At 43.1% G+C, this 237,563-nt stretch overlaps 4 protein-coding genes across 7 annotated transcripts; 1 reads left to right on the top strand and 3 right to left on the bottom strand.

The window, feature by feature from the left end:
- Positions 1 to 1,987: 1,987 nt before the first annotated feature.
- POPDC2 (popeye domain containing 2) lies at positions 1,988 to 12,114 on the bottom strand. 2 transcript variants are annotated; one of them, XM_035540665.2, is made up of 4 exons: positions 11,363 to 12,114; positions 9,014 to 9,122; positions 6,254 to 6,635; positions 1,988 to 2,309 (listed from the first exon to the last, which is right to left on the bottom strand). In XM_035540665.2, exons 1-4 carry the CDS (start codon positions 11,851 to 11,853, stop codon positions 2,227 to 2,229), a joined length of 1,065 nt encoding a protein of 354 aa, XP_035396558.1. In that variant the 5' UTR covers positions 11,854 to 12,114; the 3' UTR covers positions 1,988 to 2,226. The 2 variants fall into 2 exon arrangements, with proteins under 2 accessions (XP_035396558.1, XP_035396557.1); XM_035540664.2 differs by having other exon boundaries at positions 6,116 to 6,635.
- Positions 12,115 to 17,797: 5,683 nt separating this feature from the next.
- LOC118245082 (cytochrome c oxidase copper chaperone) lies at positions 17,798 to 20,506 on the bottom strand. The gene is made up of 4 exons (XM_035540663.2): positions 20,345 to 20,506; positions 20,103 to 20,238; positions 18,508 to 18,618; positions 17,798 to 18,014 (listed from the first exon to the last, which is right to left on the bottom strand). The coding sequence occupies exons 1-3, from the start codon at positions 20,454 to 20,456 to the stop codon at positions 18,534 to 18,536; spliced, it is 333 nt and encodes a 110-aa protein (XP_035396556.1). The 5' UTR covers positions 20,457 to 20,506; the 3' UTR covers positions 17,798 to 18,014; positions 18,508 to 18,533.
- Positions 20,507 to 33,312: 12,806 nt separating this feature from the next.
- CFAP91 (cilia and flagella associated protein 91) lies at positions 33,313 to 65,937 on the top strand. Of its 2 annotated transcripts, none has more exons than XM_050708108.1 (18): positions 33,313 to 33,392; positions 33,909 to 33,979; positions 35,990 to 36,147; positions 38,855 to 38,938; positions 40,447 to 40,503; positions 41,394 to 41,575; positions 42,247 to 42,424; positions 42,746 to 42,903; positions 43,165 to 43,347; positions 43,460 to 43,602; positions 49,638 to 49,754; positions 53,413 to 53,484; positions 55,249 to 55,395; positions 58,271 to 58,492; positions 59,600 to 59,748; positions 60,981 to 61,072; positions 64,189 to 64,392; positions 64,474 to 65,937. In XM_050708108.1, exons 1-17 carry the CDS (start codon positions 33,359 to 33,361, stop codon positions 64,377 to 64,379), a joined length of 2,238 nt encoding a protein of 745 aa, XP_050564065.1. In that variant the 5' UTR covers positions 33,313 to 33,358; the 3' UTR covers positions 64,380 to 64,392; positions 64,474 to 65,937. The 2 variants fall into 2 exon arrangements, with proteins under 2 accessions (XP_050564065.1, XP_035396598.1); XM_035540705.2 differs by lacking the exon at positions 33,313 to 33,392 and adding an exon at positions 33,417 to 33,519 and having other exon boundaries at positions 64,474 to 65,935.
- Positions 65,938 to 74,513: 8,576 nt separating this feature from the next.
- On the bottom strand, positions 74,514 to 220,921 carry GSK3B (glycogen synthase kinase 3 beta). Of its 2 annotated transcripts, XM_035540406.2 has the most exons (12): positions 220,483 to 220,691; positions 166,412 to 166,605; positions 139,747 to 139,830; positions 127,693 to 127,803; positions 124,777 to 124,907; positions 122,805 to 122,911; positions 112,988 to 113,085; positions 101,759 to 101,854; positions 91,582 to 91,620; positions 89,017 to 89,203; positions 82,865 to 82,963; positions 74,514 to 75,922 (listed from the first exon to the last, which is right to left on the bottom strand). In XM_035540406.2, the coding sequence occupies exons 1-12, from the start codon at positions 220,568 to 220,570 to the stop codon at positions 75,855 to 75,857; spliced, it is 1,302 nt and encodes a 433-aa protein (XP_035396299.1). In that variant the 5' UTR covers positions 220,571 to 220,691; the 3' UTR covers positions 74,514 to 75,854. The 2 variants fall into 2 exon arrangements, with proteins under 2 accessions (XP_035396299.1, XP_035396300.1); XM_035540407.2 differs by lacking the exon at positions 91,582 to 91,620 and having other exon boundaries at positions 220,483 to 220,921.
- Between the last annotated feature and the right edge of the window lie 16,642 nt (positions 220,922 to 237,563).

Consider the following 237,563-nt stretch of genomic DNA (forward strand, 5'->3'; position numbering starts at 1 on the left):
AGAGTGGATCTCCATCTCATGACGGCACTGGTGCAGCTTTTCAAGGCTGTTGGCTTGTTCTCTTTGAAGCTCACATGAAGTGAAGCAGACACCAGAAGCTCAGAGTGCTCTTCCATGCAATTTTGCACTGCCTTGAGCAACTGCCCAGAAGAGAAGGTAACAGGAGGACATCAGAGTATTGTAGCTATAGGACCACCTAAAACAAATTAGTCCCAGGAACTCAGCACAGCCCTTCAGACATGGAAAAGTAGGAAATGTCTGGAAAGCACTGGTAGAAGACTAAAATATCAAGGAGACACATACAGAAGCAGCCCTTACCCATTCTACCTGTTTTCCACCACCTTGATGCATCTGCAAATTAAAGAGGCGACAAGTCTTGCATCACTTTTGCCCCCAGCCACACACCCTGTAGATCACTCTCACTGGTTCCCTGGACTGGCTTTAATGGGTAACACAAAAGTGCACCAGGAAGAGTATGGTCAAGAGAAAGGGACATGCTAAAAGCATTTCTGCCTTGAGGAGAGCTCTGTCACTCTGCATGAGCTGTCACTCCACTAGGCATTGTCACTGCAGAGTTACCTCCTGCCCTCAACTCACATCCCAACTTTTGGACCCTGTCACGTGGCTGCTTGGAAGGCTAATTAACAAATGATCTCTAGTGTCCACTCAGAAGAGGGCTAGAGCCAGACTGACAACCTGGCAGAGATCCCAATTAGATTGTGCCATGACTGAAGGGTTTCCAGGAGCTTCTTGTTGAAGACTGGAGTACAACCAAGAGAGTGCAGTGACTGGCCGTGGTGACAGCCATTAGCAGGATGAACCTCAGGCCTCGGCAGCCCCGTTGTCCCATCCTGGGATGAAAGCAAAGGCGAGCAGTGTGAGAAGCAGCATATGCAGTGATGATGACTGTGGATCCCACATACCTAGCACTCCACAGGCCTCTCCAGACCTCAGCAAGTACCAGATCCCGAGGGCTCAGATCTCACTTGGAGGAGACCTGAAAGCCACATCAAACTACCCCCAGGCCACAGCCCTTGTGTGAGCAGCACCAGGCAGGCAGGGCTGCCTGTAACAGCCCAAGCCTGACAAAAACCCAGTCCAACACACGGGGTGTCTGTGCCCCTGTGTGTCCGTGCCAAGAGATGCTGAAGATCACCCTGCCCTGTGCATGCTGCTCTGGGGCCTAATGCTCCTTGCTCCACCCCTCAATATCTGCTGTGAAGAGGCTCCCACCCTCGCCGCCAAGCTGGGTTGTGCCAGGAGCTGTGGGACAGGGAAATTCTCCATGGGTATCTCCATCTCTGTGACTCCCTAAAAGAGGAAATGGTGGGGGAAGCCCACCAGCCAAATCTCATTGCAGCTGAACATGGAAGAGGCTTTCCAATTTCACACTTTCATGTAAGACTGCACTTTCTTCTCCCTACCAGTGACTGCTCTCCCCAGAGACCTTTTGCACTCACTCATTTCTTCACTGTGTGTGTGCCCCACAGGGCACAAAAAAAAAAAAAAAAAAAAAAAAAAAAACATCTCAGGCTCTCCCTCTCGCCTGAGTCACAGCTCCCTGCCTTTCTTGTTCCAAAAGAATCAACTCAAACAGCCCCTTCACCAGAAGTTGGTAACTTCTTCACTAAGTGGTGCTTGCCATTGGTGAGAAAACTAGTTCCTGGAAAGGGAATTTCTGGTCTTACTAGAGTGGATGCCCAGTGAGATACATCACGTCAAATCTCCATGTAATGCTCTCTATCCTATGCCCATTACCAAAGCCACCAGGCAGACCATTTTCCACTGTCCTTTTTCCCATGCTTTGAGACCACCTCACATCCTTCAGACAATGTTATCTCCCTAACCAAATCCTCAAACACCAACAGTTTCATCTCTGTCTTTAATGGGAATCATTAAACAAAAGGGAACACAGATCCTGTGAGCAGGCTCGTGTCGCTTGCAGCCGTATCGGTGTGCTGTGGTATCGGAGCTGCCGACACACTTTGGACTAAAAATCAAGCCAGGGAAGCTCCCTGGGGCCGGCAGCTCCAGGCGAACATCGTGGGGGTGGGAGGTGCTGGAGTGCCACTGCAGTCCCACGCGCGTGCTTCACGTGCTCCTGAGTGTACGTGTCTGTGCGGGCAGACGTTTCGGTGCGTGCCAAAGGGTGTCTATCTGGTCAGAAACGTGAGTGAGCAGACGTGCCCTCGGAGGGGCTTTGGGATCCAAACAGCCTGTTGTTCCCTAGAGCTCGGGGGTCTGAGTGGGAGCCAGGGGGGCTCGTCCTTTGCAGAGAGGGTTGGGGTAGCTCTGGAGGTTTCCAGAGGCTGCAGAAGGAAAGCAGTGGGGGGGGAAGGAAAATGGGAGGGAGGAGAGAGAGACAAAAAAAGAAAGCACCATTATTATCACAGGAATAACTCTTGTCTTCCAAACTTTTCCAACACACAAACCTCATGGAGCCCACCATTACCTTTCCTTCTCCCCTCTCCTCTGAAATTAGCATGCAAAACTGTGCAATTCCTCCACACATGGTAAATCAGCAAATGAGGTTACCCACCCACCTGAGGCAACAAAAACGAAGCTCTTCAAAGCACATCCTCTGATACCGGTGAAACAAAGCCCACAGCAACTTTAGTTTTACTCATGAAGCAGGTGTAAAACAGTTCCTACTCACTCAGATACTGATATACAGGCCAACAAGCACCCATCCGTCTCACCCACCAGACAGAAGCCAGCCCGCAGATGCAACTGCACGGAACTAAGTAGCAGCAGCTCTGCATATTGCAAGCATTGCAAAGCAACAGGCTAGGGCAAATGTGTCATGAAAGGGGGAAAAGACAGGTGGCTTTTGGTTGTTTGAAGGTGCATATGAGGAATAAAGCTTAGTCTGCAAGGGAGCACTGAGCTATATATACAGCAGTACGCTGTTGAAGCAAGTTTTGAACAGAATCTCTGAACCTGTCTCTTTCAAACAGGCAAGTTACTGAAATATCTGTCCTCTTCAGAAAGAATGTGCTTATCATAGCACAGTCTGTCTTATTCATAAGCAGTCTAGAAACTCTTTCAAGAACTAGGAAAGTATAGCAGGTCACTACATCTCACATGAAAATTTCATATGAAACAACCTCAAGATGCACCAGGGGAGGTTTAGGTTGGACATTAGGAATAATTTCTTCAGAGAGAGGGTGATCAAGCATTGGAACAGGCTGCCCGGGGAACTGGTGGAGTCCCCATCTGTGGAGGTATTTGAGAGACACCTGGACATGGCACTAAGGGACATGGCCTAGTGATGGGACTTGGTAGGTCAGGTTGATGATTGGACTTGATGATCTTGTAGGTCTTTTCCAGCCTGGATGATTCTGTGACCTTCACAGCACTGTGGTGATTCAAAAATTGTTTTCTGCACTGTGGCACAGCAAGGTGGCTATTGCAACAGTGATAAGGAAGGTGGTACGCAGAAGCACTTCTGCAAGGGGAATTTAGAGAGACAGAAGGTAATTACCCAGGCTGGAAGCTGCTGGGGAGCCGGATGAGAGCTCAAAACAGGGGAAAGCCCTGGGGGAGCTCTGACTGCCGGGATCGTGGCTATAGTGTACTTCAAACAATGACACTGCAGGGAATATCCCTGTTTACTATTAATGTTTTCACCACTTCTAAAGCATATGTTATGAAAGTGCTTTCCCTTGGCCACGACAGGCCTGCTCAGATAATCTGTTGGGCTGTGGTTAATGCCTGACCAGGAGAGGACCGCAGCTCCTCTCCGTCACCAAGTTTTGCTGTTTGTTTTGCACTCAAGTCATGGAGGAATAGAGTTCTGATGTGACAACTGCTGGTGTGCTGCTGGGATGGTGATGCAATTGGGATACAACTGGGATACTAAGACATGAGCAGAATAACAAGGATGTGCTCCTTCCAATGTGATGGGCTCACTACACTGAGTTTGCATTTCTTCATCTAATTACCTTAGAAATAAAAATGCCATGCTGGTTGTTGCCTCCACACTGACAGACAAGAAAGATCATCCTCCTTCTCCCATCCCAACTACTGGCCTATGAAACATTTGTGTTTTTATCACAGCTCTCTACTCCAAGTATCAGCCCACATTGATATCGCCTCATTCACAAGATCTGGAAAGACGAAATCTCCCAGCATGTTTTAAAAGGAATTTGTGAAAGAAAGCATAGCCTTGCATTGTGTCCCACAAGCTTTTCCTAACACACACAAGCACCTCTTGCGTGCATGATCATAGTGTTATCTCATGACAAAAAAAAAAGCCAAAATAAAAAAAAAGGTGTGGTGTTCCTTGCCTCCTTCCCTCCACTCTTTTTTTTTTTTTAATTTGCATTCCAAATTTTGGTTTATACTGAGCTTAATCAACCAGGAGAACTCTGCCAATGACCTGAGAATGGACATCCTTGTGCCGAGAAGACAAGATCCAAGCAAAGCATACAAAGTGACTTTACCCCCTTTATGACACTAACTGCACTTATTTTAGATTGCGTCCACTCAACAGAAATGCCTGACAGTTAAGAAGATGGCTGTCTCATAAATGATTCACGTTCCTGCCTCTCCAAGTAAGGACTGAAAAAGTTGCAAGTTCGTATCACCAGCAGTCTACCAGGGACTGTCACAATAATAGAACTTCGCAGATAGAAAACAAGTGAAGATTTTATTTTTCTCCTCTCTGCCTTCTGCCTTTTTTTTTTTTTTAAATAAAAATAAATTAAGCAAAGCTGTTGCTCATTTTTTATCCAATTCGAGGAAAGCCAGACACGCTTGTTCCTTTCCTGGCCAGTTCTGCCATGTCCGAGATTTCAAGTCTGGAGGTATGGAAGCAGTACAGGAGCAGGAATGTGACTCAACTCATGGCAGAATTGTACAAAAACAGGAAGATCTTCCAGTTCTACTGCTTTCAAAAACTATATTCAACTTCCTTGCTGCCACGCAGACGGGGTTCATGCAATGGTCTCTTCTAGGACAGAAATCCCAATCCTGGGCTTAGTGTCTGGCAACTGGATGTCAGAAAGCAGCTTTTATTCAGCGGGGGCAGGAATGCACATTTGGAGGCTGCAGCTGGCGTGCAGCAGCTGGCTAAAAGTAGCTCAGCATGGAATTTATCCCTCAGCCATTTGGATCTGAATTTCAAGCACAAGCCACCCTGCCATCTATTTCTGTTCACCTGCGTTGCTCCTCTGCTCCAACATCCCTCAGGCCTAGGGATTTTCCCCCATGGAGAGTAAGGAGCTGGCATTTTGGAGGAAAGCATCTTATTCCCACTCACCAAAAAGCAGAGTCTGGGGGCATGTTAAAACAATGCTTAGCCTGCCAGCCCCCCAGACTCATTGCAGACCTTGAACAATGATGCACAGTGCTCCCCACTATCAAGCCCTGGAGGTGGATTAACCTATGCCCAGTTGTCTGCTCTCTCAGCTGCAGATACCCTTCTCAGTTCAACACTGGAGTGTCTCCAGGCTCAGCTGTACCTTGTAGTGAGCAGGTTGGGTCTGTGCTGTCCCTGTGGGCAACTCATGTACCTCCTGCCCACTTGGACACCATTACAGTGCCTCTACCTCCCTGGGGAGATGCACAGAGGACAGGGCAGGGAAGAGCTTCCTATGGCCAGGTTATCGGTCCTTCCACCCCACTGTGCAACTGATGGCTGGAATAAAGCCTTTACCCTCCTTTTGCTTAAAATCACACAGATCAAGGACAAGTCCTGGAGTTCTCTGTGGCAGCCGGTGAAAAATGCTGCAGAGCACAGCAGACCTCACAGCAGTGTCACAGACCTTCCTGGTGCCATTAAGACCAAATAGGTGCACCTGGCAATCAAGGGGTGCATTTTGGGTGATTTCCTTGGAGAAAAAAAGGGATGTGTGGTGGGTGTTCATACCTGCTTGTACACTTGCCTCCATGTCAGCAGAGAAGCGTCCTGTGCTGGTGGCCACCAGCCTTTGCTCTGCTCTGGGGTGTGCCAAACCCCAGCCCCTGGAGACCCCAGGAGAGCCATGGGATCTGTCCCTGGGGACCCCAGGAGAGCCACCTGCACTCCTCCCCAGCTCTGCGCAGGAGCAAGCCCACGGCAAGCAGAGGCGAGAGGCCGGGGAATGACTCACTGCCGCCGGCGGGTACTTACGCAGGGATGCCACATGGGGTGACGCGTGCCCGTGCCGGGTGCGCCCTCACTTCATATACTCCCCTTCGCTCACATAGTCCATAAAAGACCCCGGCAACTCAGCAAAATCTTCCAAGACAAGACTGGTGGAATCCTCACCCAGCAGGTCACTCTCGGGCCGGGAGGCCCGGGGGCGCGGAGCCGGCGGCGGTGGTGGTGGTGGAGGCTGCGGAGGGGCCTCGGAGGCACCAGCGGGTCCGTGGGCAGGCGGCGGCATGGGCTGCAGCTCCTCAGCCTCCTCTGGTTCCCCTTCAGAGGAAGCCGGCCCCAGGACGTGGTAGAGGCTGGGCAAGCGGATGTCGAAGCGGAGGCCGAACTTGGCGAAGAGCTTCTCGTTGAGGGAGTAGAGCTTCTCCGAGATGTCGTAGCCCAGGTGGGAGGAGAAGAGGCGGGCGACGTAGCGGTCCTTCCTCAGGAGGAGGTAGAGCCGCCGCCTCGGCCAGGTCACGTAGCTGCAGTCGGTCTCGGCCGTCAGCGTGACCTGCAGGGCAGGGAGGGAGCAGAGTGAGCCCCAGCACCCGGGGGTCACCCACACCTCTCCTCAGGGGTGGTGGGGCTGGAGAACCATGTCAGATACGACCTCACCCACTGCTGATTTCCTTTCCCCAAGGAAACAATTTTGGTTGGTTTTGCTGTTGGTTTTGGTTGCATTTGTTTTGCTTTGGGTTTTGCCAACATGATTACAGCCATTTATTCTGCTAGCTATAAGATCAGGCTAACGATAATAAACATTTATATACACAACACAAGACTGTATATTGCAATAAATATAATAATAAAACAAACACACAAAGGGTCAAACACTCCTGGGCTAAAGAAGAACATCCGAGTGTAATGGAGACACCGGCATGCGAACAAGCGTCGGAACAGAAATATCCTGGGGGCTCCCTTTCGCTCTATACCCAGGGGTCTCCTCGGCCTGCCACCATGGCAGAGGGCCACTGGGAAGCTGAACACAGCTTGGCTGCAAGTGCGTGTCCTTGGGATTGATATCCAACGCCACTGCCATACAAGCAGCTGCTGTATGAAAGAAATACAGGAGCTAAAACCCGAGAACTTCCCCAGGCCAAGGTAAGCGGGATTAAGGGTGACACGGAAACCGCAATGAGTAGAATGTCCTTTTCCTAACCAACTTCTGGTGCAGCAATCGAAACCCTCTGCTTCCCGCAAGGGATTAGGTGAGCTGTGATCACAGAAGCTGTCTCCTAACCAGGGCAGCAGGACAGGATTCGCTCACGAACACCTCCAGCACCATCAGAGCTCCTGGGGGAACGTGCCAGCCGTGAAACCTGACTCCTGTGGGCACTGGGAGCCAGCAGCTCTGTGGGAAGAAGATGTGGCCAAAGCAGAAAGCATGAGGAAACCAGCTCTCCTCATGGAGTGAGTCAAGCTTCTGCCACTTTTCAGTGGGCCTGGAACTGAAACTGCTCGATCCAGGCGGCAGTGAGGAAAACCTGGACGAGAGAAGCCTTCCATACCTTCCTCCAGCAAAGCCCCAGAATCAAATGTCCCTTTTTTTTTTTTTTTTTTTTAACCCAGATGATTGTGATGCTGGGGATAAGGTTGAGATGAGCCACAGAGTCTTATTAACTACTCGGATAAGAGTGACTACTGTGTCTGCCAAAGGTAGCACGTCACCATGGCCAACCATGGGTGTCAAGAGAAACGTCCTGCCAGGAACAAGGACCTGTCAAAGTCTCACCTGCTGAATGCTGGTCTCACACAGCCTGATACTTCTTCATACTCCTCAGTAAGCAGACAAGACTTTAGGCATTTTTGGCACACTGCTGCAGCCTTTCCCCACTTAGGACAGCACCTCCCCACCCCAGTGTCTGGCGCAACTGACCTCCCCAACCAGCCACATCTTGCAGAGCAGGAGCTCCCCAGCTATCTCACACACCACAGATAAGGATGCTCAGGAGCTCTGGGAACATTCAGTTCCACAGAAATTAGCTCAGAGAGCAATACAGATGTCTTCTTAGGTTGCACGCCATCCAGCTGTCTGTTTCCCACCCTAGAAGGAGAATTTCCCCTCTAGGAGCACCGGGTATCATTCTCCCTGCTCGACTCTTACACAAACACCATCCAGGAGCCAGCAACAATCTGCTGCTGGGTTGAAGCCTGGAGCAGAACACAGCCGTGCTGTTGTTGCCCTCACCTACCCCATTATCTTGGCCTGATATCTCATTTTCTGCTCAGGACCTGCAGCCCTGTGCCACTGTCACACGGCCAGCCACCGACTGCCACCGTTACTCTTGCAAGACCGTGATCAGTGGTGGCAGCAGAGCTTTCAGTACCAGCTATCATGAGCCCCCTCACACAGTACACAGGCCAAATTCAGAGCCAGGGAAAGCAGATTTGGGGAGCTGCCCCGGCTTAGCCAAGTCTGAACTTGGCTGTTCTTGTAAGAAAGCATCACCATTCCCTCATGGCTGTCCCACGCTCCCAAGGGATTAGAAAAGTCCCTCCCCATATGCCCTAACTGGCACACTCAGGACTGACATCCTGATAGGGATCAGCCTGTCCTGGCTTGTGAGTTAGAGGCAGAGAGATGTGGGCTTGAGTAATCTCCTCCAGAAGGAAAGCCAAGCAAATATGGTGGTGTTGACAGCAAGAGCAAAACCCTCTCGGTTGCTGCAAATAAGAATTGGTCTGGCCTCTCAGCAAGGGATTCCTGTGCTCAGAAAGGACCATATTCAGGCGTGAATCAGCCTTTCTGCTTCTCCACCCCAAACACATCACCATCAGAAAGGGGATATTTATGGATTTACATCACTGCCGCATTTTGCCACGCTTATGCAGGGAGGCACGGCCGGCCAGCTGCACTTTGGGGTGAACGTGTTGGTGTCGGGGGCTTACCTGGAAAGTCCCTTCCTCAGAGGGTCGCAGTGATTCCCACTCTGGAGAGTCCAGGAACTGGTAGGGGAAGACGTAGTGGAGAAACTGCCCGTCCTGGCTCACTCGGACCCTGCAGAGAGGACAGGAGAGATACGCAGGCTTAAACCACAGAGCAGGCACCCCATGAACATGACCACACCGTGTGCAGGAGCCAGTCCCACCAGCAAGGAGAGGCTTTCTCCCTGCCACACACGTCCCCGGTCCCCTCTGGGACAGCTGAAAGTGCTCCAGTTTCTGGGACTCAACCCCTTTGCTCCACGGAAATGAGATTCACTGCCCTGTAATCTGCCTGGTTTGTTGCGTGCTACGCAGCCAGCCCCCACAGGTGCGATGCTTGGTCCCAAACCAGGACTTCTTAGCCTGTGAGGCTGCTGCTTTTCAAGTACCTCTCAGCCTGACTGTGGCTCTTTCTGCTGGCATTTTCCTCCTTTCCTCAGAGCTGCATGAGGGCAATCCCCACCTCTAGGCTGGGATGCCGCAGAACCCTTCCCCCAAATCCCACTGGCCGTTGTTCCTGCACACCACGCTGCAAGCCCATAGTTTGCTGCACATTATCATTCAACCTCTCCTGGCCTCTTTGCCTTCTAAGCACGACTTTCTCCTATTTTTGCTACAACCGCCTAACAATGCCGAGATCGAACCCCCACCCAGCCCCACTGCATAGCAGAGAGGAACCGCACAGCCCCAGGCAGCGGCAGGGCACACTGAAGCTCTATTCTTAGCTCTGTGCCACCACGTCGCTGCATGATTTGGGGCCTCTTCCCTCCTGTCACCACGTTCCTCAGTCGCACGATGCTCACAGGCAATTCCAGCTTTCAGGAGGCACAGGGCTTGGGTCACTGGTGACTGCCAGCCAGCTAGATGTGGTGCCTGGACAGGTCAGGGACTGCAAGACTTTGTGATTCAGGCACATCCTGCCCTCCCAAGCCCACCTTACCTATTGCTCAGCTCAAGAGCAACAAAGCTCTGCAGGGTCAGCAAGGGCCTCACAAGGAAACAGAGTGGGTACCAAGAAATGCAAATCCAATCCCATCTCCATGGATTTTATTTACAGACTTGGTGCACTTCAGTGCAGGCTGCTCAGCACGGGGGTTTGGTAAAGGGAAAGGCACATAAAGGAAATACACGTACCCAGTTTCCTCCCAGTGCTTTGACATTCAGCACTGGTCATTGTTACCATGATATCCTTAACACATCCCAAAAAAAAGGACAAACACCGAAAAAGCAAGTACAACTTTTCTTCTTCATGCACCCCCTCACCTCATACCAGAGAGGACAGACCACTGCAATAAACCATGAGCTCCAGGTGATGCTGGGCTCATCTTCCCAAAGGAAAATTCTTGTGAGACACTCACAGCTCAGCACTGCTCCCACTTGCAGGTCTCTTTCCCTTCCCACTCTCACCTGACATTAATGCCACGTGCCTGACAGCAGCTGGGAAGATAATATTGCTACTATATTCTGCATTTGGATTTTGCAAACTGGAAAAGAGGCATAGAGGCATGCCACAGGCTCTCAGGTGAACAAATGCTGGTACTTCATCGGCACAGTTCAGTCAATAACCAAAAAGAATCAAAAGGATGTGACTTGCAGGCAGTCAGCTGCAACCATCCCCAGGTCCCTGTGGTCCTCCTTGATGGTCTGGGGGAAGGAACAGCATGAAAGCATAAGAGCACAAGGAAGGAATGAAGCCTGATGAGGCGGTGGCCAGTAGAGGGGTGTACTCACTCTTTGATGAAATGACCTCAAAGTGAAAAAATTCAGAGCCCTGAGGGTTCAGGTGTTGGGAACAGGGAGCAGAGCCTCTCCCTTAGTGCTGCTGGCCAGGGCGAGCAGGTGAACCAAAGACTGCTGCTCAGTGCATCTGGCTACCCACATCACAGAGGTGTGTCTGGTTCCCACAGAGGCCACAGGTTCAGACGTCTCCTTCCTGCCCTCAGAAACACTCTCTCTCAGCCTTTAGGCTCCAGGTCTGCTCCCGTTAGAAATAAAATCACAGAGTAAGAGGTGAGGACTCCCCCAGCATTATCACAAGCGAGGCTGAGCTGGCAGCTCCACTACATATTGTTTGATGCTGCAAACCATTCCCTGAAATATTTTAATTTATATTAGGGAAAAAAAATAAAAGCCAAACCCCAAAAGCAAATTAAAAACAAGCAAACAACAAAACCAAAAGACAGATGCATACTGCAGGGCCCTTTCAGAGGAAGGGAAGGATCACCACCCTAATTTCTGCAGAGGGGCAGAACCACAAGAAGAAGCCACAGCACTTTTCTGCCAGACTTTGCTCAGAAATGTGAGGGTCCTTACCTGCCAGAGAGCAGCAGCGAGAGGCGGTCAATGGGCGTCTTGCCCTCCACCGCGTAGTTCTGGTCTCGGGCTAGCGGCTGCACTTGCTCCTCACAGCATTTCACAATTTCCCTGTAGACCTCCAGGGGCACCTGCAAGGGCAGGTACATGGTCTTGTAGAGAAGGTCAAACTCTTCGGGGATGGTGTCCTTGCGGAGCCGGTAAGCCAGGTGAGCCAGCTGCAGCAAGCAGACGAAGACAAGCAGCATGTTCCAGACGAAGACATCCAGCCCGCAGGCGCTCAGCCAGCCCCACAGGGCATAGCAGAAGTAGCCTGGGGCCAGGAAGCCGAAGATGTAGAGGGACCCAAAGATGCCGCTGCCCCCCATGTAGCCCAGGAGGACGATGCAGCTGGCCAGCTGGTAGGCTGCTCCCTCCATGTGCTCCTTCCAGGCATCGCACGCAGGAGGCTGGAGGACAGCCTGGTCCCAAGAGGGGCTGCTGGCGCTCATCCTGCCCCGCTGCCCACCCTCCCTGGCCTCCCGGCGTTAAAAAACTATTATCATACGCAAAGAGGTCTGAAACCAGAGCTGCTGGGGGGCTGTTCCTCCTCCTCCTCAGTGCCGGCGGGTCCCACGGCAGCACGCTTCAGAGCAACATGCTAGAGCACTGCCGGACGTTTTCGCGCCTAGAAAATCCCAAAAGCATTTGTTTTTCTCTCTTCGTGGCCCACAGATCAGGCCGGCCCCCTCCCTAGCCGCACCAGAGGGAAACGGAGCTGGCAAATAGGAGGCCGAAAGAGTTCAGTCGAAGAGAAAGCAGAGGCCATTAACTGGAATACTCCGGGACCGGACGGAGATCTGGTTGCACTGCCCCTCTCGCCAGCCCTCTGGCAGTGAAAATAGAGCCCGTGAGAGAGCTGCGGGGAGGGGAGCGTAGGGCGCCCGGGTTGGATTCGGTATGTCTATCTCTTGGCAGCCGCGAGGAGAGGGACCCCAGAGGGATAACCATGTTTGGAATTGAAATCCAAGGAGCAAAAGCAGCGAGGGGAACGGAGAGCAGGCACGCACCCGCCACTTAACATAACTCAGGCACCCAGATAAGCCGGGCAGTGCGAGGAGAGGGAAAACAACCAGCTTTATCACTGCAAACTCCAGCCGCACACGGGGCTCAGCGCTGCTCTGCACTCTCCTGGAAGGGATTGACGGTCACGCAGCACAAAAAAGGAGAAAGATCGTCTCCTTCTCCCGCTGCAACCGGTAGCGATGGCAGGAACTTAGCAAAAGAAGAGAGAGTCGGGTCAGTGGGAAGGATTTCCCCACAACAGGCTCTGCAGCACAGCCTCCCCACGGAGATGGGGCAGCTCCATCTGGCAGGGCATTTCAGACCACGGGGATTGAGGTAAAGCACAGAAGCACATTTGTGAGTGCAAGGGGCAGAGTTAAAGTAAACGGGACCCAGCTTTATCTATCATGAAGAGGAGACCATGCTGCCTAGAAGTTTTGGAGCATAATGCTGGGAAGCGTGCTTTGCGGGGACATCCCAGCTGAGGGAGGACTCTCATCCCACAGATAACAGGCTCTCAAGCTGCATTTTCATCTCATATATGGCAGAAAGGATGCTTTTGAGCAGGTCTCCTATTTTCATCCCCACTAAAACAAGTAGCACAGATGCTGGCAGAAGGTAAGCTCCTGGGGAAATATCTCCCATAGTAATTCTTTATAGTCATTCATAACTCCCCTGGGGCTTCATTCACCATGAGGAGGAAACACAAACCCTTTCAGCTCAGGTGGCCTAGGACACAGGTACAAGGGGGACCTGCTGAGTTCAGCTCTCCATGGTTAGCCATAGAAAAGATGTGTAAATGCAACTTTTCCCCTGCTTCGAGTACTGTGCTATCAGTCATACAGGCAGGGTCCCCCCACTGCTAGGAAGCAGTTACATTTCAGGCATTGACGCAACCGGCACAGTCAGTCAACAGTATGAAGTCAGCTTGCATGGGTCAGTGGAGTAGAGATTGGGTTTCAAGGGTGGTTGTGTTTCAGGACAAGCTCGCAGCTGCCCTGCCTAACATGCCACTCTCATTGGCACCATCCACTTAAAGACACACAATCAGTTCCTCCACTAATAGCGCTCTAGAATAACGTTATCGACTGGGTGAGGCTCAAGCAAGGCTTTACGGCAGCCTTGAAGAATTCATCATGGTCTTGGATAGTATGATTTATCTCTACAATGCCTAGTCCACGTGCAACATGGAGCACTAAAGCTCCTAAGAGCAGCAAAGCTTAACCAGTTGCCATGTGGTAAGGAAATAGCACAAATTAAGCTTTGCACATGGGTAAGTACGATCCACCCAGAAACATGCTTCTGTTAATGGTGAAGTGAAACAGGAAAAATTGTCTCCAGTGGTCCCTTATTTAAGAGAAGGGATAAATCCTGCTGACTGAAGCAGAACGAGGCAAGAGGTATGGAGAAGTGAAAAACTACTTTCTCTTGGCCTTTCTGCAGAGAGGCAAGAACGATCTTACAGCCAAAGCACTACAACACAAGTATTGGGAGCCAAGTTCTGATTTTCCTACCATTGTCACGTACTTGCTAGGTGGTCCCAATAATAACTCGTCTATCCGTAGGTCTCTGCAAAATCAGTATTATACGGGGCCCTCTTTCCAAGACAGGCTGACATTTGATATAACAGAGAGTTGGGATATCAAGACTGGGAACATTTAAGAGAAAGATGCATAAGATATTTGAGACGAAAATGAACTGCTGTGAATAGCAATGCTGAACTACATTAGAAGAAGCATTTTGAGAAGCAAAGTTGCAGTAAGATTACCACCAGACCTGCCCCACCTGAATAAGGACTCAACTTCACAGCCCAGCCTCAGCACAGCTCAGCCTTAAACACCTTCCTGCTCTTCCTTTGCTTTCTGGTAGTTCCCATTCCTGCATGTAGCTCCAGGTCATAACTTTTGCCTTTTGGTACTACCAAAAAACTCCTGCAGCAACATCAAAGAAAGTGACAAAAAAAAGTTACTAGTTTCACTCCTCAGCTGGGTAAATTCTTGTGCTAGGAGACAGTCTGGAACACAAAATTAACAACAACTCAGGACAAAGAAAGTGTTTCCCCTGCCATCTTCCAAAACATGTCTCACCTAGAAAAGAACAGAAGTGTCAGTGCAGCCTTCAGCATCTCCCAGAGTGGGGCTTCCTTTACAGCATTGGCACTTTCAGTCGGGGTCAAGCATGTGCTTTCTGCCTCTCGATACTAGCACTGCAACTCTCACGATTTAAAGCCTGTACCAGTGAGGATGCAGAACGGAAAGCCCCGAACAGCAGCATGCAGGGGCGCCTAAGCTGCTGGAGTTGCTTCAAGCGTGTCTGTATGAGTGCTGCTGGAGGCGTCCAGTGAGAAGTGACTGCTCAGGGGCAGGAGCTGTCGCACTGCTGAAGAACTCCTGGAGCACCTTTGGGTGACCTTGGCAGCCACCCAGCCGCTGTGGCAGGATTAGAAAGATCAGCAAGTTGTTCATTAGCAGGTAGACCAAAGAAAGGATCTGCAGAAAGGTGGCACACACCTGGCCAGGGAGGCACACCAGCCAGTTTACAGCATATAAAAAGGCTCTGCATGATCTACTGACAACTTTTAGGTATGCTGAATACTTCCTTCACTGGGGAAGGCAGACAAAGCTTTAATCTCGCAGCAATAATAGCACAAAGCTCTCATTATAAACTATAAAACTTTCCTGCTGAGGCTGAACGCAGTGATGGAGTGAGAATAGTACAGCTTTTTTAAAAGGTAGATCTTTGAGCACCCTGTAGAGATTAGGTTTTTTCAGGCCCACTTTTTTGATAGAAAGGTTTGTAAAATGGTTAAACCACCAAGTCTGTAGTCTTACTTTCTCCCTTGAGAGCACAGTGGCCACACAGACCATCTTCACAGCCTGTCCAGTTTTCCATCCAGCGATAGTTCAAAGAGCCGCCTTAGTTTTCTGAGGAGACATTTTGTTTTCATGCCTTGCCTAGAATTAGAATACATGCCTTCCCATCTAGGGATGCTGGGGTTCATCTGAGTTGAGCGTACTTCAGTAGATACTGACTCCAGGAGAAAAGCTAAACAAAAAATAAAAGGGGGACACCAAGCCCAAAGCCATTTGGAATCAAGAGAGCAAAGACACATGAAATATTTGAGCAGCATTAAAACTCTTTACTTGAAGAAGGCATGTAGGCATTATGACAAAATGAGTCTGTGAAGAAGGCAAATAGACATCAACCTTTTCAGCTTTGAAATTAGCAGTGTGTAAACAGTTATTCTGCTGATGACCTGCATATAATGAATTCATCCAGTAGCACTTAACACTCAGTCACACGTGATGAAACAACTCAGGTGCAGCCTGCACTATTTTTGGCAAGTAGAACTGCGTACTCAGCATTATCCTCTATCCTTGAGAGCAGCTCTTTATTGAGAGATTATCAGTACAGCAGCTATGTGACTGGTTATTTTCCTCAGGAAGTCTACAGGTTCACTGTTGATCCTATAAACCAAAAACAAGTTCAATCACCTGCATTGAGGACCTTGATGGCTTGAAGGCAGAGAGGGCATAACTAAACATGTCCTTTTTGATTTATTACATAATGCATTACTGACATTAGATTGCCAAACTTATCTACACAGTAATAAAACCTGTAGCTCCAGAATATCCACCTGGTGTTTCAAGTCACATTGGATTTACAATGCTGCTCCAGACAAGCTCATGGTAAATTGCAAGTGGAAAAAGATGTGTACTGTATTTAGCTGAACCAGTACTCTACAGTTTAGTCACGTTTCCTGCTACTGCTGCATTTTGTGTCCTTGTAGTAACTGAACACCCTGTGCAGAACAGGGTCTGGCATCAGCCCCCCATTCAGGCCTTGAATCCACCCTGTAGGATTCCAGTATCTTTCCAGTACTGGTTACACACTGGTATTGCAGCATCCTACTCATCATCTTCCAAAAAAATTCAAAAACATCTACCATGCATTTACCTTCATGCAGATATAGGTGTCCCTAGAATTTGTTTTATGGAACCCCTTTTTTTTTTCCCCCTTTTCTGAGTCATATTTAAATAGCACTCCATTCTCCCCTGCCTGGATCTTTACTCCGTGTCATCATTTCCAGACAAGACGTGCAACTACAAAACTGGTGCTGATCTACCTTGGAACAATGAACACCAAGAGGAGCACTAGGTCCTGCTCCCAAGGCAGCTACAGTGCCACAGGAGACTTTAACACTTTTTGCCAGAGCTACACCTGTGTCCCTTCTCTTAGGAGTTGTGCCCGTGTTGGCTCTCAGCCTATCTGAGGAAAGTAAGCAAGCAACGCAGAGCTTAAGTTTAACAGTCCAGCTTATCTCTTGCAAGCATTTTCGGGTACATATCCTGACTTTAGGACGTTTGTGAAACATTCTAGAAAACAGTCTGAACTCCTTTCACGCAAATTTTAAGTGTCACATACTAACATTCACAGTCTCATCATTGCTAGCTCAGAATATGGGATCCCCAGCAGGCAGAGAAAAGATCACTACTGCACCCATACCTGCAAAAGAATCAAAGCACAATGGACAAGCAAGACAAAACATGGATTTCATATCTTCAGTTTTTGAAAAGAAAGCTCTGCAGGAACAGGAGAAAAAAACAGTGATACTACCTTACAGCCAACAGCCCAAAGGAAGAACCCATTTAGGACTATACAGAGATATAATATGAAACAAAAAGGGTCCCACGTGTGACAAACTTCAACTATACTTTTTAACTCAGGATTGTAAGAAGGCATCAAGAGGCCACAATCACCTTCCCAGTGCTATGTCACCCAGGCGAGGAAAGAGCCAGAAAACAAAAACCCATATGCACCCTAGCACAAGACCAACCTAACAAAAATTAGGCATAAACAGCCCCTCTTATTTCAGGCAAGTGATCTGTATGTATATCTGCAGTCCTCTGCTTCCCTTCCCTCAGAGAACTACTAGCTCAAGAATTTGAGATGGATATAGGAAGTTCTTAATTCTTCATTATAAAGAACAACACTTGAGTCCTATGGTAAAACAATTCTAGTAACACAGCTTTAACTTTTGAGTACAGAAAAGCAAATTCAGTTTTGACTCTAAGGAAAGTTGCTTTCCTGAGACTGGTTGTCTTTGTACAAATATAGTTATAGCTAGTCACAAGCAGACTACAAGCAGCACTACAAGCTGCAGCACGACTTCGCTGAAAGCAGTAACATAACAGTGTTGTTAGCATGATTTCTCAATTTGCATCAGAGGAAAAACCCACTGAAGACCCATCTGTTCATCCACAAAACAGAAGAAATTCATGTTCTCATTTCAATTAAAGCTTTTCTCATTCTCCCCATTACAACAGCACACTGTTTTGAATGACCATTGTCACTTTTTATTCAAAAAGAAACAGAAGTCAGGAACACTGGTCATTTTAGACTTTTAATAAGAGGGGAAAAATATACTTTTTCTATAACAGCAATAAAGAGCTAACAGTGGAAAAGCTGCAGATGTATACACCATGACTAGTCTACCATTAAAGACTCTTATAAATAGATACTTTGTTCATATTTGTCCTTTGAAGTAACTTGCAGAAATAGTTTATTTTTCAGCCTTCCAGTCCACCAGTCACACAACAGGCATCATCTGGAAGAGAGAGGAAAGAAGTGTGTAAAACACAGATTTCCACTGGATATTAAGGGATAATTTAAGTCTCTAGTCACTAATGAGTGTTGTATACAAATAGCCACAGTCTGCTCTTAAACTGGTTTCCAGAACTTCTTTCTGAACTCCAGGAATATATCATGGTTAAGAATGTACCTTTCTAATGAGGATGAAACAAGAAAAGATTTTCCTCCCTCCTTTGTTTGACTTTTGTATTTGAGGGGACAAGGGGACAATATCCTACCATTAGAAATCTGAATTGAAGTTTAGATCTGTTGAAAGAGAACAGAGGCAGAGAGGCAGAACCACCAGCCTCACCAGAACAGCAGTAATCAATGAGGCTTACTTTGTCTTCCCTCTCTTAGGGAAGATTTGCCCTTTGTCATCTCAGACAGTACTCTGCACTTTCCAGTGGCACCAATGGAGATGCCAGAGCACTTCAGAGGTAGAGAACGTTCCTGAAGGCTATACTCACCACACTCACAGTCCTGCTCATCTCACTCATATCTTGAAGCCCAGAGCTCTCATACACTCTTTGTGGGCTTCAATTAGGTGCCCACAATTTTCTTCCCCCTTCTCAATGATGCTGCAAAACAAAAAGATTTCCAAGGTTCAACAAGAAAAAGTTATCTTACTATTAGTCAAATCCACAGAGCTGACGAGCTGTTGTAAACAATCAAGAAACCCTGTTAGGCTCCAGAGGTCTTTTTGACTATCCTGTCCAGGGTAGCACTCTTTTGGAAAATATAATGCTATTGCAAAAAGCTGCCCAAGCGTGGAGTGGTGTGCTTAAACTCTGATGAGCTGCGTAACAATTTCCTAAACAGACCAATGCTATACTGGGCAAGTCTAGACTGGAATTTTGTTATATAACACAAGGCTGTCGCCTCACTTTATTGAGTATGCTCATCGTGACAAGAAAGGAAGTTTCAAATTATTCAGTAGAGAAGAAATAAACTTTCTATAATACAAAACAGAGTGAGACTAGCTTGACCGGTAAATGACAATTTAAGCCAACTTTAGGTAGTGCTTAGGGATTCTGACACACACACGCACACACACACAGTCTAGTTACTCTTAAAAAAAAAAAAAGCATAACCACAAACAGTAACTTTCGGTATTGCTCATCCATCCAAGTGTCTAACACCTTATCAAATAGCAGTCAAAGCCTATCATTACTGGTGTATAGCATACACCACAAAAACAGTTCAGACTTGCTTTCTGGTGACTTGTAGAGCATTCCTGTCCTCAGGGCTGGGGGTTCCACCACCCCGCACAGTGCAGGTCACAGATCTGGTCAACCCCAATCTACCAGACACAGTATGCTATTTTTACTGACAGAGAAATTAGTCAGTTGTGAGTAACTAAAATGTTTATATTACATTTTAGTTACTAAAATGTAACTAAAACTTCTTCTCCCAGTAGTGAAGCTTTGTTACAGATTAAATTGCACCACAATTGCCCAGGGTAACTCCATTTGCTGCATGACTTACATCCTACCACCCTTTTCTCAGATGGCCACGGACACACCTTTAATTTATCACGTAATCAGACTCACATGCCTAACTTTGGCAAAAACACCCTGTTGGTATTATTCCATCTGCTGAAAGACACTTCTACAACCTTTTGGGTTAGGAAAAAAAAAATAAAAGCAGTTTAGTCTCCAGACTAACTTACTGTCACAGACAAGGGACCAGCGTTTTGGGGTACATTTCATGGTACTACATTACTGATACTGACTAAGCCTGTAGATACAAATGCAGTCAAACACGTCATTGTCAATGTTTGCACCTCTGTGAGGATTGCAAGCAAACAGAAAGCATTGCTTTATTAGAAAATCAGCGTTCAGAAGAAGGTAATAGAAGCATTACTAGGCTCTGGCACTCTTCTTCAGCCAACCAACAGCAGCGAAGGCTTATTAGGAGCTTTAGAGTCTCCTCTGGTAGCCTGCCTTTAGGTCGAGCCATTAAACGTGAACCTCTTTACTCCCAGCGATGCCATGAGGCGCCCACCCCGCCTGCACACCCCGGACTGCCCGAGGGGAAGCCCCACAGCCCGGGGGGCACTCACCAGGCGTCCCTCGCCTTCTTGGTGTCGGGGCAGGCACAGCAGGGCTTCAGCGGCTGCTTCTGCCCCTTCGCCTCCCCGTCGCCCTTGGGCTCGCAGCTGGCGGCTGCAACCGACGACATGGCGGCACCCGCGCGGCCTGGGTGGGGAAGGAGGGGAAGAGGGAGAAGGGGGCGTCAGCAACCGAGCCGAGGCGAGCCCAACCGAGCCGGGACGAGCCTCCCGGTGCCGGTACCGGCCCTTGCCTGCCCGGGAAGCAAACGAAGAGGCCTGGAAGGCACCCCGGTTCCGGGTGAGGCTCCGCGGCTGGGCGGGTAGCCCGCGGCCCGCCGGGAGTTGTAGTGTGGCGGGCGCCATGGCGCCGCCCCGCCGCTGGGCAGAGCCGGCTCGCTGCGGCGGCCCTAAAGCACATCAAGTACTCTCTGCTCCAACAAAACTCAGGAACGGAGAAATATATGCTAGGGATTTAATCAGTCCCGTCAGATAAAAGGTGGAGAAGCAGCCTGCCCTGTAAGGGGCGTGAAATACCAAGCAACCCCTTTGTTTTCAGGATGCCTGGGCCAGGGAGAGCATGATTTTGTTATTTTCTCTATTCTCTTTTTCAATAAGCCAGGCCAGAAGTGAGACTAGTGTCTGCTGAGAAATTTTGCTCTTCTGTTTCTCTGGATCACCGAGGTGAATGCCAACACCACTGACTTGCTGCCTGAATGAGTTAATGACAGGAAAGGATTCTTCTTGGATCCCATCATTCGTACAAAGACAGAGATGAGGAGTACAATTCAGCTCTTTCCAAATGTCCAAAGCTCCTCATTTTCATCACATGGACAGCTGAGGCTTTCTATTTTCACCATCAAGACACATCTGTGGCACCCTGTCAATGCATCTCCTTGAAATACAGGCTCCTAAGGGGGCTGCCTATGCATTGCCATCCTACCTCTGAAATGGTGCCCTGTAACACTCTCACCTAATCAGCCACCTGTTTAATTACCCATCAATCTCAGCTCAGTGGCCTGTCCCCAGCTATCTCTTTTGGCTAGTAAGGCTGCTCAGGCTGACCCATTCCCACCCAGCTTCTGGGTTCAGCGCATGTGCACTGTGAGGCCATGCCCTTGGGCATGATGACCTGGAAGATGCACTATGGTGACTAAGATATGCTTTTCCCAAATATATGCAAACATGCTGCAAGGAGGAGCTAATAGCGAAACTCCTTTTGAAAGGTTGCATCCACTGTCTAAACCAGTGTCTTGCTATTGCTTTGTGTGTGTTCATTTAATATATGAAGCATGTTTTCCTTTCAAATTAACTAGTTTGGTCTTTTCTTTCTAGAGCTTTATCTACTGGCTGCTATCCAAAGGCCTGGAGTTGGTGGTAGCAACACAAACTCTGAAGGAAAGTGTGTGGTAAAAACCTCAAAGAGGTTTTTTGAAGTCTGCAAGTGAACAGTGTCTTTTATTCAACAACATCTTCCCCCCAAAAAACTCATTTCATACTCTAGCTGGAGGTACATAATACCAAGGGTAGTGGGGGTGAAAATGTAGTCATCTTCATGCTCTGCACTAAGGTACAGCCTGTGGGGACTAAACATCTCTGCGAGCAGCACTCCATTTCAACTTTAGCAGCTTTCCAAATAGATTAAGAAGTAGCACTGCTATTTTGGCCGCACTGCTATTTTGGCCACACTGCCTGCGTGGTAATGGTTTGTAACAGACCACCCTGGAAGAAGGGACCACTTCTTGTTGGGATGAGGGGGTAGGAGCTGGGAGGGAGGAGAAGGAAGAGAATTACCATTCCACAACATGAAACACAGCCAACACATGTTCATACTGCTTGCACCAACTTGGAGTACAGTGCAGAGGGGAGATCACAGCCTTATCTCTTCTGACATTACATTGTATGTAAGCATGGATGGTTAACGGTGCTTTTTGTTATCCATTTGTCATCTGCGTGCTGACAGTAGCAGGTAAATTGTACTAAGGAGTATGTGTCAGAATGAAGAAATTCATCAGCAAGTCAAAAAGGAATGGTTGAGGGCAGTCTACGGAGCTGAGACTGCTGGAAAATTGTCAGATCCAGTACCCAGGAGGTAATTCCAAGGAGGTTCAGTGAAAATCTCTGAGGCTCTGAAAGAGGTAATTAAAAAAAGAGGTTCCTCAATCTACCATATCATTTGGCAGCCTGGTGCCACATGTGGGAGTAAAAGGAATACAGATACCACTGAACATTTACAGCTCTGGGTTTAGAGGAGTAATTAGTGAATTGGGGGAGATTGCTCAGTTTCCATGGGAATACAAATTATTTTCCCTGTATGGACTTTTATCAGAATTAAAGAACATGTAGTCACAACACACAATGTGTGAGCCTCACAGTAGCACTGCAGTCTATGTATGTACAGCTTCTTTTAACTTCAACCTCAGACAACTGAAAAAATGGTTGTCTAAAAAAAGAAGTAGTTGTCTGTTAGAGAGACTCAAGTGGGCAGACTTTTCAAGGAACCTCAAAAATATATTTATGTTCATTGTTATGTAGGGTAAGCCCCTATTCAATATCAGTTGAAAGCAGCAGCCTGGGGTAGTCTGGGGCTTTCCAGATTTCTCACACTTCTGATATATGTGACATAAAGATGAATTTAGATGTGGAAAATCTGTGTGGTGAAACAGAGCTGAAGGTATTTTGATATCTTCCCCACAGTGTCTATTTTAGGAACCATTAACCCTTTACCACCTTGAAGAAAAAAAAAAAAAAAAGATGCCTGTTTAACATTGATCTAGAGAAATATTTTTGTCTTTGACTTAGTGTAAACATAAGACAGCTACTGCCTCAGCAGCCCAGTCAGCCATACAGCGTGTTCGATTGTCAAATAAGTTGTCTATATTTTTGATCAACACTTAAATACACATGCTATGAAAAAAGGACTTCAAATGTCCGAGCAAAATGACTTGTCAGGGCCCACCTGCTTATCATGTTAACTGCTTAGGTACAGGATAAAGCATCTCTTTTTGATCATAGTTGCAGATCTGCAACTGCCACATGCCATCTGCTCAGCAGTGTGACCTGAGTGAGAACAATGGACCTTTGAAGGTCCATTGAAAGGTCCTTAGAAGGACCTTTGCTCTGGTCTTGTACAATGGAAGAGGCTCTAAGGTGATTAATTACAGCCCCTCTAAGTTTCATACTCCATCTTTAGGTGAAGATAACTGATTCTCTAAACCTGGGCTAAAATCACCTCAAAATGTGACGCACCAGCCCCTTCCCAGGCTGAAAGGCAAATCCCAGTGTTCCAGGACTACGGCATGAATTCTGTATGCAGGGATTATGTATGACAGCACTGCACTGTCCCCTCCTGGGAGATCACCATGGAAGGCTGTATGGAGAGAGTCTCCTTCCATACTGGAGAGCAAGTCCTTAAAGAAACTGGAGTAGAACCAAGATTGCTTTTAAGGCATTTCTCTCAGTGTGAATGCCTTATGAGTTTAGTACTGCAGCAGATCGTCTCTTGCCAGAAATTCAGCCAAATCTTCCAAGTGTCAAAGGCTGGATGTGGATGGCAGTTTGCAAGGTTACAGTCGCTTTCAATTTCAGAAGCAGAACTGAACTGCTGCCCTCCTACATCCCCGAGATCATGGGGTCTCATGAAGGGACCAGGGCTCTGAGGCCCATCCCCCCACAAGGGAAGAAAATGGTGACCCTCTTACAACAAAAGGCAGAGCAGAAACTTTTGTCCTGATCAAAACTGGCAGCAGAAATAACGTCAAGCATTGCCACCACTGCTTGTGCTAAGAAACCAACATTTTTATAGAACAGGTTAGACTTTGTTTCCAGCAGTGATTGACCTTCCCATCGAAATCTGGATGTTTGTATAGAAGAAAAAAAAAAAAAAGACTAGTATTTTTTATAAAGAATTGTAATGTCTTTCTCACATTTTTTCTGTAAATCTCTTGCCATTTTGTGCTAAGGTTATCATCGCTTCGTGTTATGCCTCTTCTTTTCACTTCCCACTGGAAGAATATCCAGCCATATTAGTAAAGATTATGAACTTGCCTTACAACACTCTAAAAGCCAGATCAGCACATTCAGTATGCAATCACCGTAGCAACATCGCAAAAGAAGGAAGCTGGAATTTTGTGCTGTGACACAAAATAACTTCCGCATGCATTGGAGGCAAGGGCAACTGGGGCTGTGACAACATGGCAGCTTTTTCACAGTGCGCACGTGCTGCAGCTGATGCTGGATGCGCATTTCCAGGACAGCCAGCTTGCTTCGGTGCTTGCTGGGACGGCTGGTCAGCTGCCCCCCTTCCTGAAGGGAATACCAAAGAAAATCCAAGCGTTCTGGAACACACCCCACTGCACAGGCTGGTGGGAAGGAAGGGTCAGGTGCTTGCACACAGATGGCTGCATGTCCTACCAACACAACATGGGAGCAGGGCTGAAGGAGACAAGTGTATGTCACCTGACAGTTTGTATGCTTAGGCACTGAGAAAATCCTAAGCTGTATTTGGAAAATAACATCACTAATATTCCATGAATCTGCAAAGGACTGTCTATCTGTGCTCACTAAATTCTCAATTTTCAGTTAAAAAAAACAGAAAAAAATGTCCAAATTTAAAAACATTTAGGCATGAACAAGATATACACTAATCACCCAGCAGGAAGTCTTGCTATCCTCAGATATTTTCTCCACTACAGAGTTAACCAAAGCAGCTGCGTATATAGATATTCCCAAACAGGAAACCTCTTTAATTCTCACTTCTCATGACTTGAAAGAGTAAGACTTTAAACTTCTGCATCACCCCTGTAGAAATCACCAGAACTGATCTGAATGTGGCAGCTGAGCCACCATAAATACAGCACTTCATGCATGCATGGATGATCTCCAATTAGTCACCCCACAGAAAGCAAATGCTCCATAAGGTCTGTGCTTATGCACTACAGGAAATCTCCCTCAGAACCCAAGTCCACCGGCCTATGTATTGAAGAAAAATGACTCCTGTAAAATACTCCATAACACCGGCTTCTCTTGATCAGTTTGCTGCAAACCAGGCTGTGTTACTGAACAACTCCGATGAATGGTGTTCAGCTGTTGATCAACTGAGAAGCAGTGATACAGTAGGTTCACTTGTTATCTATTACACACATTACAGTCATCGCTTTTTCCCCTTAGCATTGCTGCTGTTAACAATTTTATTCTGCCTGGTGCAGTGCCATTTTGATGTCAGTGTCAGTAGCAAACCTTGCTTGTTTGAGTCTATTGAAGTCTCTCTTGATCGTGTTTTATGAAATGTGAGCTCCACTATATCAAATAATTTAACAATCACAACAACTTGTAGAAGCTAAATGGAAGCCTGGAAGGAATACTTAGTATTTCCAAATATATGAGTCTTTCCATTTTTGAGATGTCACTGACTGTGGCTGCAAGCTGCTTGTCAAGGGCAGGTAGCATTATATATCTTCTAAATCCATTTAGACTCCCCACAGCTCTTATTTGCTGGGCAAAGTTACAAAACAATGTAGAAAATGGAGTCTCTTAAGCCATTGCTTTCACATAACTGATCAAGCTAGATTTCAACTTCAAATACGTAATTCTCCCGCAGTTGATTTCTTCTGCTTTTCTTCTTGATGATCCAGGAGAACTTTTGAGTCTAATGACCATTATTGGCACTTTGGAGAACATCTTTAAAAACCTCATTCCCACCAAAAATCAGTCAGACTTGACTACCAAGTGCTTAAGGTCAGATTTTAAGACCAGCATGCTATGCAGTATTTTCTCCAAGTACCAAGCGTCTACTGGGTTGGTACTTATTCTGTGTAACAAGTACTAAATTTTACTCCAGACTGGAGCATCATTAGCTTCAACTACTCCAGTCCCTTATTAAAAACCCAGAATGGGTTCTTCTGGGTCCTCCAAAGACTTACTTATGGTCAAAGAGGGGATGTTTTCAGATCAACACGCTAAAGGACAAGTTCCTATCATGCTGTCACAGTTGATGTATCAAGACAATGGCAATGTGCTCTAGATCCTGTACTGTGTTCTGTTTCATCTCCACCATTTGAGACTGGGAAGTGAAGTGGTAAGGACTACGTGGGTGCAGGCAGTGACAGAGGGGTAAGATATGAGAACTTACAAGACTGGACAAAGCACAGGCGTTGCTTTCTTTCACAAAGGAAGTGATACTTATGCATCCGTCCCCAACAGGGGGAAGGGCCCTTTAAAGGGCTCCCTTCAGCACCCCTTCCAATCCCAGCTTATTTCTTGCCATGACCTAGGTGTTCTGCAACTGCTGTCTTACCCATATTTCTGATAGGCTTTCCCTGGGCCCTTGGATGTGTGATGGCCCTCAGCTTAACTCAGCCCAGTGGGTTGCAACTAAAGGATAATAAGTAAATATTTTTGAAAGGTTTAATAGAGATGATTAAGATCATATTCCACTAATTGTTTGAGAAGAAATAAGAATGTGATGTATGGAATAATTATACTGTATTTATAATTACAAGCTGAAATGCAGATACATAACACATCTGGCCAGCAATGTAATTTCCATGAAGAGAGTGACTAAGACTCACAGAAAATCAAGAGTCCCTGGGGCTCCCTTCACATCAGGTCTTTATGCAAACACAAACACTCACTTCCTGGAAAAATTTTCCAATTATTAGAAGCCAGACTTGACCAGGCACTTTGACAAACAATAGGAGGAAAAGCAAGGAAAGCTGGGTGAAATGCTGTGAATGTTAACAAGATACTCCATTGCATATTTTTTGATGCATCAGATAAATATATACTGCCTGTCTCACCATCTGCTGAGTTGTTAAAACTACTCTAAACTATTGTTGGCTTTAGTACAAACCATCCTTCAAGCAGACAGTAAAGTCTAACTATTGAACTTGTGAACTTCTGGGTACGCAGATCTCCTTGGATCAGGGAGACAACTTTCTATCTACAGCCCTTGACATTCTTAGGAAGTCACCACCTCTTTTACTCATGCTGGCCATAGGGGGGAGAGCAGAGCCAGGTGGCACTATCGATTGGCATGGCCAGGATGGTGGCTACTGGTGAGAGCATTCTACCTGCACCCTTGCAGGCTGAACAGGAATCACCAGTCAAATATTATGGAGATGAATACCTCGGCAGGACCTCTCTCCAGGCTGGGTTGAGTGATGATTTGCTACCAGCAAATGCAGTTGTTATTTAGTGGTTGTTTATTTTTAGAAATTGACAAAAAAGTTTATAAGGCTAGAGCCAGACACTAATGAGAAGCAGATATGGAATTGGTACACCTGCAATCACAACCCAGCTATATGCACATCCAGGTCTTCTGAAGCAAGAAGTAGTTGGATTGTTTTGAAGATACAAGTTCTTCCCAACTCCTACTAAGCCAGAAATATAGGGTGATATGTTGTGCTGTTGTGCTCGGACTAGGACATAGCATCTCCTCTGGTGATTCAACCATTAATTGGGGAGACAAGTAAGAGAGCACATCCAATGTTTTATTTTGAAGTGAGATGTCTTAACGCTCTGTAACTTGAATGCTGCACGCTAACATGTTGGCATTGCCATTTATTCCTCTGAGTATTTGCACGGGAAGCATGGGAATACTAGGAATTCCCTAGTTCCCTAAGGAGTTCAATCTAAGGTCCTTTTGCTACTCAGATTAGACAACAACATTCCTGACTTCAGCCCAGCAAATCAACCAAATGTCTGCTTCAGTCATTCCCTGATCACTGAGAATTTCCTCCAGGTTTCATCCAAGAAATAAAGTTTATGAATATGCATGTCTAACTGTACTGGTGAAGTGTTTTTTGTTTGTTTGTTGTTTGTTTGTTTGTTTGTTTTTTAATCAGAAAATTCACTTCCCTGCCCAGAATTGTCCTTAATTCCTCTTTTCCTCTCCTGCTTTTTTTTTTTTTTTTTTTTGGTTAAGTGATAATCAAAACCATTATAGAAATCTTTCATCAGGCTTTGGAGTGAATCCTTTAACTGTGATCAGAAAGAACTGCTGCTTTGCTGCTTCATTTTCTTTGAGCTTTGACTTTTGAAGCTATCCTCATTTGTAGATTGCTTTTAGTGCAGGAAACATGCCAACAGTCATACTAAGAAAAGAAGAGAGAGAGCGAACAGAAGGTTTCCCATAGCTTCATCTTTGTTTTTTTTTCCATTTCAGTGGTTGTATCTCAAGATGTCTGTTTTAGCAGAGCTATTAGTAAAAACAGCATAAAGAAACCAAAGACTTCACCTCAACGAAGCTACATTTAGCTCAATCAGTACTCTAAGGCCATTTTTACAAAAGATGTCACAAGTGAAATATTTGCTTCACTAATATATAGGTATATAATATAGGTATATAAGGTATATAATGCCTTACTACAGCCGAGAGCCAGCACAGAGACAAGGCCTAGACCCAGAAACCAACAGGTTTCACAACATCTGCCTAGTCACTGAATGTTGTACGTACAGAGTTAGAGAACCACAGCGCAATCGGACCAGGAATGGATATTAGGGCCTCTCTGGGATGGGTCCAGGGGACAAATCCATCTTATAGCATCCCATGGTTAATAGGACCGCCGAGCTGGCACCACCCAGGCCAGGGCCTGTGATGGATGGTCCGTACGTGGAGAAACTGTGACATCCCGTGGCAAGCTGGGAAATAGCAGTCCCATCAACCAGTTACTAATTTTACACGGGTGGCTTTAATTTGGGCGTTTCAACAATGCTTTTTATGCTGTAACTTCGTTGATGGAACTTAGATTTTTTATTTATTTTTTAATTACAAGGAAAATGCCACCACGAAGCACCACGCACTCAGCACCACAACAGGGTGGTCACTCTGCTAACGAAGAGCTGAAGAGGAACATCTACATAACTGTGGGTAAAGCCAGACGGATGACATCTTGCCAGGGGTTTTACAGATGCTCGTGAATTGCAGAGGAACAGTCACACGCAAAAAACTAGTTCCCTCCCAAGCTTTACAGAGCAGAAGGAGGGCCAGGTAGAGATCCACCATCTTTTCAGGTCGATTACTTTTCCTTCACATCCCAGCCTTCTCCACTTTCTCAGCTCCTCACCTCAGTTTCCCATTTTCTTGTCCACACCACGCCATTCCCCACTACTGACTGCTCACCCTGTCTCTCCCTCCTCCCCTCTGGTTCCCCACCACCCCACTCCCCTCTGCATTTTTCTTTGCTCAGCCAGCCAAGGCTCTCCTCTAAAACCACACTTTCATGTCCAATCCATCTTATCTTCGTCGACCTACTTCTGCTTTCAACTGATGCCCAAGCCTACCCTCGTCTAAATTTTCCCTCTGTCTGGTTTTACAATTCAAACACATCAGCAAGTTATCACAGCCTAACAAGTCCATCAACAGAGTAGCAGTAATTCCTCTTCGCAGCAAATTAGATCATCCTGCCTCAAGGTTAATGTGAGGTAAAATGCATTTAGCTCAGCCTCTTTCACGGCCGGCTAAACTAGTGCACTTTACCACAAATTTGCGACACGCTAAGCACTGGCGCAGAGTTAGTCCACTCCATCAGATCCTGCACAGTAACTCATGGAAGTGTGGACAGCTTACTCATATCGCTGAGAGTATGGTGCCTCCTCACAGCCAAATGGATATAAGAAATCATCAGACAGACAGGACACCAGCTCAGCTACACTGTCTTGTTCTGGAAAAGCTATAGCTGAAAAAAAAATAAAACCAACCAAAAAAAAATCATGCTTCAACCAGCAGCCCTAAGGAGAAAGCCCAACAGTCAAGTTGTAAAAACAGTAGCTAAGAAACAGAGTATATATATATATAGAGAGAGAGAGAGACTGCTTACACCTTAGTTACCTTCAGCTCACTTTCACCAGAGCAACAGGATGTGTCCTCGACACAAAGACCTGCCAGAGAAGCTTTGAGGCCCTTTTCCAAAGTGTTGGTCAGAGATATGATTGCCACAGTGTACTGTCTGGGATCAAACATTTTTTTCAGAGCCCTTCATGTCTGGGGATCATTTTCTTTAAAAATGGCTGATCTGCATAAAGACAGAGAGAGAGAAAGAGAGAGAAAGAGAGAGAAAGAAGGAAAGAAAGAAGGAAAGAAAGAAGGAAAGAAAGAAGGAAAGAAGGAAAGAAAGAAGGAAAGAAAGAAGGAAAGAAAGAAGGAAAGAAAGAAGGAAAGAAGGAAAGAAAGAAGGAAAGAAGGAAGGAAGGAAGGAAGGAAGGAAAGAGAAAGAAAGAAAGAAAGAAAGAAAGAGAGAGAGAGAGAAAGAAAGAGAGAAAGAAAGAAAAAGAAAGAAAAGACTGATTGAGAACAAACATCACCACATTGCCATTTCAGCATATTCCATAGCACACAGCCATATTCCAGGGACCCTAGCAGGTCCACAGCAGCTGAATTGAAACCACAACATGAAGCCTTCAGGCAAAGAACAATGAAGAAGACAGTAATAATTGATATATCCTTAAACACTGCCAGACTGTTCACTGTCTGCATCTGTAATTCACAGATTCCTCAGAAGTATCAGCTAAAAATAAACCAGTATTTCACCTGTATTTCAAGTTCCAGGAACCTGAACCTTGAGCTTTTTAGCTCAGCCACATGTACCAGTCACGTCCTTTGAGCGGGAGCATGCAGGTTCCGCTCAAAGCTTCAGGTAGCTATGCAGCAAAGCTTCATAGCTTCAGGCAGCTATGCAGCAACCTGAAAAGTTGTGTTTTGTTTTCTGGCAGGTGAGTTTTCAGCCACATCAGTCTCCTGAGCTGGTTCACCACAGTCTTCCAGCTGCCAACAGCTACAGTCAGAGTCAGTGAGGCCAGGCAGCTCATGGAGAATGAAGAAGGGAGAAGCATCATACATTTAGATCACTGTAAAGCAGTTAAAATTAATAGTGGGGCTGCACATTTGTGATCTTCTACAGCTCCAAAGAGCACTCATCTGTTAGGCTACATCCTGAGATTTGTATGTCTGCATCGACTTATGCAATTTTTCCATTGCTCCTTCCCTACTACATTTCCATCCAGTCCTTCACTCACCAAAAAAAAATGAAATCCAAGCCACCTGCATCTTGTCCTCCCTGAAAAACTTTTAGGGGAAAAATGTGAGAGGGTGGAGCTGACAAAAACATTTTTTGGCCAAGGTACAGTTCACACACCTCATCACCTCAAGGCAGATGTCCAGCAAGGAAAATTTTACCATGGAAATTATGCAACTCTAATGCAATGAGATAGAAGAAAAAGGAAAATGGAACTTGGTCATGGGAAATGTTAGGCAAGCCTATTAACAAGTGATGTTTGCTGCCCTGTTAATAATTATAAAGCATCACTTTGTAAAATTGCTTATTAAAGAGGCCTATGAAGAAAGACTGAGAGAGCTGGGGATGTTTAGACTGAAGAAGAGAAGGCTCCAGGGAGACCTTGTTGCAGCCTTTCAATACTTAAAGGAGGCTTATAAAGAAGATAGAGAGCAGCTTTTTGCTCAGGCAGATAACGATAGGACAAGGGGGAAAGGTTTTAAACCAAAAGAGGGGAGATTTAGATTAGATGTTAGGAGGAAATTCTTAACTCAGAGGGTAATGAGGCACTGGCACAGGCTGCCCAGAGAAGCTGTGGGTGCCCCATCCCTGGAGGTGTTCAAGACCAGGCTGGACGGGGCTTTGGGCAACCTGGTCTGGTGGGAGGTGTCCCTGCCCACAGCAGGGGGGTTGGAACTGGATGATCTTTAAGGTCCCTTCCAACCCAAGCCATTCTATGATTATAGCCAGCTGGTTATCTTTACAACATGAATCAATCCATTATGTAAAGCTGTGACAGCATTTCTTATTTCAGTCTTCAACTGACCCACTTTGATCTATTACCCTAAGAATTATGTTGCTGCTTCAAACAAGCATCAGGCCTTGAATTAGAGTAAACCAGCATTGATAGAGTCATGAAATTTGGAACTGTAGTCCTCATGTCTCTCTCCTGTGATAAAGCAGTGAGGGACCAAAATTTTCCATCAGACATACCATGTTGCAAATAATTATTTGGTATACAAAATAATGAATTCAATGAATAATGAATGCTACTTTAAGATTATAGGCAAATGAGATGGCCCATTTGCAATTCCACTGTTTTTTGTGTCCTGTTCTGCCTAAAAGAGTAGTCTCAGCAGCATTGCTTCCATATACCCTTAGACTGACAAAAGGAGAGCTCATCCCATTAACAACATGAGTGTTTCTAGATTTGCTCCTCTGAGAAGGTGACAGCCATCCTCATTGCAAAAACATCAATGCTTCTCAATAACAGAATAATGCTTATTTGTAATCCTTTGTGCATGTCTCTTCAGATGCTTTCAAATGCAAAAATACCTCCAGCTGCTCCACCTAGCCTATTTTCACCACTTTATAGTAAGGGATGTCCTATAGTCATGAGTAGTGTCAGGAATAAGAATATCCAGGCTTGAATCCAGTCCTCCAGCATAATTGCTAGACCAGTTTTTCTTAAGCACTAAGCAAGGATCCAGGGGAACTGGAGAGCATCATATAAAATAACTTGAGCAAGAGCTGTTGAAAAGCAAAACCACCCAGCCTGTCCCCTCTCCCTTTTCTCATCTGAGCACTCCCTGCCCTCCTCAAGCTACGTACAAACCACATCTATGCCTGTTTCACCATGCAGCCCTTTACAACCGTGTAATGGGCCCACTTTGAGTGAGCAGTCACTACCAGGAGAGGGAGTGAAGGCTACCCCTCACACATGGGGCCCTGAGGTGGTGGTGCTGGTGAAGGACTTGTTGACGTGGTGGTGAAGGACTTGTGGTGGTGAGGGAGTTGTGGTGATGAAAGACTTGTGGTGGTGGTGAAGGAGTTGTGGTGGTGAAAGAGTTGTGGCGGTGAAGGAGTTGTGGTGGTAGTGAAGGACTTGTGATTAAAGGGTGGTGGTGAAGGAATTGTGGTGGTGAAGGACTTGTGGTGGTAGTGAAGGAGTTGTGGTGGTGAAGGACTTGTAGTGGTGAAGGAGTTGTAGTGGCAGTGAAGGACTTGTGGTGATTAAAGACTTGTGGTGCTGAAGGAGTTGTGATGAAGGAAGTGTGGCGGAGAAGGGCTTGTGGTGGTAAAGGACTTGAGGTTGTAGTTGAAGACTTGTGGTGGCAGTGAAGGACTCAGGGCGGCGGTGCCGGCACTGAACGTCACCCAGCACTCTCCACCCCCCCGCGCCCACGTCACTCCGCCAGAGGCATGTCCCCGCCGCCAGGCCCGCCCCTGTCGCTGCCGGTCGCCACGGTAACCGCTCACGGCGCGGTGCGTTCCCAAATGGCTTCCGGCCGGCCCCTCGACTGCCTCTACGGTACCGGCCCCGCGGCGGGGTCGCGGAGCCCCTGAGCTGCGAGGCGGGGCTGGAGGGGCAGTGCGGGCCCGGGGCGGTGGGCTCCCGGCCCCGGGGGGAGCTGCGAAGCTGTTGGGGCTGGCTGCAGGTTGTGGGCGGGGAGGGATGGAGGGGAGCTGGGTCTTCCTCCCCATCCCGCCGCGCTTGGTGGCATGAGGATTTCCGAGGACTCAGCGTTGTCCAGTCCTTTATTTCTGCTTCATCCTTTGTCTGTTTCACTGGCAGAGCTTGCAAAGAAAGTATTCTTTGCAGATTTGACTTCTTGCATGTGCATGTAGTTGTATGTCAGCGCTGAGGCTCCTTTGCGTGATAGCAGAGTTTAGTTACTATGGAGTCGTGTTTCAGTTTTTTCTTTCTTTCCTAGCTTGGTTTATAATCTCTTATGGACAGACTTAAAGAGAGAACTAGAGCCTAAGCAACGCCTCATGCTGGTTCCTCCCATATGTGACTGGTTCCATTTGTTTACTTATCTTTCAGACCCTCTGTACACGCTGTCGAGTGAGAAGGACCATTCAAAGGCAAATATCCAACTTGTCAGTGATAAATTGGTAGGTGTTGGCCAAAGACAGCTCACACATACACCTTATTTTTCTGTGTGTATGCACGCGCATGGATAGAAGCTTGCTTACTGTCTCAGTTCTAAGCTACTCCATTAAACAGCAAAATACAAAGCAAAGGAAGCAGTTTTTACTAATACAAGAAAACACAGGAAGCAACTGCAAGCACAGCTGTTAAAATGTGTTATTTCACAGTGCCCTCTCACTTACCTTGGGATATACTTACACTACAGCTCAAGGTAGCATACTTAAACAGCTTAAAAACACCTAGATGCCAGCAGCTACACAGCCCGTAACAGGTTGCAAACCTATCCTCATTCTTCATACTAGATTAGAACAGTTTAACTTCCTAGCTAAGCTGTTGGCTAGTTAGCCCACGCTTAGCTCCCTGCTGGCTTTGCCCCCCTACTACCAGTATTCAGTCTAGGTAGTTTAAAACCAGCTAGGGCATGTCCCTAGGGAGTTACAGTCACACCTTTAGACAGTGATTGATGTCTGGACAGGCTGCATATAGGTAGAATGCCAAAGAAAAACAGACTTGCTCCAACTGCACAATGAATTGGATTTTAAACAAAGAGTCTTGCTGAAACTACACACGTGACTGAGCCTGCAAGGCAGATATTCTGAAGTCTGAAATTCTGTTCCTGTACAGCAATGAGACATTCCCTAGAAAGCATTCCAACAACGGGATCAAAAAACTTTTTTTGGGAGAATGTTTCTGGATGTCTCTTACATAGTTATCTCCGGCTCTTTTATATGTAAATACATACCTACATGAAAGAAATGCCTGTTTGTCTGCAACTCTGCTGAGACACATGCAAGGAGCTGGAAATTGTCGTCATAAAGATGCCTGCAGCGGTATGGCTGTTCTAACAGTTCAGGACAGACATAAGCAGACATACTGTCACTAAGGTTGTGAATGTCACCGATGTAATGTTGCAGAGGGGCATGGTGACGTACTCCAATTTGTATAGAACATGTTTTAAGCATATGAATCAACAACTGCGTAATCTGCAATACAAAACAATATGACTTTGAATTTGTGGTCTATAGCATCACAAAATGAGGCAGACAGAGGATGAAATAATACTAGTTTATAAGCTCTTCCAAAGTCTTAGAAATTTAATTCCCTTTCAAAAGAAGTAAAACAAAAGTGCGGTCTCATGCACAGCGAGCAGTTACTCATAGTAGTTTGCCTAGGACTTCATAATCTGACACTCTTACACTACAGTGAGTTTGGGTGCTTGAAATGTCACTATAATCCTGTATGCGTTTGAGTTAGCACCCCCTGAAATGAAAAGAGTCAATGCACAATTCAAAACTGATTTCAGGCTTTACGGAAACTCAAGCCAGTATAGCTACATCACTTATAGTAGAGACACAATTCCAAAGATTTATTGTCAACCATAAATTTTGAGATTTAAGGCATGTCTATCCAGGGAAATCAGTGCTCCAGAAGGAAGGGTGTGGATTTTTAACGTGATCGTTTTTGTGTGCTAACACCCATCGAGATATTTTTAGCACATGCTAAAATTGTTATAGTATAAAATAAAGTAACTTTACTCTGTAAGTGGAATATGTTACTTCACTTCTAGAGCACTTGAAATGGGAGGGAGTTACGTGGGATAATGTGTTAGAAGTTCACATTACTGCATACTCACTGTTAATGCACCCTAACTTCTTTATGTAATGAACTGTTAGACCCTTAGATATTAAGTATAAGTTTAGACACTGGAAAACAGCCACAAGACATATCTGTGCATCTGCTGCTAGTCTGGTATGCTCCACATCTTGAGAAGTACCATCTAACCAGCTGACATCATTAACATATGTATGCTGCCTTCTTTCCTCATCCCAAATGTCCTGCAAATAACACCAAGCTTTTCTATGGGCTGCTCATATACATATAGTTACTAGCATCAGCTGAAATTCTGATCTCTTTGATGTATTTGAAATCACTAAATCACTGATTCTCCTTCTTTGTGTCCACACAAACACTAGGTAAAGGTACCAATTTTCACAAGTATGTTTAGTAGCTTGATCCATTTCCCGGGCTACAGTCTGTGCTTGGACGGCAAAGATCCAGTGCCTCCATTCATTGACCGAAGATGGAGAGGGAGGGCTCAGCAGTGCCTGGAGGCTCTTCAGCAGCTTGCTGTGTAAGTGTTCCATGGTTGGATAATTTAAAATAAAGATGCAAACAAAAACAACAAAAACCCTTACACACTGAAGTGGAGATGACTGCAATTTGCTCCTACTTATATTTCCCTTGAAATTAAGAGATTGCAGCTGTTGTGGAGTATGTTTGCCCATCTGTTTCTTATAGGGTGGATGTTACACATTCCTTCATCCTTGAGCTATCTGCTCTGCAACGGTTGCCGGCAAAGTGGAGAGAGTTATTTCAATCTCTTATAGACCAGACAAGTTACAAAGACTTCAGTGGCTCATGTGTGTTACTTCAGTGGTAGCTGTTTCCTTTTAGTCCCATGAAGTTGCAGCTGGCTGGATTGCTTTTGCTGCACATTCAAGCGAGTATGGGGCTTGAACTAGGGCACCACATTTTTAGTTCAGGGGTTTCTTATATGAACTTTCTCCTGGCATTGCAATTTGCGTTTCTGATTCAGCAAATATTTAAGCAATCATTTATGTGTTTCGCCACACCATGCATCTTTAGGAGTCCTCTTAGAGCTGTATTCAAGATTGCAGGCACCAGCCTAACTAGTTGTTTTCAGATTTTTTTTTCTTCCCTAGCTAACTTTAGACCATGGACTTTTCATATAAGGTGTTCTCTGATATTCTTGTGAACTGAGTTTTACCATTTGCCAGACAATGATCAAGGATGTTTGAGTAATAACTAAGTATTTCACATGTGTTTCTGTTTAGTTTCAAAAGCATATGCTTTTTGTTTCTACAATAAATTAATAATTTTGGAAAGTTTTTTTTTTTCTTAATTTCAGCAGTTCAAACTGTCCCCGGCACATGCAAACCTCAGTGGCTTCTTCCATTTTGCCTGTTATTCTGTAACAGGAACTTAATTGACACCTTAGCTGCCTTAAAATTACATTTCAGCAACATGTATTTGCAAAGTATCTTGCAATTAACAAAAGATGAGAAATACATCCCCTCTTTTTCAACCTGCACTGATTGACAGTGTTGCTGATACAGAAGAGAGAATATTTTCCAGCTGCCATTGCAGTATTTGTATTGCTTCTGCAAGGTTATCATGAGTAAATGCTCATTTATTTCAGCAAAGTCAGCAAATACAAGTCAAGGACATGGAAGAGGCAGGATCTGAGGCAGGATCTGTGGAATAAAAGGGGCTGTTTCACTGGGTTCCCATTGTGCCTATAACTATATCATAATAGGATGAACAGCTTATGCTAATAAAGTTAGATCATAAAAATAAGTGCCCACCTGTGCTGAGTGAAACAAATCCATCTGGACGAAGCAACACTGATACATAGAGACCGCTACTGGAACGAGCCATCAGCTCAGTTAACTCATTTGAATTACAAACATGACTTTACAGTAATAGGTTAATTAGTGCTGAGCAAGTATCTCATGTTACTGCACTGCATCCCAAACCCTTCCCCTCTCTTTTGTTACATGTTATGACGGAAAGTGCTGGGAAGAGATGACTTTAAGCTTACCTTGGCAGTAAACTGTCTGTCACATGAGGTTAAGGCTTATCTCTCTTCAGGCTTTGCTGTAGTTGGTAACCATACAGTTGGCTCCCCAAGTTCCACATCACAGCTCACAGGGCTCACATGAGGTCGTTGAAGGCAGTTGATCTCAGTATGTGGTCCTCTGTTTTCATCCCAGCTGTTGAGTAACATTATGTATTATTAACTTTATCTCTGTAAATATGCCTCTGTGTTTAAAATCGGGCGACAGTAACAAACTCCAGTACACAGAATCCCATACATTTAAAGTCAGGATTCTTACAAGTTGCCAAGAATGGTCTTAGGGAAACATGACCTTCAGCACTGGCCTTATATGCAACTTAAGGGAAGGATTTACCGTAATAGCATGACATGGACTTTTCTTTAAATAACTTTCTTGGTTTTAACGAGCTTGCAGGTTGAGAAGAGTAAGATTGTAGTATGAAGTAGTTGTGAAATCAAATAGCAGTCCTGATGCATAGCTTTCAAAGTACTGAGTTCTACCCATTCTCTCACTGATTGCCTCTGTAGACCTCATGGTTATCCAAAAGTTTACAACAAAGAAATCCAAGATGTTATAGTGAAAAAATTGAACAGTCTACATGCTTTGTGGGGAAAGATGGGGAAAAAATGAAGACAGACTGTTCTTGGAAAAGATGCACTAGTCTCAGCATATTTTTTCCTCCTGTATTGGATAATTGAAATTGAAATTGCTGATTTTAAGTTTTTTCACAGTTGCTCAAAATATTTTTAGCTACTTTTTGAAAGGTAGCAAATGGTGGTCTTCCACTTTGTTCACTATACTGCTTTCTGCATATTTTCTGTTATGGAAAGTTTTTCACTCTTATGGAAATGAGCTTGCCCCCCACAGTTCAAGTGGACAGTCCTTGTCATGCCAAGCACATAAGGAAGTTTTATTAAAGACAGACAATGACCATCTTTGCCCATGCACTGGAAGGAACATAAATAAAGAGTAAAACTGTCTTGCTATTTCTATAGCAAGTATGAAAAAAGTCAAATATAATTGCTTGCATAGGTATGGGGATTTTGTAGAATTTGTAATGTGTATGTTTTGATTGCGCAACCAGAGAAGTAGAGATAAAAAATAAGTAATGAAGCATAAGAAAAAACAAACAAACAAACAAAAACTGATCTGAATGTACTTCTTAAGTGATAGTAAAGAATCCTGTATTCTGACTTTTAGAGGTCAACCTTCTCTCCAAATACCCCAAATCGTGTATGAAGATCCTGAAGTCACTGGAAGGAATCGTTACAAATATTTTGCACGGTAAGGAATGACCTGATTTGAAACAGAGTTCAGAAGCTTGCTTTTTTTAAATTTAAAGTGCACCTAAATAAATGCTATAGCTTTAAAAAAAAAAAAAAAAAAAAAGCAACCCTGAAAAGATCAAACCATAAATAAGTCAAATAATTAATAAAACACATACAAAATTTTGTGAGCACACTCAAAACTAACTTCTAATTACTGTCTTGTTTTGCAATTCCAATTGGAAGTGTAGCAAGACGTAAGCAGCAGCCTCATGAGCATAAGGCTCTCAGGACATTTCTCTACAAGCAGCAAAGAATTCCAATCCCAAACACATTGAAATACCTGTTTCTAAATGTAGACTTCTCTGAAGCATCAAAACTCAGGCTAATAAACTCATCAAGAGTAATTCTGGCACAGTGAATTAACAGTCTTAGAGAAGTTTTACATCTTTATCTTATGTGGCAACATACTGTGTCTTTAAAAAAGAGTTCACATGCAGAACTGAATGCTGCCAGGTACAATAGTAGGGTCTGATAGGTCAGCTCTAATAGGGTCCACTCCTGATGGGAGCTTGATGTTAGTTGACTTATCTATAACATAGACATTTACTCTTTGGAGGAGGACAGGTAAAAGACCTTGAGAAACTGGACTAGGTCACTTGCAAAAAGTCTCATGCACAGCTTTTGTTATTTCAAAGTTTTTAGTTTATCTGGTTACTTTAGAAAAGGAAAATAAAGAATTATATGTTAAGGGGGGAATCAGAAAGAAAGTATTCCTACTCAATTAGCTGTTCTTTATAAATTCCATTCAATCTTGACTGTAAATACAAAGCATATCTCTTTTCTGAAAACTGTATGTTTAAAAACATATTACAAAACGTTGGTTTTCCACCTTTTCCAAATTGCAGACTTGTAAATTTTTCCAGTCGTAATATCTTTTAAGTCTCTCAGAGACTAAGCAAAATTGATATGGAACAGCAATATACAAACCATAGAAATTCTTAAGGAGGAATTCTTAGTATGAATACTTTTCCTTTGTGTCCAGTCTCAGTGTAGATCATTGTACAACAAATACAATAGGCCTACTTCTTAAGTTTTTTCTAATGGACCATTTGCAAGTAGTCTACTGATGTCCAGGATCTCCATCCTGTTGAAAATCACTGAATTTAGTTTGCCTTATCTGTGACTCCCCACTTCTAGCACAGCACAGATTATTGTAATTGCTCTAGTACTATAAGTAGACCAATATCAAAAGCTGAAGGGAAAATCAAGTTTTTAGAATGAGAAAATACTTTTTTTTTCTCCTTCTTTGTCAAAAGAATAGTACTCCTGCTGTTGAAGTGTTACCTGTGGCTCGTTATCTGTGAAAGAATTCTTTAATATTCAGGCACAACATGCAGGTACAGAACTTGAGTTGTGGAAAATCAATCCACTAATTTCAGTGAAGTTACACTGCAGTTTTTCTAAATTGTAATGATCTTTTGTGCCTCATGGCTGTTGTCTTACCTCTGTGTTCCCTCTTTTCAGACCTCTCATCCCTTCTAATAAGCTGCTTCCACCAAACGTTTGTTTTGCAATGGAAATGTAAGTACTGACTTATGGAACAATACTGTTGTAATGTGTCACATCTCACCAGAAAATGATTCCTTAACTGTTTAGTTGGTGATCAACAGTTTTCATAACGAACAACGGGAAAAACTCATTAAGAGGTAGAGTTTGTTCAGTGTTGAGAATTCCTGGAGAAACAGGTGACTGCATGGTTCAGAATTGGCTTGCAGTGGGTAAGTAGTGCTTTCTGGGTAAAAGAGGTGTGTGTCACGTGTGTTATGATTATAAGGCCTGAAGTAGAAAGCCAAGAGAAGCTGATACAGATGATTCTCCAATACAGCAATATAGTTGCAAATTCTTCTGATATTTTATTGCAATGCCTGTGATAGTTGCAATACTGTTCAATAATATAGAGCATCCATGATATAGTCTAATGTGATAGCCTGATCCCCATTTTCAGTGGGAATCAAATTTTAAGGAAACATAAGCAGATTTGTAGTAGGATCTATAGTTGCATGTGCGTAAGTCGGAATTGAGTTTTGTTCTGGAATGTTGGAAAAGCAGACATAAGTTAAATTGAAACAGTCCTCCTTCATTTTATACTCAAACATTAGATAGTTTTTGTGCCTGTTAAAAGCAATGCTTTACAATGGAGACATAGGGAAGATTTGCATGTGAAAATTCAGGAGAGCTGAAGTTGGAAGATTTCTGGATTGCTTTCCTAAGGAGAGAGCTTTCAAAGGACTCAGTGTTGTCTTGGTTTGCTTTTATTAAAGATGATGGAGTTAACATCAATGAGAGCAATGGTAAGATAAAATAGCACAACTGAATATCTTACCTTTAACTTAGTGTTGCATTTCTGATTTGTTTTCTTCTTCTTTTAAGTGAATGTGACAAATGTTATTCCATATTGCATTTCTTTTTAGGACAGAGCCCTTTATCCTTTCAGCTACAAGAGACAGCAAGATCTTTGGTCCCAAGTTACAAACTTTGGGCACACAGACAGATTACAGGGATGGTGAAGCCCAAACGGATCCCTATTCCCCTGAGTATGTAGTTCCCAGTGGCTCAGTCCCTGAACTTCTGACACTTGCTACTCTCACTTGGGGTGAGTTGTGAAATCAAGATCAATTATAACAATTGCATGCCCCCTGTAGCAGGATGTTTTCTTTTATTCAATGTCAGGTTTCAAGTCTATTGCTGGCTTTGGTAGACCATTGCTGTCTTCCTTTAGGGCAGATTATTTTAGCTATTTTTAAAATGTGTGATATTTACCTCCTTAATAGTGCTATTCTGAGGCATTTCATAAAGAGTTTTGAGATCACTCAAAATTAAAAGGTTGTATGTTTTACTAATAGCAGTTTTTCATTTGTCTGATGTTCCTCAGCTGTTTTGAGTTCAACATCAGAAAGAAAACAGTAAGAATGCTGCTGCCCCAGAACACAGCCTGTGATCCTCATGTCCCAGGGTTCCACCTGCAATAGTGATGGGTACTGGACATGCCAAAGAAAGTGTCCATTCTCAGAAAATGTCCTCCTTTCCAGCCTGCAGTAGAGGAATGAAGAGCTAGTGTTAATGTCAGCTAAGCTATAGTAACTGTAGATGCAACCTTCACTCATTTTGTAGAATTTCACCGGCCTTAGAAGTATTTACTTCTGATTATTGACCGTTATGCATTGGTATAACATATGAGCATGTGCCCATGAAGCCCTCTAAAAGCTTAGTGTACTGGTGGATTCACAATTCTTCTAAAGAGCTACTACTTCTTGTCTTTGTAAGGTCGGGGGCTACCAGCAGGACTAGCCGAGGTGGAGATGATTGAACGTGCCCGGGAAAAACGTGCGTGGGAAGCAACTCTTCCAGCCATGGACAATGCCTCACAAATTGCGAAGAGGAGGAAAATGATGGATGATATGGAGAGGAAGGAGTGGGCCTTTAGAGAACAGGAAATAGAAAAGTAGGAGTCCAGCTATACACTATTTATCTTCATTATCACCCCAACAGAGAATAAACAAGAAGGTTTAGGGGGTTGGTCGGAGGGTACACACCTTTGATTTCTGTGAAAATCCCCTGATTTTCCCAAGGAATACTTTTGTTAAATTCAATATTAGAGACTGCTACCACAACAGTTTTTCACTTTTCAAAATGAAAGATTAAATATGAAATATGCAGTATAAACTGTCTGTAAAGTAGTGGTATGTGGGATTTGATGATGACAGCATTGCACAGAACACTGCAAAATGCTTTAAATCATACCTGGCCTTTCTTTTCCTTGCAGGTTGCAGGAGATTCGACTGAGAGTCTTAAAGAAGCTGCTGCAGAGGCTACAGGAGAAACAGAATGAGCTAGATGCCAAGCGCTTGGATGACCACTGGCAAAATCATCAGAAGGCTAAAAAAGAGAAAATGAAAAAGATTCAGCATGACTTTGTACTGAGTAAGTTTGAAAACCAGGGAGAGAACAATACAAGACAGTTTTCAAACAAGCCCTTTCTATCTGTAGAAGATAGAAAGTTGCAGTCTTTATTGAAGATGAAACAGTTCGCAGCCACAATATAGATATGCATGGCCAGCATTTGTTCTGTCAAACGGCTTATATTTTGTATTACCAAGCAAGAGCCTTTGTGAATTTCTGAAGATGAGGCTTTTAAGAATTATTTGTATAAAGAAACTTCTTAAATTTGTGTTTCCTTTGTAGTGCTCAGGAAACTGATAGCTAAGAGGAAGAATGTGATGGGGAAACTGGAGAGACGAGATATCATCAAAGAGTATACTGACTTTGCATCGCAAACATATGCTCCTTTATCTAGGATTGGTTATTTCCCAGACAACCATTCTGAACGCTTTGTTGTAAAAAACTTCTATCTTAACACCTTTGCAGGTAAGGCATTTCGGAAGATTTAGTTTTTATGACGTATTTATTAAAAATGTTAACAAAACTGAAATTTCTTTCTCCATCGCTTCATTAGTTAGTCATTCTTTGTGTCTCTTAGGACTGTGTGAACTGGAAGCAGCTCTCCCACATTCTGTCACCCAGGCTGAGATTAAAGCTCCAAAGCCTAAGTACACTACTACTAAGACTGGATTTATTAAAAGATCAGCAAGACTAGAGGTGGCGCTGGCACAGGTTCACCAGGTATGGAGCTGTATCCAGCAGCAGAATGTCAGTTCCTCTCAGATTTGAACTGTTCAGAAATGCTTTGGGGAAGATACACATGTAAGCTTTCTTCCAATTTGCTGTGCTAAATTCATATTTTCTATAAGACAACTTGAAGGACAACACATCAGACAGACTGTTGCAGGCATGAACAGCACTGCTCTGGAACACAGTCTGTCAGTACTCTGTCTCCCAAACATCTGTGCTTCTGTCCAGCCTTATAGAAAACAAGTATAGCTGTTTCTGTATCCCTACAGATCAAGTATTTGGACTGGAACATACTACGTCAGTTAGAAATTGTCTCCTGCCATTAGCTCATTCCCTTTTCTCCCATGCACGTGTGGTAGGCCTGCTTGTTGCACTGTCAAACTACTAATAAATAAGGAAATCAAATCTGGAGTCATATTCAAAAACTCTTTACATTTTTAAAACATACATTCTAAGTACCTATTGTAAAAACACCTGCAGCAATGAATTATTAAAATGACCCCACTCATGAAATTGGATCAGAATAGCGGCTGCATATCACTGTTGTTCCCTAACAACAGTATCTGATTTGCAAACGTGACCATAATATTTTGCATACCTTAATTTATCACAACTGTTCATGCAGATGAGGTGCCCATATATGCAATTAACCACTGAGGAAAGAAGTGCCTCATTTGCATCTACAATCACAATATTTGTAAATTGCATGTATTTTTAAGTGTGCTCTTTATGATCCTGTTGAGGGTTACCTTTCTTTAAAATCAAGCCTATTCTTGCTCGATGATGCATCTCTGAAAAATACTAATTTCATTTGTAAAGCTGGGCAACTTTCACTTACACTTTCTTTAGTAAAGAAGTATTTCATAATTGGAAATTATGTGTATAGCTTTCTTGTTTTAGTGTAATTTAATAATACTCGATACAGACAGTGACTTTCTGCTAATGAATTTTAGATTTAAATCTTTTTCTGAAAACACAATATTATTTCAAATTTAAATTCCACTGGGTCTTGTAAAAGATGAAGCATTGCATCTGATTATTTTTCAGAAGGGAACTTTTCAAGGAAAATATTGAGTGCTAGAGGAAGTGTTCAAGAACTAAGGATGTTGGTTCACTAAAGATTTAGAGAAGATGACACAGCACTATTGAAGGGCTTTGAGTTTGGGTGCTTTTCATGTAAAATCAAAGTAGTGACTATATATAATCATGATCATGACACTTATGGCAGCTCTTATAGGCAGCAGAATGTTAGCCTGTGCTTTCAGGGCTGAAATCCAATTACAACAATTGTATTTTGTTTGTTCAAAATACTTTTCATGGTTTGAAAGACCACAGTGGAGTGTCTAAACTGTAGTTACTGATAAGAAGTATGCCCTAATGCTGGCTGTTTATGTAATAATGTCTCCTCAAAGAAAAATTGATAGCCAAAGAGAATGGAATGCTGAACAAAAGCAGACAATACTGGCTATTTTCTTCTGTAATCAATCATTTGGTTGGTATAAATCATACCTTGATTTATACCAGCTGAGGGGCTAGTATAACAAATACTCATTTCACCTTCACAAAAAGGCAAAATGTATGTTCTTTTAAAATTGCAAAACATTTCCTTTGCAGATAAAGATAATAAATCCACTGTGCAACATTTAACTACTAATTTTAGATATACAGAAGTAGTCACCAAACTGGTCAATTCAGAGATGCAGAAGGTACTGACACTGCTGAAGACCCAGACTGCCTCAGCCATTGTTAGATTTAAACAGATTTTCTGCTCAGAGCAGCAAGAAGAGGAACAGTTTTATCGCAACGGTCAGTTTACAGGTCTGCAAGTATTACTGCCCTAGTTAGCTCTTAAGCTCTGTGGTTATGCTACTGATTGCTTCTCTGGGCAGAGTCTTTTTCTTCTCAAGTTTGGCAGCTGTAGCACGTTCTGGCTTAGCAGAGCCTCTCTGACAGGTCCACCTCGTAAGCTACTGGTGCTGTCAAGAAGCGGGCAGTAAAGGCTGCAGAGTACTTGACTTAACAGAATTTACCACTTGAGAGGACAGCTGCCTGACCACTTGGCATAAGCAGTCCCAATCCTGCCAACAGCCTCCTCTGGCACAAACAGCATGAAAGAGGTTTAAAGCAGGCAATTAGAGATCATCTGAGAAGGGCTGTGTTGCTTTGCATTATTTCTGTAGCTTAGCAGCTAGACCAGTTATCTCTTCAAAAGCCTCTTTTGAGTACTGTCCTAGCACTCAATCTAGACATTTTCTCCCATAATGCTGGAAATGAAGCAGAACTCTAGAAAATTCAGAGCGCACAGTCATCTGGCTTTGGAATGAGCTTCTTTTATTTTCCCTGGCTAATCTGTGGAATAAGGTAGCAAACAGAGGAGGAATGCTAGACCTTAGTATCAGAAGAAATCATTTTAATACAGGAAATTTCCAAGGCTTGCTTCTCTGTCAAAACAAGTGGCAAGATGGCCTAGTCCTCCTCATTGTTTAGCTCTTGGTTTACCATACTGAGAGTTTCCCTGAGGTTAGAGGCTGTAAAAAGGGACGAGAAATGATCCAGAGAACTACAAAAAGGATCTGCGTCCTCTTGAGGATAATAGCTTCTTCCAGACTTGAAACTGATCAAAAAAGAAGTGATTTTAGAGGAGTATCCTGAATCCTTCTGCAGGAGTATTATATATGCTCAGTATTCTTTGAATACTTCTCTAAAACAAGAGAACATGGCAGAAACAGGGGTGACTTATGATTTACAGTAAAAACAATGAGCTGTATCTTAAGCCAGATCTTTAAAAGGACAAGGAAAGCCAGTTCTTAGCCAGCACAGATTATAGTGATTAAAGCAGTATAAGTGAGCCATTATATAGACAGCCTTAAGTGAAAATCCAAGGCATTAATTTAGTTCAAGAAAGAGATAGCGTACTGATACAGCAAATTACTAGGAAAGAAAAGCAGCTAGGGAACTGAATACATCAAGGAACAGAGGAGCGACTAGAAGAAATCCCAGTGCAGAACAATACATGAGTTCAAGCCAACCCTGTGATGCTCTGGTGACTCAAGGTGGGGATGAAGTGTCAGGTGGTTTCAAAGTGCTGGATCCAGATGATGTCAGAACAAATAATCTCTCACCTCAGCATTAAGTGCAACTCTCATCATGTCTATGTTCTTCATCCTGTTGCTGGAATGAGGCAGAGAAATAGGAGGGCCAAGAATATCTCTGAAGAAAATCTGTGCCAGCTTCAAAGAGCAGGAAAACCTGTTCAAGCAGTTACTTCATCAAGAACAGATCTCCAGCACAGTGTTAGTTGGCTCATGCTCAGACAAGCTCTAGGAGCTATTATGTCAGTCTCGATCAGCCAAGATGCAGCAGCCGTGCTGCATTGCAAAGTAGGTACTCACTCTGTCCTTGGTGATCTCACCTTCCTCATTCACGGGCAAAAAGGAAGGAAGAGACACGTGTCCATATGCTGTGTGCTATACATGAAAATATACACACTGTCCTGTGAAAAAGAAGATTAAAGAGAAGATAATGAAGAAATCTAAGGAATTATTTCTTTGAACGGAGAGTTGTTTCTTAAGCCACTATCCTGTTAAGAGTTCTGCTTCCATCAGAAGCCAGCAGAAAAGCTAAAATGTATGGCCAAAAGCAGGGGTGCCATTTCCTGTTCACTGCTTTCACCAGGAAAATGAAAATGAGTTGGAAGATTTAGTTGGTCCTTCGCTGTCCAATCCTATCAGATTATACCATGACTCTGAACCTACTACCTGAAAAAAAACAACATAGTCTACCTCAGAAAAATCAACACATGGTATGTAGGCAGTGCCATTTGAAGCACGTTGTTCAGAAATTTAGCATCTTTTTCTTTCTTCTTTTTTAAGTTTTAAGAAAGTATTGTACAGCAATTCTTCAGTTCTGGTCTCTGTTTGGAAAATGGTAATTTAAGTTACGTAGAAACAGTTACTGTAAAAAACAGACTTTTGTTTTGTACGTTGAAGTTGTAAAATAACTTAAAACCTCAGACTGGTGAAAGCAAATGGTAACCAGTTTTTAATTTGTAAAGATTACAAAGCAGGCACAAGCTTGTGCTGGCACGAATACTTACAACCACTTTTGGGAACTACAGTACTTCTCAGATCTACTTTTATAAGAATTCCCTCTTGTCAGAAACGCTCATATATTTTTCTGCCTTTAAAAGTTGTAATTCTGGTTGCGTTTTGTTATTCTGGTTAACAAGAAGTATTTTTAGAGGATAAGGTATTAGAAAAATTCTTATGAATGCAACATTGTATTAATAAACATAGGAGCCACTGTTTTGAAAATAATCACAATTACAAGTGCTTTTTTCTCTTACTTTTCCCCCGTCATGCAAAACACCTTATAAATCATAGCAAGCAGTACTATAATCTTCATACCAGAGAGCTGTAAGGTCGTTAAATACAAGGGACGGTTTAGAAAATCTCGTAACATTTTTCAGCTATAATCATTTCACGTGGCTTATAAGCAGTTTATAGGCTTTGATTCTTGCATTATTAACATGGTCCATTTCAGAAGTTTTCAGTAATAAAGCATTTTACACCCTCCACCTAGAAATCTCTGTCCTTTTCTGGAGCCATTAATAATCCTAGCTGTAAAGTTCAGCTCCAATATACAAGAAGAGTTTTATACAATGACTACTGTAGTTCCAAAATTTCATTAATTTTGCAATTAAATTCAGTGCGAGTGCCATCAATTTTCTGTTACTGGAGAGAGAAATTCAGCATGAGATTTTTTTCCTTACATTTTTCTCCAGTTTTCCACCCCAATGAAATACTGTAGTTGAACATATATTTATACCATGCCTTCTCTGTTAAAAATAAAGAAAAAAAAAGAGAAAATAAACTATTCCCTGCTGGAATATGTTTGTCCTTTCAGTAATGAGGAGTACAGATCCAACCGATGCAGTAGTAAGATTACATTTTTGAAGGAAATTTAGATGCATGTACTCTCTTCCCTTTTTTCTTGCAAGCTGCAGCGAAATGTCCTACAGCAGCCAGGTGCTGCAATGCAGCTGGAAGAGATTATTTGATTATCGTGCTCTAAGCAGCTTGCAGCGGGCAGCTGGCAGGACTTTGGCTCTATAAGCACTTTGAAAATGTCTTAAAGTGGCCAAAGCCTAGGTGGCAATTTCAACTCCTTTGGCTGACAAGTTTTGTCATCTGACACCAAACAGCTGCAAGCAGGGTAAAATCTGCCTTTAATGGACTTGTGGATTTTCCCAGGAGAAGGAAGTTCTCAGGCCAGTTAGTCTCCCTTTCTCCCTCAGTCTACTTACGCAGTTGCTCTGGATGCCACGGGGCAGAGAAGAGTTTCAAAACATGTTCTGCAAGGAAGGGGTCCTGGATCGTTTAGTTCAGCCCTGTGCGGTAACAGTATATCATACAAAAATACCTCACTGAGGAAGGACCACAGAACCTTGACTCCCTTCGTAAAATCTCCTGACCCCACAACACTTTCAACCCACAAAAAACAATCGTTACACCAACAGTTAAAGGCAAAAAGTTATAACCACTCTGTATTGATATGTAAACTGCAATTACACTGTGATATTTCTACCTATTTTTCACATTTTGAAAGAATCTTACCTCTATCATAGGAAAATGATTAATGTTTTTATTGTAATATAAGGCAAGGACACCACTAACTCTGCTTGCAGGTGGGTCAGTGTTTAAGTGGTTCAATGAGAGTCCCATTTTAAAATGAAAAAGAACAACAATCTGCTTTTAAAAATGTATTATTTTAGTTTGTACTAAATGAACAAGTAATGATCAAGTTTGTAGAACTTCTGGATTAATTTTAGGTGACTTGCCCTATGCAGTTGTTCAGTTTTTCAACTGATGTGCAAATGAGAAAATTGAAGGCATAAGCCTGCAAAATGCAGATTACTTTCAACCCTCTGGAGTCAGTGTGATCAGGAGCAGTCGGCATCTGCAAGAGTGGCCTTGATGTCTTGTTCTATCTGGCCCAGTTCTGATTAAATTGTATGACTCTTGCAGGCACTATTGGAGAAGAAGAATAAAGTCAAAGAGCCAAAGAAGCCCCCTCGTTTCCTTCAAAAAATAGAAAAGCCTGTTCCTCGCCCCCCCACTCCAGTTCTGGAAAAACCATCAGTTGTAAGTGGAATAATTGTAAATGATTGTAGCACTTTTTTTTTTCTTCCTGTTGATCCTTGATTGTTCCTTACCAAGTTGTTAAAGGAATGTCCAGAAAAGGAAAAAAGTTAGTTTTATCTCTTCGTGTATCTGTATTTGTCGTAGAAATAGCCAGCCACCTTAAGACTCTCTTATTTGTGTATTCTTTAAGGATACTAATAACCAAAGAAATGAAAGTCTCTTTCATTATCTGTTGGCCAAATCCTTAAGTTAGCTTTATTTATAAAGAAATAAATTAGTAGACATGTTGTTCCCTTGTTCTTAGAGAACAAAAAGGCAGAATCATATACCTCTGCAAACATGGATTTATTCAGTGCCTTCCATCCTTCTGATCTGACAACACTATCATGATCCAGTGCGCAATTAAGTTTAGTCCCATTGAAGTCAGTGAGACTTCGGGTGCTTAGCACTGCACACGCACTTCATTAATTTGCTGGAGTGAAGCTCTAATCATTATGTAGGACTCAGTCTTTGATGAGCATGATCCATTTAATTGACAGTTCACAGAAAATGATTCTTTTGCAGAGATCAGAACAGCAGTAAATGGATGTTGTGATATGTTGTAGGAAAAAAACAATTTTTAGGGGAGCTGCAACTTTTCCTTTCTTGAAATAATGTGCTTAAGAGGTGTTTGCCCCAGTGGATTTGTTTGTCTGCTTATTAACACCATTTTCATGATGCAGTAAGAATCAGACACAATTACTATTTAAACTTGTGAATTTAAGAGTCATACAACCATGAAAGCAAGAGAGAGAAAGTCTTATTAGACCATCCATGCCATCCTTGTGCAGTATGATTGTCTTACGTTTTATACACTCCATTTTAAGATGACTGAAACAACAACATCTCCTCAGGAAGAGCTTTTTACTAACACTAAAAAGCAGTTTTACTTACTCCTAAGTATTAGGTACTGTAATGCAGTGGCAGATTACACTATTTAGATAAAGCAGTTTGGCAGATTGCTACAAGGAAAAAAAAACAGAAGGATTTATCCCCCCACTTATAGTCATTCTTGAGGCTATTTACAGACCACAGTTTGTGGTTTTTTTTTTTGAAAGAGTTCCAACACAACAGAATTCCACCTAAGTTAAATCTGTCAATGTTTGGTTTATTTTCAAATATTTTTGTAAGTGAATACATAAAAGAGTGTATCTCTGCAGTGAAGCTCCATCTGTAAAATCAGGGCAACTTCAGCCACTGAAGAGCATCTCTGTAACATCTCCCACCTTGCAGAATCCAAGTAAGGTTTCTCATACCAGCTGGCTGTGAGAAGCACTAATAGCAAGGCTTTTCTCTGTCATTAGTGCATCTCTTCCTGCCTTTTATGGGTACGAGTGCCAACTGCTAACTTCACCAGCTTCTTCCTGCTGGAGTTGAGGACCTCAAAAGGAAAGCGTGCCAGAGTGACAGGCTGGTGACATGGACCACAAGGAATATGAAGGAAAGTAAAGAGAACATAGGCAGTACTGCAGGCCTCCTCAACACTTCTTCCCCAGTCATTTTTCATAGAATCATAGAATCATTCAGGTTGGAAAAGACCTCTAAGATCATCTAGTCCAACCTTTAACCTAGTACTGACAAATCCACCACTAAACCATGCTTCTAAGTTCATTCTAGATCAACACATTTTTTGAAGACCTCCAGGGATGTTGACTCAACCACTTCCCTGGGCAGCCTGTTCCAATGCCACACAACCCTTTAGGTAAAGAAATTTCTCCTGTCATCCTACCTAAACCTCCCCTGGTGCAACTTGAAGCCATTTCCCCTTGTCTTATCACTTGATACTTGGGAGAAGAGCCTGATCCCTACCTTGTTACAACTTCTTTTAAGGTAATTGTAAATTACAGTAAGGTCTCTCCTGAGCCTTCTTTTCTCCAAGCTAAACAAACAACCCCACCTCCCTTAGCTGCTCCTCATAAGACTTGTTCTCTAGACCCTTCACCAGCTTTGTTGCCCTTCTCCAGATACACTCCAGCACCTTGATGTCCTTCTTGTAATGAGGTGCCCAAAACTGAACACATTATTCAGGGCGTGTCCTCACCAAAGCCAAATACAGAGGGACAGTCACTGCCCCAGACCTGCTGGCCATGCTATTTTTGATACAAGCCAGGATGCTGTTGGCCTTCTTGACCACCTGAGCACACTGCTGGCTCATGTTCAGGTGGCTATCAACCAATACCCCCAGGTCCCTTTCTGCTGGGCACCTTTCCAGCCACTCTTCCCCTAGCCTGTAGTGCTGCCTGGGGTTGTTGTGCCTCAAGTGCAGGACCCGGCACTTGGCCTTCGTGATCCTCATACAGTTGGCCTCAGCCCGTAGATCCAGCCTATGAATATCCCTCTGCAGAGCCCTCCTCCATCATTTACATCACTGTACAATACAATGTACAGAAGATTGCACCCCACAAAAATTTAGAATAAATCTTGAAGTATTTTGCCTTACCTGTCCAGTATATGTGCCAGTCTCCATGTCCAGAATTCTGTCCTGAACGGGTTGTGGGCCTCACTTATCCCTGCTGCCAGGTGACATGGTATAGTTTAGCTTTCTAACTGGACTTCATCCCTTCTTTCCAGAGAAAAAGAACACACTATACCATAAGGCAGTCCTTTGGCTTGTTCTGCTTTGCTCCTCTTGGGTAGTGTTATGGAAAGGCAGGAATGCTTCCTTATGCTTTTGGAATACTTAATCTGCAACACCTAAGAAAAAACAGAAAAATTCAAGCCTACACCATTTCTCTCATCCCACACTCTTCCTGGCACTTCTAAAATAGCACATTTCAATTCAGACCTTACAGGCTTTTTATTAAAACAACAACAACAACAACCTCGTTTCATTTTTTAGATTTTTTTTTTATCTTTCCCAGGCAACTGATGGACTTCCCTCTCCTGCTACTGTCAACTCAGCAAAACCCCCTCAGCAAGAAAAAATGCCAGTTGTTCCCCTATTTAAAATAAGCCCTTTTTTGATTGTTTTTCTTCTCATGTGGTCATGTTCTCTTTCTCACTACACTAAATCATTCTTCCAAGTTGGTATCAGTCACACAGTGCTAGGCCAGTAAAATTCTCAAAGAGACAAATTGCAATATAATGTAATTTATTTTACTTCAAAACTATCACTTTCTGAGTCTTAAATTTACTGAGTTACTCTGATAAAGGTCACCACTGGCATAAATATCAGATGAAAAATTGTATATGTTGCCTTTTAATCCCTTTTTTTATGGTTAACAGCTCTCTTGCACCTCCTTAAATAATTCTTCTATCGTCTCAGTGTCTTGACCTGTAAATTCATGTAGCTGATGCTCATTTTGCCAACTCGGTCAAGCGACAAGTAGTACTTTTAATGCATACAGTCATTTTCTCCATCAATATCTCCTTACTGTTAGGTACTCCTCTAGTACCTTCTAAAATCTCGGAATGATTATATAGACTTACTCTCCCACCTTTTACAAAACATGGAAGTATGTATTATTCTGACTTATCTTCTTTTCCCTAGAAATTAGAAGGATAGCGTTCAGAAACAATTGAGAAATTGGATACAAATTTGACTTTTTGATATTTAGGTGGGAATCAATCTCCAAAAGAATAATTAATTATTGTGTGGTTATTTGTTTTGTTTTGACAGAAGGAAGAGGAAATAGAACTGGCAGTGATCTGTCTGCAGAAGTTGCTCCGAGGAAGGGCTATTCAGAACTTGGTATATTGTGTCTCTTTGTTGATGTCTGTCTTCAGAATGGTGGTGGGAATGATTGAAGGTGTGTTTGCAGTCTTTATTCCCCGGAACTAATCAAGGGTAATGAGGCTTATGCAGCATATCCTCCTGTATGTCCTCTGAAGTCCTTCAAGGCTGAAATCATTGCTCTCTAGCCCAAATTTGTTACAGTTCCTACACATTTGTGAGCGTCTCCCTGTTCCTGCCATCCCCTACACTCAGATGTTTCATTAGATGCTTCATAGTAGAATTAATCAAATAGCAAATTCTAGACTAGATCTGGACTGTGAGTACATTTTGCCTTAATTATGCCTTATGCTTATTAATTAAGATCCCAGGCATATAAAACTTCTCACGTGCCAGCAGGACAGCTTATATTTCACACCATCTTCACAGTTACCTGTGATGGTGAGCTGATCATTCTTGGGTGTGGAGCAGTTGTCACATACCACCATGATTTCCAGCAAGTGCAGGACACATTGTTCTGCTTCCAGTGGAGTAGAATTGTGCCTAGGTAAAAATTAACTGAGTAGCCATGCCTCTTGGGTTTTCTTGGGGGGGGTTTACATTAAGCAAGCCTGTCACTTTTGATCAGACCAGTCCAGAGGGTTGGGTTTTCAAGCCTGCTGCTTCTTTCTGGCTCATTAGTATTCTCTCTTGCACTAATTGTTTAATGTCTGTGAAGTGTTCCCATGTGGGACCTTGACCTGAGCTTTAGTAAACAATACAATACCATGAAAGTGGCTTGAGGTGGAGTTTAAGCTTCCCAAGACTTCTCCAGTTCTGCAGTGATCTGTGAGAAGGATGCTCGAGTCCATTATGAGGCTGTTGACTTCCACAAAGTTTTTTAGAGTCATGAAATGTCCCATCATTTTCAGGAATCTCCTAAAAATAAACCTGACAACAGCAGTTTAAACAACCTCCCCATCAACTTACTGCTTTGAACTGTTGCTGGACTCCCTCAGAACAAAGGTCAGAGACCATTAGATGTTGAAACAGGGGATGTCTAACTTAAGTCTGAGGAAAAGGGGCGGTGCTCACACTGGGAAGGTTTGGCACTGAGGTTGGTATAACAGGATATCCAAAAGAATATTGCCCTGTTCTCTTGACATTGGTTTTGCTGTTCTGCATCCCAGCGGTCTGAGTTCTGGGTGAGTCCAAACAGAACAACAACAACAACAACAACAATCTTTTGTGATAGTGTAGCAGGGCATCATCTATACCCCACGGCAGAAAGTCACAACTTTCATCTTCCATGCAGCAAGACTTAGGCAAGCTTTACCTCACAGCTGTAGTGTAGGTTTTGGGAACAGCTGGCCCTGCAGTCTGGAGGCTGAGAGGCCACCCCATGGCTCTCTGCAACTCCCCTGAGGAAGCACAGAGGAGGTGCCGGCCTCTGCTCCTGTCACCAATGATGGGATGCATGGGAAGAGCACAACGCTGTGCCAGGGAGGGTCAGACTGGACATTAGGGAAAATTTCTTTCCCATGAGGGTGGTCAAACACTGGAGCAGGCTTCCGGGAGAGGTGGTTGATGCCCCATGGCTGTCAGTGTTCAAGAGGCATTTGGACAATGCCCTCAGCACTATGCTTTAACTTTTGGTTAGCCCTGAAGTGGACTTAACTTTGTAGGTCCCTCCCACTGAACTTTTCTGTTGTATTCCTGGAGAAAAAGGGTGTGCTCTGCTGGCAAAACATGTTGAATATATTCTCCATTTAACATGCCCGGTTGCTTAACTTTATTTAAAAGATGTTTGAAGAGAAGGAGAAGCGGATGGAACTGATCCGAGAGCTGCGCACCACTCACGCACTCCAGGAAGATGGACAGCTGCTTCTGAAAGCAGAGGAGCAAATGACACGGGCCTTACAGCAACAGCGTGACTTGCAAATGCACGAGGTTGGCATATAAAATGGGGAGGCTGATTCCCCACACTCCTCTAACGGGGTGCTCTTTGCTTGCAGCAGCACCAGTGCTCTAACATTTAATTCCTTTATGTTTTCTGTTATCCACAGTACGGAAAGCACTCCAAGTAACTCAAATACTTCGCTTGCACAGACCAAACATTGAACACCCGAGGGGCTAAAAATGTTTCTGAGATTCCCCAGAGCCTGCAGAGCAGCTCTGATCAGATTGAGGCACCCTGACCACAGCTGCTGCCCAGGCTGTACTTGTTTATTTATATTTACAGGGCTCTGAACAAACTGCACTGTTAGATGAACCTCAGTTTACCCACATTTCAGTCTGTTTGTTGCTGTGACCTGGCATCACAGTACATGCTTGTCACTTGCACCTGTCAGATGTTTTACTGAATGTGTGTTTCTGCTGTGTCATTTCCCTGTTCTTTTTCTACCTTGGCACCCCTTCAGGCTCTTCCTCAGGCATAAAGCATCACAGAAGAAACCAATGTTGATTTAGTTTGTAAGTCTGGTAGGGACTGAGACTTCTAGACCTTAGCAGTGGTGCTGTAATGGTGTACTTGGCACTATTCTGGAATGCAGGGAAATTCTGGGCCCCATCCTCTACCAAGAATCTTGTGAGAGTTGGCGACACAAATTCTTATCCTATTTCCTTGGAGGGCAACAGATTTCCAGAGCAAAATGAATCAAATGACAGGTGCTGGTCTGGAATGAATCATAAAGAAATTTTGTTAAGACTTGAATGCATCTCAGATATACAGTATCTCCCACATTTCTGCAGGTTTACGTATTGTTTTTACCACACTTCTGGTGTTTCACTGACCACCTGTGAGGCAATTCTGCAGGTTGTATGTTATGATAACAGCGCGTACTAGCCACTGGCCTGGCAGAGATGATGTCAAATTACTGCTTCCTGCTGGGTGGACAGCAACAAAATTTCTCCATAGATCTCGGTAAAAATGGAGTGGGGTGACTGTGTTTTGCTGTTTATCATTTCTAGATGTTCCCTCATACATAGGGAGCCCAAGTGTAGAATGCAAGAATACAGCATTAATCTGCTGAGAATATAAGAAAAAAAAAATTAAATCCTTAGGCATTAGGAACAGGAAATTGCTCCCTCTCTTCTGGAAACACAGGTAAGAGTGAAGGAGAGAGCAGTTCAGACATCATAACACCATTCACAGAGAAGGGGAGAGAGCAAATGGTAAAGATGCTGACCTCTGATCTCAAAATTTCCTTCTGGGAGAGCCACTATCCCCCTCTGCTGGTATCTACCTCCTCTGCTCTCGCTTTTTTTTTCTTTGTTTTTTTTTTTTTAAGAAAGAAAGAAACAAACAATAACAATAACAAAAACATCAAAAAACAGTCTGAAGGCACACAATCCAAGGCTCAAATCTAAATATTTTGAACTTTAAGACTCTGGAATGAATGCGCAGCAGTTTTCTATTTGTGTGCCTATTTTAGAGTCACTGATGTTTCACAATTCTTTAGTTCTTCTTGGTCACAGGTTTTTCATTTTTTTGACGTTTCTAATATAAAAAGGGGCATTTTTCAAGAAATATTTTCTGTATAAGGAAGACTAGAATTCTAGATAGAATAGGCAAAGATGAACGTTGCTATGCTGAAGTATAGCAAAATCATAAGACAGGATTGTTCCTGGGTTGTTTTCCTCCATTTCACACAGGTTTTAGATACAGCACTTTAAGCAATAAAGAAGCAGGTTAGTTCCTTGGTATCTCTCCTTGTGAGGGGATGCAGCAACTGCATTGCTGTCCTCCATCATAAACACCCATGGGCTAAGCACTGTCACTTCTAGGTGTACGCAACACCGATGACCCCACTTCTTTTTGAAACATTGATTGAGCAAATGGCACAACAGTATAAGAAAGATGATTTATTTCTATTTGTCAGGGATATTTCACCTGTTTTTCACCTCTTGCTTTGAGTTCTATGCTCAAGTCTAGTCTCTTATTGCCCTTTTGTTCCAACAGAGGCACAGCATCCCAGCCAGCTGCAGAGATAATGAACGTACCATGGATCCTGTCATTTTCTGAATTGCAGTCACACATACCAAACCCATAAAACATGATGTGCTTGGAGTAAGGTGTGAATGGCACAGCAATGCCAAACTCTGGTCTCAGTTCTGTCACAGACATGATGATTTTCCATTACCTGGAGTTTTGAGTTCTTGTTTGCACATCTGCAAACTCAATATAATTACTGTTGCTTTGAATTTGATAGATGTGTCTGTACTCAAAATTGTAGTTTCCTAAACCTTTACTCAAGCTCCCTAGTCATAAGAATTGAGGCTTTACTTTCCAGATGTTAGAAACTGTATTTGCCACTTATGATCCTATTTTTCTATTCTGGTCTAGCTAAGCTTAGCATGGAAGGATGAAGGATATGCGGTTGAAATCATTTCATTGTCACTTTTGTACCTCCCCTTTCGTGGTCTGGGAAATGGAGCAGTTCCCCAGTAACAAAAAGATGGCCTCAGTGACTATTCTGATTATACTCACAGACAAAAAAAGCGGCTCATAATAGCAGGAATACAGTGCATCTAGTGTTTTATCTCCTCCCACTCAAGAGAGGCAGCTGCTTGTCCCAGTGCAACAGGATCAAGCCTATCCCCATACTGGCCAATTTTTGGCCCCTTTATGCTAGCAGAGCGTGTATGCAGGAACATTACATTATGCAGAATCCAAGCCTGTGCATGTAAAACAAGAACGCAAAACTCCCCACGGTTGGTGTGAGGGGATGTTGCAGAGCTGTTTCACATGCCTGTGGCAGTTCTGGAACTTGGAGAAACATTCCTGAGGTTTGTAACGCAATTCTTTGCATTTTTTTTTTTAAAGCTGTCATCAATGGAAAGCCGCTTGGCCCAGGAAGAAGGAAGGGCACTGGCAAACATGTTTGATTTCCTGTCCAAGGAGCTGTTGAGGCTGCAGGAAGAGCGGAAGATCCACGCTTTTGTCATGCTGGCTGAGAGGCAGAGGCGGATGCGGGAGGCGGAAGAGAGCGGACGCCGTCAGGTGGAAGAGAGGCGTCGGCAGGAGGAAGATGAGATTTTCAGACAGGCAAGAGAAGGAGACTGGTGGGACAGCGGGCAGCCTGTGGGAACTGCCTGCTGCTTCTGGGAAGGTCTGGATGGAAGGGAAGTGCTTCAGTTGTCACTGATGTTCCTAACTCATCTTTAGGGTTAGTGTTTTGTCACAACTTGGTCCGTCCAGCAGAGCTGTTGGGTGCTCTCCCAGGAAGGGTGCCTTTAAACAAGATTTTGGAAGGATTTCACCCTGCAGAAGTGGCCTGCAATAACAATGGGTACCATAAGATGAATTGTTTTGAAGCAATGATAATGGATAACATAACTGTGAAGTCCAGAAATTAGTCCTGAGATTACCCTATTCCGTAACTGCTGAATAGTCCTGCTTCCTATTCCCTAGCTCCTGGCTGCGTGAAGCCTGTTTCTCCCAGTTGAAAAGAATGAGTGGGAGCCTAATTGACTAAACCAATAATTTTCAAACTTTGTGGGAGGAGGTTAATACCAGGAGAGTCTGAAATCACATTTATTTTTCTTTTAATTTTATCTTTTCCTCTTTTCTGTTTCTCTGAGTGGCAAGCAAGGTGGGTCAAAATGCAGTAAGCTTAGGCCCTTAATACTAGCAGAAAGAAAATACCTATTTCTAGAATCTCTGCTCTACATCCAATGTAAGGAAACCAATAATTTTACCTTGGTTTTATTCTTGCTACTTTTTCTGGCTTGATGAATGTTTTTTCCTCCAGCTTAAATGAAAGCTGATTAATTTACTGAAGCCAATAATGACAATTGTCATTTGGCAGCTGTTGTTCAGGAGGCCATGAGAAATGAAGAAGCAACTGCTATAGGATTCATAGAGTTAACCTGCTGCAGAAGAATTGTATCTGGAGATAAGTTTTGTATCTCACACTGGTTCCTTCCTGAACTTGTTTCTATGAGTTTGTTCTCAGATAGAGTGATGAGAGAAGAGGCTTTTACACAAGTTATTCTTCACAGAAAGCACCTCTGAAACCAAACCTCAGGCTGGTCTGCCTGAAATTAAGAGCATCTGGTGAAAACCTGTTGTTCTTATTTCTCCGGAAATCTGGTTCCATCCTCTTAGCAAATCAGTAGGCAGTAAGAATAACACCTTGGTGTTTTGTTCCAGGTGGTGAAGGTGCAGCAGAGCACTATTGACTCCTACTTGGAAGACATTATCCTGAGTACCATGGAGAACACAGCTGAAGAACAAGCCAGGGAAGAGATTCAGAGAATGGCCGTAGAAATCAATGACATTGCTTATGAAATGGAAAGTTGGTATGTTCTTAAAAGGCACATTGGAGGCCAGTTGTAGCAGTGTAGAACCTGCTTAACTATCTGCATCTGTGGTTACATGTATAATTTAAGACATAGGAAGGGTAGAGCAATACTGTTCATGACCACCTCTTTAGTGTGACTGCTGTATGGGAACCACACCATTACTATCTGGTACACACATATAAATCCATCAGAGCTTTATTTCTATACAGCATGCGCCAGACTCCCTTTGCAAATCTCTTGTGGGATCTGTGAATCACCCTTTTTAGACTTCTCCATGCCAATGTGATGCTGTGACTGAGCTTTAAGTGAATCTGGGAACTGCCTAAAGCAATACCCCATTCATACTGGTCTTTTCATTTATTTACAGTACTACAGAAAATCAGTTTGAAAGAGATGCTAAAGATACAGCTGTACAGCAGTCTCATTCTGGGGTGGCTGTTCTTTAAGAAACTGCCAATTTCCATGGGGGTCAGTCATATTGATGGCTGCCTGACAAAGCGCTCTGGGTAGAGTAACTTGTTGAGAACACCACAGTCTTGTGTTTGGCTGGGGCATCAGCAGTGAATACCTTTTAGGACCTGCCAAACCTCCGATTCAGTTTCTATGCTCTTTTTTTTGGAACTGAGCCATAAAAATCCCAATGACACAGTGACTCTCCTCTGGTACAGCAGCTGTGTATTTTGTAACTAGATGAATACAACCAGAATGTTGAAATCCTTGGGGAGAATGAAGCGTAGATAATGCATGCAGCCCTTGGGCCAATTGGGAACCCACCAAACACTGGCATGGAAAAGAACATGGGGACCAGCCAAATGCAAAGTCACAAAAGGGAAGAATTTAGCAAACTCAGCAAAGGGCCAAAAACTAAATTGTGAAAGACCCAAATCCTTGGAGCTATGTGTGTGTCTAACTCAGTTTGTCATCTGTGAGAGCTGGGCTCCTAAATACCTTGGAGGATGAGGAGTCTAGGGTGATCTTATCCCCAGAAATACTGCTTTCCCATTGCAGTATTGAACACATTGGCAGTGCAGTGCAGAGGACAATAGTCACACTGTCATCGCAGTGCACCAGTTTATAGGATAAACAGAGACTCAGCTGACAATTACTGCCATGACAATGCACTCACTTGAAAATAGTGAGAATATTTACAAGGGAGTTGTGTGTTTGCAGAGGTAATCTGGAAAGAAAATTATAAAATACTAATATCACTCTATGCATCTGTTCTTTAGTCGAACTCACCTACAGTCAGAAGAGATTGTAGCAGAGCTGGTTTATGCTTTCCTGATCCCGGAGATTGAGAAAACCTCTATCAGAGAAAAAGGTAAGGAGTCCAGTTTTATGCTGTTCTCCAACTGCGTCAGCCTCCTCACTTTAGCTCACTGAAAGGAAAAATGCAGTGCCAAGAGTTATCTCAGTTCTCTGAGATACTTCTTTTGCACTCTGCAGTTAGAAAGTTAAGTCCTCTGGTCCTTTTTCACCAATTTCTCATGGGCTCTAGTCTTTTAAAATGATGGCCTGAATTCAGATCTGATGCAATTTGATGTAACTGCAACAATAAAAGTACATGTGTTGAAAAAAAAGCCATTGTACCTCCAAAAAACAAACTGAAAAAAGTCTGTAAGTGTAGCATGGTTGCCAATTGTCTATAATATGGCAATTTGTAAAATCTGTAGAATTCTTTACCAAGCAGATTACTTAAATATATTCCATCTGTGAAAGGAAGATTACATGCTTTCCCCATGCTTTTTCCCCCAGTTGGTTGAGAACTAGAATCAAAAATAAGGTTTTAGAGTTGGCTGTAGTGTCAAGTTTTAAGGAGATAATTTTGCAATTTTAAAGGCTATTTCTGTTTAGTCAAAATGGAATAGTAGCTGTCAAAATAGAGAAGGGAAGACACTGGAAACCCATGTATTATATAGAGGATCATGAATGGATGGCTGTTTTTAACTCAGAGGCTTCCACTAACCAGCATACTCAGAAGACTGTGACTAAACCAGTCAAAGTGGATATAACTTATGAAAAGCAGTTGTATCACTGCAGAGTCTGAAGTGGTCCTTGCCTTATTATACTTCTCTGACTTGAGAACAAAGGCACTCACTTTATTGCTTTTTTTTTTTTTTTAATGAAAATACAAATCATGCAAACACTTTTTGTCACCAATGAATTGTGCAAACCCCTTTCTTCCTGGTTTGTGTATTTATCAGAACAACAGTATCTATTCAGCAGCTGGCAATTCTGTGTAAGCTTAAATCAGCTCTTTTCTCCTCAGCCTTGCTTCTGCAAGCCTACCAAAGCAGGATGATGTCATTTTAGTCAATGAAGCCTGCAGCTCAGGTACTAACACACACAGGTTAGCCTGCCTCAGAAAGCAGAGCAGGCCACCCAGAGATGGCATGTGATTCTGGACATACAGAGCTACCATCAAGGAAGGGAATACATACTGTGCGTAAATGCAACAGCAGCTGATGGACAAAGCACTCCATAAGTGCTCCCAAGCTGCAGAGGAAAAAAAATGTTCAAAATATGAGATAGCTAGAGTGGATCTGCCTGGAAAGGAGAGCTAGATACAGGCAAAATTAAAATGGAGTCTAAAAGAAGAGCAAGAACAATAGGTGATAAAGTACAAGAGCTCCTTCAAACGTGTTCAGGTGAAATTTGCCACAATATTCTTGTGACAGAAGCCATCACAAGAGCTAGCTGAATGATACCAAACGTATTCTCTGATGAACAGGCCCTGCTGTAAATCTCCTGCATAGTGAGACCTTCGGAGGAGCAGAATCGGTAACTATTCCGTACAAATCCAAAGGGAATATTATCAAAGAATGTCATTAGATCTCATGAGCCCATCAGTGTATTGCATTTCTGTGGCAGCTTTTAAAGCTTTCCCTGTAGTGAGCCACATTATTCATTATGAAACTGTGTGTTTTATCAAGCTGGCACATTCTTGAGCGCACACCTTCCTTGGAACTAGCAGGGAGTGATCTGATCTGAGAGCACAGTTGTCTGGCCTGCCAGAGGAGCAAGTTTATTTGTGTAACAAAGATCTGAGGGCCTCCAAGTTCAGTTTTTGCCTACACTTTAGCTTTCCCGTAAGAATCTCTGTTTTGCTGTTACCTAGACTCTTCTCTCTTTACCCCTTTCTTTCTCCTGTTCCTACGCATAAAAGCAGGAATTGCCCAATACTGGCTCATCCTGAGACACCTCTGCAGCTCACTTCTGAACCCTACCTCACTGGATGTCAAAGTGCTGATGTCAAAAAACTTGCTTTTAAAAGGACAAAACTCACCCGGCAGTTTGAGCCCTCTTTTTAGATGGAATTCACTGCGAATGGAGGAACAGACTGCAGCAATACCAGGAGAGTATTCCTGATATAGTTCATGCAGTACGCGCATACACAGCTGGAGCCAAAATGCCTTGGACAGAGGAAGCTCTCCTGGGAATTGAGAGCTGGCTGGTGACAGTCAGCTTATCGGATGCAAGTTAGATCCAGTTGTGTTCATTGTCAACAAAATGGACCTGGAAGATGGATAAATGTAAACAGGCTGGGTTAGAAACATTGAGCAACTGGATCAGCAAGTGTGGGCTCTCTGAACAGTCACAGTGAGAGCATGCGGGACACCAGAGGTTCAGTGTCACAGTTAAAGTACAGCTGAGCCTTACAATGCAAACAGACCAAAACAAGGAAGTCTTGGGCTTTTTCAGGGAAGTGGCATGATGACAACCACAGAGCTCATTCCTGCAACATTCCCCATGTCCTCCTACAAGTACGCTGTATTTCAATCCCCCTGATTATTTAGCAGCATCTCAAGTCTGGAGGGAGAAAGAGGGAACAAGAAGAGTAAAGAGAAATGAAGAGAATTGTGGGGTCAATGATTTAGCTTGGGTAATTGTTTCCCAAGAGGTGGGCTGGAAATATATACAAATTAGATTGGCTGAAAAACATAAAACACAGTAAAGAACAATCCTGCAGTAGCAAAAGGGAGATGATAAGGCAGGTGGCTTAATGAATCTGTGCTGTCTCCAGGTCAACTTGAACTCTTTCTCAGTACAGGCAAAATCATAACACAGGAGAGAACAGATTTCAGCTGTAGTCTTCTAGAAACCTGCTACAATTAATAGACACTGAAAGAAGTTAATTTAAAGCCTGATAACCTGGGCAGTTATGCCCTAAGCTGGAAAGGGAAACACTTACACAGTGCTTTACACTGGGGGAGGGGGGGGGGCAGGGAGCTCATCTTCAAAGTGAAATGCAAAGTTGGTTGCTGCTATTAGGTGGCAGTAGAACGCTTTCAGCCAAAGTTAGCAGGGCGTTATTTTTTCCTGAAATAGGCTTTTCCGTAGCTGCAGAAAGGCTAAGAGCTACCCCTCCCATCTCCCCTACAGAGAACGCTTTGCAGTACGTTTCCCAGTAAAAGCCTTACCTCTTTTTATGCACAGTGAGGCAGTCCCAAAGAAAGCACATCTATGCTGCTCATCAGATAATCCACAGAAGCACAGAAGAGTTATTGGCTGATCCAGCACTACATCAGGAGACGTCTGCCAGCAGGATAGAGGGAGATCCTCCAGCTGGGACAGGTGGTGGTCTGAGCCCTTCTGATGGGTCAGACAAGGATGGCACAGCCTCCTAGAGACACAAGCAAGGTGAGTTTCCCTTCCTTTCTGTGACCTGAGCTCAGAACATGGTGAAAGAGAGGGAAGCACATTATATTTGCTTTTTTACAGGGCATCCAGAATGCAAAAGCACCTCTCTCTTCTTTGGTCTGCGCCTCCTGCTGCCCACCAGCAATATTGTCCTGGAACCACGCTCTGTACATTTCAGTGTGGCAGCCCCAGTCCAAGCCCAGCCCCCCAACTAGCTCTGGACCTCATAAGCTAATTCTCCTCTTCTAATTATTAAGAGAAGCTTGAGTGAGAGACCAGTGCTAGCACTCCTTGTTTGTCTTCCTGCCACAGGCCAACAGAGATCTGCACCCGAGCTTTTGATGGTATTTCCTTTTATCAATAACATTAAATGAAAAGATATTCCAGCAGTGGGAAATTTTGCGTTGAGACTGTACAGGGAGTCTTTTCTCAAGCACGTCCCACTGATTTCCTTAGTGGAGTAAAGCAAAGAGTGGATTGCTGTTTGAGCACCACTATTGATAAGCATTGTAGTTGAATGAAAACTGTCCTTGACAAGCTACTAATGGGGGTCAGGTCTTGCATCATCTTCTCACATAGCTCGGCCGTCACATAAAGAAAAGGTGCTCTTGCCATCAGTAGAGTGGTTCCTGCCAACCAGGCAGTGTCTGTCACTACTAACCAAAGCTAGGTGACAGCAGAATGACACTGGGGCTGGTGTACCTTGGGTGAAGGACCCATTAACCAGTGCTTATGGCTTTTTCAAAGATTTTGCTCTTTGCGCTGACCTCTTTTTGCTTTTTCTTATCCCGAAGGAGAACAATTCTGGAAAGAATCTTATTTCTTAGAACAGCATTAGTCACTCTGGCTTTCCGTCTCCAGGGGGCTATGCAGAGAGAGTTTGCTGGCTTTGCCTTGTTTGCAAGCATGGGGGTGCTCCAGCTCAGGATGTCAGAAACCAGCAGGCTGCAGACAAGCGCAGTGCATCTGATCAGAGAGCTGTCGGACTTGCTCAGCTCTCAAGCACTCACCTGTCAAAATTCCTCAGGTCTGCGGGTTTAGCATCTCAAAGGTACATTTACGCCAATACCAACATCAAATGCACCAGTTTTTGGAGGGGCAGGCATAGCCACAACTAAACACCCAAAATGCTTACTCACTGATGCTCTGGCTACAACTCATGCAATAAATAGCAGTGTTAGCTCTCAATGCTAATGTGATAATGGGCTGATATCTGTGTACTTCCATCATTTCTCTGAAACTGATAGCCCCTGCTTTGTGTGGGGTCTGTAAAGCTTCGGGTGTAGTCCAGCTAGCTAATTCTGAACCTAGCTCTGGTCCTTCAAAAAACAGAAACCAGCAGCAGCTCAAAAATTCAGGCTCACTAGGGCATTCCGGGGAAAAAATGTGCATCACATTTGTTTTGTGGACTAGGGGGGCAAGGGTCAGGTAGAAGAAAAAAAAAAACAGTCTGAATACCCCTGTATTCCCCTGAGCTGTAAATGAGAACTGGGGAGAGGAAACAGAACTGTGCCATGAAACCATTGCTGGGCTCTCAGTCACTGAACCAGAGGCACTGGATGACTGGTGGGGGCAGGCAGCCTCTCTAAATGTTGCAAAATCCAGCAGGAGTCAGAGATGGGAGGAGAGTTTTGGTTAGGATTCTGTGAGGGTGAGCCTGGTAGGTCTGGGGGATTTGGGAAAATGCCTCCGGCATACCTAGCTAGTCACTAGAAGTGAAGGTAGCAAATGCAGAAACATAAAAAGAAACTCTCCACAGCGTGGGAGGAAAAGCTGTGTAGGGTACTGGCTCTTTTGCCTCAGGCCACCTTGGACAAATTTAGCCTGGTTGAAAGAGAGGGGATAACATGAATCACAAGATCCAATGTAATAAGAGAGACATGGAAAACTTGATGCAGCAAAAGAGTAGAACAGGAAGACCAATCCAGTGAGGCATTTTCTGTATTTCTGAGGTTGCATGTAGAAATAAATATCCTCCTGGTGGCTTACTGCACAGTCTGACGTGGTTTTAAAAAGATAAGAAGTATTCTAACAGGTGTGGGAACGAACGTGGGTTGCAGCGTCCTGGTCTTCTCCAGGGAGACAGCCCTCTGCCCGACAGCGAGGGGGCAGGGGACTCTGGGTGTTATGCACAGGCTGAGCTATAAATGTCTTGGCTCCTGTTATGATTTAAGGGACACTGTCAGGGTAAAGCCATCTCTTCCACATGACATTGCATTGCATATAGACTGAAGGCCATGGCAGGGTTCCTGCGGGAAACTGCTTTCAATTGTCATGTGCGGGCTTTTTCAGGCTTTGCAGAATGTGCTTTGAGGAAGAAAATGAGCACAGTGAGAGGGAATTGGGATCATAAATCAACAGCACAAGAATGCACTATTCCCTCCTAGCAGGAACCAGAACAACCCTGGGGAGGAGCCTGGATCCGAAACAAACACAGCAGATGCCTCCAGGGCTGCACCAATAAAGTGGAAACACTGGGGACATTCTGCTCGTCCTGCTTTTCTTTCAGCAGCTGCCCACCGGGAGCCTGCCTGCTTCTGCATCCTGACAGGTGTGGGAGCCCGGCTGAACCGAGGGGGAGCGGGCAAAACACAGCCTCTGGGGTCAGCTCGCAGGGGGCTGAGAATGGCTAAAAATCGGTCTCTTTGGAGTAAAAGAATGAATGCAGGTTGGCTCAGGTCTTCCCTGCTGATACGGCTCTTGCCATGCGGAATGAGGAGATCCTTTTGCAGTAACTACAGTTCTGACCAGCAAAAAGGACTATTTATAGGATAACGTGAAGCCAGCACGCCTTTTTCCCCAGACACATACTATCTCTTCATTTTTGTCAGCGTAGAGACACAACAAACCCCTACTCCTCTCTCTCTCCTGCCTCCTTTAAAAGCAACACGACCATCACAAAGTTGCTGCTGTTAAAAGAGCGTGCTCCTGCCACTCTCTGAGCACTGCTGTTTTCTCGGCTCCTGGTCTCACAATCACTCAGGCTTTACATGCTGCATTATTGGGCTCAGTTCAGCCCTCTCACAACTGGGGGAAGCATAACCCTACGAGTGTGGTCCTCCCATGCCAAAGGCTTTTAGCAAGGTCCAAGTGTGCTGTTATCACTAACCCCTCCTCCCCGTCCTGTCTCCCTCCTTCAGCCCAAACCCTGCTCACGCAGCACTCCCTGCGCTGTCCTGAGCGGTGTCGGTATCTGCTCAGCATCTGCCAGCTTCCTCACGTTGGCACCTCCAGAGCCGGCTCCGGGCTTGGAAGAAGAGCTGTGGGTTCATACCTGTGCACTCCACCCCACCAGGGATGCAGGAATTGTTTTGCCGTAAATGCTAGCTTCCTGGGACAAGGCGTACAGCCAGACTAGTAAAGTCAATCTGCCTGGGACCACTCTTCAGTGCTGAAACCAGTAGGCACACAGCAGCCTGAAGGGGCGCTTCTCCCCTGCCTTCTGAAACAGAGAGGCTGCACATGAAATGCCAACGGGCATTAAATAAAAAAAAAAAATACATTTTATAAAAATAAAATCTCGAAATAAAATCTCAGGGGTCCGGTGGGAAGCGTTCATGCTGAAGCCTAGGGAGGAGAGGCCGCTGCATGGCCCAGCCCTCGTCCTGCCACCCGGGACTCAACACATCCAGTTCTGCTGACTTTCACAGTACGCTGCTCTCCTGGCCCGTCCTGGAGCTCCCTGGTCAGTGCTGGGTGCGGGGATGCTCGTCCTCGTCCTCGGGGTGGAGGCAGGAAGCGCGGGGAGCTCCCTGCACTGCCAATTGCACCGAGCTAACTGCAGCTGCGCAGCAAGGAGCCGGTGCTGTTGCTCTTGGTGACAACGTCAGCTCTGAGCGTGAACAACACCGGTGCTCTGAATACAGATGCAGTGAGAGGCTTGAAATATTTATTCAGTGCTTCTGCATTCCTAAATGGTGAGAGCACCCACCCTTCCGCTCTCCTAAATATCCCATTTGGCCAGCGTCTTCTCACTCACCACTTTACCTCTCTAGCATTTGGAAAGCAGCAGCTCTCACAGCATTGTGGAGCTGCATTCACTCCTCTCTCCTTAACTTGCTGCAGGACTGATCTAACAATGAATCTCTCTCTTTTTTTTTTTTTCTTTTTTTTTTTTTCCCTATGAGTCAGTAATAGCCAGCACTTGTAATTAAAGCCTTTTGCTAAAACCATGCTGGTCCCTCACCTATCAAATCCACCAGCCCACATAATTTTCCCACCTCTACCCAAACCTTTTGTCGTTGCTGTGCAGGCCCCAAATTTGTCATCTCCAGAAGAACCAGCTTCCATCGACCAACCTGTTCCCATGCATGAAAAAAAATCTTGAGAGGAAAGGAGTGCAACTTGGATGGTCCAAAGTCTCCCCAGCTAGGGAGCCCCCTTTATGTCCCAAGACTGCAAGCAAACAGCAGCACCACAAATAACACCAATGATCCCCGTTGGGTCGCTAGCAAAAATACCCTCAAACAACCCGGGTTTTCCGATGTCCTGAGCACTGTCACCTGGCAAGGGATTTGGACACATGTAGAAGGCGCTGAAGGGAAAAGGAAGGCATGCCAGGATTCGGACCCCACCTCCAGCAGCCTGAAAGCTGCCCCTTCCTGATAACAACCACTGCTGGTGGCCTTGGCTTGGACTTCTAATTTCACCCTCAATGGTTGGAAGTTTGGTTGATACAGACGATGTCAATGGAGCAGACTGCTGTAATGCAAGCAGCTTGGTGCCACTTTGCGTATCAGTTAGCTTCTAAAAGGATTTGAAGGTGTCATGGCCTACAAGGAAGTGGATTTGAACCTGTTTTATGGAGAGGTAAACCTGGAAAAGTATTTCCAGACAAGGAATGGTGAGAGAACGACTGTTCCCTGGAAGGCTGTGCAGGGCCTGGTCCTTGACACTAAGGTTTTCTATTACTTCTTTTTAAAGGGAGATTGGGAAGAAACTATAAAAGTCCCATCGATAATGTTTGCAGGGATTGCAGTGGGAGAGAGTGATGGACAACTGCAGCCTTCCACATGGAAGGGTGAATGCAGTCCTCAGATAAGGACACAGAGGTGCACTAGGTGAAACGTTTTCTAGTGCCTGCATTGGACACCGGGGAGACTCATAGGAAATCTCTGTCCAGTTTTGGCACCCACTGCTTAAGGAAAGTATTAAAAACAATTGTGGAGGTACAGAGGGAAAGATTGGAAAGAAGTAAAGGAGCTAAAGGTGCCCTTCCAGTCAGCAAGAAGTGACAAGGTGACTTGGTCCTCATCAAGGGGCATTTGTGGTGACAGGAATTCAGAAAAGACGCGATGCACCAGCTCATGCATCTACAAAGTGCTCAAGGACAACTATCCATGACCCCAAATGGCTGAAGATTGCAACAAATGACAAAATTCAAACCAACACGAACTCACCCACCAAGACGCTGCGGGTCAAACAGCGATGTCCTGGAGATGCGATGGGCAGCCCTCGACGCCACCCTCGAACAGAGCAGCCCTCGTCCCAGCAGCTGATGTCCTGGCCTTGTCCCCTGCCACCTAGAAACCCTCCAGAGCACCAGAGACCACAGAACAGGACCACTGCCCCCGCTGGGGAGCTGGGGTGGCCCTCCACCGTGTCACCCCCTCAGCCGCCACCCTGGGGACCGGAGGCCACTGGGAGGCCGCGGCCAATGGGCGCAGGAGGCCGGTGGGCTCCGGTGGGCTCCGGTGGGCTCCGTCAGGCCCGGAGTGCACTCGCGTCCCAGGAACAAAGGAAGAGGAGCCTCTGTGCAATATAAATTTGTTTTTATTGAAGCAGCAGTCACATGACCTTGCATCTAGCCTTTAGGATAGCGACAGAATGGATTCGGCCAGGTCAGCCAGCCCAAAAAAGGATTTTTTTATTCTTTTTTTTTAATTTTTTTTTTTTTTTTACTTTTGCGCTAATAGACATGTCATGTTTAATACATACATTATCCAGTACCGGAAACCCAACTCAGAGATAGCTACGTGCTGATTTGCTGGAGGAACGGTCCACTGGACGTGGTCTTGACAAACTTTACAGATCACCACCAAATAACATTACTAATGGGACCAAATTAAAAAAAAAATAATAATGAAACAAAATCAAAACAATGAGTGCAGTATTCAAAGCCAGCAGTTTACACAGGTTCTTAGGTTTGTATCTATAGGTGGACAGCAAAGGAAGATTGGTTGGTTTTAGTTTGAAATATCATGTCCCAGGGTTCCTCTCTCCATCAAATCAAACGGCATCAGAGACAACAAGCTGGCATCTCTTGGAAAAATATCATGGAATAACACAGCTCATTTAAGAAAACATGCTTATTTCTCGTGTTTTGTTTTTTTTTTTTTAAATTTTTTATTTTTATCATTATTACAAAGATTCAATGTCCACCTATTCTTGCGGAGTGGAAAGAGGTGTGAGGGCAAGGAACAAGGGGCAGAGAAGGAAGAAAGGAGGAGGAAAGAAAGGGGCAAGATTTTGAAATAAAGACCACACACTTTGTAATTTTAAATTTCATTTCCAGGCTAACCTACTTTTTATTTAATGCAAATTACAGTACCAGTTAACTATTTCCGAACCGAGTCACACAGAACAAAACGTATTTACAAGGGGAATGGGGCGGGGGAAATAATAAAACATTAAGCATACTTTCCACAAAAAAAGTTTATATTTAAAATGAAAAAAAAAATCAGTCACAGAGGCATTCAAGTAGTAATAATGTTATACAGGTTTTGCTTTTCCTTTAAATCAAGACAGATTTGCACAAGTGTATGCAATAGTTTGTATACAACCCACAGTCCTTAATATATATATATATATTTTAGATTTCTGTTTTTAAGATGGAAGTGGTCACGCTAATTGGTGTGTACAGGCCCAAGTGATCCATCAGCAACACATTAATGAACGCAAATTTTACAGGCAAGCAAATTATATATATATAAATATATTTTATATATATATATATATTAAAAATAAATTGAGAAAGACCAACACAAGGAAGCTACTTTTCTCAAGCTAACCCCTTAGGTACTGTTTTCCTTTCTGGTCGTTTTGCTGTTATTGCAGTGTTGCAAAACGAAACGAACTATGGACAAAACTGGCTAAAAGCCCTGTGGAAATACACTGGGACCCCAGGGATACCTTCTCACAGTCTCCGAAAGGTAGACCCCAGACTGAATACTCTACTGTGCTTTTCGGTATTGGCTTTTTTCTTTTTTAATCTTCAGTGGCTGAGGCCCCTCGCGCAGGCGAGTCCATCAGACTGCTTTGCGTCTGCTTTTCGCAGGGAGCATTGAAAACCTGGGGGAAATTTTTTTACGCACTCACCAGTTGCACGCCGCAGGCACCTGCCGCTATACTTTTTAGGCAAAGCTTTGCTTAAAAAATAACTGGAAAAAGTGATCAGGGATCTTCGATTAGCCAATTTCCTTTTGTAGTTCGGTTTTTGTCCTAGTAAGGTAGGCGAGTTCGGTATTAAGAACAGCAGTGTCTTGGTCAGGCGTCCAGCGGGGGACGCCGACCGCCATCAGTTCCATCTCAGAGACCTACGCAGTTGCGGCGTTGCCAAAGGACAGACCAAGACCATACTTCATTAAAAACGAGCCCGAAACAGAAGAAAGTAAGAGTAACAGCTCTGAGCGGACTGTCCAAAACCAACCTGACGTCACTGACCTTCGTGTCACCAGAAAAAGTGCAGCCTCTGCTTCACCGGAATGAACACGAGATGCTTCAAAATAAAACAGCAACCTTTGGTTTGGTAAAAGAGTTAAGTGTTTTCCCATTCAAGACAATCTTATGTGGAATACTAACAAGGTAGTAAACACAAGCGGACTAGTTTCAGAAACAAGGCCTTCGTGCTGGGCACAAGAAATCAAAGAAGTAATGCTAAATTCATCATCTCACGAAGAAAAACGTGACCAGGGAGGGGGGCGGGCGGGCAAGGGGAGCTCCCATGGGACTGCCTCGGCCTCGGGAGCCCACGTGCGGCACCACCGCACCGGGGGGCCGAAGGACCGAGCCTCGCGGAAGCTGCTGCTGTCCAGAAGACTTCTGGGCGCAGGACTGGGGACAGACGAGCAAAGCCGAACTCAGCCGCTAGCCACCGGGCTAACTCCGGGCTGCCGCCGGAGGGGCGAGTGCAGAACGAAACCGGTCGCTGCTAGCAGGGGCGGGGAGGACGGGGCAGGGTGGGCAACTTCGGAACATCCAGAGCAAAGCCACGGCTCGAATGAAATGGGAGGGCGACGATGGTTTCCTTTCGTTCCACTACGGATCATGGTATCACTGAAACCTTACAGCACTCAAAGAGTTAGAAAGCGGGGGGAGCAACGATGCGGCTGTGTGTGGGAGACGTTGTTAATCGAGGAGGGAAAAAAAAGGGAAAAAAAATCCAAAAAATCATGGAAGCGAAGGCACTCCAAACTATATAGATACACTATACATCGCTAGAGTTATTGTTACAATAATACAGGCCGGTACCTACTGTACAGAGTTAAAACTATATGGCTTTAAAAAGCTCGTCTACATTTTGTCTGATTATTAAACAGAATCACTGCCCTGAACGGTAACTTTTTGCTCATTAATAACAGTTCCTGGGTCCACATATTTACATACAAAACAATAAAACTCAAAATTTAAAAACAACCAAAAATAATAATGTACAAGCTTGAATTTGGTGAGGAGCTTTGTGGTTTTTTGTTGTTGTTTTTTTTTCTTTTCTTCTTATTTACAAAAAAAGGTTATTCAAAGACCTGGATCTAACTTGTATAAAAGAGTTCGTGATCCTGCCATGATCCTTGAAAAAAATAAAACCACAGGGGCGCCCCGACCCTCCCCAGCTAACACCCACACAAGACACACAGACGCCTGCACAGTCACAAAATCAGAGAGAAAAGCTCTTCACTCTCCTCCGCTAGTCTTAAATGAAGATAAAATGACCAAAAATAAAATAAAAAAAGAAGAGAGAAGCCACAATTCCTGGAACAAGCAGCGATTTTTCTTCATTATTTTTGCTTTTTTAAAGACGTGGTAATCTACTGCCTCCAAATAACAGCGTCTATGGCCGATGCTTCAGCAGTCTCGTCTACACAGCAGATCCATACCCTGCCTCTGTCCTACTTCGCGGGTCTCCTGCGTCTATCTGGATCACTGGGTCAACCAAGCCCCTGAACTTACCTTTCGGGACACTCGCTAGCTGTGTTCTTTCATTAAGCTGCTTCTCAGCCCTTTTAATTACATCGCGCGCGAGGGTTTTGAAAGCCTTCAGCTTTTTAAATGTCGGTGTGCTCTCTTTTTACAGTCAGCCAGAATTTAACGACAGCTGTTTTAAAGTATATATATACACATATGTGGTTTTTGTCCAACAGCAAACTGATGAGGAGCGTAACGTAAGGGCTTATCGGTTTCACGGTAGGCGTTCGCTCACCTCTTGAAACAGCTCCTCCCTCCCCAAAATCCACTGTTTATCAGGCAGGACAGGGAAGGCAGGGCTTGTTAACAGCTCCAGGGCTGCTAAGAGACAAGTTTCAAAAAAAAAAAAAAAAAAAAAATGAAATCCCACACAAACAGGGTAAAATGTACAAGAGGAAACGCACCCGGCCTGTGAGCAAAACCCCTGCTGCCCTGCAGTGGCCGAGTTTGCCGAAGCCGCTACTGCCGGCTACTACTCCTGGGCCACACAAAGGTTCACCCGTTCCCAACAGCTAACCGACTGCCTCAGAGATCCACAGGTCACAGAACAGCTCGTGAGCACCAAGGCGGCTGAAGTTTCTCTGAAGGAGCGTTAAGGCCCGGGCGGACGCCGGCCGCGAGCGCACGGCGAGATTGGGTCTCCAAAGCCTCTTCCTACGCGGCGGCCGCGCCCTGCCCTTCCCGAGGAGTATTGCTTTGACTTCAGAAACAGAGACGTGGACTCATACAGCACTCACCCTCACAGGGAGGAAACCCGGACCCTGGACAGATGGACTAGAACAAGCATTCACCTCATGCTTCAGTCAGACTGATTCGAGATCGTAGACAAAACAAAAAAGAACAGTATTGTATCTATGTATACATGTATATATTTATATAATATATATACACACACACTCATATGTAGCCAGCTTTCCTACAAGTCAGCAGGTACAAATTACTGTTGATAGCACTCTGATGTGTATTTTATTAATACTCTACCAATGTAAAAACATAATGGCAATGTGGCAACGCGCATCAATAAATAGAGATCAAAAAAGCAAGAGGTTAAAAAGATGAAATTTAAATACAGATTCTAGCTGTGGATTTAAAATCAGAGCTACCATAGCATGTGGCATCCTGCAAGTTAAAGCTGCAGTTAAAAAATATTACAAAATAAACCAGTAGACTGTTACAGTTCACATTATAAACCCTGGTGTCCTTTTCCTGTACGTATCTCGGGAAAGGGAAGCCTGTCCAAATTGAGAGACTTGGAAAAAACGCTTTTCACAGTGGCCACTTTCCAAAGAGTCCCTTACCACCCCCAGCTGGGCGCCCTCGTCCCCTCGGAGGGCTTTGTTCGCCCGCTCCTCCCTGCCCAAACGGGAGCCGAGCCGCCACCTGCCCTCTTGCACCACGCCAGGGGCAGGAGCTCCGAGCTCCGTCTGGGCAGCCGAGCCGCTGCAGCAAAGCCAACCGCTTGTGTTCGCGCATGTGTGTGTATTATATTATATATAACCCGCCCAGCAGCCTCGTCCCGCAACGAAGCTGCGGGTGTCTTCGTTGCTAGCACTGATTTTTAAAAGGAAAGTCTGCCACTAGCAGTTCAAGCCGTAGACACACGGTAAACCCTCCCCCCCGACCCCTAGGCAACCTATTTCCTACCGCGCCGCCCGCGCCCCACGTCGAGCCAAGCCGGGGGCAGCTCTTCGGACAGCCCGGGATATGGATTCGCTGACACGAAACGCTGAGCTCTGTTGAATTACCCCTGCTAAGCTCCCGACCAAATTCAAGCTGTGCACTACATCAAAGTCCGAAACTTCACTTAAAAAGAAAATAAAAAAAGAGGTTAAAAAAAAAGAACTTCAGCAGAGAATGAGGTTTGGGGGTTCTTTTTTTTTGTTTTGTTTTTCCTTCTTTCCGTTGTGGGAGAGGGCATGAGGCAAGAGTCCTGGTTCTGAAGTACACAACAGCAAACTTCCAACATGAAGAGATTGTCGAGGGGAGAGACATTGGTGTGTTGTATTGCTCCACTTTCCCTCCTCCCCCCACCTAGTCCCCTGCCCCGGACACCCTGCAGAGTGAGAATACAATGAAACTGGTTTGTATTTATAGATATTTTACAAGGTTAAATAAGAACAACAATAATAATAATAAAAAATTGAACACTAAAATGAACAGGTTGGTTGGTTGGTTGTTTTTTTTTCCTCTTTTTAATTTTCTTTCCAAATGTGACCAGTGTTGCTGAGCAAGACTCAAATTACTGGTGATTTTTCCTGTGCAGCTGGCTGCTTGGTACCGGTTCAGGTGGAGTTGGAGGCTGATGCTGTAGCTACACTATTGGTCTGAACTCGTTCTCCTGCATTAACATCTGCAAATGACAGGCAAGAGGAAGGAAAGAAAGAACAACCAGGATTACCTCCAAAGCACAGACATTAGGAACAACAGCTATGACATTTTCCGCACGGGGAAACCCCCAACGCCCACCAATGTGCTCTTTGGTTATAGTGCTCTCCCGACTTCACTGGGTGCCGACAGAGCGGTTTGCTCTGGGGACAGGGTGGGAAGGCGACCTTTCAGCAGGAGAAAGGTGATTTCAACAGCTGAGGGTTGCAAACACCATGTGAGATTTAGCAGGTCTGGAGGGATGTAACCTTGCCCAGGTAGAGGCAGGTCACCCATCTTGCATCCCGGTAACGCTGGCTGCCAGATGACGCTCACTAGCATCACCAAAGCTAACACACGAATATCCACGGCCACTACACGGTTGGTGCCGAAGTCTCATATCGTTAGGCCTTCTTGTAACGAAGCAATCTGTTAATTGTGTGAACAAGCGCAGACAATGAACGCAGCAAGCCCGCTTCCCTGGCAGAAACAGCTTGCGTGTTCGTGTGCAATTCACGCATGTGTTGCCTCAGAAAACGTCTTTCAAGTCTACTGCTTGGTTCTGTGTTGCTCAACCAAAGTTGGATCTGCCACTCTCTGAACTGCTGAAGCAGATTAACATCAAGGCCTGAAGCCAGGAATAAGGTTTACACAAGCAAAAGGCATTGTTACGGGATCAGGTCCCTGCAGTAAATAATCTCCAGCTCCTCTTCTCTGGGAGGGACAGAGCTCCACGCAGAGACAATTCACAGGGCCACAGGCATGTGTCAAAGGGCATCCAAGAAAACACAGGGTTTGCAAAGAAACACCAAAAGGAAATTCACTGTGTTTTCAGGTGCCATTCAGGAGGGAAAAATGGAGTTGCTTCAGTCTGTAACAAAGGGTTAATTAATGCAGGAGAGTCTTCATCAATAACATGCAAAGGCCCTTCCAGAGCCCCTCAAGTGTTCTGTTACTGGGTATTTAAGAACAATCCAACTAACTGGGGCAGGCTTGTAGTAAGGCTGGAAATGGAGTAAAGTAAGAGCCATGCTGCTAATAAACATACTAACATACTGAGAACAACAGAACAGTTGGATGGCCAATTAACCTCATACATTTTGTATTTTCTCTAAAAAAAATAAAAGCTTTCTGAACATTAGAAGAATTTATAGGGGAAAAAAGTACCGACTTCATCTGGAGCCATCCTATATAGTATCCGATCAGCACAGTCACAACAAGGAAACTGGATGAAATGTTAAACACACAAAATACTTGCCACAATAAATACAGGACTGGAAAAAGATATTAAGTGAGGTTTTCTAAGAGGCAGCATCATGCATTTCTCCCAGTTAATTTAAGAAACGTTAACTGCAAAGCTATCAATACTGCAACAAGAAAAAATGACATATTATCTCAGTACAGAAGAGGGCAGACTGGGCAAACAGTGCATTTGAAAGACACGGAGAAAAGGGCTCATAAAAGGAAAGAACAGATTTACCAAGCTCAGACTCAAGGACAGTATGACTAGTATAAAAAATAGGTAAGATAAAATGAAACTGGGGGCGGTGGGGTGCATTAATACTTCTCCAGCAGAGAAGAGCTTGCAAGGCAACGTAGTTGGGCAATGCCCTACATTCACCTGTTAATGCGACCCATCTCTCCAGCCACGTTGACCTGACCATAGCTGAAGTGCAGCCATGAGCAAAATACAATGAGGTGAATGAGAGTCCAAGAATGGGCAGCACCAGTTGAGCGACAAATCAAGAAACATACACAGACTGAAACAAAAAAGGGCAATCAAACCAACAAGAGCATCCAGGAATAAAAGGGATAAGTGGAAAGAGGGGATGATGCCTCTTTGGAAAGGACAGGCTAGAAGGAGCGTGTGGGAAGAAAGGGAAATCCTTCTGTGGGCAGAGGATGACTGCTCTGGGAGTTTCCCATTCCCTTTCCCCTCATGTCAAAGTAGCCTCCCAAAGGACTGACCAGCAAAATAAAAAACAAAGCTCATGCAGTTAAAACACCAGGGCAACACAGTGACAGTAGCAGTATTAGTTGGAAAACTAGCCTCAAATGGGAGAAATGTCCTCCTAGGAGGAGAAATTACTCTGGAGGAGCAGCTCCCAGACTACACATGCATGCAGACCGATGATGACCACAGAAATCAAAAGTGACCCAGCCAGACAGCTAATAGTTTCCACACTTTAAACTGTGCCTGTTGTAGATTAACTTTCAGGTACAGATAAACTCTAGCTAAGGCAACATCTGCTGTGCCTGATGCGAACAGTGCAGCTGGAGTCTTTACTGTTGGTGGAGGATTTCTCCATGAAAAAGTGCATGTATTTCAATTGCTGAAACCAAACATACCTTTTGATCTCCTATTCCTGAAGACAGCAGAAGCTGAAATCATTGCCATTACATTGCTACTAACCAGAGATAAAGAAGAAAGAGGAGGGGATGGAGCTATTTCATGTAACATATGTAACATATGCTCCTTTTCTATCACCACTCCAATGGGGGAGTTCCTGAGATATATATACACCATATGGCAAGAGGAAATAAGGTGACGCAGCCCAAGCCCGTCTATGGAGGGCTTTTCACAACAGTAAGCAAGTCCTCAGCTGGGATGGAGCATGGGCTGCTCAAGGCTGTGCTGGCTCCAAACCTGCAGGAAAACGCAGCGTTTTGACATTCCCACTTGTTCTGTGACTCCGCATTGATGGGACATTTAGGGAACAGAGAGGGGCTTGTTTCAGTGGCTCTTTGCTGGAGTGCTGGAAAAAGAGTGCAACTGGAGTACAAGGGTCTCTGGACATTCAGTTACTCCCTGTCACCCCGAGGAACTGGTACTCGGGCATAAGAGAAGAAAATCTAGGCCTTCAACAACACTGCTAAAATGTCTGCTTTGCTAAGCAGCTGCCTGTGCCACCAGTGAAGCTGTACTTGGGAGCGGAGCTACGAGCTCGCACTGAGCTTTCTGATACGGGGCAGATGCGTACAGCAGGAAATCACATTAGGGCTCAAGTATCATCCATTTCTAAAACTTCTTACAAACGAAGGGAAGAAGCTATCTCTCATCAGAGTATTCTCCTTCAATTCAGCTTCTCCCTTTGAGGAATACCTCTGCTTTCTCAGAGGGTACATGGTACTCCTTAGAAACTGCCCAGGAAGGAAATAAGGGGCTGTAGTTCAAAGACTGAGACACTAACTCAGTCACAGAAAGCCCATTAACACTAATGACAGCATTAGCTGATTGGATTTGTAGTGCTGACAGGCTGCGCAGCTCTCTGCAAAGACAGAGAAACGAAACTACAAGCAGTTCTGGAGTCCTCATAAGGCAATGGAGGAGACAAGTGGAAGTAGGAGAAAAGCCCACTTTTCCTATAGTGTCTGTGGATGTAGAAATCCAGGGCTCAGCACAAAACCTGAAGCCTGGTAAGCCTGAAATGCACAAGTTGTACTCCTGTAACTGTCACGTTTGCATCTCTGTGCAGAGCCCTCTTCTCCTGCCAAAGGAATTAAATTTTTCCAAAATTCCTTCAATAGGAACACCATGTACTTCCTAAATCTTATTTTACCGGAGTGCTGTGGGCTTTTTCAACTGCCCCACACTGGCAGGTGACACCAGCTTTAATCTGTTTTGTAGCTGGAAGTTCAGGCACACCATCTCGTTTGGGATTACACGGGATCATCACAGCAGGATGCCTAACACGACGACCCCAGCATCCCTGCTGGCACACCTCCCCTGCAGATGGCAATTACACCCTTCCCATCCTAGCACTGACTAACAGAGAGGTAACTACTGCTGCTGGCTGATCCAGGAAGAAAAACATGTAGTCACACAAGCAGATATCCATTCATATTGGCACGCATGCTCCCCTCCGTGCATTCTGTGGGTGCACGGCTATGAAACAATACTTCTTCTCCAGCTAGATCAATTCAGCATCCATGTCAATAAAGCTGCACTGGCTTTTTTTTTCTTAATAAATGACCAGTATAATTTGCAGAGAGCTAGCAAACCATTTCAAGCAGGGGACAATAACTTCAATCCTCCTTTTCCTGCACTTTGCTTTAGACATGTCTCGAAAGTCACAGATAATTTTCTGTACATGTTTAGGTGAGTTAACTGATGCTGGAGCAGCAAGGCTTCACGTTCCCATTACAAAGCCAAGTTCCCTCAGTACAGGGAGTCCAGCTTTATGCCTCAAGAGAAGGGGAAACCTAAAATAAATACATTTTTAACACTAAAAATTACCTACAATAATTCCCCTGCACTTAACACCAGGATTGCTGGGGCATTGGTCTACTGAAATCACTGTGCATCTATCAGTTAACAAATATTACCCATTTTGGGTAACTTTAAAAAATGCAGACTTGTGACATGTTAGTTAGCAAAAGGGCTTGCTTGTACTGCTTGGCTTGACAAAACCTGCACTGTAGAAGCAGTATGTGGAAAAGCTAATCTTTCCATCTCATAATACCACTGCTAAGTCTCCTGACAAATGTTACTTTGCTAGACTTGGAACAAACAGATCTCATTTCTCTACTGATGCTATAATTACCGCTCTGCCTTGTGTACAAAAAAGAGGGGCATGATAAAAAGCAGTGCTTTACACCTTAAGAAAAAGTTGAGATTCTGACACTGCTGCATAGCAACATGACAGCTCCAAAAATGGAGTAACTGACCGTGAGCTGGCAGCAGCAGCCTAGCTGGATTATCTACAGTGAGAGACTAGGCCACTCCATTTCAATGTCTGTGCACCTGTGCCTCAAGCTCACGGAGCAGGCAACTATGCCTGGCACAGCACTGAACACTTCAGTATCAGTTCTGCTTGCTGGAGAGAAACAAAAGTTACACTATCAATTTGGATGACAGTTGTGTAGAACTTGTTTTGCTCTTTTCCCCACTCAAAACATAGTTTCTGAATTTGTACCGCTCATTCAGAGGAGCAAACATTTTGCATAAAAAGCTTTCTGCTTATGAGGGTGCCCTGGAGTAGATGGGAGAGTTGCTCCCATGCTGCTTTAACAGTATTGAAGAACCATAAATTCGCTGCTCTGGGACGTGCAGGGGGTAGGGAAAGAAGGGACTCCTTCTATGAAAACATCCTGCTAAGTGTAGCATCAGCAAGCAAAACAAAACAGATTAATATAATCTCAGATAGGACTTAATCCTAAAATCATAACTCTGATGAAATTCCCACTGCCTGCTGTGACAACCCCATGTGAGTAAGAAACAACAAAACAGCTGTGCAGCAGAAGCACAAAGCTGCAAGTTGCCCAATACTTAATTTCATATTTTCTTTCCAAGATGTTTTTTGGTTTTGAACTACAAGAAAGATGCTCTATCCCAACTCAGCGCAGTGCTTGTGAACGGGGTGTGTGTGTGGGGGGTGGGGTTACAAATGTTGATGTCAATAAGGTGTTTTTTGTTGTTGTTTTTGTTCTCTTTTAGTATACTTCACATTTAGGACACTTCTAGGACTCAGCCTAATGCATTCTTCCCCTGCTGTGTACTTGGGGGAAGTAGTGGGTGAAAACAGACTTTTTCTTAACCCAATTCACTCCCTAAGACTGTTGCATCTTGGTAAAGAGAGCTCCTTAGCAAGGCATTCAAGTGACATTAAGTGAAAGTATTTTTCAGAAGGACTTAAAGTCATGTTCCATGTTTGCATTTCATAGTTCTTCAATCACTTTTACTACTTTATCTTTTTTTCCCTCACTCGTTGAGCAACAGATGCACAAAAAAGGGAAACAGAGAACATGACTATTTGCAAAATACTGCCAAGTGTATGAAACAAACATACTAAATTTTAAAATAGCAAATTTGCTTCCTCCTAATTCAGAGCATATAAATTGTACGGGCTGTATCTTTTACCTACTGATATTACGTTTTCAGAGAGAAGCCTTATCTTTCAAGCCAGTTCCATCTGTCTATCCTGGACTATGAAAGTGCTTTCTGTACAGCAGCGGCTGGACAAAGCGCATCAGAATTAAAGTAACTGGCACATCAACCTGAAACCATTTTCCTGCACAACTGAGTAAGTGCCCTGCACCTCGAAAGGGGTCACAGTCCTTTTGAAATGGGACTGATGTGCTCGTGAGATACGTTTGCAAGCACACCCATTTTACAGTCTGCCTCTGGTTGCACAAGCCCTGCGAGATAGCCTGTTGGCAATGCTGACTCAGGGCTGACTCAGAGTGCCATGCATGAATCACGGCTGCCACATCCTGCAGCACCTGGGGTTTGCTTTGGGAGTCTCCCAACTGATATTACCCAGCTTTTAAGCTTTCACTGGGAACATAACACAATATGGAGTGGCTCAGGCCAACAGTGAGCTTTTAAAAGGCTTCTGACAGAAACATGAGAGTGAACAAGAGAGACAAAGAAGAAATTCACTCACTGCTGGCCAAAATCCAAAATGCCCAAAGATGACACAAGCAAACTCGCTAAGAAGCAACTGCAGCTACTTAGATGAGGCAGTGAACAAGCTGACCAAACTCCCTAATGTGGCTTTTCTAAATGTTAATGCCTTTCTCAGTGGGGAAAGAATCTCTTCATCCATGCTCCACAGAGGCTACGTGTACTAAGCTAGCCATTTGTTCCCTCCCTAGGCATCACACGCTCAATGCTCAAATCAGTACTAACTTTGGACTGACTGAAAGCTCGGACGTTAGGTGCAAACCAATCCAAAAGGATTGCTAAAATAAAACAAAACACAAAACCAACCAAACAAACAAAAAAAAGAACAATGGAAGATAATTTAATAGAGGAAGTCTAGGTGGCCTGGGTTGGGATTTGGGTTAGTGGCCACAGCTGGCACCCAGGTGACCACCTACAGAGACCGAGCGGACGGTGAGGCTGGAAGGAGCCCTCACCTGAGGGCCTCAGCAGAGGAAGGTGCCTGGGGGGAGCGAGGGCAGGGAGGCGGGCGCACGTTCTCACCTGAGGCTGCTGTAGCGTTTGTAGGGGTTGAAGCTGCTGCTTGGTTCCGAGCATGAGCAGGGATGAGGATCGAAGCCAGAGATGGGTTACTTGACAGTTCTGGAGGGGAGGTGGAACAAACAGAGTTAGCTCATCCTACAGAAAGGGCCCCCCATGCAGGTGCAGCCCCTCAGGCTCCCCACCCCGACCAGTAACCTCGGGCAAAATGCATGCCCTTACAGCCAAAGGTCACGTCATGTTTTTCTTCTCTGCTGACCAGTGGGAGGAAACCACGGCAATATTCAGCAGGCAGTCTCCAGAGCAAGACTGACAGTACTGCAAGTAGTGATACAAGGGAATGATTTCCTAGAGAAAGAATGTGGCTTGGGAGTTAGCAAAGAACTGATCAAGCCTGTTGCATTTCAACAGCCTGATAATGCATTTTCCTTCCCAAACCTGGAAGAATTCCCTTCACAAACCCACTTGCAATCAGTCTGAAGGAGAAGGCTGATAACAGTGGCACTGCTTTGGGCACCGGTTCAGCAAGCAAGCAGCTGTCACAGTTGCTCCAAGAGCTTCAGGGGTTCAGTTCTTTGGCTCACTCAAGCTTCACTTCTCAAGGACCTGGAAACCTAAGACCAATCTCACAGCAGTCTCCTTGAGTGAGGCCAAGGAGAGATGACATCTCCTTTAAAAGTACAGGAAAAGGCAAAGGGAGCGGAGTTGCTGGGTAATTTAAATGGGCAACAACACGACACAACCCTTCTTTCTGAAGACATTAACCAAGGTAAAAACAGTTTTAGGCTCCAAATCTAATACAGCTTCAGTGTGCATCAGGATGAGAAATAGGCATCTTAAAGCCACAACTGTGGGAGGATTAAGGGCAATGCATTGCCAACAACTGACAATCTGCTGGCGCCCTTTCAAGAGAATCCAGTGTCTCACAGAAGGTGGGACCGAGCCAAGACAAGACAGGTCCTGTTTGTTTCAGAAACAGGAGCGACTGTCTCTTGAGAAAGCAACATCCGGTGGAAAGGATGTGAACAGTCACCTCAAGGAAGGATGACTGATGATTTCTGAAGCTCCAAGAGGTCATCTGGAGGAGAAATGGGAATAGGCAGCTTTTAAATAACATCTCCAGATAGCAAGAGCTGTACAGAAACCAGTCCAAATCACTCTGTGGGTTCGGTAAGGTGGTTTTGTACACAGTCATAAATTACCTGAGTTCCTTTTTAAGAGCCTATTGCTTTTCCTTAACAAAAGCTTTAAATTTAGGGCCTAAAAGGACTGGTAGTCTATTTGATTTTTTTTTTCTCCTTTATGTTAATTTACTGCTGCAAAGGCAAGATGCAGAAGACTCTCACCTGCTTACAAGCTTCTTATTAATACCTACTTTGAGACTGTATTTAGGCACTTATAAACACGAGTTGCCGTCCAGAACCCAACAGAAGCTGCTGCATTACCTGCAACCTATTCAATCTATCCCCTGTAATGCTACATTCAAGTCAAAGCAGACCTAGTCTTTCTTGAAAGCTTCAATACTCAAAACCTTTGTACAAATACCAATCCTCAAATTCATATGAGAATAATTTGGAATGTATACATTCATAATATAATTCAGAATTCAGAAGTCTCCATTTTATGGAAAAATAAACTGGCCAAACACGAAACCTTTGAATTAAAAGCTGAACACAAGTGATAAACCTATACTTTAACACTATCTTGGCTATTAGCTATTCTGTGTAAGAAAATATTGCTGCTTTAGTATTTTCTCCAAAGCTTTTTCTCAAATCTGTTGCTATAGGGAGTCTGCCATTCACCTCACTCTTTTTAAAGTTTCTGTTATCCACGCATTCTCTCCTGCCCATCACTGGCAGTAATATGGGACTAAGACCCAAACAAAAGCTGAGCTGAAACATCAAGGAAACCAAATGACATTTGCTACCTTTTGGTGCTAAGCAGCACTTCAAGGATGTGGCTACCCTCTGACAGCATCTCTGCAGCCAGATTGCCAGGGCCAAAAAGCCAGCTGATGTGACAGAAAAATACTGCTGCAATGGCACTTGGATCCCATTCTGACTGCTCCCATACTTTCACGTAATACTGTCAGAATACCTCCTTTCACAGCACCCATTACGGAGAATATACTGTTTTTTTGTTGCTTTAAGGCAAGCACAAGTGTTTCTCTGAAGCTACCATGAAGAAGTTACATAGGGACTAAATGGCTGATATTGTTCCCTTCTTCAGAAACCTCACGTTATCTTAATTGGCATGAAGCTGCCTAAGCTCACCATGCTACAAACATCTTGGTACTCTGCTTAGAGCAGCAGGCCAATCCAGACAAGAACTAATCAGAGCAAACTGAACTCTCTTGGCTGAAGTTTAATAATAGCTTTGCTTCAAAGCTTGTTTGAACTTTTGTTCTGCCGTATCTTTGCGGCTATCACATCTGTGAGACTGAGATGTCAACACTGAGCAAAAGGCTTGGCCCGTGGTACCAGCAGTCTATGAAGGACTGAGACCCTCTGTTCTCAGTGACTCCACCACAGTATTTGGACAAGCTCTGGAACTATAACCTGCTTATCTAAATCAAATTTGTGTTAATCACAGGCAATACTGCTGCAAGAAGGTATTGCAATCAAGGCAATCCAGATAGAGCTTTTGATATTATCATGTGAACAGAGTAGTGATCCCAAGTCATTTAAGAGTCAACTCTGGTTCACATCAGCTGGGGGAACACCTCTGGCTTTCTCCTGATCAAATTGTGCCACTTGCATCCAGTGCACATCTCCAATAAGGAGCTCCAATGAAAATGTTCAGTTTTACCAGAACACCAGGTTATCTTCATTTCCCAAACACAATCAAATGCTTTGTGTTGGGAAATAACAATGCTGAAAAAGAGCACTGAACTAAGTTTGGTATGTCAGTGCTCCCAGAATGCCTTGGAAAAATTAGTCTTACTTTATTTACTTTGTCAGAATAACAAACTTTCCATGTTACTCAAGTTATTCCAGTAGTTTCTCTTCAAATCAGAAGAGTGCTGGAATCAGCACAGGCTTCATATTCTTTTCTTCACTGCTCCCTGAGCATGCCCTGAGAAGAAATACTGTCTAAAAAAAAATCAAAAAAAAAACCCTAGATGACACTCAAATAGTCACACTAAGGATTTTTGGTCACATTGAAGCAGTTTGGATATAAATGAAGTTTTTTTTGTTTTGTTTTGTTTTTTAAACTTCTGAAGAAAGGTCACAAGCCAGCCCCATTTTTTCTGATTAAAAATGCACTCTAGCACCAAGCATTTGTCATCAAGAAGCAATTATAGCCATTCCTAAGTGCTGAATCACAGGAGAATTTTACAATTTTCAATGGCTAACACGGAGCAACGGTAACATTTGTGATCCAGCACAATCACTGACATGTTATAAGAAGTTTATTAAAATGTAGTAATTTTACAGATTGTTTGAAAATTCAGCTTCTAAGAGAAAAAAAAAGTTTCCTGTGCTTCAGGTCTAACAGTCACTGAACTGCAGCACTGTGGCTACTACAGATACTTCCTTGGACAAAAATAATTTTTGCAAACTCCAATTAGCACATAGCATTTGTTTAAATACTAAGAAAAACTTCCAGTCAAGACAGTAAGAATGATCAGATAAAGTTCTCTTCAGCAGCTCTCATCTATAAAGTAAAGCAAGCATCTATGTGCCCCAGAACTACTGCTGGCAGCCGAAGACCATGATCTCTATCTTCCATATACTCTCAAAGTTTTTTTTTTCTAGACCAGCGCCTAGATCAGCAGATTTTGTATGACGCCTGGGTTCTTTCTGAAAATCAATTCATGACAGTAATGATCAGATATATGTTATTTCGAACAGTTTTGCCTTCGAGCAGCTACCTCCTACTCCATGGGTTGCAGTCAACTTGCTATAGCCAAATGAAACACTTCTTTTAAAATTTAATATTGTCTGTTGAAAACAAACGCTATTCAAAACAAAAGGATGTCTTTCATTACTTTCTCAGTAACCACAGATGACTTAACATGCATTATCATCACATCCGATTTCCAACGACCTGATCTGTTTCCCAGATGTGATTTCTGCTCTGCATTAGCCACTCTGATGGGGTCTTTGTGCAGTCTGGCTGAGGACTTCACAGTGGTCACAGGAGGAGCAGAAGTCCCTCGAATATCTTGAGGTCATAGTCAGGACTGCTGCTACATGAGACTTATTACTGCACATTTATTACTTACAAAGGTCTGAAAATCACTGAGCTAAGCTATTTACTTATACTTAAAATTCTGGTTAGCTTTTTTTGGCTGGTGACCTGCAACACAGCTCATGTGGAAGTACATTAATGACCAGCCTCTGTCCTGTATTCTCTTTCTAGATGCTAAAACTGGCACCTGCCAATGACATAAACCTGCTTTTTTGAATCTTAAGGACCTCACTCCATTGGAAGCAATTTCTCTTGCCATTCCCATGAGTCACTGTGCAAAGGGAGAACACATCAGCTCTCTACGATGGCAAATAAGGAGCTATAAATTTGCTTGAGGATTAGCTTACCCAGCAGTTCCCACTTTGCCTGGGGGAAACCAGGGACAAATTCCCAATATATACATTTATTTTTTCCCTAAGGATTTTTGAAGGACTTGCTACGGAGCTTTCCACGCCTTTTTAAAATTCTTGTTTTAATTATGTTAAAATTGGGCCTATCTGCTACATGAAGATACAATTAAAAATGAATACTTTTAGAAAGAACAAAGGCAAAGCTGTATTAAGACACTAGGATCAAAACTATCTTAGTGACTGAATATGGCCTTGCAGTGGAAAGAAAACACAGTTCATGAATACTTTAATATGGAAGTATCTGTAACAACTCCCAGATTCTCAGCAACAGCTGCAGTAGTCAGCATGGAGGCCAGAGACAGAAGCACAAGCTCTTTTCACAATACTAGCAACACCTGGGCAATGCTGTGAGACTGCTGATGCTGTGGTGGCAGTCTGTTGAAAACACTGACTGCTCCAATGCTTTCTCCCCTCAAGTGGTAGTAAGGCCCTGTGCGTGCATTTATGAAAACTACTGTCAAAATACTTTAAAGTTTTCAGGCTCTGGAAATGCCTTAGTATATATTCAACAGATTTACCTTCTGCAAGGAAGCCATTCAAAACTAGTTAGAAGTTCATGTTTGGGCAGGTTTTCGTTTGTTGGTTTGTTATTGTTTTAGATTAAAGGGCTCCAAAAGTTCAAGCAAAGGACTCTGTTCCACATTTTGACAGATGGACATCACATGCACTGAAGAGTCTGAAAAACTACATTGACGCTAACTGAGCCAAAAGGTGTTTTAGACTTCCAGCAGAAAATGCACACAGATCTATTCTTGCTCAAAGGGTGAGAACTTGCAACTAATCACTTAACATTCAAAAAAATGCTGCAAAATTAATTACTAGTGTATTTGTATGCCATACTTCTCACATTCTCGCCATACTTCTCACATTCTCTGTCTTGGCAGGCAAAACTGTACTATAGGGATATCAGTTTTGTATTTCCAATTTCCATGGAAAAAATACATGAATGGTTTCAAAATTTTATAGTGGTCTGGGTTAAAAAAAGTTGTCTGTCATTTCTATAGTTACTAATTTACTGAGTCAATGTGATGCCAGATAAACCGTAGAGTACATAAAATCTCGATGGTAAGATCTCTGTATTTATCTCACATCCAGAACTAAAATGGGCTGCAACACTACGAACTTCCCTGCCAAACCTAATATCCATTACTGCTCGGCATAGCGAGGAGTAGCATTTCAGGTACAAAGGAGCAGGAACATCTCCAAAATGATAAATTAATCTCCACAGTCCACTGACTGTGGTATTTCACGCAAATACATCAGACACTAAACTGCAAACGTAAACCTTCCTGATGTAATCAGAGAATAATAGCCTTTGGTCACCCAGACTAAATGTGAATCAGAATCTGAAAATCCCTTAACCCATTTCTACAAGTTCCTGTTCTCTCTTTCTGAAATGGATGGCTGGCCACACAATCAATTAATATCTCTAGTCCTACTTGGGGACTTTTTTTTTTTTTTTTTAAAAACTTTTGAAGGAGCAATGTCTGCATGACAAATATTTATCAGTGCTTCTTCCTAAAGCAGCGATCTTCAATGCTCACAGGCTACCTTGAGTGGTGAAATTGAAGAGTGCAGGTTTATCTCGCCCATTTGGTAACTTGACATTTGGGTCCCGTAGTTCATCAAAGAAAGAGTGTGCACAGGCCTCCAGGGGAGTCAGGCGGGCAGTGGGGGTGTACTCCAACAGGCGGCTACATAGCGCAATCGCTTCTGGTGGAGTGCGGGGCCGGAAGACCTGAAAGAAAGAAGCAAGGAAAAACAGGTTGTCTGGGTATATTTCTTTTTCTTTGCTGACCAGCAGCAAGCCAGAGCAATTAAACCTCTCATTGCCCAATGTGTTGGAACAAACTTGTGTTTGTACTAATCAATGTCCTCCAGCGAGGATGGGAAAATCCAGTTCCTGGGGTTGAGAAAGGGTTAATTGCAAAGTCTTGCACTTGAGTGAAGGTGCAATGCCAGCAAGAGACTTCATGAGAGCGCACTCAGAAAAACAACTGGAAGAATGAAGGGGAAACTCATTCAAAAATCATGACAAACACACACAGGTACTATCAGCCATGCACATGGGGTGGAGTGAAGGTGGGGAGAAGGGTTTAAATGAGCAGGAGTCACTGAATGTAAAAATTGAATGGGGTCCCACTACATTTATTTTATTTTATTTTTTTGCTAGTGAATGAAGTCTTACTAACATGGACTTTTGCAGGCAGCAGGTCAGATTGTTGCTATGGAGGCTGCTGTTCAACTTTGGAGAACAACAAGGAAAGCATGGGTGGGGTGCAGGAAATGTCTAGCTCTAATTTGCAAGTTACTCCTTCCTTGACCTTATTCTGGCAAGTCATTCCCACAGATTTATTGGGATAATTCTTGCGTATTTGGTACATGTAAGGACAGCTGAAAGCTGTGTCAAGAGAACCAACTGTTACTCTACCAGATTTTTACCTTAAGTGACTACAAAACAGAGCTCACAGCAGTTATTCACTGCAGCTTTTTTTAAAAACCTTTCAAGAACAGTTCTACACAACCCTAATCACATCCCCATCTTCCTTTCCCCTTACGTCAAAAGCAAAATAGAAGTTAATTATGTACTTGACCTGGATGGCCTCCTCAAGCACTTCTCTCTCGCTATGTTACAGGTGATGCACAGGCTGGGGAAAAGGCAGCGGGGTGGGTGCAAGCATTAAGTTTGGGTGCCAGCATTTTCTGATAAAAATTGAGCTAATCCAAAATGCTTTTGCACCAGGGCAGGCAGACCCAATCCACACAGCACTAAGCAGAAATAAATCAGCGTGTGACTAACTAACTGCAGACTAGGAACTTGCACAGGCTCTCCTTAGGTAGCTGTAAACCAAAGCCACCTGTGCTCTTGTGAATGGGAATCAGACACAAGCCAAGTTCTCCAGGGACCAGAGCTGCGTCCCCTGGGTGCTCAGGGGCACCTGTGTGATTTCCAGTGCATGCTGTGCTAGCTCCTGTGGCTGGGAATCCCAGCTCATGAGGTCAACGGGTGAAGGACTGGAGGAGCAGAATTTATTTCTACTACCAGGTAGTGGCATAGTAAACCAAAAACGCTTAGTGTGAGACCTAGAGGGACAAAAAGAAGGACTTCAGCTTAATGCTGACAAACTGCCAGCAGCAAACTCGTGCTGCCTGCTGTGTGTGAACATGCTTGTACGTGGAGGGGCAGCAAAGGCTGCTCTGCTGCTTGGTGTCGAGGCCTGCTGCCTCCACAGCTGGGATTACTGCCCACAGTGCACAGTGGAGGCAAGCACCACTCCCAAGTCACCACTGACCAGAATAAAACGTAAGACTGTCTCCAATTAAAAAACCAAAAAGGTCTTTTTTTTTTTTTTAAACCTTGTGGTGAGTAGAGTAAATGAGCGTGTCTTGAGGTAAAACCACAGAATTGAAGTGTTCTGATATTTACCAGGAGGTAAAACTACTGAGGTCTCCCTCTTGTACCTTCTTGATGGTGTTTTATCAGGCTTGATTTACCACAGCTTGAAACTACAGCACTTCACTCTTAGCTGTGTTTTACCCTCAGGACAGTTCACTTACCAGCCACTACACAGATTTAAAACAAAACAAAAAAAAATCCCCTACATAAGTTTTTTTTCTTCTTCTTCCTTAAGGCAAAGACGACAAGCCCCTATCTTGAGCAAATTAGTGGGCAGGCAGAGCAACAAATCTGCCATCTATAAAAGGAGTAGACTCATTTGTCCACTCTTAAGCTCTTCATGTTAGAGTCGGTGAAACCCTGACAGCTGCTTCCTAAATTCTGCTGAGAACTGCTTCGCCTGCCTTTGGATCAGGAACCAGTCACTCGGGGCAGGCAGTTTCTGAGGGTGACCCTCACTGTTTCAGAATGAGGGAGGGGAAAAAATCCAACTATTACAAGTCCTCACACAGCTTCCTTTCCCCTGCAAAAAGTCGCGTTTAACACATGACATGAGTTAAAGGTCTAAGCCTATGTCCTCTATATCACCTTGTGTTAAAACAGTCACCTGGCTGCTGCCTCAAGGATGCTCTCTCAACTCAAATATTCCAGTTCTAGCATTTTTTCTCCTTTTTTCAAGACTAGGCCTAGTAATTTGAAAAAACGTTTTAAGTACATACCCGTACTCCTGAGGTGAAATGTCCTGTTCCTGACGAGTCCTAAAGATGATAATGCAGTGAAATAATCCAAACAGGGGGAGTCAATCCAAAAGAGAATAGTCCAGCAAGGAAAAATATATCCAATATTATAAGAAATCCACGGTGTGGGGGACATAGAAAATGTTTATACAATTAGAAACTTTAAACATCAGTCTCCATAGCAGCAAGTCCAACTTCACCACAGTGTATGCCAAAAAATTGATTGTGCAATGGTGAGGCATAGTATAGAAACATTTCTCTATTAAATTTATGTTCCAATGCCAGTGCATTTACTAAAAAAATAAAATAAAAAATTGAAATCAAAACTCTTAACTTGAACTAAAAGGGTAATTGAAATTCCCATCATAAAGAATTTTCAGTCCTGGGTCCTGGATATAATGTCAGAATATGGGGCCAAATTAGTTTGTCTCCAAAGGTGCATCCCACTTGTAAATCTGTCCCAGAGACACAATGCAAACTTTTTTTTTTTTTTTCAAAAAAAAAAAGCAAACCAAAAACCGAAAAACCAACCCCCCTAGCAATTTATAATTGGTGCTGAAGAGAAAATAAAAAATCTGGGCTCTGTACTTTGAATTTGGATGCTTTAAATTTGCGTGAGCTACGAGTGCCTCAGGCCGCCGCGGATTATTCTCATTTTTGGATTGACTTCCCCCACCACTGGATTTTGTTTGCTGACGTGATCTCTTTAGGATTCTTCAAGAACTGGACAAACCACCTCAGGAGTGCGGGTATGGACTGAATTTCATTCTATGGCGGGTTTTTCCCCCTCATACCGTCGCACCCCTTGCTTAAGAAATTTTCCCTCAATTTGTCTCCCTCCCCCCCACCCCCCGCTTTTGAATAACGCCCTAAAAATAAAAGCAACCCCCCTGCTTCTTTTAGCTCTTCTGATCCGACACAGTTCCAACCGGGAAGGCTGCCGAATTCACCCACCGAGAACTACACCAGAGGCTGCCACCCTCCAGCAGGACACGAGCAGGGGACGGTCACAGGCCCATCACGCCGGCGCTCCGCCGTACGCATTGCAGTGGGAGGACGGACGGCAGGACTCCCCAGGAGCTGTGAAGCCTCCCCCCGGGCTCGGGCTGTGGTGAGAGCTTAAGGTCTAGGTAGTTCTCAGTGAGGGAATTGAGTTAGCAAATAATCCGCGGATTATTTTTTTAGTCTGCGGACTAAAATTTAGTGCACGGACTAAAATCCGGCCCGTCAGAGCAAGGTCTGTCTCAGTCTAAGATACATCTGGGTGAAAGCAAAAGGAAAAAAAAAAAAAGGAAAGAAAAAAGGAGAAAGGAAATAAAAGGAAAAAAAAAAAGCTAAGTGCACAAAGTAAAGTGTTTGGGCAGACTAACATTTAGTATGCAGACTAAATATGGCCGGGCAAAATGCACAGCAAGTCCACAAACAAAAACAAAAATAAAACACTGACAGGAACTTTTAAAGCAATCAAATACTACCCCACCGGCGCAGCAATTCATTTTTCTAAAATGAAACAAGACCTTTTGTAAGGCTATTTGTCCACAGGAGGGACCGAAGGCTCAAGTTTTCATTTTAAAAAATGAACCTGTTTTGGAGATAAACAAATGCAAAAGAAAGGCTTTACATACAGTATTACTCAAGGAAAATTTGCACTTGCATAACTCAAAACCTCTTGTTTCTGCAAAGCAAATGAATTTCAGGCTGAGACCCAGGTCGCTGTTTTTCTTTTATGTTTTTGGATGAGTTACAAAAATCTCTGAATGATCATGTAAAATGGAAATGCTGACTCATCCAAAACCGCAGCTTTTGGTGCTTTTGTTTTTCTTTCCTTCAGGTTCCAATAAATCCATACCTCACCAAAAAGCTGGGGGACCAGTGCAAGTTCCTTCTTTGTTCAGGCATGCTGGTGATGCTCAAAGGCCAACAGCCCATAACAGGCAGGCAGCAAGGCCAGACACATTGCCTGCCCTCTCTACGTTACACTGCCATCAGCGTGGATTTTTTCATGCAACTCCCTCTTCATTTTTTCAGGAACTACCACCATCTTCGACATTTCAAAAATGATTGCCAAGCCCCTGGTGCACTACTCGGCTCTCATCCCCAGATGACTTCAACTTAGACGAAGCCTTTTGTGTGCTAGCAGAGCAAGCCACATTTTTTCTTTCTGATTTGAAACGGTTCCTACCAGTGTAGTAGAGTTCACACCCTTTCTGAATTTCAATTCTTCCCCCCCACACAAGCACACACACATCGTAAGACGAAAGAAAAAGGATGGAAAGCATGGGGTGCTCCCACTGCACTTCACTGGCATCAGCATTCAGTCCTCAGAGAAAACCACATGGGGCAAGAGCTAAGCATTGTTTTAGCAGAATGCCTGGTCTGACTTTCAGTTCATTGACTTTCCACGCACAACACGGAGCTCCGTCTTCTTGCTCTAATTAAGCGCCAAAGCCAAAGCTCCCCAATGTTACACCAAGGTGCTCCTCCAGCCAACGTGTGCGGAAAGGCATCGCTTCGTGCCATCAGCCACCGCGTTTTGCATGCAGACTGCAAGCCCTGTTAGCACGCTGCGCTCCCTAAGAGAGCAGAGGCTTATTAAAATGACATCTGTTGCTAACGCATCAAGTTTGTGACACCACAGTTAAAAATTTCCTCACCAGCCTCGGAGCCGCGTAGGCCGTGCCAAGAACCACCCACACCCCCGATTGAGGCTGACAGTCTGCGCACATCTCCTTGCAGTTTGTAAGCACATTTTGACGGCACATGCCCCAGACTGGGAAGGAGGGCGACCAAGCCTCTTTGGAAACACTTCAAGATTAGGTAACGGGGAAAGCTCCTCCCTTCAACAGAAAGCTCGCGCTGTTTGCGAGCCATCAAAGTTGTCAGATGTAGGACACGACCATCAAGTCAACTCTTTAAATGCAGTTGCGCAATGCAATTACCACAACTTGACGACACGAAGCAGTGTTTCAGTCGTGCAAGTTAAATGCGGCGTGTCCCTAAACAGAAGGAAAGGGAAGAAACACATCCAAGAGTATCTGTACTGAGCTTCACCTGACAAGGAAACCCAAAGCTAGTGCTCAAGTCCTGCTCTGGGGATCAGCCTCGGCCCAAGACCCCGAGAATTTCCAAATGGCATTTCTGAAATATGCCATTTTGCTATTTTTGAAGCACATAAAACTATGTGATACAAATGAAGACTAAACAAGTCCACCAAAGAGGCACTGGTTTGGGGATTTACCTTAAAATATATATAACCTCCCTGACTTTCTTCTCTGATTGAATCCCTACATTTTTTCCTTAAAAGCATCTCAAAAATAGCAAATGCCTTAGTAGTCAAAAAACCCTGTCAGATGGCACTTCCGCAGGCAGGGAAATAAAGACAGAAGGGTTAAGTGGCTTACAAATGAGCCAACTCAGAACTGGGAACAGAACCAAAAACCTGTCTCCAAAGCTCCTTCGCGTTGAGACCACACACTTCTTACTGGGCTACTTCCATTGAGGGCCTGGCAAAACCAGAACCAACCAGCATTTATCACCCAGGGCATGCTCTGCTTCTACCAGGCTCTATGGGAGGGCAACACAAAGCAAAGCGGAACAAGACAGCTCCCCTTCCCAGAGAGAACCCAAAAAATCCCCTTCTGGAAAGGATCCCAGCCTCAGCAGGGCAGACACTATGAGCAGCTTAGACAGACACGCTGCAACGGGAAAGCAGGACAGCCGGCACGTTACAGAAGCCTTGTTAAACTTAGCTTTTGATTTCTGTATTTGCACTGATGCAAAACATGTCTTAGTGTTACAGACGTGCTCACTTATTTATTATTATATAGTACTTTCTTTACTGCATACAAATTGGGCAGAGGCATGGTAATGTATCACCTGACAAACCTGGCTTCTGTTCTCATGCATTAGATGGAGATAAGGGATTTACACTGTCAGAAATCATTGCTCCTACAAAAGGAGAGGGGAAACATGAACTTGCCAGGAAAAGCTTGTTTTATTTCTTTAAGTTAGTCTCCAGCAGAATTGTTTTTACTCTTTGCCTGAAAAGTCATCACCCACCAAGTGAAAAACAGAACTAGACTCTTCAGAAAGAAACAAGGGTATGGTTTCACACCAGGCAGTCACCTCCAGTTTGCATGGAAAAGACAGTTCTGCCCTTTCCTGGCCATGCATGTCTGCCCTGTTCTCTTGTCCCAGCACGTGTAGCTGGGTCTGAATGATCAGTCAGGTAAGAAAGATGGCCTAGATCCTGAATACTTTTTATTTTTTCCCCCTCAAGAGGTTTTTTGGTACTGTATAAACAAGAATGCAGAAGGGAGGCATCAAGAATATGCAGGTGGGAACTAGAAAGCAGACCCCACTTACGATGAACTTAAGCTAATTATGAAATTGCACCCAAAGAAACATCTAGTCTCCATTGTACCTTCATGTCATTACAAAAGATGAGACCCCAGTCTCAGAAGAGTTTGCAACTTCAATTGAAATGCAAGTCCACTAACAAGATTTCTCACTGGAGACTTTTCAGTTTTCATTTTCTTTTGTCACCAGTTATAATTAGGAGTGACAAAACAAGCTATTTATCCATCTCACTGTTTTGTATTCTTCCTTGAATCTACAGCATGAGCAGTCACTTGGAGGCATTACAAGCAAAACAATCTGCTTAAAACCAGACAAGAACCAGGAGAGCAGGAGTAGGACAGGATGAGGACATGAGGCTGATTCTGGAGAGTGGAAAAAAACTGTCATGAGAGAGAGCAGACTCTTTATGTCCCAGTCCCACAGTGAGGACTGCCTGCTCCAAGTCCAGAAAAACTCAACACTCAAGGAGCAGTGAGTAGTATGGTAAAATGTATACAAAGAGTACACAAACAGACACACACACACAAAATATTTGGTCTGAAATATTTACCCAATATTTTATAATATTAGCAATTTATAATGCAGGCAGAAAAATGGATTATAAACTCAACATCCAAAGCTACTCTACAATACAACACAACCATGTTTCTGTACAACTTCAAACTGTAACCAAGAGTGGCTGGTTGCTTCAGAAAAGGGTCAGAAGGAATATGAACCAGATCCTAAAATTTCATCTTAGACGCTGTTTTCTTCTGCAACAATATTTTGGCTTGAAGACATGGACAGAAGAGCATGCTTAATGGTGTAAATCACAAAAATGTAAGCGCTTATGAAGTTGGAAGGGACCTTGCCTTAATCTGCTGCAACTTTATTGTGATGTGAAGGTCTGTGGTGGCAGGAAGTCCTCCTATATTCATCCAGAAGAATACATTGCAGAAGGGGTGAGATGCACAAAACCTAGACATGACAATTTTTTCCTCCGTCTCTCTTCCACTGTTAGAGAAATGACTCCTGTCTTTTTCTGTTGCCATACTGTCTTGGAAATTAAGATGCAGACACCTGCTACCTATAGATTTGGGGGTGGTGAATGAAGCCATTCTTTGTAGCACACTGAAGACTTACCTAACCAACTGTACATTGAAAAAGCACTTACATGTGTGAACAGTCTTGTATGTATCTTTAGATCAGGAGAAAAACAAGGGCCACTGAACTACAGCACACTAAAGAGCTGCACTGCCCATTTTAAAGAGTTCTGCAGTTGGCTCTGCTTCCATGTCTATCCAATGGAGACAAGGCTGAGAGGTTAAAGATTTGACTAAAGGAAACAACCTTTGCTGATATAACCTGCTGAGTTGAGTTGCTCGCCATCATGAACCACGTGCATGCTTCTAGCTCAGGAGATAAGTCACTTCACCATACTGCCCATTACAGGCAGACGGGTGGAAGTATCCTTGGAAGGAAAAAAAAAATCCAAACATGTCATCTCTTCCATGTAGAAGTGGCCTCAAGTACATAATTCTATTATGTACTACAGTGCTACCCAAATAAGATCCTTTACCAGCTGGAGGTGGGAATGTGGTAGGACAGCCATCACAGACAGGCATTTTTCATATTTTTGGAAATAATCACAGAACAGTCTTTGTTTTTCATAACCCAAAGGGCTTGAGATATGAAGGTAGCATCTGATTCATGCCAGGATAAAGGCCAGCTGTAACAGGGCCATGGCAAGCAATGCCAAGCTAACACAAGCTTATGAAGCACGCATTTATACCTTTCTTCAGCCATGCCATTGCCCCTGGCCTCCTTCAAAAAGGCCGAAAGATTGAGAGAAAACTAACAAAAGCTGAACTTCAACAACCCTATGACATACAATCTTGCATTTGATCTCAGATTTTCTTTTGGGCTTTCCGGTCACACAATTATGAAGTGTAGACGAAGCTTAGACAGAAGAAGATAAATGAGGATAAAGATTAGTAGCAGAGATCAGACCGTGCACTTTCAACAACAAGGCTCACAGAGCCAAGGTAGATGAAATACACAGAAGGGAAGTTCTGATCTTGTAAAAACAGCAGCAGCAAAGTCTCCAGAAAGGGAAAGAAACTTCTATTTGATGAGCTGATATATCTGAAAAAAATGGACAAGTTTTCTGACCCGTGACACGCCTGAAGAGATGGTGTAGCCTGGCCATTTTCTCCCCAATTATATCATTTTGTCAAGTAAAAGAAATTACCACTCCTGTAAAGCCTTGCTTCACTTATAACTTAATGCCCCTTACTCTTGGAAAAAGGCAGACAAGCAGTAGGACGCATCTCCATGAATACAAACTGTCCTACATTAAGAAAAAACAAAGCGAGGTCTGGACAAAAAGAACAGCTACATTACTAAATTAAATACCCCTGTATTCAGAAGAGGAACCCCCTACACCCTCACCCCCACCCCAAAAGAACTAAAATGCCCCACTTTGGATAGGGGGAGCAGTGGAAAGAAAGAGACAAGTCCTGTGTTAGAAGAAAGATTTGATAGCTTGCTGGAAAGTTCAGATTCTTTTTTCTTTTGATGGCTAGGGACACAGTAAACTCCAATCATCTTCCGCACCATACACACAACTGGTAGAAAAACATGCATGCACTTGGATAACATAGGACTATGTTGGAGAGAGGGGCTTTACATATTTTATACTCAGAGATTAAGGCTCTCAAGTTACAAAAGCATTTGAATCTCAAATTGTAAGACTGAAAAACCAGTCAGAACAGTCTGCTCTGCAATCTCATGTTACTGATGCAGCACAGAAAAATATTTTTAGTGTTAGCTTGAATTCTCTCCTAAATTAAGACGACAGCCCCTTGTTAATGAGATGTCTGTCTTTATACTACTACATCATAGCAGTATGTATATGGATGATACCAATCCATTTCCACTGAAAACTCTAAGCTACGTCTATGAAGGCAGACTTCAAATTTTCATAAAAGTTGTGCTCAAAATCCAGTTTAAGCCTGAAACTAGATGAATCTGAGAAATAGCATCACTTCATGGACTCATCCTTATTCAGTCTCAAACAATTTACCCAGTCCTTTAAAAAAAAACTTGAAAGCTATTTCAATTTACTACAACACTAGCCGCCACTCTTCCCCATCTAGTAGATAACAGCAAATTTAGCAGATCCCAACTCTACAATGATCCTCAGAAGGAAAACATGTCTAAGCCTGTCAGAAATATGCAGAGAGCAGACCATCAACAGGTACATCCAACAGAAGTCCTCATCAGAGAATTTCAATTGCAACTTATACATACTACAGCATCCAAAGGAAATTCTTAATTGCAACCTACACATACTTTTGCAGACCAAAGAAAGCTCCCTGAACCATAACGAAACAACAAGGGGAATGCCCTTGTCTCAAAGAGCTTATACCAGGCAGTGATTACATTTTCACTCAAGCATGCTGAAAACCAGCTGCCTGGAAGCTTTTCCACACAGAAACTAACTGCTGAGTCCTCTGGTGCTAACTAGTCCACAAAAATAACAGCCTTATCACTCCTGCAGTCTTCAGCAGCTCTTTAGCTTAGATGACAAAGGTTTGTGGTTTTGAGGCTGAAACTGTCAAAGTCCTGCTTGCAACTAGCTGTGGCACTCTAGTTACACACAGTTTTAACAAAAGCCTTTTGCACTTTCCCCTTTTCTGTGTCATTCCTCTTCTGCTCATTAGACTGCATCTCTACAATCATAGTTCAGAAGTACTTCTTCTCTTCTAGTCACTGTTCACAATTCTAACATCGAGAAACTCAAAGGATGTACACTTCCACTTCTGCGCCATCAGATGTTATACCGATACAACTGGGTAAGGAGGAACAAGCCAAAGTATTGTTGCCACTTACTGAAATCTTTCATGGCTCAACACCAAAATGGTGAGAGGAAAGGATCTTTAGAAGTAAGGGAGGATGAGCATCATTGACAAGACTATGCTGGATAATCCATTTTAGTAATCTAGCATATGGACAATAAGAAAAGTACAGATCTCATAAATGAAGCATCATGCCATCCAATTGTAGTAGACTGCTTTAAATGCTGTTGTACACCCAGGTGATGTCAGGAAGAAGGTGTAGATTGAATTAAGAATGAGAAGCTATGTTGCAAGTCCAGCTCTCCAGAAGTAATTGTGCCCTAATGTGGAACACAGATTTCATCTCCTGACAAGCTCCTCTCAATTCTTTCTAATTGGCTTAGTTTCACCTGCTATCCTTTAGGAGGTCCAAACAACCATTCATTTATAACATATATAAATAGAAAGAACTCTCAGTTTTTTCTTGAAGCTTACATTTGCTGGAAGATCTCTGTTGTGACTATCAAGTGCAGATAGATAATTCTTAAGACTATTCAGGCAGAAGATGAGTTGCATAGCTAGATTAAATGCTCAACTCTATAAATACTACAGTAAATCTCAGCACCCCTGTTCCACTGCATATTGGTTTAACTCCTCAAATACAGAACACCTTCACTGCAGAAGTTCAGAAGCAACCCTAGAATTCCTTGCTATAAGGCTTTGGGGCTTATTCTTGTGACTTTTACCATGGTGCAATTTGAAGCAGAAGAGACCAACTCCCAGGGATTTCATTTTCCCTATTTTTTTCCTGTTAATGTAAGATATTAAAAAGCATTGATGGATTTACTGGCCTCTCATTCTATTACAAATCACTTAATCAACCCACAGAAACTAGGTTACAGAAATACAAAACAGGCATTACTGGGGAGAACTATAGTGGTGCATAACACACTAGAGAATCTATCACAAAAATAGTGACTTAAGAGTACCTGGCTTGGTACGTACCTACCAGGTACATGGCCAGCTGTCACTAAGACCCACACTGAGCTCTAGCTAGTTTATCCAGAGTTTACACCACCACAGAGCATTAGGTCCTATAGAGTCTGACCTGGACATGTGCTGAGCTAGGAACAAGACCCTTTAATGCATAAAACACTATACTCTTAGCAGAAGAAAATGTGAGCCATTAAGATATGATGAGAATATACTGCGATATCAGCCATTTCTCAGTCAGCAAAAAGAAAATCTTAACAACCAGGCTTCAGTTGCTTAAGACTTGACTTCTAACTTATACTACAACCTAGAGGCTAATTAAACTATCAGTTTTTACCCTTTCCCAAACCAAACATCCATCATTTGTCCATGTGGAAGATAGCTTAACTGTGTGGCCATGTATTTACTGTAATGCTAGCGGTTTCTACTTTGATCATGGAGATTATAATATTGTCAGTACTACTGCAATAGCCCTTCCTTTTGAAGGCTAGATAGCAAAAACAGTCATAAGTGACTCCATGAAAAAGCACCGCTCTCAAGAGCACACCTATAGGAGCACAAATATATTATTTTTCAGAGAACCAGTTAAGAAACTGACTGTCAACCTTCACTGTCAGATTACGTAGCAGCATTACAGAAGTGTCACACGTCAACGGAACGCTTTCTCATTTCTAAGTGACTTTTGTGCACATCAGGAGTTATAGCATGACAGGATTTAGATATATTGCAATCCACTACTAACACACGCACCACTGTTTAAAAAAATGCCTGTAGGCAACCTCAAAAAAACCTCACAACCAATGTATATTACAATACACTGCTTCAATACCTTCTTTATCCTTACCTAAATCAGGAGTTATTGGGTCCCCAGAATAGTTAAAGGCACCTAGTTTAGACTGAAAGCCACAGACACTGAACAATCAAACTTAACTTCTTGAATTTTTAGTTTCAGCCCACATCTTGTTATTATCCAATTTGTATAGACTCACCTTAGTCCATGGATGTGCCTTAATCTGAGGGAATTTGAATTCAGTATAGTTTGGATTCATTTCTCTAATTTGCTCCCTTGTAGGCGTTCCCAGAACCTAGGAAGGAAAGAAGAAAGGATAAGTTGTTTACGTATGCTTGAGATTCACGTGGATCTGGAAGAGTCCAGTATAACCTCTTACACAGTGAGAAAAGTTAACTGAAGTCTGTCTGTACAACTAGTAAATTAATACAGCATTGAGAACAGAATAACAAAAATTTCAGTTGGAAGGGACCTCCTCTCCTGATTCCACCAGGTCCAAGCCTCCTACTCAAGCAGAGTCAGATACAGCAGGCTGCCCAGGACCATGTCCTGTTGGGTTTTGAGTGAGATTGATGTGATCCTCCCTGAGCCTTCTCTGCGCCAGGCTGAACAGCCCCTTCCCTCACAACTTCTTATCATACGACACAAGATCTAGTCTAATAGTCTGTGACACTTGCTCCAATATAAGTCTCTTGGTGCATTTCATTCGTGACCCAAAGCCCAGTGTCAAAAATTTTATTCTCTTGTAGAATTTTTCACAAAATTCAACATTTTTTTCTGAAACTCAGTGATATTTCAGTGGGGAATAGAGTTTACTATAATTTTAATGTTATAAAACAGTACTGCTGAACTTATTCAGAGATTGCAGCTCACCGCATGTGGCTGATTAAGGATCAGACCAGTAAAACAAAATGCATTTTAAGTCAGGAACAACAGCCCTCTGACGAGCTTAAAAGACAAGCCAATTACTGCTTAGAGGAGCTGAAGTTTCCTTCTTTCCTCATTAGTAATATTTTTTTCCATAGTCCAATGCAAAAGATGAACTTAGTTTAAACCTAGCCTGGAAACACCCACAACGCGTACTTCCTGTTTACTTTCACAGATTTATACTTCTCATTCCCAGAATGTGCACAACTGTTATTTGTGCATGCAAATTGGTAGTTGTGTAAGGAAAAAATACACAATCACACACCTCTTTCTGGGGCTGGACAGATTTTGAAGGGATCCATTTTGAAGGGATCCTGGAAATCCCCTCAAGGACTAAGCAGGACAATGCAGTGTTAGTGCGTTACCATTACTAATCCTAAGAGTACATTCAATTCTACCTATATAAAAGAGCTGCAAAGCAAGTGCAAGGAGTCCCATTGTTTTCTGTTCTGCGCTGGTGCTCTGCAGGGGAAGCGAGGAGGGCAGAAGGCAGAATTGGTCCTTTATGCTGAGCTCAAGTTTACCTTCCTGCAGGAGCCCTGTAGCCACACTGCTCCAGCCCTGCAGCAAATCTCTTGCCATACATCTCTGAGGACATCTCTGATGTCCTCACCTCATTGTGAGACTGTCACCATCAGGAAACAGCCTAAAACCTGATGTTAGCACTCTACCTTGCTGCTCGATAAAGAAGTGGTTTGTCATATATTCTGGTACCTGTGAATACTTTCCTTCTGCTACAGGAGTGGAAATGGCACAAGCACGCTCAAGTGCAGGCAAAGGGGACAAGGACAAGTGTCGCCATTCAGCTAATCTATACAACAGAAAAACTAGCAGGTACTGTGAAAGGAGCCTGGTTTCTCTTTATGATTTAAAATACATCTTTGCAAAACAAGTTAAAATATCTACCCAACAAAGCAATCTTTCAAATAAACAGCAAGCCAAAGAAGAAATAACCCCCCCCGACTTGTTCAGGCAATTAATTGCTTCTTGGACAATAGATGTATCTGACAAGTCACATGAAAGAAGGATCACAGAACACCTACCTCCCGAGCCTAACCAGGACTTAAATCCCACCATCTCTACAAGCCAAGCGTTACACTCAAAACTGACAAGACGATTTTTCTGTGTGCATCTGAAAACGCTTCTTTTGCTCAGGGGGTAGCACAGAGGCTGTTTACGGGATCCCATACATTTTACTAAACTTTGGAAGGAAAAAAAGGGCTGCCAGAAAACATGCCCTTTCCCCACTGGCCTGCTCCCCCAGCTACCAGCCAGCAAGGTCCCCCCGAGGCCGTTCTCCAGGCTTTGATGACGTTGCTGGTTCTAAAAAGATGATGGAATTTCACATCTGCAAATAGCATTTTCATTCCAATTCAGGGTAAAAACCATTTTCAAAACCCTGGAAGTTTCTCGGATCAGTTAACTTCCTGAAAAATTATAGGTAATTCTTATTGCTTTCCCATCATTTCTAGAGGCTCACTATGTTTTAAGGCCTTCCTTGCATAAGGGGAACTTGTTTAAAAGCTTACCTTCTTTCACCTCCCCACCCCCTCAAAAACAAAACTTTAATAGCATTCCTAAGAGAAGGCAAGAATTACTTTTTTATATAGCCAAAATTCAGGAATCTGGCTCAGTTCCCATGGCTGCTCAGAACGAGAGCCTACACAGTGCCAGTATCTTCAAGTAAAGACTGTTTATAGTATGGGAGAGATTTCGGATTAGATAGGCAAGGACAGCTTCATGGGAGGACCCAAGGACAACGCCCAGCCACACGTTTCACAAAAAGCCACATCTGTAACTGCAAATAGTGGGAGGGAGCAACTCCCTGAGCTCAAGCCCTGGTGACAAAGATAGTGAAGCATTTAATCCACAGTGCTTAAGGTCTCATGAAAGATTAGAAAAGGTATTGAAGAGGGATAATGCCATATGAAAGAAGGGAAAGCCTGACGTTTTGATTATATAGCCTCTGACACATAAAATAACTGTACAAAAGGAAAAGTGACTTACATTAACTACCCAGTGTATTTACTTTGTTCTCTCTAGATTGCAGAGCCACGCCACTGGTGTCTAGGTGCTTTCGATTTGTACTGCGCGTAGGCAGATTAAGGCAGAAAACGAAGAGGAAAGTACACAGGAAGAAAAATGGCAGCTTCTAAGACTGTCAAATTCAAGTCACAATCCAGAAAAAAAAAAAAAAAAGGAAGTGGGATGAATGAAGTGATAACCTACAAAATTGTACGGGTAACTTGACATGTCTGGAAGAGGCCCTGTAGCAAAGGAAGGAAACACCCCAACCCCTGCAGCCTAGAAGATGGTTTGCTGCACAATTTTTAAATCATGTCTTATTGATTTACACTGTACATCAGGAATACAATTGAGTAATCTTGATGAGTAGTAGCAATCATTTATGTTATCACAAAAACTGGATAACTTTTTTTTTTTTTTTTTTAAAGTCATCCATATGACTTATTTCTGTTTGAAATGCGAAGGAGAAGCATAAATTACTTGGTACTTTTTTGGCAGAATTACTCTGTGAAACAACTGCTCTTGCTATATCAGCTCTGCAAATACTGTGGAGCGGATGTTTCTTGCAGAGAGGTTTCACAGAACACGGAGGTTGGAAGGGACCTCTAGAAGTCATCTGGTCCAACCCCCTGCTTGGGCAGTGACCGTCAGCAAGAGCCAGTTGCTCAGGGCTGTGTCCAGGCAGATTTTGAAGATCTCCAAGGATGCAGACACCACAGCCTCTCTGATTGCTCCAGTATTTGACACTCCCACATGATAAAAAACTGTTTTCTTGTGTTCAGACTGAATTCCATGTGTCCAGTTTGTGCCCACTGCCTCTTGTCCTGGCACTGGGCACCAGTGAAAAGAGCCTGGCTCCAGCTTCTTTGCACCCTCCCTTCAGGTATTTTTATACATGGATAAGATCCCTCCCCAACCTTGCCTACATCAGAAAACTTTTAAGAAATATTGAGACCAATACTTAATTATTCAGGTCTATGCAGATTAGTACATGCTATTCTACTTCTGTTTCTTGGGGACAGTCTTGTGAAAGGTGGTATTTTCAAAGAAAAGGATGGGTTTTTTCAACTGTACCTAGAACGCAGACTTAACATTTGAATGAATGAACGGGGACTATGCAAGACTTGTAAGAAGAGATCTTGCAAGTGAAGGCAACAGGCTAGCAGCCAAATGCTGTTACTCTTCATCCCCAATAGTCACCATCATCTCAAATAAAAATACATGGAAAAAGAAACTATCTAATAAGAGTAACCAAGGAATACACTTGTTGACAAGACACATGCTGGTTTAATTCTCTCAGGACAAAAATTCAACACTGGAGCTTTTAAAAGTATTTTCTGGAAAGTTATTCCTTAACATTCACACGTAATAGATGAAGAACCCTAAATACTTTTTCTTCCAGGAATAGGGTTCATGAAGATAGCATAATGGTATATATCTTAAGAAATTAAAGAAAATCTATAACCACATCTCTAACAAACAACATCAAGAAAATTCTGTATCTGAATTAAGTCCTGAATTTGATTACAAATAGCATAATGATCTTCATTTTATGCACTTGCAACTGAATGTGCACATAAGGATGTATAATATTCAGCTCCAAGGGATGCCTTAGTTACACCCCAGTACTGAAGACAGAGGCTGTCCACACCTGGCTTCACTGCACAAAAACGTGCAGGGTTATTTAAGACCAAAACCACACTGCTGCAACATATGAAAAAGAGGAAACTAAGTTTTGCACAAACCCCAGTGAAATAAAGACCTTTTCTGACAGTCATTGTTACTGCTAAATGTTTGCCAAAATATCAAAATCAATTAAATGCATAGGTAGATGGAAAGTTTAGAGACTCTGGCTGGTGAGGACAACTCGACAGGGAAGATGATGGTTATTTAATTCAGTCCTCCAGAAAGGCACAGTTACAGTGGTACACTGCCCTCCCTGTGTAAACTGTGCAATCTTACAAGGAAATGTCCTCCAGAAAATCTGGTGTGTGTGGTTTACCAGATGGCATAATTAATACTTCTGTGAACATGTCTGCACCTCTTCAGAAAGTCGTTAGAGGTATGCCAAATTGTTACTTAAATTCAGTGCTAGAATCTCAAGCAGTAAACACAGGTCGGAGAAATAATGCTTCAAGAGGTCTATGGTAAAAAATAAACTTGTACATTTTATATACACAGTCTTTCAAAAGCATGCTCTTGTCAAAGAAAAAGGAAAGCCAACTAAATATAGAGATTTCTTCTATTCACAAACTCAAGAACAGCCACACAACAGGAATAGGAAGAAACCCATTGTCACTGCTGACATGAGTATAATTGTTCATCAACTTTTTATACCGCCTGCCAGCAAGCACTGCAAGTGTGGAATAGCACTAGGCACAGGAACAGCCAAGTTGTGATGTGGTGCAGGGTGGAAAATGCCAGAAGACTTCCTTTATGGGAGAGGACTCAGACAAAAGCCCGCAGCAGAGACGAGCGGGTGCTGCGTAGCGCTGACAGACGGTCCCAGTGCCACACATTCGCTCAGTGCAGGACCACGTTTGATAACAAGAAGCCTCCTCTCCAACTGCTTATTCTCCTGGAAGAGACAGCTCCACTCTCCCCATTAACTACTGTGAGTTAATTTATTTTATTTCAAAAACTGAGCCCAAAATAGTACCCTGACATTTGAGTGTGAGCCATATATTATAATTGCAGTCTATACTTAGTGTTCAGCTCAGTAAAACTGTCAGAGACCAAAACGTTACACATGGTTAGGATTCCTGATACTATTGAGCTTGTCTTTTAATAAATTTTTTCCCCTTGCCCTCCTCCTAACTATGGGAAGATGATTTTATTATTCTTCGGTGCAAGGAATAATCATGTAAGTCCAGAGGAACCAAAAAAAAAAACCCAAACCAAAAAACCTGCAACCCTTTCCTACAATCACAAGTTAGTCGATGCATCTCACCCTCAAGATTGCAGCACAGACAGGGGAAAAAGTATTTCTGGGAAAGACAACGAAAAGCAGATTAGCAGATGTGGTCCTCCCAGTGTGCCAGGGCTGCTCAGATGAGTATTGCCGTTTCATTCTTCTGACAAAGATTTTTCTCCCCCATTTTTTGAGGGGAGTAGGGAGGGTAAACTAAACAGACCCTTCCAGAACGTAAATATGCATATAAGTATTTATCTTAGAAAGAAAACCATGATGTTTCAGAAATTCCCTTTTTGCAAGGGGAACACAGAATAACCCTGTTCTGCAGGAGCTGTGGTTGAAGATGGGTCAGTCGGGGGGGATATCCCAGCCAGTTTTCCTTTGATGATTTCAACGCTCTGCAGCACCACGAGAGAGTGTGGGGGAGGACCAGGAATTCCCCCATCCAAGCTTGTATGGCAGGCATGGCCGTCCTGCAGGCACCACGGCTGCATTCCTTGCTGTGTGCACAACGAAGGGGAATTAGGTAGCAGCCCACACCGACAGCATCTCCAAAAATCCCCTCTTGCAGGCTGAGAGCAATTCTTTTGAGCTGTATTCAGCAATATCCCTCTTGTGCTGCAGATTCTAGCTAGGCAGCAACTGCAACCATCCTGGGCTGCTGCAAGGAGCAGTTTCACCTTTCCAGCAGTGAAGGGACCGCTGCTCTCTCAGGTGTGGCATTTGCTCTGATGTAATTTCTTTACCTGACCACTGATGCAGCCCGAAGTGCTGCTGTGCCTGCTTCAGGAACTAGCACATTTCTGAAGGAGATGTAACTCGAAAGCCAGCAGGGGCGTGAATTACAACAGATATATCGGGTTACCCACTTGAGATATTCCTAGCGATGGGATAACCTAACATTTAGAGTAGCCAGCAAGAGCTAAAAATAATAAGGAAGAGTCACCATCCAAGATAAAACCTTGGAAAAGGCACACCATGTAATTTCTCTCCTGTAATGGTGAAAGTACTCAAGAAGAATGTGCTGAGATTAATTATTTCTTCAGATGGAGCTCCGAGACAGTATTTCCCTATATCAAATATCCTTTTGTCAGGGGTAAGTGGTCAAATATCTCTTTCTCCCAGCCAGACTTAGAACATCTGGAAAGACTGAAGAACTATTAAAGAAACAAGGAAGGAAAGAAAGAAATATTACTATGGAAAGACCGAAGACTAAAGAAATACGAACAAGAGAGAAAGAAGCTAAAAATAAGGACACTGTCTTTTGATTCATATGAACGTGATGCTGTGGTTCTAGAGGGGCACAGATTTTTGGAACAGTTGGAGAACAGGCCTTGAGAAATTCCAAGCACAATTGGCTGGAGAAGACCTCAAAAACTGCACGAAATGGAAGTAAGGCTGCTGAAAGTGAATCAAAGTCTGACAAAAGCCAAAAATGTTTCTGACAAAGCAAGGGACTGAGGATGTTGAGCACGCAGCCTGTGGGAAGGACAAGCCATGCTGGATGGGCACATCTCAGAAATACTGCCTTCATGATCACCACTACTGAGGGGATGTCATTGGTGCTGCGTGAGACAGGAGGACTTGTTTAACGTGGTGGCATTTCAAAGTCATTCTCCAGTCTAATGCAGAAACTTCATAACCAGATGTAGCATCCAATTGCTGTATTGTGAAACAAACTCCGAATAATCACAGTTGAGTAAGCAAGTGAAAAATTCTTCTTGGCCTGAAGCATGCTACAAGACTGATTGTTGCTCTTAGTCATTCTGAACTGATAGGAACCCGCAGAAAAGTTTCTAAGCTGACCTCTTGCAGGGGATTCAAGTAAATTTAATGGATCAAAGTCAGATGCATTTCCAGATGTGTGGATAAATATGTTTTACTCTAGCCCTTTTGGGGAACTGAAAATACTATATTTTCTCTGTCCCTCAGTTTCAGACATACATTCCAAGGAAGCCATCTGAAATGTGTGGTTCCAAGATGGTCACAGTGCAACAAGAAGCACTGCTCCCAAGCTGCAACTTTGTAGAAAGTTCATGGCTGTTCTAGAATCACAGAATGGTTTGGGTTGGAAGGTACCTTAAAGCCCATCCAGTTCCAACCCCCTGCTATGGGCAGGGACACCTCCCACCAGACCAGGTTGCCCAAAGCCCCATCCAACCTGGCCTTGAACAACTCCAGGGATGGGGCATCCACAGCTTCTCTGGGCAGCCTGTGCCAGTGCCTCACTACCCTCAGAATAAAGAATTTTTCCCAAATATCCTCCATTTCAAGCCATTACTGCTTGTCCTATCACTACACTTGCTCATAAAGAATCCCTCCCCAGCTTTCCTGTAGGTCCTGTTAAGGTACTGGCCTCCCTGGAGCCTCCTCTTCTCCAGGCTAAACAACCCTGTCTGTTTTCGTAGGAGAGGTGCTCCAGCCCTCTGATCACCCTGATGGCCCTCCTCCAGACCTGCTCCAACAGCTCCATGTCCTTTGTGTACTGGGGGGCCCCAAACCTGAGCACAGGGCTCCAGGTGGGGTCTCACGAGAGATACCCTACAACTGGTGGATCCCATAGCTCTGCTTTTCCTACAGCCAGCCAGCATTAAAATAAGTCTGTGTTACAACGTAAGCTTTAGATAAAAAACATTCTATGGCATCAAATGGAAGTGGTGGATGCCATATGTAAAAAAAAATAATTAAATGAACCCTATTCTAAATTAAATCTTAAATAACCTCATGCTTCACATTTTTGTTGCACTATCCTCAAGTACAATTCTTTTTGTATTCTCACCTCAGCCTTTTGCCAGTGCTTTTATGAATAGTTGATACAAAAATTCACAACATGAGATGTGGTACAGGGGCATTGAAAAACAGTTCCCTTAGGCAGTTTACATTCATTTTCCCTTCTATTGTTGCCTTGAGAATCTGTGTTTTCTCTGTAACAAATATATGGGCAGAAAATTATTCATGGCGTCCACCCATTCTAATTTACATTTTCCATTGTATTTTATTTAAGGAACCAGTGAACACCCTTTTTCATAACTTCTACTTAAAAATTTACAGCATTTGTTCTCTCGACTTTCCTAAAACATTCTCTGAACAGTAACCTTTTAATTGAAGAGACTAGGCTTCCTATAAAATGGAGTTATTCCTACATTAAAGCTGTTTCACTTAATTTCTGTGTGCAGAGGGGCATGTATCCAAAAGGAGATGAGACATTCCCCCAAAAAACCCATAGGTCTGGATGATCACTCAGAATCAACCTTTCTAGTTTAAAGAAATTCAGTAATCTGTTTCTTCTGAGGTGAAAATCATCATGTCAAGCTATTATTTACCGAAGATCAAGCCTTTACACCAGATACTCCTCTGGCATCATGCAACATGACATTAGTTTGCCAGTACTATATATTCAGCTATGAATTGGACTCAGTCTTTGCGGGTCCCTTCCAACTCGGGATATTCTATGAATTGGTCAATAAAAATTACTACAATTTATGGTAGCAGTATTTAAAGAAACTGTAGACTGTACACAGACCAACAGCAATTTTATTAAAGTATTCCTTTGCTTCAATATAACTTCACACAAGTGTACAAGAAGCAGAATCATCACCATCAGAGCACATATACGCTATAAAATTATTAGTTTACAGATGTTTTCTTCCAATATTGCAGAACCGAAAACGTCCAGCTAATGAAAGCTGCTTCTAGTAAACTTCAAACAAAACCACAATCTCTGCTTGGCAAACATCCTCAATAATGAGAGGACATCTATTTCCTAATTATTGTACTTGGATATTGTTTAAGTCAGAGCAATGCCAGAACACTACGGTTTTGCTGATAAGGCGTCTCTACTCTCAGATCTCTAACTGAGCCATGAAGGACTTACAGGACTTTCACAATGATATAAACAGTAGTTTTCACAAGAACTCATTAGATATAGTTTCTTGGGAATGCCGACATTAATTAAACCAAACAGAACTTTTTGCAAACTTCTGATGGCATGCAGCACAGTTTATCGTATGAATTCCTCAGGAACTCTAGCACTCTGAAGTGTTTAGAGGGACCGATTTACTTCTCACAAAAGCTGTGCAATGAAAAGCACTGCACTGCTCCAAGTTGCTTCTCAAGAAGAGAAAATTATCATTTGTGTCATCATCAGCACTGCTTGTGACAGCAACTTCATTTTTCCACGGATGTTTCCCATGTAAACTGACCCAACATGATCTTACTGAGTTTGAGATACACTAGGCAGAAAGACAATAATAAGAAACCAAGGAAGTCTTAGGAGAAGGAGGTGCGGGAAGCCTCTGGAGGAAAGGAATCAACTGGATGACTTCCAGCAGTACAGACATAAAACCACTGCAGCAGTAGCTAGGTTTACGTAGTCAAACACTGGAGGAGATGTGACAAGAGCCTAGAAAGGTCAGGACACATCTGACTGAGACCAGAGGGCAGGCCACAGAAACACTGAGCCTCACATTCTCCATGCAGCAGGATGACAACTTGGAGCTGCCTGGCATCAGATGTGTTAAGACAGGGACAAAGACACCAGCAACACACAGATTTTTACAGTTCTTCTAGTGAATAATCGATACAAGGAGGAAGTTGACACAAACATGTATGTATCAAGGTAGCTGTTAAGCGGCAAAACCAAGAAGGAAGTTCTCTTAGTACTGTCCCCTTGTGGTGATGAAATACAGCCAAAAAGCACACGCATACATCTTATCCTTTGTAATGCTCCCATTTTACTACGTGCATAGTACAGATGCACTGCAGGCGTTAAATGAGGAGGGTTATACTAGGGAAAAAAACATTTCAAAGGTACCAAAGCTGAACTGGATAGATGCTGGGAAGTCAGGCACCAATCTTTTAAGCTATGAATTATTTTTTCCATGCCTCTAATTTGAGAATCACAGAATATTCACAGCTTACCAAATTAAATCAATCAAGATGTGTTTGAACTTAAGTGATATATAAATGTTATGTATTTTGAAATATTAGGTCTTTTTCACTTCAAAAATAAGACTTTTCAGATGTAAGATATTCTCCCCTACATTTAATTAGGTCCCAATTCTCCAGCTGCAAAAAGGAGTGCACGTTTTCACCCCTTACCTCAAAGAACTGTTAGGAAGGAGGAAGAGAAGATGGCTACATATGTGAAGAATCTGGCACAAAGAAATTTAATAACACTGTTTTCCAAGCCAAGTACTAACTGCGTGCAACAAAGAAAAAAGAGCCAGATTCTTAAAGAATGAGAATCACACATGCATAAATATTGGCTCAGTATGGAAGCACCATTTCCAAGCACACTGAAAGTGCAATCCTTTAACGGGACAAACCCCTATGTAATTAAAAGATAATGTATCGTTACACATGATTACAAGAGGAACAAATAAAGATCATCAAGTTCTCAAAAACACGAGAAGTGCTTTCAGTCATGGTTTACACACAACTCATTGTACAATGGTGACTGAAAATATATGTTGCCAAGCTCATAACAATGAACATTTTCATACTGATTCCAAAGGAGTTCGGGAAAAAAAAAAAGCACACACTTTAAATTCCATTCCATACCTTGATTATTTCCACCAACTGATCCACACCACTGTCACCTGGAAAGATTGGTTGTCCTAGTAACAGTTCAGCCAATACACAGCCTGCTGACCACACATCTGAAAAGGGGGAAAAAAGCAGAGGACAAGAGAAGGTATCAGTAAAAGGTATGTATTGAGCCATTTATAGATGTGTATATATATATATATATATATATGAAAAAAACCACAGAAATTTTAAGCTACTAACTTTATCACTTGCCAGGTTTCATACTGCATATAACACAGCTAAAAACCAAAAACATTCCTCTCCTAAATGTACATCTAGGAAACAAAGATATGTGGCATAAAGCAGTAGGGGGGCAGGTATTCTAGGGTCAAACAATGAGACAATGTGAACTGGAAAATAATGTCGAACACCGCATATCTTGACATTAAAACTTATGCACATAGGGAAAAGAACAGTATATTTGCCACAGGAAAATTAGGAATTTCCCCAAGTCCTGTGTGGTTCTTAAATCACAATGATCATGAACTACCCATAGTTATCATCTACCACAACAGCTGACGTTTTTGCTGTTTCTGAATGTTGAACGGATTAATTTTTCATCTATGTACTGGAAGCATATATACATTAGCAGACAAGCCAGTACTGCAAATATTACTAGTAATATGTAGTACGTAATAATTTAGACAGCCTCAGAGTCACATCAAGACCTAATCTTTATCCCAGTTCCATTTGCAAACTTGGCTGAACACTGGTGCTGCAAGACATAGGTCAACAGCATCTGTAAAAGACGCCATAAATTCATTTTCATTCATATACCATAAACCAAATCTAGCCACTAGAAGCTGCTCCTCAATGTAAGACAATCTTCATCATCTATTACAGGTGTATCTTTTTATATAGAAATAAGACAATTCAATACTACAACAGTAACTTAAGAACGCATCTACATGTACTACAGGATTTAGCTTTTTTCCTCCAAAACAATCATTCTGAACAAAAACTTAACTAAGCAGTTTCAGTGAACACTTGACAGAAGATACTTATGAGAATTTGCTACAACTGCACAACAAATACTGAAGTTTGAACTACTCAACAGACTGCAAGTATGACAGAGATGGAACAAACTTTCTCCAAAAAATAGGTTGTCTATAAGGTTTTCTAGAAAAGTCATAATTTATTCAACATACACCTGAAACCTCACACAAAAATCTTAAAAAAGCAATCAATACCAAAAGATTTATAAAGCCTACAAGACTGTAATGCCCCAAAAGAGAAAAGAACAGAACCAGTCACTTTCCTCCCATGCTTGTTTGAGCTCTTGCATACTCTTATAAGAGAATATTCCTCCAGCAAACAACAGTAGCACCACCACAACTCAAAACCCAGATAATAAAAACCCCATCCCTGGAAGTGTTCAAGGCCAGGCTGGGTGGGGCTTTGGGCAACCTGGTCTGGTGGGAGGTATCCCTGCCCATAGCAGGGGGTTGGAACTGGATGGGCTTTAAGGTCCCTTCCAACCCAAACCAGTCTGTGATTCTATGAATTTATCTCCTGAGACGTTTTCCAGCTGGAGATATTCCATGCGGAAGATCCTTACTCCCTATGTGTATTCAAATAACACCACTGGGAAGCACGATACATGCAGCACACAAATATTTAGCTATAACTGACACATGATAGTCCTCTAACAGTTGACTATTATTTGTCATAACCACTAGAGACTGATACAAAAATAAAAACACCAGGAATTCAAGATTGATAACAATAACTGGGAAGCGAGAACAGACTTTTCCTTCCCGTGTCCATATTAAAAAGACAGAGTGGGATAATGTAGAAATATTTTCCCCTCTTCTCAAGAAAGATACAGTTCAATCATAACACACGGCAGACAAAAAATTACTGCAGCTTTCAACATAATGCCTCTCCAAGTCAAATTGATGGACTGTCACATAATGCTTTAGGACAAAATTTGCATCAGTGCTTACCCTAAAAAGTAATGACTTGCAATGCAAACGGCAATCAGAACTAATCACAAGTTTAAGTCAAATTTCAACAAGCAAACAAACCACACTCTTTTAGCAATACTTTTATTATTATTGTTATTATTATTATTATTATATATTATATTATATATATTATATATTATATTATAATAATATATTAATATATAATTAATTATTATAAAATTAATTAATTATAAAATATTAATATATTAATATATATAAATATATATAATATATTATATATTATATATATTATATATTATATATTATTATATATTATATATGTTATTATATTATTATATATATTATATAATATATATTATATATTATATATTATTATCATTATTATTATTATTATTATTATTATTAAAGAACTTTTAGCAATATTTAGTAGAAGCTGATAAAGACACCAAGGTGCCAAGATCTCTTTTGGGCAAAGGCATCAAATAAAGAATAATTAATTGCATCTGACTGCTCAGCAGCTGCTAACTGATAACTACAGCCATCAGACCAATATATACAACAAAAGGATGATGCAAAGTATTACTTTTGTCACATACCAAGAGCCTGTCAAATATGTGGTTGGGTTTCTAGGTATTTACACAACATTTCAATAGATAACAGATTTCTTCAGAAGCAGTGAAGAAACAGATTAAAAGTATTAAGCTGAGCACTGTAACTTAACAGTCCATGTAAAGGCATCTTAAGGGGTTTTGAGAAAGTAGAGTCCCTTCCGTGTGAATACACAAAGCAAGTGGTACCCCAAAGCCGTAATCATTACCAACTATTCCAACACTTATTTTGGACTGAAAAAGAAACAATATATGGGAAGGAAAAGACAGAACATGCACAAAACCAAAGCTGTTATTTGAGTAAGTCAGCACTCAGAACTCAGTTCCTTTTAAAATCTGGAAACTAAGTTAGCATTTTTTTTTTTTTTTGAATTGGGCTGTGGTTTTGTAAAACTGTTCTTAAATAACCTGGCTGGCTTCTCTGTGAAATTGGCTTCGTGCTGTTTTATCCCTTCCCGGGCTCCCTTCTCCCTCCCCCAGCCAATTTCAGACCAGTCTGAAAGGCAAAGGTCTTGAATCCATTTCAGAAGTTTTGTAAAAACCAGAAGGAGAGCATGCACCAGCGCCACCGCTACGAAAGGAGAGCTCAGTCCCTGCGGGACCTGCCTGGCTTGCCCAGAACATAAACTGCAGCAGCACACAAGCCAAAGGAGGTGCAAACAGAAAAAGGCTGGATGCAGAAGAAAGCTGAGGGCACTGCAGTAGGAAAGAGAATAAAAAGGATGTAGGTCATGAGGGAACAGCTGGGGAAGTCTAAGGAATGCTTGTGGCATTTGTGCCAGGGGAATCCATCAAACACAGCAAATCCACTGGAAACCTACGCAGTTGTTCCTTGTGCAGTGAAGTTCATCAAATCAGGTGATTTAATGGCTCGTTAAAAGTTGGTTTAATTTTCCTTGATTTATTTGCTTTAATATTTTAAATTAATCAACACACACCACAGATGCTCTGAAATCCACAACTTTTTCCAGGAGTGTTGTTTCACACTCTTCCAAATTCGGACTCGGGCGACATCCCCTCTTCAAGGAAATGAGCAAATCTTCAAAGTATTCTCAATTAAAGCCAGAGATCTGAAGCCAACTTCAGCAGCTTGAAAGCAGGGATGGTAACAAATACAATTTACATAGGTGTTTATACAACTCTGCTGAATAATGTACAACAAGGAAGAAAATGGTGAATTTTGACTCTGCTGAAATTTAATGAAATTTTTGCCACTGACTTTAAGAGGACTGAAATTTCATTCCAAAATGATTTACTATTTTTTTTTTATTACTATTCTTTTGAATCTGTCCTTTTGGAATTTATCTTCCAAATTTGAATGGTAACATTTTCTGCAATCCTGAAGTAGAAAATGTACTAAAACCGCAATAAATTCTGTTAAGAGATGTGCTAAAAAGCAAGTAAAATGTACTAAATGCTGTATTTTAAAATGTACTAAGTTCTATATTTAGAAAAATAAAACTGTACTGAATTCTGTACTTAAAGATATATAACTTAAGAGAAGTGATAAGGCAGGTCATATTAGTTTTTGATAGCTTCTTAACAGACCGTGTTCTGCCGTGTTCTACAGTCGAAGCTAACTGTTAGAGTTTAATCTTTCACAGTACAGTGAAAGTAGTGTAAGTACTTGCAGTGTAAGTACTGGCTCCCATGGGAAGAGATGTATACTTTTTTTAATATATGCAATCTAATTAAGGCAAAACATGACTATTATTCTAATGCTTTAAATTGGTTAATAAATAAGAGAGGATGTTAAGAGAAAAATGAGAATGAAATTTAACAAATTATCCTTATGCCAAACTAGTTGGGATGATGTGAAATTTTAAGAAATAATACTGAAATCTATTGATTTTATGTAGAAGAAAGTGAGCAAAGCTACTTTCTTGATACCTTTAGTAGAATGCAGTCTAAACAATATAGGCGGTAAACGCGGCTAGTTTTCACAAGTAACAAAAGCAGCTTATATCGTATCTTCTATAGACTGAAAACACTGTCCTGGTTTTAGCTGGGATAGAGTTAATTTTCTTCCTACTAGTTGGTATGGTGCTGTGTTTAGGATTTAGGATGAGAATAAAGCTGGTAACACACCAATGTTCTAGTTGTTGCACAGCAGTGCTTGCACTGAGTCGAAGACTTTTTAGCTCCTCGTGCTGCCCTGCCAGCGAAGGACTCGGGGTGCACAAGGAGCTGGGAGAGGACAGAACCAGGACAGCTGACCCCAAATGGGCAAAGGAATATTCCATGCCATATGGCGTCATGCTCCTCAGTAAAATGAGGAGTAGGCTGCTGCTCGGGGTCTGTCAGGGCATCAGTCAGTTGGTGGTAAGCAACTGCATCGTGCATCACTTGCTTTATGTATTCTTTATATTAATAAGACAGAAAAGGAAGGAAAAATAATAAACTGTCTTTACCTCAACCCACAAGTTTTACCTTTCTCTCCCCCATTCCAAAGAGGTGGGGGAGTGAGTGAATGGCTGTGTACTCTCAGGTTAATCCAAAAGAAACAGACAAATACCATTATCTGAATGACCTGTAGTAATTTAAGCACTCAAAAACTCACATAGCCTCTTATACTACAAAGCTTTTATTAAATTAATATACATTTCTATTACTTTATTGATCTTCACAGTTATGAGGTGATCATAAACTTGTCTAATAATATGATCCGGGTACTACTTGCCTTGCTTTTTATGCCATTCCAGCACTAGAGAAGGTAAAAGAACCTATATTTCTCTTTAATTCAAGACAAAGCATCCAGCATGACAACCTGCAAAATACTAGCTTGAATTCTGCAAGTGGACAATGACCATTTCTAACCAAGGCTGGCTGCGACAGCATACTTTGTGCACAAATTTCAATGTTGTGATCTCAAACTCTGCCTTCCCGAGCTGAAAAGTTAGTTCCCATCTTCACTGCATGAGCAGCATTCGTTGCATCATGCCCTAGCTCCCCAAACTTATTTTTTTCAAGAAGAAAAAGTTCATACTGAATGGATGAGAAAAGGCTCAAACTAAGAACTTTCCTCCATCTGAACTTCTGTGGGGCACATTTGCCTTCCTACATTTTTTTCCTCATCCAGTCATCTCTGCCCCACTATCCCTTAATCCGTCTTGATGGATTTCCTCCATCTCAGAGGTGACTCAAGGTTGTTTCTCTGGAAACCAACCATCTGTAGAAACTAACAGGGAAGAAAGTCAGAAAAGTAGCCCTAGGAGGCTGTAAAATCAGCAGCTTCTAGTAGACAAATGCCAAAGCACAAAGTACTTTTCATCGCTACTTAATTGGAACACTTTTTGGAACGTCAGAACGAGAGCAAAATTGAGGATTACGGGCATGCGTGCCATGTCAGTGCAAGTTTTGGACACTGAGCCAGCACACATCATCAGACTCGATGATGCAGAGTACGGCTGAAACATGAAATGCTTAGAAAGTCATCAGGAACAAATTCAACACCGGTATCTCTCTTTTTCTGCACCGAAGAGATGAAACTGAATCAGAGATGAAAGAGTAGTTCAGTAAATTAACACCCATGCTTATTTTCAGCGCTGGGAGTCACCACCTGAGATAGAAAGGCAAATCCCTTTCACTGGCTGGAAACAGGTTTGGGACACACCTCACAATGGTTCTTCCCAAGGAATTATGAGACAGCCCCGCTGCACGTGCCTCCAGAGGGAATTCTGCTCTGATGAACTCCTCTCTTCCTCGGTCCTAGTGCTTGCTAGGAAAGTGAATGAATAACTTCATGGCGCTTATTTTTGGACAGCCCAACAGCAGCCAGCGATACAGCCATACAGATCAATCTTTCCCTGCCAGGGGCTATAAATGTTGCCTCTGGAATGCTCTCGATTCCTGCCAGCACCGTGTCGGAGAAAACACGCTGGAGACCAGCAGACCCTTGCTATCCAGAAGCACCACCAGGACCTGATGAGCACTCCTTTGTCCCATCACCTCACCTAGCAAAAATGCATGTTCCGCGGGTAAAAGCAGCAGTGCTTCTTTTCATAAAACCAGAATCATGTAGTAACAAGTATCTACGTCTATCCCTGCTCCAGTGCCAGTCTATGTTTGTCCCAGGACATTCGAGGGGAATGTGGGCAGCAATCCCGCGGTTTTTCAGCCGGCAGCAGCACCCAGGCGACAAGTGCTCGAGTGCAGCCAGCAGCATGTGGGAAATGTACTCTGGGATGGCATCACACACAGACCTGCAAGGAAGCCAAAACTGTCAAGGGACAGCTGAAGGGCTTGGTTTGCAAAAAAGGGAAACTCCTACAAAATAGCTGCGCAAACAAAACTAGGAACACATTCATACAAAGGTGAAAACACTATCTTTGATTTACGTTATTTTTAAATTATAATTCAGAAGGCCCCTTTAAATCATGAGCTTTCATAAAATAATTACGGTCTCAGAAATCAGAGCCGGTTTACAGCTCTGTTGCAACTTCTAGGATTAAAAGACACGATCCTAGAGCCATATTCAGTTTCTGCTACATCTAAGATCTAGCTATGTCACAATGACAAATTCATGTGTTAACGTACAACCTAGACAAACCAGGCAGGATAATGCAACTCCTGGTCACACTTCTGAACAGCACGACTGACTATGGACATGATCACGATGCATTCTGGCTCTGCTGCCAGTCTTGGGCCACCAGTGTCACTGCTTGTTTGTGTAGTTTGACATGTGAAACAACATATGTTTAAAAAGTACTTCTTGCTCAGAAAGACTGCTAGTGATCCCTATATTGCAGAATGTTACAATCACAAGCCCTGCAGTAAGGTTATCAAGTAACAAAAAACTCATAAAAACAGCCAGATGCCTTGTGGACAACCTAAAAGAAAGTTCTACTTGGAGCACTTTTTGGCTTCATATTCTTCACCTATTTTATTTCCATGTAGTTTTAAGACAGCATGTTTAAACAGAAGAGTACAGATCCCTACATCACATTTAAGTTCAGTTTTTGTTACCACACACACACTGGAACTTCCAGCAGGAAGACTGTTGAGCTAACAATTCAGAAGAATACAGGAATTAGAAAACACATGTCCACCTTTAAAAAAAATAGTTAAAAATCCAGTATTACAATACTGAAGCATTTCAGGGTTTCCTATACTTTGAATTACGGATGAATTACTGATAATTAAATGTTCTTTCCTTTCTCTCAAAAAGAAACCTATCTGTGCTTGTCGCGTGTTGCACAAAGAATGTCGGTTCCGCTTGGATGACTAATCCTACGTCGGCGAAGTAAGGAAGAGTGCTCACTAAGCACTGCTGCTGCCTATCTAGCAAGAGCTAAGGATGAACATGGCATTTATTACCACTGGAAAAAGCTGAATAACATACCTAAAACCACAGAATTCCCAACACATTGCGGAGTGCTGGGAAACTGCAAAATAAGTTTGGAAAATCATCTTTTTACTTCTCAGCTCCCAGATGCAAAGATTCTGTTGAAAAGGAAGCTGAAGGAGGAAAGGGAAGGAAGGAAAAGTATTTGCTGAGCTTCATTTTCAACCTATTCTGTGCAAATCTCATCTCAATTCGTTTTTTAGAAGAGGCTTGGGTGACAGTTTTCTGGAGGCATGAGAGAAGTCTGAACCACAACGGTTTAAAATCATGATGCTTTTGGCATGTGGGAAATGGACTCCTCACTTTATCATGATATTTTTATTAGAATTATTGTAGAGACTGGCAGGCAAGAAAAAAATTGAAACAACAACTTTTAAAGTTTCTGCAAAACATTGCAAGATTAAAGTCACTATACAGTTGGAGCAGGAGACATTTCACAGACATATCTACAAAGCAGTCTCTTCTGGTGACACCTAAAATATTTGTTTTATGCAGTTATCCTCTGAAACAAGTTGTCTCCGTGCATTCTGATAACACAGCTGAGTCAATCTATTAGCTCTCAGCTGGCTAACAGATGTCAGCTGGGACCAGCTGCCTTCCTTTCACTCGTGAGCTCCTGCCACGTCGCTTTTACCTGGGCTCTGGTGCTTATTGGGCTACACAGTGATGTTGATTCAACTCCCTAACCCAGCAGAAAGTTAACCTAGCCAAAATGAAGCCTCCTGCCAATTGAAGCTGAGTCAGCATATTGAAGAGCAAACTGCGGGAGCTAGCTGTGTCCAAGGGCAGGAAGGGCAGGGCTAGGGCTGACATTTTTGGCTTGCCCAACCATTAGAGAAGTTCTGCCGCTTTATCTTTACTGTGCCATTATTTTCCCCAGACTGCTATTTTTCTATACCAAGAGAGGTAAGTGAGTGTTGCTATAATACAATACACAAGAATAACTAATGGGAAAAAATAATAATGAAAGCAAGTAAGTCTTTGGGAATACTTCTATTTTCAAAGAAGTGAAGATGTGAAATGAGCTAGCCAGCCAATGAGTTTAACCAGTTAGAACTTACAATGGGGAACTTGAGAGCCAAATCCCTGTCTTTTCAGCACAGCCTTCAAAAAGACCCCAGGGAGTACCTTGACTAAAGAACTGAAGGTATTACCCACAATGAGCCAACCCACTGCTGTTCACTTCGAGAAACCTTCTATGACTGCTGTATGAAAACCTGGCTAATCCCTGCCCTTTGCCAAAACCTCTGGTTTCCCCAATATTGTCATGATGCAGCTATGTGCCAGGTATTAAAAAGATGTTGTCTTTATGTTCAAAATTAATGACTAAGGGGAACAAAAAGCTAACAGAATAAGCAGAATCAGAAATGCTGCTGTACACATTACGTTAAACCTTTCAAGAGAGTTTAAAGCTAAACATCACACCACATTTTCTCTGCTATTAAAAACACTTCACTAAAAGCCAAGCAAACAAGCAACAGAATTATTCAGGTCTAACACACAGCATACCAGAAGCAGTATTATAATTGATATTTCTACAGTCTTTCTTTATAGTTATTTTAACTCATCAAAATGAGGTTTCTGTTTGAGGTTTCATACCTACTTTAATACTAAATAGAAAAATTACCTGGAGAACTGGGAAATGCTTTATTTGAATCAGATTATTCAATCAGATTACATCCCATATACTAAAAAACCAAGCAGAACCACCACCCTTTTCTAATGTAACTGACACTGAAACCTCAAAAGGTATAGAAATCACAGCAGCCACCTATGAAACGTGCGTCCTTTGTAAACAACTGGTATCTGACCATTTACAACAAAATTCTGCCTTTTGCAAGCCTTTACACTTACCTACAGAATAAAAACACATGCAGCTGGTATATATTTCAACAAATACACATACATACCTATACTGGAGGTATAATCGGTGGCTCCAAAGATCAACTCTGGTGCCCTGTAGTACCGAGAGCAGATGTATGAGACATTAGGTTCTCCACGAACCAGCTGTTTTGCACTGAAGAGGAAACAAAACAATAATCTTTTAGTAATGAGAAGTTTTACAATATTTCAACACAGACCAGTGTTAAGCTTCGGCACTCTTCACCACCCCCAATTTCTAAATGCTAAAATACTGCATTCTTCTAAGCTGACACAAGCCACAGACTCAATTTACTGTGAAATCAGTTCAATCCATCAAGCAGCTACCCTATCGTGTACAAAGCAAAGGAAATTCTGACTGCAATCTGGAGGATAAATAGTGTCAGATTTTTGGCTGGCAGTTGTCAGTATGTTTTGCAGGGTACAGAGTTTTGTTTACAAAGTAAAAGACGACAGAATACAGCTCAGTGAAATGTAGTTACCTTTTAAGGTTCAAAAGGCCTGGGTGCTCACCAGAACTGAGTACTTGACTTTTTTTTTCCTCTTTTTTTTTTTTTTTTTTTTAAACTTGATCAGAATATTCTCTCTCTTTGCTGTTTAAGGGAGTATGGCATGAGGCTAAAGGAATCTGAGAAGGGTAAAAAAAACAACCACAAAACTTTGCCAGTGTAGGCACATGTTAATAGTCCGAGATTAACATGTAAAGTCTTCATTTACACTGCCACAAAGGATCTAGCCTACAGTATTGCCCCAACCACAAGTGCATGTACCTTTGGAAACATCTAAGAAAATAAAGCGACACAAGAGCATGTTACTTTTTTGTTCATGAGTCTATGAACATGTTATACTTCTTAATTAGTACGACGTTAGATGGAAAGGATCTGGAAGATTAAAGAGCCCTTTCAGACACATGATATATTCAATTAAGTATCAACAAACCCAGCTGAGTGGCAAGCCAGCTAAATCCAACATCCAGCTTTTGAGATGCACCACTCAGCCTTCAGGGAAGGAGTGTTCCCACCACTCATTTAGCCTGTTTTAAAAAGCCTCAGTTTTCCCTACAGCTTTTCTGCACAAAAACTATAATTGCCAATTCCACATTTTTAACAAAGTGAAGTACCAACTTTTTATGCATTGTTACTTCAAGTTTCAGCATGATTCCTATTTTGCTGCTATGCTTGTGAGGTAGAGCTGAGAAGGAGATTCCCAAGCCACCAGGCGTGAAGATGCACTGCTTGGGTAATCACCATCTGACATTCCCACTCACTACGGGCAAGCAAATTTAGCAACAGCAGCTTCAGTGACCTCTCACACACATGACCTACCTATTTTAGTCTGCAAAGCTACAGCACAATCTAAAGACTAAACTTTACCAGGAAGAAATCAATCTCCTGTCTCAGTGTGGATTTCCACAACTTCTGTATCAGTTTTACTTTGTAGATGAGGGCTGGACTGTAAAGGTGATTCACTTGAACAGATATTAGAAAAAAAAAGTGTCATGGAAAACTAGAATACAAATGTATACTAAGAGCTACAGTCTGAAGCGTTACTGCGGATCCTGACCCTCTACAGTATTTGAAATACTAAATGAATTGGTAGACGAATACACATAGGCTCATACAGTGTAGCATTAGCCTTTCATGTTACCATGCTGTTCTGCCTGTTTTTTCTTCCACAAACACATTTCACCCTATTATTTGGTGTTATTTTTCCATGGCACAATATTTTCCCTATGCAATGGCATCTTTACTTCTATTTTTTGAATACCTGCACAAACTACAGGCTTTAATTTTAGTTCCCTCCCATGATACTATTTTCCAGCTCCATTTTTTTTTAAATATGAAATCATTTTAAATATAAAACAAAGTATTAGTAATTTCCCTTCCAAAGCTACAAACAAACTTCTGAGGAACACTGAGAGCTTCTTTGCAAAATTTCACTAGTTTCTCTTTGAAAGAAATTGGTTTTACCATCCAGGCTTCAGGCCATAGACAAACTTACCTTCCGAAGTCGCAGAGTTTTAGGACAGCTGTATCAGGGTCCAGCAAGAGGTTCTGTGGTTTTATATCCCGGTGGCAGATCCCAAAGGAATGGATATAGGCTAAACTCCGGAACAGCTGATACATGTACAACTGGAACAGAGAAATACTGCATAAGGCATAGTTTCCCAGCCAAAACATGCTAAACAATTCACCTAGCACAAACTCTTATTAGAATAAAAAACAATCACTCAAAAAACAACCCTGCTGAATTTATGTTAGTGCTGTGAAGATGTCCAGAAACTGGCGTATCTTTTCACCTCCTGCCACATACCGACACAGGAGGTTCAAATTCATTCATTTGTTCTTTTGAAAATGAGCATACTTCCAAAGAAGTAATTATACCAGCTTTCCAACATTTAAAATATAACTGCAGAGCAAATAATGATGGTAGTCACAGAAAACATACACAAAATAAAGTCTCAGTTTGCTTTGCAATCTTTTCAGTCTCTTCATAAAAATGAAGTACGTGTATGGTAGTGTCTCAACTTGTCACCAGAACGAATCTCTCAGTTTCTCTTGGTGAAGGGACAGACTCATTTTAATTTCAAACATTTGGGCAAAAAGAGAGGGCCTATGAAGACAACTGTTCTGAAAAAAAATTACAGAAGGCACAAAATAGTATGCTAAGAGAGGGTTTGCTCTTGTCCCCCTTTCAAAGCTGACCATCTCCTTAGCAATGAGGAATACAGCAAGGGGAGATGTTACAAAGTCAAGAGCATCACATAGGAAAAATACAGGACAACACAGGAATGTCCAGCTGCTGCAGCTACACACATTGGGCTACAAAGAATAAGAAGCTGCTGGACATACTTAGGGCTGTGTAGCATATAGAATCATAAAGGCATGGGAAAACCCAGGATCAGGTCTTGACAACAGGCAGCCAACGATTTGAAATTAGCCTTAAGGCTGGACACGACTGGAGTTGCACCTTCACATTTTCCTTTTCTAAAAGCACATTCTCCACACATCAGCTTTAAGAGTCTGTAAAACCAGGTGCAACTACTTGATATTGGTATCAAGCCATGTGTGTCTCACTCCCACCATTATCTTTGTCTTTACATTCCCTCTCTCTCATTTTTGCTTGGTGGGAAGATACAAGCAAAAGAAGAATAGCCTGACTTCTGGCTCTGTTTTCAGTTTTTGTATTTGTTTGTCAAAACCACAACTCTGCACAAAGAAAAGCAAACAAACGCTTTCTGAATTGACTGTTCTAGACACGTTAAGTTTTTATTGTGCAAGTGTATTGCAAAATAATCCAGCAGATTGCTCTAAATTGAGGAGTCAAGTCAACGCATGTGGAATTCATAAAGCATGCCTTCCATCTCAACATGGCAAACCCAAAATTTCCATGAATTTCCTACAGACTGTTAGAGGTTACAAATAAAATTTAATAAAAAGATTACTAGAAAAAATTCCCTGCAGTTCCTTAGCAGCTCCTTTGTTACCCAGGAAAGAGAAGCTCATCAAATAGGCATGGCCTGACCTTTGTTCTGTCAATGTATCTTCCAATTGCAAAAGCTTTAATGGCATCAAAGTCATGTGATCTCTTTTAAAACATAAGATTATGACAAAGGCTTGCTTTGTCAGAAAAACAAGGTAAGAACAGTCTTGCTGACTGTTCTACCTGGAATGGGAAGTCCCAAATATCCAGCAAGATGAAACAGCTGAAGCAGAGTTTTCTCTCAAAAGATAAGACTTTTTTCCCCCCAAAGTCCTCATAATGAACTGCAATTAGCACAAAAATATATAAATAAATTACTAAAACCTAAGCTAACAAGCTTTGGGAAGCATATAACCTGAGGGCATGTTCCAAGAACAGGCCAAACACAGGAGTGACCTCGCAGCAGAAATTCTTGTTGCTGAATGATAAGATTCTGTGCTTTCTTAAAAACAGGCAACAATGCAGGCTATTGCCAAAGCATGCAATTTACAATTTCTTCACATATAGTTATGGCACAACACTTTGTTATCAGAATAATTACTTTTTGCAACTTTCATCTTCTTTCAATCAAATTAAAGCTTATTATTCTGCCCACCTTAATGTTAAATGTTACATATTTAAAGATGAGCCTGGAGAAATCGATGCAAGTCAGAAACATTTGTTGCTAACTTCCATTTAGTGTTATCTGGATGCCATGTTAACAAGCTGATACAAAGTTAGCAACATGATCATTCACCAGCATGTGGACTGTGGTCACCACAATATATGAAATAGAATTATGAGACCCAGATGTGCCCCATGCTTGACAAAAAAATTAGATTTTATTCATTGCAAACCACTTTGTAAAAGACAATGAAAGATGCAGACAGCTCGAGTGCAGTTTTGAGGCTACAATTTGCATACAAACATCTTGCCCCCATGTAGCTCTTCAAGCTGAGTTGTGAAGCCAATGAGCTCCAAGTGCAGGGTAAGAGAAAAATGCACCTTTCATTCCCTCAGAAGCACGTGTAATCTTACTCCTATGCGAGGAAAAGGGGAAGGTAACAGTTAAGAGAACACTATTCTTCCTGATATCCTCTTTGAATTCTTGACCTTTGTACTAGTTTGTCTTCATCTTCTCAGGAAGCTGAAGCTGGTAACCTGGCTGGTGTCAGTCTCTGAACTGCTTGAAAACAAAACACCCCTCCCTCCCCGGCCTCCCCCCAGCCCTTTCTGAGATGTCTGTAAAGTGAGAAATCAACTGCTGAAACTTAAGCCTTTTGTTCCTATTCTTCCTTCTCCATAGCATGAATTGTCCTCATCTTTTTTTTCCTTGCCTCAAGATGTATGTGCTTCTAAAAATTTCAGAAAACTAATTATGTGAGAAGAGAGGTATCCAGAGAGTCTGTTCCTGTAATATACTTCTTCATCTAACCACAGCTATTAGTTACCTACCTTGACATAAATCATAGGGAGTGTCTGTTTGGCCCGACTATAATGTCTGGCAACTCTGTATACTGTTTCAGGAACATAGTCCAGCACCAAGTTGAGGTACACCTCATCTTTCTGAAAAAGAATAGAAGAGAAAAAGAAAATCAATAATAGTTTTGAAGCATGAAGTACAATAAAAGCATTCAGAAAAACTGACAGGTTGAGAAATCTGTGGACCTTCTAAGTGCATCTTCAGTGGGCGTGTGAGCTGCCACCAAACTGTTTTTCCTGTAGGCTTAGGACCGGACCTGTGCTCTAATACCGAAGTCAAATTTATGTTTAAGGTCACATGAATCAATGTGGTCTCTACCATAAGGCATTTTCTGATTATAAATGAGGACAAAGATTTAAATGTTCTGCCTACTCAATATTTTCATTAGGAGATATCACCTTGAAATATTTTCCTCATTATAAAAAGCAGGCTAACCAGCCCATTAGTCCCTACCCTGTCAAAACCCAAGAAGTGCAAACTTGGAATTATCCAACTCACACCCCACAACTACACATAAAAAGAAAAAGTTTAAAAACCCTCTTTTAGAAATGTTACTTTACTTTTACTGAACTGTTAAGAGGTTAATTACTAGCCATTAATATTACCTATTCACAGACAGCAACCCAATGTTAATATTCATAACCATTCTGTTTACAAGTATTTTGAAGTCCCAGTTTTGTCCAACTTAAGCTTACAAACTCATTCTGGGTAAAAGAGAACAAGATAAAAAAATTCAAGAATCATTTTTATTATCTGGAATCAGGTTAGAGGTCTGTGTGAATGTAATACAAAGAAACAACAGAAGTAGCTTTATAATAAAGTACTTTGTTACAGAATATATTAGCAAAGGAAAGCAGGAACAAAGAGGAATTAAATGACACAGTGCTATAATCACATAGTGCCTAATTGTGGAAGAGATCATTTCAGTGGTAAAACAGGTCTTAAAAAGACTTCTGATATTTTAATGCAGTCTTCTGTGCAAATTATCAGGACTGCAAATAGATTTAATTATACCCTCCTCCCCCCAACATTAATTATATCAACCTGAAAATTTATTTTTGAAAGCTAGGTGAATTGAGCAGAAGTAACCTCTACTGCACTTGCTGCATTAAGAACTGGGTCTTTCTACAGGAAAGGTGATACGGAGCGATACGCCATGGATGGGAGCTCCCAGGTCTTCAGCTGGAGCCCCCTTGTCAGCAGGTCCACTGCCTATGTGTCGTAATGCTTCTCAACTTGAAAACAAACCTCATTTAGCTGCAATTTAATAATATTACTGTGACTTAATTAGTCACTTAGAGTACAGTGTGGTGTTACTCTCACAGCTTTCCGTGTGCCTTAGCTGTCCCGATCCTGCCTGGACAAGTAGCAGCAATCTCCGCTGGGTACATAAATGGCATGTAGTAACACACACACAAACACCTCGAATGCATGATGTGTGAACAGCTGCTGGCTTTTGCATCATTTTCAAGATCTCTGTTCATTGTTATTTGACAACACATGCTTGTACTTTCAGGACATCTCAGCAGCTCTTGCCAGTACCTCTTAACAGGCCAAGTCACCTTGCAAGGACCTGCCTGCATCACTCTTCCCTACAAAAAAGATGCTCTTCTTTAAACACCGCTGCTTAAATAACAGTGGTAACAGCATTGGCACTATGTGAATTGCAAAGGCCTGCTAGCTTGTGACTGCTCTTACTGAAATTTTCGCACTTTCTCTTCTGCAGAAACAATTCTTCTTTCCCTTTCCCTTCAAGCCAACAAAAATCCACCACCACCCCCTACACTTAGGTCAGAATTTTCAAGGAATTAGTTATAATAAAATATACACCCTGAAAAATCAAGTTAACTTATGCCTGGTAAGACAGCCTGTATACCAAGAGAGCAAACAGTCTCATGAAAATGAGAATGTTTGATTCAGTGTAGATAAAACGTGATGAATGATTGCCTCTCAGAGAGCAGTGCAGTCGTACTAGTAACAAGTCAATGTGCAAAGCACTCTGTTGCTAAGGTTGATTAATTTCTTTCAAAGAATTCATGTTCCATGTATCAAAAAAGATTTACGAGACATTAGACAAAAAAACGAGTAAAAATGGAATTATAGTGATTTCATTATCCTCTCACAATACAAGGAAAAGGGAGACATAAAACTAATACATATGATTATTAAACTCTTTCTACACTACTTCACAGCAGTGAGTTTCAAGAAATAAAGAACTCTGCTTAGTTTGTACCATCTTTTTCACTTCTCTCCTCCATTTTGATTTTCATTTTTGCATTCTTTTGGAAATAAGACTAATTCAATGGTGTAACATGAGGACACCTCAGTTGCAGAGGTGGAGATCTTGCACCCGCCAGTCCCTGAGAGTTTTGATGCCAGCCACAGCACTTGAACAAACTACATGGGCTTTGCATGGTGTTCCTGTGTAAATGTCTATCACGTTATCACCTACAACATGTGATGGCACATTAACACCTTTTCCCCCAGCCAATGAACAAATTGTCTAGATCTATATATCTGATGGACCCAGAACTTTAATACACAACTATAGAGGCCAGCCTTCTGCTGTTGGCTATGTAAGAAGCAACATACTCCACTCCTACCACAAGCAACTGACACTTCAGAAGTGCCCTAAATAGCTACTTTCATGAATTAAAGATGATTCAAGTGTTCTGGCCTACCTCCTCCTGATGTCACCTGGTACAACTCTGATAAACACTTAGAGTACAGTTTTCAAGAACTATCACCCTTCTCTGTGAGCATGATCTGGATGAAAATAACATCCAAATTACCAGGATTCCCCCAAACAAGGTTCAGTATGAGCCAGAAAGCATTCATGGCCTGACAAGCTCTGAGGATGATGTAACCTGGTGTGCCTACCTCATGCATTCCTCCTCAACACATATTTTTCCAGTGACCCAGATGTATTACAACAGGAAACAGGGTGAGCTCAAAGAGCTTGCCAAATGAGGGCAATTGCTTCAGGATCAGGAGAAAGGATCGGGGCTTATCTTTCCGTTACAGGAAGCCTTCTTCAGACCTCACCAAGTATTCCACATCTGACTTGTTCCCACACTAATGTTTTGAAATTGCTGGGCTGGGAACCAGCCAAGGTAACCTAACCATCAAGAGCACATCTGAAACACCTCTACAGAGCCCAGAAGGATCAGGAGTAGACTGCATCACGTAAGTGGCAGAAATCTAATATAAAACATCATTAAATAACACACACTTCCTTACAGACGTTGGGATTGAATAGATTATTAGCCTTCTTCCACAGCTCAAATGTTTAAGTGCATCCATGTTTTCCTGTGCTTGCTGCTCAGGTGATTACCATGTACGCTTTGAAAAGAAAAAGGGGGTGGGCAGGGAGCCAGATCCTGAAATACAGGATCAATGCATTTCATTAGGATTTTGACTTTAGCCCTGCAACTCATTTCTGATCAATTGCCTCAAATGTTAGAAGCTGCTTTTTGTCACTTGGCAGACAAACTCTCAGCTGACACATGCTGCGCTTCTAAACACCTAAAGGCGCCAGAACAAAATAACCATGGCCTAGTCATTGAACCAGCATGCATCTCTCAAGAACCAATAATTCAAGCACTATTTCACTTTGGAAACACTTCACAGAAATAAATACCATTACAGACTGTGCCACAGTGAGAGGCACGAGTAGGGCACAGGAGCCAAAGCATTCTTGCAGCTTATTTTTTGTTGTGTCAGAAATCAGAGATTAAACAGGCTGCAAGTACAGGCTCCAGCACATGAACATTAAACACCGCAAGGCTGAAGACCCAGTGAAAGTAAAAACATTACTGACATAGAAAAGGCTGCACAGAGGTCACAAACCCCAGTTTTAGAACTCTCCTGGCCTTCAGTCCACACAAGCAAACGTTCTAAGCACCATCCAGTTGAGGCTCAGTATGGCAGATATAAACCATTAGCTGGTGAATTAAAGGATTCACTCTTATGGATTGTCCCTTGCAGGAAAAGGACAAATATCCCTTCTCAACAAACCTCAGATTAATCCTGAGTGGTTTCTATCAGCTTTTGATTATTTTTTCCACAAATCACGCACTGTATTTACAACGTACAAAACTGCAATCAACATCAGTCAGTCACAGGACAACTACCTCCCCTACTCACCACTGACACAATGATAGAAGCCAGTCAGTTCGCCGAAGGCAAAAGGAGAGAGGATCACAGGGCATGCTCTGAAGAATACATCAGCATCTAGGATGATGTCAAAACTTCTTGTCAACTGTCACTCCTACTCTGAGGAGAATTTCTCTAAGCACCAAGTAATACGATAAAAAGGCTATGAAACTGTTCTGGGTGTTCTTCTACGGTGACCAAACTTACTGGTCAGCATCTGGAAAGAGTGGTGAATATTTTCATTTCAGTTTTCATCTGTCATGTCAGTAACAGCGTGGAGGCAACTGTAAGGTTTGCAAGTGGTGTTTAATTTGTTTGTTTTTTAAATCCCAGCCCATTTCCCTGAGTTAGTTGGACTCCATATGATCAATTAAAGATAAGGAATATGCCTCAAGAATGCACTTCTTATTGAAATTATCCCAAGGCATCACTATTGGGACTATATGAGGTTAGTAAGCCTTCATTTTACTCAAATGGATCCCATTTTCTTTACGGTATGAAAGAACTCCACCAATGTTGGGAAGATATGTGCTACGCATGTGGACTGTTAGTGTCAGGATGGCAGCTACACCAAGGGTTCTGTCAGAAAGTGCTGAAGGATTTAACTCGGATTTTGGAAGCCAGAAAACTGATTTTAGCATCTCACGTGGATTAAGCCTTCTTTCAGAGTGCATTACTTAAACACCAGAGTGTCAGCGTTAGGTAAGATACGCCCTTCACCCTGGTTACGTTTAGACAATGTAAAAGGTTCGAAGTCATGCTGGTTTTGCCCTCAATATAAAAAAAGAAAAAAGCTTTTACTTCTTAAAGCTACAACCAACACATAATCCAAACTCTTATCAGACACAGTAAGACGTACCTTCCTTCTCTTATCTTGAAGGCTGACGTGGTACTTTAAAGATACAACGCCTTTGGTGCTGCTTTTGAAGACAAAGCAAGAATTTGCAGCCTTCCTTCTCTAACTACTTAGTAGCCGTGACAAATGGAAAAATTTAAAAATGCAAAAAATGCTGGAACTGACCTTATTTGTATGAAGGAATGGTGACATCCAGTGGCCACATGTGCGTGTTTATACTTACAGTTTACAACCACATCTATTTCCAAACTGAACCGTGGCTGCCATCAAAGTAAAGGAGTCCTAAGACTACATCTGCAGCTGCAGCTTTACCCAGGTAACTCCAGAGGAGTAAGAGAAGTTGAAGAATCAACTTAATACATCACTTAACACAATTGTTAAGTGTTCAGAAAGATACTATTTTCTATTGATACCACAAACATTGGGTAAAATATTTCCTTCTCTGTTCCCTCAGTGCCTATGACAGAGTTTGAGGAAATTACACGCGTCTCAAGCTTACTGCTCCTACATCTACCCATCAAAAGATTCCCAAACTGGCCCAAAATTCTCATTACTGTTCAGCATGATATAGTCTGAGGTAGGAACTGCCTATCCGAGCAGCTGTGATGGCAGCTTAAGGACAAAAGTAAAGCCAACCAATGTAATTTTATATATCAGATCTTTCCTGTGTCTGGCTCTAAAATAGTTATTTGCATCTCGTATCTTTGATCACTGAAAAAGGCTACAGTACTAGGTGATGCACTAAGCCTTGTGTTCTAATGCAATACTTTTTCCCTTCATTAAAAAAATTGTTTTTCCCTCCAAACAAGACTGCAGTAAGGAAAAAGGTCCTTCCTCAAGACAATTTAGGAATGCCTGCCTATCTCATTTATTCTATGCCCTGTCAAGTCCTCATGCTTTTAGCTGTATTTCCAAGGAGAACTATTTCTGTGAAGTTGGAAGCAGCCTCCCAACATCTGAAAGCTGGAATCGATCTGTGATCTTTGACACAGGTGATCTATGGATATTTGAACATCTTTCAAGCAGAGACTATGCCATCAGCTGGCATCAAATCTGTGGGAAGGTGAAAATCAGCAGAGAAAGCTGGGATGTTGTGGCTGTCCTGCATACCTTGCCAAGAAGGCAATAAGCAGAGCTGTTGCACACACATGATCTTCTTGCCTGCGTGCTACTTCCAGGCTGAGTGGAAATGTCTGAATCAGGATATACCCATGAAAGCAACCTAGGCAAGACAGCATACACTGTGTCTCCAAATTGCACCTGCCTCAGCACAAAAAATACTAGCTGCTCTCCTAACAGCCATCCAAGAAGATCATAGAAGTGGCTAGAACTGGTAGAGTACTGGTTTGAGAAGACAAAAGTGACTCACCAGACATATGGGACAGGTCAGGGACCTAGAGAAATCACGGAGCCTTCCACTTCCACAGCGTGCATCGACCACAGAGGACCCACTGCTGCCTACTCCAAAGCCCTGCTGCAGGCAGGCATAACTGCTATTTCTGCTAACAAAACCTACTCAAAATCAGAGAGAGACCGCTCATAGCTGCAGCTGAGGAAGTTCCCAGCATGTTGCTAGCACTAGCAGCAGTAACTGATAATCATTATCTGATGACTGGTGCCTTTTTTGAAATGAACTTGGCAGACCTCAGGCAAGGACTACAGAGCTACCAACATTACAAACTCACCGTAATTGGCATTAATTGCTCCTTTGTTGACAGCACAGCAGATCTGCCAAGGATTAAATGGATCGTAGTGACTAAATTCATCTGTAGTGATGGCCGTTCAGCACTTTACTAGGCTGGTGCAAAACATTCACATAGGCTGTGTCAATTTGGAATTGGGATCAAGGCTCTGTCATCAGTGGAGTATTTTGTGCAAAAACTGTCTTTTTGGGTGTGTGGGGTGGGTGTCACTCCTGCAAGAGAGAATGGCGATGCTCATGCCTCTGAAGGTGGAGGATGTACCTCTTCCTAACAGGGATATGATCCTGGAGAAACGCTAGCTGTTCAGCAAAGCCTGAATTTCCAACTGGCCAGTCGCTCCCTTCTTCCAAAGTTCTTCATTGCAGCTTAGTACATTGCTGCCAAAGCGCCTCTGAGCTGCATCTATAAACTGCTGTGCACTCTCTCCTGCGCATTTATTTTAAACCTCAGTCTAAGTCTATGGGAGTAAATTTCTACCCTGAGTCTGCATGGACTTTTGGCTGCACGCCTTCACAGCTGAGGCTAAATAAAACTAAAAATCAATTAAAGCATGCAGAAAGGCCAGCTCAGCCTCCACAAAAGAGTCAGCCTATTTGTATCGCCTATTTGTGAGCTTTCATATGTTTTCTTTGACTACTCTGAATACCAAGCCACCTTAAAGAGAAAAAAACGTTACATAACCAGAGTCATGATTACTCAACTAAAACAGTATTTACTTCACTTTTATACAGTTTGATGCAGGAACAAATCTTTCCAGTGACCTCTCTTCCTCTTTTGGGCACGGATCAGGATCAGATCAATCAGACTATTAAACAATCAAAAACATCCACACAAGAAAACCTGACGGTTATGAAATACCACAAAGATGTATCCAAACCAGAAACGCAGAGAAATAAAATGGGGATTAGGAAACCTTATTTCAGGTTTTACATAGCTGAATAATTTCATTCAGCAGCCACTGATTTAAGATGATAGCTCGGGCTGCAAAACATTGGGGATTACTCTCAGCACAGGAGCCAAAGGGAGTGCTATTCAGTCTGTCCACATCCAGCCTCCCTTGGAGCATGGTTCCAAAGGTCCTCAGCAGAACTGAGCTAAAAATGACAGGCAGCAAGACTATCCCCTGCCCCTACATGCTTCACTACATCAACATCTACATTTTTGTATCATGTTGCAGTCCCTGAAATTAAGGAAAAGTAGCAATATCAAACCAGAAGAGTATGACTTCCTAATACAGTCTGACCTCCTAGAGGTAAGCTGACCAGCCAAGTGGGCAACTTGCTCAAGACCCTACCATGAGGCAGAATACCAAAATTACCACTACACACAGCAGAGTTGTCTAGCCCTACAATCCTGCCCATTTTTGCCATGGATTACCTGGTAAACCACTAATCAGAGAACTACGCGTGGAAAAGACTTGCAACTACTTCCATCAAGAGATTATTCCACACACAAATCAACCTACTAGTTGGTTCTTCTTTCTTCCCCTCTGTTTCTTTCCACTAGTCATAATTACAGGTTTTGGACTACTGAAAAGCACATTAGAACTACAAAAGTCAGTGTCCTGCTATCAGTCACCTCATAAAGCCTCGGAAAAAAAAGAAATCTGAATCTACTCTGGCAAACTCATTAAGGAAATCCTTTGGAAGAACCGAGTTACTCAGCAGGTCTGACAAACGTCTGTAAATTTAGAGAAAGACAGAACTGAGGAGGATATAGTTTATAGAAGCAAGCTGAATGCCAAGCCCGTCAACTGTCTTATTAACACATATTACATGCTCTCTGTGAGCTCTCTTATACTGAAACTTATTAGTCAAACATGATTAATACATAGTCAGTATGTAAAACAATATATGTAATATATAGAAAGGTATAAATGTGTGCATATAAATGCATGTATTTATACACAAATATACACATGCACATATCTATGTAAGATATACCTATATAAAGGTAATATAAATTCAAAGATGCTCAGAAATGGGGGATTCACACAGTCACAGAAAACAAAGGAGAAGGAATCGGTCAAAGCCATGTTTGATATAGGAATTCCCTGCTGCTAATGCTGGATTGCTTTTGGTGAAGGCAGAAAAGAAGCTTAAATAAATGGAAGAAATAAAAATGAGAAGTTTATCTCAAGAAAAGAATATAGAGCATTCAAACACTTTAACCAATCCTGATAGCCCCTGAAAGGGTGAACAGAGCACTTCAAATCTCTACAAACTAACTATAACTTTAATGCAGCTAAAGAAGAGTCTCACTATCAAGTGTTATTTAGAATTGATTTTTGCTGTTGTTTCCAGACTTCTATCACAGAATTGAACTCTGTCTTGCTAGAATAAAACCCGTTTTAAGGTTGCTCAATGCCTAAAAATGCCTAATGCTTAAAATGAACTAACATGACTATTAGGCACACAGATTTCAAAGAACACCCATCTAAATTACTGGATTTGGAGAAACCCTTTGAGGCACCTAGAAATCAAGACAAATTTAAGCTTCTCAGATATTAACAGAAAAAAAATATATATATATATATATGGGCTTAGAGACACTGGTATCAAGCACCAGATAAAAGGAGAGAAGTCCAAGGAACGCTTCAGCTGGGACCAACACGTGGAGTGAACATGGCAGCATGAAAACATTTATGCAAGAGAATCTTTGATATGTAGGGAACAAAATTAAGTTCAGTTTGAAACCATTTTATTAAAGGGATCAGCAGCATAATAGTTACTTCTGAAGCATTCCCATCATTGCTTGACTTTAGTTAATTAACAATCCACTGCTATTAGTCTGTGTTTACTTTATGCTGAATTCTACATGAAGACAGTAAACTATTGAAGTTCCACTTATGCTGCTAGGATTTTCTGCTATACTTTCCTTGGATTTTCACACTACTCTTCCCACTGGACTCGGCTTCAAGAATTACTTTACAAAAAGCCCTGTGTATCTAGCATCGAAATCTGCAACTGCTTCCTATGTGCCCTTCCTGGTTACCCGATGGGACTCCAATGAGACCACCTTACACTTTTCTCCTTTTCTTCCACTCTCCAAAGAGCCAGCTGGATCATGACAGTAACATGAAGGAAAAGATGCTATTCCTTCCCAAGCTGACAGAAACATGAGAAAAGAGGCTATTTTTCCTCCCCAGCAGATGAGCTTCAGAACCCCAACTTGCTACTACCTAGAGCTTTTCCCAAACAGCAGCTGACAAACTAATTTGCAGTTAGCTGCACATGCTGCTGCCAAAGTGGAAATACAAGCCAATTATGCATCGTTCTGTGCAGAACTGCAAAGAGACCTTGCAACCTGAATAGGAACATTATCGCTGCTGACGCTGGGCTGAGTGCACCTTTGCCCTAGGGACTGGTTCACATTTGTCCCATTTTGCAACAAGGTGGTAGTGGAAGTCTCAAAGGCACAAAGCAGAGGCATGAACAGAGAGGAGCAAAAGGAACTTGAAAGAAAACTTCTCCCTGAAGCATTAAGATTGACTTGTTGTGGGACAGAGGCTGCATTTTTAAAAACAAACCCAGCTCTGCCAAGAATTAGCCACATGGAGTTGAAGCAGCTAAGTGGAAAATCTAGTCAACAAACTCAACATCAAGTTAAAGATTTCCAAAAGAGTTTTACTTAAATTATTGTTAGAGAAGAACTCCTGGAACACTGTTCTCAAGTTTTAACACTTCCACTGTTTGCAGAAAATTTCTGAAAGCTGTTAGATAAGGCAGTTGCCTTCTGCTTGTTTCCTGAAGTTCTACTTCCCACTGGCCAAGTTACAAACTGCTTTAAAAAAATAAATATATAAAGAATCCATAACCAAGCCCTCCTTCTCAGTATTTCTATTCTTATAATTTCTGGTTACATGCTAAATGATCACAATATAACAACAATAAAACACTTCTACTGCACTACCACCAAAAGAACAGACATATCAAACTGTAAGTGCTCGCCAAAGAATTGTAGGGGAGAGAAAGATGAAGGCATGATTTCCTCCACCCAAAAAAAAAGTTGAAAAAAGACATATATATTTCTCCTCGATTCCTGCAAGCCGGTTCTGCAAGCTTTCTATGGACACAGGCAAGGCATAGGGCCAGGCATCCTCCAGGCGTTCTCAGAGAGGTAACAACAGGGCTCCTCCAATTCTCCTCTGTGCGCTGCACAGGGCTGCAGCGACCTGCCGCCGCCGACTCATCTTGGAGGCATCAGCTCCTTCCCTAGCTCCTGGAGACAAGGGGCAATGGCCATGAAGTGGTTTGCCTCTCCCATCCTGTCAACCCACAACACTGTGGCAGCCGCAGTTAATGGCCTTCCTACTGCTATCAGCTCAGGTACACAGTCCTTTTTAGCACTGCAAGGTGTACTGGCATCCGAAGGCAACTAAGGATACGATCTGCTTATAAAATGGTAAATTACAACATTCATACAAATTATTTTAATAATTTATATAAATATTTATAGCTATATACATATACAAAAGAGACCAGAGGTATTTCAGAAGGTCATCTAGCCTCACTCCCTACCTCCCAGTATTAATAACCTAACTCCCACATAAGCCAGACAGACTTTTTTTTTGTGGGGGGAGGGAGGGAGAAGAAAGGGGGATGACCTTAAGGGTAACCCTGCTTTATGAATGAGGTTGGACCAGATGCCAGCTTGATGCCCACTCCATCCTGAACTCTCCTGTAACTTCACATTAAAACAAAATCTTGTACTCCCTTTCAAAGAAAAAAAAAAGGAACATTTTGAAAGAAAACACATGACAACACCCACTTCTTGAGATTTATTAAATCCTGCTATCTGCTCCTTCCTGTGGCGTATAAACATTCTGATAAATGCTGCAATCACGTGATTACTTTTTTTTTCCCCCTCTGATTTTGAAGCTTAGTTTCTATATGGTAGAGACACAAGGAAGGGGGACAGAGATATATAGAGACTGGGTTTGGGAAACATCACATTGGTGGTATAAATCTAGAGAGCTTAACGCTAAATCCTAGAAAACTATCTGTTCTTACAGAAAGGTAGTGCTAGAATGTGCGGATGAAGCCCTGCTGTGTTTAACTGAATTCAGGAAGAGGGAGAGTGTATCCAAATCTGTTTTGTTCTGCTACAATAATAACACTACTCCTCACGGACCACCACACTTCTACAAAGAAAGAGATCTGCTCCAAAACAACCTGTTTAGTACCACTACAGTGTTTTCTCAGCGCTAGCACATCTACTATCTTCACACTCTTTTTTGTCTCTATAAATTGAAACAGCTCAGTTTGGCCCAGATCGTTACTAGGAGGCATTTTCCAGTTTTTTGTTCTTACCTTCTCACCACTGGAGTAGAAGAAATAACGCAATCGGACAATGTTACAATGATCCAGCTTTCTCATAATCTGGAGCTCTCGGTTCTGAAAAATAAAAAAGAGAAAACCAAACGATTAGGAAAACTCTTGTGCTGGTTTTGGCTAGCTGGTATTGTGCTGTGCTTTGGATTGAGGATGAGAATAAAGCTGATAACACACCCATGTTTTACTCATTGCAGAGCGGTGCTTGCGCTGAGTCGAGGACTTTTCAACTCCTCGAGCTGCCCTGCCAGTGAGGGGCTGGGGGTGCACAAGGAGCTGGGATGGCACAGAACCAGGACAGCTGACCCCAAGTGGCAAAAGGGACATCCCATACCAGGTGGCATCGTGCTCCTCGATAAACCCACGGGAGCTGGTCAGAGGGAGCTGCTGCAGTGTGGGGTCCGTCCGGGCATCAGACAGTTGGTGGTGAGAAACTGCATCATGCATCACTTGCTTTGTGATTCTTTATTATTTTCCCTTCCTTTTCTGTTCCATTAAACTGTCTTTATATCAGCCCACGAGTTTTACCTTTCTCCGGTGCTCTCCCCCATCCCAAATTGGGGGAGTGAGTGAATGGCTGTGTTGTGCTTAGCTGCCTGCCTGGTTAAACCACAACTCTTCTCTCAAGAAGCTAGAGTACTGCAATTAATACCTTAAAATTCAGATGTAGAAGCTGACAAACTAAGGATCCAAAGAACAACAGGAAGGTGGAAAGATGCAACATCTTTCTTGTTGTAAGAATAACAGTTGATTAGTCTTCCAATTACTTTACCACTGAGAGTATCAACATCTTTGAGTCCATTTTCTCTCTAAAATACAGGCCCACAAATCCACTGCAAAGCCCAGTAGTTACCTACTCACATTATCAAAGCTTCAGTGGTAAAAGCCAAGAAAACATTAACTTTGCATTTCTGTTTTCTGATCTTACAGTAATACAAGATATCAGCTAGAATAGTTAGAAGCCTTTCTCCTTGAACACTGTAAAAATAATGTAAAAGCAAACATAACGTTTCCACCTACACACCTCTCCTCCACCCTGAAAAACAGGTTTGTGATGGAAGAGCACTTCCCTTACCATATTCTTTGCAGTATCAACACAAAGACATGTAATTGAGAAGGGAACTCCATTCTCATTTTTGTTCAACCAAGGTTTAACTAGATGTGGGCAGAGAAAATAACACTATTTTCCCATTTTATATCAATCTGAAAAAAAAGGTTAAAATAAAATCAGTTCATTACATACATAATCAACCGGCAACTTTACTGCAATACCCACTGCAACTGAGCCCTAAACAAATTAGGGAGCCTCTAGCCTAACCGATAAAAATGAATGAAACTTTGGACTGCAGGTATGCGTAAAAACAAGTAAAATCAGCCCAGTTATGTCTGTTACATTTTATTCCACAGCTGTTGCTGCTCCTTTCTCCTATTGCTACACCTGCGCATCACTTCCTCAATGCCTATATAATCTACAGTTTCAAAACCAGAAGGTATTCTGAATTTAATTTGGATCACAGGGTTGCTAATCGTGCATCCTAACTAGCTAGGATCAGTAATACACAGGTCTTAATAGCTTCATTAACGCTGACAACTTCAGGAATATTTGGGAAGAAAACTGTTTAGCCATGACACATTCACATACTTTGACGCGCAAAAGTAACACCTACTTTGTGAGGTGCTGCTGTCGGAATACTGATGTCATGCTCTTTGTATCCAAGGGTCACATATAGTGCCTATCACTACTAGTGAAGCTTAAGGAGCTCTGCAAGAACCACACAGAGCTTCTCCTGTGAACAAAGTCTGCTTTTAATTCCTCTAAGCCACGTCGCCTTAAAAAAGAGGTGTTAGGCTGGAATATCATTAATCCTTTCATCCTGCCACCAGCTTACTGAAAAAAAATACTTCAGTATTATCCAGCTCTCTACAAACATGAGTGACATCTCACACAGCTCCCAGTTGGCAATTACCCAGCCAGTCGTTAAGGGTAGAGCAAGGCTCCAAGCTTGTCTGGCTTGTGAACTAAAGCCCAGGTCCGTTAGGTGTGCACCAAGACAGACCTGTTCTGACCTGAAGGATGGAAAGAGAAAATAAGAAGAAATCAGGTAGAGATCTCGGAGGCTTTCACGTGTCTCCTGAAGTCCCATGGGGTGGATTTGCAAAAGAGGAATACAGGCTTCATCATGTAACCTCACCAACATACCTTACATCTATAATAGAGTTCTTCTGGTAGGAACAGGAGCTCAAAACTTCTCCGCTTACTCATTCTTTATTAGATATTACCAAGAAGAAATCAACTTGGAGAGTCGTGGTTGGCGTTCCTGTGACACATGGTATCACTCACACTTCTGAGACAAAGACCTTAGCTTCGCTTCCCATCCGAACCGCACACCACCGCTCAGGCAGTGGTATCACCCTGGAACCTTAAAACCTAGGGCAGATTTTAGCTAGTGAGATGAAGCAGGGGTGGATCTAGGTCCTATCAGTCATGGAAACACCTCTTGTGACAAGAGACTAATTTCTCCAATTGGATTTTACAGTGCTTAACTGTTCCTGCAGGACTGAGCCTAACTCTGGGAGTTCCCACACCTCCACTCAATTCCACCAGCAACTCATGGCATGACATAAGACAAATGATTTATTTCTCCCTACCTCACAGTGAGGTGATAATAATACCTTTTATCTCAGGGAATTACTGGAGGAAACATGAATGTACTAAGCACGTAGGTGTAAATAATATTTTAGCAATCCCTCTACTAGCTTCTTAAAATACATGTATACACTCGAAGTCAAGTTATGGCTTCATGTTCTTAAGACAGAACGTATATGCTGATTGGATCTGCTGGAAAAAATCAGGAGGAGTTATTTTAACGAGAGGCTGAAGTTATATTTATGCTCTGGTATCTCATCCTAGCAGAAGTACAATCTGTGCCCACTTTGATGCCTTCCACTCGGATCCATCTCCTCGGGCTCCTACCCAGTCCATCTGCGGCAGACTGACGAGCAGTGCTTCAACCGGTGCTAGTATCAGGGATAGCTCATAAACCAGTTACACAGTGACCTAGATCTTACGTCCCAGAACTAGACAGAATGAAACAACTGTCATCTTAGCCAAACAGTCACCTCAGCCATGTCAAAACCAAGCTGACTTTTTATCATCACTCATGATGAAGTTACAACTGGAAGTAACGTCAGTGGTCACGAAAGCTCGATTGGATGTGGCAGGGAGAAGAAACACTGATGTTTGTGTCAGACTGATGCTTTTAAGAATTATTTTTCTCCAATTAATGCTTCAAGAACTCTCACATTACTACACATTACTTCACTGTGTACCTCTTAAATAAGTACTAGCGATTTCACATCATAAAGCATGCCATTAATTACCAGTGCACAAATACACCAAGGAAAAAATCAGATTATAAGCAGGGAACCCTCAGTGAAGAGAACAGTGACAGATGTCCTACACTGAGCACAAGAGAGAAATGGCACGTCTAAATACAATGCAGACTAAAACCATTTCAAAACACACTGAAGAGAAAGGCTGACAGTGCATGATCAAAATGCAGGGTGGATGAAAACATCAAGCTCATGCTTGTCCTTAACTCCTCATCTTTGTCTTCCCAAGAGCGACATAGGTGAAAAGTCAGGCTCAAAGAGGAAGTCATTCTTCCTCCCCCTTCTCCCAATATTACTCACACAGAAAGAAAGGTTTCGTTTTCATACCAATTGTGAATTTCAGGCTGGGAGGCACTGAAAGCAACGTCACCCTTCAGCACCAGCCTCGCCACAAGAGGATCCAGCAGACTCCCGCTTATCCGAAACACAGCTCCTGCAGCGTGCCTTCCTTTGAGAAGAAGCAACAGTAACAGCACCGCGAACAGATCACTCAGCAGGTTTCTGCTGGGGTTGGATTTCTTTATCTAAAATACATGGCTTTATTCAGAATGCACGGGGCTGCTGATGTGCAGATCCAGAAGACTACTTTACAACCTGTGCATTTCAGCCTTTCAATAGCTACTGAAGCAAACCTAATGTGACAAAAACCTGTTCATCTCTTCTGTAGACTTACCTAGCCCTTACTGTGTGTTATATTCATTATATCAAATTATATATTCATTAAATTGAATTGTATATTCATTATATTAGATACTTGTTATATTGAATAAATCTGGTTGCTCAAAGTTAAAGATTTGGTTAAAGATTGCCAAAATATCATCACATTTATAACTTCAAACAACAGCCAATAAAGCTGATGCATGAAGACTCATGCCTCCTCTCCAAGGTTACACCCCAGTTCCTCATAATTTGCTAATGCTGCAGTTGATATAAAACCGCCAAATCGAGATTATTTCTGCCTCACTACCTTAATCTGCTATAATGGACTAGGATAACCATCTCCCCCACACGCACTCGATTCTGTCCCCATCCAGAGATTTCTAGGGCTATGTCAGTTTGTATTTATCACCCCTAATCTGGATTTGTTTTTTAAAATAATGCCACAAAATGACTGAATCTTCAGAGGTGACTTGATGTGTTATGGATTTGCAGCTTCCTGAACTGGACCACAGCAAATGAAGGTGAAAAGTTTTGTAGTGCCTCTGTCAACATGACACGATCAATATATACCCAACGACATGTAGAAATATCATCTGGGCCCAGTTCAGAGAAGAATTCCTCAGAGCTTCCTTAGCTAAAGGGCACGCTGTATTTTGCTCTTTTTTTTTTTTTTTTTCCTTTTCAAAGTTACTGTTTGAAGTCTCAGCAAGGTTCTTTGAGGAAGATGCTCAAAGCAGATGAAATGGGAAAAACTAGAAACTTGAATTTCTGCCTTGTGTCACACCAAGGATATGACCTGGTTCTTGTGACCACTTAAGACTGCATACCTCTCGTCCTCTTGAGAGAAGACGGAAAGGCTTTCATTTTTCAGGTATAAAATACTAACCTATTTCAACAAACAACTTCAACAACATCTTTCTTGCTTAAAATAAGACCAGCAACTAAAACTAATTCTCATTTTTGCACTTTTTGAACTAGTTTTTGTTCTTTTGGGGGCAATACCTTTGAATATTCAAGCTCAATATGCCTCATCTTTCTCTTAGGTTGGAAACATAAAATGGAGGGCAACTGTCACATGAAGTCTGGCATTACACACAGAGAGAAGCAGCACAGGTAGATCCAGATTTCTCAGCATACATAACCTTCCTCTTATGTCTTTCACATTAGCAGCTTTGTCATTTCTTCTGCTTCCTCCATGACTTTCTCCATTCTCCCATGTTTCTTGTTCTTCTGTAAAGGTTTTTGAAGTGATGCGCTGGAGCAGGGGGGTTCATGAGCAAAGCGGAGGAAAGAACTAGTTTACAGCAGGAGGCATGAAGGCAATGATGAAGCCTCGAGGCTTTTCTTCTTCTTTTTCCCCTGCCTTTTTTCCTGTTCCACTTGAACAGCCTGAATGGCTAGTCACCTCCACTCATGTTCACCTGCTGCACTGCTGAACCTGCCTAGAGAACAGGATCAGGCTGAGACCCTGAGAGATGTAAAGCATTTTCACAGAGCTGAAAGAAGCCCCACTACCCTGTCCATCTCCCCCCAAAGGGAAAAGGCTGGACTCCAAGCACAGAGGCCTCCCAACGTGATCCTAGTCAGCCACGCTCAATGCCTGGCAGACAACTGCACAACATTTAAGCCATACCTCCTAGGCTCAACTTCCTAAGACATCCCAAGACAAAACACCACAGGGGAAGCTGTCGTGCTTCACATAAGCCTCCTGTGGTACAGAGGTAGTACCACAGAGGTTACCAAGAGGTAGTGGGATCATCAGGATCAGCATGTTTTCACTAATATCATTAGTAAATCTCCAATCATACTACGCCTGGTGCACCATAAGCTTGGCTGGACTGACTGCAAATTAAAAGGTGCACCTCTTCTTCTCTAAAAATTCCTGAAGCTGCCTGGGCCATTCCTCAAACATGCATTTCAAACACTGCCAGTCACAAGGCTCCTTTTAACACTGTCTTTCTGTTACCAAAATAGTGACAGAAATTATTCTGGGGCTCACAAAATTATCCTCCTTCTACAGACAAATGATGGAATCTGCCCATGCCAGCCATCAGTAGCTAGACACCCACAAAAAGTCCATTTTGCGGTCAAGCAATTTCAAGCAGTGAGAAACGCCAGCAGGGATCACAGTTTTCCTCCCTTACATTTGAATCATGGATTAAGACAATTCCCCAGCCTTCCTCTTCCTGCTGGTCACAGCATATTTCCAACGTGGGCAGACCTATGTTCAAAAGAAACCCTTTTGCCACAACCACCATCCCCCGTTAGTGCTGGTCCACTGGTGATTGTGAAAGGCTTGCAGCCCAGCAGCCCTAACGCATGGGCTGGAAAGTCCAGGTGCCACGTCCTGCTCCAACCTCTACCAATGAATAACACAAGCAACATGCAGTTAGAGAATTAGTGTTTGTTAAAACACTGTGAATTTTATCATCCAGAAAGGCCTAGAGACAAAGATATCACACTCATTAGTATACTGTTAGTGTTCAAGGCCTCCCTAAGGAAAAAAATAGAAATCAGTGATAGCAACCAGCAATTTATAGCATAAATATAAACTTGCTGCTTTAAACACCACCACCACCCCATGCAGACACACTCCTTCCTTGTATCTCTTCCTGCCTCCGTTCACAGGAATCCCAACCCTTCCCACAAGGGAAAACCCAAACGCTAAGCACCTGTGCAACGTGAGAATAATGAATTCAATTCATCTGCAAGCGTGATAAACGGATGAACGAGGGGGTCCAAGACAGAGAGTACTCGTGCACGTCCTTCTGTGTTACTACCCAACTGCAAGCAACGCAAGCTTCCTTTCCCTACCGAATTCCACAACGCTGCCAAACTTTCCACTGTTTGTCCTCATGTAAAAATCTAGTAATTAAGATCCCAAAGCAACAAAAGACGGAGAGACACGGTGGGGCTGCGGAGCAAAAGGTTTCTGAAATGCTGGCCTGAGAGCTGTTAGTGCAGAACACCCAGGAAGAGTCAGAGGCACAAAACGCGCGTGTCAGCTCTATTCTAGTCAAAAATTACTACCGAGCGCAGCGACCTTCAGCCCTGGCATGGGCATAGAGCAGGGCAAAAAGCGGCAGCTGGGAGCGAGGCGAGAGGCGTGCTTTGCCGCGGGAGGTCGGTGTGCACAGCGCGGCCGGGGCTCCGCATGTGGACGCGGGGCGGGCAGCGAGCTGCTGACGTGCACGCCCAGGATTTACTGCAGCCTGACAGAAACTGAAGAAGCAAAAAGCAGCACGGGTACCTTAAATACGGGCTAGATTTCACCGACCTGCCAAAAGCGAGGCGGATTACACCTCCACCACGTGGTAATGAGGGAGCTGCCAGAAAGCATACTGGATGAAAAGCTGAGACACTAACACGCACCTCGCTTCCACCCTGCCTGATATTTTCACTGCATTACTGCCTCTCGAAAAACTCAGGCATTGCATCCCTTCTTGCAAAGGGTCAGCCTGCCTATTGCCTGTCTTCTGTATCTAGTCGGAAGTGGAAAGTGCCATTTCATGTCATCTCCAGCCTGCTCTTGCCAGCACAAGACAGTCCCTAGATGGAGAGCTTGGCTATTGCACTTTTTCCTGCAACTGGAAACAGAAAAGGCTTATTTTTGTTCTTCAGAGAGCACACAACAGGCCTCAGTCCCTTGGGAGAACAGAAGAAAAATTCTGACTCTTCCTTCATTTCCTGCCCGCATCTCAGCGGTTAATTGAAGGGCAGAAGCCAAATTCTTCGTTAGCTCATTGCGGCCCCCTCTGAATGGAAGCGGAGTTTGAGAGCCTCTCAGAGGCTTAATACCATTTCTAAATTCCTGCCAGCTCAGGAAGCTTGAGACCAAACTTGGAACAGAAACTGATTTACAGCCCCATGTCCCTTTTAGACCACAACCTGAAATTCAATTAATCATTTTCAAGTGGTTGTTTCAAATCCTGTGACCTGATGAACGGCTTAGTTCTAAATTTCAATCCTACAGCATCTATTGTGCCCTGCCAGGGGTGATGCAGCAGGAATTACAGTGTACCCCCGATAAAAGTTGGGAAAATAGAACTAGCTCTGAAATTCAGAGAGCTGGTTCAAGCCCATTATAACACTGAAATAAGAAAGTGCAGGAAGGAGAATAATTGAAAAAGAACGTACTTTCTAAAAGGCAGCCCTATGCTTTCAGAGATAATAGCCATTCTTTTTCAGAGATAGCACAGAACATCTCTTGTTGAAAAACTGACAGTAAAAATCATCTTCCTTTCACAGAAACAGTACATGGATTTTTCTCATATTTTGATTTTTAACTCTTCAACTAGTAGAAGAAACAAAACTGAAGTATGCCTATAACATCAGTCCTCAGGGAGTCTGCAACATCCATGGCAAGTTACACCTGCAATCAGAACCGGAACAGGTTGCAATTAATCTATTAATCAAATAAGTTTCAATCTCCCACGGGCATAAGACATTTGCTGAGTTGCTAATCACTATGCTATTAAACTTTAATGAAACGTTTTATTACTCTTGGCCTTCTCTTACATATGATGCAGCAGATGTTTCATGCAAACAGATTTCAAAGGACTTGCAAAACAAAAAAATTCTCATGGTCGTTATTTTTGGTTTTTTTTTTTAGGGAACAGGTAAGTGCTGCCTCCAACATTTACTTGTCCTTTGTCTCAGACTATTTCTACATGGCAGAAGATGTCTGACATTAGAAGTGATTAGGGGTTTTAAACTTCAACCCACATGAAAATTTCTGACTCCCTAAGAACTTGGAGGAAACATCCAAATATAAGAAAGGGAAGCAAGGGGTGAAGACCGAGCTGAGAGCAAAGAGGGAGTTTAACTGGTGAGTGGAATTAGCTGCCTTCAGATGATTATTTGCCAAGCAGAATTAAATCTTTCAGAAGTGCGAGTCTTAATAATGAGCTCCCAGATGACCGAGCTTTGGAAAGGTTAACCATTTGCCGCTAAACTCAAAGGGAGACTGGGCAGCTCCTCCTCTGGGGGGAAACCAGGTCACTGCTCCAGCACTGAAGCTAAAACAGGGACTTACAGCCCATGCCTCACACGCATATACAAAACAACTCTTCTCCCAAACTCCTGGAGGGCTCCCCAGCCCCTTGTTTGGTAAATTTGTCATCAGCAAATATCGGCACTTGTTAGTTAGTGCTATATTTTAAACCTCCAACCGTGAGTATCAGGTCTGAGATAAGCGTGCCTAAGATAATACATACCCTACCAAATTTTAGATGGTAGCAACTGTGTATAAGAACGTTTCAAAACCAGTTCTTCATAGTTTTATATACAAAAGCAGTTGAAGCTTCCTCAAATATGTATTTTTCATCCTAAACGGCAGCAGTACATTCTTCCTGTAGCTGTGAAACAATTTCATGGGTTGACCTTTTGCTAGATGCAAGAAATCTATCACATAAAAGAGAAAGCCAACTATGTCAAAGTACAAATCCACTACAAGCTCCTAGACAAGTTAGTGTTCACGTTTGGTAAAAATGGGTTATCAGATTTCTGGCTTTGGAATTTCTTCTTCAGTCAGCACTAGCGCCCTTCCAGCTGTTGCGTTTTTCAAGAAATCATTTCCTTAGGTGAAAGGGCATCGCAGCACCAAAATACAAATATTAGGAAATCTTTGCATTCGCTTCTAGTCTAAATTCCCCCCAAAAGAAGCAGTATAGAGAAGAGGAATAACTTTCGGTAACTACTTGTACAGCAAAGTATGCTTTTTATAAGAAGCACAAAGCCGCAGTGCCACAGTTAGATTCACCACTCAGCACATTAGAAAATAGTAAGAACCCCCAACAGAAAGAAAGGAGCAGGTAGAAATGGTTTGACCCATCGCTCTGAATGTGGAGCAGCACACTTTCTACACCATCACCTTATGGGAACCCAAATTAAAAATTCCCCAAGGGCCAGGTCCACAGGGCTGGAGCAACAAACGCAGGAACTCTATCGGCTCGGTTGCTCCCTTTCCTCCTGAGCGTGAGGAGGCAACTCTGAATTTAAGCCTGCCCCGGGGCGAGTGTCACAAGCCATGTCTGAGCAGCATGTTGCAACGGCCGGGCAGCCTACAGGCCCTGATTCACGGCCGGCAGCCGCTCAGGCTCCCCACGCCAGCCGCCCACCTCGCCCAGGTCCCTGCCCTGCGGCCAGGCCGGGGAGCGCGCGGCGCGTCAGACGCCGCCTGACTCACCAGCTCCAAGCTTCCTGCCTGGCGAGCTGAGCTCGGCGCACACACATCGGGCTGCAAGCTGTGGCAGGGCAGGAGACGGGCCCCAGGCCGCAGGGCCAGCAGTGCCACAGCCATCCCACCTGCTGGGCCTCCCTCTCCAGCTCTTTCAGGTCTCCGCTGGCTGGCATCGCTGTTAAGGTGCCTGGGCACGACCACAGAGTTGGTATCAGAGCAGCAAGTTTTCAAGAAAGGAAAAGCAAAAAGCTGAAGTCACAGCTGGGAATTAGGCAGTAGTGATGCTACCACTGTAGGAGAAAGGAGCAGCATCAGCAGTGTCCTGGACCCCCATCTTGCTTCGAAAATGAACAGAGAATTTGCACGAAACCCTGTAGCAAATACAGGTGAACGGGTGAATCCAAGGGACTAAGGAAACAAAGACAACATGGGCACCACATCACACCATCTCAACAGCAGCTATCATCAGATGCTTCCGAGGAAGACTCAAAGAAGTAGTTCCCAGTCACCTGGGACCCGAAAACCTGAAGATACACAAGTTTAATTTCCCGTAGTAAGCCCGTTAGCTATTTTCAAAAATGTATTTGTGAAACACAGAGCCTCAATAACATTGTGACATTGTGTAATGGTCAGTCACATCAATCATGTAGGGAAGTGTTTCCTAAACCACCTGCCACCTTTTCAATGGACAATGCATCCTCTTGTGTTTATCCTACAACATCTGAGGAGATTCTCATGAGGTAACTTCACTAAAAAAATCCACTGTTATCAGTAGTGCAAGTTGCAAAACCCTACACTGACCTTGCCGTACACTTCCCACTGTAAGATCTCATTTTCCATTGTTCAGGAGACAATCATTCATGTTTTCTGTTTCTCATGTCAACCTTCTTCTCAGGCAAATTAGAAGCATGTTCTACCTTTACAGTCCCTATTAGTAACAGTTCTTTCAAAGACTTAAGAGACGGCTTTCTCCTTCGAAATTTGTGTCATGGAAACGCCTCTTCCCACTTCTGTGAATGTTACTTTTAACCAAATTATTAGAAGGCTACAAAATACTGCTAAGAGAGAGTCTAGCAGTTCCTGCTTTGCCAAATGCTGATGGCCAAAGCCATGTTACGCTCCCGATAACCCAAAAACTACACAGGCAAGACAGAAGTTGTTAACACTGCTCCCAGCTTTTGATATTGTATTGTACAACCTCATACCAACCCTTACACATACACATGATCTAGCCTCCGCTAGATGACTACCTGCAGGTCTCCCACGTAGAAATGACATGCTGCGGGGATGAACTAGTGCTGGGTAATGGAGAGGAGGCTCATCTTTCAGACCCTTGCCTCACTAGTTACAAAAGGGAAAAGCTCTGCAATGAGTAAGTCAGTGAACTGCAGAAACAGCAAGAATGGTCTTTTCTCAGTCTCGGCACTTCATAATGCTGCATTGTGAAAAATGCACTTGAATCTACCTGTAGCATACAGAACAATCCACACAAATGTGTTTTTCCAGGAAGCCACAGCATGTGTTTTACTCTGCCCAGCTCCATATTCTGAAGCACTGAACGATCAAATACACGTGAGAGATCGATAGGAGCACAGATGTTTACGCCTACCCCAAAAGCCAAAACTGTCCTGCATCCATTACACAAACAGACAAAAAAACTTCCACTGTCTGCATTTTAGATATCGCATCAGGAAACTGAACATGCGACAACCAAGTCAGACAGGGCACCTGTCCTGGCCCAAGATACCTTGCAAACACCATGGATAACCATATTAGATTGGCTTGTCTAGGCAAGGCAAATGTCCCCACCATCCTACAAATTTCTCACCAGCTGCCCTGCTCGTTTTCCTTAACCATGAACTTTTTATTTGCTCAAAATTCACAGTATGCACAGTCAGGTAGAAAACACGCAGTTTTGAGTAAGTGGAAAAACCCATTAAGTATTTCTGCTCTGTATTCAAAAAGCTAGATATACTCAGAGGTACGAAGAGCATAGAGCTTGGTGACATCCAGCTGCAAAACAAGATATACCCATTGCTTCTCTCAGACTAAGTTTCGGAAGCAGAACCCTGAAAAAACTACCAAGCATCTCCTGAACACTTGATAGCTTCCAATGAAACCAAAAGTCTTTTAAGGACTGTTATATACCAGCTGCAAGATCACAACGCTCCAACACGGGAAGGAATCCAACAGTGATTCACTCTACAGGGAAGTCCTTCCTGTCTCAGCAATGCTATGGTATACCTAAGCATGACAAAACTCATTCAAAAAGAGGATGACTGGAAAGGGTAAACACAAAATTCTTAAGCTACCAGCTACTGCTACGAGAAGCACTCAAGATAATCAAAAAATAGAGATGTTTAGTTCCAAATACAATAGTGCATCTTCATGCTAAAGCTTCATTCTTCAAGACAAACTCTCTGCTTGACACGTTACCCTTCAGTACCAGGGCAGTAAAGAGATGAAGAGCAGCATCTCTATTTATCTCCTTGCATCATCTTTTTTCTGAGAAACAGTACATTAGAACAACCACAGCATTAACATCTAGATTAGTAACAGCAAAATTCACTCTGGACCTGTTGAAGGGGGTCCAGAGGAGGGCCACGAGGATGATCAGAGGGCTGGAGCACCTTTCTTATGAAGACAGGATAAGAGAGAGCTGAGGATGTTCAGCCTGAAGAGGAGAAATGTCCGAGGAGACCTCATTGCAGCCTTTCAATACGTAAAGGGGGCTTATAAAAAAGATGGGGACCAACTTTTTACTTGGGCAGGTAATGATAGATAAGGGGGAATGGTTTTAAACTAAAAAAGGGGAGATTTAGATTGGATGTTAGGAAGAATTCTTTACTGTGAGGGTAGTGAGGCACTGGAAGAGGATGCCCAGAGAAGCTGTGGCTACCCCATCCCTGGAGGTGTTCAAGGCCAGGCTAGACAAGGCCCTGGGCAACCCGATCCAGTGGGAATTGTCCTTCCCCATGGCAAGGGAAGTGAACTAGATGATCTTTAAGGTCCCTTCCAACCCAAACCATTCTATGATTCTACAAAAATTCAGTTTATGTAACCCCCTTTACTGGACTAGAAGTTAAGGCCTACCTTGTTCTGCAGCACCCCTTAAAACTAGAGTGTGGGTGTTATTCAATAATTGTATGAGAAATCACAAAAAAGGCACTGAATTCAATCTGCAACAGCACCTCCCACAAGTTACCTGGCTAGGGCAAGTCTTCACTTGATATAGAAAGCACTGTGCAGGTTTCCAAGGTAGTACAGACCAATGAGGATGCACACAAGTTACGACATTTTCCTGAAAACCATCTGTCTTCAAAGCCAGCCTGAAACACCTACCTAGGTAAAGCAATGGGACCTGCATGAGCCCATCTCTTATATTATCCTCCTCTTCCTAGGCTCTGGAAGATGACAACTTTATCCAGTGATAATCAGCCAGTGATAATGAAGCAGGGCTGCCACACAGAAAGGTGAACCTAGTGTGTATCAAGATGGGCCCTATGCTGTTCCTGAGAAGCCGAAATTTCTCCTGAATTGCTTCCACTGTGCAAGAGAAAAGCTTATACAAGTTGATACAAGTGCTCTACTACCCACCTTCTGTACCAAATGCTTTCTGTTGACAGTTTTATGAGCTAGAAAAATTAAACTTGCTCCATAATGTTTTATGTGTATTCTTCTGGAACATTTTAACATACAGTTCTGAAGGTTTTGAAAAATTACAGAATTGGCCTGCGAAAAATAACTACAATCCAATGTAAACATAACTTGTCTCAAAGTCTCTGTAATATTTTGTTTTATTTTATTTCATGGACTATTTATAATTGTGCGTTAGAAGTGAGGAAGTAAGATATGAAACCTCTTTGCCCTGTAAGCAGTAATTTAATCCATTTTTAAGAAATTGAAGATATCTTCTACTTTACAATGCCTTATGGCATAGGAGCTGCAGGTGCTAAAAGTTGGTGCTCAAGCATGAGCATGCTATAGAAGAGCCTCTTGGTTATCAGAAGCGAAGAGACCAAATATCAAATGCCAGCAACTTCAACTGCCTAGAGGTTGCCTCTAGATCGACAGTCATGGGAACAGGGTTTGCAATATTGTTCTTCATAGCCAGAGCAGAGACAGCCTTTAGCAGCAGCTCTCAGGATAGCCCCTTCTGATAGTAGCATTAAGCAGCAACACGTTCACTGCGGATGCAAAGAAATACCATCAGCTGCCTCACTGAAGCAGGATTGTGCCTAAAGTTCATTTCCTCACCCCATCCCTGCACACTGAACTTTTCCACTTTTTTTTTTTTTAAACCAAGCTTCAGGCAAAATAGGGCCCTGAGACTCTTCTGCATTCAAAACCCCTTCAGCACAAAAGATTGAAGAGGTGCTTCGCTCTGAAGACGTGGCACTACCTGCTTATGTAGGCAAGACAGCGTTGCTCCCAACACACTAGTGTTTACAGTGCACAAGGTCTGATAAGGGCATAGCCACCATATTGTGCGTTATGATTGTTTGGGACAATCTAATTCAAATAAACCTTAAAGGTAAGTTAAGCTTCCAACAGTTTAGGTGGACAACTGAATTCAGAGAGGTCTCACTTGAACTTAATTCCCCGTGAAAGCACATAATCTACTCACAAAGTCACCTACGGATTCATTACCTATACAAAGATCCATGTAGACGAGCCAGTAGGACAGGATGCCACAGCTCAGTGCTCCACCAGGAAGGGACTTTCTACACTGCCTGCACACAGCACAGTGCATGTGTGCTGGGTACGGGATGTTCTCACCAGCAAGGCGGACCCTTTCCCAGAGATACTCATCAGGTGAACCCAAAACAAGAGTCCTTGCACTGCTTATCCTTCCTGTTAATTGATGGCCTTCACGCTGCCACAAAAATTGCTCAATGAGTACACAGAGCCTGTTATGCCTCCAACACTCCAGGCAACCCTCAGCTTGCCCTAGTTTTCCTGCATTTCATACTACTTTCTTGTCCTACTAGAGCTGTTAGCCCTACGTGAAAGCAGATAACCTTTATGCCTGTTATGCACTGTTACAGATGCAGAGTCATTGCCTATGAGGAAATCAATCATATTATCTGCAAACCACGTCCTTTTCTGCCCTTTCCCAAGTTATGTTGACTTTTCAGAAAAAAAGAAAAAAGCATGCATTGTACCAAGTCCTTGACTATTTGCTCTGGCTCTTCAAACGCTCGCTCCAATCACCTACTGTGGTTTCTAGCACTCTGGGGAAAGAGCATTTTTATTTCCTATGCTCCCATCCTGTTGCTTTTTGCAGGTACCTAAATGACAAGTGAGGAGTGTTAATAACCCTAGTGTAATCAAGGAAGCCCCAGGTCTCACAGAAATGTAATTCTAGTACAGTTTACTGTGATGTTGCACTAACAGAAGAATCTAACCTAAAAATAATAAAGCGCACGCACACACACATATATATATAAAGTTTGTAGGTTAAAAATATATAATGTCATTGCCTTAACTACAAATTATCAGCTCTTACCACCTTATAATTTTATAACTCAGAATTGCTCACTATTTAAAAAGTATGTCCAACAGAGCACCACAAAGGAAAACAGTAAGTATTTGTCCTTAGGAATTCTTCAGAAATTGGTGCTCACCCCAGATTCCCTGCTCTACATCCTGTTGCTCCCAGTCAGACTCGATCTGAAATATGCTCACACAGTTGCTCAAGGTCAGAAAGGAAAAACAAGTACATTTATGTACAACATTGAACTCAATCTTCCTACCATTACCTAGCCCATGCACTAGGTTTTGAAGCAGCAAACTTTACTGTGCCAGTTTCCACATTTGCACGCTTGGTTCTTACTAATTGCCCTTCTAAAATAAGTCAGCAACACATCTTTTTAAAGCTTCCTCTATTACTCACCAGAAACACCAAACTTCCCCACTAAGATGCCTTACTGGGTTCACACAAGCAACATGAATGTCCACTATGAATTTCTACTTTAAAAAAAAAATACGGTTGGGATAGGAGGAGAGGGAAGAAAAAAATTCCTCTGTACACTTGCAATGGGAGCAACACGACTGGCAAACAACGTGACTTGGGGCTCAGGAAGCAGCCTGCCCCACCAAAGCCTCCAGATACATAGCTAAGTTGCACTGTCCCATTTCAGGGACTAAGTAGCCTGCAACAAATGATTTCATTTACAATCAATCAACATGCTTGCACTGCTACAGCCATCTAGTATAAATGAGATGCCTGTTTTCAAGTCCAAAAATCTTGGTACAACCTTTATGACTCATTTTTCTGGTGACATTACACTCAAATGAATGCACAAGGGCCAGCGAGCTCAGTCTGATAAACAGATCCTCAGACATATCTTCAAATGAGTAACACAGAAGCAGATGGATCCTAAAAAGACATTAAGTCAGATATTCTGTCCTCCTTCTCATTTGGCAAAATTTAGAGGGGAAAAAAAAGGGAAGGGAAGTACAATCTAGCTCTCTGACATCAGAGTGCCTCTCAAATTAAAAAAATCAAAATTAGATCCAGCTGTTCTTTTACATATGCATTGTTATGCTTCAATGACTCAGACAGGCTGTTTGTATTTTGACTGTTTAGCTGAGTACTCAGCACTCTAATCACCAGGCCTGGGCTTTCAAAGGAACATCACAAACCAAGAGGTGGAATGAACACCTTTGTTGGGTCTATAACAATTAGGTTGGGCTTCAAATTTTAGAAGAACTATGGAATATAGATGTATATAGTCCAGGTATTTGCATCATGACACATGTAGGAGCCTTGATTACTCACCCCAGTTCACTCTTCCAGGCACCACAAACAAAAACCCACCCTGAAGAAAGGAGACTGCATTCTACTTAGTTAAGAGTTTGTAACATGTATTTAAAAATATGATACACCACAGCTTGAATCTCACTCAAAAGAAGCAGAACTGGATTTTGAGTGGGTATCTTCCTTTCACCTGCCCAAAAAACAGTACAATTCATGATGACCTCTTTACTGGCATCACTCCTTATATTTTAAAACAAGTATCAATGCAACACAAAAGCATCAATAAATAGGATTTTCCCCAGTGGAGTAAGTTTCTCATTATCTTTCCATGAGTACTTCTTATTTTGGGTTATTACATGACCCTATCTTACAAAGTCCTTCAAATAAAATTCAGATCCAGCTTAACCTGCTGCAGTAGATCACACAGAAGTCAAGGCCGTCCAACAAAACCTCATTGTCTTCACCATCCTTAAATTTAGCCTTGGACTTGCCAAACTTCACTGCATAATGCAGACAGAAAACATGCGGGAATGACCTCAGGAGGACACAAAACCAAGACGAGGTTTTCTCAAAAAAGCGCTACGCAAAATAGCAGAAAAGTGATTCCTTGTATCACGCAGCCTAAAAATAAGTCTATTTGTCACTCACATCTCATCTTCTCAGTTGTACCCAGGAACAGGAAGCATCCAAGTCACAGGAAAAACTGCCAGTGTTGCTAATTCCAGAATATGCCCTACAGAGTCTGAAGCGCCTCTGTCTCTGCATTACAGAGGCCTGACAAAACATTTTAAATAGCTTCCTTTCATTATTTTCTCATGTCTTGGTGCTAACTTTTCAGAGCAGCAGTGGGCACTGCCTATTGCCTTTAGTAGCAAAGGAAACGCTCACCAGTTAGTTACATGGCTCCTAAAGCTTTGAAAGCTTCCTAGGAGGAGCACATCGGTTTGCTCTAAAATGTCAGATCTATGCAAGAAAACAAAGTGGCAATCAAAAATTATTCTGATTTCCATGTTTCCTGAAACCCTCCTCATTTTGTTAGCTTTATTTGAGTTATCCCGCTTCGAGGAGGGACCTAGGGATAAAAGGCAGCTCATTTACAAGGTTTTAAATAAAGCTGAATGGACTGAGCTAGCAGACAGTGCTGGGCGGTGCAGCTCAGTGGCCTGGGAGCTCCATGCACAAAAGACCTGTCTCATCTCCTTACTTTAGGAAACCTCCACTGAGCAGCCCATGGGTCTCTTCTGTCCTTCCTGTCTCTCACACTTCACCAGTTATCCCTTCTCCCCCATAAAGTGTACAGTTACCACAGTAGAATACTGGAAAAAATAAAAGTACTGAGTTCTAGTAGCCTAGTATTTTAAAGGTAAAAATCTGTGTTCACTAGCAAAAAAAGGAAGACAAATCATTTGACAACATACTCCAAGCACACCTTAAGAAGCGCATATTGCGCCAAATATAATTTAACCAAATAAGAATGAAAGTCAGCAAGTGAGAGCCACAGGTACGTAACACAGTTGGACGTGAAAAGCGTTTAAGCTAAATCTTCTGCGACCAGGCAATCTCACGCTGTGTGACTTCTAAAAGAGAATACACAATGGTACAATACAAAGCCTTGAAGTAACTGCATGCACCGAACATCTAAGCGGTCTCAAAAGCACCATTTCGATCTCAACAAGGATCAGCTAATCCTCTATTTATATCCTACAAAATACTTTTCTTCTCAACTGGGAGACAGGTGTAGAAGGTTCCCACTGGGACACCATTTCCACCCCACGCCCGTTTCAATACCCGAGCTCTGCACAACAGCAGCGTTATCCAGCTCTCAGGAGCATTACGCATGCCTACACTCCGCCTTGTTGTCTTAGCTAGAACGGCAAGATGGAAAAAAATTGCTTAGAATTTAGATGAAACCACAAGCAGCAGTGAATCACTGAACTTCAAAAGGAGAGATGCATAGTATTCATGGTGGTAGTCCTGAAAGGCTATCACAGATCTTTTCCATAAATACACAGAAGAGACATACGTATTTTACAACTGCTTTTGAACACCATTCCGGCACCCAAAAACCAGGGAATTTTAAAGTTCCCTTTCACCTTGGCTACCTATGAACACGTGCCCTGAACAAAGCTCCCTGCTGGCAGAAGGTGTGACTCAGAAGAACACACCTTCAGGAGCTACAAATAAGAATGAAAAACAGCTTATCCCTACTGCGTGCGGGGCTTTCTTTTTTCCATACCATTCCTTCTCAGGCACTTAAGCAGCATGGTTGGAAAGGACAAAAAAAAAAAGTGTCTTGCAGAATGGAATTTAAAGTGACCAAGATCAGGCATAATGAAGCATCTTTAACTGCAGTCACATAGCTACGGTATGCTGTCAGTACGTGGCAGAGTTACAGCTATTTCTGAGCTTGAAACTACACGTTTCCATACCTTAATACGTTTGGAATTCTTTTAAACTTTAATCTCCGCTCTCGGTCTCATGATTTCAGTATAGCATCCTGACCATGGTATTTTTCGTCTTTTTTTAACCTCTCTGTCTCAAGGCAGTCTCCAGCTTAATTTAAGAATATATATATATATACACGTGTGTGTGTATAATATATAATGTATTTTATATATATAGAATACACACACATATATATGTATACATGCATATATACACATACATATCATATTATACATACATTTAGAATATAATTTTATGGAATATATGTTTCATTGAATATAAACACACACATATATTTCATGAACAACAGACGTATAAACCCACTTTGCTAGACATGAGAGACAATAAAAAAACCCACAATCATAACTACAGCAGCTACATAAAGTATCTGGACCATGAGGTAAAAGACTTTATAAAAAGCTAATATATCTTAATGACCTTTTTTCAGTCAGCATATACACAAAGGACAGATAGGTTTACATTTGATCTCAAGATACAGATTAGGTGTGGAAGAGAGGGTAGAAAGTTGACCTCAAATGGCTATCTTGTTTTAAATCGTGTCTTTGGCCCCCGTCTAGGGTGCGACACGGGAAAAATTGTGGAAATAGAAAAGCTCAAAATCCAAAATAAATGCAGCATATGAACTGCAGAGTGTATCTACAGAGATGCTTCATGCTAGCATCCATAAAGTGGGGGGAAGAAAACAACCACCATCTAACCTTTGAGGGTTGACTCCTCCCCTGTCAAAGAACACATTCTTATGGCGCGTATTTCTCTCCTCGTATGGGTTTCCACCTGAATACGCATTTCTACATGCACACACAACCACGTCTACAGATGAAGAACACTTCCCCCTCTTCCGCCAGGGAAACTGCAGCTGGCTGACGCTGCATTCCCAGAGCAGCAATTTTCAGTCCAACAGACCAGCCACAAAAGAAAACTGAAATCAGTGCCCTTCATACAAACTCCAGTTCATCTCCATGTGCCAAACTCAACACCTATCTTGCCTTAACACCTACTATGCATCCAATTCATCAGGTTAGAAAACATCTGTAGAAACAGTCCTAACACAACTACAAATAATTTTATGATACAGACTTAAATACAACACCTACTGAAGGAGATGTTTCTGAGGCCTCTTAGGGCCACAAGAATATCAGCTGGAACATCCCTGGCCGTACAAGGAGCAGTACACTGCTCACTTCAAAACTTGCCAAAGGCAGGGTACAAACTGATTTTTGCTTTTGCTAGCAACACTCGATGTTTGTGAAAATTGGAAAATGGAATGAAATACAAAGTCGTGAGCGAGAGTTTAGGTACCTATCCAGCCTCTTCAGTGCACTGTGAACAAGAAAGCAATGCAACCACAATTACAGCCAGATAACAGAATCGGCTCAGACAAGCTAGCTTTCAAGAGACAGATCCAGCGTTGCTGTAAGAAATGCTATTATCTTTGTAAACATCTCTGCTAATCTGGCTAAAGTAAGCTGGACTACAGCTACAAATTTGGCCTCCATACAAGAGTTAAAGTACAGACTTGAAGAAACCCTCTGGAACTGAACACAGCCCTCCAGCTCTTCAGAACATGGAAAAATATCCTGAACACATGCCCAGGCATCTCTGATTCCGCAAATCATATCTGATGGCCCCAGTCTTTAAAAGGGACGGCAACCCTTCAGATGGAGATAGGAAGGGCTTGAGGGATAGTTTTGAAAAGGCTTCCAGTCAAGCTCAATTATCTTCCTTTTGCCAGTTTTACAGACATTTGTAATATTAGTTAATGTCACAGGAAAATATTTTCAGCCTTCCTTCCCCCTTTGTGATATAAACAGAAGACATCACATTAAAGTAGTCAGAAGAGTGAACTGTTGTTCACAGTGCTCTTTCTAGCTACTTAACGAAATTAAGGCATCCATTTAAAAGTGCCACCTCCATAATGGTCTTATGAACAGTGATTCATTATCCCTCAGATCTTCAAAGTAGCTAAGATGTGCAAGTCCTCAAAGACTTAGAAGAAAGGCGTTTAAATGTTATTATTTTTCATCACCATGTCTTGCCTTGGTGACTTTTCATCACAAGGATGCTTCCAACTTCAACTAGGAAGTCTTTGGAAATGAGATAGCGTAAATTAAAAATATATATTCTGTTGAGAGAAGGCCTTCATATTAATGTTTAAATATTCAGCAGTCTTTAGATGGAGATATGAGAGTGCTAGACTGGCTCACACACAAATTAACATAAAAAAAGTACCACCTTTAATTCTGTGGAAACCTAGGCACATGACAAGAGGTCACCGAGAAACATGATCACGAGGACACCAGAGCAGGTCTAAACACTATATTGTGTTTTACCCTAATTTGAGAGTTAAAGAACTGACTGAAGATGAAGACAGTGTCCATTCTACAACTTCTGTGATCACATCCCAGTTCCTAGAAAGGCATGAAGTACTTCACCCAAACGCCGTGTGCTTGAAAGGGTCGACAGCTCTGGCACATACAGACGAAGCAAGACAGAGTCCTACATGGTATCTCAAGTTTCAGCAGCAGAGATGGTTTCTCTTCAGCTATACATTTCATATTCTCATGGCAGAGCTACAGTACATAGGAGTAGGACTTGCTAAAGAAGATGGACTTGCTAAAATATTAAAAAGGGAAGATGATTCGTGCATCCTGTCTGAACCTGGCAAAGGGTGACCAAACCTGCACTGAAGAAAAAATGCTCTCTCCTCCTTTAAAACTTTCCAACTGGGTTTCCCAACAAGTATCAGGCAGCTGGCTGTCAAGCCCTTGTTCGTCAGTCTGTGGACAGGACTGTCTGCAGCCCAGGCTTACAGACCATAGAAAAGACTTGTTTTAACTCGATCAGATCACTGTGCACAACCCTTGTCAAGAGAAATCAACTACATTAACAGTGACCTCAGTAGACTGAAGCCCTCAGAAAATGCAGCATATTTTCCAACATAACGCTGCTATCTGCTGTATATTAAACAGCCAAGGATAAGGGAGAGCCAAGAATGAGCCAGGGAGGGTAGCCAGGAGTGGAACCAATTAAACTTGATTTGAAGCTGGACTCACAGTGGTCTGTTAACCACTGGGATTCTGAGAGCAAAAGATACAAATCTCATTAGTCAACAGGTCCACATTTTTGTACATGCATGTCTACAGAATGACACCCTCGACCACAAGCAGAAACACAAAACCTATTAAAAACTGGATCAATGTTAGATTTTTTTAATGTTTTAAACAGAAAAGTCTCCTCAGAAGTTAACACAACTTAAGAACCTAAACTCTTAGTCATTTTTAAATGGGAATTCTTCCTCGCGGTTTTACATTTTTCATGTGAGATGCTACGATCAAAGTTGCTGTAATTAAGTTAACACAAACATTGGATACAGAGTACTTTGAAAAATGATCTTTTTATACTTAGCAGCTTGATAGATTTGAGGCCAGAACTGAAATAAAACTGTTTTTCTTTCAGAAGCATTTCAAACAGCTCACAGAAGTACACACACCCAGCAAAGAAAGAGAGAAACCAGAACCTCAACATATACTTATTTTTCCATCCTGCTGCTTTCGTGGGCTGCGAGACTCAGGTTAACATTGAAATTTTACATAATTAACAAAAAAACCAACGTGTAAATGGTCACAACATATATTATTCCCAAAGATAAACAGAAGAAAGAGCGCTGACCACTATTCAGTGGCTTTATCAACACAGGCCTTCATGTTTCAGGACTGACAGGGACTTAGTTTGATGTTCTCTCAAATAGCCAGGTCTTCCAGAGGTTGAGAAATTCAGTCAACTAAGCCAAAGGCAGATGCAGGTTGAGTGCTAGACCTAAGTAGTGACTTGAAAGGCTGCACTGCATGAGTGGTTCTTGTACAGAATGTGGCTTTCTCTTACTGCAGACTTGAGGTCCATGTCCATGAAATGTGAAGCCCAATCTAGATTGTCTGAAAAGGTGAAGAGAGTTCTTAATAATCCTGCATCATGTTGAGGGTGACAGCCTAGTACTAAAGCAGAAGCCTTAAACACTGGAATCCAGATATGCAGAGTTTAGGTACTTTTTCTCCATCAACAGGCAGATATTTCTAGCAGTTCATGCATCTATTCACAGAAATAAAAAAATCAGACTAAGAATTTCCTATCTGTGCTAACACCTGCTGCTTTATTATTGACTTTTGTAGAAGTAAGAGTCAGTCGTTGCTCTCTCATCTGAAGAATATTCCAAAGAATATACCAACAAAAGCAGTGCAAGAAAATTTATGCTACCAGCTTTTTTCTCCCGAGCATTACAATTAGACTATGTCAGTTAAGGGCCTGCAGAGAGGTGTGGATGAAAGCACTTGCAAAGATTACAAATAATTTAACTGCACCTATCTTTACCAATGTTTTGTATGAAGACCTATTCTTACATATCTACAGGACAGAGGCAGAAACACAGCACTCAGTCTATGAAAGAGAGGACACAGCCCTTCAGAAATTCGGCCATTTGAGACCATTTAGACCCAAAAGCTTGTTAACAACAACTGTCTCATGCCGTTCTTCAAGCAGAAATGTCCATTGCTTAGCCCTGTCAAACTGTTAACTTAAAATTAAATAAATAGATCTGATTTTCCATACTGACTACAGATAACCTCAACGGCCTTGCAGATGAGCGGCAGTCAGCATTTAGTCTTGTGAGCCACTCACTAAGTATGATGTAGTTGTCCAAAACGACTAAGTTTTCATGCTTAAGTAGACACCAGCTGAAGCACAAGCATACAGCTGAAAACCTCACTGATGATCTAAACTTCAGAAATTAATTTCTATACATTACTCTTTTCCTGATGCATCTCCAACACTGTGACTAGTGCAGAAGCGTCTCTAAAGCAGTTCCTTTCTTCCCTCTGAAGCTGAGGAAGTTGATTTAAAACTGGCAAACAAACAACTACGAACCTTCCACTGCCTACAATAGGGTTTTCCTCATGGCTATCGAAGCAGGGGTGTCCATCAATGACAGTGAAGTAGATGCTTTCTTAAGGAACTCCAGTCACCAGAGCTGAGATCACAATGCAGGCTGCCATGCTGAGGCGGCAACATCCCAGCTGAGGTGCACACCACAACTGAGCTCTCTGACTGGAAGCAATGGTCTGCTTCTAAGATGTGATCAAACCGTATGGGCACCAGGCATTCACAGTTCCCTGGCAAAATATTTAGTCCAGCATTCACAACCTAGATCAGATGTTCCCAAAGAGTAGCATACTCTGAAGTAATTGTACGCTAGTCTTGATATAAGATACATGTCTCCAGCTTCCAAATCCGTCCAGGCAGAGGCTTTCATCCAACCTGCAGGAATGCACACCTTCAGCCAACAGAACATGCACTTCCAGATCAGAATGTAAAAAGAAAAGGGAGGACTACACTGATGAATGATGGGGAAAAACAAGGCAGCTGAAAGCAAAGGTACATGATGATGTACGGTTGGGCTAATATTCAAGACACGCCTTTTTTTCTTCCTAATCAATTCAAGAAACATTACACAATAGTAAGATAGCAAAATGCCACTGAATCAACTACTAAAAGAAAACCAAAGACATTTGTTTATAAATCTGTATTAGGCATTAAAAAAAAAAGATATCACAAGTTATTGATAACTAGTGGGCAGAAACTAAAATGCTTGGCCAAATTATCTTTTTGATACTCTACCCAACCTCAAAGTCCAGAGATTAAAAAAGCTATAAAATCAAAGACTGCGGTCCAAAGCACTAGTTGACATCCACCAAGCATGACAGGGCAAGGGAAATGTACTGGCCTTCTGTCTAAAACTATACAATGGGAGGAGATGAAATGACTTCTTATAGCATGACTAGGTTTAGAGCTTCTGTTATTCTTCTACCTCTTCCATTCTTATAAAATAATCTGCTCTTACACCATACTGCACGCTTCCCCAGTACTAATTGCCTCTAACATATAATACAAGCCGGAAATAAATCTGACAGATGTAAGAACAATGCAAGAACTTTACACACCTCTCTCAATTAGAAGTTAAACAATGCCACATGATTAGGTTAATTTAAAAATAGCTTTCCTCTTCCACACTTTAGCTTATGTATCTGTGATATGCTGATGCCTGTGGTGGTGACAGCATCAATTTCAAGACTCAAGGAAGAGGCATACACTAGTTAATTCAAAACACATCAAAAGAATGATTCTGCTACCCAAACAGGATACAAATTACAAACACAACCAGCGAAGCTAGCTGGGCATTAAATGTTACTGAAAAAAATGAGACAACTGTGAAGGAGATGGTAAAAATGTCATCCACTAGCCTTCAGAAGCATTTATAAAATTTTTGCTGCCGTATGCTTCTGTAGTCATGAAAGCTGTGTCCTCCAGACGCTAAAACCTGTGCCTTTGATTTCAGATGGTAAAACCAGTTACCTTTGCTATCATTCACTCTTGCACAAGTTTATCTGCTGGCTACTTAGATATAAGGGAAAGCAGTCAAGCATACCAAGCATCTAGCAGGGGAGGTAACAGTAGCAATGAGGCTGCTAATGGTCCTTAACTTTTATTTGGTTTAAGTATCACCCAGAGATGGACTTTTTGGAAAACTACTTATTGTTTAGAACAAAGATTCACTAGTCTGGAAACCTTCACAACAGATCACATTTATCAATCAGATAAAGGGAAGTAACTTTCTTTGAGTCCAAACTGCCCTCAGCTCGGTATTTGTTACCTTCTTGCTTGGTCTGCGGACTTCTTGGTTTACTCAAGTACAGCCTTCTATTTTAGAGATGCAACAACCAAGAACAAAGCCCAAAGGCTTCCATTCCTTCCAGCAGCTTAATTACTAATGACTGGAGGAGAGTCTAAGCTAGAAAAAAGTAAGTATAAGACAAGCTTTTCCCTTGTTTCCCCAGTTCATTGTCTACAGAACATAGTCTGCAACCAGGGAACAGCACCACAACATCAAATCAAGATTTTTAGCTTCCTGTTTTGCACTAATGCAAATAATAACAGCAATGACTCACTGAATTTCAAGTTAAACTATATTCCTTTATCATAAATCATCTGTTTAATCTTTAGTCTTGGAAATTTTTTTGTGTGTTTATGTGCTCCAATGAAAACAAATTAAAAAAAATCAAAGATTGTCATCAAAGAAATGGAAAACAAGATAAGATTCATGAAAAATATTCTGAAGTTATGCATATTCTTACCTTAAATCTTTTATCCTGCAGGACTTTCTTAATGGCCACAAGCTCTCCCGAATCACAAAGTTTGGCTTGATACACAACACCAAAAGATCCATTTCCAATCACCTTGGTGTCTGTGTAGCTAACTTCTTGTGGTCGGTCTGGACCTTGCCCAGGAGTTGCCACTACTGTAGTCACTTTGCTGCCATCTTTGTCTCCTGGGAAGCAAGAGATATGAAAATAATTAAAATACATTCATAAGAAAGGTCACCAATAAGAATGATACAGAAAAGGGTAAAGACTTAAATCAGCATGTATATTTCAATATCACAGAGGAAGAAAAAACTATGAAAATACATAGAAAACACTGAGCATGTTTGGGGTTTTTTGACACACAATTGCCAACAATTTCTCATTTAGATCATTGTTAACAGAAATACTCCCTTCCTGATGCAAACAGCTCAGCAATAAAATGTGCTGCATGACCAGAACAAGTACTTATTCCTACATCTGATTAACTTAAGTGGCATTACACGCAGCGTTCTTCGTATTACCAGAATCAAGCATTCCCCCGTATTTTCCCGTAACTGAAGAAACAAAACTGCCTGTACAGCCTGCAGAGCAGCAAACGGATATTTAGGCGCACACCCGGCAAGAAAAAAAAGCCAGCAGCAGTGACAAAGTGTGCTACAAACCAACCCACGCGGAATGTTTCTGCTCGCGTGAATGCAGAAGCAAAGGCTTTGCCGGGGCTGGGACAACCGAGGTGGAACATGGGCTGGCCTCATGTGGCAGGGTCCTGCTGCCAGGAGGCTCAGCGGCAGAGCCTCCTGCAGCCCCACACACAGAAAAGAAGCCCTCTTGTTCAAAGTCTGGTTTTGTTTGCCATAGGACCAAAGTTTTAGCCATTTTGCAAGCGCATGCTGGTATTTATTGTCCTTTGGCTCCGATAGCTCGGGTTGCAGCTCAAATAGGGCTGCAGAGAAAAGCCAGAAGGAACCTGCTGATCCACAGCAATCATTCACCAACTCCGCATAAACTGCGCTTGAGGTGCCCATCACATCTGCTTATCAAGAAAGCTTCCTTCCACGACTTCCTCAGGGACTGTCTTCCAGTCCTTCACTGCTCATGCCTCGAGAAAGAATTTTCTAATAGGTAACCTGGATCACCTTTACTGCAGTTTAAGCCATACCTCCCCTCCTGCCCTCTCTCACCCCACTCCACCCTCAAATACAGGAAGGGCTTTTGCAAAGCCAGTTACCCCCACGGAGATGCTATTTCTCTTTGGGGACCTGTCTCACCACCGTGGGCAGCCAAAAGTAGACACTCCAAGGGGAGCTTACCTGAGCTCTGCCCAGCGAGCTCGTACCTCCTTGTGTCCAACTTGCAACACACTTGTTTGTACACCCCGGCACAATGTTTGCAGCTTTTGCAACGCAAGAACCTGGCTGACTCATTGACCCGTTTGTGTGCTCAACTCCTCTCTGCGGAGCTGCCGCCTGCCCAATCCCCGTCCACTTTCCACTTACACACCTGGTTGCTCTTATCGACAGCGAATACTCTGCACTTGCCCCAGCTGAACTGCAGCCAAGGTTTCCTAACAGTATTCTGCCAGCTTGTCACATCCTTCAAACACGGAGTGACCACCATGGGGAGATCCATTTCACGGTGCTACACGGAGCTTATCTAACAAACTGGGAAACCTGCAAGCCTGCTGAAAGACTTCATAGAAACCTGTTAAATATATCAGTCTGATTTTATCTTAAACCTCCAGTTAAGCTCTAATAACTGAACAACCGTGTTCGCCTTTCAGGAGATTGATTCCTAGCAGTCCATCATTTTCCAAGGCTGCCCATGAGAAAATCAGTTTGAAAATTTCCAAGTCAAGATGCACACATCTGCTGCTATGCCATCCCCACAAGATGCAGAAAACTAAGTTGGGTTGACGTGATTTGCTCCTGAAAAATCCACATTAACTGTTACTCATCTCTTATGTTATCTTTCAGAGCCTTACAAACTGTTTGCTTTTATGCATTTAACCGCTCCATGAAACAAGTATACAAATTTAAAAATAAGTAAAGCACATTACTGCAAAGGGTGACAATTATGTGCCAAAAAATGCATAGCAGGTATATCTCTTTCCCCAGAAACATTCACAAGAAGGTGAGATGCAGATTTACACATCTGAAGAGAAAACAGAGAAACGACAAAAAAGCAAAAAAAAAAAAAAAAAAAAAAGGTGGGGAGGGGAGGAAGAGATGAACATCTGCTTAGAGAGGCGAATAAAGAGAACCAGAATAAAGCTGTATGGAAAATTCACCCTCCTCTCTGATATCTGTAAGAAATACATGGAATGAAGCCAGCAAGAGAAAGAACATTAAAATTCTTTTTTTGGTAAACAAGTTGAAAGTGCAATTCTGATAGCAGCCCTGCATTTTATTTGCCTGACTTTCTATCATTAGCATTCTAACTCAGCACATATAAATAGGTGACATCTGCTTTCCTGCAGCAATCCTCGTCATCTAAAAGGTAACCTCCCTGCTTCCTCACCTATTTTTTCCAGCCTTGCTCACAAGGCCAGAGTCTTGAGATTCCAGGTAATGAGGCTCATCCCCCACCCTCCCAAAAATCAGACTCCCGGAGTCTTAGAGGTAGAACCAAACTTGTCTCTGGCCAAGACCTGAAGTGCTCCGTCTCAGATCTGCTCGAAGGGCACTCTTCAGAGCTGGAAGCCACTTCAGGATCTCCTCAACCACAAGGGCAAGCCCTGCATCTGAGGCCATGCTGGGTGATTCTTTCCCACCTGGCACTGCTGCCGCCAGGCCAACATCTCCAGAGCTCTGGTGAGAAGTCAGTCAGCTTTACTACATTTCCTTTAAACACAATGGAAAACAGCTCCTAACAAAACTTGTTGAAGACATTAATTGGCTAAACCAAGAACCACTTGGTTTCTTTACCAGCACATCACAGAGCATTAAGCCTCCCAGATGTTTCTCTCCATTTCCCACTTCCAACCAACATTTCTTGTCACCCCTTCCACCAAGAAACACCCTAAGGACTCCCAACAGAATAAACCCCCTGGAGTTTCAGTTGTATTCCATTACAAACGGTTGAAACTGAGCGGCCATAGAGGGAAAATTCACCTTGCACCTTTGAGAGCTTTGATCTTGACCAGTGAACACCCAACTGTGTACTTTACAAAGCGTGCAAACAACATGTATTATTAGTATTAGTATCACAGCAGCATCCAGGGGCCCCAAGCTGGTTTTGCTGCTCGCTGGGCTACATACATGCCCACGCTGTTCAGAAGACCGTACCCGGTTCAGCACGGTTATCCCAGTTTTTAGTGTCTGGACAGCAAGAATTGACTTGCCAGCCAAACAGCATACAAATGTGTTCACTCGAACAGCTCTGGGAAATACGGTTTTAGCCCTAGCATGCCAAAAGCTACTGGAAGCATCCTCTTCCAGCAGTCTTTGCTAGCTGCAAACTGGGAATCCCAACAGCAAACACCAGGAGTCATTATACCACAGCAAGTCTTAATGAGAAGCTAAGAGTTTTCATCTCATCTGTTTTTTACCTTCACCTGGCTTCAGACTGTCAGACCTGGTGGCCCCAGCAGATAGGCGGGCACTGTCCAACACACAACTCTCTCACCGCCTTTGCTTGCAGAAGGTACAGTAGAACTGCAACACAAACTTGAAAAACTAAGGAAGGAAGGAAGGAAGGACCAAACACCAAAATACTAAACAGCTCTTCAAGCTCACATGAGAACAGTCACTACTGTTTGTCCAAAAGAAGCTGACTTCTGGTGCTGATGGCACTAACAGAAGAGCAGATTCATGTGACCGTCCAACCACCATCTAAGAAAAGCACCTTTTTAACACCCAGGATGGAAGCACAAGTAAGAACAAACAGCTATCGCTAACACACTGGTATCTGCTCTTGATACATCCAAACCCTTAAACCACTTCCCCGTGCTGTTCTCATGCTTAACATGTGAACATCAGTATTCAGGGGCGTTCTTGACAAAGAAGATAATCCAGAGGGCTGATGTGCAACTGAAAACAAAACCCAGACATTTTAATTCCCAAATGCTCTGATCTTTCCAGCTCACTTTCCATCTTCCAGCACATGATTTCTAAACAGGACAAACCACAAGAATTAGGTAAAGTTAGTGGTTTGAGAGCAGAGAATACTAATCAGTTTCTGGGAAGAAAAGAACATATTCCACTCACAAGACTACAGTTTATTAAAGCACCAGAGCAAGCTCCGTTTTCCACTATCTTGGTAAAACTTTAGCATGGCTCAAGTCATCATTTTACCTAATGCCAATGCCACTTAACCTTTCAAGATGAGTATTAATTACATTTTGTGCACTCAAAAAAAGCTGAACATAGTTCCACGCTCTATTCACACAATTCACCAATTAAACCAAAATGAATTTGGATCAGTGTTGTTTTAATGAAACATTCATATTGTTTTGGAACAAGAGGCACGTTCTCAAAAAAAACAACAGGTCAGCAAACGTTTACCCAGGTGAGACAATGGATCCTACTCCTGGACAAGCATTTCCTCGCATAAATACCCCACCAGCTGCAGATTCCTATCGCAAGCTCTAAGCTGACCCTTCTGCAAGCACACCGCACGTATACTTTTCGCTAGTTCCTAAATGTAGCTGTCAGTCAATAAAATTCACTCCAACCCGTAGAGACCATGAAAGACTTCCTTTGCTATTGATCACAACTCCCACCATACATTCTAATGAATGGGCCTGGAGAACGTCCAAAATTATGTCTGCCCTACATCCCTTCAGCTGTTTAGCTTCTGACTGAGCAGTACAAATGCACATTAACTCACATATAGTCAGAGATCTATGATTCTTTACTTCTTTCAACTACATATAAACCCCGTTCCTCCTCTTTCATACGTTTGGAAGGGCAGAAACAAAGAATAGGATGTTTACTTCTGCTTTCTTTGTATTTCGAATGCAACCTCAACCCTTTGTGCTGTCTACGAACTCCTCCATTTGTTCTTCCTTTTGACTTCACCCACCTCCTCTTCCTTCCCACCTCCAATTAATACACTGCTCCTTGCTAGCATGCACACAGGTCATCCCACTAGATGTTAACTAGGTTTTAGGCCTTATGTCCTAAAAGAAAGGCCTACAACAGGTTCTCTAGAGCATCTGAGGTCATGTAGCTCTGTCTCCACTTCGTTCAAATATCTTCATTGATCTGTTTTAATTCTCATTGCCACCTCCTATGAAGATATTGCTCAATATTAAGTCAATATTGATTACTTCTCCCTGAGTCTGAGGCTTCTCTGCGCTCTTCCACCTTTATTTGCTGAATGTTCAATACAGTCAACAAGTTACTTCCATGGAAACCCTACACGGCAGGATGTAACTCCTGCCAAGTGAAACAGGTAACAACCAGCTACTGTCACAGCTACCTATGGAGAAATGAGTGACCAGAAGGTGATGGAAGTCTATCAGAACTGCACTGGTGTTTTTCACTCATCTATAACTGAGGTCACAGGATCTGAATAATCTATTAAATAAATGCCTTAACAGAAAGCACAGGAGAAGTTATCTGCCAGGATGTGATGCAGCCCATCAGATTAAACTACAGAACAAAACACCTGGCTTCCAAAATACCTGTTAATGACATCTAAAAGAAGAAAGAGGTCTGGAAGTCCTCAGCTGCTTCATGTGTAAGCAACACATGCTTGAGGTAACATGTTGTCAGCAGCAGAAAGCACAGCTCTAGATGACAGTTTTCTAATTATTCCCCTGCACACAGTAAGGGAAATTTTGGGGAACTTCATTAACAAAGAGCAGCTGATCAAGTTGGCAGTTGTGTGTCATGATTACACTGTTCGTACATAAATAGGTAAATTTGAATGAGTAACATGGATTCCTCATGTAATTTTCTGAAAGATTAATTTCACTAAAAGTTAATCATTAAGAGCCAGGGGGAACAAGGGACAAAATCCAAAAATTTATGAACTGGTTTACTAGGCAGTTTCCCTTTTTCACCAGTGAACTGAACGAACATTACCTACTGGGAGATAACAGAAGACAGAAATAAAATTACAAGGACAGAATTAGAAAGACTCAGGGAATCAAAGCAAGAAGCCTAAAATACATTTAAAAAAAAAAAATTACCCCAAACAAAAGGAAACCTTTGCATTTCAAAAATAGCTCAGGTCAAACCCTGAACAAAAACCCACGCCTCAATCACCACCCAGAGAAGGCAGAAGCATTCAGTAAATGCGCATACTGGTTTTGGCACAGGAAATGTCATCTGACTTCTTGACTGAAACTGAACACCGTCATAAAAGAGCCATCATCAGACGTTACTTAAGATCAGAAGAATCTCACGATTTGTATCCAAGGATTTTAGAAGAGCTAGCTCAGAAGCGGTGTTGATTTTTGAAAGCGATCAGAACACCGGGATGATTTCAAAGGCAAATATAAAAAAAAATACCCAGGTAATTATGATCCTATAAATTTGACGACAATTCCAAAGTACCACATTAGCTCATTTGATAATTAACACAGAAGCAGTAACATGGTTTATGGAGATTAGATTGTTGGGTTCCGTATTTTCAAAGGGATTACAGGCTCATTTGGAAGAGAGCAAAAAGAGCACTGATGAAAAAGCACTTCTGTAGGGTTTCTGACTTACCACCTCCTACATTAACAAAGAAATGAGTATAAGCAAAGAAGCACAATTATTAATCAAGTTACAATAAACTAGGCCATAAGTTTCAACATAACTATGATCTAAGAAGAGCAAGTCGAAGGCCCCACGGGCGCTAATTTTTGGCCTTCTACTTGCTACTCCTATCAACAGCCTGAAAGAGCAGCAACAAAGTTCTCAGACAGAAGCCTTAGATCTGTGCACAGAGGAAATCAATGAAAAAAGCAGCCGCCCTCCCTCCGTCAGCAGGCACGGAAGGGATCTAGGAACCGAGGCGATAGGCCATGTAGCCAAACCCAAGGAGTGCAGTCATCTGTGCTGACTTGAAAGGCACCCTGGCAAGAAGCGCGAGGAACAAACAATTGCCTAAGTGCAGCGTTTCTACTGAGAACTGAAGCAATCCTTAAGATGTCCAAGCAGGGGAATATCGGCCAGGAAAAAAACAAACAAAAAGTTCTCTCCCCTATTTGGCATCAATGCAGCAGTGAGTGTGCTCTCTTCTGGTATCTAAAATTCAGAAGTGATCACTCAAAACACTAGAGGTTCAGAAAAAAGCTGCAAACATTTTCAGAAGAGGTCAGAAAGATGCATTACTTGGAGCGAGACTTTAAGAGCTCAGCCAATTTAAGTCTAAGAGAGAAAGATGAATGAAGGTTTATCCCTAAAAGCTACCCACTTCAGGAACAGAAATTTCAGCGAGGGCTCTGGTCTGTAGGTGGGGAAGATATCACACATAATGACTAGAAATAGAAATTACAAGAATTTGGGACAGAACTGGGAAGGGAAGAAAGAAGTCAAGTAATAAGGAAATCATTTGTTCTAAAAATTCTGAAAGTTATGGTGATTTTTGTGATTTTGGTATTTTATTTTAGATTGGAATCTTTTCTAAAGCTTACCAGATAGCTGAGCCACAACTCGTTGGCTTGAAGTAGGAGAGGCTGCAGAGGATGACCGTAATTCTCTCTCTAGGTCTGAAAAATGTCAGAAAGGTTCAACACTTACATAAACCAGATTTTCCTACATAGCCCAAAGGCAACAGTGGCATCACTCGATACTGAATATGCTGCTTTCCACAACAGGCAAAATCTGCTTTCAGTTTAAAGAAAAACATAGTTAAGTGACAAGTGATGAAAGGTGAAACAAGTCGTTCTTTTACTTTATTGTCATTGGCCAAATGACAGCTACGATTAGTTATGTGTCAATTCACTTCTGTTCAATACAGAGACAAATAATCAGGATCAATTTCAGCATCAATTGACAAGATACTCAAAGGTCACTAAGGTTTTTAAAACACTCCATCCTGAATTCAAAGTCGCCTTTGCTTTTATCAGAAGACACAGGAGTGAAGGAAAAAAAAAATAAGTCCACTTGCACCTAATGTTAAGTAAAGCCTTTTAGATGTCAATTAATCTCAAAACCTTCCAGGAGACAAAAGCTGTAATGCAGTGCAAAAGAACTGTTGGTCCATCTGTATTTTGCTCAACAGCTTCTAGAATGGCCTTGCAAATTCAAAATACCAAGTGCTAAATTTCTGCAGGAAACAGCTAGAAAGCGGAGGAAAAAGTGGATACTCAGTAGAAGTCACTGCCTCTGTAAAACAAACTATGCCATTGCTAAAAGGTAAGTGGTAACAGCTCAGAAAGGCAAAGTGACTTTATTATAAAAAAATGAACAAGTGTATAACAACTGATCTTTGTGTTTCGTGCCTTTTTGAGGTCAGTAGGTCACAATGAACGGAAAGAAATTGAACATACTTCCAGGAAATGGGGATAGATAATGATGTGCCTGATATATCTGCATTTGGTGTAATAAACATATATAAAGCTCCATTGAGATGCAGGGACAGTTTTTCTGCTATTATTTACCCGTTGATAAAACCCTAAAATTTAACTAAGGGAACAGCATCCAGATTTACTGCATCTCAGTTCAATCATTCCAAATGCCACAGGAGTTTTAAGTCTCCCTTTAGAGGGAGTCGCATAGTGTTATAGAGGGGCCATTCAATTTACTGTCTTTGAAAGCTTAATGCTGAAGATGGTAAACAAGCCTTTAAAAAATAACATGATACTCAGCAGCTCCAGGAACATTCACATGATAGACTTGTTAAACATCTACAACAAGGTCATGTCAAGCTCTAAAGGCATTTACTTTCTACCATCTTTTAGGTCTTATCCAAGGCCAACAGAGCACAACGCTTGCTGTGCAGATGTACTAGTCATCCCCAGCATAAACTTGATCCAGAACAATGTCTGAGAAAATAAAAATCACAAGAGAAAAAGGATGGGAAGAGCCCTGTTTGCGCTAGCTCAGACACTTATCACTTTGGCCATTGGACGACATCTGGATCCAACCGTGGTAGGTGGGCTTACAGCAGCCGGCTGCTCAAGTCAGCCACCACCAAGTCCCAGCAGGTTGCCGTCCCACGTCTTGTAAACCAAGTAGTCGAACTCAAAAGGGATGTTTGCTTGCAGCGCTGAAGAGATAAAACATCATACTAAAGCCTTCCTTCCTACCACTGTGTGAGCTGGTGCCCACACCTCTCCGAGGCACATTGAGATGTGCCTGTGCCAACCATCTCTGAGCACTCCTCCTGCCATGGGAAACGCGCCGCCACCTACATGTCTAAGCAAAAGAGCTTTGTCGAGGTACAATTAACACCGAGGTGGTGGTGGTGGGGGGGAACCAAACCCAGTATCTCAGGGAGCAGCACTAAGAGAAAAATTTTGTTCCGTGACTAAACAAAACATTCACCTGAATGCTCGTGCTTAAATTTCTGCTTTGGAAAAAATATAGAAAACATACAATTAAGGTAATCCAAACACTGGCTGCTGGTGGCGTTTCATAAGCAGTCTCGTAGTCGTTAAGAGCTATTTTTAGGAGGCACTCTCTCCTCTCTCTTCTCTCCCCACCCAGCTCACACACGCACACACAGACAAGCCCACTCCACAGAAGTTACTTAGCTCCATAAATCAACTTGAGATGTAGATAAGGTGATTCCACCGATTACGCAGTGAGTGCTGAAGAGATCATAGCAGCATTTGTTTTAATAATCTCGGGGCAGGTCATTCCTTCCCCAAAGAGCTTAGAGATTACACACACAACTGGAGACATGAGGACAGAGACGGGGAGTATGTGGAAAGAGCACGACAGCACTGTTACCAGGAGATCATGGCCTCACTCTACCCTGTTGCTGCATAGCTAGCTGAGAAATTCAGACTAAGCTCAAGAAGCACACAGGACTAGGATTTCTTATCTGACGTTTCCTTTAGTTGTTCTTCCCTCTTACATCATCAGGGAACATGATTTAGCAAACACTACTAGCCGAAGACGACTAGAGCAGTTCAGCTGACACGTAATAACTTATAACACCCTTGTAACCGAGCCCTGACAGGGCACCGGAGAACCCCAAGTTACAAACGGATCGTATTTACCCACTTGCTCGTGCCATTCAACTGTTGACCCTCAACAAGTCTATTAGCAGTGTCCAGCGTGGCTGACACGGTAAATCCGTCACGGGGCGCCTACTCACACTCACTTTCAGAGCATTGGCAGAGGCTCTGAACCTTCCCACTCTTCCCTGAAAGACTTAGCAAATGATAAATAACACACATCTTCTGGGAATTCCTGAAAGACCTACCACCTTCCCCTCTACATACCTGGTATGAACTGTGAACCTTTGGCAAAAATAGCTCCCTGTAAGCTGCTTAAGTAGGAGGCTCGCTTCTTGCCGCAGGCTCTTCTAGATATATTTTAACTGCATTTGTTGTAAGCATTTGATTCTGATTAAATGCAGGTATGTCTCCTAGCCAAATACATCTGTGATCCCTGAGAACAGGCATCATCATCATTTGTTTGTTTTCCCCTTTTCATTACCCCTCAGCATCCATTAAAAGGTTTCTAATGCACAAGACTGTACCGCTAAGCAAAAAACCCAGCAGAGCTGTCTGCAGTAGCTGCGAGTTACCAGGACCCTCTCTACTACACACTTACATGAATTAAAAACATCTTAACATGTCTTAGAGGCAGTCCCCGTTCCTCTGCTGGGGGTTTACATAAGAAATCTTTCAATTATGTTTGTTACAGCAGTGCTTACGTACCAGCCGTGAATCGGACCCCACCGTGCTGGGCACAGCAGCGGCAATAAGACAGCTCCTGCCCCAGCGTGCCTGCAGCCTGGCCGACAGAGCAGACAGACAGACGGACGGACCTAGGCTGAGACGGTAGATGTCACAGAGGAAATGATATAATGGCCAGTTGTCACAGGCCACAGTTATTTGAGAAGGAAGGAAGGAAGAAAAGACCTAAAATGAGATAGGCTAAAAAAGGAAGAAAAAAAGTGAAGGTAAAGAACAGCCAAAAAAAAAAAAAAAAAAAAAGAAAAACCCAAAAGCCAAGAACATTAGAACCGCATTAACAAGAGACAAGTGGAAGGAAGCAGAAGCAGGAACAGAGACCCAAAGAGAGAAAAGAAATGGGAGCAGGAGTGCCGTAAGGACACCAGGCAGAGCCCCCATAGCAAGGGAGCTCCCCATAGCGCTGGCTGCTGCTGCTGCCACAGGCAGCCTGGGCACCAGGGCCCTCAGGTGCTCCCTGCAGCCCTGCCAGGCCGGGGGCTGTGGAGGAAGGAGCGGGGCAGGCAGAGGAGGGAGCCCGGGCAGGTGGAAGAAGGAGCAGAGCAGAACGCAGGCGGTTCTGCCGCTGCTCGAGTCTCCGCAGCAGCGTCCCTTTTATTGCACAGCTGCGGTTGTCTGCCACAGCATCCGATCCTCGTCACAAGCCTGCACCAACAAACCTCAATTTATTTTTTTTTACATCTTTAAGACAGCTATTTCTTTCTTTATCAAAGAACATCGGCAGCCTTGAAAACCCAGGTGCAATGAAAAGCAGTATCAGCTTGAGCCTGCAGACCCTTCGCAGGAAGGCGAAGCACCAAGCTCTTCCCCCAGCCAGCCCCAGCTTTTTCATTTTGCAAAACCTTTCTTTTTCCAAGTACCCCACAATTTGGTTTCTGCCCAGCTAGGACTTAGGATGTTTTCTTTCTCTCCAACGTTACCCAAACTAGGAGGGCAATACAGTCCTGTAAAGCCAGGAAACAGTACCGCAGAAGCAGAGAGACCAACCTATAGAGTGAATCAGACTCGGGGTGAAATCACAGTGAGAAACAGATTGTCTGGAAAACGATACAGCAGCCAAAATCCAAACAGAAAGACAGATGAAGCCAGTTATGAAAGGCATTCATTTGATACCTTTTAACTCTGGAGGAGGAGTAAGAAAACGGCCAGCTGTTCGGAACTGACATCCATCGTGGGTGGCAAGTGCAGTGGAAAAAGAGTGAAAAAGCGAAGCGAACAAGGAGCTAATCTGAATTCCCCGTGCCGAACTGTGACCCGCAGCTGAACGCCACCCCAAGAGTTAAAGGGACGCTGACATTACAGTCATTTCTGCAGGGAGCGACATCAGGCCACGCAGCGCTGCACGGCTCCTGCTGCATGACGCAGACCAGCCCCAAGAGACCGCCCAGCCTCGGTCACCAGTACACCACAGAAATGAAACAAGTCAGTTTAGGTTAAAGAAGGCTTTGAATTCAAGGAGGACACGATCTCAATTAACATTAAGAAAGTGCAGGCATGCCGTCGGTGTAACGCAGATATTCTCCGGGCAGGAATAGCTAGCTGGGGGAAGGAGCTCCTATTACAGATGAGGCAGCACTTTAGCAGCTTAGATGCAAAAGCTCTCCATCACTGGCAATCCTGCTTTTTTTTTTTTTTCATTAAGTAATAAAAATAGTAGGGCAAGATGAGCAAGCAAACTCAACATCAGATGTTTCTAAAACAATTTAAGTAGATAAATTACAGTCCATTTTTTCGTTATACATAATCTAACCAAAGTGGGGGCTACTGTCAAAAGTGTGGTCACAACTCACCCTCCTGCCATAGCAAGCGTGGCCATCTCGTAGCCTCAGGATGAGTCAGGTTAGCATACTCATTTTCAACTGAAACAAGCCTCAAGTCAGCAAGCTGAACCACCTCTCATGCTAAGGACAGGTGACTATCAGATCTGGCAGGGGGGAGAAGGGCAAGCAGGACTATTCCCTACCGCCTGCACCACAAAATCCTATACAAGGAGAATCCCTTTTCTCCACAAAGAAAAGTCACGAACAAAAGGAGTATTTCTCCCCATAAGAATGACTCCAGACATCTGGAGATTCAATTCCCTTCTGCCGGCACGTGAGCATATGGAGGTTTTTGGGGACGAGCTCTACACGTACAGCTGAAGTTCTCAGAACTGTTCCTGTAATTGTTTGTTAAGGAAGACTGCTGGAGCTTGAAATCCTAAAATAGAGGCAGGTTTCTGGAAACAGGGAGAGGAGAGCAGCACTGTTTTAGCAAAACTTCCTCTCAATTATGAAAGCAAGAAGAAAAATGAGCAAGAACACATTTTTCCTCAGTTCTATTTTCCACATCAGACAAAAAGAAATATCACTTTTCAATATAAGGTGAAGCTGAAAAGAAGTGATACTTAGTAGAAAATTAACCTAAAAACTCAGGAGAGCATATGTTGAGAAATTATAGGTAGGCCTGTGCAAGAGTTGCACACTTATCCAGAAGTGAAGGTTTTTGAAGTTTTTTTGAAGTGTTGCTATTCCAAACTTACACAGGATCGAAAGATCCTAAAGGTTTTCTTGCCAACAATGCAAGTTTTCTTAAGAAGTTTGATCATCTCTGAGGAAAGAAAAAATACATTTTGAGGTCTTGACACTGCTTGCTCTTCCTTTTCTTCTTACATTCCTCTTGCTAGGAATCCCAAGCAAGACAAGACAGGCATTATGAGGCACAGATTCTGGGTACATGCAAAAGACTCCCATTTCTAGAAGGAGATAACAGAGCCTATTATTTCTTTAGTGCTGCTAAGACTGGCGATTAATGACAATGCTTTATCTTGGTCCAAGTAAGAAGGTTACTTTCAGTACAACAGTAGACACCCATGTGATAGTAAAGATAAGAAGAACAGTCTGATGTTCTTCAGCAGACAAGGGTTCATTTACCTACCTCAGAAGACAGTAAGTAGCAAACAAATAAAGCACATTAAGGAATACAATTCCTTTATTAGGAAGGTTCATTAGATATGTTGTTTGAGTATCTGTCATCTATCAAGATACAGGACGCACATAACAAAGCACCCATCTCTTATGGCAGCAAACAGTAAGTGTTTTAAGGAAGAGTATAAAACAGGACAAGCTTGTAGGGACAGCATACTCTCCCAGACCCCAGATACGTGTGGCTTGGGAACTCCCCAAGCCAGAGGCAGTATCTCGATTTTCTTTTCCTGCTTTGCATACTCATCCCTAGGCCTGAAGATACAGTAAGGGAACCAACCATTTGTGAACAGGCACAAGTGACAACTCTAAAGCACATTAATGTCAACAAAATTTCAGGTTTCTGCCAGATAATATCTAAACATCTACAATTTTGTCGTAGTGACAATTTTGTTCCAGGAGTTCATGGCGGTTAAAGCATGAGCATGCTAGGAGGCATCCAGACACCCTTCACTACACAGGATTAGTCTTCACTGTGTTCAGAAAGGCATCTCTCATCTTGGGGTTAGACAGGACCAGTATCATATAAAACTGACTGAGGTCTTCAAACAGACTAAGTGAAATAAGACCAGAAACACTTAGCACGAGTTTGGGAACCGGAGAAGAACCCCATGACATAGGATAACGTAGAGCTTGATTTCAAAGAGTTGAGAAGAAAGTAATTCTCACTAAAAGAAGATTGAAAAGGAGTATATAGAATATGCTTGGATGCTTGCATTTTGCCTGAGACAGGAAGTAAAGAAGACTTCAGTAGAGGTTTTTTGCTACAGTAGCAGCTACTCATCTACAAACCCACAAGGAAATTGCACTGCGACATCACAGCCTGGCACTACAGCTAAGAGAATGACTGCAAAATCAAACTTTTCACAAAAAGATTTTGGCAAAGACAAGGTGAAACTTGTCATGTTAAATAGCTATGGCAAAAAAAGAAGGCAGAAATTTTTTCTCGTGTCTCACCTTAGATATAAAGTTATTTACAAACTATACTTTTCCTTTAGAAAGAGCATTCTTCTGAATAAAGATTTTTTCTTTTTTCTTCCCCACCCCCCCCCTTTTTTTTTTTTTTAAAAACCAAATGACCAATTGTCTTTATCTGCTAATAGCTGAACCTGGGATTCAGTTTCCCTTTATGTTCACATGTAAGGAAACTTCTAATATTTCACTTTAGATCCTTGATAAGTCAAACAGCACTGCAATTCAGAATGCGATTAAGGAGAAACAGTAAGTACTCTTTTACAAGTATTTTCTTTGAAACTGTGAAATGCAATTGAGTTGGTACGCAATTTCAGATTTGGTAATAATTTTTCAAAGGACTCATTTCTTCTGGAAGATGACCTGAAAATGATATACTTTTTAATCTAATTATTGTCCTTCTCATTTTGTCATATCCAAAGTCTGACAGCTGATACAGAAGATACGAACTACTGAAAAGTAACACATGCTGCCTGAAGATGCTGCCCGCATCCCAAATGAAGTAACAAAAAAAAAATCCTTAGACTTTTATTTTTAAACATATTGCTCATCAAAGCAGGGGGAGGGGTAGTGTGTGGGTTCATCAAAATTAGATGGTTGGGGAATATTCAAACTCAAACGCATCGCTTTTCCAACTCCAAAGATTATGGCAATACTGAAATTACTCAAAGACAAGGCTTTAATGATTGATCATCATCTATCCCAATGATGGAGCTTCATCTATTTTTACCCTTAGTTCATTTGCCCAGGCAGCAGAATTACTCCCCAGAAAGTGAGAATTAGACGAAGGAATGAACAGTCATCATACTTGCATAATATGAATATAGATTGGTTTATTCCATAATTCCAAGTAATTTGTAATGCCTCTTCATCACTAAAGAATCTAAATGTGAAATTATGCCAGAAGAGTAGAAAGCCAGGGTATTTTATTACAACATTAGAATTATTATCCTGAGGAAAAAATGCTTTTGGTCATTGCTGTGGCCTAGGACCTTCAAGACTCAGAAGCAGGAAGTTGCTTATGCAAAAGCCAAAAGAACACTGCCAAATTAACTGACTTTTCTGCAAACCAAGAAGTGAATTATTTTCTTAAGATATTAAAACAAAGACCTACGGCCAAGATAAGAATATATTCCTTGAACGTAGGCTTTGCAAACTGACAGTAAACAAGAAAAGTGAAGTGTCTAGCTCTCTACACTAATGTGAGAAACATCACTAGATAAAACATCTGTTACCAGGATTATTTCAACATTAACAGATTTTCACACAATTAAGAAAATGCATCCTGGGAATACCACTTCGGTGGTTTTAAACATAAGAAATAAATTATGCATATGTAGTGTTTTTTTAATAGTTTTAAATTACTCCTTTCAATTTTGCAATTCATGCCCCCTACTGTTTGCCCCACAGAAGTCCCCACAGAAGCCACAGTCAGGACAGATCAACGCAACATTGTCTGCAAAATACATTCAGATGGATACAGATATTTCTCTCAATGTTCAATAACAAAATATTAACCCAGACAATCCATCTTTCAAAAAAGCCACCATGCAGTATTTTATCACACCCTAAGCCAGTCTGATTATGAGAAATAAAACATTTAATAGGATTTTTGTTGTTACAGCAAGAATTCTTTAACATACAGGTTCTTTAATATACAGGTGCCAAGATTACTTGCAAGCTTCCTACAGCCATGCTGGGCTCCAGGGTTTTATGGCCATCAACCCCACCTCCAACACGAAGGCTCTGCTTCGGTACTGCAACATCCCTGCAGGTACAGAGTTGCAAGCTGGCTCAATGTATTTCAGGTATACAAGCACATATTCTTTTACTATCCATTCTTTCACCTTTAGCATCAATGGGGACAGACCTGAATGTAACAAAGGTCAGTTCAAGCAGATAAGCAATTTGCTATCTTCTAAACTTCCTACCAGAATACAAAGATGACTTAGCGTCATCAATACAAGTCTTTCCAAAGCAAAACAATGCTACAGGAGTGCAATACTCTAAAACCCTATGGCAACAAGTTAACATTTACTACATATTGTATATTCACACTTAATGAAACTGTACCAAAAAAGCTAGCACTGTGCTTCACAAAAGTAATGCAACAACCTGCTGCTGTCACTGTAGCCACAGTTGCAATGTATTTTTGACAGAAAACCCAAGGCCAGGGCTCCCAACTTATCGGTTTTACCCACAGTTGACTGCGTAGTTGCATGTTGCTTTTCTCTGGTAGCAAAGTCAGATTACAAAGTCTCCCACACACCGCAGCAGCTTATTCCTGTTCTTACTACTGTAATTCATCGCTCACTAAATCATGCTGCTGAAACTGTTTGTGTGGCTATGCTATAAACATCAATGAAGTAATCTGGGAAGGAAACCAAGCTATGTTTTTTATTAAAAAGCGTACACTTTCAAGTCTGGATCATCTCACTGATTGGGTTCACAGCACAGCTGAGGAAGAAACTAGCGTGGGGGACCGACAAGATCAGGGTCAGGCAGGAAAATGAAACCAGCTTTGCCACTAAAACGTCACTCAAAACCAAAAAGCGGAAAGGGGTGAGAGGTTCGTCAGCCATAACGCAGGGAACTCCCACTGTTCAGAACAGAGTTACCTTTAAGCCAAGTGCTGGGAACAGATCAGGGTTTGCTTCGTGTGTTTTCTTCTTCAAAGAAAACATGCAGTATTAGTTTAATAGAACTGTAAATCACACAGATTTACACGAAGCCACGTGCCTTACTGGGGTCACATATGCTATATAACACAATAGAGTAATGCCTGCAGAACTACTCTGGATATAACCAGCGTTTTCACTTCCCACTACCCAAACCCGTGCTCTTTGGCATACCAACTCAGGAGAGGAAACTTGACTGGTTTCTTTCAAGTTCTTTGAAAATTAGCCTGGTGGGCTCCCAATGGAATATTAAAAGCTACAGACTGGTAAAATGTGACCTTTGTCCATGGCAAGACTGCAGAGAGAAGGGCACAGCAAACAATCTGCTGGAGGAAGGTGAATATGGTCTTGGCAAACGCAAACCCTGCCCTACTAGACTGCTGGCACTCCAAGCAGACAGATATGAGTGATCCAATGAAAACATATTTGGACTTTCAAAAAACCCAGACCGCTTCTTTAATAGCGTATGGCAAGAAATCAGGCAAGGAAAGGTCCATCTATGGGCAGACGTGTGAAACAATACATACCAGGAAAAATAAATTGTGCTTCCATATTGAATTTATGGATGGAATTTACAATTCAAGAAGTGATGTTAGAGTCACTGCTGACAGTTCTCTGAAATTACTGGCTCAATGTGCAACATTTTCAGCAAATGTCATCTAGATAGAGGCTGCAGAGAACAAGGCAGAAATTTATTTTGCTGCCATGTAAAGACTTAGTGGACTGAGATCTTAAGTAGCAAGATGGAGACAAAAAGAGCAAACAGGACACAAAAGAATTCAAAAAGATAAAGATTGAAGGATTCAAGACAGGGCAGTTAACTTGCAAGAAGATTGAAGAGGCTCAGGCTCTTCAATTCAGACGCATGATGGGGGGTGGAAGTCATTCAAAGCTCACAAAAACCTGATGGCAGTAGATGATATCAACATAGCTAGCAAGAAACTTCTACAGTCTGTTACCTCAGGGTCATGAGCAGATACTGAAGGAACAGAGAAGGACGCAGCCCCTAGCACTGCCAATCTAATGTCTGGATGCTAGAAAAGTAGGAGGACAGTGAGCCAGAAAACGGCCACACTTACATGTTCTCCCTATGTAGTCATGTCACTGCTGCTGCTGAAGACCAAATATTTGGTGATACGAACTACTGATATGACCCAGTATGGTATCTTTTAGCTTCTAAATCAAAACAGAGAAGGGGGATTGTTAATTGTGAAAAGTTTCCTGACTTAATACCACGAAAACTTCAGAAAATACAATTTAAGGATCTAATTTAAATTATAATCTTGCAAGGAGACCCATTTCAGAGAAGAAAAGGACAGATACTAAGCTAGATGTGGTGAGGAGTTTGGCTGTTGGACTGGGGGAGAGAAAACAGGAAGAAAAAGCTCAGCTGCCTCAATTATACCTTACTCCAGGCACTTACAGTTAGGAAAAACTTACTTCCAAGACAGCTACCCACATCTCTGTTCCACAGGTTCCGTCTCTAAATGCTTCCATGTCAGCAGAGGCAGCCCAGGTTAGAAGTGGGCTGCCTCCCCCCGGCTGTGTGACCAGCCATAGTTATGACTCCTTGATGTCATCTCAAGGGAATTCCACCCCAAGTACAACACACCTTTAAAAGGCAACATCTTTTTCTCCATGAAGGCCCATCCCCTCCAGGCAAGTGTCTTAAAGGAGGAGGGACCGAAAAACAGGCATAAAAACTGAGTCACTGCCCAGTATTTCAGACGCAGAAGTTTCTTCCAAAGAGATAAGGCCACATTAAGCAACCATGTACATGGCTAGTTCCAAACACCAGCAGGTACAGCAGTCCCACAGGTATTCTTCTCTACCTTGCAAAGCCCATGAAAGCAGGGAGGTAGTGAGGCTCTCACTGTAACTTCTGATGCTGAATGGCTCTACTGCCTGCTCCTCTGACCTGCACCTAAAACACAGGTAGCTTTCTTCCTTAACGTGTCTTCCTGAAAGCAGTCACGTACACTGCTTCAATGCTTTCTGCTCCCACCATGGGGGATGGCAGAAGAGAAGCAGGCAGACAGACTGGCTCTGAAAGCACTGAGACCGACACAATCCCTGGAGAAATATCTTGAGGTGATGAGAGACATCCTCTAGGATCTGGTCCTCCACAGCCAGGCAGAGCTGTCTCCACCTGGGCTAAGCCTGGGGACAGCAGGGGCTGTGTGTACAGAGCCAGTACTCCTGGAGAATACACCTTAATAACGCTTTGTTCGCTTATTCCTTACAGATGTTCTGGAAACGGCCTTCAGAGCTACGTGAGATTATGATGGACGACTTCTAAGACAGGCCCAGAGCACACCACCTCTTCTTACCTTACCTTGAGATGGGGCTAGATACTCTGAATCACAGTCGTAGCATACGAGGCAAAACGGTTCCGAAGCACTGCACCAAGCTGAGACCTGGCAACACAAACAGACCCTGAACTGGTATCTGACATGCCTGCTCTGGTTAGCCACGCTGGCCACGAAAGCAGCGGCGCATGCTGGCCCCACGGGATTCAATGCAAGCCTTGCCTTGGGTTGGCACCCCAAGCCCCACTGCACCTGGGGCTCAGCGTCACGTCCCAAGGCCCTGGGAGACTGCAGGGAGAGGAAAGCAGGCAGAAAAACCATGCCCCTCTCCCTCCACTTGAATGCCATGAGGAACCAGCATCCGTGAACACAATACAGAGGAACACCAAGAAAAATTATTTGGGGCTCTTCCATGTCTTCAGGTCCTGATGAAAGAAAATTACCCATTTAAACGGTAACAAAGACAAGAACCCAGCCTGAAGCACTGCAATCACAAAGAACAGGTAAAGGTGCTTAGTAACAACAGCACTTGATCAATCCTGTGTACAGGAGCCTCCTAAACACTACAAGAGCACTACAAAGACACCAACAGTTTTATCCCCACTTAAACATCTCAAATGTCATTTTAAATAGCTTAGAACACATCCCCACAGCTTACAAGCAAGTAAAAGTAACAAGTTTTGTTTTATTAATGAATTAGAAGTGAATTTGAGAGTATTTTTTTTAAAAAAAGATTAGTTTCTGCTCTTGTAGTTAAAGTATCTGAAAAGCCAACACTTCTCAAATATTTCACTTACTATAAATAAGACAAACATACTTTTAAATGTCTCTGCTCAGCTTCTGCTTTAGTTGTAAAAATAAAAGTAAGGAAAAGTTAAGCTGACTCTAGAGTTTAAAAATCCTAAATGACACATGAAGATACACTAAGTGGTATCACTTTCATTCGTTACATCCCAACACTCCACAGCAGAACACAGACTGAAAATTTTTTGAAGACTATTTCAAACCCCAACAAAAAGAATTAGCAGTACTAAGGTTTGGCAGAACAGGACACAGCATTCCCAACTCTTTAACAAGGATGCTGATGAGACTACCATGTTGTAGTAGACAAAAAACAAAAGTGATACACTGTTCATCAGTCAGATTTGTAGCCATTAAATGCACCATGAAAAGATTTGCCATTTTTTATTTGCTCTACAGGTAATGTAGTTCTTCAGATTCACAGGCTGTTAAAACCTCAATGTGCTGGCGGACAAGCATTAAGGGCACATTAAAACCAAGGCTTTTGCAGCATACCCCAATCGATTTCAACTATGTAATTCAACATTATATTAGCAAAGGGTTTTTCATACACTAATACTAAATGCTGACACGTTAACGCATTACTACACCTCATGCAAATTTTTGTTCTTTAAACATAGTTTGCTGAAAATAGCATTTACAATATCACAATACTGAAAAGGCACTGGATGCTCTCCTAGAAGGACACTTGCGTGTTACACTTGCTTGGCTTACACTGATTTTTTGTCTTGCTTTACTTACGTCTGACCACATATGCTTTAACATTTTAGTATTTTTTTTTTATTAATCCACAACACTTAAAAGCAAGTACTTTCTAATAAATTGAGATGAAGTATGAACAATATTACAAGTCCGAATGACATAGTAATTTGTTCTATTTCATGAAACACCAACTGTGTTTGTCCAGTCACTTGACAGCAAACACAAAGCAGTAAGAATCTATTTCTGCAGTATTTTCATCTTCAACTATTCAGCTTGAGGAAGTGGGAAGGAAAGGTTTCCGTGCTTGTTTTAGTTGTCTGGCAGTCTATCTATAGACCCCTTATTTTAGTAAAGTTTACCATATTTTGGGGGAACTTTGGGGACTGGAAATTTGCTGACCTTTCCAAAGAGAAATCAAAGTAACAAAAATAAATAACTTTTAATGTTTTCCTTTCTATCTTTGTATTGGGCAGACACAACAGAACAGTAGTGAAGTCCAGGAAGTAACATGAACACTGGGCTTTGGTCAGTTAACTAACACAGCTAAGGGAAGGGAAAAATAGTGATAACATCTCTCAAGTATAGTAAGTACTGAGTCTACAAGCCATAAATTTATTAGTGCCACCTTAAATAGCTAGTATTCTTTTTATGGATTTGCTTCTGGTGTCACTTGATCCCTTAAAAGCAACCCACATCTCTCATGTTATGGTTATATCCAAACCCTGAGGAATATGAAGAGGCATAACCCTAAAGACAAAAACTTCTTTCTCCCATCTCAAGCTAGGAGCGTGCTGTAACTCTGAACAGCACTGTTTGTGAACAGTTGACAATTACAAAATTAGGTACAATAGGCAGTTTTTATTTGCTTTAATGCAAAACACAGCAAATCAGAGCTCAGCACATTTGGTTTACTCAGAGGGCAAGAACAAGTTCAAATACCTATAAAACTGCATCACACTTGCTTCACAATGTGGTGGAATTACTAAAATTCTTTTTTTTTTTTTCAAGCACACTTGCACAGCGTTCCAGACCAGTTACTTCCAACTGCAAGAATCTTACTTTGACTAGTTTCACTCCATCTCTTCCTTAAGTAGTATTTCCATATCCTGGTTACTCTCATTTTCCCTTCAGATCTATTTTGCTTCTTCCAGCTCCTCTCCTGCCCTGCTTCTTCCTCATCCATGACTCAAAATTAGAGCAGGAACCTCCAGTTTGCCCCCTTCAATTCCCTCAAATTTGGAGGGGTATCTTTCATCACATCCTACCATCATCCTGACCTGTATCAAGGTCAATGACAAAGCCCCTGGCATTACCTCAGCCGTACTCGCAGCCATACAGCCTCCCTGCGATTAGAAGCAAAGCTGAATTTGTGTACACATCATCACCGTCCAAGTACACGCACAACAAAACGCTGGTCTATGTGGTGTTTATTCAGCTGGGAAGGAACCGATCACAACTCACACTCCCATACTTCGGCACACAGGTGCGTGTGCAAACAGCTGAATCCTTTCCTAGAAAAGTTATTTAATACCTGCCCTGCTTTACTGAAAATGAATCAAGCTATCACAGGTAAAACATTTTCCTGGATGTCAAGGTGTGGGGACACTAATTACTCCGTCTAGGCTTTAAATTCTCCTCGAACCACTTAAGAGAGCTGGACTCAATTTTAGCCTCTGGCTACCTCTGAGAAGGTGCTTCCAGCCCTTGAAGGCAAGCAGCTAGGGCCTGACAGCTGACAACCCATTCGTACAGGTGAGACTGGTGCCCTCTCAAAATAGTGGTTATCTCCAGGTACATCATCACTGGGTGACTTTGCTATTTGAATGTGTTTACTGCTCTAGAGAACGCATTTTGCAATGTATTCTTCCTCCAGAGGTTGAGCAAGGGCTTGTAAAGTTCCCAGAACCCATAGGATACTTAAAAAGTCCTAATCCAAGTTTATGGAAGCAATTATAGCAGCTTTCAAATACTGCTTTCATTGCCTTCAGCGTGTATGCTTTTTGAGAGGACAGACTAGAAAGCATTGAGTAAACTATTTCTCTACATAAGATGTGGACTGAAAGCAACTCAAAATATTTCTTATTCTTGCGTAGCAAAACTATTATCTTCTCCCAAAAGAAATACTGAGCTCTACAAGTATTTACCCAAAGTACTGCTATAATTGTATATACTTTTCACTTGGTCCTGTAATTTATATGACCGTTTGAGATGTCTTTATAATACAGATCAGTTTTTAGAAAGATACAGCCTCCAACACCAGACTTTTTGTCGTTTCACAGCAGCAGACCTCCTTCCCATTCAACACAGCATTCAACATTATGTAAAGTGTATACGAACATACATTTTATAGATTTAAGAATATCCGGAAAAGCATTTTAATGGATTTTTAAAATGACTAGGGAGAAAGTAGAAACTAGGACTGTGTAAGGCCATAGCCCTGAGCAGCGCCCAAGCTGTGCAGAGAGCTCAGTCAAATCAACTGACTTCATGCCGCAAATTTTATGTAGGTAGAGTCAAGAAGTTGCTGTGATATTACCACCATTATATGCTACGTACAATAAATATGCTCTGTATTACCCCCCCATTGATAAGTTCTCCACTTCCTAGCCACTCTTGTGGAACAAACGCTACTACTTACAGAGAAACGCTTAACTTTCATGTTTGCCTCAAAACTATGACAGCTTTGCACTTTTAATTGGATTCCCACATCTCCAAATGCCAATTTGGAACGGATAAGTTGTTTACTTTGATGATGGCAAACAGCAGAACTGATTGTGCATAATTTTTGGAACTGCTTGCTTAATTTCTGAATTCAGTTGCTTTCGACCAATTTTTCCAAAAGCTGAGTACATTGACAGGAAATACTAGAATACCACTTTCACAGGCTTAGAAGCAAAAAAAAAGCTTCCAGAAAGGTAAGCTTCCAAATTCCTCCCTTAAAGTGTAAGTTTCAGCTGATGAGGCAAACCCCTCATGTGAATACAACTGCTCTAAATGCTAACTCAGTACCCATCTCTACTAGGCTAGGCACCCATCTCACAACTCAAAAGCTAAAAAATCCGAAACGCTCATAAACACCAAAAACACTTCTTCCACAAAAACCAACCACAAGAATTATTTGCACTGTTATAAAAAAAAATACTGCCATGCCAAATGTCTATTAAACTTCAAAAACACTTAACCTCACCTTTAAAGTAGTCAGAAGTATACATAAGATTAATATCAGCCATGTATTTTTCTCATGTCGTATATACAGACAGCAGTATCTTACTAGACATCATGTCTGCATTTGAGAATCCCTAAATACAAGAACTGAGCAGATGTTTCTACACTCAACAAGTGAATTTGTATATCAGAATAACTCTTCTTTCAAGTAAACTCCAAGTGTAAGTAATGCAACTTCCAAGAACAGCTCCCCACATACCAGGACTTGTCTGAAGCTTGTTTACTTATTCCATTATCTGAAAATGCTATGGTAGGGCCAACAGCAAATACATTTTGGCATAACAACTGCCGGTATCTCCTTAGCAAGTCCACCAATCTCCCATCCTCTCTTTTCGTTATATTTGACACTATCTACAGTGCAAGTGAAGGCTTTGTGGGTACCCAAGACAAGCACCTCATCCTTCACAGCTTCCTGTCTGTCTGTGGAGGAGAGAGGGAAGGTAAAGGCACACCAAAAAAAGAAGTGTTAATGGGATGAAACCAAAGCCTTGCTGTTTTTGAGTCAGAATTATACAATTTTAACTAAAAAAAGAAAAAAACTTTTGCTTCCCCCCCCCCCCAATTAACTACCAGTAGGAATGCAACAGTGAATGAAGTGTTTCAGCAGTGTTTCCAGCCCCTGTCAAGGTAAACTTTAATCCTAAGCAAAGAGAACTTCCACCAGCTCTGTCCACATCCTAAGGCTCATCATCTGTACGCAGACCTGCAACTGAGAACTGCGACGGCAGGTTTCCATCTAAGGAAGGAAACTGCTACTCGGGGAAGGATGTCTGCCAGCCACGGGACAAACATGAGAGAGCCTTCAGCCTTTATCAGACAAGTGACCTCATACTCCGCTGTCATCAGGAAGGGCACTCCTTTTTGCTCCCTCCTCTCCCCCAGCCATACAGTCCATCCCATCCCTTCTCATCATAGCTACAAAATAAGCCAATTCCAGTCGCTAAGCTGGTGGAAAACTGCTTGCTTGCTCGTTCAGTTCGCTTTCTGATGAATAAGCAAGATCAGCTGGCTCGCCGTATGGTCATGCAAGCTCCAGTGAGACCACATGTAGAACAGGAAGACGGTGGGTGAATGGTTGAACCCCATTTTGATACCAGCAAGACAACTCTGCTGAAACTGATGCTCAACTAAATGCTACTTGCACTCCAAAGTTGTATTAAAATGATATTCAAGAGGAACATCAAATGTGAGTAGAACCCAGGGCTTCCATGCAAAAATCAAGGCCTTGCCAAACCTACACATGTACGTACACACATTACTCAAGGGTGCAGATAAAACCAAAATATACATATACAGATACAGATTTTACTTCAAAGGGTTTAGAAGACATGTAAGGTCAATTCATGGCCTCTTGGCAACTTACTGCTACCATTATTTGTTGTTCAGAAAAACAATCACTCAAAAAGATGATTTAATACCTGTTGCAGAACGTCATTAATTTAGAAGAGTTACTTTAAAGGGCAAACTCAAACAACCTCTGATCTGGGTGCTTCTGTTAGAGAAGTAATTTCTAGGCCCCAAATCCACTGGAGGTTTAAAATCTTGAGTAGAAACGCATTAAGGAAACGTTGACTTCTAACTCCAATGCTTTCTTGAAGGCATTCACTTAATCAACACTCTTCAAAAAAAAAAAAAAAAGGCAGGCTGAGCAGAACAACCTGCTGGCTCTCCCCTGCCTTGTGAGCAAGGTGCTGACAGAGAGAAGTAACTAATTATTTCATTATAATTCACTGATTTCCTGTGGGATCTGGTTCACCAAAACTGACTTCATCAGAAGTTTCACATCAGGTGTTTTGTTACAGATATTACGACCAAAATTCATTAGTTCTAATCACACAAAAACTGCCTGTATGTTAGGTGTGAGAATGACTCATCCTTCAAGTCAGTCAGGCTAGACACCATTTCTCATAATCTTTACTTGCAGGGGTAAACAGGCAGCAACAAAAATAGAAATTGCAGCCAATGCATCAAAACAGGCTGCCCTGAAAGAATGGCATCCTACACACCTTAGGAATGGAAGGGAGGAAGGAAGAAAGCTGCATTAGCTGCATCCACATAACCTGATGTGCAAGATGACAGGTCAAGGAGGGAAAGCAAAGTAGCAACAGAAGACAACAACACCTGAAGGAAGATACTGAAAATGAAAAAAGTGTGATCCATCCTGAAAGGGAAAAAGGAGCTTTTTTGTTAAAATCAGGCAGAGAACGGTAAAGAAAAAATGGAGAGTAAATGCGCCAAAAAGGAAAATGAAAGTATGCTTGCAAAAGGAAGTGGAGAAAAATAAAATGCCACATCCTTTACTATGAAAGTAAATACTTAAGTACATAAATGAAATTACTTCCAATCAACTGGTGAGAGAGTCATCTATACTAAGTGGATCTTGGGGAAAAAAAAAAAAACAGAAATAAAGTTCTATAATCTCGTCTCTTGGAGAGATTTATCCTGCCTCAAACAAATGTCTGAAACCAAGGAGCAGGCGAGAGACTAAGCAGAGTATGAGTTAGCTGCTTCCTCTTTGACAATCTGAGCAGGCAGCTCCTTTGGCTTTAAAGCAAGTCACCCAAACTTCTCAGAAGCGCATTCAAAAGACTTCTCCTCTTCCATAAACAGACTTCAACTAACAACTGTGAGGGAGAGGAGGGGAGGAGACCAGAGACATGGAATATGAATTGTGCTCAGCAGGGATGAGGCAGGAGGAAGAGGATGTTTAGTCAGCACCTCCCAGAGCTACTGACATGGAACTGCCCTACCTCTTCCTAACTACATTATTTCAATCTCATGTAGAACAATGCGGACTGCGGTACAGATTCGCAGTACTTGGTTAAAAAGGCCCAAACTAAAAATTTAGTTACCAGGTTCACAGTATTTATAAGCAATTTGCCAGCTATGTCATAACCATTAGCAAAAGGCAGATGCGCGCACATGTTAAGCCAGCAGGGCTGGCATCCCCCCTGGCTGCACAGCGAGGTCCTGAGCAGCAAAGCGCGTTGCAGCCAACATCTCTGCTCACAGGGAGGAACGGGGGCTCTGTGCCGAAAGGGGTAGGGCCTGGGAGGTACCAGCGGTGCTTTGGTGCCCCAGGTCTGGCTAGGTACAAAGGAGACCCTCATGGGTAAAGCGCTTGCAATCTGTGCGATGACAAAGGAATAATCGCAGGCAGACCAACTCCGTCCCTCTGAACACGGATACATAAACAAGCCACTGCACGGAAAACATGAGTGAACTCACTACAGAATTAATTACTACACTGCAGCTTTCCACCTGAGGTTATTTTGCTGCAGCTTCTTTTCCTTGTATAGGCTCACAACGAACACACAGGTGGCTATCAAAACCAGAGTTTCACTCAGTTATCCTGCGATGACTGGTTGTGCCCATACCTATGGGTCCCTCACCCCACTGTACACAAAGCCTTCATATTCTGTAATTGCCCTCAAAATATCTGATTATTAATCACATTTTTTTGAGCTGGGACACTGCACAAAGCCATATTTGCCTACATCAGAGACCAACATCGACTGAACAGTAAGAACCCTACCGTGGACACAATTGTGAGGTTATGAAGGCATCTTATTTTGGTCAAGCCATTTCCACATGGAATAAGAATTGCATGGAACGATATGAAGTTCCCCTCTGCTGGCGTGCTCCCACCACACCACACCAAAGCTTTCAACTGAGGCAGCACAGCTAGCGGGCCGGAAGCCAGGCATGCTCAGCTCACACACGTTCTCACAACGTCAGCAACAAGAGAAGGCAACTCAGTCCCAACCTGCCAGCTTTCGCATCCTCTTCATCTGTAAGATATTGCTGGTACTCCTCACCCCGTTTTCTTTATTCTGTACCCTTCCAGCAGGGACAGAAGTGAAGCCTGCAGGAGCTCCACAACCAGGTGCTTGTTTAACAATTCAATAAATACAAGACATCGTAATACAGTACTATGACAAGGTAAGTGTTGCTGCCACCAACGAAAAAGCACCGTAAAACTAAGAACTGCAACAGAGCTGGGGACTGAACTGAAAGCCTCACGTAGTGGACAAGTCCTTCTGGCTGACTGTGTCTTTAGAAGTCAACGCTCCATGATAGCTTCATTAGGCAATGCCTGCAAAGCACTCAGTGTAATGACAGGGATTAAAACATGACTTGCAAATTGATATGCTGGGGAAAAACGAAACTTTTGCCTGAAGGGACAAATTATCAGCAAAAATCATCTCTCTGTCTGATTTGTACTGTTTCCACTGTACATTCTCTGTCTTGGCTACCACTGTTTTTCAAACAGTGCCCTGAGTTTATTAGGCTTATGTGGTCACTATTTTGCCCATTTGTTTTTCCTCACCATCGCCAAAAGACCTGGAACTCACTGGCCATTATCAACGTGGTGTTGAAGAGCAGAAATCTCAGAGACATTTTGGAGCCCCTGTCAAATCAGCAACCAGGGTAACACTTCCACAAAGCAAGGCAGCCAGGATCAGCTCCTGCACACCGGCTGGTAGCTGGAAGCCAGCTGATCAGCATACACATACCAGGCACCAGCAAAAACATGCTGTGCTCCTGATGAGCCAAAACAAATGCCTTCTCTGCCTGCAAGGAGGAAACTAAGGTCACTGAGTTACAGCACATATATAAATAAATGGACAAATCCATAAGAAAGGAGGCATCATTAGCTGCACAGCTCAGAAGTCTACGCCATGTGTGTCCACAAACTCCTCAACCTCTGCTTTAAAGCATTCCAGAGCTCTGCTTCCACCTACATTTGACCTCATTTCTTTACCCACCCTGTCTCACCCAACTTGCTTTAAAATCTTGACAACACACCCTTAGGAAACTTGTAATAGCGAGAGCTACATCTTGTGGAGTAAGGTCATTCTGTGTTTACACCTATGTACTTGTGTATCAAGTAGATACTTTATTTGTACTATGGATATTCAGACTGCAAACTGAATTATAACCACAAGCCATGTGTGCTTTTATTGTATCAGTGGGCGTCTCTGCCACCAACCATTACCTACACAGAATCTAGGCATGACAGGCCATAACACAAGTGGTGATAGATAAAATATGCCAAAACCCTCTAAAGGTGCGAGGCCTGAAAGTCTTAGTAACGGGCAGGTGCACAGTAAATGTAACTCTAACATGAGAATTTCTTTCCAAACCATAGCCTGTAATGTGGTCTAGTAACCTTGGCTTTCTTTTTAAATTTTTGGCAACAAGCTGGTAACAGCTCAAAACAGACCCCATCTACATTAACCAGATTCATGACAAAACTACCACAATTCTACATCCTACAGAGAATTCAAAAAATATCCTCAGTTGCTGAGGGCTGACTACTTCCATTTTCTTAATTCTACTGCCATCTAACAGGCTTCAACACGGAAGCCACTAACCCACCAATGCTTATGCTTTTCTGGGAGACAGGCAGGGACCAACCCACACACAGCATGGGACATCAGTATTCAGACACAATCTGGCTCAACACCGCTAGGCAGGAAGTAGCTTTAGATGGAAGAAGGAAATCTTTAGCAACAAATCTCTAAAAACATCATTCAATTGCTCTTAATCAAGAAGACAGTAAGCAGAATGAGTAATTTTCTAACCTTTACATTCAGTTCAGAACAGACTGCTGCTTTAAGCAAGCAAAATTTAAGCCAACACGTTTAAAAGTGCTCAAGATCTACAGAACTGACAATTTGGTTTTCTATTTCTGGCTGCTTACCCTGCTGCTCCTGTCTGTAAACATTTTGTAGGAGGATGTGAAATTCAACAGAGAGGACTCTGAACTATGAATGACTCCACAGTGGCACATTCTTAGAAGTGCGTGGTGCCTATGAGCTCACGCATGCTAACGTCACTGCTCAGGGTCAGTTCCAGGCAGCTCCGGCACTACGTGGCTGCAGCTGAATGCCAGCTAATGAGAAAGTGCCCTTTCCCCAGCTCCCGTGGTAATTTGAAGACAGAACGGGGGAGGGAAAGGAAAAAAATGTCAATGTTTTAGGGAAACTGGGTTATTAGGACACCTGGTAATACCTTCAATTCTTTGCCAGTCTTCAACTTCTAGTGAAACACCCACTGAACCTCTTATCTCATCAGTCCTAATCATCGCATTTACCATACTCATTTTGTCCAACTCGATGACTTGGAAACTTCTGTATGCATTGCGTAATTTACTCCAAACGCTTTTATTCTCGATTCCTCACTTGTGATGCAGGTATGCAAGAGGTATGACAACCTCTTCCATTTACTCCCTGGCCTGCATTAAGACCATAAGCAGCTGCCCGAGGTAGTAAAATATAATATAGAAACCATCCTAAGGGCTTATCTACACAAGGCTGAGAAATGAGGAAATTAGATAAGATTAAATTGAGGCACGTTACGCACAGGTATTCTTACATCAAATTAGATATGCACAACTCGCTTTTAATATACCTTGACCTGATCAACCAAGGTCAATCAATGCACCTGCTTTACCTCCTCAGCAAGGAAAAGGTTGAGTTTATAATTACACTTAAAGAACAGAACTTGATTTACTTCTCCAAAGCAGAAGACAAAAGTCTTAATAGTTGAGTAGAATATTGTCTAATTAAAATATCAGAACTACTTATTTCATAAACATGCCGTTCAAGAGTTTCTCCCTACTTCAAGTCAAAAATATATATATATTTAGTTGATTCAACCATTTAGCTGTATAATATTTAAAACTACCAGAAGAACCTACTATGTCACATTATTAAGTGTCTGAGGAAAAAGGACGGATGTAGATTTCTCCACAAGCACATTTTTTCCATCAGCTAAAGTACACATACAGGCCTGCCCTTCCCAGAACAAACTAACAAGGGGATCAAAACTTCACCATCCCAAAGATGGTAAAATTGCATCTTCCGTCTTATAGTAGCGTACCTGAACAGATGGAGAAAAAAAAGCCATAAAGGGAACCAACATCTGTTTTTAAATAAAGATGCAATTTTACCCAACGTGCTAGTTTTAAGTCAAATAAGCTTTGTTTAGTTAAAGGAGGAGGAAAAAAAAATAATCACTTAATCTCTGAATTCCAAGTATAACCATCGTTCGTACCAATTTCAGTATGCCTTCTGGTTGGGATAAGATGTGTATCTGCCACAACTGTATTACACCATGTATATAAAAGCAATATAAAAACGTACACTGTGTGGCATGAAAAGCCAAAACAGTACAAAACACAGCATCTCAGAAAACCTCGCAGTCTTTAGCCAACCAGAAGCATACGTGCACAGGCAGGGAGGCTGAAAACTCCCGTGTTCCTATCTGTGAAATGAAACCAAGATAGAAAATGTGAGAAGCTACTCAAGCAACACAAGGTGATTTTACCACAAACTCAAGCAAAGCACTGGGTTGTGGTTCCTCCCTCCACCACCACCACCAAAACGCAAAAAATGACTAGGCACGCAGAGGCTTACAGGAGCTGGAACCTCCCCAGCATGAGTGCTCTGCCAACCACACACCCATCAAGAGAGCACGATTTGGGAATAACTAGCATAGACTCAGCATCTCCAAGTTCCCCTGCTGTAGCAAGGCTTGACCAAGATGAAATAACACCGGCGCTGCCGAAGTACAGAACGTTTATACGAAAAATTTACAGACTGGACCCTCTTCAAAAAGGGAATACTTTCCACTACTTATGAATAAGGTGTTTGCTCTCTACACAGCCTCCAACTTTTATAAACTCTATTTTCAGCCTCCAAATGTGTACTACCACAGGGAAGCAACATAACTTCTGCCAAAGAGAGTCCATTCCTGCTGACTCCATGGAAGCAAGCAACACATTTGGCTCTCCAGTGCCATCCGAAGGCTTGCAGCCACTGTACAGCAACCCTATAGACAAAGACTAAGGAGTCATCAGGCTCTAGGGCTGCTCTCTGAAGAAAAAAGTTCCACATTTGACTTTTGATCTTAGTCTTCCACATATAGAGAACTAAATCAAGAGACAGCTAGCTAACAGGGCAAACACGAGAATGGAAGTCAAGGTTTTAATCAACCATTCGATGCTGTACATAGGTTGCTATAGAGAGGCTCAAAGAAAATTGTGCAACCCTCTGACAACTCCAAAGACAAATGTCTTTAGAGCCGCCACCGCAATGCAAGAAACAAGTCTTAAATAGCAGCAAGGAGAAAATTCATGTGAATTCATGGGAAGAATGAAGTGCCTCATTATTTCAATATTCCAAACATAACAGGAAGCTCTACTCCAGCAGTAAACATGGCGAGTTTCTAAGGACAAGCTAAATATACTGAAGATATTTTTAAAATTTAGAGAAGCAACATTTGTTAATCCACACATTTTAGCTAAGTATATAGCCAATTTTTTACTGCTAAAGCAAGGTTTCAACCACTTTGCTGTGTAAATAAACTAGTGTTTCCTCAACAAATAACAGTGGCTTTCCCTAAGCACACTGTCTTCTGAGTTGTAAGTGGATCTATTATACACACAAAAGCAAAGGAGCCCTCTGACAGCCCTCTAAAAAGCCTAATATCCCGTGTCAGCCAAAAATCCCAACCATCTTAACTGTTTAAGACAGTTTATGAAGTTCAAATGCACTCAAGTACTTTGCTAGATGCACTGAAAGACCTGATAGCCTTCACACAGTAATTATGTCCGTTATTTTAAACATCAACATTTCAGACAAAAGAATTTCTTCGTAGAGAATTCTGCAGGTAATTATTCACTTTCAAAATGGCTATTTTTGCCGGAAAATTAAAGTTTACCATGTCAGGGACCAATGAGGATTGTACAAGGGCAACCTAACTGTACTTCATTTGGGAAGGAAGAAAATGGGACATCTTGAAAGCAGGCATTTTTATTTAAGCATCAGCCTCACGTTCAGAACAATTGATGGCAGTCACGTTTTATTTTAGGGAATTGTGTAGAAAAAAAAGTTTTTTCTGCTAAACAAATTCGGAGCTCTGGATCACAGCCAAAAATAACAACTGTAACTAGGGTGCGTACTAGAGGAAGTATGGAGGCAAAACAGAGGAGTTTGAGCACACACGGAGAAACATGAAAGCCAAGACCTGGAGGTAGAGGGACATAAGCTCCATGTCCTTTGTGCTGTTTCCAACTGAGAAAGCAGCTAGCTCATATTGCAGAGCTTTAAAAAAATATAAGCTGTTTATTTTATATTTTAAAATACTAGCTAATAAAACTAGAACTCATTTAACTATGATTTTTACATAAAAATCAGATTGAGTCCAATTTGTCAGCAAAGAAAGGATAAAGCAAATCTACAAAAATTAGGCCAAAATAAATATTTCAGTTCCTAGAGTGCAGATGAGTATTTAATTTGAATCCACATGTTCACGAGACACAGATAAAACAACCAGAAATCCATTTTTTTTAGACAACACCAGTGGGATATGTGCTAGTAATTAGAGGAAACTAAAGAGATCCTTGGTGGGCCACATGCAAAATTCACACGCAGTGTTTTACACCTTGGCCATAACTGTGGTTATTTTATGGCCTCCCTACAAGGTGGAACATCACCCCCAAACCTATCCAGCAGCTTACGTGCCTCAGCACCTCAGATTCCACTCGCAGGCCTGGTGAGCTAGCTCGGCCCAAAGCTCAAACCAGACGGTTTTGCATCAAAAAGGCCAAGTACTTTGGTATTTTGGTTCCACAGAAAATAAAAAAAAATACAAAACCATAACAAACAAAGAAGCATTTAAGCCATAGTTTAGAAGTTCAAGCCTGTTTACATCCGGTTATAAACTGTATGTATGTGACAACACTGGAAGAGACTGACAGACACCTCATAGCCAGAAGACATGAGTTGCCGGGCTTTCAAGAAGTTGTTGCAGGGCTGTGCCAAGGCTTGAGTGTGCTTCTTATAAACCCTGAAGTGATCGAGCTACCGAATACAGAGGAAGCTACTCCAAATGACCAAGTGCTTACTTTGTAAATATCATTAATTTCACTGCTGGCTGCAAAAAGGCTTCAAAATAACAAAGAACAGCAGAAACACCCTCAAACAGCACATGAAACTGTTACTTCATTTTTAAGTATCATAGTATCTTTTTATCCGCTATATACAAAGTGCAGACAAATGCTGGACTTCTGAATACGAAGAAGAAAGTGTTATTTTCACAGAATGGCCACACGTGGTCAGCTGGAGCTCAATGTGCTTCTGGAGATCCTTGTGACATTGATGTCCTGGTAGTACCACATAGGATCAGAGAGAATCGCGCAGGCCTCCCTTTTGGCAATGGGCACCATGGCCCTCAGACCAGATAAAGCATTAAGCTCAACCGACCAGGGACAATATAATCCACAGCAGTAATTAAAAAGAAAGAAAAAAAAAAGTAAAGATTCCTTTAAAGCTGTGATTGTCCAGGCAAGAAACGTCAGCCTTTAGCAAAAATGGCCACTGTATAAGAACCACGGTAGGAGAGTCAACAAGGGAGGAAAAAAAAAAAAAAAAAGAAGAGAAACAAGTGGCACACCTCAACAGCACATTAAAAATAAATTATGATACACAGACACTTGTGCACGCTTTTATCAAAGTCAAACACGACCTCAAATACAGAAAAGGCTACAGAGGATAGAAAGTCACCATCCAAATAAAAGCTGATCAGAGCCACCTGTGCTTGGAAACATAGCAAAAACTGTAGCGACCATGTGTTACTACCTGATTAGATGTAACTCCTTGGCTAAATGGAGTGCTTGTTCTAGTGCGGTCATACATGATGGTGAACCCTCTCACTTGCAGAAGGCCTTAGAAAACAAATTTTGACAGTCAAATCCTGTTCAGCACTAGCAGCCTTAACTTGTCTAAAATTCTTCCCTAACACTGAAACAAAAAGCTGTGAAGAAAAGGTTTTCCTGTTAGTAGGTCAGGGACTTGAACAGTAATTCGAAACACTTGTGGCATTCTGACCAAAAATGTTTTTTTTCTTTTGAATTTTCTACATAAAAACCTCTGAGAGAAGTGATTGAGATGAGCAGAGAAATAATTTTTCTATCCACTCCTAAAATACAATGGTTTTGCTAAATGTCAAAAAAAAAAAAAAAAAAAAGAAGCACTTAGAAGACTGATTTAGGGAAAAAAAAAAAAAGGGGAAAACTGCATGGAGGGGTAAAAAGGCACTTCAAATAAAACTTGAGAAAGTTTATCTATCTACCTTCATTATAAGGTTGATGTTTAAAGGATCTTCTGCACAAAACTTGACATAGGCACCTTCTCCCCATTAAAAAAAAAATCCATGACTTCACTAGTACTCCCACTTTTTCCAATGCATTGACTTTGTACATAAATACTGTAAAACACTGAATTTAAGTCTCTATGCTGTCACAAGACTGTTACATCAGCGTAACCCTGTTCATCTCAAACTCCAAAGAAATTTAACTGTACCTTAAGTTACAGAAGTGAATATTTTAACCTCCAATATCTTCCTATCAACTTGGTTTCCACTACATCTCATGATGTAGGACCAGCTACTACTCTCCCTCATGTCCGACACTACATCCAACTCCAAGCCAGGCTGTGACAGTTAAGAGCAATCTGAAACCTAAGTGAGACGTAATGCATTGTGCAATACTCTGTCAGTCCCTGAACTTGGATTACAACCAGACCATAGGTAGTTACGGACTTTAAAATGAGAAGGGAAATCCCCTAAATAGTCTGTGAGCATGCCCAGCATGCTAGAGGCAGCCAAAAATTACTAATGCCTCTTAAATAAGTCAAAGAATTGCTCAAGTGTACCAAGTGGGATGGTAAAAAACTTCAACAAATTGGAAAGTGGAACTCAATATGGGATGAGTCTCTTATTATTTTTCCTCACAGAAAACGTTGTGGGGAGGCAGAGGGGGGAGTCATCATTATCATATGGACAAAATGTTTTTCTGAAACCAGCCTCAAGTCTTAGAGAGAGCCTGGAAAACAAGTCTGCTGGTGTAGAAAGCTCCTATACTCAATGCAAGTCGAGACAACTCCACATCTGATAAAGTTATATGGCTGCCCTAGCTACTACTAACCACAGGAACGTCCCCTGCATGTCTATGAACAACTAAATTAGTATGTTTCTATTTATTCGTTTTAGCTTTATTCCAGCCATTTTAGTGATCTGGGCAAGGGCACACGACTGTTCATTATTAAAAGCAAGCAAGGCTTTCTCTTCAAGCCACAACAAAAAAAGTCTCCAGCTCCATATATGCCAGAACATCCCCCTTCAGCATGGCTTTTTTTTTTTTTTTTTTTTGAGAGAGAGAGGGAGAGAGAGAGGTTTGTTGGTGGCATTTTAAAATCACGAAAGACTCTCAGCTTTACCTTCTCTTGCACAGGAACTGGAGATTTAAGATTTAAAAAATTGTATTTTTTTAACAGTGTTCTTGCTTTTTGCACAAGCACTGTACTCGAGGGATATAAACATAAATTAATGCTTGCTCACTCCACCCTTCAAGTACTTACATAGACAAAAACAATGCAAGCATCCTCTCCGATCATTTCCCTACAGTGAAGACAAACACCATCGGTTTCACTTCCACGTTTGCCTTTCCCCTGATAATCCCTGCTTGTGCTTCCCACTTGCGGAGCCCAAGTAACCAGACTGTTGTGTGGTATTCCATGTGCGGCCCCAGCATCAGCAGCAACTCCATTGGATTTTCCTGTTTCCGCTAGAACGCACTACCCACAAGCACTTACCACACCTCCAGCTATGCTGTTCAGATGTCCCAGTCATACCAACACCCTTGTGCAAGACCTTGTCCATGCATGTTTCCAATTGACAGGCTTTCAGCAGAAGAGTTTTCCACATTACATTCAATTTCCACAGCATTCGTGCTCATGGCCACCAAAGTATTTCTGTATGTTATTCTACTCTCATATTAGTGAAAGTAAGAATAAAATGTGATAGGGAAGTGTTTAAGAACAAAAAAAGGCAAGATGCACTAAAATAAGAATAAAAGTTTCACTGCTGTTCCTGAGGTTTTCTTGAATGACTTGAGACTTCGTGTTCTCTTCCCACTGGCAGGAATTTGAAAGGTGAACACTGAAGAATTTCACTTTCACATACAGGCGAAGGAATTGTTCTTTTCCACTAAAAATCAAGCAGTGCTTTTGGGTACACTGCATGCATTAATTACCACTTGCTGACAATACTGAACTGGGAGGTGCTGTTGACCCTCTGGATGGATGAGAATCTTTGCAAAAGGATCTAAACACACTGGAGCATTGGACAGCCATCAACAGCATGAAATTCAACATGGGTAAGTATCAGGTTTTGCAGCGGGAATGGAGTAAAGCTGGTAGAAGGGCTGGACGCATGTCCTGTGAGGAGAGGCTGAGGACACCTGGGTTGCCCAGTCTGGAGAAAAGGAGACTGAGAGGCAACCCCACAACTTTCTACAACTCCCCCGAGGAGGGGAAACGCAGAGGAGGTGCAGCCGCTGCTCCTGTCACCGATGATGGGATGCATGGGAAGGGCACAACGCTGTGCCAGGGAGGGTCAGACTGGACATTAGGGAAAATTTCTTTCCCATGAGGGTGGTCAAACCCTGGAGCAGGCTTCCTGGAGAGGTGGTTGATGCCCCATGGCTGCCAGTGTTCAAGAGGCATTTGGACAACACCCTGTGTAATATGCTTTAACTTCTGGTTAGCCCTGAAGTGGTCAGGCAGTTGGACTCGAAGATATTGGTAGGTCCCATTCAACTGAGCTATTCTATTCAAAAACTTCCCGGCTGGATGAGCTCATCTGCACATCAATTTTAGTCCAAACCTGGAAACTTAGTCGATTTGCATGTGTCTACTGCCACCTCTAAAGAGCTTTGAAAGCCAATTATCCCAAAAAAGTTCTGAAGCATTTAAAAAACATCTAAGACGTCAGTAAAATCTGAAACTTTAAATTAACACTGCTTTTTTTTAATCCAAAGGTACATTGCTGTGTTCTTTAAACCAGACCCATTTTCAAGCTTGCCCTTCCACTTACCCTTTACCTTCAAAAATCATGTATTTTTTTTTTGTACTTGAAAAGCATACTTGCATAACACTAAAACCCATAAAAATGTTAAGAGTAACATCAACTAAACTAAACTCTGGCATTACAAACAATAAATACAATATTTTCCAAAGAAATTCCACTTCAAGAGCTGTGGTTCCATATGACTCCAAGCAAAAATACAAACTGTAACAAAGGTAAAGGAACAATAAAGTGATACATGACCATTTAAACCAACAGAGTCTTTATACATGAAAAGAAGTTCCTAGTATTTTGACAAATACAGAAGATGAGGTATGAGTGCTTCTCTCTGATTTCTACTCTCCAAGAGGAGGTTATTTCAGTAATACAAGTGCATTAACTTACAATTTCAGTTAGGTACCAACTATCTCATACTCACCTACTGCACTCTTGAACTCAACAACAAGCTCAGGGAAGGGAGTGGGTTTTGGTGGTTTGTTTTATTTTTGGTTTTATTTCCTTGTGTTTTAAACCTTGTCAGTTTTCAGAAAACTCAATTAATCTGAATGACTCCAATAAGGAAAAAAGACCGCTTGGCTAGGCTCTCCAATACTTCTTCCCTAGTGGCTGTGCCTGACGCCAGGTTCCTCTGCCTTCTTGTCACCATCACAGCACCGAAGCTGAAGAATGTCAACAGAAGCGCCCCAGTCTCTCACAGCTATCAGCAGGGAAGAGGAACAAATTTTCCACAATACCGAAGTTGTAAACTATTCCATCATTCAGATGATGACAGCTGCAGACAAAAAAAGATCTGTACGCCCCTGAAAGTCTAAGCCATCTAAGAGACGAACAATTTTGTGCATGTCAGAGTCAGAGCAAACGCCCTGCACAGCCTTAAGCAAAGTGCTGCATAGAAATGGAGAACAGCAAGTCTCCAGCAAGCCCCTCTTACAGCTAAAGGTCTAATGCTTTCATCAGCCAAAGATTTAAAAGGTGAAAAAATAAAAGGCATTCTGGACTATTATTGTACCTTAGGAGGAGTCCGGCATAAGGCTTCAGGGTTATCACTTCTTCTCTCCCATTTGAGCAGATAAGAAAAAGAGTTGAGTTTGACATCCGCCTGCTTTTGAATACTCAAAATCACTTGAAATAAGGAAGCAAGGCTTCAAAACAATTAAAAAAAAATAAGTAGTTGTAGAAGTTATATTAGCAGTAATTCAGGATTTCAGCCTTGCAGTAGCCTCATACGTACACCGAATGACTGAAGCTTTGTGAGGTACAGAAAAGGAAGTATTGCTTAGTACTACTCCTCAGAGTTTCAGCACCAAATTGGAAACCACTTATCAGTGAAGATGATCATTTTTGCTCTGAAGCATCTTTAGTTCTCATGTGAGAACTCCAGTTTCACAAATTCCTCTTATTTCTATATCAAGAAGTTAGGTAAGTCAATTAAAACCCCTAAAAATTTCAGGATTAACATGACAACGCTTTGATTTTCAAGGTCCACATAGAATCCTCCAGCTCTGAACAAGAGCACTAATAAGATTAGAAGAAGGTATCTATCTACACTCCACATACGCAGCAGACCAACAAATTCTTTTCTTCTTTGGCTCATATTCCATGCAACATCTGGTTTCTACACACGTTCTTCAGACACTTGCCCATTTATTAAACAGAAGCTCACGTGACTACTGTGATTAGAAAGTTATATATTAAGGGACAAATATTCTTCAGAAACTGGCATTATACACCAAGAACATCTACTTGAAGCTCTTTTGGGCAGACACCCCGTCATAAGGTTGGACCTTACACTGCTACTCCAACATGGTCCTGGGTCTACACTTGAAGCTCTGAGCAGTTCTTCACTTGCGCTAAATTCTTTTGTGTTGAAGTAAAAACCACAGGATCAAAAATTGAAGGAAAGAAATGTTTTTCTTAGGACCCATACAAAGAAAGCCGTGGAGATCCCCCACAGAAATTGTGTGATTCTCAACTGCAGAACAGGACTCACAAATTACAGCAAGCTTTCATTTGAACAGCACTTATGTCAAAAACAAAATTCAGAGCTGATTTAAACCTCTAACTAAAATAAAAACCTCCCCAGCCAGACTGAGCCCTTCTAAATACAGTACATTTACCTAAACGTCAAGGCTAAGGAGGTTCTTTCAGAAATCAGAGCTACGTGCCAAGAGTAGGACAAACCACTGCATCCAGTAAATTCCCAAACTGAAGCGAGCTCTCTGGGATGACCTAGCCTGTAAGTCTGAAAGCTGTGGCAGGTTTCACATACCCTCATCTTCGCGCCCACCAACTTCCAGCAAGCTGCCAACAGCACTGGGCTATTCCATTCCAGGGGGGAAAAGAAACAAGAGCAGGATCAGTGTGCTACAACTGAAATTCATCCCAAGACCATGTAGAACTAACCAGAACAAAAGAAAATAAAGGTGGAAGGGGCCACAGGCTGTCTTGATTTAAACTTCTACAAACTTCTAGATCTAAACTACCTGGCAAATTTCTAAAACAGCCACTGCTGGGAAACCGACAGCCTTCCTAATCTATTCCACTGCTCCTGTTTTTCTTAGAAGCTGAATCAACTAACTGAAAGCATGTTTGCTGCTTAAGTTTAAGCCCACAACTTGTTTCAGCTCCAGCAGAAAGGAGAACAGCTTAGTCTTTTCTTTCCAGCTAACATATTTAGAGAATGTTATCAAAAGAAAACTCCCTTCAATCTCCTGTAAAAGAAATCATACTAAATGCTTTCAGCTTCCCCTGAGAGCACGTGTTCTAGATCCCTGATGATTCCCCTTCGCCCACAGACTGTTCCTCTCCCAGAACAATACCAAAGCTAGGTGCTGCGCTTCAACGCAGGCTTATTAGCATGCTATGAAGTAAGAAGGCTAACTTCACGTATTTCACGTGACATTTCTGTCAATATACCCAGTAAAACATTTGCTGTTTTTGCAACACTAACCAGTGCATGGCTACTGTGCAAACATCTACCTGTAGGTTCTTCACAGATCTCCCTGCCTTCCCAGTCGCCCCCCACCCTGTTATCTGCACAGCTGAGCCTTACCAAAACCTAATAGGCCACGTCTGCCCCTGCTGAACTGCATCTTATTCATGTACCACTGCTTTGTCCATTTGTCAAGAACATTTTGAACATATTCTCTGATGTCCTCGGAGCTCCTCTGAATGCAGTCTGCAAATCTAGAAAGTCTACTAAGATCAGCTGCAAAAAAAATAGTACTACAGAAAACTCTGCAGAACCCCCGTGACTCACCCTCCTGGTTTGACCATGAGTCTGGTCTAACTTCAAAGGAATGTTTATTTTATAATTTTTACAGACCCCTGTTATACAACAAAGGCCTAAATCTCTGCCAGGATATATAAAATAGTTAACACCATGGCAGTGAGCACAGCCAACAGAAAGCCTACGTTTCATGTATAGGAATAGACATACTGAGTCAGATCAAGGCCACGTCTGGTCTCCTTTCCTACCTTCAAGTGCAGCCATAAGCAAACACCTAGGAAGGAGTAACAACCAATAGTTTATATGACGCATACACACAAAAATATATATATGTATTACTGTATTATTATATTATATATTATGTTTAAAGCGCATCAGTAACTTTATCTAGAAAAAAATTGTTTTCCAGCAGTGCACCTTGTTGCCCATGCCCAACATCAGTTTATGGGAAAACAGAGCTCTCAGCTGCATAAAACCAAAAAAATGAAAATGATGCTGTGACTGCATTACTGGAGGAAAAATTAACAGTCTTCCATAAAAGTACACATTTGAAGTTTTTAACAGATGGTGCATTTTTAAACAAACACTTTCGTGCTACGCAGTTGACTCCATTTACCAGCACGTTCCATGGCTGATCCCCTTTTAAGAGGTTTTAGTTATGTGGTCTGCATATCCTCTTCTTCAAAGAACAGCCGCGGGGTGGGTCACTCTGTAAGAATCTGAACAGTACCGGATTTTTTAAAAGAGCAGTTCTGAACAACTTCTAAAGGATTTCAGCTATTTCTCTTTTAGTAGCACAAAAGGATATTTTCCTAAATACTACGCCAAGATGAAGCAGAAGTGATTCATAACTGCACCAGCCTTACTGCGTTCTACAGAAGAAAATATACTCTTGAACTTTCAGGAGCAGCTTCTAATACGTCACCATCGCTCAGCTCCATTTTTCACACCACTTGAGGAGTTACGTATTACATACTCTACTGCAGGACAGCCAAGGAGGTACGGTTTACACAGGAGACCATTTCATGTGTAATTTGGAAATTTGGTGGAATGATGGTTATTATTGCACTAGCTCTTTGAATTTTTAGTTAAAAACAGAGGGAAAGGTACTATGTGGTAGTTGCATACTTAACATTTAATGACTTATTTTCCACTAAAGCACAAAAACTAGCAATTAATGGCAGAGCTACTTCCATACATGGAGTAATTCCATACAGCAGGCTTTAAGCAAGTGTTAAAAAACAGCAGCCAAATTATCATTACCTAACTCACTGCATATTTCATATACTGATAGAACTAGGATTCAAAGCAAATCAGCATAATAGATGCCCAGAGCACTTACTAGAATTCAAGGGATTTAAACCAACAAGTGTCCAGGAGTTTCGTTGCATCTGCTCTCTTAAGGGTCAGACGAAAACTAATTTTTCTTCTTCTTGAGTAGACAAATTCCAAGCCCCTTTATTAACTAATTTTCCTGACAAAATCCAGGACATTACCTGAATTTTTTGAAATGTTTGCCTTTGTTCTACTATACTCAGAAATAAGAGGTCTTTCAAACATACTACATCCAGTCACAATGCAAAACTGTAATATGTTATGCACAGCACAAAACCAACCTACCCAAAATTTAGATCAAGAGCCCACAGCATTGGAGCATTTCTGTGACAGTGTACGTTACATGAGCAGAAACCTAACTTAAAATATTAACAGCACTGTCAAATCCTCATACTTTTTCCACATCAGTGAAGCATTCTTACCGTGGTGTTACCATCAATGTAATGGTTGAAGCGTCTAGTGAAAGCAGTGACATGAACTATCATTTCCTAAAAGACAACTATACCTACTACAGGTTTAAGTTTATAATTGGTTTGGCATTTTTGCTTCCCTCCCTACACCCCCCCCCAAATATATCCTGAAAAACCCATAGGTGTTGAATCCCAGCCCTCAGTACATATTGTTATAGGATCACTAAATAGCGCTGCAAATACTCGCAAAATTGTTTTTCCAGCCTCTCCCTATACCAAAAATCTTTTAAACTTGTCAAATGAAAATAAAATTCAATTTTAAAGTCACATAGTGACTACGTCCTTGAAAACTAATTTCTTATGAGTTTTAAAAAGACTCAATTTTATAGCCATACACATACAGAAGAAATTTGACAACTTCTCAAAGTGAGGAATCCAATTTCCTATCTTATCAGTATGTTCTTTAAAAAATGGCTTGCTGACAACCTGAAAGCAAAATTTGCAAACAGGTGAAAAGCCTCTCATAGTCATAACACTCAAAGGGAAAAAAAGACATTTAGAGTCATAGAAGACAGTGCATTAAGTTGCAATGCAGTTTCTTCCAGAGCTCCCTTAGCAGCATCAAAATTAAATGTTAATGCCAGTGGAATAGGACATTACGAAGTCTCAAAACATATCATGCGAAGTAAAATGAGAAACCAGTTCACTATTTCTGACAAAACAATTATTGTTCAAATATTAAAACATTGCTCCCAAGTTTGGTCTAAAGAAATGTACTTAGTCAACCCAGATTTGGCAGGATGTTTTAAAGCAGTCTTTAAAGGCTTAAAGCTGAAGCTCTAAAGCAAAACCTTCACACATGGTCTAGGTTTAAATTCCAGATCCCAGAAGCCTAAATCATCATCTCCCCTTCATATAACTTTTCTGACAACGCAAACATGTCCCTCTTCTCTCACCCTCTCTTTACTCTCAGAAAGACATGTAAACATGAATAAAGTAAAAGGGGCTGTTAAAGAATATTTCATGATTTGTTCTTATCTAGAAGCGGCTGACTTTGACCCGGTCTGCCAGGAACCTCTTCCTGATTCCAGCTGCTTTTCAAAACAAAAAAGCAAAAAACAAAAAGCCGTAACACAAGGCCAAAGAAACAATGCCTCCACAATGTCTGAATAAACTAAAAGGCGTATGTTGCTACTACATGTTCTAAAGTAACTCTAAAAGAAGCTCATACTCACTAATTATACCACCATGTAGGAATGAAAATTGAGCTTTCACCATACATTTTGAAATGCAGTGGGCATCATTGTCTTAATATGAGAATCTCTGAAGTATCCTAATTATGAAAAGTTCTGGACATGGCATAAACATACCTGCAGTATTCCCTTTTAGAGTTGTTGGCCCACTACAACCAACATTTACAGTTGACAACCAACTGCTCAGACATTACCAGGGCAGAAAGAATCCAGCGGATTATAAAAAATCCACAGGCTATTGCATAAAGCCAAAGCGCTGTCACCACACAAAAGGTGTTGTTTCTTGCCTCATGAATATCTGGCTTCTGTAAATATGAGGGCTACTTCATGCATATGGACTTGAGGTTTCTATACCTGTCTCCAAAATCCCAGAAGCATTTCACGTGTGCTACAGGGAAAAAAGCCACAATTCTTCAGCTGTCACAGATCCCAGCAACACCCTTTACCACATCCAGACAAAGACAGTAACTCCAGAAGAAGAGAAGTTTTGGTCCACTGAAGTGAAGCCTATCAGGAAAAACAAGAGACTTGCAAACTTGGTGGTATTCATTACCCAAAGACGACCTTCTATCAAGCCGATTGCGTTTCTAAACCACTCCGATCGGATGACATTCAGAGAATTTGCTGGAGAACACGACTGTTCAGACACGTCGGGAATCCAACAAACCCGCACGACCGCCACCCCCACGCCACTTGCGTAACAGCATCCACACGTCTCCAACCTCGCTCACGCCGACCGCAGCAGGCAAGGAACAGCAATCTCTAAGATGATTGAACTCAACTGAGAACAACTCCAGCTCCTTCACTTCTGGGAGCCACGGCCAAAGCACTCCCCCGCCTCCCACCACAAATATAGTCTGCTGTCCTGAAGCTCAGACCCCCAATTTCTGGAATAGTAAAGCTCAAACTTCATGTTTTTGGCTCAGGTACGTTCACCAGCTCATTCACCAAAACCAAACAAAAGACAGAGAAAAAAAAAAAAAACAACACCTTGCCTTTAAAGAATTTCCCCAAGACTCAAATCAACTCTGTAGTCCGTTGTGGTTACTAATATATGTACTCCAAAAATCAACAGTTTGGGGAAACCTATTCCAAAGTCACTAAAGCAGAAATTTGATTACTAAGATTTCTCTGTTTTTCAAGAGAAACACAGAAAAACTGTCAACTTGCAACTACTACACGGCGTTACGCTACCTATAGTGGCAGATCCCAGACCCGCACACACAGTTGTGAGCAAGGTTGCGAGACTGGAAGTGAAACGGCCAACAGATACGATCTTCTCACGGACAACATTATTTTCCGCTTCTGCAAGTTTCAATTGAGCAATTGTACGGGTAAAGAAAAACCATTCCAGAAGCCTTACATCTACTCACCTGCCAGAAAGTTTTTGTTCTCCCAGCAAAGCACAAAACATTCTTTCTGATGCTGATACTCAACCTCCCACAAACGTGTGGAAATTCATTTATGGCCATAGACTTCATTCACGGGGATACAGATCTGTGCCAAATGATTCATGTTTATTTGGCCAACAATCAAATATTCTGTTTATTTAGGCTGATGAATTTGTGTCCCCTTCCTCCCCCAGGGAAACCCACTCATACAGGTCAATTCATGGTGTTACCATTTTTTTTTTAAATACTTAAACTACCTTAATCATGTGAGAGACAGGATACCAATAATAATACAGGTTCTGTGCAACCGTTTGCAGCAGGGTGCGAATCAAGAAAACCAAACAGATTGGCCCTATCAACCACAACTACGTAGTTTTTCTCTTTCTGCACTGCACAGAAAATCCAGGTTTGCTCTGAAGCAGTCAAATTTTAGTTTATCTTTCCACAAAACATATTCTTGGCCTGCCTGAAAATTAAACAATTGCCTGCATTCCTGGCAAAAGATACTTCTTTGAACTACAGGGCTTGTAGCCGACAAGAATTATATTCCTACTAAAAAAGTCAAAACAGACGATGTTCTATAGTTGTGGCTGTAAGAAGACTGTCTTGGTTGGAAAAATTCAGCTGCTGCTTCCCTTCTGGTTATAACTTCGGAGCCAACACCCAACTTCTCTCTGTCTGAGCGCTCTGATCCAAAAGCCTGTGGCGACTTTTGGAGCTACACTCAGACATCTTCACACAGGCAGAACTGTAGGGTATCCTGAAGTCCCATACACCCTCTTGTGCATTTCTTATCCAGTGGCATCAGTCTGGAGTATCTTTCTGTCCTCTTCTGATCAGGACTCCTTCAACAAGATGCAGACTTTCTCCTGTCAGGCACTGGACCACTAACAGGTTCCTTCCAACCCGCCCAACTGCCTGAAGAGACATGTCGAGCAATGTAACTGTACCAATTCACATTCCTGCGATACATTACGGCCAAGAGTTGCTTTCCAGGCTCAAACGCAATCAACAAAAGCTACCTAAACCAAAAAAAACATTAGCACCTCTCCAAGTAAGGCAGCTCAACCTTACCGTAACACCAGCGTAACATAATAGCAGCCCACTCCTTTCAGTGCTACTTCCACATCGGTCATTATAACCCACGAAGCAGAAGACACTCGGCCCTCTTCACGCCAATTACAAAGTTACGAAACTCTTTTTCTTAGCCTCAAGTTCTTGCTCACAAGCAAGAAAGAGTGATTTTCTATTGCAGACACCAAAGCGCCCTGCAGCCCCACAGTGCCACTCCTCCGGCTAAGTTAATTCCACATTACTGATGTGCAAACCCAGCAAAATATCAAGAGCTCGATCAAGTGGAAGACACCTGGCAATGGACTTTGCTTCGGTTAATGGCAACTCACTCGCCAAGTGCAGGTGCCCAATGCACGCTTAAATGCGGAAAGCACCAATGCTGGTGCACAGCCCCTAAGCTGATGGGGGAGAATCAGGAAATATGGGATCTGCTGCTTCGGAGAAGTGGCGATGCTTTTAAGGAGGGCAGGTGCCATCCCTTCAGCTGGTGGTGCTTGACTTTGAAAAGCTGTCGTACGACTGTCCTTTCTCCAATTATAAGAAAGGCGAGGGTGAGAATCTAAATTGCCTTAAATGCTTAGATCTGCTTCCTGTCTGCAAGAGATGAAAGTACAGAATGAACTGCTTTATTTCCTTCTCAGAGCAACAGGCAACTCATCTGTGGCAAGAGCACCCAAAGAAGAGATTCTTTGACAGCACTCATCATACAAAGCCACTGTCTACTTCTTTCAGAGGCATATCAGAGTGACTTCAAGGTATCCACACTTTCGCTAACTCTGAGGGCAATACAAAAATGCTGTCAGTACGATCTCTGACATAGGGATTTCCACTGAGATTCTCCTACTGCATGGCCACAGCATTACAGAGTACCACCGCTGGATCAAGCTGAATGCGTGCCGTCTCACGGACTAGACCTAGACGTCTCACCCTCCTTCTCCATAGCACAGCAAGCCAAAACCAATGCGAGCAGGAGGGATTCTGAAGATTTGGTGAAAATAGTTCTTCTACCTATAGGTGTTATCCAAATCTTGTCTGCAAAAGGGTTTGAGTAGAGCTTCTCTTGAATGAGCCAGAGCAACTGGGGGCACTTCGTCTGCAGAAGACTGATGCTGCAGCTGCTTCTCGCAGTGGCTACAAATAGGAAATGGGAATGGGTTTTGACCTGTACAGTACCAAATGGGGTAGAGCCTTCTTCATGTTTGAGGGAGTACCTCTTCTCGCCACCTCGTAAAAGCTGCAATTAGCATTTATTTTCAACATGCATAAAGGGGAATGTGTATGTGCAGCTTACTGAAGGAAGTGCTGACAACATTAATTCTGGATTTTATATGGACTTGGGTGAAAGAAAATTGGAGAGAGCTGTTTGCGAGGCTTTTAAGCTTTCAGTAAGCTCCTTTTCATTGCTGCTTCGCTTCAAAAGTTTGTCTGTCTCTCGAAGCTGCGCTGGGCTGGTGCTGGCTGAATCCAGGAAGCAGCCAAGTGCCTCCACCAGCCACGAGAAGTTCTGCAGGAGATGGCCACCTTGGCACTTCCCACACTAGCTACAGCCAACTAAAAGTCCTCAGAGAAAAGACTTTATCAAAAACGGAGGAAAGAAGTCCAGAAAAACATACAGTGAGCAAGTCCACAGAAATTTCTGGAAACCTCAAGATAGCAGACCTTCCAATTTAAAATGGGACTCGAGAAAACATTGAAAACAAAGACTCCAGCAGCTCCAACAACGAGGCTGCAAGCGTTCTCCAACCACCTTGCGTATTATCGGCTCACGAGTTCGAATAACCAAGGGATTTGGCATCGAGTCAATTCAGAAAACACTAGAGCCGTGCGCAGCTCCGAGCTTTAACTGGGGCCGAAAAGCCCCCAGGCAAAGCAGACACGGGCACCCTGCAGGCCTTCCGGGCCTGTATCGTTCATCCCTTCGGACCGGGAAGAGTACAGCGCTGCGTTGTTATGACACAGGGCATCAATACTGGAAACCCATTTATGTTCTCTCTAAAAGAGCACTTACAGATATAGTACATCAAAATTAGAGAACTCTTGGGGCAGTAGAGGAAAACCCTTCGGCCTGAGGAGGTATTTAGTGATATATGTCACGGAACTACTTTTCTTATCCGTCACAGAAAAGATCGAAGTACATAAACCTTTACTGCATGATACCTACAAGACCCTACCAAGTTAAGGGATGAAGGGACCTAACTTCCAGAGCCAGGGCAGGTAGGGAACATATTTCTTAAGTGGTATGGGCTTCTACATCCGCATAAGTAGGCGAACAAGATGGTTAAAGTATTGCTAAAAAACAGAACGGGCTAATCAAATGATAATACAAGAGAGGATCACCTCCAGGAAACAGAAAAAGGAAGAAGAAACGTGCAGATCAGTGACAGAACAATAAAAGGTTCAGGATAGCTCCCAGTATGTTTAAGAGGAAAAAATAAAATCAACCCTTGAAGTAAGACATGGGTGACACAGAAGAAGAATTAGTGAAATTATCATTTGACAGGTTCCAATGGCAGACCTCATCTTCTCATTAGATATTTCTCTGCTCAACTACCACTAATGACAGGAATAAAGAGCAAACAGTTTGCCAGCGTTAGAAATAAGTACGGCAGAGAGCTGTTTTGCTCCTTTTCAGACTGCGAGGCATGACTTTGGGTCACCGCAGTGCGAGACACTTTCCTGCAGCACACATGGCCATTAACTGATCCCAGTTAGTCCATTCTTTCATTATCATTATTATTATTTATTTCAGGCACAAGGAAAGCCGTTCACCCAGCAGCAGCCAGAAAGCTGGACAGGGCTAGGCTCAGCAAAGGGCAGACAACAGCTCTCAGCAGGCTCCTGGAAGGGAGTGATCTTCCTCTCTCCAGCAAGGAGAGCAGGATGGGCGGCTTCCAGTTTCAGAAACCAATTAGGCAGAAACTGCTATCAAAGCAACAGAAAGGGCCCTACCCTAACGGAGTTGGGAAACAGAAGGTAGCACCAGCCCAGTCACTACGCCAGGTCCGTCAGCCCCGCTCCTTCCCTCTTGCTGAGGTTGCCCGGGGTGCTCTTTTCCAGCCTGCCGGAGGCTCTTCCTACAGATCAACCTGGACATCACGCAGCGTTATTAAGTGCTGCATTCCACCTGAAAAGCAGTCAAACCTTTATGCTGTGGCTTACGAGCGGAGCAACCAACTCCCAGACTTTACCCCTTCAAGAACCACTTTTTAAAGAGCCCTTATACTAACGAGGGATGCATCAAGTTCATGTGCCAGCAGATGTACCGCGTGCGAACACAGCAACGGAGGGCCACCTACCACCCTACTGGGCTTCTGGAGGATAACACAGTGCAAAAACAGTGGATCTAAAAAGAAAAAGAAAAATTTCAACAAAAGGCAAGTTTGGCACCAGCGTAACATTCTTCCAAAGAGTCCAAAATGAGTTATTACAAGACTGGCCTTTAGATTTTGCAACCAAGATTGTGTACAACACGAGAACTAGCTTAAGCAAATAAGAGTGCCTTCCTCACCCTCTACGTTAACAAATTCTGCACAACCTATTACAAAGCCGTGATACACACAGAGCAAAAAGCTCTTCGCAGCAAGCATTAGCCATGACATTGTTTACGGCAGACCAACAACATAATTCGCTACAGTTACAACAAGTACTGTTGTCTGCGAGGGCTTGGTGTTACTTAAAACACTTTCCAGAGGAGGAAAAAAAAATAAATCAATTCCACAGTCATTAGACGAAAATTCTCAAACTGCAAACTTTGGGCTTCTATTTTTATACAGATATTTTTGGTCATGTGTTGCATGACTACCCTTTATTTCTCAGGATTATTTTTGTCCCATTCGGGAAACAACGCGCATCTGGAAGCAACGCGGGAACAACTAGGTGAAGAACAAAAACCCTTCAGCCCATGCCTCTTCTCTCATGCCATGAGCAGGTAGACGGTATCAGCATGTGGAAAACTGGAAGTCCTTGACTCGGACATTCATCACCTGACTTTGAAGTTCAAGAATTCAGGTGGAATTGTAACCATCAGACATTGAGATTACAGCTCAAATCTCACAACCGTGATCTTTGTTACACCGTGCGCTTCCCACAGGCGCAACGTAAGGAGCACACACGTGGGTTTTGTGCATGGAAAACCTACAAACTCAGCAACAAAGACCAGCTACTTGGGTAGTACTTCATCCTTATGACGGGGTGGAAAGAATAGTAGAATGATTTCAAAACCACCAAAATAGAAATACAGACAAATAAACTCAGATCTCAAAGTGACTCTCAATGGTGGTGTGGCTTGAGAGAGATAAAGAAAGGCCACGGTGTTCCCCCTCTTAGAGGGATGTTAAAATCCTTGTAACCAGCACCTATTGCAGAGCAATGAGAGCACCGTGCATGAGAAGTCATCTTTTCCCAACAGCCAGAGGAGAAGCAGCTGTTGAGAATCTCCTTTCATTCAAGGCTCGGGCTTTCTTATCAACTTGTGAGAACAAAGTCTAATAAGTTACGCAGGGAGCGAGATGAAAAGCCCGCTCATTCTTTCTCCCCTGCGCACCCTGCACAGAAGAGCAATCACCCTACCATTGTACTCCTCCTCGGCAACACGAGATCCAGAAAGCCACGACTTTTATCAACCCTTTCACCCCATCATTCGAGTCCCTCCTTCCTTCCTAGATAACTGTTGCTGGGCCCAGCCAGCAGCAGCAATAGCTGGAGAGACACCAGAGCAAGAGTGACTTCATCGTTTAATTTCACCACTACTCCAGGCTTCCAAATTAAAACAACAAGGCTGACACCAAGCAGGTCAGGTTTGGCTTCCTGGTGACTTGGAGAAGGCCTGCACCAAGACAGGGGTACTAAAGTTGTCTGCAAGGCTCGGAAAACAAAGCTCCGTCAATTTTCACCTGCTTTACAAGGAATCTTTTGTCCTGGCCTTCAGTCAAAAGGGCTCAAAATGTCATTAAGTATCAGTCTGCAAATACACAGCAAAACGAAGGAGCCCAGCAAACTCCCTGTTCACCACATAATTGATTTTTTTTTTTTCCCTCTCTCCAAGCACTCAACAGTGGTAATAGATGGCTTGCTACATCATGCCATAAGGTGATGCTAAAACTCATGGGAACCAGAAAAATATTACCCTTTCTGGCAACCTGCTGCTGTCCTCTCACAAAGAGAGGAGGAGGAAAAAAAAAAGTTTTAACTTCCTGGACCATCTTCCACGGGTGGATTAATTGAAAATATGAACTGCATTTCCCACAGAGCCCTCGTATGTGGTTCTCCTGCTTTGTTCTGACATTTTTTTCCAGACAGCAGAAGGACCAGGAGCACATGACTAGAGCGACTGGGGGGGTTATCACAAGTGCGTGTGCTTTATGCTACGGCCTTTGTTTCTCCCTCCGTGTTATACACTTGGGATTGAATCATATTTGCAAACTTGTTAGTCTGCATCAGTTAGCACTCTCTTCACAGGCAAGCATCTGTCTAGTCTCTGACCTCGAATAAACGGGAAAGGAGCATCAATGACCTTTCAAGAATCAAGCTGCAGAGCTTGAATAAGACAAATTTAGTTTCCGAGCATGACAGGGCTAGGTCTTGCTTGAATTAGATGGCCACCTGCAGAAATCCTGGCCAACAAAACCTGCTCCTTATTCCGCACGCACATAAAGTAAATCAATAAATTAAAATGGAGTCAACCACGGCTTTTCCCCACGTAAATTAAGATCCTAAATACGCATTAATGTTGAATCTGATCGAACATATACCCTTACGCTGCTAATGTGGGTTAACTGCGCTCATGTTTTTTGAAGTGCTGCAGGCACTCTGATCATGCAGATACAAGGTAGGCTACAGACCCCAAGCCCGACGCTCTCTTCAAGGCTTCAACCGCAGTGGAAGACATTTCAGTGCAGAGAAACCCATCAGAAATCCCGATCTGTCAAAAAGCCCACGATCACGCAGAGCTTTGGCACGAAACGCGTTGAACAATATGAAACACACATGCACACACAGAGCGGTGTCAGGTGTGGCTACACGCAAGTATTGAATGGATCAATCAAACGGCAACGCACGGCAAGCCTTCCAGGTCCCATAAAGACCCTACCCTCCATTTCCATCAGAAAACGGAAAATATTCTTTGAGAACCAGGCTGGCAGCACAAATTGGCAACAATTTAGTCGTTCATATGCACGTATTCAAATGAGGAGTCAAGAAATTGCCTATTATAACCATAGTGCTCATCTTTGGCGACTCAGAGCAGGGCCTTTTTCCATTCACACCGTGGATTTGCTGAGACGTAATTAATTCGCATAAAACAGCCGATCCCCCAGGCTGGGGGGATAGGAAGGATGGGCACACATCCGACACTTTGCCAATTCCCAACGTGCCCGTGCAGCATAAAGCCTAGGCCTCGTTCCGAACAATATTCCCCCGATCAGCAAGCTGGGAAAGGCGTACCGAGCTGGAAATAACCCCTCGGTATACTCACATGCGGCGGTAAGGATGTTCTTATTCCCTGTATCGAGCATTTTTACCGCTGCCTGAATCGCGAAAGAGGCACCTTTTGTAACCCCCCTTCCCCCCCCCCTTTTTTTTTTCTTTTAAATGGGCTGGACTAGGAGGTGCTCACACCCGATCTCCGGGCTTTGGGAGAGGGGGAAAAAAAAAAAAAAAAAAAAAAAGGAAAAAAAGACCCACATCGGGAGATCGGAAGCAGGGGGGTACCTGCGTGCCCGTCATTCATTTCGGGGGCCGGTGGGGAAGGAGAAAGGGGAGGGGGGGATACACACACACACACACACACACAAAACCCCGGCCCTGGGAGCCCGCTTCACAAAGGGAAGGGCTGCCAGCGGGCAGAGGGGCCGAGCCCAGGGGCAGGGCGGCTTTTTTGGGAGCCGGGCGCCCACCCCCAGGGCAAGCTGAGGGGCTTCAGGGGAGGGCCGGGGGGTGCCGGAGCCTTCCTCCCCCCCCCCCCCCCTCCCCGATACTCACGGCTGACTTTCATGCTGCCGAAGGCCGAGGGCTGCTGCACCGGCTTGCAGCTCTCCGCGAAGGACGTGGTCCTGGGCCGCCCGGACATGGTCTCCCGCTGCGGCTGCGCCCCGCCGCCCTCTGCCCGGCTGCTGCTGCTGCTCCTCTTCCTCCTCCTCCTCCTCCTCGGCCTCTCCCGGCGCTCAGGCGGCTCGGGGCGAGCCCTGCCTCATCAACCGCGGCCCCTCGCCGGAGGGGGGGGGGGGGGGGGGGGGGAGGGGAGGGGAGGGGGGGGCCTTCCCCTGGCGGTGCTGCCGGCCTCGCGGCCCCGCTGTCGGTCGGTCTGTCCGTCCGTCCGTCCGTCGGTGTCTGTCTGTCTGTCCGTCCGTCTGTCTGTCGGTCGGTCCGCCCGCCGGCCCCTCTCACAGCGCCATCCCCTCCCCGCAGCGCCCTGGCTGCCGGAGCCGCCCCGCCCGCCGCGGGGCTGCGCTAGGCCTCGCTGCCCCCACCCTCAGCGCCAGTCACATGGGGCGGAGGCTCGGGACGGCCTCCTCCGACGGCCTCGTCTCCTCTTCCCCCTTCCCTTTTTTTTTTTTTTTCCTCCTCTTTTCTTATTATTTTTTTTTTTTCCTCCTCTTCCTTCCCCCTCTCCTCGCCTTCCCCCCTGCCCTCTGCGGGAGGCGGCGCGGGCAGCGGGACTATTTCTCCCTCCTGCCCCCCCTCCCCCTTCTGCGGAGGGATCCTCCGGCGGGAGGTGAGGCGGCCGCTCGCGAAGGGAATCCGGCGAAGGCGGCGGAGGGATCCGCGGCGGGCGGAGCGGTGATGCGGCCGGCGGCGGGGCCTCTCCCTCGCTGCGCTCCCCTCCCTCACAGCGGCGCTGAGGCGGCGGCGGCGGCCGGGCGGCTCCTCATTGCCCCCGCACGGGCGCCTGGCGGCGGCTCAGCCTGCGCAGGCTGCAGCGCGGGCGCCGGCCGGCGGCGGCGGGGCAGGCCATGGCGGCGGCTCCTTCCTCAGAGCGCTGGTGCTCGCTGCTGCTGCTGCTGCTTCTCCGAGCCCCCCCCCCCCGGTCCCCCGCTGCTAAAGCCGCGCAGCCGCCTATGCCCGTCGCCGCCCTACGCTGCGCAACGGCCGTAGGCGCCGTCTGTGAATAGCCAGCCGAAGGGCCCGACGCGCTCGCTACCCCCCCCCCCCTCACGGAAACAGCCGAGCCTCCTCGGGGCCAATCCCCAGGCCGCTACAGGGATGGCTGTGGCGGCTCGTAGCCAATCGCGGGGCCGCGACGGGCGCGGCCGAGTCCCCCCGAAGCGAGGCGGGGGCCCAATGGCAAAGCGCCGCCGCCGCCCTAGCAGCGCGGTCGGGCAGCCAATGGGAAGCGGCCGCCTCTTCCGGGAGGAGCCGAAGGGAGCCGAAGCGGCGCAGCCAATCAGAGGGCGCGCTGCCTCGGTTACACGGCCCTGGGACGGCTTCGAGCCGCAGCCCGAGGCGGTGAGCGGGCGCGGGCTGCGATTGGCTACCGCGGCGGCGCGCTGCGATTGGCTCAGGGAGATGAGGCGGCCCGAAGACGCCAGCCAGCTGTCTGCCTCCGACCAATCCCCTGGCCGCACCGGCGGGCAGCGCCCGCTCCCATTGGGCGGTGGGGGACGGAGGGCGGGGCCTGTAGGCCACGCTTCGCCGCGGTGGGGCCTCGCGCGCCGCCTCGCTCACCTTTATGACCTCACCGGCTGCGCAGGGCGGGGCCGGCGGGGAGCGCGCATGCGCAGCGCGGCGCGGCGGGGCGGGCCCGGCGCCGCCCTGAGGCCGGGGCCGTGGCCCTGGGGTGGGGGGGTTAGCCGGGGCCGGGACCACCCGGGAGCCGGCATGGGCACCCCGGCTTCCCCGGAGCGGTCCCCAAACGGCCGCGGGGCCGTTAAGGCCCTTTTGAAGCAACCTCCCCCGGCCTGTCGCCTCAGGGCGGGGCAGCACCCGGTGCAGCCGTTACAACCGTTAAAACCGTTACCTGGCCCGTTACAGCCGTTAAAACCGTTAAAACCGTTACCTGGCCCGTTACAGCCATTACAGCCGTTACAACTGTTACCTGGCCCATTACAACCGTTAAAACTGTTACCCGGCCAGTTACAGCTGTTACAACCGTTGAAACTGTTACCCGGCTGGTTACAGCCATTGCAACCGTTAAAACCGTTACCTGGCCCGTTACAACCGTTAAAACCGTTACCCAGCCTGTTACAGCTGTTACAACCGTTAAAACCGTTACCTGGCCCGTTACAGCCATTACAGCCGTTACAACTGTTACCTGGCCCATTACAACCGTTAAAACTGTTACCCGGCCAGTTACAGCTGTTACAACCGTTAAAACTGTTACCCGGCTGGTTACAGCCATTGCAACTGTTAAAACCGTTACCTGGCCCGTTACAACCGTTAAAACCGTTACCCAGCCTGTTACAGCTGTTACAGCTGTTAAAACTGTTACCCGGCCGGTTACAGCCGTTAGAACTGTTAAAACTGTTGCAACCATTAGGGCCCGGTACCCCTCTTTGCCCCTGGCCTGTTCCGTGGGGTCCCCCCCTCAGTGACCGTGTGGCCGTCAGGGCCGCTTCCCTGGGGGTGTGCAGGCCTGCACCCCGTGGAAGCACAAAGGTTTAATAATTCCAGTTAAAAATGCAAGGTTCCGTTCCTGTTAATGTAAAATAAAAGGGTTTAAATGGATCGCTGCTGTTGCACAAAGTGTTGTGGCTGTGGAAATGAAATAGCGATGTGGCGAGGTGGCTTTTTAAAAAGCACGGCTGTGTAGTGCTGGCGATCACCTTGTGAGGAGCAGAGGGGACAGGGATAGGGTGATAAACCTACTGCAGAAACTAGCCTGAGTGAAGGGGGAACAGACAAAGGCTCACAAAGTTCTCTCAGTTCAGCTCTCGCTAGCAAACTATAGGAAACACAGCTTATATTAGAGCCACTAAAATGGCCTTCGTATCCAGGTCTTGGTGCCACCATGAGTGGATTTTGCTTGGCCCTGGCCAGCGTCCAGACCGTTCTTGTGACTTCTGGAAGAGCCTGTACTTCTCCAGGGTTCTTAAATATCTGTGGGGACAACTCATCTGGCAGAGCAGGAGCTGGAGAACTGCTCCCTGCCGTGACCTCGGTAACATTACTCAGCAGCCCTCTGCAAAAGTTGAGTACTGCTTGCTTATACCATTTAAAGAAAAAAAATATGTTCTCACCAGAGTAGTTAATATCACAAACAAAGTAACTTGGACTAGCAGCAGCACTTTTTGCCAGTGCTAGAGTCTAAGAGCTGCTGCTTTCTATTCAAGGCATCAAAATATTGCCTGTTTATCCTTTTTTTCTTCTTGTGTCCCATTCCAAGCAACACTGCTATGTGAGCAATGAAAGATCTGGCCAAAGGCAGCTAAGATTTACCCTGTACAACAGCTTTGTTCCAAAGCAGAAAACCAACTCAGTCTCTCAAAACGGTCCTGTTCAGCACTGCACTCGCCCCGGGGCGCTTGATCTTCTGGAAACCTTTTCCCTGCCTGATAAATGATGAATGATTTTACCTACTACAAAGGATTTTGCATTGTTTAAGGTCTGACTCATTGTGCAGCCTGTGCAGCTGGGAAACTGGAAGCTGAGTGCTGCACCCTAGCAGGGGCTGAACAGCCTGAAGTGACAGTAACCACGCTGCACTCGTCATGTTGGATTTGCTCTGATTCACCACTTTATCAAACGTCCCTGAGATACAATCTCAATAAACTGCCAACCACCAGAAGGACATTTTTGGCTCTTTTGGTAAAACAACTTTCCTCTACCTGAAATGCATCTCCAGACATTCCAGTCGTCTTGTAGAGTTGCACTTGAAATTGGATTCATTTTTTTTGGCCTTGAGCACTTGATGCCAACACAAATCAAATTTTCTTATTTTCTGATGAAGTTTTTTTCTAAAAGCTGCATAAACGGTGGCACCAACTTAAGAGAGATGGTTGAGCGTTGTGACTTGACAAAGTGGATGGCCTGGCATGGGTAGGGGGAACTCTTTGTGATAGCAGTGAATACAAATCACACCAATGCATAATTTATCCTGATGGTATCCATTTGAAAAATGTCCTTTATGATGAGTCTGCAAGTTGATAATACCAATGGAGAACCAACTTCATTTGTATACAGAGAACAAGGCTAATTCAGGAGAACAGCTTCACGCTTATGCTCCTGTGTGAGGCTTAGCCTTTTGCTGTTGTCCCCCAGTTCCCTCGCCAGTACCCAAACAATCCGTATCAACCCCAAAACTACCAGATACTGGCACTCCTGCTTTTCTAAATGCCAGTCCTCTCCATCCTCTTGGGGAATGAACACTACAGATCTCCCAGCTGCTCTGTTTCCCATCGGGCAATCCTGTCTGTATTTCCAAGTAATAATTAACCAATGAACTCTCCAAAACCTGTCCATTTCAATCACAGTGTCTTCTCCGCTACTAGAAAACCACACAAGTATACTTAAAGGAGGGCTGTTATTCATTTGAAGGGACAGAAAGCTATTAACCACCTCCAATTTCTGTTAGTCTTTTCATAGATTATTTCCCTAGCTAGGGCCACTGTCAGAAAATCCATTAGCATATAAGAAGGGCATCTGTTAAGCTTTCATCCTCAATGTCAAAAATGCACCAAATTAAACTCATTTGAGGAAATCATGAATGAGCTAGTTGCTTTTTTAGACTGAAAAATTCTCTTTTGACAACATTGCAAAGTTCGTGTTTATTTTTGGCCTCTTGGCTGAAGAAATGACCTCCCTTTAGACTCCACAAATATAAATAGAATTGACACTTTAATGATCAGTTTTCACAGGCAAGAATAATCCAGTATCTCAGGCATTAATATTGTTCCAAATCTGGATGCAAGGGACAGTTTTACATCTTCTGTGATTCAAAATTAAAGCGTCCCTGTCACATCTAAGATCTTAGGGAGGGTGCCTGAAAATAAGAAGCATCTGATGGGAATTACTGAAGTGTTATCTCTCTGAAATGCCATAAGGTGGCAGTGAATTAGAAAATTGGTGCTATTTCTGGGTAGAACAAAGCTTTTAAAAGCTCAGTAGCAGTGGTGAGGAGGCTTTATTATTTTGTTTGTTTGTCTGGGGGCTCGCATTTGTCTGCTTACATTTCAGGTATCACCCTGAACGTCAAATCCAATCGTCTTAATACACTGAATAGGTCTGCTCCAACGTGCACGAGCAGTAAGTAGACATGCTCCTGCACAGGGAACTCCTGGTTTTCTTTCTCCTTTGCTTCCTCTCTGGGTAATCAACAGGAAGATTTTCTGTTGCCTTTTTGTTTGCTTACCTTGCAGCTATTACTGGGTCATTCCAACATAAGCCATGGTAAAGAGGGCAGGAGGGTAGTGTATTATGCCTCAGTTAGGCTGATAAGGATGATCGTGCAAGGCTGCTGTGAACTTTGATACACTAGTGCATCAAACTAAGATTAATGGAGCTACCAGTTTTGCATCTAATTCCTTAATATTGCCAAGGGAATTATCCAAGAAACAACACAGCGAGGTACTGTAATGGCTTGTCTCGTGGATAATTGGCATGGGCAGACTCAATGGCTGTGGTTGAACTTTAACTTTTCCTTTTTTTTTTTCCAGTGGAAAATCAGAGATTGTAACAGTAACAAATTTACTGACTGCTCAGGCGTTAATGATTAGACAATAAATCCTGAAAAGTGGTTTTGATTTTTGTCCCAGAACAAAATCCACACAAATCTTTGTTTAGAATGCACCAATTGCGTTTATTTTTCTGAGCAGGACAGAAGTTTTTAATCCTGAGAACCCAGGCATTTTGCAACGATTTCCTGTCACAAAACATGTCATCACCGACAATTGCTTCAGAGAACAGCTGATGTTTTGCTGATCTGGATGTGCGTGGGCGCACCTAGGCCTTGCAGGACGCCGGGTAGGTTCGCCAGAACCGTCAGAGCCAGGTGGTCTGAGCAGTTTAATGTAAAGGGAGCTACGAACGACTTCCGCTTCCCAATTTTGCAGTGCATCAGAAGAAGCCAAGACACCCGGTGCAGGTTCATGGGGACATTGCGACACACAGAAAACATCAGTGACACACTCAGCAGGCAATGCACCCTTCTATGGAAGTCCTCCCCAATGACGGTCTGGAGAGGTTTATGGTGGCTCCTGTCCACTGGCTCTTGAGAGAAACATCGTGTTTCACACCGCGCCGGGAGAACATGTTACTAAGTTTGACAGCTTCCCTTGCTCCAGCATTTGTTGGACCACACCTCATTCATAAATAACCCTGGAAAAACAGCGCCCAGAGCCAGAGAAGCTGAGTCAGTCTAGTGGTCCTTTGACAAGCCTTCCAGATATTTGTGCTCCCGATAGCAAAAACGATGCCCATTTCTGCAGGAGTTTGAAAAGGTTTAAATCTATAAAATTCTTGGGCTCTTCTGTGTGTATCATCTATCTCCCTCACATCAGATTCACTCGAGCAGACCAAGACAGACATCTATCTGCTTTCTATTGTACTTCCCCGTGCTCCCGGAAGGCCTGTCTGTTTCTGCAAAGGGGATACCAAGGAGCAGACGGGTCACTCTCTCAGCAAGAAATTAAAACAATCCCAATGGGGTTGTGTTAACAATGGTCCCCAGAGCTTACTGGGGCTCTCTATACTACAATATTAGAGGAAGGGCCCAAGTGTCTCCCATGCTCACTATTTTCACACCTCCCCAGTCGACTTCCAACTTGTCTGTCCAAATAAAAAGAGTTAAAGCCAGCCTGATCCCAGAGGCCATCAGTTCCTTCAAGAAAATCTTGCAGGTCTAGAAAGCCTTGGCTTGAGACACAGGGAGCCAGGCCCAACAGCCAACAAAGGAGATTTTTCTCCACTTCTCCCTTCAAACAGCGGGGGGATGTTGCACCAATGTAATGAGACTTGCTGTGCCTTCTCACAAACACAGGCAGGGGATTCACTCATCCCTGCTGAAAGAGTTTTCAGAAATTAAGCACTGCTTACAGTGCAAGGTGCCAACAGAAGGAGAAAGGGCCTTCGGGAATAGATGTCTGTGTCGTGAAAGAAGCAAAGAAAGCCATCCTGCGCCTGGCACAGCCTGCCTGGGATGCTGGCCTCGCTGCAAGGGCTCCCTGCAGGCTGAGATTACCATCCATGGCTGCAATGAAATGCTCATCCAGCCCTTGCTGTAGCATCTGCTCTTATTCTAGCTGAAAATAACTGCATGGGCATGGGTCTCCCTGGGGGAGAAAGGAGAAGATAGCTCTTGGTGGGTTACAGCCACACTTGATATCCACGAGGCAGACTGTGGGAAGCGTGATGCACTCGTGTCTGCAGAGGGACGATTGCTTTGCAGTATGCTTTGAGCATAGCAATATTCAACATCTAGCAAAATGTGTGAGTAGGGCTATGAGAACTTGGTCATACATCAGCCACAGCAGTGAACCTGCAGTGTTCTTACCTGGGATCTGGGGTCTTTAGTTCGCAGCCCGGAATTAATGGTGGTGATTCTCCTCAGTTTTGTCCTATTTTAAGAGGTGACGGAATGGAAAGTAAGCGGAACCCGTGAGACAACGCGTAGATAATTACGAAGTGGCCAAAAGTGTAACAGTATTTTCATTTTGCTCATTGAGTTTTTGCCAAGCAATCTAATTAATTTAATGATCCCTGTCCCTGGCTGCTCGCTAATCACCATCACACACTACTTCCTTCATATTTGGCTTGCGAACGGTTACTAATTGTTGCTGCATCTTGCGTTGTACATCTGGTGATGACAGCTGCCATGGCCCTGAGATGGAGAGACAGCTGTTTTTAAAAGACTTCCCTCACAGATCTCTAAAACATCTGGAAAAGTGTGGCATTGAAACTGAGTTACTGAATATGAAGACTTACCAGATATGTGCACAGGCTAAAGGGAAGGGGTCTGCAAACACAAAGTTTAAAAGTAGGCCCTGCAATCGGGATGGAAGAGACTCACTACTGGGTCTTTAAAACTTGAGTCCTGGATGTTTGCCATAAAAAATGCCTATTTCCCCTAATTCCCTGTTGACCGCTTGGCATGGCAAAATCTTTTACACTCTGCACAGCAGAGCACACCTCCTGATTTGATCAAACTAACAACTCATATTACTTTTGCTTCAGCGTGTTAGACGTAATTAAAAAACCTTTCTACGAGAAAGGGTTCAGGATCAGCCAGCAAGATCTAGCTGGTTGCAGACAAGAAACCAGTAGCACAAAAGCACCAAAAAGCCTTAGAAATCCATGGAAACAATTCCAATACTTAAAAAAAAATATAATAATAATAATAAAAAAATCAGAATCTCATTTCCTCCTGAACATTTTGTGACTGTGATTGTTACAAGCAACCTATTTTTTTTTCCCCTCCGTGTTTGTTTAGTGTATTTAACAGCACTGAGCGTACAGGCCATTGTTTTGCTAGTGGTCAGCAATGCTTATCTCCTGATCTCGCCCAACGCTATCGCTGGCAGGCTGCTCTGCAGTCCTTGGATTAGCACTCATCTTGGACTCTGTGAGAGGCTGCAAACCAGCAGCAGCAGCAGCAAAGCTGGACTCAACAGGCAGCACTGAGCAGGCATGTAAGGACACAGAAAGGAAATGGCTGAGCTCAAACAAGGTTAGCGCAATTGGAGCAGCAGTCACTCCAAATGAGCCCTGAGAAAGGAGCCTACGAGCAGAAAAAAAAAGCTGGTAAGATTAACAACGCCTTCTTATAAAGGAGTCATTTCAGGACAACTGACATAAGGGAAGTGCTACATTTATTTATTTTTAATTGGACTGGATTCAAGCCATATCAAGCTGATGATACCATGCCGAGTTCACAGGGATTTTCTCATTGCTTCATAGTACAGGTGCAAGGGGACAATGCAATTAACAGGAGATATGGCACTTTTAAAAGCAGGAGAAGGAAATCTTTTTAAATTAAGAAGTTGTTGTGCATGCTGGGAGTTTTTTTCCTAGTCATTGGAAGGTGAGAGACGCCTCCAGGAGATGATTCGAATTCTCAAGTGGGGTTGCCCTGGAACTTCACCTGGAGGATCTTCTCTTTTCTCCACATGTATGGAAGGACCCTAAAAACACCTGTCTTGTAAGGGGGCTCTGGGGTAAGATGCCTCCCATGAGATGACAGGAAGATAGCTATTTTTCTAACAAGGCTTTGAAATCACTGGTGCAAGATACCACTGATGCAGAAAAGCTGGTAGAATCTGGGCAACTGCCTGAATAATACTGACCTCTGAAGGAGGTAATGCTAAAACCTTTTTGTTGCTGTTGTTGTTGTTGTTGTTGTTTTGATAGGTGATGTGAAATCTGCTGTTTGAACGCAACTTTCTAACTCTACAGAGATGGATAAATACCCACCTTCCAGTATGGAAAGGTTTGCAAAAGACCCTGAAACACCGTGCCCTGACCATGATCAGGAACAAGGTATTGGACTACAAACCAGGGCCTGAGCTATTTAATGTTCAAGGATTCCCTTCTCCAAGCTCATGACTGATTCATGTTGACAAGAAGGAAATAAAGCAAGTGTGGCAGGAGGCCTATGTGGACAAACAAGGAGCCCCTGACTAAATTCTGACATAAAAAGGAGGTGTCCAAAAGGTGGAAGCAGGGGAATGTGACTCAGGAAAAAGTTTACTGGTAACACTGTTCTTTAGTAATCCCAGGCCTCTGAGATTGGGCCCCACAAGTGCAGAGTTAGCTGGCTAATGTAATTGCAAGGCCACTCTTTGAACGATCATGGTGATCAGGAGAAGTTCCTGAGGCCTGGAGGCAAGCAAATATCACTCCTGTCTTCAGGAAGGGTGAGAAGGAGGATCTGGGGAACTGCAGGCCGGCCTGCCTCATCTCCGTTCATGAAAAGGTGATGGAGCACCAAATCATGGAAGCCTTTTCCAATCACATGAAGAGCAGAAGGTGATTGGAAGTAGTCAGCATGGAGCTACTGCCATTAAAGATAACAAAAAAAGTTTTTACAAATACATCAACACAAAAAGGAGGACTAAGGAGAATCTCCATCCTTTACTGGATGCGGGGGGAAACTTAGTTACAAAAGATGAGGAAAAGGCTGAGGTACTCAATGCCTTCTTTGCCTCAGTCTTTAGCGGCAAGACCAGTTGTTCTCTGGATACCCGGTACCCTGAGCTGGTGGAAGGGGATGGGGAGCAGGATGTGGCCCTCACTACCCACGAGGAAATGGTTGGCGACCTGCTACAGCACTTGGATGTACGCAGGTCGATGGGGCCGGATGGGATCCACCCGAGGGTACTGAGAGAACTGGCGGAGGAGCTGGCCAAGCTGCTTTCCATCATTTATTGGCAGTCCTGGCTATCAGGGGAGGTCCCAGTCGACTGGCGGCTAGCAAATGTGACGCCCATCTACAAGAAGGGCCGGAGGGTAGACCCGGGGAACTATAGGCCTGTTAGTTTGACCTCAGTGCCAGGGAAGCTGATCGAGCAGATTATCTTGAGTGTCATCACGCGGCACTTGAAGGGCAACCAGGCGATCAGGCCCAGTCAGCATGGGTTTATGAAGGGCAGGTCCTGCTTGACGAACCTGATCTCCTTCTATGACCAAGTGACGCGCCTGGTGGATGAGGGGAAGGCTGTGGATGTGATCTACCTTGACTTCAGTAAGGCTTTTGACACCGTTTCCCACAACATTCTCCTCAAGAAACTGGCTGCTCGTGGCTTGGACTGGCATACGCTTCGTTGGGTTAAAAACTGGCTGGATGGCCGGGCCCAAAGAGTTGTGGTGAATGGAGTCAAATCCAGTTGGAGGCCGGTCACTAATGGAGTCCCCCAGGTCTCAGTGTTGGGGCCGGTCCTCTTTAATATCTTTATCGATGACCTGGACGAGGGGATCGAGTGCACCCTCAGTAAGTTTGCAGATGACACCAAGTTAGGTGCGTGTGTCGATCTGCTCGAGGGCAGGAAAGCTCTGCAGGAGGATCTGGATAGGCTGGAGAGATGGGCTGAGGTCAACTGTATGAAGTTCAACAAGGCCAAGTGCCGGGTCCTGCACCTGGGACACAACAACCCCAAGCAGAGCTACAGGCTGGGAGATGAGTGGTTGGAAAGCTGCCTGGCCGAGAAGGACCTGGGAATACTGGTTGATAGGCAGCTGAATATGAGCCAGCAGTGTGCTCAGGTGGCCAAGAAGGCCAACAGCATCCTGGCTTGTATAAGAAGCAGTGTGGCCAGCAGGTCTAGGGAGGTGATTGTCCCCCTGTACTCGGCTCTGGTGAGGCCACACCTCGAGTACTGTGTTCAGTTTTGGGCCCCTCACTACAAGAAGGACATGGAGGTGCTCGAGAGAGTCCAGAGAAGGGCAACGAAGCTGGTGAGGGGTCTGGAGAACAAGTCTTACAAGGAGCGGCTGAGGGAACTGGGGTTGTTTAGCCTGGAGAAGAGGAGGGTCAGGGGAGACCTCATCGCTCTCTATAGGTACCTTAAAGGAGGCTGTAGAGAGGTGGGGGTTGGTCTATTCTCCCACATGCCCGGTGGCAGGACGAGGGGGAATGGGCTAAAGTTGTGCCAGGGGAGTTTTAGGTTGGATATTAGGAAGAACTTCTTTACTGAAAGGGTTGTTAGGCATTGGAATGGACTGCCCGGGGAAGTAGTTGAGTCGCCATCCCTGGAGGTCTTTAAAAGATGTTCAGATGTAGTCCTTAGTGATATGGTGTCCTGGTTTCAGGTAGGACAGAGTTAATTTTCCTCCTAGTAGCTGGCAGGGTGCTATGTTTTGAATTAGAATGAGAAGAGCGCTGATAACATGCTGATGTTTTAATTGTTGTAGAGCAGTGCTTACACCAAGCCAAGGACTTTTCAGCTTCTCATTCTGTCCTGCTAGCGAGCAGGCTGGGGGTGCAGCAGGAGCTGGGAGGGGACAGACCCAGGACAGCTGACCCAAACTGGCCAAAGGGGTATTCCATACCATCTGACGTCATGCTGAACAATATATAGGGGTGGCTAGCCGGGGTGGAGGGGGGGCCGGCTGCTCGGGGATAGGCTGGGCGTCGGTCAACGGGTGGTGAGCAATTGCATTGTGCATCACTTATTTCGTACACATTATTACTATTAATACTATTATTATTATTATTATTATTGTTATTCTTTTTTCCTGTCTTAATAAACTGTCTTTATCTCAACTCACAGACTTCACTTTCCCGTTTCTCTCCCCCATCCCAGAGAGGGAGGGAGGAGGGTGAGCGAACGGCTGTGTGGTGTTTGGCTGCCAGCTGGGCTAAACCACAACATATGGTTTAGTGGAGGTCTTGTTAGTGTTAGGACAGAGGTTGGACTAGATGATCTTGGAGGTCTCTTCCAACCTAGACGATTCTGTGATTCTGTGATTCTAAATTACAAAGGTGAAATCAGGCTTAATCCACCTGAGAGCCTTCTACAAGGAGATGACTGGCTTGGTGGACTGTTGGAGAACAGTGCGTCATCAACCTCAGGTTTAATAAGCCTTTTTACGCTGTCTCCTGTAACACCTCCGTAGACAAGCTGATGAAGTATGGGCTAGATTAGTGGACAGTGAGGTAGATCAAAAACTGGCTGAATGTCCAGACCCAGAGCATCGTGATAAGTGGCACAAAGTCCAGCTGGAGGCCAGTCGTTAGTGGCATATCATAGGGGTCAGTATTAGTTCTTTTACTGTTTAACATCTTCAGTAATGATCTGAATGATGGGGCAGAGTACGCCTTTGGCAAGTTTGTACATTATACAAAGCTGTGAGGAGTGGTGAATACACCAGAGGTATGTGTTGCTATTCAAAGGGAACTCAACAGGCTGGCGAACTGGGCAGAGGGGAATCTCGTGAAGTTCAACAAAAGGAAGTGCACAGTACTGCACCTGAATAGGAGCAATCCCATGCACCAGTACTTGCTGGGTACCGACAGTCTGGAAGAAAGCTCTGCAGGGAAGGACCTGGAGGTTCTCATGGACACCAAACTGGTCATGAGCTAGTAGTGTTCCCTCATGGCAAAGAAGGCCAGCAACATCCTGGGCTGCGTTAAGCAAAGCGTTGCCAGCAGGTTGAGAGAGATGATCCTTCCCCTCTACTCAGCTCTGGGGAGGCCACACCTGGAGCACCATGTCCCCCCAGTGGAAGACATGGACTTACTGGGGCAAGGCCAATGAACGGCCAAAAAGATCATGAAGGGAGTGGAGCACCTCTCTAGTGAGGAAAGACCGAGAGAGCTGGGACTGCTCAGCCTGGAGAAGAGAAGGCTCAGGAAGGATCTTATCTACGTGTATCAGTATCTGGTGGGAGGGAATAAAGAAGAGGAAGCGAAGCCAGGCTCTTCTTAATGGTGCCCACTGACAGGACAAGAAGCAGTGGGTACAAATTAAAACACATGAAACTCCACCTGAACACAAGAAAATGCTCTTTTTTACTGTGAGGGTGGTCAAAGACAGGAACAAGTTGGCCAGAGAGGTTGTGGGGTCTCCACCCCGGAAATATTCAAAACCCAACTAGTCATGGTCCAGGGCACCCTGCTGTAGCTGACACTGCTTGAGCAAGGGGGTGTGTGCCAGGTGATCTTTGGAGAACCCTTCCAGCCTCAATCATCCTGTGATCCACTACAGCAATTCTTGGAGCACTGCATGCTGTCAGCTCTTACAAGTTTTGTTAAACCTGATTTTTCCTCGAGGTAATTCCAGGCATTACTAATATAATTAATTGTACAGGGTGCATGTGCCTCTGAGGACGAGGTGGCTATGGAGAAATGTAAACTCAATGAAATAGTCAGAGGAACCGTACTTAAACAAAACACAAGAATTGGGGATCATCGCTCATGACTGAGATTTGGTACATGTGCTTTCAGCAGAATAAGCAAAGTATGGGCAGACGGAGGCTGACAGAGCACACAGGGCAAGGTCAGACGAGAAGTGGGAGATGAGTGACTTATGACAGCCAGTGCTGAACACCACACATAAGCATTTCAGTTGGATTTCCCAGTCTATGGCAACCGATGCAATGTGGGCTGGGCTGTTTGTATGATGGAGGTGGTAAAATTAAAGCACTAGCACTGAACCGAGACAGGGCGCCAAGCAGCAGCAATTAAATTGGAGGCAATATTTTCAAGCCAAGCACCCAGAAAACAGAGAAAACACAATTAATGACCGCCTGGGAGAAGTCTGACTTAAATGACCACCCAGGAACTCTGAAGCAGAGGTAGTTCTCCAGGGCAGCAGTCAGCAAGCTGAGCCACAAGCCTGTCCTTTCTCCAGCTGTGTTCCCAGTCTCCTCCGCAGCACAGTCCTGGCTTATTTTATGCACTGAGCTGGGATCCCATTAAGAAAACGTATGTGGTCATTCCATTAACATCTGTCTTGCAAGAGAAGATTAGAAAAACATTTGTCAAAAATGGTCTAGGGATAATTGGTCCTGCCTTGGGGCAAAGAGATGGGCTGGAATACCCAGATGGCTCCTTAAGGTCCCTTCTAGGCCTGTTTTCCACAAAATCATACATGCCATAGAAAACCAAATTAAGTTTTCATAAATTGTTTTAATTCTAGCCTTCCCTAAGTCCTGAATTTTTGATTTTAGCGACTTTTTGGCACAGATTACAGCATGCTCTTTTTTAGGATCATGGTTGATTGGTTTGAAAACAAATTCAACCTAGCAAGGATGCCATGATACGGACATCCACAGGCTCAAAAGTTTGTAAGTTAGATCCACCACTGGGACCTCTTGCAGGGACTGGCAGAGGCAGCCTTGGTCACTGTGCCCTCTCCAGCTATCAGGGTAAGGGTGGCTGTAGGAAGAGGTCACTGTGCTGCTGGCCAGTCTTGGGGGCTCACTTGTCAAACCCACATGCTGGCAGCTGATGAGATGAGAGACTCAAGATGACTGAGTTTCCTACCAAACTCTGCCCATATGCAACGTATGTCAGCAGGAGCTTTTTATCTTTTTCTGTCCATGTTATCTCCTATCCTATTTTTCCCAGACAGTACTCCCTACCTTATTTTTTTGCCCAACAGCTGCTCCTAGCCCCTGAAACTTTGGTGGTTTAATCCCACGCTCCATTCTCACTCAGAAAATGAAGCTCCCCATCCTCCCTCCTCCACCCCAGTCACACCATCTCTCCCTCCTCCCCCAGATATTCCAGCTCCAGTCACAACAAGTTCTGCAAATGGATTTACCCTTTTCCTGCCATGACTGGCTTTCACATCCACTTCTTCTGCCTTGTTGCTTCAGCACCAGCATGGTGATCACCACACAGCTGAGAGAAACACGGCTTTGCTCCCAGCTCAGTGCCCCATCCCAATGTGGGAACTGCAACAACTTGGAGGTGGAGCGTGCTTGGCTACCACCTGGAGAAAGCCCAGCAGCTGCACAGAGGTGGAGCACATCTGGTCAGAGTGGACTTTCAAGGGATGATTTGGAGATGGCTTTTTGCCTGGTAAACACTAAGACTCATAAAAATGTCAAGAGACATAAAAGCTAGATTTCCAGTTTTTGTGGCGTGAGGCAGGTGAAGTGTCTCAGACACCAAAAAAAAAAAAAAAAAAAAAGTAGAGGTGCTCAAAATGAAGAAAAATGCATCTTTGTTAGACTTGGTCTTGGGAATGTCCTGAATCACATTCACTTTAGGTCTTCCAGAACATTCTGCGTGAAAAATTTTGGTGTAATATTCAGATTTTAAGAAAATGATAAGCAAGTGAATCCAAGATATTTTTACAGGAAATGCAGCCTTAGTATTCATAGGGATGTTAGCTCTTAGATGATGCAATAATACAGTATTTTACCTCCTTTCACTTTTGTTTTTCTCCTTTCCCTTCTCACCAATTATCAAAAAATCTGCTAATTGCTTCATACTCCGAGCCTCTAACATTTCACTCTTCATTGGAGACCTTTTTGCTGCAGGACAAAGTCCTCATTATCTGGAACATTTCCTAAATTAATTGATTCCACTGGTTACTGCAGTCATAAAAACAGTGGTATTAAACTGGGGACAAAAGTCACAGGCAGAGGTAAAGTAGCAACACGCTTGAGCAGCTAAAGTGGTCTGAGCACCGTCCTTCCCAGCACAGTGTCATGGACTTCTATTAAACAGATCGCTTTGTTTTGCAGAGATGATATTCAGGCTTATTAAATTAATTGATGTTATCTTGGGCTTGGGCACGCTTGCCAAATTGCTGAGAAATGCCACCAGATTTATCTTACAGGTGGAAGTTCCTGTGCTCTATCCAACAGAAATGGCCTTCAGGAAGACAGCTATTGCTGCCTAAATGACATGAGCAAATCCATGTCTTATATCTGTTTTGGTCAGCCTGGCATTTCCTTTAAACTCTACAGGTAGATTGCAAACTTGCAAAAAAACAATGAGACAGTGGAAATTTTGCTGTAATGAAAGCGTGTCTCTCAATACTTCCAGACACGTTGCAGCAGAACAAAGCTGTGACCTGTTCTTTCATCTGCCACCCTAAGGGCAGGAAGATCTTTAAAAGTCAATGCCTCATTTCTGACTGTGCATTAGAGCAGCCTAGACTGGTCACAGAGGGAAATTATTTTCTAACATCCTGTTAAGAGACAAAAACTCAGTTGCTCAGCTTTCAGCCACACGGAGCTTGGCACCAATCTCGAAACCCAATGAACAATTTTTGAAACAATATTGTTCCTAGAATTCCAGCTGCACCGGAAGGTAGGTGGTCAGTGCAAAACCTATCTTATCTCCTACTGCTTCTTCAAGGTTGATGGCTGTCTGGAACAGGAGGAGGACAGCCCAATTCTGCTAAGTAAGTAGGCCCCTGCTGTGTCCAGCATAGAGGCATCGTCCCTCCTTGTAGGACAGTGCCCCTGAGCAGCCCAGGTTCTGATTACATAGCACTCATTTTTCCCAGGGGAAAGCTGCAAAAAGATTTTTTATTTTTTTAAGCACTTTAGCAGATTTATCTCACTTGCTTTTGGTGTTGTTTCTAATGTTGTCATTATCTAGAATTTCCACTTAGTGGTAGAAATCTTAGCCTTGTTTCAGCAGATGCTTGAATTTCTGATGGGGAGATGAATTCTTGGCTCTTCCTAATCTGTGATTGTCAAATTCCAATTAATTCCTGGTGTTGGGGGTGATT

The sequence above is a fragment of the Cygnus atratus genome, chromosome 1 (genome assembly GCF_013377495.2).
Source record: "Cygnus atratus isolate AKBS03 ecotype Queensland, Australia chromosome 1, CAtr_DNAZoo_HiC_assembly, whole genome shotgun sequence".
In the NCBI taxonomy this organism is placed as follows: Eukaryota; Metazoa; Chordata; class Aves; order Anseriformes; family Anatidae; genus Cygnus; species Cygnus atratus.

What these genes read in the sequence shown, in the direction of transcription:
- POPDC2 (XM_035540664.2), bottom strand. Translation starts at nt 11,853, where the DNA reads ATGAGCGCCAGCAGCCCCTCTTGGGACCAGGCTGTCCTCCAGCCTCCT. An exon ending in TCGCTGCTGCTCTCTGGCAG is followed by an intron (nt 9,123 to 11,362) that starts GTAAGGACCCTC and finishes TCCTCTCTGCAG; the next exon opens with GGTCCGAGTGAGCCAGGACG. An exon ending in CTGAGGAAGGGACTTTCCAG is followed by an intron (nt 6,636 to 9,013) that starts GTAAGCCCCCGA and finishes CCTGCCCTGCAG; the next exon opens with GTCACGCTGACGGCCGAGAC.
- LOC118245082 (XM_035540663.2), bottom strand. Translation starts at nt 20,456, where the DNA reads ATGGCGCCCGCCACACTACAACTCCCGGCGGGCCGCGGGCTACCCGCC. An exon ending in TTCGTTTGCTTCCCGGGCAG is followed by an intron (nt 20,239 to 20,344) that starts GCAAGGGCCGGT and finishes TTCCCCACCCAG; the next exon opens with GCCGCGCGGGTGCCGCCATG. An exon ending in AAGAAGGCGAGGGACGCCTG is followed by an intron (nt 18,619 to 20,102) that starts GTGAGTGCCCCC and finishes TTTGTTTTGCAG; the next exon opens with CATCATTGAGAAGGGGGAAG.
- CFAP91 (XM_050708108.1), top strand. Translation starts at nt 33,359, where the DNA reads ATGGCTTCCGGCCGGCCCCTCGACTGCCTCTACG. An exon ending in AGAGAACAGGAAATAGAAAA is followed by an intron (nt 42,425 to 42,745) that starts GTAGGAGTCCAG and finishes TTTTCCTTGCAG; the next exon opens with GTTGCAGGAGATTCGACTGA. An exon ending in CTATCTTAACACCTTTGCAG is followed by an intron (nt 43,348 to 43,459) that starts GTAAGGCATTTC and finishes TGTGTCTCTTAG; the next exon opens with GACTGTGTGAACTGGAAGCA.
- GSK3B (XM_035540406.2), bottom strand. Translation starts at nt 220,570, where the DNA reads ATGTCCGGGCGGCCCAGGACCACGTCCTTCGCGGAGAGCTGCAAGCCG. An exon ending in ATTTCACCTCAGGAGTACGG is followed by an intron (nt 89,204 to 91,581) that starts GTATGTACTTAA and finishes TCTTTCTTTCAG; the next exon opens with GTCTTCCGGCCCCGCACTCC. An exon ending in AAACGCTACAGCAGCCTCAG is followed by an intron (nt 75,923 to 82,864) that starts GTGAGAACGTGC and finishes TGTCATTTGCAG; the next exon opens with ATGTTAATGCAGGAGAACGA.